The 213,654-nt window shown below is 40.7% G+C and overlaps 2 protein-coding genes and 2 long non-coding RNA genes across 5 annotated transcripts; 2 read left to right on the top strand and 2 right to left on the bottom strand.

Annotated features, from left to right (window-relative positions):
• The first annotated feature begins 18,533 nt into the window (after positions 1 to 18,533).
• On the top strand, positions 18,534 to 25,311 carry SERTAD4 (SERTA domain containing 4). Its single transcript, XM_065750511.1, has 4 exons — positions 18,534 to 18,850; positions 19,027 to 19,204; positions 19,473 to 19,588; positions 22,263 to 25,311. Exons 2-4 carry the CDS (start codon positions 19,042 to 19,044, stop codon positions 23,007 to 23,009), a joined length of 1,026 nt encoding a protein of 341 aa, XP_065606583.1. The 5' UTR covers positions 18,534 to 18,850; positions 19,027 to 19,041; the 3' UTR covers positions 23,010 to 25,311.
• A 43,803-nt stretch (positions 25,312 to 69,114) lies between these two features.
• HHAT (hedgehog acyltransferase) lies at positions 69,115 to 208,934 on the top strand. The gene is made up of 11 exons (XM_065752212.1): positions 69,115 to 69,232; positions 70,005 to 70,072; positions 72,317 to 72,430; positions 72,604 to 72,798; positions 76,314 to 76,526; positions 81,393 to 81,564; positions 92,715 to 92,865; positions 107,763 to 107,798; positions 144,426 to 144,627; positions 155,378 to 155,522; positions 208,788 to 208,934. The coding sequence occupies exons 1-11, from the start codon at positions 69,139 to 69,141 to the stop codon at positions 208,883 to 208,885; spliced, it is 1,488 nt and encodes a 495-aa protein (XP_065608284.1). The 5' UTR covers positions 69,115 to 69,138; the 3' UTR covers positions 208,886 to 208,934.
• On the bottom strand, positions 200,380 to 205,751 carry LOC136058658 (uncharacterized). The gene is made up of 3 exons (XR_010623151.1): positions 205,576 to 205,751; positions 203,101 to 203,262; positions 200,380 to 201,206 (listed from the first exon to the last, which is right to left on the bottom strand). It is a non-coding gene; the product is annotated as an uncharacterized LOC136058658 (long non-coding RNA).
• On the bottom strand, positions 208,006 to 211,510 carry LOC136058708 (uncharacterized). Of its 2 annotated transcripts, XR_010623163.1 has the most exons (5): positions 211,414 to 211,510; positions 210,511 to 210,605; positions 209,626 to 209,757; positions 208,514 to 208,574; positions 208,006 to 208,077 (listed from the first exon to the last, which is right to left on the bottom strand). It is a non-coding gene; the product is annotated as an uncharacterized LOC136058708 (long non-coding RNA). The 2 variants fall into 2 exon arrangements; XR_010623159.1 differs by lacking the exon at positions 208,006 to 208,077 and having other exon boundaries at positions 208,398 to 208,574.
• Positions 211,511 to 213,654: the final 2,144 nt, after the last annotated feature.

Genomic DNA, 213,654 nt, shown 5'->3' with positions numbered 1-213,654 from the left:
GAAGTTCTCCATCAGATAAATGCTCCTGGCTTCCACTGAAATTAGGGAAATCACTGTGCTTCTAAGACTCCAGTTTGTTCCAAATATTGTAATGGGAGTCACACTAATTGTCTGACTGCTGAACCCACTTCAGATTAGTTAAATTGTCAATTATTGAGTAATCATTGTTTTTAAAAGCTTCCCAATTCAAATAGTCTAGTTGCCTGTAGTGATGTTTCATTTGCTTTTAATTGTTGCTGCACAGAAAGCAAGCATATTTGTTTTTCTTATAAATGATGTTGATGTCTTACTAGTGTGAAACCTCATGGACTGTTTTAGCACTTGGTGGGTAGAAGAGTGACATTCCAGATTTTATTGAGGGAATTGTGATAGCCTAGAGCATTCTGATTAGGACTTTTTTTTTCTTTTAAGTTTAATTTCTTTATAATACTTCTGAACAATCCTGGCTTTAAGATATACAGTCAAGTATAGCAAGATTGGAGACAGTGATTACAGTATATTTCATGTAGTTTTCAAATTCTCACACTAGTTGACAATTTCACTAGGGCTTTTTTAAGGATGTTGTAATTCCTCTTCGTTTATTTGGTGCCTTTCTATGGGTTTATTTGCAGAGCCAGGTTATCTGGTTTTAAAGATTTAAGATTTAAAGATTAGCAGGCCTTTTGTTTAATCTTATATTGCACTGCTGCTTCATTTATGGAAGCTTTATTTACTACGTAGAAATAATCCAAAAACTCTTGAACTAGGAAAGGTCTTGCAGTGCTACAATGCAGGTTGTTTCTTCTAGTCCTTGTTGTTGCTCAGTTTGTGAAGTGCAGTGTTGAGTGTAGCATTTAATTAAAAAAAAAAAAAGCAAAAACCAGAACATTAGTTTTATATGCATAAGGAAATTGCTCTGATTTTTCCCAATCCTTTTATCTTTCCTACAATAGAAATTCTGAGTCAGAAGCTGATTAAAAGCACTTTTTTAATGGATGTGGAACCGTTTTCACTCATTCTGTTTGTGGATATTTTGATGCTTTTTCCTAAAGCTGAAATGTGTCTCTTAATGGTTGTCTCTTTGAACAGGTTTTGCTTTGTAAAATAATGTACAGTGTTTAACAGCAGGGATTGAAGAAGTTAGTTCCAATGGAAGATATACTTAACGTTGCCACTGAACAAATGAAGAAGCCATTTTGGAAGGTGCAGCATATAACCTCTTACAGAATCTAAACTAAACTAGCAACGTCGTGACTTGGGTTTCTGTTTGTAGATTGCATTGTTTCAGTTTTACACGTAACCAATCAGATTTCTAAGATGCTGAAATCTTAATTTAGGCACAGCAGAGATTTATAATAATCTCTGTTGGACACATTTGGGAAGAGAAATCTCTTTCCAGATTATGTGACTCTTCCCATGGTATCTAGTTCCAGTTTGTACTTCACAGAAGAAAGTTAGGCTAATTTGGATTTATTCGATATAAAGGCTGGAAACTGTGTAAAGAACGGAAATGAATATTTAATTTTCAGGTTGTAGAATATTGATTTTTCCCACGTAAAATCAGTCACAGCAATAATTGGATTCACCCTGGCATTTTTATGAATTAGTTACAGTATCAGTAGCCATCACATTGTTCTTTCTTCATAGCACCTATTCCGGTGCTTTGTTTGTCATTTTCTTCTTGTTGCTTTAAGTGAACCAATACTTATCCATTTGAAATCTGCCTTGGACATATAAAAGCCTGCATAAGGGTTTATTCATATACCATGTTTTTGTTCATTCAGCTAAGTCTCAAGCATGGAAGAGAATTTCTAAAGAGCAAAGTGTTCAAAACAAACTAGAAATGGGAATTTGTGTTTTTCTCAGACTCGTCTGTGTTCTTCATAGTTTTTTGATGCTTGTCTTTATTCAAAAGTACAACTGGTACTTGGAAGAGTTTACCAAATTATTTAATTGAGTTTTTGTTTGTCAATATACTACATAGAGATTAAAATTCTTGAATAAACTGTTTCCTGCCAGCAGGAATTTAACTGTATTTAGATTTAACTGTAGAATAGTGAAGTTCTTAAAGGCTCTATTCTTGAAAACATTCCATCCTTTTTGCATATAATCTAATTACTTCAATGTTTAGAACACTTCACGTAGATTTTCTCAAAGGTAAACTCTTCTTAAAGGTAATGAATATAGGAAAAGATGGGTTAGTTCCTTTCACAATCCGTGGTACGGGCAGGACTGCAATCTGTACAGAAATGTGAAATGGCTGTTCAAGAGGATGAGAGAGGACTTTCAGTCCCTGTAGTACCTCGCTGTCTCTGAGTAAGCAGAGCCATGCTTCCAGTCCCCTCTCAGGGGCTAGTGCTGTGCTGGTGAGGTTCAAAGGTTGGTACCTGTGGTGCTGCCTCTTCCTCAGGGCTTCAGGGGCAGCCACGCTGTAACCAGACATTTGAGTCTGACAGCAGAGGCAGGAACCCGGCAAGGTATAAGTTCTACTATTGGAGAAATGTGATGTAATTTTTCAATCCAATTCCATTTACAATCCTCTAATCTAATTAATAGTTAGATTGCAAAATAAGCTGAGCCTTTGGGGTTAATGTATTTTTTGTTCCTGGAGCTGAAGGTTATTTATCAATGGAGAGAATACTGAGGCTGAAAACTGGGGTATTTTTGTCCTTTGCTCTAGGAAATATTTTCACCTGTAAATTCTTGCAACTGTTCTGATGGCAGATGCAGTGGTTTTTTAGAATTCTAAAGCAATCTTTTAGTTGTATAAAATTTGTTTGTGTTACTGATTTATTCTCTTTACTCCCTAATGATTTGCTTCTGCTCCCAGCACCCTGAGAAGCTGTCTGTGGCAGTCAGTGGAGCTTAGAAGTCGAGGGCACCCTGCACTCTTACCATAATGTAATAGCACAAAATCCTGTGAGCTGGCCAACTCTCTAAGATTTCTGAAATGTAAATCATCAGTTCTAATATGATAAAGCAAAGACAAGACAAAAACTTTTTTTTTCATGGAGGCTGTTTAATGTATGAATTGAATACAGATTGCTCTTAACATATATGAATTCTAACAAAAAGTCTATGGTAAAATAAGATGATGATGATTGGTCATTTGAAGCTTCTTGGCTTGAGCTGTTCCAGCTTGAAACTAACGGCACACTGCTTTTTCATTTAACCAGAAGTTGTGCTGAGCCTTTATTCATCACACTTTTCTGTAGGAAAAAAATGCTCTTTTGTCTAAAACAGGCTTTAATAATATAGCTTGTCAGTTGCAAGGCAGATTGACTTCATCCTTAAGCTGAATTCTCAGTAGCAATTCAACATTCACTTAATTCTCTCACAGATGTGCATGCATGCCTGCCATTAATGTCAATGAGAGGAACCTATGGGCATCAACAGGAGAGAAGACCTGACCCTGAAAGTGTTACGTGTGCTAAGTTCAGTAGATTAGAGAAGTGATACAGCATGGCACCTGCAGCACAGGCAGATGGGATTCCAGTGATGAATAGATGTAAGAAAAACAAATATCAAGGTACCACCACAGATTCATTATTTAATCCTTTATGTATCTCTTATTTTTGTTTCTTCTTTTCCTTTGGATACGGAATATCTTAAAAATGTCATATTAAAAATGTTAAAGCAATAACCAGACAACTTGATTGCTAGCACTGGAATATACAGCAAAGTTTATTGTTAGAAAATAACTGTCAATAATTTTCTATTTTGTTGGTCTACTTAACGAGTAGCCAGATCTTGTAGTTTATCACAGCTGGGTTTCAGACTACTTTGTTCTGGTAGTAAATTTTGAGAGGAAAGTCACAGCAGCGTTTGTTTCAGTGAAATGATATCTGATGAAGAGGTGTTGTCTGAGAGTGAGAGCATTAAAATAAGAAATGGCTTCACACAGCGGTAGACCCCAATTGGTTCCTCCAAGGAGCCTCGTGGTCCTTGGAGGGCCCTTCTTATACAGTGTCATGTGCATCCTAGGAGTATATACATGCAAAGCTGCACATGCTGTTCTTTGTGGGGTCCCCAGGGCTTCTAACCTAGCATATTTTAGAGAGGAAAGAAGAGTAGGGAAGTGTTTATGTGCAGGGTGAGTACAAACTGGCCTACAGTGATGTGGATTAGTTTAGCCTTAAGAACTTACCACTGCCCCTCCTTAAATTTGAGCAGGGTTTCTTCCTTTCTGCAGACTGTGCAGAAATCTTAAGCTCTTAGTGTATTTGTTTGTGTGCTGCCTGAGTATTGCACAACTGTTCTAATGTTAACATGCTTAGTGCACATTTGACATGGTATGTCTGAACTAGTAAGTTGGTCTTATATTTGCTGGACTGCATTTTGCTGTGCAGGGTTTTGCTTGTATAATATAAAATGTGTATGGGGAGGAATAGGCCAGGATTTAGGAAAGTGGGTAGTACTGCTGCTTTAGGGATGAAGACTGAGAAACAGCTATGCCCAGGAAATGAGCAGTCATTCACTTCTTGGAAACATCTGCTGATAGAGCTGGTACAAGCCTGCCAAAAGCTGCCTGTCCCTGAGGATAATGCTTAGGAGAGCAGAAGCAGTAATACCATACTACTGAAAGAATACCTTGTGGACATTCAGGGAGGTAACTGATGTCATCCTCTTTCTCTTATATGAGATCACGGGTCTTGCCCACTGTATCGAGTTAATTCCTTTGCTGCGTTTTGCAAACCTTGTGGGCAGTCACTGCATGCCTAGGGTTTAAAGTGGATTGCTTTATAACTTTTGAGTCATTTTCAAAGCACGATTTTGAATTTTCAGGATTAACCTGAAGCATCATCGTAGTGTTAAGATGTAAGGTAATTTCTTGGCCATAATGCAAGCAATGGGCAGGGCTTAGAACAAGTTTTGATAGGAAATTTTGCAAATGGCTTATTGTGACATTTTAAGAAAATTTCTAAGCAGTTGAATGTATTGGGGAGTTTCAAAAAAAAAAAAAAAAAAAAGGAAAAAAAAACAAAATAGAGCAATGATCTTTTTTTACTACACAGCTAATTTGCTGTCCTTTCCAGTAAACCACAAGGTTCATTAGTGCTCCGTACTGTTTTGTTTATGATGATAACTGTTTTTAATGTGATTTTCCTGACAAAGTGTAATTAGTGAAACCTTTTATTCAATTTTTCCCTTTCTTTGCTTTTTTTAAGGAGAAACTTCTCCTTATATAGTATATACTTTCTTACAGAGCTTTCTTACCTATTTTTCTATAAGATGATTTAACAATCTGAAATTTAATGCTCTATGAGCAAGCTGTATCACTGTTACACAATCTAAAGTGCTAATATATTGTCTAAGGGCCTGAACCTACTGCCTTTCACTCAGGTTTTGGTTTAACCACACTTCTTTCATGTTGTGTAGTACCTTTCCCCATAAGCAGCTCCATCTATTTCTCTGGAGTGACTCAGAGAGAGGTACTATTAACATGAGTAACGGTGGTAAAACTGAGCCTCCTCTCCATTGTTAGTGGGACATCTGTCACGAGTAAAGGCTGCTGGCTCTGTCCCAAAAGCGTAGTTATAGATTATAGTTCCCTTGATCTTCAGTAATTTTGAACGTGTTTTTTGGTGACTATAAGCTAATAACTGATTGTAGTGAATACAAACGTTGAATTGTGCTGTTATCAGCAAGGTTATTAAAATGTGCTTCACATTTTAATTCATTCTCTCACTGGGATATAAGGAATTGGGTTTGTGAAGCATTGTATTACATAGAGATAGCACACATTCACCGCATTTTTAATAAGTGTATGAAATAAACAGTATGTAGCATTTTCTTGCATACTTTTATACTGCCTGTATGCCACCGATGCACTCGGTGCCTTGTTTCTAAGACCAATGTGTAGAGAAACTAATGTATCACGTGTAAGCAATGTCACTGCAACCCAAGAGATGTCTTAACCTGATTATCCCCAGTACAGGAGGTTTCCAATAGCAGTACAGTTTGACACAATGCACCTCCTTGAGATTTAGGCTTTCCCCTTTCCTCCCTCATCCTGCCGTTCCAGAAACCTCCTCACACGACTGTTCATTCCCAGCTGATTCCTGTGTCTGACGTAAGTCACATGGTGTTAACCAAAGAACCAAGTCTATTTCTAATTCTTCGGACAAACAGTGTTTGGACTCACTGTTATTTAAAGACAGGAACGACACAATAGATCTTTTTGAACAAATATAAAATCTGCTTCTGTAAATGTGACTCACAGCTGAGAATGTGAGATACCTCTTTTCTGACTGGTTGTGCGTTATCGTATCGGTAGCAATTTGCTTGATTTTTATTTCTTTGTGTATTTCAATCAAAACCCCATCACAGAAATGTAAGTCAGCGCTGTCAAATTCGCTTATTTTACCCATTTTATACATTGATCTGAAGTGTGCAATTTTGAGAACAGATTCAGCTTTTGTGTCTGAAGTCCTGTTGTACAGTAAGTGTCTAGTGTATACCGGTCGTATGGAAACATACTCATGCTGCATTATATGTACATTTCCTACCGATGTCCTCTTCTTTGGATAATTGATGTAATATAACACGGCTTTCAACTAATCTTTCAACTTGAATTTCCTTAAAATTCAGTGCATGTATAGCCTTAATCATTTTAGATACCAAGCACAGTTTTAAAGGGAAGAGGTTATATTTGCAAGTCCTGTTTAGCACAGAAATGGGGGAATTATTTTTATATGTCAATCGAAGATCATAGAAAATGTGTATTATGCAGTTGTGTTACCAACCATGCTCCTAATTATATGCTTTTATAAAAAGCATTCTGGCTGAACTTTTTAGACATGAAACATCAGCTCTCATTTTCTGCCTTGAATTTGCTGATTTTGTTGTGCTTTCATTTCTGTACAGAATCTTGGAGTCTGTGTTTTCTCTCTGCTTTCAGGATTCTTGAGCTTCTTTTCCTATCCTGGTTTTGTTTGTTTTTTCTTTTTTTAACTGAAAAAGCAGTAATTCTTTTTTTGTTGTTAATTATTTTGACAGTAACTTAGAGTGAATGACTGTTTTCAACTGTTTATGTAGCTTTCTTAGGACTTTGTTTGAAACTGTCATTATAACCCAGATGAAGACATTCCTTTCATGGCGTCTCAGTCCACAGCAGGTAAAAATGGAGTTCTGGCAGTGAGTGTGTGGATCTGCATATTGGTGTCAAATAGTGAATCCCCGGAAGGATTTATAATTACATGTCACCCCGTATCTACAGCATCTCTAGTCGTGTGATGTCAGATACTTCTTATTTTGTTTTCTTTATTATTAACTAGCAAAAAATCTGCTTTTATCATTTTGTGCTAGTGTATATTCAACTTGAAGGTTTCCAGTGTGCAAGATTAGTTAGTGTTGTCAGCATTCTTTCTGTTAAAAACAAACAAACAAAACCCACGAAGAACAAAGCTGGTCTTTCAGTGTATGCATTCTATTACTATTCCAATTCTGGAAAGAGGCAAAATGCCACCAGCCATTTGTAGTTGCATTTACCTGTACAGCACAGGTAACTTTAATTCCGTGTTGGTTTGATGGAAACGTGCTATGATATACTTTCAGACTGTGGATCTCTGACATCAAAATAGTCATTTTACATACCTGAAGCTTTGCAGCTGCCATTTTCTATTTTGTTTGCTCTCTCGATTTGTATTGATTACTCTGTGAAATGTATTTCTGTCAGTTTTGGGGCAGGAATGATATCTTTTGGTTTTAATTCAAAATATTTGTTGTGCGTGGAATCAGCTTTTTGCATGTGGATTTAATTGCTGGAAAGTATTTGAAAAAAGGAAAAAATAATTTTAAAACTCATTGTTGTCACTTTCCTTTGGAATTCATTAGATCTTAAGCAAACATACCCGACTTCATTTTTTAGGAGATAGTAACACTTCGTTGACTATTTGAACTGCTGTCTGTGTTAGAAGAAAAACCTAAATTTTGGCTCTGTTTCCAAGTTTCCTACGTTTCCACAATTCCCTTCCATTTCTCACAGTCTTTGTTGGTGTCATGAATCTTCTACTTGGAAAACTTTAAATTAAGCGGTGTGATAATGTGCTGACAAGTATGATGTGTATACTGGCAAATAAAGACACACTCAGGTGATAATTCTGATTGACTTTGTAAACTGGCTTTGTATATGATATGTTGTATATGATTCTGGGGTTGTATATGATTCTGTGTACTTCTTTGTCCCACGTGTTTTTCTTAGGAACAGTTGCATCTAACATGCTTAACTTCCACGTTCTGTGGAATAAGTAGGCTGAAATACTGGAAGTTAAACATAAACACTTTCCATAAGTAACAGTTGTAATGCTGTTGTGGCCCTGCTGAGATCTTCTATACTATCTACTAATTTAATGCTTGTGTATCTGTCAGAAAAAAAATCTTTATGGGCTCTCATGGCAGTTCTGCTTTACAGTATGCCTGGATGTATGTATATATCAATACGCATTAGCAGACATCCCTATCCTAAAACTAGGAAGACTTGGAACGAAGAGTTTCTGTCCATGAACAGGATAATGTGACACTTGCTAGTTTTAAGGCTGGCATTTTCAAAAGGCAGTACACTCAAAAGTAACTTGCCATTCCATGTGGTGACTGGTATGTATTTGCTAGATCAGAAACTTCAAGAGGAGCACTAAACATGTGTCCGTGTTCTTTAGCCAGTCTCGAAGGGTATTTGATACCCTTGTCAGTAAGGGGGGAAAAAATGATACAAAACCTACCAAAACATGATTCATGTGAACTACCAGATATTTCTTTAAAAAATGAGAATTTACGAAGCTGTGAAAACGTGGAAGAAATGAAAGAAATACATAGTCAGTGCGGTAGCAGTTGTTCGCTATTTGTGACTTAGCGATGTTCTATGCAAAAATCACAGCCTAAAAGGGTTGATACCCATTATGTATCAAATGTAACTTGAGCTCCATGGGTGGCACCTTCTGGTCACCCATGTTCCATTCACAAAGCCGAGCAGAATTAGGTTAATGCTCAGAATTCCTAAATAGCTTGTTGTGCAGGAGCACGCGTTTCAGAGCCAAATAGCATCATTTCTATGCAGATATACCTTTACTTGTCAGAGCCTTTCTCTCAATAGTTGTCTTCACACAGCAAATTCCACGTTAGGTAGTATTTTAAAATCTCTTTGAAGTCACTAGTTACTCATTTCCCAAAGCTCCTGTGGGTAAGGGCTGTTCCTCATTTTCCTGCTGAAATTTGTAAGCTGCATTTTCTCTCAGGTGTTGTTGTTTTTAGAGTCCAGCAGTGTGATTCTAATTCAGAGTTCAATTCGCATTAGACCTGTGTTTTGTTTGTAAATTACCCTACTTTTCTAAAATCAATGAGAGCAATCGTGAGGCTTTTTGTTACCTGTTTATCCTTTGGAGTAGCTGCATTTCAGCGTAGGGGTTCTATAAAAGCAGATTTGCTGTTGGGAATAGTAAGGATAAAAGGAAGCAAGGAAGCCTAAAAATGTACAAATGAAATAAATTATCATCAAGTACAATCATGCAACAAATCACTTGGGGTTTAGATAAATGATTTATTATTAAATTCAAAACCTAATAGGTTTGTGTGTTCTGAGTGTAGTTTACAGCGGTTTGTTTTCCACTTAATTAGAAGCCTCACATTTCATCTTATTAATAATGAAAATCCTCTTGTCAAATAGTGTAAAATTGTGTTGAACTAATATGTATATTTTAGAGGCGGAATAAATCTCCCCCATTGCATTTCATATTATTTCATTGCATTATGCAAAAAATAAAAAAGATTCTGCCACCAGAAGCATACTAGTAGACTGAAATGTTGGTCGCAAGCTTTTGCTAATTAATGCCTTTACCAGAAAACATCTGGCATTCTTAGGAAAATGAAAGATACAGAGCATAGGGACCATTCATATTTATTAAAAGAAAGAAAAAAAACCACAGCACTAAAACCAACCATTCAACAAAGCTCCAAAGCAGTCAGTGAGGTTAAGGTGATGAAAACGTACGCAGATCTAAACCCCAGGGTCAGATCATCACACCAGCTCCTGCAGCTTTCTGAGACTAAAACACTTAGGTGCCTATGTGCCAGGCTGGCAGGCTAGGAAACAGTGCTAACCATTCAGCCTTCACTGTCTGGTCTGTGTACAGCAGAGCTGACAGTTGGGATGAGCTAATTCTATACGTTTCCTTATTTCCACGCACGTGGTTTCTCTACTGAACTTTGCAGTTCAGAACGTTCAGAAAGCATGCCAGCAAACACAGACTGCTGCCACGGACAGAACTGGTTATATATTGTAGAGTAGCAGTGCTGGTTGGGAATAGCAATCAGGCTGTTTCCAGCCTTTTGAACATACCTCAGAATAAAACAGCATGAGGGCAAGGTGTTATGTGTTGCTCTAAGCATGGGCAAGAAGGTGGGAATTGCACTTTACTTCCCATTTGATGCAGATTGGCTTTCTAGCCTCAACTGAGATCTGTATTTTGGACCTTCCTCAGCCAAAATGCTTCCTGGTGCTTATTTTCATTACCAGAGTTTCAGTTTTCTTCCATGTCACTGATAAATCCAGGCACTGAATGACCTGCTGTAGTATGAAATTCATCCGTAGGGCTGATGTGCAGCTTCTGCTGAAAGACAGTATGAAGCAATGTCTTTAAAGTGCTGTTCTAAAGAAATTGTAGCATGTGGTATTATAGGTGAAAGAATGCTTTTCTGCTTGAAGATACCAAAGATTACGCTGAATACCTTGATTGAGTGGTCTCTTTGGGATTCTCACTACCAACAAGTGCTGCTGAAGGATCAGGATAAGCCTATTCAGATCTTAAAGTGCAGTTTTCAGTGAGGTCAGTCCACCTCTGTGTCTGGATTGAGAATGAAGGAGTGTTGGTGCTAGCACAGGGAGGGGAGTTGAGACCACAGGGAAGGGTCCACATTTGGCTAAAATATGGCTCTGAAACCACCACCTGAAAAAACACAGGGATATGGAGGCATTTTACATTGATGACTATTATTGGATACATTCCTTGCTGACCTTTTCTCATCCCGTTTCAAAAAAATATTGCCAAACTTGTTGGAAGTGAAATCCATAGGGGCAGACAGAACTTACAGCCTTAGAGTGATAAGAATCCACTAATGCTTTTTGAGTGCACAACCATGCACAGGAGGCTCATATAATTTACTTTGTAATTAAATGGAACATTCCTCAGCATCCAGATTTTCAGCTGTTGGGATTTCTTTTTTAAGACGATGTACTCAGTTGAGGTATAGCTCATCTTTCAAAAAAATCAATTAGAAAATGTACGGGAATGCCATCATTTAAAGTGAGTGTTGAGTTGGAGGTTCTCTCAAATCTCTGATAGCAATCCTTGTTTTCCTGCTTCTGCCCCCAGAATAGTGGTCTCGCAGCAGGACTTGGATGGAGGCCCAGGTTGCCCTGAGGGTTCTGAGGTAGGAGGGCTGCACTGGGGATTACTCCCCATGCCCAGGCCCCAGGAGAGCTCTGTGAGAGGGGGGTTCATGACCCATGTGGGAGCACCTGCAAGCTGAGAGATGGGGATTGCTGAAGCCAAGTCTGAAGCAGGCACTTCCAGGCAAACGTGTTTGTACCCAACCATCAGACATCTTGCACGCTTCCCTTCTGGCTTTTCTACGGAGTGGACTGATCCACCCTTAGGCAAGCGTTTCACTGCCAGAAATATTTCAAGGAATCATTCTTCCCTTAGCGCCTATCCCACCCTCTCTAATTATGCATAACGTCTCGCTGAAAGCTTTCTCAAAAGGTAGACATGCTGCATAACATCTATTACATCGAGAGCCTGAAGAGCAGAATGCACTTAAAGTGTTCATTGTCATTCCGGGCAATCCAAATTAAACATCCCTGGAAAACGCTGCACTCAGAACAAAAGCTGTAAAACGATTCAACGAATTTACAGTCCATATAACCACTGTGAGACAAATGTTTCTGCCTTGCACAAAAGGTGGAAACGTTGTCTTTATGTGAGGGTGGATTTTGAGACTGCGAACGCAGCGCGGTGGTGTGTACTTACACCTTCAGCCTTTGTTCGTCCCCAGTGAAGCTCTTTGTCAGTGGATTTCTCAGTATAGCACGACCTGGTTTCTTCTCTAGACGCAAGGTGGAGTTAGATTTTTCACTTCAGTGATTCCTTCTGTAATTGTGTATTGAAGCACTTTACAAGCACTACCTCGGTAGGTAGCCCCATGCCCCGCGGGTGCACTGATGGCCTTATGCCATCCCTGAGCAGAGCTGGTGTGATGCTGAAGCCTACAGGGCTCTGAGCGGCTCAGGCCACTGCGGCAGAGCAGTTCAAAGGAGGAGACAAATACATCGCTCCTAGCTTAATGGGAGAACTTCTAGGAAGATAATTCCTGAGCTGGAATTTGGCCAAAGCCTTGAGGTTGAAGAGACGTCTCTTATAAAATGTTTTATAGGATCTTTACTGAATGCAAACAATTGTGATTGCGGTTTCATCTCTTCTGCAGTGGGGAAGCAGCAAATGCTCGACTCTCTCCAGAAACACCAGGCTGCCTGCAGGCAGGCAGGGCGCTGAAAAACAAGCACACCCAAATCACCAGGAGCGCTTCTGCACGACCGCAGCATGCTGACCTGCAGGAGGAGCAGCTGGCTCGTGTATTAGCGCTCGTGTGGAGGCTGAGAAATAGCTGCTGAGCAAGTGAAGAAATCCTTAATGAAAGTGAACTGAACTGCATTGAATTCAAATCTGTTGGGGTTTTCACCCCTTTTTTTAGTCTCAAAAATCTTTTGCAGAGTAATCTGATAGACAGTGGATGCACACCTCCTGGCACACTGTGCTCACACCTGTGTGTGGAGCTGCCCAGCCGGCACAGGTCAACCTGCCTCTGCTGCCTGGCACCCAGGGAACAGAACCCAGGTCCACAATCTGCACTACTGTTCATATACTTCATCTTGGGCTTTACTGATTACTTCCTTTGTTACAGGTATGCTTTGAAACATACCTTGATCAGATTTGGGGAGAAAAAAAAAAGTGCCATTTAAAAGCACATACGCTATATATACTGAGGAAGAAACTTAGCTTCAGTGCCCAATATGGCTCCTGGAATTGCCCAGTGCCTTCCTCGTGTACAGAGAGCAGAGCCTGGGCAAGTGGCTGATTCTTTCAAGATGACACAGACCTGGAATCCAGCTAAGTCTTAATCCTGATTTATGTTTCATTTTTGGTTTGGATTATTCAGGGATATTTATCCTTTGCTCTTGGAATAATTCTGCTTTCGGAATAATTTCAGACAACAAATGCAGCCTACGGTTTAACTTACCACGACCCACTCTGGCTCCCAGAACCATTTCTCCTACCAATTTATTTCTCAGTCATTGGCTGTGCTCTACCTTTTTTTTTAACCCATTTTTTTCTTCCCCTCAGATTATGAATTGCCACGTAGATATTTTTCTTTAGGACCTTTTATTTCTGATTTACTGTGCTTCCCTAAACAAGGAAATTGCTCTCCCTTTGCCGTAGAGCTATAAGAAGCCACTAATGTTTTCTGAGAGCACAACTGCGCACAGGAGGCTCATATAGTTTACTTTGTAATTGAATGGTATATTCCTCAGCATCCAGATTTTCAGCTGTTGGGATTTCTTTTTTAAGAAGATGGACCCTTCAGAGGCTGATTTATTAAATACACATGAGGTGTGTTTCCCCAGCTCATAATAATGAACTGTGTGAACCAGTTATCAACAGCCAGTGACCCTTCCAGCTCAGGCTGGTCCCCAGTGGCCTTGCCTAGACATTTCCCAGGCCTGCAATAGGAGCTTGGCCCCATTCGTGGGGTTGGGCCAAGGTTGGGCTGAGTGCTTCTCAGTGCTGCGTGCTTATCCCTTTGGATTTGTTTCCCTTTGGGCTGACTGAGCCTTGATTTGCCAACTTTTGATACTGTGTGAAGACAATCACTAATTTTAGTACAGTATTAGTTGCTATATAATACTGCGTGTTATCATTTCTATGATTGCTATATAGCTTATCAATGGCATCACAGTAAGAATTACCTAGGTCAAAGAGGAATGAATTCTGATAGAACCAGAACTGGATTCAGCATGCAACTGTCCAATACCACGCAACATCCTGCTTGCCCTGAAAGACTGTTATGACAGATGGAGGCCAAAGTCATGGACTCAGTGAACTCCATGGATAGCCCATAAACTACGGGGATGGTGTAGCGGTTTTTATATCACAAAGCAGGTGATGGTAACTGTGGGAACGTATGGAAAAGTATGGAATCTTGCACAGTCCCACTGTACTGCATAGGGACTGTCTGAAAATGTCTGACTCAGCACCAGCATCCCTGTTTGCTTCATTTCAGTTTGGAGTGATTATATAGGAGTTTGCAAAGGTAATGATCTTTAATCTTCTTTAATCTGAAGGCATTGTCTAAGCAGAACTGAGCTGTAAAGGAATTCCGTGTGAAAAATGTGATTTTCCTTTCTCTTGTCTACCCAGATTTACATTGCCAAAAACAAAACAAACAAACAAAACCCCAAAAGTAACATGAGAGAGCACTGGAGCCTTTGAACGTGCGCATTACAAGGATGCAGAGAATGCATTTATGATTCAAAATCTTAAACAGCTGAGGAATAAATATGCTAAGTAGACGGTTCTGTTTGCAGATGGTAATGCTGCCAGGCTGCCTCTGCTCAGCTGTCTGATTCTTCAGTGCCTGCTTTCCTGGTTCCTGGGGTCCCTGATTAAGAAGTACGAGATGAGGCACAGCGTGCGGTTACCTTGCACACCTGGGAGGGCAGCTTGGTGGCTGAGCACAGACACTGCAGAATGCAACCAACACAATATCAAGGGACCGGGGGGAAAGTGAGAAAAGGGCCCTGCCGCCCTCATCCACCCTTCACACACGTGCCAGAGCTGCTGTGTGGCACTGATGGGAGAAGTTTATTTTGCAGTGAGAGGGGTTAGCATTCTGCTAAGGGCTTCTGCAAAGACTGGATCCAATTTTCGGAGCCCGTTGCCAATATCTGTGAGTCATTTCCTTGGAATCCTACCTTTGGTGTTTATTTCCCTTAGAAGGAAACTTGTAAAAGAATAATAATAGCGCTCATTCTTCATGGAAAGCAGTGCAGGCCGAGCGGCAGACAGCTTGCTCTTTGTTCCCAAACACTTCTTGTTTGTGCTGTTTACCTTTTCAGCAGACAGAAAGTGAAGGAAGTGACACAATTAAACTCCATAGACACCCGATTTGTGATGCCAGGAGGGAACGCAGCCAGAATGCAACCTTACTTGACCCCATTATGAAAGAAGGAAAGCTGCTCTGGGGCTGGAGAAGCCCCCGTGTATGGCACTGTGCTCTGAAGCCGTCACCTTGTCTTCTCTCTTCCTCTGGGCACTGTAACTGCACCCATCTCCTGTGCAGAGCCATGCTGTCCCAGAGGTAACCAGCAGAGAGGCTGTCACTGCAGCAGCAGGAGCAACACTCACTACCGGGATGCTGAAGTGCTCTGCAAACCAGATGGAATAATTAGGGGAAGTTTCAGCCTCTTAACTGCCACACCACCATCAGCCTCTGACATCACGGGCCCACATCATAAGATAAAAAGCATTACTTTCAGAGCAGCCCACATACAAAAGGAAAGCTCTTTCTATCAGTACACCTATGGGAAGGAGGAACAAAGAAAACACAGCCATTAAGAACTCAAAAGATTTCATTTTTTCTCTGAAAATGTGCTTGCTAAAAAAATCAGGGAACCTCAACAAACTGGGACAAAGACTCTGAAACATTCTTAGGGGAGGAATCATCCTTGGAGTTGGAAGGGACCTCTGAAGGCTGTCTAGTCCAAATCCCCTGCAGTGAACGAGGACACCACAGCTAGATCAGGTTGCCCAGAATTCAACCTTTAAGAATTAAAAGAAAAAATACTTAACACGTGGGAGTTAGAGAAGGATTTACTTGAAATTCCATCTTGAGAAGAGACACCAGAGCATCTGGGCTTGAATCATTGAAATCAGGGTGGAAGAAATTGAAATCACTTTTGAAATACTTTCATGGGAAGTCTGTGGCCTTCTTGATACTGTTCCCAATGTCAAGTGACCTTTCAGCTGAGCATTAAGTTCAGGTCCTGAAGAAAAAATCTAAACCCAGTGGATTCCTTGGGTTGCCCTGGAGTGAGGGCCAAGAAGCACAGGGAAGAAGGCTGGGGCTGGCACTGGTCCATAGCTCATCTGTACCTCTGGAGGCTGAGGGGTGGCACTGCCCCTGCTGGTGCCCAGATGCTGTTCTGCCAGTTCAAATCCAGCATGAGGTGGATGTTCCAGGTGCTTTCCCACCCAGCATGGTGCTAGCTCTGCTGTCACCTCGCTGTCAGAACCCTGATGCAGGGATCACCTCTGGCTCTGCTTCTGCGTGCTGCGGTTAGATCATCCCAGTGCACTCTGAGTCTCTGACCCCATAGCTTAATTCACATCACCACTGTGACTCCACGTGCACTCACATGGACAACAAGCACTTTAATCCAGGCCCTTTATTCTCCCATCTCTGTGACTTCCTCCTCGAACTTCTGGCACATCGAAGGGTGCTGACTGGCTGGGCCATCCATTCCCAAAATCCTCCTCCTCCACTGCTGCAATTGGGGCCGCTCCTCTCCTCTCTCCTCAGGACAGAACCAGCCATCCCAAGTCCGTTTCCCACCCTTGATCCCATCAGACCCGCAGCATCATCCTAACAAGCATTTCATATATATATATATTTTTTTTTTTTTCCAGAGGCGTTCTGGATGTGCATAAAAAGCCCTTTTCACTGCCATCACGTCGGGCTCGTTATGTGTGAATGGCATCATTACAGCACTCTCATTAACATCACAATGGCTGCAGAGGAACACCCCAGCGAAAGGAGTAGAGCAGTGACTGGGAGCAGTCCCACTGTGCAGTTGTGCACTTGTGAAGCTGTGCACTGTGAAGTCGGACACTTCAACTATGCGGCTGCTGCAGTGCCTTGGCATGACAGAATGGCACCGGTGGTGGTGGCAGCAGGGGCTCACCGTGCCACCGCAGCCACGCAGGGCTCCCAAGTGGCTTTCCAGAATGGGATAAAGGGCCAAGTGTTGGACTTTCACTGTGATGTTGTGTGGTGAATGCACTGTATGCACCACCGTGAATCTTTCATCCTTTATTTCCAGTGGTGTTAATGGCAGTGGAACAATGTGTGTGCTGTTCTGCACAGTCTCACTGAATTGAATAAGGTTTGGAATGGAGTCCCTCCATTGCCTACGACAACATGGCCCAAACCGGATGCATTGGTGGGAGCCCGGTGGGCTCCAGCTCTGCTTGCAGCCCTTGCACCCAATGTGCTTCGGCTGAAACACTCAGGATGGGTCTGGGAGTTCAGCTCCCAGCCCAGCATCACATTGGCAGTGGCTCTGACTTTCCCATGTGGCTGCAGCAGCCAGAAACTGGTGCTTCTGGATGCCCAGTGTGCACACGGAGGCCTTTTGAGGGCTGCTGCTCTGCCTCCGTGCAATTCCTTGGCTACAAAATGGGGCTCCTTTTGTAGCCGAGTGGCTTTGCAGAGCATGCGGAAAGCAGCTCGCTTTGGGATCTGGATTTTTTTTCTCCTCGGGATGCTCTGTTCCTTGTGCCTTGTTTCTGTTCCGTCTGAAGGCACGGTAAACGCGCACGGCAGGCAGCTGGCAGCAGGAGGTGGCCGCCCCGCCTCGGTCCCCGGTGCGCACAGCAGCAGCAGCAGCCCGGCCGCTCTCCAGGCTGCCCGGAGCAGCCTCTTCTCCAGGACACATGAGCAGCGCTGCGATGAGGAAAGCATCCCAACACTTCCTTCCTTCATTCCCGTGTGTCTGCTGAAGGACAGAAGCGCCCATTGGCGATGAGACATGGAACAGAAGGCACAGCCAAAATTCTCGACTCCCGATTTCGTTCTCATAAAACAGTCCTCCTACAAAGGGATGCTGAACCCATCAGGAGGAGGGACCACGGCGACCCCGGCGCAGCAGTGAGCTGCTCCCAGCCCTTAGTCCTAGAGGGCGAGTGCTGGGGGTCAGTGCCTCCCTGCGGGTGAGACACTTCTAACGGGCAGCGGAACCCTTTGGAACAAGAAACACATGACTGTTCGGCGGCACCCAGCGTCTCCTGGGCCCCGCTTTCAGCCGGCGCCGTCAGCCAGGGCTCCCCGTGCCAGCACTCCGCTGGAAACACGAGTCGCGAGGGCTGCGTGGACAACGTTGTGCCACCGGAGCTGCTCCCGTGCTCCCGATCCCCGCGCGTCCGCGGTTCTCTGCCCGGGCACGGCCCGATGGCGGCAGATGCCGATGCTGCGTTTCCCCCCCCGCCGCGGTGCGCTCGCCGGTGCCGCCCGCGGGGCACCGCCACCTGCGCGGCCCCGTCCCACCGCGGGGGGCCGAGAAGAGGAGGAGGAGGAGGAGGAGGAGGAGGGAGAAGAGGAGGAGGAGAAGGAGGAGGGGAAGGGCCGCGCCCGGCTCATTGTTCCGCGGCCGCGCTTAGCCCTCGGCCCCGCGCGAAGTTCGCCCCCCAGCCGCCACCGCCCCGCCCCGCCCGGGCCGTCCCCCCGAGGCCGCCAGCGGCGGCGCGGAGCGGCAGGCAATTTGGTGCGTGTGTTTTGCCTGGAGGCAGAGCCAGCGCGGCCCGAGCGGGGCGAGTGGAAACAACTGCCGGAGCCTGTGCTCCGCTCCGCTGGGAGGGAGAGAGGGAGGGAAGAAGAGAGGGAGGGAGAGAGAGAGAGAGGAAGAAAGAAGCGCGATCCCCGCCGCTCCGTGCCCTCCCGCAACGCTACACCGCACGCAGCGGACCCGCGCCCGTCGGTGCCGGCGCGCCGTGCCAGCTGCGGCAGCGGAGGATGGGCAGCGACTGAAGCGGGTCCGCGCCGCCGGGTGAGCGCCGCCGGGGCCGGGGCGGGCGGGGGGAGGCGGAGCGGAGCCGGGGGCGGCGGGAGGGGGCTCGGGGCGCGCGTCCTCCTGACATCCGCGCGCCAGTAGGTGCCCGCCGCGGGGTCGGGGCGGCCAGGAGGAGGGGGTGCCGGGGCGCTCACCGCGCTGCTTCCTTGCAGGAGCCGGCGCCCGCCATGACCCTGGTGCTGCCCATGCAGCGGCTGGGCCGCCCCAGCGCCGCCGAGGGAGCCGCCGACCTCGCCGCGTACCGCGCCCTCTGGGAGCCGCCCGCCTGCGGCCGCCCCGGCCCCGCCGCCCCCGGCCCCGCTCCGGCCGCCGCCGGTCCCCCCGCCGCAGGTAGGCGCCGCCGGGCGGGCAGCGGGCGGCGGGGGAGCGGGGCGGCCCCGCGCAGGTGCGGCCGGGCCGGAGCGGGGCTGCGAGTCGCCCCGAGGGCGGGGAGAGGCCGCGGGGGTCCGCGGGGCGGGCGGGCGGAGAGCCGCGTCCGGCGGGCGCTGCCGCGGGGAGACGTGGCGGGGCCGCGGCCGGAGGGGGAAACGGAGCGTTTTGTTTGGAGAACCTCCGGCAAACCGCATGTCATTTGTCGTGTCTGATTTATTGCCCGCAGGATCGCATTACAGGGGAATTTCAAATCCTGCAGCGGCATCCAAGATCGCATACTTTAAAAGGAAATATGTGGAAGAAGAGGATTTTCACCCGCCGCTCAGCAGCTGCACGCATAAAGTACGTTTCCCAAGAGCCGCTATTTTTACCCCGCGCTCCGGGCTGGGGCGCTCCCGCAGCCTGCCCAGGCAGGTGGCCGGCACTCGCTGCGTGCCCCGTGCCGTGGGCATCGCGCTGCCTGGGGAGCGAAGGCATCCATCCAGCATCGTCTGAGCGTAAACGCTCGGGTAACTTTTTTGCCCGGGTTCTTTTGTCCCTGGGTAGTTCATCCCACGCGTACAGAAGCAGGGCTGGAACGCCAGATGTGAGGAGCGGTGCAGATAGGGCCCCGCTTCCCTGTGCTTCCCACACCTTCCCATGGGGAGGATGCGCAGTGGGTCTCTGTGGGCTGCAGAAGGGCAGAGTGGCTCGGCAGGCAGCGCTGCTCCTTCCACGCTTAATCCTGTTTATTAAAAAGCCAGTAACTCCAAAAGAACAGATTAGTAAGGAAAAGAGGTTGTTTTTGTTGGCTTTTTTTTTTTTTTAACAAAAGCCATCAAGGGGGGGATTACAGCATACACTTCCCAGGTCAGCGAGTACCTAAACCAAAATCAGACTTTTTGGTGAGAGGTTTTGTGCTGCTGTTGGTGAGGAGCTGAGCACAGGGGTGTGGTGCTCAGGGACAGTGCAGGCTTTGGGGCACCCTGAGGCCCTGCACACAAGGTACCTCAGTGTAGGCAGGCACATGAAGCTTTTCCAGCACCTCTGCTGCATCCCAAAGGCAACCTGAGCGGAGTGGGACCTGCAGTGCCCCATCCCTTTGCTGAGGAGGTGCGGGTGGTACTTCCCACATGCCTCGGGGCAGCCAAAGGAATTTCCAGCTACAGGTAGCACTGGATGGGAATGATTCTTCAGCCAGATGGTGGAGGGCACTTGCTCTGCTTCCGGGGTGATGAGCACTTAGCGTGGAGGGTGTTGAATGATGCCCTCTCCCACACGTCACACCAATCTCTGTGTTCTGCCAGCTTTGTTCTTGGAGAGGTTGCTGGGTTCTGTATGGCGGCATAGAGAATGAATGGTTGGTTACCTGTCTCCTTCTGGTAGTATAAAGGAGTAGTACTTGGACATGGAGCTGCTGGAGAGTGTCTGGAGGAGAAACAGAAATGATCCAAGGGATGGAAACACTCCTACAAGGGTGGGCTGAGAGAGCTGGGGCTGTGCTGCCTGGAAAACAGAGGGCTCTGGGAAGACCTGAGAGCAGCCATTCAGTATCTAAAGTGGGGCTGTAAGAAAGAAGGGGGAAGACTTTTCAGCAGGGTCTGCTGTGATAGGACAAGGGGAAATGGTTTCAAACTAAAAGAGATTTAGATTGGATATAGGGGAGAAGTTTTTCACAATTAGGGTGTTGAGGCACTGGCACGGGTTGCCCAGAAAGGTGATGGATGTGCTAGCCCTGGAGACACTGAAGGTCAGGCTTGGGGTGGCTCTGAGCATCTGCTGGAGCTGTAGGGGTTCCCGTTCAGTACAGGGGAGTTGGCCTGGATGACCTCTAAGGGTCCCTTCCAACTTCAATGATTGCATCATTCTGTGATTCTACTACAGCACATTAACCTCTGGGCTTAATATTTAGAAAATTACTCGCTAACAAAGAAGAGCTTCAGCTGCAAACTTGCTTGGAAACAGGGCCAGTTTTTCTTTTACGAGGTACTGTGCTGCTTCTGAGCCCTGCAGACAGGACCAGGCTGTGGAAAGAGCTGCAGGGCTGGGGGAGCTGAATGGATGTGAAAAGCAGCTGTGCTCTGAGCGCTTTCAGTCCTCATAGCTACGACTTCCACTCTGCAAAAATGCTGTAACCATGTGAGAAAGGGAAGAATGAGCAAGCCACCGATGGGGGGGGGGGGGATTAGAGCAGCCTCTCTTTGTGCTGTGCTTCTCTCCTCCTACACAAACCAAATTATTACTAAAAATGAAAATTAGTTAATGCTGTGTACAGTAGCGTGTGTTACCCCCTCCCTGTTTTGATTCCCGGGCCAGTGACTGCAGCATGGAGCGGGTCCCCCCGGGGCGGTAACCTGCTCCTGCTGCCAGCGCTCAGAGAGCGAGCCCCGGAGGGACCACGGCTTGGGGAATGCATCCGTGGGCTCTTGGCCAGGATCCCTGCAAATCCCCGTCCTCTCTTTGTTTCCTGACCTTGTCCCTGCCTCCCCACATTCCCACCGGTCCCATGGAGTGCGCGGTGTCGTGCGCGGGCCAACAGCTGCTCTCCAGATGCTGCGATGCTTTGAGATGGTTTCTCCCTGCCTCCTTTCCCTGTGTGTGTTCCTATATGTGAGAGCAGCGAGCGAGGGCCTGGCAAATGGAGACCTCCTCACCGAGGGCCCCATCCACCGGCGGTGGGTGAAATGCTCTGGCACTCATTGCTGGCCGCACCCTGCAAAGCTCTGCCTCTCCTTGCTGCGAAGAGGCAGCGGGAAAGACCTGCGCCTGGCTTCAGGGCTCGTGGGGAGTCCCACAGGGGATGGGACCGGGTCTGTGTACATCAAAGAGCCCCCACCACCAGAGCAGAACAGTATGACAACTTCGTTTTAACCCCAGATGCTGAAAAAAGCACGTTCCGCATGAGAAGCTGGTTTTAGTTGCCTGAGAAGGAGAAAAGCGGTGGCATAGAATGAATGCCCTGCTTCGTTTCCTTTCTCTTGCCTGGAGCAAAGCCGGTTGACTTCAGTTCTGTACCTTCTGTCCTTTGTATTTTCAGACAATCTCGGTGTTTGAGGAACGGGCCCATATTCTTTACATGTCTTTGGAAAAGCTGAAGTTCATTGACGATCCCGAAGTCTACCTGCGGAGATCTGTCCTCATCAACAATTTAATGAAGCGAATCCATGGAGAAATCATCATGCAGAACAACTGGTGCTTCTCCGCCTGCTCCTTCGGGGCTGCCTCGCCGCAGGAGTGGTTCGTGCCCCAGGACTGCCCCTACCGAAAGCGTCTTCGGATGGCCAAGGAGGAGTATGAGAAGCTCCACACGTGCTGCTTCTATCAAGAGTGTGGCAGTCACTACTTGAACCTTCCCTACTCGGTCAGTGCCAGCACAGAAAATACTTCTTCCTCCTCTCCCTCCTCCTCCTCGTCCCCCATTTCGTTGCCGAGCTGTTCCCAGCAGGTGGATTACGACATCGGCAGCGCCCCTTCTTACAGGAGTGACGAGCAGATAGCTGCAAGCGAAATGTTTGTCACTAACACCAGGCCTCATGCTGATCAGGAAAAGGCCAAATTCACTGATGAGAAAGGCGGCGACGAACCCGAGCGAGACAGTGTGCCCCTAAACTGTGAACCCGTGAGAGGCACTCATGCTTTTGAATGTAAAGGCAAATTTTATGACTATTTTGAGACTGGATGTAATGACAAGAGTGATGTGAGCGAATCTTGGAAAAAATCCTTAAGGAAAAAGGAATCTTTACCAAGTAATAAAACGTGCTGCAGCAAAGGAAGTAAAATATGAGGCATCTTTCTTGCTCCGTCGAAGCATGTGCGCTTGTCTATCAAATTTTTATTTTGAATGGATTTTTTATAGTTTTCTACAAACGATGCAATCACGCCACAAACATTACACGTAGTTTTAAATGACTGGGGAGCAGACTGCGTAGCGCGGCGCTCCGATCTGCATCAGCGGGCTATTTATAAGTGTGGAGACTTCATAAAGAACACAGTCGTGTTGCCACTTAGCTAAGCTGTAGTCTGTGCAGCTATGGTGTAGCTTTTGTTGCTGAAAACACCAATCAGCCAGATGGGGAAAACGTATCGTCGTATCCATTGCCACCCCCAAGAAGTCTGCCATTAATTAAGAACCTCCATTATGTTTACGAAGGAATTAGAAGTCTGGTAAACAAATTGATGCTACCAGCAAGGGCAATGTGCTCCCTTCGACTTGTGTTTGCTCTGACAAAGGACTGGCTGCGGGGACTGGGAGTAAACTGTCCCTACGCGTTGTACCAATACTTCTGAACTCAACTCTCGGATTCGGCGTCTTGTTCGACTGACAAAATGGGACATAGCATAAGGAAATAACCTGTCTGTGGGATCTGAATCAGAAGCACTACGTGCAGCTCAAGCACTTGCACGTTGTCACCTCGGCTGTAGTAACTAATGCGGCTTGTTGTTCTCCAGGGCAGGTTTTTTTTTTGGTGCCTTACTTTTTGTCTTAATTTTTGCCAGCGTGAAAATTAAGTATAAATCAGTGATACAGCAGGGATTTAACCTAAGCAGAAGAAAAAAAAAAAGCACAGGGTGGATCGACATTATTAGAAACCTTTAACCTTTGAAGTACTGAGTTCAACTTCCTATTCAAACATCTCTGTTCTTCCTTTTTGATGCTCAATTGCTTTTTGATTTGCCATCCTTAGGAAGGGATTTAAGAAACAATAGAGAGATGTCTCTTGTAAACAAGCATTCGATGCTTGAGTGTTTCTATGGCAACTGTCTGTTGCTGGGGCTCTTTTTTTTCCCTCTTCGTATAATGAAGTTCATGAACCAGTGGCATGTTTTATACTTTATTCTGTTTCGCATAATTTCTGTCTTTTAGATTGCAAAAGCATGCGGGAGTTTTGTATTACTTTTGCTGTTGATTTGAAAAAAGTCAACAAAAGAAAACAGAAAGCACAATGTTAATTAATAATGTGGCGATAAACATGATCTTATCTGAATGAATGTAAGGCTTTTAATTTTAAAAAAACATTTTGGAGAAATGAGCTGAGGTTTCAGTGGCTACGGACAAGGTTTAGTCGGCCCTAGGTAGATTGTTTGCAAAAGCGTGCTGTCGAAAATGCCCAGGAGACATTACCAGGGTTGGACTGAGAGCATTGTGAGTCCTAGATCCACCAAATTAATTAGTTCCCACAGTCCCCATAACAACTGGCAGGATGTGCTCTGCAAAATAGCCACATCCAAGCCACAGCAGGCTCATAATAGCTGCCTGTTCCCACAGCGTCGTGTGTCCAAGTGGTGTCTTCCCTCCTTGGTTCATGTCCAGAGGGCAAGATCCACCTTGATGCAGGGACCTCTGCGCTGTGATTTTTTAGGGCAGTGTGTGCTCCCCGCTGTCACATTTGCAGTCTGGGCAGCTTTCATGAGAGAGTGCAGTGGTGACAGGAAAAAGGCCTGTGCACCTGACCCAGGTGATCACAGGGGAACTTTGAAGACGTAGCTCGGTGCTAACCTTTGTGTTACCACTGTTACCACCTTTGCGTTGACTGCGTGAGTGGGAACTGACAGGTTTGTAAGGGTCACCGTTGTGAAGAATGAAAGTCTAAATCTCACCTGATTTCTCCAAGACAAAGGCTTTTTTATTAATAATAATAATAATAATATTAAATATAGATCTCATTCATACAGTGTATGAGTAGGATCATCATTTAGACATTTGTCCACAAGGACCAATTTTTTTAAAAAACTGATTTTTCTTGTGTTATACTCAGATAGTCCAGTAATGTCTGCTCTTTTCCAATATTTGATAAACACTTGATGTTTTAAGCTTAAATATTAGATGCTTGTATACTAATGTGTTGTTGTAGTAAAGTGAGAATTCCTTGATATATATTTATTAAAATGACCAAAATTCATTTTAATTTTACATCTCTGACGGCTACTGGATCCTTTCCCCATGCTCCCCTCCCTCACCCAAGGAAATCCCATTTAATCCAACTGCTCCGGTGCTGAAGAGGTTACGCTGTGGTTGACACCCGCTCCTCCAGTGGCGGCCAGGATGGAGCCAGCAGAGAGCTTTAGGACAGGCTGAAGGTGCACCAGGAAGCAATAGACTGCTTTGTGTTTAGACAGACACTGTCCAAGGCAGAAATTGACAGTTCGCAGAGGGCTGAAAGCTTTCTGACCCCAAGAGCAGCATGGACTTCAAGAGCAAGCCTGTACATACAAGGTGTGGTGGTCCTCTGGGTTGAATTTGCATCAGCTGAAGTGACCGATCACATGAACTCTCTGCTCTGGCCTCTGTAACAGCTCATTCAGTTCCAGGACATGGTATCTCTGGGGAGTCTTACTGAGTGTCATCAAACTCTGTAAGGGATGAAATATTTCTGAAGTTAGGTGATCTTTCTGCCTTTTCCGGACCCTGCCTCACAGTAATACTGAGCATGCTGCATTGCACTCACAGCACATTAAGTTTTACCCTGTTTGTTTCAGAAGAGTCAGAGGTATCTTGTGGTAGTAAAGGGAGTTGGAAACGCCCCTGTTCAAGTGCCAGAAATGCAATAGCTCTTGACAGGCTTTCTGACTTGGGTTAGTAGAGGTTTTGCAGTTCAGTTTTGTTTTGATTTATGGCACATGGAAAGTGTAAACCAGATGGATGGGCTTTTTTCCCATTGCGTGCTCCAGTACTGTTTCTATTGCAGATTTACAAGAAATTGTTCTTTTCTAAGATGATATGAATGCATTTCATCCATATATTCTGTGCATAACTACTATAAATGAGTCATCCTGAGCTTGGTACCAGTCTATCTGCCAGAGGAGCTCTTTGACAAGAACTTATCTGCAGGGTGATCATTTCACTCCCTGCCTAAGACACTTTGCTCCTGGAGCGCAGTGCTGTCAAGCACGGTGCTGTTCAGCAGGCTCATTCCTACTTCTTTATGTACTTCTGTAACATATGGGAAACAAACAGCAACAAAAAGAGGTGCAAAGATTGCACAATATTGCCAGGGAAAAGGATATAACATGGATTTTTATTCAGTGAGTGTGACTCAGAGACACCTGGCTTTTGTCCCTGCCTGTCCCTTGCTCTGCAGCCTGGAAGGGCTCAAAGCAATGGCTCAGGGTTCTCAGCAATAGCTCCAGCTTTTCCCAGCTGCGTGAGGCACCCCTGGGGCTCGTCCTGGCTGCAGAGCTCGGCCAGGGACATGCCAGAGAGGATCCCAGTGGAGATGGGAGCCCTCCATGAGGCATCCCATGTCACAGCCAAGCCGCTCCGCCGCAGCCGCCTGGAATACACAGTAATTTCCTGCGTTGTTTTTTTTTCAATCTTGCTTTAACTTCTCTAACAGATGGGGAAAGATGACTAAACCGAGGGAGTTTACAAAAGTTCGTCTTGCGGTGTTTGCAAACTGTCTCTGTGAGGTCCATTTGCTGCAGTGTAAACACGGCTGTGGCAGGGTGCCTGGTGCCTTCACAGCAGCTAATCCTGCTCAGCTGAGGGCCGGGACCACGCAGTGAACCACTGCTGCTCAGTCCTGGGCTGAGGGCCTCAGCACGAGGCCTTGGCTCCTTCTCCACACAAACGGAGCTTGGTCAGGTGTGGAAGATTGGGTTAAACAGCAGGGCTGTAATCACGGCTGCACCTGGGGCTGCAGCCCTCCCTAGCCGTTTTAAGGCAGGTGGAGGAAGCAGGCTGAGCCTCGGGGAAGGTGGGGTTTCAGCTCCTTTGTTTTGCAAAAGTGGTGGAGGCTGCGAAGCAGGGGAAGCTTTCTCACCAAATGCAGCTGAAAGGGCAGGTAAGCAAGTGCTTTAACTTCTTTTAACGTCTGTGCCCGAGTTCCCCTTCTGAGGATCACAGAGGGCACAAGGAGAAGTCCTGGATGTGGTCTGTGCGTGCTCAGAGGCTTGTGTGTTTAGCAGAAACGGAACAAAAAAGAAAACCCCAACTAAACCGTAAAGCAGTGAGATGCTGAATTTGAAAAACAACTTATTTTCTAAGGCTAGCAATTCCTCTCAATTAGTACAGCATCATTGTCCAATTTACTGCAGGGAGCATCCAATCTGTCATGCCAGGGCTGCAGAAGCAAGATAAATGGCCTGTCTCACCAAGGTCACTCCTCTCACTCCCACCTCTTGCAGTGGTGTTTTCCCTCTGGCACGGTCTGCCAGGCTCGTCGTTCCACGCCATGGGCTGTCTGCCTCCTGAAAGGGCTGAAGGCTCCGGCAGCTGTGGAGGAGGTGACAGGATAGCAGGGCTCCCTGAGAGCCTGGCCTGTAGCCACCAGGGCTGTGCTTATCCAGCGAGTGAGATGGCACTTCCCAATGGCATTTCCACCCTCTGCTCATCTCATGTTCCTAACGCAGTGTTTTCACTCTTCTGTGAACAAAATCATAGTAAATTTCTTTGTCTCCATCCGTTGCTCTTCTGGGACAAAATCTCCTATAACACTAATGTGACCAGGCCTCACGTGTCAGCTGCATCCTCTCAGCTGTATGGCTGCTGTGGGGCCATTTATTTCTGAATTAGGTTGTATAGCTTTGGCTCAAAACGCAGTCGGTCTTCGTATAGGAAGTCATCAGATGGTGTGCTTGTATTTTGTTACCATTTAAGCGTGTTATACTTTCAGTATTGTGTTTTCCCCACGTCTGTCTTCTGCGCGTCTCAACAAATATGACCAAGATGACCTACATTTCTGAATTCCTATTATAATTATCCTGAAAATGTTCTGAATAATTTTTCAGTCTTTGGAGGCTGAATGTGCTTTGTTCCTACTTCGACCCCTTTCTCTGCTTGACAGCTTGGATTCTGGTTTACCAGCAGAGTAATTAGTGTAACGGTGGCAAATTTCTTTTTGTCTTTGCTGCTAGTGGTAAGATGTGTCATGTCAATGCAGTTGTGAAGTTTACCTTCATGGTAGAGCTGCTCCAGCAGAGAAACCTCAAAATAGCCCCCATATAGTCAGCAGTCAGGAGGAAAATCTTCAACTGTGCATAGGGCATAAGCTCCTGTCAGATCATTTTCCTCTCTATGCAGGCTGAGACATCATATGAATTTACCCACTCCTTTGAAAGCACCCCTTTTGCTAATTCTGAGGCTTAAGGATGATGGAGTAACGTCAGCTTTTGAGGTACTTCACTAGTGAGGGTTACAAATAAGACATCCAGCTAATGAGCTTGCCCTGTGTTCCCAGTGGTCTTTGGAGCTGCTGGCAGTCTCCCTCTGGCTGCCGAAGCTCCTTTCCTCTGACTGCATTTCCTCCGTGTGGTACCAATAAAATATCTTCTGAGGCTCTAGTAACACAAAGACAAAACAAATCTCTTTTAACTGAATATCAACATAAATAATAGCCAATCAAATAGGCAATTGTGTTGTTCTTTTGAATTTAGGTTTATGAACCTTACTTTTCTAGTATCATCTGTAAACTTAATTCAGATAATGCAATTATGGCATTTTCATGCTGTCATGTATGACACCCACGCACAGAAAATCCCAGTGGGTACCAAAATAAGGGTCTTGACCCAGCCTCTCAGGTTTGCCTGGATGCTTTCCCACTCTTGCCTCCTCCTCCCCCTTTACTCAAGTGTTGAAAAGAGGTATATGGAGTGGAAAGGGTCCTGAGTGAAAGCATAAATCCTGGCAACCTGACTGTCAGGAGGATATCACTTCTTAATTCCTGGTTCTCGCTCCCAGTGGCAGTGAAGCTGAGATTTGGAATTGCTTTGTTTGCAGGTGCTGGAGGAGCAGCAGCCGCAGCCCCTCTGGCTCAGAGGTAAGGGGCCTCGCAGCATCGAGCTCGCCTGGAGGTTTTGTTCCCGTTTGATAGGTCGCCCTGGCACTCATTGCAGGAGCAGCTGGGAAGGAATAATTAGCATAACAAAGAGCTATATTACAGTATTGCATCGTTCATTTCGAGCCTTCAGATACCTTGACACATTCAGTTGCGTGTTGCATACATCCGATTTCCAGGTAGAACCAGACAAACGCTAAATGGAAAAACAAAAACAAAACCCTCCACAGCTTTTCAAATGCAAAGAATATGAACAATCCCAAATGTCTCAATGTTTGGGTGCAGCCATGCTGCAGGTGCATTCTTCCAGTCTGGGTCACTGCACGGTGGCATGGGGGAGCACAGCCCTCCCTGGTGTATGGGACAGCCGTGGGGAGTGCAGGGTCAAGTCTTCATGATGTGCTTGTGGGCACGTTGGTGACTTGTAGCACTTTAATGGTGTGAGGTGTTGTTACAAGCCCTGCCTGGGTGCTCCTGGGCATGCAGCCCTGCTCTCCCTCCTTGCTTGCCTGCTCTGCCTGCGGCATTTGCAGAACCTGTGGGTTCATGAGCTGCTCTGTGCTGCCTGCCTGTGCCATGCCCACCTGCGGCCCGGCTGCCCACGCACCTCTCCCTCCTCCTTCCCCCTTCTGCCTGGTTTTTGGCTGATGAAAATTACTCTCCTCAGGAGCCGGAGAAACGCAGAGAAAAAAGGAAGCGAAAATATCCCGGGGAAGGTTTTTCAAAGCTGATCCTCCCCTGGGTCAGATGTCTGTCAGATGCGCTTGCAGCATCTCGCTGTCAGAAAGAGGGATTTAAAACCTAACCTGCAAATGCAGCTCTCCTGCCTCCCTCAGATTGAGTGTCCCTGGCAGGATGGGAGAGCAAATCCCAGCTCCTCCAGCCCTGCAGGCGCTCTGTGCTGTGGCACGGAGCTGTATATGCTCTCATCCACCGTGCTGTTTACTTCTGCAAAACCTGGATACGCTTCTCCCAGATGTTTGTATTCAGCACAGCCTCAGCAGGGAGAGAGGTGCAGGGAGATGAGCAAAGAGCACAGAAGATCCTGCTGCTTTCAGTCCCGGTTGTGGATGGGTAGAAAGGCTTCAGGGCCTCTGCTAGAAGGAATGGGGAGAGGGAATGGGCAGAAGCATCATTGCAGTTACATCCTATGGTTCTGAAATGGCTGTGGTTGTTTTATGGAGCCGCAACTCACGTTGTTACTTAAAACACAACGTTGTTTAGGTTTTATGCCTTTGATAGTAATAATAAGGTTATCAGAGAAACATATTTATCAAAACTAATGAGACTCTTTACATTTAAAACCCATTGGCATTGTGTTACGCCTCCCTTTATAAGCGGTGTCTAAAATAAGAGTTGCTGTTGAAAGAGGTTTGTGAGGAAAAATGGCACAGGTCTGTTCTTTTGTTTACTTCGTGTGCCTGACAGCCCCTAACAGCCGGGTTCTGCGTGCTGCCTGTGCTGTCTGCCAGTCAGTTTCTGACATTTGTTTGAGCCTTTCGCATAGCAGGAGAAAAGGTGGAACTGTTATTATAAGGAGAATATGGCCGTGGAAGCACAAAAGGTGCTGATGGATTCAGTGGCAGGGAGTGTCGTGGAGGTGAAGCTTTACATTCATTCATTTCATTAAAAAAAAAAAAAAAAGTAATTTAAAGAGAGTGTTTCTTCTTGACAGCAGAAAATGCCTCTTTGCAGCCTGACAACATAAAGCACCATGCAAGGGCACTGATGAAAATTTAAAAAGCAAGAGCTGTAAAAGCAAGACTCTCAGGTTGAGCTCCCCACAGGTTTGGGAGTGTTGGGCTGTGCCAGCCCCCAGCACTTCCATCCTGTCCTTACAGTGCACAGCACGGGGGCTTTGAGGCAGCATCTTCTGGCCGTAGCAAGTGCAGCTCACCCTATGTGTGGAAAATCTTTCCTGATGTCTGTAGTGGTGCTTACTCTGGGCTTTATGGGAGCACCATCGGATCTGTTGTCAGAACCTGTTCCAATCATGGCTTCAGAAGATGGTTTGTCCCTTTCTATGTGTACTGTATAACTGAATCAACCATATACAATGGCCAGTGTCTATTTTCTACAGATTGTGCTAATCTCATGGGTAAACAGGCTCTGCTACTTCATTGAATCACAGAATGGTTTGGGTTGGAAGCCCAAAGGAACCCCAGCCATGGGCAGGGCTGCCCCCCCAGCTCAGGCTGCCCAGGGCCCCATCCAACCTGGCCTTGAGCGCCTGCAGGGATGGGGCACCACAATTTCTCTGGGCAGCTGTGCCAGGGCCTCACTGCTCTCTGAGTAAAGAACATCTAACCCAAATTTCCCCTTCTTTTAGTTTAAACCCATTTTCCTTTGTCCTATCACTCTTGGGCCTTTTGAAAAGTCGGTCTTCTCCTGCTTGTGAGCTCCCCTCAAGTACTGGAAGGCTGCAATAGAGGTCTGCCCACGGTCTTCTCTTCTCCAAGCTAATCACCCAGTTCCCTCAATTTTTCTTCACAGGAGAGGTGTTCCAGCCCACTGAGCATCTTTGTGGCCCTTCTTTGGACTTGCCACATCATCCTCATTTCACTCTTGCTTAGGAAGTGCCTTGGAACATGGGAAACTGGAGCTGGAACAGTAGTGGCTGAGCTACAGCCTCAACTAGTATTTTTAGTTTTGTGTCAACATTGTTTTGACTCAGATCTTTCAAATTGCACATTGGTGGGCAAGAGCTGCTGCCAGATCCTCCGCTTTGAAGCAGAAGAGAAACTTCTCCATAATTTCCGTAGCCAACACCAGAGTATGAAGGAGGTCTGCCATGGTGTGTGCCCTGATCCTGCTGTGGGGAATCAGGGCTGCTCCTGTTTTCACAGAGATCATTTACCTCTCCCTAACTGCTGTAATCTCTTAAGAGTGCAATTCGAGATGTTCTTTCGAGTACCTTCAAAAATAATTTCCATATGCAAATTCCCAGTGTGAACTTTGCTAAAGCAATGTGTGTTGCCGGAATCCATTTTTGTGCAGCCACAACTGTATTTTTTTTCATCCTCTGTGCACCTTCCCCTCTGCTACCTGCTCTGAGCTGCTCTCTTCAAGTTGTGAGTCTAATTTCACTCTACAGTAAGCAGGGAACTTAGAAAATTCAGAAGTGCTGTGATCAACGCTTGTGTCTGTGATAGCTCTGAGTGAAAACCATGCGTGCAGCTGCGTCGCTGCTACGCCACTGTTTTCTCTGAACGGGAACCTGAACTGTCTCTGAAGGCAGCTGCCTGCGGGCGTGTAGGCTGTGCCTGGTGTGCTGGGGGAGGCTGGCTGGGCTCGTCGGAGGACATGCACATGTGAATGCGCTTCCTGGAGTCCTGGCTGTGTTCTGTCTTGTCCCTGGGCTCTCTAAAGCAAGGGTCATTAGGGCTGCTCGCTCTGGCATGTGTTCATCCCACATCCTTCTGTGTATTAGACAATGTCTACCTTACAATGTCTGATCCTGGTCCAGCATAAAATATTCCATTAACGTGACTTGAGGAGAGGAACTTATTTTTCCTGGCTTCAGCCTGTGGATTTGGTTGCAGCATGCTGCTTTGTGTGATACAGCCGGGTCAGGCTGCTTCTCACCGGCACCGGGACAGCACGTGATGCCAAAACCCACACTGATGTGCTGTTGAGAGGAGGAAAACCTACAGACCCAGCTCAGAGTGAGAGCTGACCTGGAGCCATCCTGGGGCCTCATGTCGAGTCTGTATCTATCTCCTGTCATGCTAAGCTGTCACAGACAATTACCTCGAGCAAACCTTTCTTGCATCTTTACATCTCATTAATTGGCGGGTCCTGCTCTCTGTCACTCTGATTCCTTGTGAGGAACCAAAAGAGGGAGCAGGAAATGACACGGTGTGTCAAAGCAACGGTTGTCAATGTCATATGTCCAGAGAAGGGCTTGGCTGGTTTCGTGGAGGTCAGAAAGGATATGGCATACGTGGGAAATACGCTACTTATTCCCTGTTGATCTTGCTCACAGGAAATGACAGCAAACAGAAAAGTAGATGTGAGCAACATGAAGGCAGGAGTGGGGGGGGAAAAAAAAGGACTATTTAAGATGGCAGTTAGCTATAGAGTGGAGCAAGGTGAAATTAAATATTGAATAAATATCAGCAAGATCTGCTTGAGTGTGGAACAGCCTCCAGAAAGAAGCTGGGAGAGCCTTTGCTTGAGCTGCTTCCAACTAGCCTGGACAAGGTGCTGGGAGAGACACTGTAGAGAACAGCTCTGCAGCTGCCATAGGGCTGCAGTGATCTCATAGCCCTTTCCCAGCTTTAATCTCTGTGATCCTGCAGTTAATCATCATGCATTCATTATGAAATCCTGGTTCAAACCATTTGTGAAGCCTCCAACTAGGGTTTTTTATTATTATTTATATAGAAAAGCATGAGCCTAGGAGTTTTAATCCAAAGTTAAGGCAGCAGGAGGCTTGAGCTGTGATTTTGTGAGCAGAGATTTGAACACAGGACCAACTTTTGTATCTCTGCAGTGGACAGGCTCAAATACAGTTCATTTGTTTCTGACTTGTGGTGCTGTAGAAGCTTCTGCCAAGAGATACAGGTCGTGCACACAGGCTTTTTTGTTTTGCTGCAGGGCAGTGATGGTGATCAACAATTGCAAATAGCATTAGATATCTTGAATGGGGGAGTATGAATGGGAGTTCTTTTTCTCTATGCTGTTTTTCCCCATCCATCCTCCCTTGTTTCTGTACGAGCACCAGTGCTGGGACTTGGAAGTGATGAGGACAGAGGTGGCCAGAAGAGAACCCAGGCTGTCTGTGTGATAAAGCCACCTTCCTGGAGCTACACAAGTGCTTCCTCCATTTTTGTCAGCTGCAAGCATTGAGGTGGCACAGGCAGCTGTGATCCAGAAATTTTGCTTCTGACACTGTAGAAGATGATTGCAGATCTGTTAACAACCCTCTGGCACTACATAGGCTTGCACAGCAATTACTTCTGCAGTTACTTCTTGATTGTAAACTTGAAGAATAGTCATGGAATAACACCAAGCTTTTGGGTTGATGGGTTCCTAAGCAATGAGCTGTGGCCTGTTGCTCTTCTTAGTTGTGGAGCAGCTGCAAAGTTGAGCAAATAGCACGGGTGCTTTCTCCTTCATCAAGGACTCTTTGCGGGATGTCATGTGCAAAATGGAGAATGTGGTGATGGCAGAGGGGAGAAAAATGTGCTGTAACTGGGACACAAATTAACATTTCCATGAAATTTGCTCTCTCGCTCATCTGTCTCCATCCATGAACAAGTAGTTTCTCATTAGATTTCTTTCCATTTCTCTCCTTCATTTCATCCTCAGTTTCCCATCACGCTTCCTTTGGTTCTCCTTAAGCCAACCTTTTCCCTGACAGTGCTTTTCCATATGTAAGAACCTGTCCTTATTCCAGAGAAGTGGAGTCCTTACTTTAAGAACATCTTTATTAACGGTTCCCTTTTTCTTGCTTCATGAACCAGATGGCCCTGATGAATTGGGTGACTGACTTCCTTTGCAGACTTATTATTCCATACTCCCTACACACATAGATAAGTCAAGTTTTTGCATAAAAGTTGATTCTTTTTTCTATGCTTTCTACAATGAATACGGCAGGATATGGATTCCGGAATGCACTAAGGTTTTGATGACTTTTGCATCCAGATTATGCACATTAATAACATGAGCAGTTCCTGAGTATGAATAGATGAGCTTCTTATGGGATTTTTTGCTGCGTCAAGCATGGGAAGCAGGTGAAGCTGGAGAAACTGGGAGGAAGCAGTTTTGTCTACAAAGACTGTCATTCTGAGTGTTTTTCTTTTTCCCACCCAGAAACTTCACAAGATGAGTTTTGCAAATGAATTTTGTATATGAGTTCATTTTCCCACCCAGTGTTGCTTCTGGGATACCAAGGAGAGGCTTGGAGGAACTAAGGCAATGCTGTTGATACTGTCCAGCCTTCTGCAGCCACTGGCTTGCTGTGGGTAGCTCCAGGAGGAAGGAAGAGCCATTGGTTATTCAGGGACTGCTTCAGGAGAGGACCTGTACATCTATCTGCAGCTTCTGCAGATGAGCTAATAAAAGGTGGGAGAAAAGCTGCAAAATGGAGAAAACAGTTTAAGAGCTCTGCCTTACCCATCCTTAACGGTGGCCTGGAGCACCTACTGCAAGGCCAGGTGACCCATAAAGAAAAACAAAACACACTTCAGTTATGCCTGGAAATAGAGTAAACTGAGATCAGCAATAAAGCAGCTTCTGTACAAGTTGTAAGGGTGCTGTAACATGCCAGGATGTTCTGCTAGCAGTGCCTTTTGGGCTATGTTATGGCAAGTTATGTTTTGTCTGGGCTATGTCCAGAGATGATCTCTTTTTTGCATTTCTTCTTTTTGCATGAATAATTTTCTGCTGCATTCAGTAATGGAGGCAGGGGCTGGTGGTTATATGCTTGCCTGGCACTCTTGGAGGCAGTGTAGTGGGAAGTCAGGGTAAGCTGAGGCAGAAAGGGCAGCGTATCAACATGGTAGTGCTGCATCTGACAACATCACGAGCACTTGTTAGCAAAGGACATGAGCTAAAATCCATGCCAGCATTTTGTACTAGTGTTCTTAGCAACCCTGAAGAGGGGCTCTTCATAGTCTTTCCAGCTAAGCTGCTAATTTATGATCTGTGCCTTTTCTCATTCCTTTCATGCAGCATCCCTTCTTTCAGTGAACTTTCCCTGGACTGCTTCAGGAAAGATTCTGTCCTACTTAAGAACATTGTCTCTGGGGTGTAGGCAGGGATAGCCTTGTCCTTGCAAATAACTAGTTTCCCAACCCACAAATTCAACCTCATGATCAGCTTGTGTTGAAATGAGGCTCTGTGTACAGAGCAATCTCCAGATAATGGCTCGGTTCATGAGGCAGCATCATGAGCTCCAGGCTTGGACCGCAGTGCCAGGATAACTCTTTCCTCTTCTTGCCCTCTCTTCTTTCTGTGGCTGTTTCAGCTTGTGACTGTGGTGAGCTGACCTCGGCTGGCTGCCAGATGCCCACCCAGAGTCAAGGGAAACACAAAAAGCTTATGGGTCAAGATAAAGAGAGGGAGATTGCTTGCCAGTTACTGGTGCTGGCAAAGCTATCTTGACTTGAGGAAAATTAGTTAAATGTGTTGTCTATCAAAATATATTTGGATAGTGAAAAAAGAGAAAAATTAAAGCAGTGTGTTTCATTCCTTTTTCTTAAGCTCAGCTCTCTATTTGTCCCTTCCCCAAGTAGCTCAAGGAGGGTGGGGAGGGGGATGGGTGTTGTGGTTAGTCCGTAGCAATTTGTCCCTGCCAATCCTTCTTCCTCCCACTGTTACCCTGTCTGGGTCCTTCGCATAGGCTGCAATTCTTTATGGTCTGCTCTGGTGTGGTCTTTTCCATGGGCTGCAGAGGAATCCCTCTTCTGGTACCTGGAGCATCTCCTCCCATTGTTCATTCCTGACCATGAGGCCTGCCGGGCTGGTTCTCGCACTTTTCTTCTGACTGTACAGATCTTTGCCATTTATTGAGTACTTCTTCCCTGAGGTGCTGCCATCTTGATATTGTGCCCTGTGCTGGGACCATTGGAGGTGGCTGTGTCTGGCAGAGAGCAGCTCTAGCCTCTCCTTGGAGATCACTGCAGTCAGCCCTGCTGCTACCACCTCACCACGGGCACTCAGTGCAGTGACTTTCAACCAGAATGCCCTTTCTGCGGGCCAGAGCCTGAAGGAAGAGCTGAATTGTAGATCCTAGCTGTCTGCCTAAGGCAGTATGTGAAAACAGGCAGAGACACTCCTTATTATGTGGTGTCCAGAATTATCTGGATTTTCTTTCTCTGGAAATTCTCTCTGCTGGAAGGTGAACAGTCACTCAGTTACAGAGGGAGGCCCTCTGTGTAAGGCCAGGTCCACGGTGGAGGGCCTGTCCCACAGTGGCTTCCTCCAGAAGCCACAGCCCACCACCCATAGCCCCCAACAGTCCCTAAGGCTGAGTGTTGTCCAAGCAGTGGTGGCCTGTGGAAGGACAGTGCTGAAAGGGTGTTTCTCAGGAGTAAAGTCCTTGAACAAGAGGAATATTTCAAGGGAAAAGAGGGGAGGAGGCATGTGGGGCTGAGGCTTTTTGGATTTCCTGATGCTGTGGGATGTGGGAGGCACAGAGGGTGACAGACTTGGACAGGGGTGAGGAAATGGCCTGGCAAGCGTGGCAGGCATGGGTCCAGGGGAGTGTCTGTCCTCCCCTGCACTGGGCGGTGATGGACGTGGTGTGTTTCAGCCACCAGTGACATTCACAGTCATATTTAGGTCTGCTGCTGTGCAGGGCTGGTCCTGTAGTGCCCATGCAGCTTGGGTTCCTTTTGAAGTTTTAGATTTGCAGACAGATGAAGTTTTGTGAACAGTTACCAGCATGAACCAAACTAGATCCAGACACCTCCCAACCTTTAGATCTCAATCTGGTGTGCTCAGAACTCTTCCACTTAATTGTTAGTTAACCCGAACTATTAAATGGTACAAAATATGGCCATGAGCTAGAGATTTTGTTGGTGCGGTTTAACCTTTGCAGTCTTAGAGCCAAAGCTTTGCATAAAGGAGAAATTTTAGGGTAAATGTAAATAACACAAACGCACACACACATACACACACACGTCTGGAGGATTAGCTGTCTCTTGTCCAGATATGCCACACCTTGTAATTAAAGAAGAGGCTGTTAGTATGCGACATAGGAATGCAGAGGGTGTGGAACTTCTCAGATTTACAGGCTATCAAGTTTTTGAAAGAGACTAAATGCTGTTTAGTGTTACAAAGGTGGTGAGACCTTTGTTCAGCATTGCCCCAAAAATCTGGCACACCTCCGATGGGAAAACACACTGCAAGTAAGATCTTGCTAGACGAATAATCTGTAAGAAAAAAATCAGTAGGGAAACTCCAGTAGCTTCTGAAATTATTGCTTTTCTTCATGTAGTGCAACAGGAGAGTGGTGTGTAGACTGAATGCAAATATGCATGTGCAAATTATCTACTGTGAACTGGGAAGTCCGACTATTTTAACTTCACAAGTATTCACTAGAATTGAAGTGCCTAAGTGAGCTCTAGTGCTAAAAAAAAAAAGTGCAACAAACACATTTCAGTATGTGAAAGGTCTTATCTGTAATTAAGATCTGAATGTAAGTGCAGGGCTGAAGAAATAATTTTGGTTATGTCCTTTCCAGTAAGTTGCTATACCTCAGGATATTTATAGCTTGGTAGAATAATGAATATTAACACTTGTCATCTCACATCCAAAGTGTCGTGTTAAAAAGGGAGATCTGAACTCTAGAGATTAAAGCAGTGAAAATTATGACATTAGGCTCAATGAAAGAAAAGCTTTGAGTTAACCTTAAAAGGCTCAAAATGGGTCCAAACTCAAGGAAATCATATTTCTTTTTTCAGCCAGGTCATCGTGGTCATTCTGTGCTGCAGGCCCATGTGTCCACATCCCAGAACTGCATAGGGCTTCCTCCAGGATTCCTCTGCAGGTCAGTGGTAACGCTAATCACTAACTCTGAGTCTCACAGTGGATTTGGTACTCGTGACTGGACTAGAGAACTGAATCAAATGCTCTAAAAGGGTACAGGAAAATAGAGATCTACTCTTGCACGGTCCAGCTCAATAGAAGTTTCCACTAGGTTCTCTGCAATGAAGGCAAACCAACAAAGCTTGGTTGCCTGACTCTTCTTCCTGATTAGTATGCTGCCTTCTTCATTCTTTTTCATGGGCAAAAGTTTCACTTTTCTGAAAGAATTGCCTCCTTTCAAGGCAGTTGGACTTTAAGCAGGATAAAGGAACATTAGCTATAGTGGAGGGGGAAGCAGCTGATTCAGATATCTGGAGTCTGGAGGGACACCATTATAATTCAAAACTTGACCTCCGGTTGGATGGTGCTTCTCTTCCATGCTAGGGCTGGATTTGGTTGTGTTGTTACAGACACACCATTGTGAGGGCAGATTGTGCCCAGCTGCTGCATGGGTACACAAAGAGCTGAGAAAGCTGCAGGGAGCCTCTTCGCTGTGTGTTCCTGGACAGCGGCCAACCTCCCATCAAAGGTTGCCCATTTCTTGAGAAAGCACAGAGCTTGCTCCATCCCCCAGCTATGCCTCAAGCCAAAGGTGTCCAAATGGAGAAGGAAAGGTTATTTCCAGCGTCCCAGTTTGCGAGACAGAGTGTACAAGGTGGGGAGGGAGATCTGCACTGATAGAGAAGATAAGAACTGTCTGAATGGGAGGGTACTGGAAACCTCTCAGGGACAAGATGTAAGGCATGATGGCTCTAATGAGTCAGCTGTCATCAGATTTCTAGTAATCTTTAGCAGTGTGTTTCACTCTAATTGATTTTTACATGCATTTTCAAAGACTTCTGAAACTCATCTATAAGCTGGTTTGCCTCTGACCAACACAATTCTTTGTGTGTGTTAGTTTGTATCAAATACAGCCTAATTCTTATGTAAAAATTCCATGGGAAAATCCAGGAATGACTGCATAACTGATTTGGTATGGCACTGGGCTATAATTCTTTTCAGATTTCAGTTTTCAAGGGCAAGAAACCAAAACCCTAAGTAATGTTTCATTTCTATCCCTTTGCAAACTGGGTCTCTGTGGAATGCACAACTGTAGCACTCTGTGCTGTATATAGAAAAGCACTTTCAATGTCCTGCAGATGTCTGCTCAGTAGCTTCCATATGGCAGATTACTTGTTGTTGGACCAGACTCTGCTCACGCTTGTGCAATTCTGTTGCAGTTGGCGAGGAGGTAAGGCAGTCACAGCTCAATCTGGCCCATTGAGTCAAATAAACTGCACACTGGAGTGGGGGTTTCAAGCTGAATAATACCGCTGGAACAATTTCCTCAGTGATACTGGTGCTTTTCAGAGAACTTGAAAAGCTTACGTGTTTGGTAGTAGGTTGAGAGTGCTCTGGCACCTGAGCGCTGGGCTAAGATGGAAGCTCTTATTATTGGCATCTGAAAAGCCTTTATTGGTCCAATGCAATAAACTGGTGGTCTTAGTGAGGCAAAGGATCAGATAATTATAGAAGCAGAATCTTCCTCCAGAAATTGTTCTCCCTGTTGAAGCTGAAACATTTTGGCAGGGGCAGTTTCCTCAGTCTCTCTTGAGCTCTGTATTTTTTATGGCCCAAGAGAACACTGCATTCATTTGGGGTTTTGATCCACCAAACTTTATTCTGTTTTCTATTTATAATGTTTTCCATGTTGTTTTTTGTGAGACTTCCGTGTGTGAGTCTGAGACAGACAAAGAGCAAATTTTGAATGTAGATGCTATTTCAGTCTTGCCAGTGCTGGTGTCTGTACAACCTGGCTTGATGCCCACTTGGTTTCATGCTGGTGGCACTGCAGTATGAGCAGGGTATGTTTTGTGATGGCATTGAGTGATGGCTGGAAATTGTTTCTTACACTAAAAACCACATTTTGAGATGCTTTTTATGGAACTTACTGGCCTCAGGTGAGCTGCACCTGTCCTGGCTCAGATTGGGCCCAACACGCGCTGCTGTAAACTCTGAGAAGCCACCTGAGAATGCCCTGAGTTTTAAAGATCCCTATTCTTACTAAATCGAAATCTTTGAAGTAAATGGATTTATTTTTCTTGCAACTAAAAAAACTGAATTTGACCTAAATGTTTTGAATCAGTATTCTAGTTAAAGAAGAGGTCAAGCAAAGTGTTAGTGCACTAAGAAGCTAAGGTAGAAATCTAATTTATCCTGATTTCTCTGCTTTTCCAATATGGACAGTGGGGACACATAAATAAGTAGATGAGTTCTTTTGGCTACCTTGCTTCAGTTTGCAATTGCAAATCATATTTGTAGCTCAGCTAATTTGGAAATGGCAGGGATCACCATTTCTAGTGACAAAGAGACACTCACCATCTGCAGTCTAGCAGTACTTGCCAACTATATGTTTGGGACGCAGCAGTCTAGGCAAAAGTACTATCATCTGACCCTAATATATCTGTTTCTCAGTTTATAGTGTTGTAAGCATGTCAACAGAGCAGCTCTCAAACATGGCACATTTTGAAGCTAGTAAATTATAGCACTAACCTAATGGCTGGTTTTGTTTTTCTGACCTACTTAATTAAAAAAGTGTCTAAAAATGGAAATGCTGTTTCGCTTAATGCGAAGACAGAGCTGGCTTTTTTTCCCCAACATCTGTGTCCAGAAAGGAAGAAAAATCCTGTTTTGACTGGCCTTCCTCCACCAGTCGTTTTTTTTATTTCTTGTCTAAAGCAAAGTAAGTTACATAAACATTCCACCTCTTTCCATAAATTGGCTGCAGTTTCTGAACAATAGCGTTACTGTGAAGAGATGAAAACCACAGACACACCCCACAACTGTTGGTCACACAGCCAAAGAGAACTAAAGACGCATTCTTTGAAAGTACCAAAAAGGAAATCCATGGTCTTAAGGCAAGACCTTTTATGTTATGTTTGGAAATGTTTCTCATTTCTCTCTTTCTTCCCCCACCCCCGCTTCTTCTTTAGCTATCTTAGCTCAGTGTTTTTGAGGGAGCGAAATGTCTCCAGACAGAACTTTATTCTTTGTTGAGATGTGTTGATAGTATTTGTCAGTACTCACTAACCTGGGACTGGAGAGTGAAAGAATATTGAAAAGTGGGATTTCAGAAAGAGGAAAGAAAATATGTTACTAATAATGCCTTTGAGGCGTGTTTCCTCAGTATAAAAAAAATCAAAAAACCTTAACTGGAAAAAGAGAGAGAGGCTAAGACAGAAAACCCTGCTTCAAGCAGATCACTCTCAGTTGTAGAAGCAATAATTCTCTTCAGAGAACAATAACTCTGTAGAAACAATTGTTCTCCTCTCTGAAGCATCTCAGCGCGCTTTCCAGACGGGAATTCACTGCCATTGCAGCCTGTGTTCCCAGCTGGGCAAGCTGATGCACCGGGAGGTTAGGCACTCCTGCCAGCACCGCACTGCAGCAGCAAATACACCCTGAATTACTCCCGGCTGCTGCCTGTACAGCCTTCTAAACACAGAATACCAAGTGGTTTGGCACTGTCTGTCGATATTCCCTCTTGGAGGCTCCGGGATTACGATCTCAATGAAGGCAAAGTTGCCACTGATCTTACTGGGAGCTAAGCATGTGTAAAGTCAGCAGGATCCTGCAGGCAGCAGGAATGCACAACAAAGCAATGCCTATAAATCAGCGAGTAGGTGTCTGCTGGCCTCCTGCCTGCTGCTGTGCGCAGGGGCCATAACAGCAGCCCTGTGCGCAGCTGGAAAGCCCAGCTGCTGCCCTGCCAGCGGGAGGGCACGGCAGGAGCTCATGCTGGGGCAGCTGCCTGGGCTCCTGCTGCTCGCTGACCTGCCCTTGCTGCCCTCTCTGGTAGCCCCTGCGTGGGGATGCTTCCCCCATGCCCGCATCTTGCACTCTTTTGTGTTACTGAACGTGCCTTGGCTGGGAAAGGAGCAGCCGTAAGCAAACACTATACTGTGCAGGGGAGAAAAAACAACAATGCACCAAGCAAAATAGCTGTTCTCCTGTCAAGGTACCAGCAGAAAAGATCTTTGCTTTTATTCCAAAACATGAAACATTCAGAATAATCTTCAAATGCTTGGAAAGAAGAAAGGAAAAAAAGAAAAGAAAGTGGGTATTTAAAAAAAAAAAAAAGATGGTTCCCTGTGATTTTATTCAGTCGTTATAACTTTCAGTTATTTGCTATGGCACTACTGAGACTTTCAAACAGCATCGAGCCCCTCTACTACACGCATTCCACAGAAGCTGCTTCCAGGCCTCCAGCTTAAGGCAAGGCAGACATGAAGGAGGAGCAAAGCAAGGTATCATAACTGTTTGCATGCTATTAAATCCCATACATGCAGAAGCTAATCTGCTTTTCGACCCTGCTGTGGCTGGTAGGTGCAGTACACAGCAAGTGGACTGAAAAAGGTTAATTTTTTCTTTTTGCCTGCCAAATTGTTTCTCTACTCCACCCTTGGTGTCCAACTTTCCAATCCCTGAGTCAGTGTCTGAAGTCAAAACAACCAGCTGGGCCTCACTGAACCTTTCACTGTGGGAAAGCTCAGCTCAAAATGGCTGCATTGTTTCTCTGTAATCTTATCCTCAGCATATAATATCCTCAGAAATTCGCAGAATTTTCAGGATTATGTTTTGGCCCTATGGGAAACACTGACGTGAATGGTGTGAAGTTTTTGCTCTTACATCGTGAAAGAAAATATTGTGGAATAAGTTAACTATCCATTCACTATCTGTATTGGTACGTTTCACCTACCACTTGGAGCTGAAAGCTGCAGGACTGAGCTAAATTAATGTTTTTTTCAGATTAATTCCTTAAACCAGAATTGGATAACCTGCTAAGATGAAAGACATGACACTGAAAATGTATCTGTCATAAGAGGGAGTGTTGCTGTAACATCTACTAACATAAAAAAAGTTTGCCAAAGATTTTCAAATTGCCTTACGAAATTACTCAACGTCAAAGTGTGCAGCATTTATTAATGTCTAAAGATAGTAGTAATGGATAAGAGATTATAGGGTGTAGGAAATATCTGTGAGCAGGTTAGGGGATGTTCATACTGATGCATGGTAATACAAAGATTGTGTTTGGGAAAAAAACAACCAACAAAACACAGGGGGGATCTGCAAATACAAGGAAATAGGAAATGTGGTGGTTTAGTGTCAGTGGTGTGTTATGTTTTGGAGGCAGGGGGAGTGTTCTGTATTTGCTGTGTTACAGGTTAATGAGTGGTTTTCCCTCTGCAACCAGTTTCAGTGCTTGTCTCATGGGCACACTTGTTAGAGAGGGTATTGATGCAGGTCTTGCAGGCTGACCTCAGCTTTAGCAAGGAAAACTCAAAGACTTTAATCCCACTAGTCCAGTCCTAGCTATGAGCTGGCAGTAGAAATCTTATCTTTGGTGGCAAGGTTTTAGTACTGGAATGTACATAGTACATTGTGAAAAAGTCTTTAATGTCAGTTGGATGATGAGAATGTGCTTGTGTGCCTGTTGTACAAATAGCTTATGTGGATTTTATATGGCAGTGGTCAAGCAAGCTGGGAATAAAATTCAAGAATTCGTGCAACCAGAGTGTTGGGATTGGGCAAAACCCCAAGAATTTAAACCAAACTATACAGTTCCCTCATTAAGAATTTGATGTTAATGCAGTGTCCATGATGACCAGATTCTGACCATGGTGTAGGAAAATCCTATGCTGAAGAGACTTTATGGAGCTTCTTGGTCCTTACGGATGCATAAGTACAACTGGAAGCTCAGTCTTAAGTTGACAGCTGCATCCTTCTGCTGCTGGGCCTTGATCCTTCCTGCACTTGTTTCCATCCCCTTTCATACCTTACTCCTATATATGGTCTTGTTTTAATGATAAGGATGTTTTGTTTGTAGGACATGTAAATATCTTTTACTTAGCAGTATACCTTTCCAATCTAGTTTTGGGAATGGGGGCCAGGTTTTATGTGCTAGTGTTTATAAGTTAAGTTCCTGCTGTTAATGCACGAGTGTGAAAGATTTGAAGTCCCCATTTAGGGTTTTTTTCCTCTCTTAGAGGAAAGGAATTCATTTGAGAAGCCATACGTATCAGATGTCTGGTTCCAGTTTTTGCTATTATTCAGTTTGCTAGAAAAATCATCGACTTGGTCTCTACGAGTCAGTGTTTGAACAGTTCCCTTCCTTTTGCTTGTGCAGGGATCCCTCTTCACAAGTCTGTAATTCAAGAGATCAGTTGTGTGACATTCTTTTTTAAGCAATTGTAACAACTGCGGCTACAGCAAACTTTAACGAAAGACATGTTGCTGATCTATACAAAGAAAGTCAGACTATTTGCTTTGGCATTGTCTGTTGCACTCTCCTTGGGCAGTGTGTGAGGAACATGCAGGCGCCATACAGGCGATACTGGGGCTCTCGGCTTTCTCAGGAGCGGTCTGCCAGACAGATCACAGGGATTGTGCAACCAAGAGTTCAAACTGATCCGGCATGTGTTTTTAAGTGAAACTGGAATTGAGGAGATCAGTGAAGACAGATGCCACGTTATGTATAAAAATAATGAAAATATAAAACTTGGTTAAGTGGAGTTTCACAAGACAATAGGTCCTTAGAATGACCTTAAAAGAGGTGAACTTTCCCTTCTGTTGACTTTTCCTGCATCTCCTGTTCTTTGCACTGCAATATTCCTGAGCCTTCATATTATCCAAATCCAAGCAGCTTTCATAGCAAGGCATTGTAGTTCATAGCACGCATCATCAGATAATACAATCCTTAAATCTAAGTAGCTCACCATAAAAATCACAGCAACAAGTAAACCTTACAAACTTATCTAGTGGCACAGTTGACACGAGGCCATAGCTGAAGGGCATGGACAACCTGGGAGTATGTGTTAACTGCACACGTTGCAAGAACTAAGAAGGGCACTGTGTGATCACCTTTGAGCCATCATGTTACTGGAAGAAATATCTGAAATCACTGCTTAACAGTCAAAGCTGATTGTTGTTTGTAGTGCCCTACAGCTCGTTTTTAAAAACGTCTTTCCTAGTGCAGAGTGGCAGCTTGCTGGTCATACGCTCATCTAGTCATAAACAAACACTCCAACCTTTTCAAAAATTGCTGTCTGTGTGACATGCAGTGGGCCTGCCTTGTTTAGCTAGCTGAAATCCTAATGAATTGTTTTCATTAGATACAAATACTGTTTCATATCTCGTAATTCTACTAAATCTTCATTCCTTTTCCTTGTCCGTTGGGCCAAGCAAGTTTTCAATGCCCTCAGCTGCACTGTGACTTTCTTGTATTCCTTGCAGTGTTAATTTTTCTCCCAGGTACTTTATCTCTAATAGTTTTCACTTTTGCTTGTTCAGCTTTAGCCAGAAACTTCAGCTTTTCCTATTTGAAGTTCCCAGTCATGCACTTCTATGGTTCTTCCCCAGACCAAAACATAATCTTTGTAAACCTTACTACCTTCTACAGTAACAAAAACATGTTGTATTATCCAGCAAAATGTCTCGGATGCCAAGCACAGCCCAAAAGGCAGTCTGAAGAAACTCTCCCAAAAAGGTTGGTGAATATGTGCAAACATGAGCTGTTTTTCTAAAGACATTTGCCAGAGCCCTTCTAACACATCAAGTTTAGAAAAATACTTGGCATCAATCCCTCTTCCAGAATTTCTCCTTTTGTAGACAGTGGAAAATGCTTCCTTTTCATGTATTTAGATACTCTGTGTCAATGTGTAAGCAGAGCTTTCTATCTTTAGTTCAATGGCTGGCAAACATACCCGCTCTTTTTGCCCTCTTACTCACAGTACCATTCTTAGTTCAGTTGGACCATTTCTTAGCTTCTTCTTTGTGATGAGAGGATATTTTCTAGGGTAGGAGCCGTAAGATGGATGAGGTATTTAGACTTTTTTCTTTACCCTCTGAGGGTATGGTCCTGCACCTCTGACTTGTCGGTCCTCCTGTGACCAGGAACTTAACAGCGTTTCATAACAGAGATCCTGATAACAGAGATAACAGTATACCTCTGCTGAAAAATCATATGCCACGTGCTGTGAGCAGATTCAAAGACGTAGAATGAGGATTTCTCAAAGGCCCAGTGGACATGAAGACTCACAGAGACAAAGGAAGATGTGAACTAAGTTTAGAGTTTGCTGCTGCTAAGCCACCTGGCTGTGTTCTTGGATGTCTGTGTTCCTTCCCATCTGGTTTGCGGTTCTTCCTGTAGAATTGCTGTTTGGTTTCATGATTTACCTATAGTTGCCACTGTATCACACTGCATACGCTTTTCTTGTATTGCAAAGTGCAAATTTATCAAGTGAGCATGGTTGAAATTTTGAAGCAGATCATGGTGCTTACGGCAAGAGCGAGGTTGGTCTCTTCTCACTGGTGACAGGACAAGGGGAAATGGCCTTAAGTTGCACCAGGGTAAGTTTAGGTTGGTTATCAGGAAACACTTCTTTACAGAAGTGTTGTTAGGCACTGGAATAGGCTCCTCAGAAAGGTGGTTGAGTCACCGTCCCTGGATGTGTTTAAAAACCGTTTGGATGTGGTGCTCAGGGACATGATTTAGTGGAGAGTTGATTAGAGTTAGGGTAGTATGGTTAGGTCGTGGTTGGACTCGATGATATTTAAGGTGTTTTTCAACCTGAGTGATTCTATGGTTCTATGATTCTGTGGTATGTCCACACTTAAGTATGTCAGTCAACAGAACAACTCAAGTCTGTATGAGAGGCTTTTTGTGCTTTTCAGGCATATCTGCCACCCTGTGCTAAACTACAACAGAATATCATTTGTTCTTACAACTCCTTTATGAAAAATGCAGTGTTGCTCTCCACTAGAGGCCGTGGACCCAGCATGTGGGCTATTGAATTAGACTGTGACTGGATAAAACCCAGATAATGTTTGTGACTTCTTCCTAGCTTCATCTCTTACAACTTGCATTTAAGTTATGGAGAAAAACTCCACTGTTTTATTTCTGCTGAAGCCAGAGTGCAACATCAATCATCTTCTGTTTCTAAAATCCTTATGCGAAGTAGCATCTTGGTGGTGGTTCATTGCTTTGTTTATTTATTTATTTATTTTATTTTTCCACTTGGTTTCCTTATATTGGCAGAAACAAGTGACCAAGAAATGAAAAGAAAAAATCATTTGGGATTAAGTTCCAAAGTGCAATTCCTAAAGCTAGCCAGCTGCTTAGTAGTTTTGTGAATTATATACGGTCATACATCCCTTATGCACTGGGGACAATTTATTCTACTGCTTAAATGTCAGTTAGTTTATGTTTACAACACTTGAACATTAACAACATCTGTGGGGTCAAGTTATCATGGAAACAATTCATCAAAAGTCTTAATGTTGTGACAATCCAGCTACTACACAAATAGGCCAATGGTCAAGAATGGGTTTTCTGCATCGTTATCCAATTAACAAAACCAAGTACCTTTTTCTGTATAGAAGGTAAATCCTTTTACCTACCAGTTAATAGCATTCCTCTGGCAATTAGGCTCTTGGGGATTCAGCTGATGAGGACTATTTTCTTTTATCCTTTGAATTGCTGTCGTTGTTCAGAGCCCTCATGTGCTCAATTCCAGACTAGATGGAGGCCAGGTCTGCTAATGTGTGTTATGTTTCTCCATCAGAGTAAGTTATTACATAAGCAGGTAGTGGCATATTTGCTGCAACTAGTATAGGCAAATTCATGTTGCAAATTTGTCCAATGAAAACAATTTCTGAGTAACATGGAAATAAAGCACATGGCAATAACTGAGTAATTGACTAATAGAAAACATATAGAAAGCATTTCTTCTTCTTTCTCTTGTGACTGATAATGAAATGCAGCATCTTCTTAAAGGACCTCTTCAGACCTATGTAGAGACATATGACATTGCAAAGAACACTCTTTCCCTTCTAATTTACACCATTTTTGGCAGCTGTTTATCTAATTCATTCCTAAAAATCTACAAGGATGGCAATGTGCAGACTTCCTTGATAACCTGTGCTGGTACTAAATCAGCCCTTTAGCAACTCCTGCTCCTTACTGCTGTGAGATGCATTTGGCTCTTCAATTTGTTCACTCCCCAGACATAGCAGGACACTGGTGACTCATTTTAAAGCATGCAGATAATACGTGCTTTTCAGGGAATAACATATTTGGACGAACAATCTGTAAGGCTGATGTTTCTTCCTTTTTCAGTTAAACTGTTTGGCAAAAATAGATAATAACTTTGCTTTCCTGTTTAAAAAAAAAAAACCTCCTCAGGAACGCTGTGGGAGCTGGTCCCACCCATCTCATGGTAACCAGCTGGTTGTTCCGGACTCTGAAGCTCCCCACGGACCAGTTTGCTTTTCATGCCATTGCAGGTGCTCTCCTCTGTGTGTGCGTGTGCCCTCCTGCACACAGCAGGAGCCGAGCTGTGTGCTCTGACCCTCCCATGCATTTTGGCAGGGCACTAACTCTGCCCTGCCTCTCAGGGTGTGCAGACCTTGGGAGGGATGGACAGGATGGTTTTGCACCCAAAAAATAATTCCTTGCAATTCATAATGGGAACATAAAGCAGAGCATAATAGAAAAAGTAGCAAAAAAGAGGAGCTCTACATGCCTGCCATTTTGCCTGGTAACAAACAGGGACTGGCTGTTTTACACAGCTCAACTCGAGTCTGTGTTTCTCATCTGTTTCCCATAGTGGTTCGCTGTCAACTGGCAGACCCTTAAAAAGAAAGTCACTCTTGTCCCTTTGTTTCAATTTCGGGGGCCTTTGTTATATCCTGAGTGTGGAAATGTGGATTTGGGGCTTGTAACTGGAGACTCAAAAAAAAAAACCCGCTACCCTTTTCCAGCAATTAAGCCACCACAACTGAGGGATGTCTGGAATTTTTTTATATGGCTTTTATACATGGATTGTTATGTGACTGTGCTTTAAAGCTACTTTCTTAGGATAGTCTTTTAATAGGCTTTTATTTTATTTTTATTTTTAATATATAGAAGAGAGATCCAAAACTCTCAGTGGGCTAAAATTAGTTCAGTCATTTTGTCACAACTGGATAAAGTAAAACTGAAGTTCTCTCAAAATGCCATTTTCCCTGGAGACTTCTCTCTGTCACCAGCAGCTAAAGAAGCAGTAGGCAAGACAAGTGCTTCAAATCAGCTTGTTTGGGGATTCTCTCTACAGGCAATGGGAAATACAGTGTGCTTGGGGATTTTGTGTTAATTCCTCTCAGAACAAGCACTGATAAACTGTGGGGTGGCTCAGCAAATTGTGAATTTCCCTAAGTGCAAGCATGATCCCAAACATATTGCCACTGGACAGAGAGGAGTGGGTGGTGATGAAGGCCAGCAGAGTGACCCCACCCTGCTCTGGGGGGGGGGGGGGGGGGGGGGCAGTGGGGCCTAGCACCCCCCAGCATTGTCATCCCTAGAGGCATGAGATGAGGCTTTGAGATAGTGTTTTGCTTGCTGCTGTTTGGCAGAGAGCCTACAGAAGCGATGCTGTGACGGTTGTCCTGTGCAGCTGTCACTTGCAGGTTGTGGCTGAGGCAGCAGGGGCATGTCATGCTGCTCTCCACGGTGACCAGGATGGTTGCTGGCAGGGAGGGAAGCTGGCACTCTCTTGGGCCCTGTTTCTTCTTGCTTTGCTGTTTCTCTCATTGGAGGGTTGCATTTGGCAGCACCCAGAGGGTCCCCATGGCAGCGGGAGGCTGCCCGAAGGCTCCATGCCATGCTGGGGCATCTGTTTTGAAGGCAAGGAGTTAAACAAGAGAGAAAGTGAAAAAGAGCTACAAATTGAAGAGAATCTAGGTTAAGAGAGTGTCTGCTGTGAAAATGGGACGTCTAATGACAGAGGAGGTAGTCACTTTCACTGTACAAGCAGCCGGGACAAAAGTGTGATGAAAGAGAGTAAACCCACAGCAGGTCTGGCTGGCAAGCCTTGATCCTCCTCACAGATCTGCTTTTTTCTCTGCAAACCTGAGTGTGCAGGATCTAGTGTGGAAAAGAAAAAAACATTTCCATTTTTCTAGAGATCAGGAGACTGTACAACACTTGCAGGGAAAGGGACATCTAAAAACATTTATAGCTGTGTTACTCTGAACATTTGCTTTTCCCAAGAGGATTACAGTTTCCGTTGTCACACACTGCATTTAGCGTTTGTGATCAACTGTAGTTTCATTCCAGCAGAGTTTTCTTCAAGTATCTGGTGGGTGATACAGTAACTTAATGGACCTGTTTGAAATCCTAGAAGTTTTTTTTTTTTCCCTGTATATCTGCAACTGACATTGTTATACATATGTGGATGCTGTTTTTCCTGTTTCTTCATGCATATTCTGATGATGTACTATCACAGCATATTCTGGTAAATGACTGGAATAATAAAAACACTTTTTATTTTTTATTTTTAGGGAGACCCACACTCCATTAGGAGAAATGTTGAGAGCTTGTTCTTTACTATAGCTGGTCCTGTCAGGCATTTATCTAACTATATAATCAGTTCTTGAATTACATTTCCTTCAAGTCAAGCTACATGCCTACCTTTCTAAATTTACAACTTGCTCAGTGAACACGGTTTCTGGTAGGAATCCATCAGTCTGCAAGTTTGTTAAAGGCGAGATGTTATCAGCAGTTCAGTTTCAGGGTTTTCCACACGCTGCTGTGCTGCACAAGAAAAGCAAAGCAGCAGGGGAAGCGTGGATGTTAGAGGGAATAATAGCATAGTGGAAAGCTTCCTGATTCTCAGACAACTGGGGATTCCTTCTGATAACATGGGATTACAGTGGATTTGCAACTAGGACGTTGGGTTTTACTAAGTTGGTGTATCAAAGCTTTCTCCCCCCCCCGCTGTCAGCTGGTTGAGTGATGCTTGCCTGCTCCATTTCAGATGAAAGATTGGAAATTGATATAGGACATTGCCTGACAAATCTCATAAAGCTCAACAAAGGGAAATGTATGTATGCTCTTGTAGAAGAGAGCAGAGAGAGGTTCTGTGAGGAGAGCAGAGACCTAGGAGATACAGATTGTGTATGCAGGGCCCTGCTCCTCTACTGCTATTTGTGGATGTACATACAACATGAAACTTTATGCTAAAGCACAGACTGTATATATTCCTGTGGCATAGTGCTCTGGGATACTTGTCTACCATCATCTAGGCGGGAAATGTGGTTTCACTCAGTCTGCCCTGGCTTTGCCTTGAGATCTCCAACAGCACCTCTATACTTGGAGCTCCCCTACTCTATTTTGTTCTCTGTTGCCCAGGTCAGAATAGTCTTTTATATCCCATTGCTGAAAAGTTAAACTAAATGAACAACTCAAAATTGAAATATGAAATAGCATGAGTACTAAGTTGTGACTTTAATTCCAGGGTTGCATACTGAGGCAGACTGTGACTTCTGTTTTGTTTAAATCTTTAGACTTTAGGAGTCTAAATAGTGAGTATATGTCCAGGGGAATGAGCAGCTAGCTTTGGTGTTGCATTCACTTTGCCCTCTGTACAGAGAATTAATTAAGCTTAACACAGGCAGAAAAGTGAAGGACTGAAATGGTGAATGAAACCAGAATGAAAGGCAATTGCATACTTTCTCACGATTGCTGTAAATCCCATTGGCTAAAAGACAGACCTCTTCCTCTCCCCTTTGAACCCAAGAGCAGCTGTAGTGGGTCAGGCCAGGGATTTGTCTATTCCAGTGTTTTGTGCAGAGCTCTGAGTAAAAAGTTTAAATATCAGACAAGCATACGTTCTTGCTTTAGTCAGTGTGCTGCTTTAGTTTCTGGAAACCTTCAGCTGAGGTTTCCTTCAGACAGTGACTATATCCACATCTCTGTGCGTACGACTGATCCGTATCAGATGTATCTCCATGCTGGATAGTCTTGAAGGACTTGTGCAGGGCTCAGAGTCGCTTCATTCACAGAGCTGTCTATGCTTGTGTGGGCAGGATTTGAAAAGGCTGCAGAAACATAAAGGGCAAGTTCCTCAGAAGCTGGTATTTTCCAACTCTGTGTTGTGAAAATGAGTTTCACTTCATCAATGTTACACATGGCACTCATTTCTTCTTTGTTACTCATTACTCCAAAAGAGGCAAGTGGAAAATTGGGTCTTTTTAGTACACTGTATAGCTTTAAACAAGAAATGCCTATAAATACAGCGAAAACACCAGAAATGTGTCTGCTTAGTCTACTTACCCTTTCCAAAGAGATGGACTCTACACAATTTTAGTAGAATAACCAAATAATCCCGTTAAGCTAAATATAATGAGACGCAAAATTTTATATTCCTTAATTATGCAAACTTTCCTTTTGGCCCTATTGTATACATAATTCTTCATGTGTCCAGAAAAATATTTATAAAAGGTAATCCTACGTACATCCAAAAGCCCTCCATACTCTGATAGGGATCTTGTGATGACTGAGGAGGCGTCCTATCTGCTGTCATTATCACAGTGCAAGAAATCACTGTGCTTGTACACTTCCCGAAGTCCCAGAGATTTCCTCTCAAATCAGACTGTGTGATCAGATCCCATTTAAAATTCTCAGCCTCTGTGTGAGCATATACTCAGGATGGAAATATAATTTGGTCCTGTGCAGGACAGTAGAAATTTCAGAAGAGATGTAATATTGTTCTAATGATATAGACTAACTGCTTTTGTAAATCACAGCATCTTTTCTTAAGTAATTCTTTCTTGGAAAAATTAAGCTTCTTAATAAATCACAGTAGCCATGGATGGAAATCCACCAACTGCAACAGTATTTGCTGACATTTTCGAAGAGTTAGATTTAAGTAGACACCCTCTAGTACAACTATATGTGGAGTAGTCAAGTCAAAACTTTTGATGTTTGTACTGATGAGGTTCTCTTATTCTTTCGACAAGACAAGTTCTTCACTTCACTCCCAAGGTCATGTTCACTCACCAGTGTGTTGTGGAAATGCCTGAGCTGGCTCAGGTACTGGGATGAATGTAATTGCCTAGAGATGAGCAAAGGGCTTGCCCCACTTCTTGGCGGGCTCATATGCAGTTTGACTGTGTCCAGTATTGCAGCAAACTCATTTAATGCCAGCTTAGCCATTTATGCAGTACATTACAGCTGTAATGCAGACATGCACCTCACAGGTCCATTTTCCTCGTATGGTCACTCATAGGCCTACTGAGGGAGCATTTTGTATCGAGGCAAATATTAATGAGGTTGTCTCCTTTATTCCGTTGTGCTTTCAGTGTTAAAAAGAAAAAACAAACCACAGCAACAACAACAAAAAAACCAGCTGAAATCAGTCCCACAGGGGTGTCTTTTTTTTTCTAACTATATTACTATTAATATTACAACTATATTACTAAGGCAAGGCAGCAATGGGAACACTGTGATTAAAACATCTAGGGTTACTTTGTTCAGTTTCAGTCTTATGTATTCAACATAAGGTGGAGTAGGGAGTGGGAATCAGTTGGAAAAAAAGAAGTCTAATGTAACATCAAAAACAGGTAGTCAAACCCCTAGTTGCATCCGTATGTTCAGTATGAATGCTTACCTATCAAATTGCTTATGCTATCCTTTCAGAATATTTTTCATCTTGTAATACTGTCTGGAGCTGTTACCTCTTCATAATTTAAAATCTGTTCTTCCACAAAGGTCTATTTAATTCTAGTTGTATAAACATATAGCGTAATAAGGGCTACCAAAGTTTCTAATGTACTCAAAATATTTCTGTGAAATTATTTCTGTTGTCTTTTTTTCTGAGTGCTTTGACAGTTTCTTGCTACAGAAAATCTTCATGTGTTCATGCATACATGTATATAAGAGTATTCATGATTGTATGTAGAGCTCAGAATGGAGAAGTCCATTTGACATCTATTCCAACAGAAGACCACATTCTGAAAAGTGTTGGGATATAAGTCTGAAAATCCTCAGAAATTTCTCACCACAAGGTGCCACAAGTCAACCATGCGAATCGAGACTGATGGTTGCCTGCAGAAGGACAAATATATATGTGTGTTCTAGCCAGCTGTGGCCTCAGAAGGAATTTCAGGGTACAGTCTTCAGAACAAATTATCTGATAAAAATATTGTTTTTCACTACTCAATTTAATCAAGGTGCTCATCAGCTATAGCCGTTCCGTTTTACACTGAAAACTCTTCATAGCAGAGAGCATAACTCTGGCTTATGAAATCACTTGCTGCATTGTCAGGTGCTACAGGATGTATTATAATAAGTACAGTTTGCAGAGGACAATCTTCAGAACAATTCAGAAAACAGTTATGATTATAAATTGGTAAAACGATACCATAACGGTAAGAGTAGAGAAAACATTTCAAAGTGGTGAACAGTTTTTCATACCCCATCTGCTCAACCAGCTCAAAGGGGAGGTACTGTTTTGTGGCTTTTCTTAATCTGACTGAATCCAAACATTTGGCAAACACAATTCCTGATGAGATTCTGGTGATATTCCCTAATATTACTCTTGTGAGGACTACCACAGCCACATGTGAGAACTAGTCAGCTGCACAGTAGGTACAGCCCTAGATTTCTAAAGCTAAACTTAAGTTTGTTGAAGGCATTGTAGAACCGTTTGAGTTGGAAGGAACCTTTAAAGGTCATCCGGTCCAACTCCCCTGCAATGAACAGGGTCACTGACAGCTCATTCAGGCTTCTCAGAGCCCCATTCAGCCTGTTCAGTGTCTCCAGTGATAAAGTACCCGCCACCTCTCTAGGCAACCTGTTCCAGTGCTTCACCACTCTTTAAAAACCTTTTTCCTTACATCCATTCTCAATCTCCTGTCTTCTAATTTGAAACTATTTCTCCTTGTCCTGTCACAACAGACTCTGTGAAAGAGTCTATCCCCTTCTATCTTATGGCCCCCCTTTAGATACTGGAAGATTGTGCATTTATTCATGTAACACCTGGGCTAAGGTGCAGGTCAAAACCAAGGCTGCAATACTGAAAACTTGTAAGAGCAGCAAACACTTAGACTGATAGGAATTCACCATGCCATGACAAACAATACAGTTCAGGAGTAATGACAAATCCACATATGCATGTGATACCTAGCTGGGGGTGGTAATTACACACGGGTTTTCAGAGTACCTCAGTGTTGTGTCCCCTCACCTCATTGAAATATTGCAAGCTTGCTGTAATGCCTCTGATTGGTTTTTTCATTGGTTAAGTGGGCTGCCATTCGATACCCTGACGGAGAGATTTTCGGAGGGGAGGGGTTGAGCCCTATGAAACCTCAAAGCACTTTTTTCCACTGTGGGCAGCTGAGTTAAACTCATATTAAACTCAGCTTTTTCTAATTTCGTAATTCACCTCCAGACATTTGCTTTTGCTCCAAACACAATATTTGTCTGTGTTTGTGTGTGGGTCGTTCCATTGCTTCTTGTCTGAACTATCCTTCTCTGTTGTCAGGTAGGAATTAAACATCTGATCCCTCTTTGGCTATAAAACAGCTGCTAATCATGAGAGTAACATTCCTGAACTCAGGACTTCACTGAGGTTTACTAGTGAAAAACATATGTATTTAGATGCGTTGAAAGTACGTAACATGCTCCTGTAATGTTGTTTACATGCAGTGACATGTAAATAAATGGAATAAATGGTATGGGATTGAAGGAAAAGTTAGCTGAAATGAATTCATTTCAGTATTACATCTGAATCCATAAGAACGTGCTTCTCTTTTCCTAGAAAAAGCCTTTTCCAAGTCAGCTGCCCAGAATGTATCAAGTGACAAAACGCAGATAGCAAACTGAGTGTTTGTTTGAGTTCATGCTCATTGCAGCAGTGTTCTGGAAAGTGTTTGTGCTTCAGCCTTTAGTAAACTTTCTCTAGAGATCAATTACTGTGATTTGTCTCGTTACTGTGGGTAAGAGCTTTTGGGGGACTGCTGTTGTTGAAATGTTTCCTCAACCTGAGCGCCCTTATTCAGGCAGAATAAAGAGAGAACAGGAAGTAGAACACAGTATACCTAAGGAGGAATAATAGTTGAAATTGTCTTAGAAAAAGGAGCCTGCAGCATTCTGGTTTTTGTAGGACCATTTTTTGTGTTTTAGGCTTGATTGCAGGTAGCTCAGCGCATAGGTTGGCAGGAGATGTGTACAAAGGAGGATAAGCACTGATAAGTTAATAGTCTTGACAAAGTTTTTTCACTATAAGGTTTCCGTTTAATCAAAACCAGTTTAGCGTTTGAGGAAAGGCACCCTGAAATGAAGTAATGGAATTAGCTTTTATGTTTTTCCAGGAACCTAAACCACATTTCCTGTCACAACTGTATATTATTAATACAAAGCGTCTGCTAAATCGGAGCTGCCCTAAAATGTGCACAAATACCATACATCTGGTTTAAATCATTTATTTTTTGACATTTACAGTGAAAAACTAAAGCAAGATTCTGCCTTAAACCATTATCAAGAAGAGAACGATTTGGAATACAGCGAGTTTTCAGCATGGTCTCTCAGACAGATAATAGAATTCTGTTAATGTAGCGTCCAGGACTGGTACTGCCTGTGTTTTTATGTCTCACTTCCCTTTCATTTTGTATTCTGTGGTTTTGCAGCAATTAGTTTCCAGTCACAGAGGGAAATGAGTAGCTCATTTTCCCATCTCTGTCCTTTGGAACTGGGAGAAGAAAGTTGATTTCTTCTTTTCAGGGGAGGCTGTAAGAGGAAAATAATCTTTTCTCATATTGTGACCAGTCTTGGCTTAAAGCAAAAGGCTCATGGTCTGATATCAAAGTGGGATCATTTTAGGAATATGATGTTGGGGATTTCCTAGGGGACTAATGCCCTGCCCAGATATATTTCCACATTAATGCTCACTCTAAAAAAAAAAAAAAAAAAAAAAAAAAGTCTGTTACCACATTTCATTACAGATTACTTCAACATACAACAAAGATGCCAGAGGCTTCTCTGGGAGCCAGACAAGCCTGGAAGTCTGGCTCAGAGTCCTGGACCGTGAATCAGGACGAGACTCAGAAATTTCTGTGTAGTTTCCCCAGCCATTTCCCAAAGGCCTGCATGAAGGGTTCTGGATAGTGTAACAGGTATCCCTGTCTGTGTGCTGCCCGTGTCATGTTAACCCCATCAGCATGATGAACAGTGTGAGAGCACATCTGAAATCCCACTTGCTTACACTTGATGAATTACCAGAGGCCTCTATGACCAGCATGAAATTTGGCCAAATATAGTGTAAGCTGAGATAATGTTAAGACCCTGTCATGGAGATCAGTTCCCCTGTAGAGCTGCCCAGCTGGTTTTCCAACCCAGAACAGTTATTTTTTACTCTGACAACTTATTCTCATGCTGGTGGTAGCAGTGATGCTCAGCTGCCTCAGACTCAGTTCTCATGCTGTTATGTCTAACTTAGGGATTCTGAGATTAAAGGGCAAAACCCTTAGCTAGTTCATGTTTTTAGTGCTGTGCAAGTTTATAGGAGTTGAGGATCTGGGCTTGTGTATGCTAGAAACCCTTCCGCACACCTGTCAATTGGCATTTCTTATATGGAGGAGTAACCTTCCTATCCAGCCACACAGCTGGCTTGAGCTCAGTGTTACGGCTGTAAAACAACGATATCCAAATAAAAAAGAGAAAGGAGGAATTTTCTAACAATTTCTTGTAAACAGCTCTAAGTGTTTTAAGGTTTGCAGATCAGCGAGGGCAAAGATTTTGCAATTAGAAGTCATTAATAATTCCTCAGTTGGTGAACCAAAGCAAAATCTTGCTCATTTAGTCTAGACTGTGAGAAGCAGTTATTTGGAGTTTGCTCTCCAATGGGACTAGTTACTCTCTGTATATCACCTATCACCTATCACAATGCTCTTCAGAGAAAAGAAAGAATAAATATTCTCATTAAATTCTGAAACGAGCATTTTTATTCTGACAAGTTGCTCTTTCTTCGAAGAGGCTAATACCTGATGATGGAAATTGTAAAGAACAGAAAAAATAGCTTTGTAGAGAATGATTTACTTAAACTGACACTGTCAAAGAGCTTTTCATAATAATTAAAAAAAATCACAGTTTTTGTGATGAAAACACTATTGAAAATGCAATCTGCTTACTCACCTGGTGGTATTTTCATGCTCTTACTTAACGAACACACTCTGTTTTGTTATTATAAAGCCGCCTATGAGAGCTGGGCTGGTATCATGACTCTCTCCTCAAAGACAGAAGTGTCGTTTGAGCAAATCAGTCCTATTCAGCAAACCACTTGAGCGTGCACTTAAGTTCCATTAATGTTGAATGATTTTCTGACCTAGAGCGTGAAGGGTCCCTAACAGCCATGCAAGGCTTTGTGCTCTTTCTCTGCAGTAGTGGCAGAGGTTTGGGGTACAGTTTGTGTATCAGGGTGTAACTGGAGAGGGATGCTTTCCTCAGTAGTTACTTAAACACAGCTCCCATCTCGCTGTGAGAACAGCAAGCACTGAAATTAAGTTTTTGGTGAACAGGAGTAACCACTTGATGAAGTTCTGGTAAAATGCCAGCTCTGAATTGAATTCCTTTAAGAAGGTAGATGTGATAAAATGAAGTTCATGTGGACTGGTATGAACCTCAGTGTTTTCCCTCACAGAATAATTTCATTGTTCCTGAAAGCCTATTGCATAAGTGTGCCTAATGAAAATCACCTCCTTGATGCCAGGCGAAGGTGACAAGGTATCTGTCCAAATGAAGAAAAGCAGCTCCACACTTAGCAGATCTATTTATATCTATGAGACAGTGTAATTTAGACCTGTATGATGTTTCTACTTGAACACATGAAAAAAAGCTTCTCTTACTTACCTAAGAAGGCCTTGTCTTAGCTAGGAAGCAAATCAGAAGTGCGGTCAGAAGTAGCAAATGGCTGTGTACTTCAGTCAGCCTACTTGGCTGCCCAGGTGTGACTGAAAGGCAGAAAACATTGCAGAGAACTCATTGGTGCTACTGTGCTCATAGGCCTACTCCAATTCTGTGGGGCAGCTGCCACTGGCTCCTGCAGTGTCTTGGACTGCAGGGCTTCCCAGCAGCACCTTTCATTCTTGGCCTCAGAGATTTTCTCCATGAGTACTAGTTCTGGATCTGTGCACTGTTGGCTTGTCCTTCCTGTTCGTGGGTTGTTCTTTGCACAAGTAGCATTTTCTTATCCATTACTTATCAAGCTGACATACTCTCAGTCTAAGTTTCCAATCCAACTACAATCTAGAAGGTGGTAGAGTCTGTGCTGCTTTGTTTCTCTGGTTCAGACACCGGAACAGCTACGTAGCCAGTACATACTGTGACCCAACTTGGAACAATGTTAGAAAAGGTCTGCATTGCCCTGGGAAAGTGGCTTTACCTGCCCTAAGTTTTAAAATTATGCTGCACCTATTCTGTGTGCTGTTAACAAAAATAAAATAAAATGCTGTGGGCCATACTAGTGAAATATATATCCCACAGCTAAGTCCACATGTTTTTATTTTATTTTTCTAACACACAAGTTCAGACATGGTTTTCAAGCATGATGAATAGAGAACAGTGTCCTGTTTGTGTGGGTGTGTGTACTGTCAAGTGGGTGAGGTTTAAGTGACTGCAGATTTTTGAGTGGGGTTCAAGAAAGGTCATTTGGAAATGGGCAACTTTTGCTCCTGCACAGTTTGTGACTAAATATCTGGGATTCACAGATGATGCTGGAAGAAGGTATTGATAGTAAACAAGATTTGCTGGTAGTTCTTCCTTGGAAGGGCAATACCAAGAATAACAGAGCAGCAAATGATCAAGATTTGTACTGTGTGCACTTAAGCTGCTTTTAATGATTATTTTCTTCTTCCCTTTCTTCCACTCTGAGCCTCAAAAGTGACTAGTTCTAATGAAAAAGAAAAGACACTGATGTTACACAGTAGTGGAAAACAAACCAATTTGTTGAAAATTGCTGTTGAAAAGTATTCTTCGCTAATAGGTCACATTTATTCTCTTGAAACATTGTGCAAATTTTTAAATTCTTCTGAGGATGTACTGAATGTTTTTCATCTTAACAATAATGTTTTGAGGAATCACAGATAGCAGGCATCTCAAAAGGGGAACATAAGTGCCCTCCTGAAGCAGTTTTTACCATAATATCATAGTTCTCTACCTATTTTCTCCCCTCTTCAGAAAATACCCCTGAAAATTACCTGCTTTCAAGATATAATAACAGCAATTTCTTCATTTATGCCCTTAAAGAAGGTAGATACCTAACTTAACAGTTGTTTCATCTGCCTTTCCTGTTGATTCCCTGGTTTCAGAAAATGGCCATAAATGAGAGCAGCTATTAACGTGAAGAATACTGATGTGTTATTTTAACATATTTATTCCCTGTAAACATTCATTAGTTAAAAAGGAACGCTTTTCTCAGAGCACATTTTTAAAACCCAATTATCCAAATAGACTGCTCCAAGAGCAGTCATTGCCCAGGCATTAATAACCCAGCAGCTGAAGGATTGTTGGCTGTGGTGAGAAAGTCATTCTCTTAGCTCCTCTCAGTTGAGGAAAGAAAATGCCCTGAAGGATGACAAAGCTGAACTGGTACTGGCAGTAGTTAGTCTTCAGAAGGGAAGCGTGAAGAATTGTTCTGAGCACAAGACAAATCCTGAAACTCCCCCTCCTGCTCTGACTATGTCTCTCTTCAAGGCTTTGGGTCAATCAGTTGATCTCTTCACCTCAATTTTTTTAAATCTGTAAAATGGTGAAACATTGCTTTGTTTTGCTGCGTAATTTGACGGGATGATGGAAAATTAATGCCTGCATTAATGCAAACAGCTCACAAGAATGGTGTTCTGCATTCTGTTACAAAGTGATCAGGACAGATTAAGTGCTTAACTCATACCGCAGGACCTACAGCTGTGTTTTGGGAGCTATTCACCCTACTGTTTCCTTAGAAATAGCTATAGAAAGTGGAAACCAAAAATGCTCCCTACTGTTTCCTTCTGGTAAGACTGTTGCAACTGAAATGGTAAAGAGAGATATTATTCGTAATGTTTTACTCAAAATGGACACAGGTCATTTCAGCTGAAAACATCAACTCAGTGGGGAGTGACAGGGACGTGTGGTGGCTCAGAACATAGGCCAGGGGCAGTTGTGCAACTCAAGTGCCTTTGGTGTGCCGAAGAAGCCACAGATTGCGTGGCAACAAGCCTGGAGAAGAACAAAACTCACCATCTGAGAAGGGGAAAGACAGGCTATCAGAAGGCTGAGTTTTCTCAATGATCACTCTTGAGAACAATTTGAAGGCTGTTTCAGTCATGAATGAGCTGGTAGGCATTTATTTTTCCACCTTGTTCTCTGTGGATGGGCTACACCTTCTGAATGATTAGGCTGATGGAGCTAGGTCTGTGGCCTTATCTTCCTACTAGAAACTCCCCTCTGGAGAAAGGTAACAGCTGTGAACGGCCAGGTGAGTGATGGGCTACTTCTGAAGAAGGACCAGCACCTAAACCAGAAATGGTGTACAGTTGGAGGTATCTCGCTGAACTTTGCCACTTTAAAGCACTTAATGCCAGTGGTGCTGTTACACTGACATATCCGTGTTTGACACCAATTGTCTTTAGGTATCTGAAATTCTGCTTTAGTGCTTGTGCAGTGTTCCTGAGCTCCAAGGAGTGCTGTAAAAGCCTACAGGGTGTCTCTGAGCTTGGCGAAGGTCCTCTGTGCTACCCATGGGCTGTGCTGTGTACATTTGCCTCTGTAGCCAGAGCTGATCCTGCTCTTCCCACTCCTAATGCAATGTTCTATTTAAGATTCAATGGTTATGCCACTCTGATGCAGCCCAGAGCTCAGAGCAAATCTTGAGACGTATCCTTTCAGTATCTAAAGGGGAGCTACAGGACAGAATGGAACAGACTTTTCAGCAGGTTCTGTGGGGATAGAACAAGGGGAAATGGTTTCAAACCTAAAGAGAGGAGATTTATGTTGGATATAAGGAAAAGATCTTTTACAGTGAGGATGGTGAGGCACTGGGACAGGTTGCCCAGAGAGGAGTTGGGTACCCTGTCCATGGAGACATTCAAGGTCAGGCTGGGTGGGGGCTCTGAGTAACCTGTTTGAGCTGTGGATGTCCCTTTTCATTGCAGAGGAGTTTAAATGATCTTTAAAGGTCTCTTCCTACTCTAAAGATTCTATGATTCTGTGTAAGAGTGACAAATCCTGTATTCTCTCCAGCCTCAGTCTCCATCCATTCCTATCATAGAAGGGAGCACATGAGAACCAATATAACAGAAGAGTTCTCCACTTCTCCATGGAAGGGCCATCTCCTGGCAAAAAACAAACAAACAAACAAAAACCCCATAATATATAGGGCCAGAAAAGGCTATGTGATGCTGTACTGAGCATATGGGACAGAAGGGAAAGGATTGTTCTGGGTCTCTGTCTCCTATTAAAAAAAGTCTGTATTTTGCATTAAATCGATTCAGCTGTGTAAGGCAGTGTCCAGAAACGGTGACTCTGTGGGCAGGCCAGACTCACAATGTTCCCTCCTGTAGGGTTTGCATCCTCTGGGTGAGTTGGTCCTAATTTTTCATGGCAAAGGAGCGAAATGCCCTTTTCCATTACTACAAGCATCTCGACTCAGACTGAAGAATTTTGGAAGCTTATGGCACTCCATGGGAGATGTGAAGCCTTAGACCTGTACAAACCTACAGTAGAAATTGAAGACATTGTATGCTGAAGGTTGTACCTGGTCTTCAGGCAGCAGTTCAGTGTATTTGCAAATCATGTTGCAGTTATAAGCCACGGTTGGCAGTGACCCATTTTTTTTTTTGTTTTGTTTTTTATTGTACACAATGTTACTCAGTTGATTTGTGCTAGTTGCAAAGCAAAATTTTGGCATTTCAAATAGCTGTAAATATTTATGAGTTCAGTGCAATTCTGCTTAATATTTTAGCACCATTATATGACGAGATTATCTGCAAAGGGTGAGATGTTGCTGGCATTTTGCACAAGCACTGAGAGCTTTCACATTTTTTCCTACTGAAAGGCATCATCTCCACAACAATCTAAAAAATGCTTCGAGTATGACAGAGTACTTCTTATCATTTATATACATTTATAGCCCGTTAGATAAACACACAAGCAAAGATGTCTATCTATCTTCTTCTCAAAGCCAATTTCATATGAGTTGGAAGCTCTTTCAGTGTTAAGCTCTTTCTTTTACCCTCTCTTCAAGGAAGGGTAAAAGATAAAGCAAAGATAAATTAGCAGGCAATGAATGCACAGAGAAAGAAAGCTGCTCAGATAAAACATACAAAAACTTTTGTTAGAGGAAGGCTCCTCCTGTCGAGCAACATGTTTACTTATTCCTTAAAATGTCATCCATATACTCAGATAGGAAAGTAACTACATTTTTTATTTACAATGCAATTTGGAGGCAGATGCAGACGATGCATATGTATAGAGGGAACAGGACTCCACGGCCAAAGGAGCATACCAGGTAGCCAAGAAGTGTGTGTGGAGTTTCCAGCTCCTTGCTGGTTCTGTCTGGATAGCTGGCTGCTGCACAGGGCTGCATTGGCTCCATTTGTGGTGATGTGAAAGTCAGCTCCACCGAGTTTTCTCGGTTAAATAGACCTTAAAGAGGCAAAGTAAAAATACTCTGCCAAACAGAAATAAATATAATCAACCTGGAACAATTCTTATGCCCACTCTTTTGTAAGGCTATGGCAAACAACAGGAAGTAGGGGGATAAGTCAGTAAAATACGGATGGTTTTGGCAAATGAAATGATCCTTTCCTGGCTGTTTACATAGAGTAGAGGTGTCAAGAGATAGAGTTTAGAAAATTTACTCAGTAGGCAGAGAGGGAGTGTTTTCTGTCTGGATATTTTTGGATGGTTATATAGTAATCTGAGATGTATTTTAATTATTTCTTTATTTATTTTGCTGCATTTATTCTCCTAAACTAATTAAAAAGGCAGTATTTTCAGGAATAGGGCTATGGTTTAAATATAGATGTGTACAGATATGAGTAATTTCCTATGCTTCTGAAAAGTCTGTGTATAATGCAGAATAATAGAATTAGATTTGCATCTGATTTACAGCCTTGATACATCTAAATTTGCAACCCTTTAAGGATAACTTTACATTTTTTGTCAGCTACTTGCTCTGTCTGAGGTCAAGTGGGAATCTGGTCATCATTTGTAATAACTTAACTCACAAGTGAGTAAACTGTCTATGATATGGCCTTTTTTTTCTTTTTTTTCTTTTTCTGAATTTCATTTTACTGTGTTTTAAAAACAGTAAGGATCTGAAGTAGGGATTTTTTGAGGAGTCCTTTCTACCAATGGATTATCCACCTCCTCACTAGGAATCATGGGAGGTTTCAATCTGATGGCTAAGGTAGGTGGGAGTTGACTCACTATCCCTTTAAATCCCATAATCTGACACTTAAAGCCAGACAGTATTTAAAGAATATTATGCTGAAAACCAAAGCAAACCAAAGCAAAACACAGCTTTATGTTTAATCTCTGACTATTTATAAAAGAGGACAAGCTGTGCTGGGACAGCTAAGACTCAAGTATGATCAAGGTAGCACAGTTGAACCTCGTTCCAGCTACTGCAACTGTACCAAAGCAGATCCTACATCCATGGTTAGTAGGACTCAGCTTCCAATTCTGCTTTCATTTGAGACAGGAATGGGTAATGAGTAAAGAATTCCCTTAAAAGGCTCTGACCAGGAGCTATGGTTTCCTTGCCATCAGTTAAGCAACTCATGTAGTGTATTTAGGAGGAAGTCTCTGAGATGTTCAGCATGAATCCAGTGGTGAAGTGCTTATTTACAATACTGTATTAATTTACTATATTTTTACATAAGTAATTTTATGAATCCCCAGTTAGAAGCACAATGGTAATTTTCCAGCCATAGAGCATGAAAGAAGTTACTGAAGATTAAAAAGAAACCAGGAAAATGATTTTTTTTATGTGCATGGAAATACTGAGTTGGCAATTGCAAGGATCTCTATATACACTGTCTGTGTATAAATATGGCTGAAAGTGATGGAAAAAAATAAAATCTCGTTGTGTTTCACAGACAGCCTGTCTGGGGGCTGGGAGTCAGAGAGCAGAGAAACCTGTAAAGATGGGACTATCTGCAAGACTGACCAAAGCACTGTAACATTGGCTTTTCAATTAGCCAAACAAAACAAGACCAAGAATGATAAAGGTGAAAGTTTTCTCCCTAGAATTCATAACTGTATGCCTGAGATCTCTGGAGGGAGGGTTCACATTAACCCCAATTGTGCCATATTTAATTTGGCTATTGGAAGATTCACTTTGCTCTCTCCACAAATACCACACGTTTTATATTTCTAACTTTGCCAGTTTTAATATCGCTGTTTTGTTACTTGGATATTTCTTGTCACAGTTGTTTTTTCTTCTAAATATAGGTGGTTAATCCTTCTATATGCTGCTGAGCTTTAATATTCAGGCTCTTAGTAGATGCTGCTTGGGCCTTATCATTCAGATGCTTTATCCATGGGGCATTACCATATGATTTACAGGGGATGAATGAAAAAAAGAGACTAAGCTCAGGGCTGTGTGATATGTGAACCTACAAGAGTAAGTTTTAGGGCATAGCTTGTTACTAACCCCCGCTACCAATACAAGTTGGGGGATGAAAGGATTGAACACAGCCCTATCAAAAAGAACCTGGCGGTACTGGTGGATGCCAAGCTGGACATAAGCCAGCAATATTTCCTCTCAGCCCAGAAAGCCAACTGTATCCTGGGCTGCATCAAAAGAAGCGTGGCCAGCAGTGTGAGGGAGGTGATCCTGCATCTCTGCTCTGCACTGGTGAGACCTCACCTGGAGAACTGCATCTAGATGTGGAGTCCTCAGTACAGGAAGGACATGGACCTATTGGAGCATGTCCAGAGGAGCACCACAAAAATGATCCAAGGGATGAAATACCTCCACTATGAGAGCAGGCTGAGAGAGCTTGGGCTGTTCATACCAGAGAAGAGAAGTCTCCAAGGAGATCTGATAAAACAGTCGCTTTGGCTTGCTTTTTCAACTCCAGAACGCCTCATTTCCCACCTCACTGTCTTACAGATGCTCACCCTGTCCCTTCACCATAGACATGAAGAGGCCTTAGTGATTAGCAAGAAGAACTTGCACACAAAATCAATAGTAAGGGACAATATTATATAAAGTCGATATAAGTGGGGACTTCTGCTTCCACCCTCTACAGTTTGGGCTTTCTAATTCATCAACTGGCTGTCATATCTCAACAGCATTATTTTTCCTCTCATTCATGCCATCTTAAACTGTGAGAGCTGTGAAGATATGTAGTTCATGACAGCTGTGTTCAACAGCTCCATTCATTGAGATTCTTCTCACTTTTTTACTATGTAAAACCCCCTGTGAAAAGTAAAAAAGACTCATCAAAATTATAAGTCCAGACAGGAAAATCTTACAGATGGGACCATTATCAGAGTTTGTGGGTTTTCTTGCTCAATTAGCTTGGCAGTGAAATTTATGAAAGTTATTTATACAGTCACAGAATATGCATCAACTCCTGGATGTCACCACATCAATTAAAAAGGTTTAATTGCTAGTGTAACCTGATGTAAAAGATGTAACTTGTCATACCTCTTCCTATTTTAAAGCTGCAAAACTACCACTACACACATAGGTTGTATTATGCAGCCATCTAGAGGACATTTTTACTCATGCTGTTAAATAGAAACTACAAAATGTAGGAAAATACAATCTTTACTGACCCTTAGTGGCCAGAACCGCTACAGTACCGTGGGCATTTTTTAGTGAATTCAACAGCAGTAGTGTTCTGATGCTGTTATGCAGGTGTTGTTATATTTTGAGGGGAGAAGGTATTGACTAACCCAGGAAGGGCATGAAACAGGGAACTACTGTCAACAGAGAAAAGGATCCAGGTGTCGCCAAGGAGAATGTACCCAACCTGAGAGTTTTACAGTAATTCAGTAGTGAAAGTACAATATCTTGCATATAGTGGCTATCAAAAATTGACAGGGTATATTGAAAATGAGTCGGTCTTTGGCAACAACAGATGAAAGAAAAAGTAAAGGCATAAGGCAAAAGGATTCTGGACCACCATGTGTCTCTGACCAAGAAAAATGGGATTCTTGTAAACACCAAAAGGCGTATTTCGGGTTTGGATAGAAACAACTTTAGTCTGTAAACTTTGTAAACAAAAGAGTGGGTAAGATTCACATGGTGCAAGACTATCAAAATATTTGAAGACATTTTATAAGTAAACGTGGTGCAAGGTTCAATGACCATGTTTAAGGTACAAGCAGAAGGGAAATCCACTCCAGCTGTTAGAATGCAGGCTGGTTCTATGACGCGGTTGCCAGCACCAGCACTCTCAGCCTCACCTTCACGTCTTGTTGTGTTTGTCAGACCTGTCTATTTTTACAGTTATCACATGATTACTGTAAAAACAGAAATCACCCATATCGCTGCAACAGTGTTTCTCTCACTCTAGTGGAGGAAAATAAAATATCTGTCAGGACCCGCCCAAGCACCACCTCCGTAAAAGGTGCCGGTGAGTTTACGCTCGGAAACGGCGCCTTTTAGCGAGAAGACGGCTCCTCGTCCGGCACGCACCGCAGCCAGCCCAGCTGGGGCCGCTAGCAGCCGGGGCGGGGCCGCAGCGCCGGAGCCGGAAGCGCGGGGAGGACAGAGGGCCGCTCCCCCGCTGCGGGAGGGCTGCGGCGCCGCCCGGCGGTCGGAAGCGGGCGCGCAGTGCTGGCGCTGCCCCGCACCGCCCTTCCTACGCCGCGGGCTCGGGGGCTGCTGGTCCCGGCCGCGGCCAGCCCTCAGCAGGTAGGGGCCGCGGGCTGCCCCCGTCCCGGCGCGGTCGGGCTGCGCTGGGGCGGCCACAGCGGTTCCGCGGCCGGCCGAGCGCCGCCGGGCTGTGGCTGCGGCTGCCCCTCGTGTCCGCACTGTGGAGCTGCGGGGCGAGGAGGCTTCTCGTGTAGGCGTGCGTGTGTGCGTGGGGGAGGACGCGCGGCGTGCACGTTGTTGCAGTGCACATCTTGGGTTCAGCCGAGGTAGCGCATTCCGAGTGCCCATCTTTTTGTAGGTTTGTTTGGGGGATGGGTGTCTTAATGCCCAAAGCCAGCTGGCGCAGTCCGTAATGAAATAAACGTGCGTTGGCTGCCTGTGCTCGTATGGTAACGTGTGCGTCGCCGTGTCTTGCCTTTCGCACCAAGCTTAACTGGTGCACGCTTAGTTTTGTGCAATTGGACCTGAAACACCAACTTTTAGTTACATGCAGAGCCAGAAGAGCTTATCCCCACGGACACGTGGCTGCACAGAGAAGTGATGTAGAGTTGTCCTTGGAGACTCACTGCATACCTGGACAAGTTCTGGCTTTTTTGTTATGCTTCTGAGTGTCTGTCACACAGCCCTGGTCCACAAGGCAGAGCCCTGGGAGAGTGCTGCTGTTCTGGAGGAACAGATGAAGGCCCCAGTGTCACAAAGTAGCCACAGGACAAGCACCACAGCTCTCCATTTTCCAGTAGCTTTTTTTTTTTTTTTTTTTTAATATCGTAAAGGTTTTGAATGCTGAGCTGCACTGTACCATTTAGTAATCATCTTAATGTTTTTTTCCACCCTTAATGATTGTATGCTTCTGCTTTGTTTTCCTTGCTTTTTCCAGAGACCCAGGTAGAGAGGTGCAGTCGGTGTGAAGAACAGCAGAGCAGCTCCCAAACCAATGATGCTGCCAGCATGGGAAATGTGTGCCTACCTGTTCCTTACCATTGCCTCTCATTTCTATTCTTTCTACGAAGTGTACCAGGTTTCTCAAAGTAAGTCTGTGATGCTGGTGCACTTTTATAGTGTTACTAGCCTGTGGCTGAGTTGGATTTGTCTGTAGCCTTAGTTTCTACCTCACTACTTTGTCAAAGATGTTAGAGGGAGGTGGGGGTGAATGGGTCCCCTCATGGCTGGAGTCCTAGAGCTGGGTGATGCTTCTTCACTGTACACCTTTTAATAGTCTCCTTCACGTTCCATGTCTCTCTTTGCCGCTAGAGGGAGATGTCAAACAGTCCTAAAAGATAAATAATGATTCTAGATCCCATGTATTAAACAGCTCAAGCTTAGGTCTCTATTGCGTTTACTTAAAATTAAAACCGTTTTTCAGCCTAGAGGGGAGGAGGCATGGGGGAAGTTTATGCAGAAATGTATGAATAGCTGATGGGCAGAGGTGAGGGAAGAGGGAAAAGATTTTTATGTAGTGCATCTTTCTGAGTTAATTCCTCCTGTTACAGTACACACCTGTGTCCGGTGGTCAAGGCTACTCTGCATTCACCATCTGAAGGTTCAGGATGGGTAGAGGCAAAAGCCCTGGATCTGGCTGTAGAAAGGCCCATTGATAATGCTTGCTGGGGAGAAGGAAAAGTTGCTTCATATCTGCTGAATTCCTTGTGCACAGACACGTCCCTTTCCCCAGCTCCAAGCATCCACAGCTGTCAAGAAGATGAGGGGAATTTGTTTTTATTTAGAAGCCGAGTGCCTCACTGCTGAACTGTTGCTTTTCTTAGAATTATGTAATTAATGAATATCTATTGTTCTTTGCAGAATATGAAGATGAAATTGACAGAAGCTTTGGACTGGAACAGGGGACTCTGTTTTGGGGCCTTAAGAAGGTAGGAATAATTAATGTTACCAGCATTTCTTATTTTGCTGATGCTTTGCAAACTTCTGTCCTTGTAGTTCCTTGAAGTCTTCCTGCAGCAAGCTGTTGTGTTGAGCTGTATGTTCTGCTGAGAAACAATGAACAAAGAACAAATTACTGTGCTCCATATTGGGCTCTTTTCTTGTGATGGTGCTTTGTAAGGAGATTTTAGTTCTAAGTGTTTTAATGTCATCCCTGGTTTTTTTGACTATTTTCTTTCTCTATAGCCAGACTCCCATAGACTCCAGAGCTTAAAGCTCTATGAAGACATGAAGAATAAGAGAAAAGCATAGGCACTGTATATTATTATTATTTAATGTGCAAAAACACAGACCAGTGCTTCCCACATTAGACAGTCTGCAGTACTTAATCTGCTTTTTCGAATGGAATGGATTAGGGTGACGTAGCCACTGTTTCTTGTGTCCAATGTATTTTCCTTTGTGTTCTATTCTAATCTGAACTACTTTTCAATAGCACGGAAATAATGCTAACCAAACAGCTCCAAAAATGCTATTTGCTCACCCAAGGTACCTTTTTAGCTTTAGAAGCCTGTGATAGTTTTACAGATTTTCATAGTCATTATTAGGTGTTTTTTTTTCTTGGTGGCTGGTCTGAGTGTTTCTCATTAGTTATATCACTTAATAAGCTTCTGCATGGCTGTTTGGCCTTCAAAGGTTTCATCACCTCATCACCCTTTACATTTCCTGCAGCCTTTTTTTTTTTTTCCCTTTGTTCATGTCATTTGGTGTTTGGGTAATGCTTAACATCAATGAACGCTAGTGGCACTCATGATTGACCTGTCATCCAGCATAGTGGAGATTCTGAAATATAAATGTTTGAAGAAACATGCTTTTATTTTCTAAGACAAACCAAAATCCAAATAACCCAGCTCACTTCCTTTTGAAGAAAATTCATCGTGCAACTCATTTTTAAGGTAGTTCAGTCAAAGCCAAGAATACATATCTATGTTTAGGTCTACCATCACCACTGGTATGGGCCTCTTTGTGTCCTTTCAAGAAAATTACGGAATGTTCTAGAGATTCAGAGTGTTTAAGATACTGAATTTAGTCCCAATCATGCAGACAGCTGTGTGCTTTTGGGAGTCTTAACTTTTAGCAGGGACCAGGGATTGCCAGCTGATTCTTATTATCTCATTTAGAAAGACGTTTGTCTGATCTGGCTCCACCTGGTTGCATTTAGGCTTTATTGAAATAGGGAAACCAATCATAAAGCAAGGTATAATTTCATCCTAACTGTGAGTTTTCCAAATTAGCGCAGGTTGTTTATTATATCCCTTGAAAAGTCCAGAGAATTCAGAGCTTTGTTTCTTTCACCTTTTATCACCTGAGAGAGTATATCTATTACCCTTTCTTACTCCTGCTGATAGGAATAGTAGTTAGCACTCTCCCCATATCTGTGATATCCAGATTTGGCTGATGGATCAGTACAGTTCTGTATGACATGTCCATGCTTGTTTCAGGCATGGTTTCCTTGGTACTCGTACTACTTGTTTTTGCTTGGCACAGCTACTTTGCCTTACCTTCTTTTCTGTGAGATGAAGCCATCTTAAAAGCAGCTGTGAAGGGTACATAGACTGTGTGCTCTCCTCTTGCTAAGAGCATGTCTTGTTTTTGTGGGTTTTATTGGATTTCAGGGAAATGATGATGATGCCCAGCACTCATTTGTGCTCCTGATGATTTGCTAATGAGCCTGCAGCAACATAAGGATATTTTGGATTACTTCATCCAGTCATCCAGTGATCTGGAGCCTTCAGAGGGAAGTGGAACATGTAGCACCCTGCCATGGGATTGCGTAGTATCTTACGTTGTTTGAAATGGACTCAGTCTTTGAGCCATCTGTACCCTTGTAGTTGTCAGTGGTAATATTTGTTGTTCTGCATCTGTGTCCCCAGCAGGCTCCTGCTGGTATGAGTTTTATGTGCTGGTGGGCAGGTGTCAGCACTGTTTAGTGTGCTTCTTGTCCTGTGCTGACGGTACCCTCCGCTCTTCCACTTCCTGTGGATGTTAGGCTATTGAAAGTCAACATGGTGTTGGAGTTTGCCACTGCAAATAATCATCCTTTCTTGCTTAACCAAAACAAATCCTCAGATGCTGAATTCTGTGATATTGGACAATGGACTTATTATGTTACTGAGATGTTTAATTGTACTTTGAGAACATATTTTTGTAGTTACGTATATTTCTTTGATTTCCAGGATGCCTTGGATTTTGAGTGGAGCTATTGGATTGAATGGGGAAGGGAATACATACTGTGGCTTCTGGCTGGTCATCTGCTGGTATCACAAATGTGCAGGCTGTTCATGGAGAAGGTATGTGGGGGGTTTATTTCACAGCAAATTTGTGTTTTCTAACTAGCTATGGGAATGGAAGGTGTGACAGCAGGCCTGGTGCTCTACTATGTATAGGACAGTACTGTTACTATGTTTTGCTTTAGAAATAAAGTGTGAGAATTGTTCATGGTCCTTTTTCTTTTTTCTAACAGTACAAACCGTGGTGCTTGATGGTGTATGGGATGGCTGCCTGCTGGTTTTTATTAGGAATCAAGGGCTTTGTGGTCATTTTGTTACATGCAGCTATTTCGTTTGCTGTGGCTCAGTTTCAGACACCGCTCCTGACGTGGCTGTGCTCCCTTATCCTGTTATCTACTTTACGCATACCAGCAGTGGAAGAAGCCAAGGTAATTTAAGATGTATGAATTAAGCATCAAATTAATTATAGTCTTATTTGCTGCTACAGTAACCACCTTCTTGACCAACTACTCTCTACTTGATCTAAGCAGAGTTTGGCTTGAAAGCCTGTAGGAAGTAGAGACACAGTGAGCCACACTAGAGCTCTTATAATTAGAAATGTGGATATGCTCATACTCCTGGTGAATTCTTACTAGTAGGCCACCTGTAGTTTCATTTGGGTATCTGTCCAGGCCTCACAACAGCAGTACATAATGAGATTCATAATGGTGGTGTATGTGACTGAGGTCACTTGGAAGAGCGGATGTCTTTCTCAGTTATTGCTCTTTGCTAGTCCTTTGGATACCAGCTGACACGACCGGGTTATATTCAGCATACTGTACACTCTAGCCTGCTGTACATGCTTCTTATAAAGCGTTGTCTGTATTTATTTGAAGCTACCATCTGTAGCTCTTGCTTTTGTTACTGCCTTTGTTCTTTCCTTTTCCTTTGTTCTGTATTGTTGCTGGTGATCCTGCAGGGCTCTCAAACAGCAGATGAGAGGAGTGAAATTGGTGATGGTCTGATGCTTCAGGAACACCTGTGGAGTTTTTCTGAGAGATGACTGTCACCTCTGTAAAGATAAAAGCAATGTTGTTCTGGTTGCTTTTGTCTGGGGAACTGAAGAGATAAGCAGGGGATTGTGTCTTGAAGGTGTTTCCAAGGGGTTTCTTTAGATAAGGCCCAGCCTTCTGGAGTTGTATTTGGTCAGACAGCTCCACAACACAGCTCTTCTTCTCTACCTGAGAGCCAGCTGCATTCGTAATCTGAATTATGCTAAATGAACAGAAGGACTCTGCAGGGTGATGTGATGGTCTGTTACCATGTAAGAGTGTCCAGACTCTAACAAGACATAGACCAGTGTGCTGTCTGCTTTGTCTTCTGTTCATTTAGATCTCCACTCTTAGCATTTGTTTTTGAGTTGCTCTGTTTTCCTTTGCTATCTTTTTTTTTGTCCTGCAGGAATAGTTTTTCCTTATCTCTTCTCCTTCCCACCTTCTTGTCGTTTGCTGTTTTTTCCCTCTGTATTGGCTTCATCCTGTCAGTGGAGCCATGTACAGTGTAGTGCCTCTTGGAAGAACAAGGCTCTGTGAATTCAGTTTGTGTGGGAGCAGGCTGGCCAGCTCTGCCTGGGGCTGTTTATTCTGCTGCTGCTGTAGAGAATCATTACTCTTGTGCTGTCATCTGTCTTTCTCTGACCAGCAGGTAGAAACTAAAACAGCTTCTTCATAATATACGTCCTATTTTTCGGAAAGAACTGTGGAGGAATTTATGCAGTGCTAATTGACCCCAGGAAGACTTGGGAAAACAAGCAGCAGGACAATGTTTGGTTTGCACTATAAATGCAAACCATTAGAGCTAAAGCTGTATATATAGTGAAAGTTTTCAGTAAAACCTGTCCATCATGTGTAAGAGGAAATGTACCTCAAGAGGATGCCAAAGAGGTCTGGCATTGTATGCGAAAAACATCCTGTCATTGTGATAACATAGTGTTGATAGCTTGACTGATTTTTGTGTATGGCCACTGTAGTGGAAATGCTAAGACAGAGCTTGAAGCAGTGATTGAGCACCTGGTAGGAAGGCAGGGCCAATGCAGTGGAGCTCAGGTATATGCAGTGCACCTGATGACTGCACCTGGTGGAGCCAGGGTCCACCCCTTCCCAGGCCTTATGTAAGGGTTGGCAGTGGAGACAAGGGGGTCTTGCTGGAGATCCCTGCAATACCATAGGCCTTCTTGAGGTAAGCAGCTTCTTTTCTTTATTTGCGTGCCCACTGCTGTTGCATTTGAGCAAATTCTCATTGGTTGCAGCCTGGGGTCTTGCTGCTCTGCTGTTGCGCCTTCCATCGTGCTGCAGTCAGTGCATAGTGCTGTGTCTTCTGGTTTGGTAAAAACAGATTTATGCAGTATGTCAACTTGGTAGTACATGTCCAGGTCAAGAGAAGTTGTCAGAAACTGGAATTGGGTGGTTGCATCTGTGTCTGTGAATACATTTTCTAAGCACAAATGTACACTGTCGCTGTGCTGGCAATGGGAAGAGAAAACTTAGCTATTTCTAGACCTGGTGATCCATGCTACGGAGTAGTAACACGCAGTTTTGGCTGCAAGGATTCTTCTGGGAAGCTGATAAACAAGTCTTCCCTGTTTATTAGGGTTAGCCTTTTTGTCTGCTGTGAGCATCTCCATCTATTGCCTGGAAACTGGCAGCTTCCCTGTTGTTGATGGGATTTGTTCCATTTTCCCACTGATGGACTTGTGTCCCCTTAATCTCTTGCATGTGGAAAACTTCTTTACATTTATCAGGCGCTTTTGAGAGTGGGGCGCCAACATGTTCTTTATTTTATCCATTTAGAGGGGCATTTTACATATCATTGTACATACATTGTCCTTCTGATCAATCATCTGGAAAACCCATGTATCGTTTTTTTTTTCCTTCCTGTTGGTCTGCCCATTAGGAAATGGAATCTGAAAAATCTACCTAACCCTAGTGTTGGGGTTTGGATTTGAGATCAGGATTTCTAATGATTCTTGAAATGTGGTTTGGCCTCACCTCACTTAATAATAGTTTATGGGTAACAGAGGACATTTCATCATGCCAGTCAGTGCATTGAGATGTAATTATGTACCTTAATGTAGAAGTATTATTCAATGGAGACAGAGTATGATAAATACCTTGTCTAGTGCTCTCAAACATATTTCTCCTTTATTAGAAGTATTACGCTGATTTCAAATGCTGGTTTTATTCTAGTTATGAAAAGGAGCAGAGCTGAGCTGGTAGGGTCTTTCCTTGTGGTATAGGTAGATTTATGTCTCACGGGTATCAAAGGACTTCTCAAACGCACTGTAATGCAAATTTAATCAGCCAAATTGGATTTGCTGATGCTTCTAAGGTTGGGTGTTCTGTTGTTGTTGGCTATTTTTCTTTTTTTGTGATAATTGATGTGTGCATAGATATACATCTGTTTTTGTTAAAAGTGTGTGTCAGGGAGTATCATAATCATGACACAGGTTCAGCAAAATCTTTCAAGCCTTGAGCTTCCTGGCAAGTGTCTGCTTCTTTTCAGATCTGACTTGCAGCTTTGGGTCCAGTCCTAGTAGCTCCTTAGTTGTTGATAGGATTACCAGCTGTATTTGATGCTATACTTCTAGACAAAACCAGAGGGGGGAAAAAAAATGGCATTCACGTAAGAAAATCTCTCTCAGTTTGTCATAGTTCTTCAAAACATAGTGAAGTATGAAATCAGCTGTAAAGTTTTCTGCCTGTTGCAGCTGCTCTGTCAGCAGCCAGCATTTGCTCTTCAAACATTAGCAGTGTTCACTTCAAGTATTCCTGCCATTCTCTGTAAGCTTTAGGTGCTTTCTGCTGTTGGTGACCTGGAAAGTCAAGGTCTTGATTGTTATAATTATCCTGCAGTTTATGAATCAAAACATTGTACTATTATGATCTGACCTTGTTTTGTCTTACAGAGAAAGTGGTATGACACTGAAAATGAGTATTATCTGCTTCTCTTCACCGTGTCTGTTCGTTGCCTCTTCAACACAAGTTTCAGCCTGGAATATTGCTGGCATGGACGTGCCCAGAAATCATCTCATTCATTCCTGTGGATGCTGGCATATGTGTTTTACTATCCCATGTTCCACAATGGACCCCTTATGAACTTTGATGAATTTAGTAAGCAGGTAAAAGTATTTTTTTAAGACCATGTAGTGCCAAACTTCTGGTATATGTATGCAAATGTGAGTCGAGTCTGACTAAGAAACCTGACTAAGAAAATGGTGATCTTTTTTCAGCTTCCAAATCTATCATTTATTAGAAGTAAATTCAATGCGATGGGTTATTTTTTTTTAATTAATTAATTTCTAATTTTGTGACATTTTAATATTGGTTATGAGAAAATTTTAGTTAAATTTTAGTTAATCTAGTGGACACCAGTGGCAGGTCTGATACTTCTTTGTATTCGATAGCTTTGGAAAACACAAGGCTGAATTCTACTTTCCTGGGCTGGTTGTTGTAGAAGAAGTCTGCAGTCTTTTTTTTTTCTTTATGTGAAATTAATAGATTTTTTCTCATGCCTTTGTGAAGACTGAATTCCTGTCACTTAAGTTGGTGGTTTTGGACAGATTTCTCCAACTCGGTCATAAAATGTGTGCTTCATTATCTTTCCCAAGCTTTATGCAAATTGTCGTTCTTGCTTTTTTGTTGTTGTGCTGTTAGAGAATTTCCCACACTATGCATATATTTTTTCTTAAAATGATTTGCCTTTTTAAAACATGGCAGATCTTACACTTGTACCGTAGTTATCACAGGCATTTTTTTTTAACAGTGTAGAAGAGTCTCATGCAACTCTTTTGCACTAGATTCGGTGTACTTAGTCATTTGCCTTTAGAGAAGTCAGACTAGCACATAGGTTGAAGAAACACTGCAGTATCAAATGTAGTCTCATATTGGTTGCTTAATACACAGTTAATATTGATACGCAGTTGTGAAGTGTATAGCATCTCTCAAGTTCAGATGAAGATGAGTGATAGCATTCATTACTCTTGCAGCATGTAGGACCTTAAGGTGACTGAATTTCAGTCACTGCAGAGATATTGTTGTGCTCTCTGAGCACAGAGCAGTTTGGTGTGATCCACAACCTGAGAAGTGTTGGGAACTTTCACCATGTGCCTGTTCTTTTGGGAAAGCTACAGAAAAGGTGCCTTGCAGCTGAGTCAGCCTGGAAGGATCAGCTCTGCTCAGCTTCTGCTGCAACAGGGAACATCTGATTCCTTTACTAAAAGCCTTTAAGCTTTTGTGAATCATACAAGTGAGATAGGAGAGGCAAGGTAGGTCCCTAAATAGACACTAATGTTCTGAAGCTGACTAATACATTTGCATACTTATTTTCCATTACATTAAATAGTAGGCAGGTGTCCAAGTCCTCTTTGTAGCTTTGAATATCTCAGCATGAGTTCCTAAATGTATCTGGAGTTTGGATGCTGTCGAATAGGAACCAGAGGTGCTGAGATGCTCTGAGCTGTGACTGGCAGAAGTGTTACACAAATTAGAGGGGCAGAGTCGGATGATCTTTCACCACTTTGAAGAAAAGTTGGTTTCTTCAAGTGCTTACTGCCAATGAGATGTCATTAAGAGAGATGAGTCAGATAGGCAAAAGCATCTGCAAGACTGACAGAAGCGTGTAATAAGCAATTTTCCAGGCTTTGCTGAGAACAAGCCAATCATCTGTGCAACTTTAAAGCCCTTTTCAGGAAAAGACTGCAACTGGGGGAAAAGGGAATTAAAAGCCTTCAAATTAGTAGGATTGTTCTTTCACTAGACTTGCTGATACGGATACTGAGGAAGTTTTCTTTACTGTTGTTTTGTAGTTTCTAAATTGTAACAATATAGGAGGAATTTAATAATGCTGCTAGCGGAGAGAAATGATTTTTTTCAAGGAATGTTTCAGAAGACATATCCAGGATTCCAAGTAGAGGTCTGCTTGGAGATAGCCATTGGGAAAAATTGTGCATAGAGTCTTGAAATTGATCTTAGTTCACCTGACGTGGCTCAGTAAAGACCTTTGAAAAACCTGTCTAATATTCTTGATTTGAGGCAGTGAGAAGGGAAAATTGAACACAGAGAATTGAATGCATGTATTTGTTACATTTGCATCTAAATACACACAGACCTTGTTCTGTTTGAGCCTTGATGAAGATGGAACATACCAAGAAACAAGTTACATTTTTTGTGTTTATTGAAGTGCGTTTTCAGAGCTCTTACCAGAGAAGGGTTGTGTCATCACTTTGACATCTGAGTTAGAGACAGATTTTGAAGTTAGCAGCTCTCAGCAGTTTGTTCAAGGTGTGTGATACCAGAAGTGTGTTTATTGCAGCTGTCAGAACAGGAGATTGGAACTGCAGAAGCTGAGACTGAGAAGAGGGTTTCTGCTCAGCACGCTGGAAAGTAGAGTTATTGAAAAAGGAAGCAGAGAAGCTGTTACGTGAATGAAAGAGATCAATAATGCTGGTAACTTGCATCCGTTGCCTAGCAGAAATGAGAAGCTGTTGTATTTCACCAATGGCCTGAATAGAAATAGAACGTAGTAGTTGTAGTTGTGGATTTGGAAGTGTATTGTGCAAATGGCTGTGATTTCATGGTAGGCTCCAAAATGTCACGTAGTTAGTACAAAATCAGCTACAGAGTTAGTATGCTTGTTCATTTCCAAGTGAGCAGAGCTGTCTGTGTGTTAGGTGTATGAGCAAATATGATTGGGATTTTAGGAAGAGTGTTGTGTGTGAAGATGAGTGGGTTGCTTGTTTACGTATATTTTTGATGTCTGGTTTAAAAACTGAAGAATAGAACTTGGCATACGTTTGACAACATGTAAAAAGTCTTATAGGCAATCTTTCCAATGAGTTACTTGATTGAATTCTCTTTTACTGCAGAAAAAAAAAAAAGGTGTAATAAAATAGTATAGCAGATTGTTTACTGTAGTTAGTGATGTAGGAGTCTGGTGGGGCATCTTGAGGAACCTGCCAGCTGTGAACCTTATCTTGCCTCATTTTTAACTTGCACCTAACTGGCAAATGCTCAGCACATTGTGTATATCTCACTGACCTGTGCTACAGGAGAACATGAAGAACTGTTCTCTGGTAATGAATCCTGTGCAGCTGGCAGAAGTTTGAGATACTTTTAAGAGCAAGCTGTTATCTTTGCTTTGTTTGGTAGGATTACTGCCTGGATAATCCTGCTGTCCTTCAATTGTATTATCTTTAAACTTTTTTCATGATGTACAGCTATCGATAATGTACAAGAACTAAGAAATGAATCTCTTCTGGATTCTGTTAAGGCATTTGGCTGTTTCTACAACCGATTGGTTCTATAGGACTTGAGAATTTATCTGCAGGACTAAATATTTGTTTGATACAGTGTACTCTCATGATTGGCTGTTGGGATTGGACCTGCCTGCTTTGTGGGCTGCTTGGACAGCTTGAAAAATGTGCTCCTTCCTAGTACTCTGTGGGAGATAGTGTTGCTTCTTTTGCTTGAGCCCCCGGAGTGCTTGTGTACCATGATTGTGCATGCTTGAGGAAGGGAGTGAAGGACTTAGTTTGCATGAGATGCATTACTGATAATTGCATACTTCTGGAAGTACAATGACATTGCTGTTTCAGGATGTTTTAGTTCTAAGAGGCTTTTTATTATTATTTTTTTTTTTTTACAAGAACCTGAAGGGGAGGGATTTTCTCTGGAAACTTAACAGTGTGACAGGAATGAGCCTGAAGATACCAGCTTTCTGTTCATGTTCTTTGAGTAGTTCTTGTGATACTGGGAGATTTTCACAGAACCTATGAAGAAGAATAATCCAAAAATTACACAATGAAAGCTCTGTGTTTTCTTGTAATCCTCTTGTACAGATAGGCAGGCAGTGTGTAATTTATACCTTCTTCCAAAACTTTTGTTTTGCTCCAGTATGGCACGCTCTTTCTGTGTTTTATTCCTCTGTGTGAACAGACCTCATAATGACAAGTGCCCTTAGAGAATGTGTAGAGTAAAAATAAGAGCAGTTGTTATTGTAGTGTTGTGCTTTCTGTGTTTGTTGCTGTGTTTCCCACACTTGTAAATGCAAATAAATGTATGCTTTTCTGGGTAGTCTTTTTTTTTCTTTTTTCTTTTTTCTCTGAATTAGACACTTAGCAACTTGGTTTGTATGGTCTGTCAGCTTTTAATAAACTCCTCTCCAGTCTGACAGCTTTCCAGAAATAAATTGGCTGTTAACGAGGCGGTCCTTCCTTAGGCCATCTTGAAAGTGATGACATTGTGAGTAATGACCCTTGGGCCTCCTGGCACTAAATTCGTTTGGCAACAGCTGGTGACTGGGATGTAACCTCTGAAGGCAGGGTGCAGGGATGAGCACGTGATGTCTTTTTACATCATAGTGTGTTTTGAGAGATGCCTGTGGGGTCAAACTGTTTAAAATGTCCATTTGGAATAAATGCAAAATGGAAGCAGATGCAAAGGTCATACATCTGAAGTCCTGGGCAGCATGCAGTAGCAAAGCAGTCCAGAGACCCTTTGGAACATGTGAAGCATGAGGCAAGAGTTGTCTGGATCTCCCTACATTAGGGTGTCTAGCATTGCACTGTGTTAGCAAAAACCATTGCATTCTCACGTCATTAACTGCACAGATAGCTTTTCCAATGCAGTAAGAATGGAAGTATTATCTGGAGCAGGGAAAGATCATCACCACATGTAAATGGAACTGAATATATAAATATTGCAAACAATGCAGCTTGTCTTATGGCGTTGATGTGAAACTTGTTTTGCTTGGATTATCACTCAGTTTTCTACTTGCTGATTCCTGCTTAGTGAGTTTGAGAAAGGGGAAACCAGGCTACATCAAAAAAAGGCATATCAGAAATTCTCAAATAGTTTAGACAGATGGCTGTCTTAAAGATTTCATTTGCAGTTCATTATTATTATGTTAAAAAAAAGTTTTTGAGATGAGTCTCTGAGTAACATGGTCAGTTGTGTGTCATATAACTTCTTTGGGTTTTTTCATTTAGATGAGAAAACAAGAAGCCTTCAGTTTGAAGACCAATCTTGGCGTCTTAATCATGGGCATAATTCGTATTTTCTTTTGGTGGTGCTTGGCTGAGCTAATGATTCACTTCATGTATATTCATGCTATTTGCAGCACTTCTTCACCTTTGGAAGCTATGTCATACTGGGCCTTAGGTGAGTATAGTTTAAAAAAAGAAATCATCTGTCTCTTCGTCTTCCAAGAATACCAGCCTGATGTCATGTATTTACTACTTGTGAATAGTACACTGTAGCCATTCACAGTCAAGAAGATGACAGACTATCTTAATACAGACTATTATGATACCATGTGAGAAGACCGGCTGAGGAAACTGGGTTTGTTGAGCCTGGAAATGAGAAGGCTCTCGGTAGGCCTCGCTGCAGCCTTCTAGTACTTAAAGGGAGCTTGTGAACAAAAGGGAGACCAACTTCTTAGGCAAGCAGATAGTAATAGAGCAAGGGGGAACGATTTTAGACTAAAATGGAAGATTTAGGTTAGATTTTAGGAGCAAATCCTCTACTCAGAGAGTGGCGTAGCACTGGAACAGGTTGCCCAGAGAAGTTCTAGATGCTCTAACAGTTTAAATGTTTAAAGCCTTCCTGCTACCTTTCAATCTTCTTACGTTTGATTAAAATGCTAACTGAGGGCAGAAGTGATCACTTATGAATGTCATATAAAATGGTAGTAATTTGCATGTGGATATGTAAATAGAAATAGGCTAACCTGCAACCGCTTGTATGCATGGTTTGTATAATTCTTGTGCCCCTACATATATCACCAAGCAGGAGGAATGGAAACTGGAAACCCCAAACATTAAAAATAAATCTTGGAAAATAATTGATTTTTAGAGTTGAAGGAGATGCCTCTTACTTTATTGACAAGCATCAGGAATCAATATCTCATATTAGTACAGCCCTGTTGAGCACTTATTGAAGTCTGCTTATGAACAGCATTGTACAAAGACCTCTGCATACTAGGCTCTAACCAGTAGAGGGCAATGCATGCTATCTCAGAGTATGTGTGTACGTACTTGTGTACATATTAAATGTATATTTATATATAATATATGTATATAAATAAAATAAGAGAGAGCAGACAGCAGCAGATCATTTGCTTTCAGGCTTTATTCCATGCCTCCCTACTCACTAACCATTTAGGAAGTGGATTCTGAATTTGCATCTCCTGTTTCAAATAGGAATTTATAGTTGCATTAAATTAGCTTGTTTGCAGGATTGTCTGTGTGATAAAGAAACCTGTATGGTGTTAGTGAGTGTACAGAACCTGGTAAATGCTGACCAGTTGACAAGACAGCAAAGTATGCAGTTTTATGGGCAAGCTATTCTAGGTTTGGTGTTATTGGCAGATTCTTGCCTCCCATGAAGGCTTCTAACTGTTGATTTAAACAACAAAAAAAAGTTACTTTCCAGAAAATAGCAGAGGTCTGTATACTTGTTTAGCAGAATTGAGTGTTATGTCCTAAGAATTAGAGCTATTTATGAGCAGATGATTAGAAAATACTTTTAAAACTACTTCAGGCAATGAAAGCCAGATTTAAAGCAAGTTTAGACTGTGAAACTACCAGAACAAGACACAATCATTTGAACTGAAATAAGTGCTCTTAAGAGACCCTGCTTTTAGAAGAGCTGTGTTCAGAGAGCATTTCCACTCTTGTTAAGCTTTGTCTTATTTTTAAGCACCTGCTTTCAATACTAATAGTTCAAAAAAGATTTTATGGTGGGATTTACCTGTGGAAATAGAAAACTCTTTTAAAGAGTGATATCTACAAGTTTCATCCTAGTAATTATACAGAGACAAATTAGTGAGTGGCCACCATTGTTACTTGGTTCAGGGAGATGCTGATATAAGTAAGGGTACCTGTAATATTCTTTTTCTATTGATTCTTACTGAATCATTATGGAGCTTAACATGGTTCTACACCAGTTCTTGTACAGAGCCAAATATTCCTCTCTGTTGCTTTTTATTTGGGGTTATTAAAACCAATTACATTAGATAATGGAGTCAAGAGACCAAGAAGCTTGTTGTTGGCTCAGGAGTATTAACTGCACGGTATATTAGCCTTCTGCGCTGCTGTTTTTAATTTTGTTTTCACATTTAACCCACAGCAGCTTCAAAGCAGCATGAAACATCTACTTCCATCAAACGATACATGGCTGCTCCTTGTGGCATGCTGAACTTAAGGGAAAGGCTGTTATGCTGTCTTGTAACCAGCTCTAATTAGGGAAATTGTAATTGCTCCCCAGCTTTTCTTCTGGGATATCTTTGAATTGGAAGCATTAAACACCAGCAGTGCAGGTAAAGACAACAGCGCTAAGAGATTTTGCTCAAGGGATCTTCAGGGCATTGATGATGGTCAGAATACACCTCACAGAAGCATGAAACAACAGACTTCTTGTGAAGTGAGACTGCAAATAGACAAAACCTCACTGAGTCACAATTCTTGTTTAAAAATGTCAGCCTTCAGACTTGGCCACAAATGACAAAATGTGTTGAAGTTAGCTCAAGAAGCATAACTGAGTGTATTTTCTTCTTCATGCAAATACGCGCTTATATTACCCCATGTTAAATACGTGTTTTTTGTTACCATTCAGCAAGAGAGATGTTTTATGTGGCAGGAGTTAGAAAAAAGTATACAAAACAGTTACGGGTATATTTTGAATGCCTGCAGCTAAGCCAAAGATCTTCTTATGCCAATGTTTGAATTCTTCTTTTTCTGCATGCCCTTTACAAGTCAGTACTGTGCAACTTGGTCTAGAGAGCCTGCCTTGGCGGGGGGGGGGGGGTGGGGTGGGGGGACCAGATGATCTTTAGAGGTCCCTTCCAACCCTTACAATTCTGTGATTACTGTAAAAGCACTTTTGCCTAGTGATTATCTTGTTCCTCCTGATTCATTTGCAAATACATAGTTCTGAGTATTCTCCTATTCTTCTGAATGAGAATAAGTCAGAGTCAGCAGAGTTTCTTCTGTTATGCAGAAGCCTACCTTCTGTCCCAAAAAAACCAGTTGGTCTATGCGTTCCCTGTGACACTTAGTGTCTTAGAATTAGAGGGTATTGTAGCCTTGCTTCAACCTTCATTTTTTGAGTGTCTTCCAGTCTCTTTACTTGCATGTACCCATCTTCTCTTATTTATGTGATGATCTTTGCCGTTTAGTCTGCTTTTTCTTATTGTGAGGATTAAAGGGTTTTTGGAACTGGAAGGCAACAACTCTCACCCAGCAGGAAATGTATTCGCATGATGTACAGGTGACTTGTAAAATTAATGACTATGAGACAGCAGGGTGACTAAGGTGTTTTTTTTCAGAAAGTGTCTTAATATTACTAGTTTAGAGCCACCGAAGGGATCGCTTCTCTAGACCTGACACCTTCAAAGTCCTTCTGAATACTATAGGTACTGAGGTATAGGTACCGTGGGTTTTCCAGGGATTGAGAAGATGCTGACCAGTCTAACTTACCGGGTACATGAAGCATTTCACTTAGTAAAGAATGACATGTCTTCCTGAGATGTTACTATATTATGGATGTTCGTTATTTAAATTCTTCTATTGTTGTATAATTCATTTTTTTTCCATCTTGAATTTTTTATTGCTGACAGAAATCCAGCAAAGGAGAGAGGGGGGAAAAAAAAAAGCTGGCTTGAGGCTGCATGTATCTTTTCCACTGGCTGCAAATAGAGCAGAAGGTTTTTATGGTTCTGTCTTTTCAGGCTATCTCCTTCTCAGTACTGCAGTTCTCACTTGGCACATAGATGTCAACACTTCTTCTACCACATAGTATTCCTGCTATTTAAATTTTATTTCCTTTAACATTCTACATAAGCTACTTTTAACTTGTGTATGTTTATATCACAGTGAAGCTTGGGCTGTGTTGACCTTAATGTAGGAAGAATTCAGTTCAGTCTTTGATATCAAAACAGATGGAGTTGCTTGTGATTATTTTCAGTGCAGCAGAATGGTGAAAAGAGAGCATCATCAGAGATGCCAAAACCAATTCTGTTGTTTTTGATATGGCCTTTCAGAATACTGCTCGTGTCCAGGTTGACTGAGAAGTTTTCAGCTGACTGTCTTGTAGCTCTTCACAGGCTGCTACTTTGGATACTGGAGAACAAATTCCATATGTATGAACAAAAAAACTGCATTGTATTGGTCTGAATGAAGTTTAATTTCATGCTGAGTATATAATCATATTCTCTTTCACCGATGGACTGTGTTTGGTTGCGAAGATGTTAAATCCTATGTGGGGGAGAAGGTAAGAGCTTGCTTTGGTTAGAGGTGCTCTCAGATATCCAAATAATAACTCTTAGAGGGTAACTTCAGATACAAATTAGTTTCAGCTCATCTCCCAGGTCCCCCATATAATGAGCACCTGTCAACTGAGCATTAAAGGGTGCTCCTAGAGTCTTTCACAGCTCTCCCCTTCCTTGTTTTGTGGAGCCAGGATTTGAACTCAGTGATTCTTATGGGTGCCTTTCAACACAGGATATTCTGTGATTCTATATGAAAAGTACAATGGACGAATAATATCAATTCCATGATTTTTTTCTCAGTACTGCGTCTCATTCTGGCAGTGATGTTCAGATTACCTGGAAGGGTTGAGTACTTCCAGAAGTAATGACAAATTAGAAGGCCCACTAGGCATGAAAATGGAAACCATGATGATTCATTATTTTCAATTTTTGAAGTTGATTGGATTTAATTTGCTTCCTTTGTGTTTTGCATAACGAAAAGAAGATTGCAGGCGATGAAGATTGAAGGTACTACACTGAAGCGTACTAGAGGTCTATCTACTCTAGTGACTACTGTGTGGCCATGGTCTGTAATGAAGTCTAGGAAAAGAAAGAATATAAAATGAAGTAAAGGGCAGATAGATTGGCAGTCTCTTCCACTTCATTTTCTTCAGGCTTCTGTAGCTGAATGACTGATTTGCTAATTTGTATAATAACTGGCAGTTCAACAAAATAGAAATCAGTGACTTCTTTGCTGTGACACAAAATGTTAATGGTAAAACCCATTCTGATGGAATCTTCTGTTACGTAGAGACTGGAATGGTTGTTGAATGTTGAAAGCATATTCTCCCTTTGACTGACATGCTGCTTATATAAAAATAATCTTGAATGATATGGTCTATTCAAGGGTGGAGCTGTCTGATTGAATCTGTAATTGGTGAATTTCATGTTTTGATTTGTTAAAAGTAAAATATTACGCAAGTTCCTCTTTGAAACAGCAAGACCGCTATAGTCCATGTGAGCCAGATGCATTACAATTCTTTTTCTAATAAGCCCATAAATAGGAAATTGGTTTCTCAGTTCATTCTTCAGAACCACTCAGTGTTTTGTGATTAAAATTAGGGTATCTCTGCATCCGTTTAAATGGTAATGAAATACTTAACGGAGTAATCTGAGATTTTTTTCATCATGTATGATAATGATAAGAAAAATCTTATGAAAATATTTGGCATCTTTGTCTGCTTTGGAAAGTGGAATGTAAACATGCATTAGAAACCTTAGTAATGTTCTCAAAAAGTCTGGATAGTTCACTGTTTTAAAATAGGGAGTGAAAATGCTAGATAAGCATTCTTGCAGGCTGCAGAATCAAATAATGTTGGCAGTTAACCTACTCTTTACGACTAGTTTTTTACTCATGTGATAACTGCTGATTTAATTAGAGTTCTTTGTAGTGTAATGTATGTAATAGCCATGGTTGATGTTTGGGGATATTTAAGGTAGGTGATTTTAAAGACATGTCTGTCCTTTGATAGATGTCTGGTTTTGTTTCTTAATTAAGTGGTATAGAAGACCTCTGCATGCTAGACGTTCTGTCTGGTTTAAGTGACTTCACTTTGGGCTGATTGTCTGTTCTACTTGGTTGTCTTAAAAGAAAAAGCATTGTAGGATGTACTTTCCTGCTGTCACTTCATTTCTTTAGGCACTTTTCTTGCGTGCTGCTGGAAGACTGGGCTGTGAAGTCAGGCAGCACGAGTCCAGGTTGTATTTTCTTTCTTCCTATTGTTCATCTTCATTTTATGAGCCTGCACCTCTTTCAAAGCACTACCAAACAGCAGTGAAAGATAACTGCTGAGTATCATGAGCCTAATTATTAATTTAATTGGTTTGTATTTGTAGGTTAATGCAGTTACAGTGCTTCTTGCACTGTGCTCTTTTGCAGGGGTTAGAGAGACAGGAGTAATTGAACTGAGCTGTCATTTCTGCATTGATTCAGGTTAGCACAGCTTGTATGAGCAGGCAGTTAGCTCTGAGCAAGGGACAGGACAGGATTGCAGAATATCCTGAGTTGGAAGGGACCCACAAGGATCATTGAATCCAACCCCTGGCTCTATACAGGACCACCCAGCATTCAAACTCAATGTCCGGGAGCATCATCCAAATGCTCCTTGAACTCCAGCAGCTTGGAAGCCACCAGCTTGGTGTAACTCATTTACTGTAACCCTTCTAGCCCAATCCGTCAGTCAGTTGTTCACTCATGGTATTTTATTTTTGTCTAGCTGTACGCTGGGTATTTTGTTCAGAAGGATACTGTGAGAAACAGTATCAAAAGCTTGTTGTAATACAAGAAGACTGTACCATCCAAAAGATTACAGCACGGCAACACAGTGGCTGCAGAGCTCTGCTTACTCAGCAGTTCATGTAGAGTCTGCTTGGTGCTGCATTAACCTTACATTTGTAGAAGGCTTTCTCAGGATGAAGTGTAACTTCTTGCCAGGGTCAGCACCAGCTTGAGAAGGTCATAGTCGGTCCTGGCGTGGAGCTCTTGGCAGAGAGGAGTGTGTGGTTAGAAAGAAAATGCAGTAGCCCATCGTGTGAAGCTTATCAGTAGTCTTACTGATGCTGGTTTATTAAAGCTGGAAGTTCCTGATGATGATGGAATTATTGTTGAGGTAGTTCTCAACTCATTCTCAACTCACTGTCTCTCTTTCTATCTATATATATATTTAGCCAGTTTGCTGCAGTGCAAAGCCATATTCTTTCATGGAGCTTCTCACGTGTGAGAAAATCTCTGCATCATATGCTTTTTTTTAATATTTTTTGTGAAGTATAAGAAAGGGTAAATGAACCCGTAGAGCTCAGTATTCTAAGCTGATGATATAAGATCAAATTCTGAGCTATGTTTCTTACTAGATTTCTGTCATATGTCAGTAACCCTTTCAAAATGACTTCATGTTTGACTGTAATACGTGTTTTCTAGTAGTAACTGCCCTGGTTATTGACAGAAAGAAGCATCTACAATTCTTAATGCTGCAGGGTCATGACAGCTGTGTAAAAGGCAAATCTGCTTTCATACTCATGCCTCATCAGTAACACTGCAAGCTAAGATACAGTTCTTGACCATAAATATGCTTTGGTGATAGTTCATGAACAGAAAAATTGCTTCTAATCCCTAGGTAAAAACAAAATTCAAAAAAAATTCACTTACAGAAGTGATCTATCTGGTAATTTAAAAAATTATTAGTCAGGATTTTGAGGAGTATGAGGAAAGAAAAAGAAAAAAAATATGTGAATATTTTAATAATCCTTGAGAAAAAGCTCTATGAAATTTGTGAAATGTAGTTTTGGAGCAAATTTGAAGAAGTTGGAACTTTGAAGATTTAGAAAATATGTCTTTAAAGTCATGGAAAATTTAGAATACTTTAAAAGGATTGTGAGTTGAGAAACAGAAAATATCAATCTTTATCAAGTCAATTTAATCTGGGATTTCAAGCAGCTTAACTGTTGAAGTGCATGTAATTAAGATTGTATGGGTACCTTAAATCAATATTTTTAAAGCCTTGATACATTTTAGTTCTTAAATTTAACCTTGACTGTGAATCCCTTGAGGTCATTTTAGAAAAAAGATGTACTTTTTGCAATATTTTCTCTTAAATGTTTTCAATATACAGGTGATAAAGCTTCTCAGCTTTGTTCCAATTTAAAATGATGCTCTTTTGGGAGTTCTTTTAAGCTTTAAATAGAACACTAGGGAGCAAAGTGTGGTACTGATAATGAATGTGAGTATTTTTGTATTGATTGTCTTTTTTTTGTTTAATTTCATGTTTTTATATCAGATGAAGCAGTGTACTTCTGTCTGCTTTGTGCTATAATGGTAATACATTATATTAATACAAATACAATAATAATTAATACAAAGCAGCTGGAGTGCCTCAGGTATGCAAAGAAGGTTTGAAGCCTGTGCAAGTTGCCAGTGCAGGACAGCTGTTGCACAGCTGTGAATCTTACCCCCAGATTTTTGATGTGTGGCCCAGAACACTTGCAAAGCTAGGATGAGTTGAAGATCAGCATGAATTTCATTCACATATTGATGGGGGCCTTTACATCAGTGATCTTGAGAGCTTCAGAATTGCCACACACAAAGCAGCCAGTGTGTGCCAGGTGATAATGTCAGTGATGTGATGCCCATGCTGTTGTAAGATGCCGGTGCTATTGAGCTGACTGTCCATTACCAGTAATCACAAGATTACTGGTAGACTAGTTGTCTAGACTAGTTAACATTAGGCTAATGTTATTACTTATAGTGAAATTGCTTTTTTTCCCCCTGCGACTTATTACTTTAAATCTGAAAATTCAGATTGTTTCATCACTGTATTTAAAAATTAAATGTATTGATAGTTTTGATCCTCAAGAGGATGCTAGTCTGGGTTACTAAATCTTTATCTGTCATGCACAGCCAAAGGATTTTCAATTTTACCAGTACACAGGCAACTGTAATCTTTATAGTCAGTTTGTGTGGGTGTCAACATTCAGCTCTCCTATGAAATTTGTCATAAAAGAAATGAGAAATTGAATGAGATAGGAATTAAACCAGAAAGTTGGCTATATAAATGATTTAGTGGTAATCTAATGTGTAGCTGACTGGCTACTGTCCAAATAATTCTTAAGATTGTTTGTTTTCCTCAGGGAAAGAATGTTATTGAATATTAGATGATTCCTTCCCTGAAGGAAAATACCATAAGCCTCATGTCTAGGTATTTTTTCTGCTATCAGTTTTTATCTTGTATGGTACAACTGTTTCTTATATCATGCATGTGGATGATAATATTAAAACTAAAAATAGAGGATTGCAGCAGCAAAATGCTGGACATGTGTAAGCCAGCAGGAGTTCTGCAATTGACTGCTAGTGCCAGAATTTCACCTTAGGTTATTATGTATTATATTAGATTTCTAATGTTTAACTTTCGGTCATCATCCACAGTACAGTCGTTAGTCAACAGAATGCAAAAGGGATGCTTTGACTTGGGGGGAAAAAAAGGCAGATGATATAAGTGTTCATATAGACTTAGACTACTGGAGTCAGAGTGAAAATTTAGTTTCTGAGGAAAGTGTCCTGGAAGATTTTGAAATTATATTTAATATATAAAGTTCTCCAAGTCACATGGTTTTTAATATCAGTGAAAAAAAAATCACTGGAATGGAAGGAAATATAACAATGGCATTTTCCAATTTTTCACTCTTACAAATTATTTTCATCTTTCCTCCTCTGGGAGTGGATTTTTAATAGCAGATGACAATCAGAGGAGAGTCAGTGGATCTTCTGGGAGAGTGAACTCTCATTGATTTTGATGAAGATGGTGGCCTCTGCTTTTTAGTGAATTTTGGTTTATATCGTTATTGATCATTCTTTTTTACTCAGCCAAATAACATTTAGAATATTCACGTGAACCATCTTCCTTCCAGTACAACTGGGAGCAATCAGAGGTGTTTAAAAGGTCATCCTTTCCCCTCTGTATTCTACACTGCCACCAAAATCTGATATTTAAAAAGTTGTAGCTGGGCTTTATTTGGTTTGGGGGTTTTCTGGTTACTTGTGTACATACACTTAAAAAAAAACTAAAAACTTTTGCTCTATTATTGTGAATCTTACTGCTATTTTTTATTTTTTTTATTGATAATTGGAACTCTATTGTTATAATCTTTTATGCTTCTGAGGTAACAGGCCAAGTACTGTGAGACTTGGCATGAAATTATGAGCTTTCAAGACTGGCAGTTGGCAGTTTCAGGGTGCCTAAATTCGTTACTGCCAGTGCTAAATTTTCTATTCTGAGACTGTGATTCACAGCAGTAATAACTCTTTAAGCATAGCCAGTCTGATTTTCATTTCACCTATGAAATGTGAGGTATCACCTGATATTGCTGTGTTCTTGTGTCATATCCTGGGGTTGGGCTGTGAACCAGTACACCACTGAAATTTCACTTCAGACAGGAAGTGTCTGCTAGGTGCCAGCATACCAAACCTGTGGGCTGTGCCCTGCTGCTGCTTTGTTGTGGCAGCAGCTCTGCCCCAGCTGTGCAGCCATCACTCAGAACCAGCAGAACATTGGTGTGCTATTCACCCCATTTGGGCTGAAACGAGGGTACGGTTTGAAAATATTTCCACCAATATTCTATTGCATGTTGTTGCTGTGTGACATGTGACAGCAGAAGAGCAGTCTGACAAAAGGGCATCTGATGTGGAAGTGTGTATGAAGCAATGGTTTGTCACTGAATTCATTCATGTGGGAAAAAAAAAAAGGCACCCACTGACATTCAGCAGTGCTTGTTGAGCATTTATGGAGACCAAACAGTGGATGCAAGCACTGTGAGACGGTTGGTGGTGCATTTCAGAAGTGGTGACAGTAGGTCACCTCCACTGGTGGAGATGTTACGAATGCAACATGCGGGCTTTTATTCATTGCTGGTGAAAATACATAACTAGTGGTGGTGACTTTGTTGAAAAAGAATGTTCTGTGGTGGAGAATTTACTCTATTAAGTGGTGTTAATATGCTCTTTGTATCAGTTGTAGTTTCCATGAAGATGATTAGGAAGCATTACTTTCGGAGCAACCTTCGTAGATGTGGCCCTAGACAGTACCTCTTTGCTTAATGCAGCTCAGGCAAGCCAAAAGGTTGGACACTGATGCTATAGAATGTGCTTTTTAGGTAAAGGTGAAAATCTATTGCTGCTGTAGTAAATATTTGTCACTCATATTAGTAAGTTCTGATTTTTTTGCACAGTGTCAGTATTTGTTTTTTTGTAGATGTTGCAATCCAGGGAGATCTTGGAAATGGAAATACAGATGCTTACTTATGCCTTTATATTGGAATAATAGTACAATGTGTGCCTGATGTCATAACTGCATGTGCGTCCGTGTCCTGTATGTGTTACAGAATTAGGTATTGTGCTTGCTTTAGTTTTTTGAATAGTGAATGGCTATTTGGAAGTTATCAGTATCTGCAGGTTTTTAAAATATTTCTAGAGTCGTTTAAGATACGAGCTTGGTGTGGTGGTTTTGTTTTTTAGGTGGTGTGGCTTTAGCTCAAGTATTATTTTTTTACGTGAAGTACCTTGTTCTGTATGGTATTGCTGCCCTCCTTCTCCGGATGGATGGACTCAGACCTCCAGCTCTTCCTCGCTGTGTGAGCCTGATGCACAGTTTCACTAAAATGTGGAGGTCAGTCAATATTACTATTTAGACATTTTCTTCGTGATACATTACAGTCGATATGTAAGAACATGTGTGTCTACTTTCATGGCCACCGATATGCTTGCCTGCACTTTTGTGTGCTTTTTCTCTCTAATCCCTGTGATTTATCTGCCCAGAGTAGCTGTGGTGCCCCATTCTTGGAGGTGCTCAAGGGCAGGTTGGATGGGCAGCCCTGCCCACAGTAGAGGGGTGGAACAAGGTGATCTTTAAGGTCCTCTCCAAACTAAGCCATTCTATGATTTTCACTGAAAACCATTTCCCAGGTGAATTCTTTTTGGTATCTATCCTGTATGTAATAGTGGATTCACTTTGCTTCTTTCCTCCTCTTCTCTACACCCCTGCCCCAAATTCTTCCAGTTTGTGGGAGGATGTGCCCCAGGTCTCTAGAAACGATGTTTAAAACAACTTGTCAGCTTTCTCATACAGACACTTGTCTCTTTCATTCTGTTAGCACAGAGCCTAGATAATGAGACTTACCCGTTTTGGTGTCTGACTGTATAAACCTTTTTCATTTTAGTCATGAAAACAGTGGGCCTGTTATTACCAGGACTTTATTGGATGAAATTTTCATTTTGTTTCCTTCTTGAAGCTAGTTGTAACAGGAAAGCTTTATGGTTTGTAATGGTTTGAAACTGTTGCTATTTTGTGTTCAGGTAAGAAATGCAGCTTAAATAGGATGGATGAAACAGATGAACTGTTAAAGGAGTGATTTGAGCTACTAGCCAACTCCTAGGTTTAAATTGTCTTTTGGAAAGAGTTTGAACTGAACTTCTGACCTACAGAGTTCATTTAGAAATCTGTGATTTTTACTGGAGAGGCTCCTGAGAGCTTTATCATTTGGTCTGTTGGCCCTTGCAAGCAGAGTTGCAAACAGCAGTATTTTTAACTCCTCTCCCTGTTATGCCAGGGATTTTGGCCATTGCCCTAGAGGTCTCAGATGAAACTGAATTTCAGCAGAAATGGTAATTACACTGCTTTGTCAGGTAATTGTAATAGACAATGCAAGAAGTACTTTGTGCTTCAAAGGTGGGTGTGGTATATCACATCAAAAACATTTGCTGTTCTTTTATAAAATATTCATAATTCTTTCTTATAACAAAATTGAAAAGTATCAAAGTAGGTAAAGTTTAATTACTTACCTTTTTACAGAAGCAAAAAAATGTGAACAACCAATATTTCTCTTTGCCCAGAGATTTTGCTCATATAGGTAGCAAACAGTGACTCCCAGAAATAATATTCTGCATATGGGATTTGTTTACAAGTTTTGATTTAAAAATCAGTTAGTGTACAGTTGATTTGTTTTCTTGTTCTCAAAGCTATATAGGTAGTAGAATTTCCTGTGGCTGCTAATGAATTATGGGGTCATGCTTATCTAAAAAGTCTCACGTAGCTTGCCCAACGAATTCTAGAATTATGGTGCCTTGCACCTTTTCAGTAAAACTCATGAATCTCTACTACACAGAGGCTAACAGTCTTTATGTGCTTCATTGTGCTGTATAGGATCATAGTTAAAAGTTGGAAATAGCTTTTTTTTTTCTTCTTAAACTAGGCAGGTGTCTGAAAAGGACTAATGTAGACAAAGTGCAGAAGAGATGAGTATTCCATAAAAGCAATGAAAAAACGATGAAAGCAAATAGCTTGTGTTGTGAGGTCTCATGAGTGGTGATGCTGTTTCCTTGAAGTGCTAAATACTAAAGTTTTTGTAGTTTGTGGATACATTGGTTTTTAAATAAGTATTCCTAGCAACTTTATTATATGTGGGTCAATTACAAATGTTATTAACATCCAACCTAATTTTAAGCTGGTTTAGCAAGATTTGCAGCTAATTCTCTTTTAATAAAATGATTGCTTGTTTAAGATTCCTAGAGCCAGACTGGGAAATGGGATGACCCAGGCAACGCAATGGAATGCATTGTCACCTATTGGCTAACATCTGAGATGCTGTGCAGAGGAAGCCCTTGTGATTGCTTGACTTGCTCTTGTCCTTCTCAATGTTACCCATTGTAGGCTACTCTCAGACACTGACTGTCGCAGTAGGCAGGCTTTTAGAAGACCTTGCATTGTTGTTTTAATATCTTATCATAATGTATATTATGAAGGAGAGAAGGTAGCATGTAGAGAAAGATAACATGAATGTCATAATGTAAGGAAGGCAGATATGCCACTGAGCAGTCTCCCACCACTACCTTGTGTCCTTTGAGCATACCAACAGAAGATTTGCATATGACAAATGCAGAGCAGCGTAACTTAAAATCAGCGCACAGTGTCATTATTCACTATGTAATACAGCAGGCAGAAGAGCTCTCAATGTGGAAGGGAAGAAAAATGTAGTGGCTTGGTGTCTAAAATTTCTCTGGAGCAAAGCAGTTATTAGAAAAACAAATCAGGTACTCAGCATGCCCCTTTATGATATTAAACACTTAACTGAATTGTGTCTGTTCAAACTTACAAATAAGGGACTCTAATTAAAAAGAAATTGCCCGTTTTATAGTAGATTCTGACTAATCTGTGTTTTCTTTAATCAAGGCAATCTCCTGAGTAAAAAAATAAAATAGCGATCTTGCTTCTTGCCTCATGGGTAATATAAATACTGAATGTGTTGCTATGGTTTCAGTTTATCAGGATATCATAATCTTGGCAAATGTGCAGTTGCACAGCTAAAAATGTGTAATTAAGTTACTACTATTCAAAAGTTTGACTATAGTGGTCAATTTTTAGTGTTTGCTTTATCTTGTATAGGTCACAATAAGATAAAATTCCTTGCTTTTACCAAGGGTCACAATAAGATAAAATTCCTTGCTTTTACCAAGGGTAAAAGCAGGTTAGTAAAGCTTGGGAAAGAAACTATTGCTAGAAGCTTGAGTGCTTTTAAAGAATTGCTACACAACTTCTTAGGCTGAGAACCAATATTGTAGTGCAACTGGAGAAAGATGTGCTAGAGTGTGTCTGAAAGTTGCAAATTGATTTAATGTGCAAAACTATCTTACTGAGGAACTAAAGGTGTGGAAACTAGAGAAGAAATAGCACAAATCCTATGTTAAATCTTACTTACTGATGAACAGCTTTGGCAGTGTGTTCCATGAAGAATCTTATTAGTTCATAGTTTAAAACAGTGTTTAGCACAAATGCCATTCCTGGGGGAGGGGGGGAAGTTACACTTTCTGTGTTTCCATACTACATTACTGAGTGCCTTGAGTGCTTTTCTCCAAAGATTTTGGACACATGGATCTGATGCATTTTGACATATTGTGGGAGTAGCATGGCACAGATATCCTTTTATCTCAGGTCAGAGACTGATACCAGGTTTGCAGAAGCACAACTCCTCCTCTTCTTGTATGCCCATCCACCTTAAAATTTGCACATTCCCAAGAGCCTTATCTCAAAGTAAGTGCTATAAATGCTACAAGGGGTCAATCTCAAGAGAACCAGGTATTTTGTTGTGATTTGCTTTATATGCCCTATAATTCTGGACAGCTATTATTTGAAAACTCTGTGCTGCATGAAGGGACTTACCCAGCAGCTGGCACTGAGAGACAAGAAAAGGAAAGACAGGCTTATGCATCTTTGCTTTTTCTCTGGAGATTAGGACTGTCATTCCCGGTCTATTTCTAGCCTTTGGTTTTGAAAGAAAATGTTATCTGGTGTGTTTCAGAGACAATCCAGTAAAACAAAAATGTGTATTTTCATCTACTAGCTTCTCACAAGCTTTCTATTAAAAAAAAAAAGTTAATGTCATGGCATTTCTGTTTAAAAATCAAAAGGTATCTTTTCTTTATGCTACACTTTCAGAGGTGATCTCTGAAATACAGAAGAATCATAGAATAGTTTGGGTTGGAGGGGATCTTTAAGATCATCTAGTTCCAACCCCCCTGCTATAGGCAGGGACATCTCCCACTAAAGCAGGTTGCTCAAAGCCCCAACCAGCCTGGTTGTGAATGCTTTCAGGGAGCAGGCATTTACAGTCTCACTGGGCAATCTGTTTCAGTGTCTCAACACCCTCAGAGTAAAGATTTTTTTCCTGTTATCTAGTCTAAATCTTACCTCTTCCAGTTTAAAACTATTTCCCTTCATCCTGTTGCTACGTGCCCTTATAAAAAGTTCCTCCTTAGTTTTTCTGTAGGCTCCCTTCAGGCACTGGAAGGCTGTTATAGGACTTCCTTGGAGCCTTCTCTTCTCTGTGCTGAAGTGCCTCAGCTCTGTCTGTTCTCATAGCAAAGGTGCTCTAGCCCTCTAATAATCTTTGAGGCCCCTTTCTGGACCTGCACCAACAACTCTGTCCTTCTTGTGTTGGGTGCACAGAACGGATGCAGTATTCATAGGTTCATAGGTTCATAAGATTGGAAAGGACCTACAAGATCATCTAGTCCAGCCATCCTCCAATCACTATCCCTACCCAACTACTAAATCAAATCCCTAAATTCCAGGTAGGGTCTCAAAAGAGCAGAGTAGAAGGGTAGCATCATCTCCCTTGATCCTCTGATCACATTTCTCTTGATGCAGCCCAAAATACAGTTGGCCTTCTGGGCTGCAAGCACACGTTATTGGCTCATGTTGAATCTTTCATCAGTTGAAACTCCCAAATTCTTCTCCTTAGGGGTGCTCTTAAGCCATTCTCTGCCCAACATGTATCTGTGGCTGAGATTGCCCTGACCCAAGTGCAGGACCTTGCACTTGGCCTTGCTGAACACAGATAAAAATATTGGATATAATTTTGACTTTGTGGAAGTCACTGTCAAACCCTTGATTGGATTTAGTGATGCCAGGATTTCACTTTAAGAACTCTGCTGAGACTGGTCAAAAATAGACTTGCTGAGTTGAGCTAATTTGTAAGTGCTGGTGGAACCAGTGGGACATAAAAATACACAAAATGTAAAGAAAATGCTTGAGAGGGCCTTTCATAAGAATATTTAGCACCTACTTTTTCTTTTAAACAAGTAAGGCCTAAAGAAATAAGCGTCTTGTTACAAGTGTACCCTACTTGCTGCTGCAAGTAATTCAGTAGTGACAGCAGTGTGACTGTCTGTTCAGTTAAGTAGATGGGTATAGAACTTAAGTACACAATTGATAAACACCTCTAATGCCAAATATGGCCAAAATGGTCAGTTATTTAACTTGACTGAAATTAGTGAAGACTGAACATGTATTTGTTTGTTGTCGTGTTACCCTGACTATCTATGGAAGGTTGGGTGACCACGTTTGATCACAGTTGACTACAATTACGTGTGAATTAGAAAACAAGAATGATAGAAACCACTGTTAGGTTTGGAAGACTTTCTGTTGATTCAGTTATTATAGGAAATAGTAATTCAGTAAATGTAATTCATCACATTTTTTTGTGAGGCACCATAAAAGTAGTTTGGTTATGAAGATTTCAGATACAAAAAATATCACAAGTAGTGACTTCTCACATAATGTATTTATTTCATGCTTTCACTGTTGGATCATATCATACATGTGATATGAACATAATGTTCAAGCATTAAGCCTGCTTGCCAATATCAGAATATTGGCTGGGTGTTGAACTGTAGAATTGTTACATGTTTTTTTGGTATTGAAATAACATGTTTCTAAGTGGGAAAATAACATCTTTTTTGATTTACTGACCTGTTGTATTTTTCATTAACGTTTATGATGTTTAAAGTGAGGCATTGATCTGTGGTATGTTCCTTTTAGCCTTTAGTAAGCCCATGAAAAATGCTTTAGTTCTGCACTGGTTAGTCATTGCCTCACTGACAGAGACAACAGTTTTTGACAGAGCTTTTGACATCAGCAAAATTAGTGCACGCTACAGTTCCTCTTACCTACTATAAGGCTCAATTTGTTGGTTATAATAAAGTTTTAAAAGCCTTCTTAAATCTCTTCAGTAGAGGAAAAAAAATAATCTATTATTTGTCTCTTAGGAGTGCAAAAAGAGGTAATCGCAAAATGCCTTAATCGGTCTTGGGTCTAAATGGCATAATTACTGGAATTTTATTTGTGTAGTGACTGCTTTGTTACTGAAATTTGAAATTGCTTGGCTTTTTTTTTTTTAATGAACATGCCAGGCCCACCTGCTGCTTATCACCAATGAAGCCCATCCTTTCTAGTATTAGGTATGAGCTCAGCATAGATGCAGACTATTAGTGCTGCACGCGTTTGGCAAGCAGCACTTTGGCTGCTCACAACCACTACAGAAAATGAGTAATAGCTATTAATAAACTTCATTGTTCCATTTGCAGCAAGGCTAGGGAGCTCTCCTAGTAATTGGATGGTTGCTCTGCTTGGCAAGTCTTACTCAAGGAAAACTGAAGGAAATCTCACCGTATGGGATGTTTGCCAGTAATGAGCATTAGGCTTCTACCACTCTCCAGGAGATACTGCAGGTTTCTGAAGAGTCAGGGAAGGCAGGAAATTGAAGTAGTATTTCTTCTGAAGAGTTCTAGGAGAGATTAACAGAATACAAATGAGATTTTCTCATTTTAAGAAAGTGCTTGCAGATGTGCATCACCAAAATCCAGTGAAACGTACCTGAGAAACAAGAAGTAATTTCTTTCTTAAAGCCTCTTATGTAGCTGGACCTGTGCATGAGTTCATATTTACTCTGAGCAGTCATCAGTTGTTACTAGAGTTGTGCTTGAGTCTCTGGCCAGGAGATTGCTTAAAAAAAAATCGCTGCCTAGAATCATTAATGCCTTACTCAGACTTTCAGATAAAATACAAGTTGACTGTTTTAATTGAAATGAAACAATAGAACAAATTAGATCAGGAATCAAATTTGTGTGCTGGAGGCCAGTAGTAGTTTATGAAATCTTTTTAGGCAGTTCATGAAGGAGCTTTCTCACTGGGGCCATCCTTTAATTAAATCAAAATAATTTCTGCTGTACAGTTCTCCAACCTGAGCTACCAGCTGGTAACTTGAATGCCACAGATCAAACTCCAGGACTCTCACTGGTATTTTCTTTCCAGAGGAGAATGTGTCCATAACAAAATTTACTCTTAAGTTGGACTGCAGCCTGAAATATGTTCAGACTCAGTCCAGATATTTCTGCTCCTGTTGAAATTGATGAAGGTTGGGTTTTTTTTTGCTGCTGGGTCAGGATTTCAGTGGGGACTCTCTCCATTCTCATAGGTATAGAAAACCTTATTCTCTCCTTGTGACCCCATGCAGAAAAAAAAAACAACAACTTTCACTGTATATGGAAGGTTTAGCATTTACTCTGTTCAGCTTTGAAGCTATCACTTATATATAGTACTGTCTTGTGAGGCGGGGCATACGCTTTGTATGCATCATATCAGTGCTGGAGTGCCATGCAGCACTGAACAGGAACTTGAGATGGAGACATCCAGGATGTGTTGAAAGTAGTGTTAGTGCTGGTTGTTCTCAAAAGGCAACTTAGTATTGCTGAATCATTTTGTGATGAAATAGCACAGAAATTGGAAGTGTTATATCTAAAAATGAAGTGTTAAAATATCTGTATGTCCTTAAGGAAGTGTCAGAGGATATGATAAAGATACCTATGCATACACAAGTCCCACTTATTATTACTATATTGAGAAATTGCTTGTCAAACACATGATATAAAAGCATTTGACAGGCTTCATATTTTTTGTTTCAAATAACATGGATTTTTTTACCCTCTTAGTTGATTTTTTTTTTTTTTTACACTGAAAAGAAAGCTGCTACTACCAGTTTGCTGCATTGCAGATGGTTAAAGCTAAAAATCACAGCTCATAAACAAAAGGCTGTCTGTTAAAGATTGAGATATGGGCTTAAACTTGTGCTTAAGATCTTGGTTTTCAAACATACATTCAAATCACTTGAGGAAGAACTTTCTCGCTGGGTCGAGCCAGGTTTTGTTTCATTGTATGTTTTATGGTATGACTAAGATGTTGAGGTTTTGAATGTGAAAAGATTGAGTTTGCTACAGTTTGTTTTGAAAGACTGCCTGAAGAGCTGTGTATACAATTTTGTTTCTAATTTCCGCACCCTATCAGGGAGTCAGTGGTAATATCTTTGTATGGATGGAATTCCCCATGCCTCTTGAGCTAATTAAGAGGTCTTAGTTAAAAATTAGAGCTCCAAGATCAATGTGCTTGTGTGTAGCATGAGTCCCCTGAAAACATTGCAATGTGGCTGTCAAAGATCTGTGTTCAAAAGTATATTCTGTAATTTGGATCGCAGATGAGTACTTGCTAAGAGTTGTATTGGATCTCATTTTTCAGTATTACCTGCTTCATCATGTGTTTTCCTATCTTTGTTTTAAAAACTGTCAACAATAGACAGCTTTGTCTTTTTGCTTGATTATTTTCAAATTGCTTTCTATGTTTTTAATATTAATTCTTCTATAATTGTCATTTTTCTGTTTGAAGTTGTGAATCTGCTTTCTAAATAGTACATCCTAGCACAGTACCAATTACATTGTTTACAAAGAAGCATGCTACTTGCCACCTAAGGGACAAGTTCTGCAATGAAGCTGTAAGTTTTGAGTAACCTTGCAGAAAATAGCATGTCTGAATCTATGCAAGCTATAAATTGACTGATTACAAATTATGGATGACTTTTCCAGATCTTTATTTAGTAACGATGATGATGAATCAATTGGTAGCAGTCATAACTTGCAAAAAGAACCCTTATTAACTTGTAGACAAACCCTCTCTAGGATTTGCTTTAGCAAAGTTTTATGATTCCTTAATTGAGACACTAAATAATAGACCTTAGCCAAGTGTTTATGCAGGTTTTGTATCTGCTTTCCCTATAATCATCTTATTCTTTGGTCAAGGCTCAAAACCATTTTTCAGGCTTATATTGCATGGTTGTAATTTCTTGTAATTTGGAAACCTTCATCATTTGGAGATTGCCGATTAGGGAAGTTGCTGGAGACAGCATTGGATGATAAATTAGCTAAGACAAGAAGCAGGAAAAGAAGTTTAGCACTAAAAAGTGGAGGGGCATCTATCAGTTTACTCAGTCTTTTGGGCATTGCTACTGTAAGATGTTGCTCGAGAAACAAGCAACCTATTAAAAACCTCGTGTCAGGGAAAGCAGCTGTTGTTCAATAATGTTCCAGTCTCCAGTGCAAAAGTGTTCTTTTGTATAAAGGTGCAGTCAGCAACTCACTGATGAAATGTGAAGTTTATTTGCAAAGGCTGCTAATGGAAGTCCTGGTTTTTAAATGCTTTTCTGGACTTAGGTACAGCAGTTTCCTCTGAGAGTATGTGAATGAGTTAGACTCTGTGAGGATAAGTTTAGGCATGTTTATCATAGGAAGAACTGAGAACCTTTGTAGAAATATTTCAGAAACTTAAATGCTTCTGAGAGATGGAGAGTACCCTCATGTACTCAGAGAGTACTGAAAGTGTAGTACATAGCAAGTCCCTTGTTGGAGTTCATCATCACAAATGGCTACTAGTCTTGCTGATTGGAAGAGGTCCCAGTGCAACTGCTATACTGCGCTTGTTTCAGTAAAACATCTGGTAGCATTGCTCCTTGTTTTCCTTTCCTACCTGTAGAAATTACAGTATTAGGTCATATTTCAGAAGTAACATGACTATTGTTAAGCTCTCTAGGATAGTTTGGTCTACAATCTATTCTCTTGCTTTACAGTTGCAAGATATTGCTGCTGAGAAAACAATGAACTTTTGTTGAAAAATGGGCATAATAGACCTCATCTTAACCATAACAGTCAAAGAGAGTCATGATCTACAGTGCCTAGCACAGCTAATGAGCAGTGGCAGTAGTGTAAATGTGAGGTCAGATCCTTAAATAATTTAAGGTGGCATAATTTCACTAGATTTAAAAGTTGTGTATGAAAAGGTTGCACAAAGAGATGAAAAGAGGGGCTTTGTAGTTGTTTTGCTAGGAATCATCAGGACTGAATTTTTAATGAATGTGCTTTAGCTATTGACTGTAGTTCATATCAGTATGTTTCTGCTTTTTTTCTCTCTCAGCTTTGTGCTGAATGCAGATTTGGAGGCAGCTTGTTGTGTTGTGCTTTTAGCTTTCCAAGCAGAAACTACACTTCTGTGAAATCATTTTTAAACCATACCTTGAGGACAGAAGTGTTTGCTAGCAGATATATTTCAAAGATTATATTTTGGAAAAGGTTCTTGTAGGAATAACATACACATACTTTTAGTCACTGATTTCTAGTTAAGATGCTGGGAATAGATGCATTTGATTGTGAGGGATTATGTGTATAATCTTCTGCTGAAATGTATCTGAAACTTAAAACTTCCATGCTTAACAAAAGAATTAAAGTTGCTTACAGAATTGCGATTCAAAATGCAAACCTTCAGATAAAGTCATTTTTTATAAAGCAAATAGTTATCAAATTGCCTGCAGTGACTAGTGTGGTTATCATAGAATCACAGAAATGGCTTAGGTTGGAAGAAACCTCAAAGATTATCTGGTCCCAACCCCCTGCCATGGGCAGGGTTGTCACTCACCAGCTCAGGCTGCCCAGGGCCCCATCTACTCTGTTCTTGAATATTTCCAACAATAGGGCTTCACAGTTTCCCTGGTCAGCCTGTGCCAGTGTCTCTTCTTCCTCTGAGTAAAAAATTTCCTCCTACCATCTAATCTTAATCTCCCTTCTTTTAGTTGAAAACTGTTTCCTCTTTTCCTATCCTTGTCTGCCTGTGTAAACTGTCAGCCTCCATTTGGCTTATAAGTTCTCCTTCATAACTGGAAAACTTCAATGAGGTCTTCTTGGAGTCTTCTTGAGGCCAAAGAAGCCCGGCTCTGTCAGCCTTTCTTTGTAGGAGGGATGCTTCAACTTTCTGATCATCCTTGCGATGCCCCCAGGACCTGCAGCAGTTCCATGTCTTTCTTGTGCTCTGGGCCCCAGACCTGGATGCAATGCTTCAGACAGGAACTCATGAGGGCATAGCAGAGTGGAACAGTCACTTCCTTTGCCCCATTGCCCAGGATACAGCCCGACATATAGCCCATAATGCAGCCCAGTTGACCTTCTGGGCTGCCAGCACATGTTGCTGGCTCGTGTCAAATTTTTCATCTAGCAGAATCCCTAAGTCCTTCACTACAGGGCTGCTCCCAATGAGTTCTTATCCCTGTCTGTACACATCTGGGATTGCCCCATTCTAAATACAACACCTTGCACTTGGCCTCGTTGGATTTCATTAAGTTTACATAGGCCCACTTTTCAAGCTTTTCCAAGATGGCATTGCTTCCTTCTGTAAATTATGAAGTGGAAATGAAATAGTACTCCTAAACTAGCTAAGATACAAAAGATACCTTATTCAAAGACTATGGCTACTATTCAGACAAGCTAAATTTTACCAATTAAATCTCAAAAAATGAAAATAGTATATTGTTACTGATATTTGAGCAGTATAGTGAATTTAGCTGGCAAATCATTTTTTACTCATATTGCTGTGGATATATTTTCCCTAGTTATTTTAAAAATGTATTTTTCTTTTGTAAAATTGTGCTATTTATAGAATTTAAAAAGCATTTGTGAAAAAAATTTTAATGTAGTTGAGGCACCCTGAAGTGCAAGGGCCACCAGGTAAATCCCATGTTTTTCAGTCAAGCTCAGTGCTGGGTGAAGTTGGTTGTAAATTGTGTTGTAACATCAAATAAGTGAGTTCAGTTTATAGAATAATTGTGTCCATGTATGTATGCTAGGTTTAATTCTGAATTAATTTTGGAGGACCACGTAGCATGCATGATAGGTGGATTTCCGTCATGTTCAAGGAATCTTTATGAAATTGTTAATACAACTGCAGTGGGATTGTTTGTTTTCTTTTTATCAAGTAAAGGTGATTATTTGCTGTTTCCCAAGTTGCAGTATGGACACTTATGCAAACCTTATTTATTTCATTTTGTTTTTTCCATCTGAGAACAGGGAGATTAAATGCCTCCACCAGATCTGTTCCTATTGCTGTCTCACTGTATTTTCAGATCACTTTCTTGTAGACTCAAAAGCAGTATGTATTTAAATATGAATAAGCAGAACGGTTGAAAGTGTCTGTGGTAGTGTCTTGTCAAAGCCAGCTTCCTGGAATCTTAGTTTTTTATTCTTTTTGCCTTGAAATGTCTCTATAGATGCTTAAAAATGTATGTACCCAAATCCATAGCCTTGTAGATTACTGGTAATGCACTGAGTACTCCTGTGTATAGTTTCAGACTATACTGCATCATTGGTTTTGCTTTTGGAACTTACCCATTATACTGTCCTGTGATATTTTTGAGATACAGACATGCACTCTGATGCTGATGTGTATCTTTTTGTTTGTCAGTGTGTAGCTGTATCAGAGCAGCAGAGCATCAACCTGAAGAATAATGGGGCCTGTTCGTCTGTGTTGATTTATGCTAAGAGGAGGCTCTGTTCTTTTTTGTTGCCTTTTTCACTTATTCCAATAATTTGTCCACTCCACTCTAAGTCATCTGTGAACACCTGAGGTTAGCAGGACTATTCAGTTTCTTTGCCTATTCTAAGCCAAGTTCTTCAATGTTCAGTTCATTGTCAGTAGTCATGATATGCTCTTGCTCCACGTTCCTGTCCACAAGACACTTAGGAGTTATTTTGTTTCTTCAGAAGATTCAAGCACAGAGAGGAAGAAGATAGAAGATGTGGTTATTGTCATCAGAGGTAGCCAGTAGTGCTTGAAGAGATGAGCTTTTCTGAGGATGTTTAAGATAGCTGGTAACCATGTAGTCATTCCTCAGAGCTGTACTACCTTCCTCTTCTCCCCATCCCTGCACAACCACACTGAAATGTTTGGTCCTAGGAACAAAAGGCTTTCAGAGCTATGGACTGTTTAAGTACTGATGCTGAAGACTTCTGTACATCATATAATATTTTAGTGGTGAGTGGGAGCCAAATTGCAGCATGCCTCCAAGCAGGAGGAATGCAGACAGATAAGAGGATGCACTTTATACAGTGTAACCACACAGTAACAGTAATATGAATAGGGAATGCTTTTAAGAAACAAACAAAATCTAATGATGACCACATTCACATACCTAGCAGACTGTTTTTTCTATCCTGGGTCAGTTTTTACGAAAGCGATTTGATGCCCCTCCTCTGCCATTCTGGTTTGTCAGAATTTCTTTCCATGTTAACTCCTAGAATTCCTACAGCTCATCATCTGTTATCAAGATGCTGTTAATAACAGTATCTAACAGGTAAAATGCAGCACACTGCAATAGTACTAAAATAAAATCAGATTGAATTCAGGTGAGTGATTAGTCTAATTTAGACAGGCTGCTCAAGAGCATAATATTTCTTTTCAGATTGTGAACACAATGCCAGCCTGCTTCAGAGTAAGTTCAGCTCTGGAAATAAGACAGTTGTGTTTTCCAAATTGTATATGCATGCTGTTAATCTGGGATTATATTGATAGTCCCATTAAAATGGCACATACTTCAGACATTAGGTACATTTCTGAAATCAACAGATTTCAACAGTCTTCCTGTAGTATCAAGGATTTGCTTGTATGTGGTTGAGAAGCTTGTTCCTTCTGAGCTTCTCGCAGATCAATGGAGGAAGCGCAGAAAAGGAGAAAAAGCAGTGGCATTAACAGCCTGCAGATGTTGCAAGCTTTCAGACACAGTTCTTGTCCTTCAGAGTAGTTTTCAGACAGTTTTTGTCCTTCAGAGTGATTTAATTTGTATGTTCTGTCAAAAGTCCTCTATTTTCCTTACTGGATTTGTGAGGAACGTTCTTGCAAGGCTCATATCTCTGTGTAGTCTCTGTATCTGAAGGAGAGATAAGGGGACTGATTACTCTGTAGCAAAGCAATTCCTTGCCTTTTGTTGCAGTCCAGAGCACATCAAAGGGTAGAAGTAGTTAGCTAAAGGATCAACCTTGCATATATGACAGGAAACAAGTAGACTTCCTGGTCATCAGGATGCTGTAAAAGATTATTTCAGGTAATTAAAATTTGTGCTTTCTGTGTGTTATGCTACCCTGAATGTTACTGCTTTACTGAAGAAATACTCAACCAAGGGATTTGTAAGCTTATTTTTGATGTGACTGTAAATCTTTTCATATGGTGATCATCTTAAATGTCATGTCATTGCATAAAGGAAATTGCACGCTAAGCTTCTTTTGCTTAGGTTTTATGAATGACAATTTTACATTTATCTTGGATAATATTAATTATTTTGAAATACTGTGTTTATATAATACCCAACTAAGAAGTAGAGGAGCTCTGTAGAGAGGGACCTGGGTGTCCTGGTGGACAACAGGTTGACCATGAACCAGCAGTGTGCTCTCGTGGCCAAGAGGGCCAATGGCATTCTGGGATGCATTAAAAAAACATGGCCAGCAGGTCAAGGGAGGTGATCCTTCCCCTCTACTCTGCCCTGGTGAGGCCTCATCTGGAGTCTTGTGTCCAGTTCTGGGCTCCCCAGTATAAAAAAAGACAGGTATCTCTTGGAAAGAGTCCAGCAGAGGGCCACAAAGATGGTGAAGGGCCTGGAGGATCTCCCCTATGAAGAAAGGCTAAGTGAACTGGGTCTCTTTAGCCTTGAGAAAAGACTGAGAGGGGACCTGATCCAGGTTTATAAATATCTGAGATGTGGGGGACTAAGTGGCGAGGCCAGACTCTTTTCAGCAGTGTGTGGAGACAGGACAAGGGGGAACGGACAGAAACTGCAGCACAGGAGGTTCTGCACAAATGTGCGCAAGAACTTCTTTACGGTGAGGGTGATGGAGCACTGGCACAGCTGCACAGGGGGGGTGTGGGGTCTCCTCCTCTGGAGATATTCAAGACCCACCTGGACAGCTACCTGTGTGACCTGGTGTAGGGAACCTGCTTTGGCAGGGGGTTGGACTCAATCCCTTGAGGTCTCTTACAACCCCTATGATTCTATGGTTCTATGATTCTATGATTCATCTTTTTTTTTTTTCTTACAGAAGTTTTGATGTTGGGCTACATCGCTTTCTGGTCAGGTAAGCTAATATTTATTTTGAATTGCAATTGCATATCAGAAAGTATTTCTGTTATTGGTAGAGATGGCCATCCAACTTTGTTACTATTTGACATTTTCTGTGGGAGGTTTGCTTCCTATATTTCAGAAACTTTCACAACTTGAATCAGATATGTAACCCAGTATAAAACTTTTTAAGGAACCTTTTTAGGAGTCTTTCAGGAAAACCTTGATTCAAGAAACATCAGGAGTTCCACTCATTCTGAGGAAATATGTTTTTCCCTTATCTTGTTTTCTCTTGTACTGGAGAAAAATAAACATTTTCTAAGGGTTTTTTTTCTTTTTTTCCCCACTGAAAGCTCAAGTACCTTTGTATTTTTAATAAGACCTTGAATTTTATAGACAATTGTGACTCCATGGAGGAGAGATGTGTTTTCCTTAATAGAAAACTTGATTGATTGGATGCAGAAGATGGACTATATTCTGAAGATGAATAAGGACTGTGAAGTGATTGTTGTGGATTTTGTTCATGTATGAATGCCATGATTAAAGCAGGGTGCTTCAAGAAAAATGGGAGATTAATGCTGTTCTGAGGAATTGTTTTTTACTGTTTGGACTTCTTTTGTGTGAGCAAAGTCTCAGGAGTTGACTGAGAGTGTGTTTGCATTCATCTTTGAAAACGTAACTATCATTATCTAGTTACATTTATAAGGAAATGAGATGTGTACTGTAAAAGAAAAGATGGTAAAGTTTGCATTGGTCCTCAGGCCCTTAGGTAATTCTTTTCAGTTACTTCATCCCACTAAAATGTTGCTCCTTGCACAACTGAGCAATTTCTGTCTGTGAAGGCTTTTACCTTGCAAGGAATAAGCCAGTACGTGAACCAGAGCATGCTGTTGACCTTGCCCTGCTGCTGAATTCCTTCTGGTTGGCTACTGTGGATAAAAGCTCTCTGTTAAGCCCTCACAGGTCTGAATCCTTGCAGTTTAAGGCAGGCAGCACTGACTCACTGACTCCGGGGGCTCTGACCAGGTGGTTACTCCTGCTTACTTTTCACTCCTCTAGTCATGCATTCAAAGCATATATTTCTTTAATGTTTTCAGTACCCAGCTAAATGGTCTGGACTTCAGCTTTTACAAGAATCATTCAGTTCCAGTAGTATGTTAAGTGCCTATAAGCATTTCACTGTCATAGGTTCAGCATCACTCATAAGTGTTCTTTTTGCGTAGTCCTCTATGGTATCTAAGATACCCTTTTCCTTCTCCTTTGTAATGTCAGCAGTGTGGCAAAATCCAGGAAAAAATATGAATTCCGTATCTATACAAAGTCTGCATGCCATTGACGTAGCAATACAAAGGGCATGCCTTGAGGGGAAGAATGCTGGGTAGTCTCATATTGAACATCATGCTTTTGTAGTTTAAATGAATTACAAACAAAACACTATGAAATACATGAGTTTGCCCAATAAATCCTTTGTCACAGGGAGAATGAGGTTGAATTAAGGTTATACAGGCAAACCAGTGTCCTGACATTACATAACCTTTGAGCCATAGATTTTATAAGTTACATATTTCCATGTGTGAATGCATGGAAGTGTTTAAGGCAGTGCTCTTTGATGAAAGCATGGTGTCAGTGGCACTAAAGATGTCTACATTTCAATGTCAATATGGTTTTTAGTCATCTCAATGTACTTAAATTCTGATGTCCGTTCTGTAAAAACAATCACATCTATACTTTTATCTGTAGATATTTTTTTTAATCATATAAGAAATATTTAGAAATATGCTACTGTGGTACAGGAAGTACAGTGCACAGCAAGTGTCCTGGGAATGCTGGTAACTTCTTAACCAAGAGCAGAATCATAGTAAACATTAAGGTATTAAGTCTGAACTACTAGTAATGCTGAAACCACAGAATACAAAGTGTTTTTCTAATACGCTGCATTTTTTTTACATCATGTGGAGATACAGTGCTGGAGTTGTATGCTCACATAATTCCTAAAAAATAAAAAATAAAAAAAAATCCCATTCCTCAGTAGATTTTTGGGAGACTAGGGAACAGCAGACTCTGCTGTCTCTGCCATTGGTTTGATATGCAACTTTTAGCAAGTTACTACATTCATTGTTTTAGCTATTTTTATGCTCTCTACTCCCAAGATCTTGCAGATTTTCTCTTCTGTGTTCTCATAGTATCTGTCATGAGAAGTCATTTTTGTAGGTTGGGCTTCTCTGTGAAAAGCACAAACAATAACAAAAAGCAGAGTCGCAGAAGTGTTGAAAATCTATGAATTATGAAAATATATGAATCCTGAAAATTCTTGGTGGAAAGATCGATAATGTATTGATCAAAAATTTCATGATGAAAACTGTGTTTTCATACTAGTCATTAAAAATGTATTACCATGTTTGAAAGATCATTTTCCCACTGTTTTCACACAATGATATGAAAGAAAGAAACTGTTACTATTTCATTTAGGTTCAGCAGAATTGTTCGTCGTATTATTCAAATCGTGCAAGTACAGATATAGTTGTATTATTATTATTACTGTCTGTGTAAGGAAGGAAAAAACCCACAAATGAACAAACAACAAAAACACTTATTTCCTAAATCTAAGGATTCTCAGTATGGAGCCATTGGGTGTATTATCAGAATTCGGAATGCATAGAAGTAGCTTTTGGGGCACAGATAAGGGAAAGAGGAAGAGAGTCTGCATAGTGCTGTTTGCTCACTGAAGCTATTTCATCCAAACATTTCATCCAGTGCTGAGACCAGGGCATTAGATGAAATAAAATCTTGAACCTATGAGGATATTTACTGTTTTAATGCCAAACAGTGCTTCCTTTAGGGCAAGGCTGATTAAGGGGAGTGGAGAAGAATGACAGTTCCTGGAGGCAGGATTCTTTTGAAAAATCTCCCTACTTTCAGCGCTGCTGTGCTTTTGAAACAGTATGAATCATTCATTGCCATGCAGATGTGGCTTTGAAAAGAGCTGTGGGACTGTGCACCTATAACATCACCAAGAGGTAGCCATCTGTTAGCAGTACTTAACAGCTCACCCTGTGCTTTGCAATAACTTTAGCATATTGGGAGTTGCAAGTTATTTAGATTTTGTTTCCAGGTGCAAAGATTCTCCAAATAGAAAGCTTTAGGACCATCCCCTTTTGTAGTTTTCTCAGATGAAGTAAGATGTAGTTTGCATTCTGGGATCAAATTTTAATGCTTGTTGCCATCTCTATTGGTTTTTAGTTTGAAGTGAGACACCTGTAAGGGCAGAGGGGTCCCACAGAGAAAGACTGATAGCGGTTCTACATATGGTAGTCTTGAGGGGAAAAAAAGATAGCGAGGAAAAGACTGCTCATCAGCCGACTCATCTGCTGTTTTCATTCTCTGTAGAATCCCATAGGACTCCTTGTATCTTCATGCTACTCAAAAGAATAACATAATAATGTTAATTATTTGCACAATCTAATAACTGAATTGTTCAGAACATTAAAACAAAAGTCTCTTTTTTTTTTTACTTGTCACTCTACTCTGTTTAGAATGGCACCACTGAGATCACATCCTGTGAGGTTAAAATTTCTGAATTGCCGGCATTTACCTTCAAAAAACAACATAATTCTTTACTGAGATGTCAAGAAGTCATTATTGAAGTGTAATCTCTATGGGAACTGTAGTTAATTGCTGAAGCCCTCAGCCAATGTTCAAGCTGTCCTAAGCTTAAGAGAGCTGTGAAATAACCCTATCACTATTTTGTCTGGTTAAAAAAAAAAATTGTCTAAACTTTTCCTTTATAACTCCCCTTACTCTTGGAAAGTGAACAGCTGAGGCAAGCAGCCCTGTTTGCTTTGTATTGCATCCTTCCCCTAATTCCATTACTGGTGATTCCCAGCTCTGACTAGTAGACATAGATGTTCTGTGGGATACAATGTGGGGTGCAGCCTAAGAAATATTCCTTTTCTGAGAACCGAATACCAGTGCTGATGCTATACAGTTTATTTGCTGCTTTGAACTTGGCTGCCTATAAAATACTATTGATGTTCTAATATACTGCAACTGAGCTAGTCACCACAGTACTAAAAAGATTCTACTTCACTTGAAGCAGATTGATAGAGGTATTTAGATAACTGCCTCTGTCTTTGAAGTCACTAGGTGTGAAGACCCACAGGGACGCATCCTTTCTGCACTCTTCTCTTTCAGTTTCTGCTGTACCGAAAAAACATAGCTCCTCAGTTCACTGTCCTGATCACATAGTCATTCTCACTGCATGAATGATAGTGTATGGCCAAACTGTCTTCTGCAGCAAACCAGGCTGTGGCCTTGAGAACAAAATCTTTAGTGTGGTTCTGGGGGTTGATTTGCTTCTCAGACCCTTGCCAATGTGTGATGTAGTAAGATACACCAATTGTGCCTCCATGTGTGCTATCCACTCCCCGGACGGTGTCTCAGTAGCTTTAACCAGCATCATGTCCCTTCTCCCTTTGCAGGCCATGCTTTTAGTCAGCATGTCATGCTAGTCCTTTGCTGCAAAAGATGGCCACAACGCAGTCCTCACCTTCCTGCAGACACCTCAAGAAAAACAAAGGCAGTGATCCCTCCCCCCACTAAGGAGTACAACGTGATGCTCTAAGGGGTGGTTTCTTCATTGCCTGCATCTATTTCCACTGAGGCTAATCCTAAACAGTTTTGCCAAATTTCTTTGTGCTGCTTTACCTGGGTGTCCTGGATGTGTTTGGCTTTATGTAGCATATGTGTCAATGTGAGAACAGGCAATACACGCAAAGGTGGGATCACTGTGCCTTGGGGTACATGAAAGTTGGATGCTATCATTCTCTTCTGGTCCTTACTGCCTCCAGCCCTCAGTCTTTAAACCAAGCAAGGGCTAGCCGAGCATAAGGTTATCACAACTTTTCAAAGGCTTGGATCACTTTGGCCCTCTGGAAAAGTGTAAATGGAGCGGGTGAATTTGCAGTAGCAGAATTTTCAGTCAAAGGTGTCCAGCTGCAAGGAAGCTTATAGAGGAGATCAGACTGGCAAACAAACTGCTGTTTCTAAGTTAAGTTGCAAAAGCATCCTTTTGGATAGAGGAGCCCCGCTGTAATACATTGTTAGCTAAGGAACTAAGAAGAGCAAAAGGTCATTCGTGTCATCTTTTGTATATCCTGTGATATAAGTATGATGTACTGGAGGGCAGCCCTTCTAGTGACTTGCTTGAAAAAATGTGATTATGTTAGCATTTTTGGAAGCTAGCAATATAGTCTTGCTGATAATAAAAGCAATCATAGCAATGACTAGATGTGATTTTGAATGGCTTTGTGTCAAGTGTATAAGTAGTCTCAAGGTATAAAAGTGTAAAGGTGTAAAGAGGTAGTGGTGTTAACTTAGAAGTTCATTCTTGTTTAAAGCTACATTCAGCATGGGGCCTTAGGGTTTTTTCAAAAATCATTTTAAGGCTTAAAAGACAGTAGAGAACGGCAGTGAATTTATCTGTAGAGACTCATGCATAGAGAAACTGGAAGGTGTAATAGCACTTTTTATAAAACGCTGCTGTTACATCCTGTCGCATTGTGGAGTCCTGTGAGCTCTACTGGACAGTTCTTCAGTTTAGAAAGCTGAATTATGTTGTTGTCGAAATCAGTGTTAATGCTAAAGGGACATTAAAACAAACAAACAAAAACCAACTGAAAAGTACTTGGAAGCTTCTGAGAAGTGTTTTGATGCCAAGACTCAGCCTTATTGCCCTTGGAGTTCTGAGCTCAACTCCCATGGACTGCAATGAGAGGTTCTTTGAACACTGCTGTGTGTGTGCTAGTCAGAGGTAGGAACCATAGAAAAAAACTGCCATACAAGTGGCAGAAAATTAATTGAGGCATTTTGCCTGGACTGGGACAGTGTTCAGCAGACAGAGGTTGTCAGAAAAAAAAATCAGAGAACAGTGATGTTAAATTGCTTCACGGCAACTGCAGTCTCTCAAATGCCTTTTCAGAATTAAGGGTTTTTTAATGTGTAAGTAGAGAAAACAATCTGTTGTTACATAATAAATTAGCATTGAGCATGTTGCAAAAAATAAGGCTGGGTTTTGTATAAACAAAACAGAATCTTTATGTAAACGTTATGTAAATGTGACATTTAACTTAAACTGTTGGAGTGGGGAAGTTGGGATTAACAAGGTGCAGATCTCATCATGTTTACGTGTTGCAACTGTGAATTAAAACACTTTGTTATTTGTGTCACTCAGCCTTTCAGCTCCTGTCTATCAGCAAGAAATACGTGTTTTGTGGAAGGCAACGCACGGTGAGATGGAGTTCAGGCCGCTTTTAAATAACTTCGCTATTGGTGTAGTGGAGCTGGATCGAAGGATGTCTGTCAGACGGCAGCGTGTGCCCGTGGGGTTAAGTCTCCGAGGCATTTGTCCCGGACGACGGGACCCGGAGCTCCGGCAGCCTGGCACCGCCAGAGGGCGGGCTCGGCCTGGCGCAGGGGCATGCGGTTGTGTCGAGTCAGTGCTCCGGTAACGGGGTGGCTGTTAGTAGAAGGGCTGCCTTCAGTCCCTGTCCTTGCAAGCTCCAGTACATACACCTGGTAATAGATTTTCTGAGCATTCCAGGGGAGTTTATAGAGTACAGGAAGTCTGTGCATTTAAAAATCCACAGTGTGGCGAGTTGCAAAGAGTGGGCATTAGGAACAAAAAGAATAGAAGCAGGAGGCTTGATAACTCCTGTCTACTTACCTGCAGTTCAAGTGGCTTCAGGGTATTAGCACGGAGGTGAAAATACTTTGAGATACCAGAGTGATGTCATTAGATCCTGACATTTGTGTTACTGTCTGCAGTAATGTTGATTCTGAACTGAATAAACTGCATTTATTTACAGTACTGATGGCAGTGCTGTAAGCAAGGTGCCTGAGGTGAAGGTGTAGTAAGTACAATGCTTAGAAGTGCTGCCTGTGTGGGACAGGAGGCGTTCTTGTGAATGCCAAGCAGAATAAGATCATAGAATGATAGAATCATTTGGATTGGAAGGGACCTTAAGTGTCATCCAGTCCAACATGCCTACAATGAACAGGGACAGCTACAGCTCAATCAGGTGCTCAGAGCCTGACCTTGAATGTCTACAGAAATGAGGAATCCAGCTCTTTCTGGGCAACCTGCTCATATGCCTTACCATCCTGATTGTAAAAACCTTTCTCCTTATATCCAGTCCCAGTCTTTCTTCTTGTAGTTGGAAATCATTTGTCCTAACCTTGTTGAAACCTTGTCCTATCACAACAGACCCTGCTAAAGGGTATCTATCTCTGCTAAAGGGTCTGTTCCCTTCTTTCTTACAGCCCCCCTTTAGATACTGAAGGGCTGCTCTCAGGTCTTCCCAGAGCCTTCTCTTCTCTGGTCTGAACAGCCCCAGCTCTCTTAGCTTGTCCTCATTGGGGTAGTGTTTCATCCCTTGAATCATTTTTGTGGCCCTCTCTCTGAATTGATTCCTAAATAATGTGTGAGTTGCTGAGTGGTGATCACAGGCCACCAAGTGTTATGGAAGGCTCTGGGACATGGACACAAACACTGACCTGTGGTGAAATCCTCGCTTCATTGTGGACTGTGGGGATTCAGGAAGATCATACTTTCACTCTGAAGGCCTCTGTGCTTTTTCTTTTCATAGCTGAAGCAGGATAATGGTCATCCTTTGTAAAATGCTTTGAGATCTATGGATTAAAAATGCTATATAAGAGCTCAACGTTGTTATTTATTGTAAGCTCTTTACATAACGTCAAGAACAGATGATAAAACAGGACAGGAAGTAACTATTGGATTTGAAATCACAGTCTATCACAGATATAAATTTAGGGTAAAAGAAAAAGGAAATGTCAATTTTTTTTCGCAATCTATACACGCTCTTAGTTGCTTTTACTTTGTCTGATTACGAATGCAAATAAGAGTACTGAAATAAAAAGTGATTTTTTTAGAAGCTAAGAAAAAATGGTTATTTCAGATGTGCAGCTTGATAACAAAACACTTTATCTCCTAAAGAAATTACAGCATGCGAATCAAATCGCATGCAGACTTCCATTTTGAAGTTCAGAAATAAATAATAGTTGGGTAGCCTTCCTAATTTTGAAGAAAAGGGGAAAGAACCTGCAGATTTTTATTTATGTAACTGTCTGAAATAGCCTACAGCATGTTTCTTTACTTCCTAGTGTATCCCAAAATGTGATTGCAGTGTCTCTATGCAGTACTGAAGAATGAGCTAAGGTTATGGAAACCAGTGGGTAATACTTTTTATCAGCTGTCACACAGTTCTTTTTTGCTTTCTCCCTAAGAAGATTTAGAATTTTTTTTTTTTGCAACACAACTTAACTGGACGTAATTAACTGACACGATGGCTGGCTGAAAAATGCAACTCTGTCTAGTGTTCTGGTCTACGTGAATACCAGAATGGAGTTTGGCTGCCTAAGTTGAATCACATTACTACAAACTTAAAAAGCATAGAATAAAGCAGAACAAAACCTTGATGTATGTAAAGAAAATAAGAATGTTTAAGTAATAACTACTCTCCTATTTTTTATATGAATACTGATATTATATAATAAATATTAACTCGTCTAGCTACAAGGATAATGGTATTGCCCTGTGCTAGTTCTGGTAGATTTAGAGATTATTTTAAAATGCATCTAGCATTTTGCTACAATAAATTGCTTTTCAAATCTGGATTAGACTATAGCTCTGAAAATATTAGATATAGACATTTGAAACCTGCTAGTGAGGCATAGTATGTTGCCAAAAGGGCCAACAATAACCTGAGGTGCCTCAGGTCCATGAGAGTGACCACAGCCCCAAACCTGCCAGAGTTCAAGAAGCATTTGAACAGCTCTCCCAAATGCAGGACTTGAATTTTGAGTGGTCTCATGTGAAACCAGGATTTGGGGTCCATGATCTTTGTGGTTCTCTTCCAACTCAGGATATTCTGTGATTCAATGAAAATACAGAATGTATTTTTTTGACAAGTTATAGGGAGATAACATCAGAATATAACTTAAATAGTGATTCTGTTTGAATTCTACTAAACTCAAATATATATTAAAAGTATATTTTCTGGATAGATGGAAAAAATGAGCCAAGAAGATGAGCCATGGTTTGCTCATGTAGCTGTTCTCATTTTAATGCCATTGGAGTGCAGCAGAAACTCAGGAGCAAATATTGTAAAAAAATGACCTAAGTAGATTTGATCCCTCATTGGAATAGAGGCTAGCTACCCTCTTCAGGCTTCACAGATGATCTAAAAGACATAGTAATACATGTGTGTATTGAAAATTTTTGTGAACACACAGCGAGAATGGAAAGTAGAAGTCTGGCTGTGGGATAGTATTTAGCCTGACAGTGTTTTACCTATGGAAGAGCTTCCGGTAGACTTTTTGGATTAGGACACAGCAGAAAAAGTGTTGCTTCTTAGAAGAATATGTCTGTCTCATTCTCTGTATGCTTCCTAAATAGACTGCACTATACTTGTTATTACCATTTACTGAAATTGAGCCTGCTGTCAGTATTGGACTTAGCTGCCTTATTTGTGCTTCGCTGCTGTGTGATAAACTTGTATTTTGGACCTAAGGCTGTGTTCCAGTTCATAATTGAATGAAGTCTACATCCTAATATTGAGGACTTCAAAATACCTTCAGATTTTCCCTTTTTGGGGACTCTACACAGAACCTGTGAGGTTCTGAGTGGAGGTCTGGAGTTTCCCAGGGCCGGCATTATGACAGAGTTGCTGATCATTTGTCTCCCCAGCATAGGAGATGCAGCTGAAGTTTACTTCCAGGAAATCAGAATAAAAAGGACCTGATGTAGATTACGTTTTTGTGCTGAAAAGTGTTGTTTTATAGAATTAACCTTTCTATTAGGATGATAGAACAAGATAGAGGGTCTTGTTTTGCATTAGAGGTAAATGGTTAAAACAGCAGCTGTTTTAATGGCTAGAGCTTGAAAATAGCCTTTGGTGATCAGTTAGTTTTATCTGTCAGATAAGCGAGAACTTCTACTTTAGTGAGACACATAGAATGTTATAATTGGTGTCAAGGCAAGGGATTGTCTTCTACTGAAAAGAAATTACAGGTGAAATATTACTAAATTAACTTTAATCAAGGGTTTCCTCTGTGCATGTTCAGTGAGCATTTGTCCTATACAATAATGTAGTTGACAGCATTGGCAGTTGGTCAATATTAGTATTTCTTTGAGAGCTTCACTTGGCCGTCAGCTGGTGAAACAGACATGGCATATGGTGGAAGCTTTCTGCAATGTACATCTAAATAAATATTGAATTTTCTCTTGTTTATAGCATCTTGTACTTTTAAAACAATATAAACAGTAAATTTAGAGATGGTTAACAAAGTAACCATGGAAACCTGCTTTATCTTCTTTCTCTCTCTATGTATAGAAGTGGTTTCTGATAATATTTTTTTATTTCTCCTGTTGTCATGATTTGTACTGAACCAACAAAATAAGCCATAAATGTTATTTTAAGCTTTTAAACCTAAATATAAGTTGAAGTGTATCTAGTCACAACCAATGTTTGTATAATCAATGTAAAGAGAGTGTTTGCATTTATAGCATAGCAAGAATCAAGTAAGCAGTACCGAATAACAGTATGCAACGTTTATTGCTGGTCATCAACAGAGATAATAGATCTCTGCATTTATGAAGAATGAGATCTTCAAATTTGCATATTTTTTTATGTTAGGAGAAGCTGGATAAGGCAGACAGGTTATCAGTCATTTGAGTTTTTTAACTGATATTTTGAGCATGAGTGCTAACTTGCATAGAATCAAAGCATTCATTAGAGAAGATTATTGTACTTTTGGGCAGAGATTCTTGATTTGGAGTCTGTGACTCCATTGTGAAGAAATGAAGGTCACCTAAAGTCTCTTGTTTGTTTCCTCATATATGGAGAGACATCCCTTTGCAGAACCTGGTAGGTCAGAGCAGAAAGTAGCTACAAGCTTCAAGTCAAGTTACCTACAAGTATAAAAGCAACCATGTGGGGTTACAGTAGAGCTTACCCTGGCCAAGTATTATGTGTCTTTCTAATTAACTCCTTGCAAAATAAAAACTGTAAATTCAAAATACATATATTATCTAAGAAAATTTTAAGATTCGATGATAATGCTTCAGGTTCATATTATAATTGTAGACTGTTATTTCAAGAGAATTTTAAATATGTTGGCATGACAGTAATTAAGCTTAAACTCAGCAGGAAGGGTTAGTGGTCTTTAATTTGTCAAATGAACAATCAGTTTCAGTAATATAAAACTATATTTCATTTCCTGGATTAGTTTAGTTGTATAATGAGACATCTATTACCTGAATGCTTGTATTGCCTCTTGACTTCTCTATTTTTAGAGCTGAAGGAAAAAATCATATTGGTCTGGAGCATTATTCTGTTGTTTATTACAATTCTGTTTGTGCTGCACTGTCTGGTTTTAAGAATTTGATTTACCCTGGTTTTCTGTCACTGTCCTTGGAAATTTTTCCTCTGCTTTTGTGGGCAGCAGCATTAGTTCTTTGAGATGCTTATCTTTGCAAGATTTTTCCTGTCATCTGTGGTGCCCGATTATAGACATGAAGATCTGTTGACGTTTTGAGTGGCCTGATCAGAGATTTGCATGAGTCAAGAGCAATGTAAGGATCAGAAGTTCCAATTAATTATTTTGATATTTCTTACACATGGTTTTCTCTCAGTTTTTGTAGTACTGTGCTGCATTCTGTCTAGTACAAATTTCCGATTGCCTAAAGGAGTAGTTCCAGAAGCTGTTTTGAGTTCATGTAAAGAAATTGTATTAGAAGCGTCAAATTTGTGTAAAAAAACCTAGTGAACAAAAGCCAGCAGCCTTAATAGGGACAGAGTGTTGAATGTACTGTTGAATGACAGTGTTAGCCCAGCTATAACTAAACAAAAAGTAGTAATTGAATTGACTGTGGCTAAATTTCTGGGTGCAGTCTTGAATTCTGTGTCAGAGGAAAAGATCTGAGGCATATACCCACAAAACTGTGGATGTGGTACATTGATATGTAGATTGCTTAGAGCAGACTCGGTCTCATTTGCTTAATGTTACCAAGTTAAAGATATTTCAGTGCCAGGAGACAAACACCTATATGAAAGTTTATTAACCTTTGTTGCTATTCAGAAAGCACTTAGGGAAGGGGGTTCTTTGCAGATGACAGGCATACTAATCAAAAGTCAATTTCCAGAAGTTACCTTCCAGTAACATGCATGCCCCTAGTTCTTCATCAGATTATTTTTATGCTTCATTTCATGGTTTTAAATGTTTTTTTTTCCTGTCTTCTGTTAAACAGAAGAAAGATGAAAAACGTGATCCACCTCCAAGAAGCAGGGAAACAAGCTTTCATAAAGTGCTCTCAAGTGCACAGACCAAATCAATGGGGAAAGCCTGGAAGTATTTTTGTCAAATTTCTTTCACCTTAAGTATGGCATTATAACAAAAGGCTCAGAAAGCAATATTCAGGCAGAAGTGTCTCGCTTCAGCTGATGGTGTCTCGAAAGAGTTCAAAAGTAAATTAGAAAAATAATGACTGCTTTCATTAAGATGTTTCAGCTATGGAAGCGAATGTGTTAAGGTTGCATGCTTTCACTAGAGCTGTAGATGCACAAATCCTTTTTAGGGTCAATCTGACAAGTCGTTTGATCACAAAGTCGGCACATCTTTAAGCTGATTATGATCAGTGTCTTGAAGGCAGTGTGCATCTTGACTGGCTGGGTTTCATTCCACTGCAGTAGCATTGACCTCCAGAGCCTGTGCAGTGGTAACAGCATGCCAGCTTCTCTCATGTCTCTTGAGGGCGGTACAAAGGAAACATACTGTTATTTAGATATTACATAGTTTTATCAGTGGTCTACTTGACATTTTATGCCTGTTGATAGCAAGAAGATCTTCCATTTTTTCAGTAGAGTAACATGAATAACCTCTGCATTTATGTGTAGAAATGATTTAGGGCTCTTTTCATGTGAGTATAACAATACTTTCTTCTTGTTATTAAATGAGAAAGATAAGCTAATAATTTCATGGTGTTGGATCAGTATCTTGTACTTTATTGGTTGTTTCCCTATAGCGTATCTGTTGAGATAAACAGGATTCTCATTCTGTTTCTGTATGTTTTATGAAAATAAAGACAATTTTGTCTCTATCTCAAGAGCTATGTAACTTTAGTTCCTGATGCTGCCTCAAGAACTGTTAATGCCTTCCCCACCTTCCCTGCATCGCCCATGACAGCACTGTGGTCATGTAGCAGTACACAGCCATCTGACTCTTCCATTTGTTCCCCATACTCCCTGTGTCAGTGTGAAGGCATTTGGAGATGCACCTGAGCCTGCTGGGTTCCCAGAACAGACTTGAGAGTTTTTTTCTATAAGATCATTCCATGTCTTATTGCAGTCTTTTGAACAAAATGTGCTGTGGAGTATACAGAAATATATTTTGGTAGTCCTGAAACAAACAATAGAAATGTTTTAAGCTGCTATTCTTTGCTGGACATGTTTACAACATTTCCTACATTTTTATTTATTTCTAAGTTATTAACATCAAAGGGGCATGAAGTTCTTTTTCTGTTCTAGTTTACTGCTAGCTCTTAGGAAGTTATGTTAATGAAGAAAGCTCCCAAACGGCTCTGTTCAGATGTACATTAGATGATGAAAATGTCTTCCTCTTCTTGTTGTATCTCAGTTGTAATTTTCAAAGGCAGTGTGATTTTTTTTGGAAACACGTCTAATTACTCTTCTTTTTTTCTTTTTTTTTTAATATACAAGAGAACAAAAGGGACCTCTAAAGGGAGCTTGTTTATTTTCATTCTTGTATACGTAATAAAACAGTTTGTGGTCTGTCTGTATATGAAATTAATTTATTCCTGAGTTTAATTTCATTCCATCTGTGCTTTTTTTGAGTTGTTACTGCTAAACAAAAGATCTAAATGAAATATATATGAGCACCTGGCAACCTGGAGCTGTGCATTTGTGCACGATCCTGCCAACTCTGTGAGAAATCTCAGGCCAGAGGAATTGTTGTTAGTGGCAGCATACAAGAAGAGGAACACCAGCACAGCAGTGCTGATGATGTTGCGGTCCTGGTAGGAATAGATAATACATATTGTCAGTCACTAGGCTTAGAAAAGGAAGCATGGATTACCTGGGTAGCAAAAAGAGAATGAGTGGAGAACAGTTGCATTGTTTATTTCTCATATGCAGTAAAGGAAGTGTATTTGTTTTCAAAAATGCTTCTGTATTTTCAATAATATATGGCATGATATATGATCAATAGCATGATTGATGATTATTTGTAGTCTTTCATCTTAGTAGAAGTATTTGTATCTCATAGCTGGTATGACTGGAAGTAGGACTGAGTCCATCCATTTTAAAATCCACCACATGTAGTTAGGAATATGAATGAAACATACTATTTAGTGTGCTTTATTGGTTTAATCTGACATGTAAGACCACATTGCTTAGATGTCTCAAATCAGGGGGAAGAAAAACGAAACAAAACTCTTCCTGCTATGCAAATTGTTTAAGGCAGAACTTTATTTCTTTCTGGAGTATGTGCTTGTTTCTCTGTGCATTTTTTTTATGGTAGGCAGTGTTGCTTATGTTTAAAGTGCTGGAAAGTGAAGAGCCTTAACTAATCTAATCCAACTGAAGGCACTTCAGAATGCTTTCTTCCCTTCCCTAACATGGATTTAAGTAAGGTAAATGGTGCTGATGTGGCTTGAGGTAGAAGAGGAAGCAGGACCTAGTTCTGTTACGTGCATGAATGTCTCAGAAGGCATCTTTTAAAGGTAGTGTGTGCCTCCAAGACCAATGGACTTTGATTCCTCTTGACTTTACTGAAATGGTAGCAACAAGATATAAGAATAGGCTAAATATTAATTTGCTTTGGTATTGTCTCCTACATGCTCTGCCAAAGGGTAAATCACAACACTGGGCACTGGAGGAGCAATTCCATTAAATTCAGATCGATAGTGAAATGTCTGGGAGTGGAAGGCAGTTCCTGGACCAAGTTCTGGCAGAGCTGCAGGCTGGGCTTCTTGGCAGCAGATGGCATTAAAATGTCAAAGCAATAAAATAGGCATGTTAGGAATCAGGTAGGCATGTTAGAGGTAATTATTTCACAGAAAAGTGATTTTTATTTATATGAAAGTGATTCTGAGAGAATTCAGCATGGTTGCTGCTGTAATTACATACGTTTGGGTTATCTCCTTGTCTTTGAATGCAGTCAAGAGACTGCTGCAGTCATACAATCATAGAATCCTTATAGTTGGAAGGGACCTTGAAAGGCCGTCTAGTCCAACTCCCCTGCAATGAACAGGGACACTACAGCTAGATCAGGTTGCCCATGGCCTTATCTAGCCTTGCCTTGAAGGTCTCTGGGAATGGGACATCAATCACACACTAGGTAACCTGTTGCAGTGCCTCACTACCCTCACTGTAGAAGATTTTTTCCTCATATCGAACCTAAATCTACCCTCCCTAAGCTTGAAGCCATTTCCCCTTGTTCTTTTGCCACAAACCCTGCTGAAGAGTCTGTCCATTTCTTTCCTGTATCTCCCCTTTAGATACTGAAAATCCACTATGTGAAGTCCTTTCCTAGGAAAGGAAAACCTTGCTTGGATGAGGTCTCCAGAAAGTCTTTTTCCAAGTTATTCAAGAGTTGTTCTGAAATAGGTTCCCATTAATATTTTTAGGGAAGAATAATCTTCCTCAGTTGATGTCCAACATGTTGGCACCATTTGCTGTTGTTTGAGGGCCATCTATTTTCCTGGTTCTTAAAGATAAAAGCTCAGCTCGTGGAAATGGTGTTCATATATTCTGCTGTCAGTATTTTGCTAAGATCTAGATTCTTTAATCATGGTAAATCATACAGGCTGGACAGTAAAGTACTTTATTAATAGTGATAAGCACTGTGTACTGAGGCTCGCAGTCTATGTTTTTGGATGCATTATTTACCTGTTATTCAAACTGACAGGCCTGCTATTGCAGTAATATAGGTGTTCATGTTGAAGGTAAGGGTATGTTATAATGTGTTGCCAATAGATGCAACAGCTCCTTTACGTAGATGATTATAGATGTTCTTTTGTCTAACACAGTACACTAAAGGCCATGACTTTGCATTTGAATCTAACACAGGTTTTTGGCAGTAAGTTCTTCTCTAATGAGGGTGCCAGGGGACAGTTTTGTGTCAGAAACACTTGGATCTGGGGGCTGTTTTTCAGCAGTCTAGAAAACTCTGAAAAGAAAAACTCTGCTAATCCTCCTGGCACTGTACTCATCCTGCAGATCACAGTGGTTCTTTCAGCAGCTAATGTGACTGGAGAGTACCTTGGTATCTTCAGGTATCTTAGAGGTGCTTTGAAAAAAATCGAAGCAAAATGGAGGATAGTGGCTAAATTTGGTCACAAGTTTCTGGTGCTCCTAGCTGATTTCCTATCTGTGACACAGTCAGCCAAGCCTGATTTGTTGTTCTGTTTCCCCACCGCATCCTATCTGCTGTTGTCTCTTTTATGCATTTGGCAGATCTGAGAAGATAAGAGATCTCTTTCATTGCTGTCTTTCAGTTTATTTAAAGATTACCATCTGCCCAAATAGTTGTTGATAATAAACACAGTGTGTGTGCTTACAAGTGATGTAGTCTTTTTTTTTTTTTTTTTTTTAACAAGTAAAATGTTTTCCTTCTTTCATTAGGAGGTAATGGAAAGAATGCATTCCTAACAGTTCTTCAGCTACAAGGGCCTTCTGCAATTTATGATTTCCTTCCTTTCCCAAAGGTTTGCAGCTTCAGTGGTAACATCAGAGAGATAGCTTTGAATGAGGATCTTGTAAAATTTTAAAGACAGAGTTTAAAAGCTTTACCAAAGTCAAAGTTACCAGTGTCTACAACTGTGGTTACTCTGCTACTTTGTCATCCTTTTCCTTTTATTTTTTTAAGCAGTTGAAAGTTTAGCATCAGGGCTGAAAAAGCAACAGTGGCAAACCAATTCCATCCTAATGCTCATGCTTGTTCCCTCATTTGTTTGGATGATTGCTCCTGCCTGCTTGGGGAGAATGCTTGGTCCAGGGCCAGCAGCTAGTGCCAGCACAGTGGCCTTTGTGTTCTTTCCTGAATGTCTGTTGCTAGTAAGTATGAAACACCCCTGTGTAGTCCATTTGACTCTTCTGGAGTTTTTTTTCCTTTCCTTTCCTCATTGCTTCCTGTTATGCAGTAATCTTTATTGCAAATACTGTTCAACTGTTTTCCTTGAGCATGACAGTGGCAAAAAAGAGATCTGAAATACTGTGTTACCTGTGCAGTGATACTGTCCTAATTCTCACTTGAAATGATCAAGATTGCCACCTTCCTGCTGGGTTTTTAGCAACAGATCTAACAGAACCTAAACAACAGATACAAAATACATTTATGCAAGAACTGTGTTGCCACTTTTACAACTTCTACAGTCAGATCTGTAGAGAAGTACCCTGAGAAGGAAGGAAATGATTTGTTCTATTTGTTTTGAAATCTAACTGAAGAGTGTTGAGTAGGTGATTGCATCTGCTCTTTTTTTCCAAACTGGAAGAAACTGGAGAACCCCACCATATGCTAAACATTACCTGAGAATCTAGAGGCTGTTGCTGTTTTGCCTTGCTTCCTTCAGTCTTTAGAAGGAAGCATCAGGAAGGGAGAGGGAGGGAGTTTAGAATCAGTATTTTGATTCCTACTAGCAGACCTAGGAACTAAATTACAATTACCAGGGCTCAAATTAAATTTAAGCATGTCCAGATCTTGGTTACAACCTGCTGATGGAAGACTTTTTGTTCTTTAGATTCAGTTGGCGGTCAAAATATTTTCTAGTTAAATGTAAATATGAAAAAAATACATATCCAAAAGAATTGAGTGGGATTCATAAGTTGGTCTAGAAATTTTTCTACAGCTAGGTCTTGTGTTATTTGGTTAATTTTAGCCGTAGGATCTGATAATTACTCTCAACACTGGTCATTTAGTAACCTCTTGTCCTATCCTATTAAATGTTCAGTTTTCCTTTGCTTGTCTGTGCACCCTCTCCCTGCTTGCACAGTGATTTGTGTAAAGAGGAAAGTTTGGTTTAGCTACCAGCATGAGAAAAGGGGAAGAAATCAATATTGGGATCTTTGCCTGCTCCCTAGATAATTACGTTGAATTCAAGATTACTGTGCCTTGACCCTAGAAGTTTTTGTGGTATATATCAAAGAGTGATGAAAGATACTTTAATTTAAGATGAAAGACCTTTCAAATGTGCATTTATGCAACTTTGGTGTATCACTGTAATTATTCTTCCCTTTCTTTATTAAAAACAAAAAAACCCAACAACACACAACTGTAAGTATATACTGTAAATGGAAATACCACTTATATGTCTTGCCCTGCATTTAAATATTTTAGGTTGAATATTCTGTTTTTTCATGTGTTTACATGAAATTTTTAACATTGAAATAAGTAGGTTATTTCCACTGATATTTACAATTTAAATGCAATTTTGTCCAATCAGATTGTTCTGATGCGTGCCAACATTTTCTAACATCTTACTTGCTGTGTATATATGTGCAGAATAGAGTTATAGAAAAGAAATGCAATATTTTTTCTATAAGAAAAAAGCATTACATGGTGTTTAAATGGTATGTGAAAGAGAATTCTAGACATTCAGACATTATCTTCTTATGTCTCCTTGCTTTCAGTCTCAAATTTTTGCCTGAGATTTTCACTAAATTTGAGAACTTTTCTTTAAAAAAGTAAAGAAAAGAAAACCAAAAACCTGAAAAAATTTTGAGAACTACTTCTTTCTGTCACTGTACCTGGGCAGTCTTTTCTGCTGAAGTTCAGTTCTTCTTGAAGCTATTTCTGTATCTTCTGCTAGCCAGTCTTTCTCTGCCTTCTACATTCATTTGAATTCTTCAACATAACTTTTCCCATTCAGTGCATTTAAGGGCTGGAATTGTGGGGGCACTGGGTGAATTTATTGTCTCTTTTTAAAACATATATTCATGACATCTCTGCCTTTCTTTCATTTCCTGTCAGCTGGTTAACTTTTCTAGTGTTTGATCCTTTCTGCCAATTTTAATTCTTTTTCTTGCACCTTCAGGTAGCTTCCTTAGTGCTGTGCTGCCCTTATCTAGCTGCTGCCTAAAAATAATTGTTAACAATGTTGATAAGCAGCCCGGAGTAGCAAGGATGGCCAGTAGTAGCTGGAAGAGGTGAGATATTCATGGAGTATGGCAATCACGCTGCCTTGGAAGTGTTTGCTATATCCCTGTAGTGTTCACTGGAAAGTGTTCCTGTTCCTTGATGAACATTTCAGGGCTTCCCTAAAAAATATCTGTGCTGAGCAATGTATAACATCCAATGCATGTGGAATTGTTGTAAATGTGCACTAGGCTCTATATGGTTCATATGACTGTTCACTGTGCAGTAGGTTGTCTGGGAGCAAGGTCTGCTTGCTTCACCATCAGAAGGTGCTTCACATGTTTGTCTTCCTTCTCCAGAGTAAGTGTATTAGGTTCATTACAGATTATTAACGGTTGCCTTTCCCCCTGGAAGGGTGACTTGAAAGGTGATCCTTACTGTCCCTCCAGCACATTGATTTAAGCTGTTGACAACCTCCTTGTCATCTTTTATTTACCCTGCAGTCACCTAGTACGTTTGTAAGCTATCATTATACAGTGTTCCATATTTGTAGCTGGCGTGCCTATTTATACAGATATTTACAGAAGTAGAATGGCTAATATAATAAGCAACTTCCTTCTTGAGTGCAAAGTACCAGCTCATGCAAATCAAGTTTCAGGGGAGGACAGGACACATTTGTAACTGGATTCTAGAGCAATTCTGCTTGATTTTATATATTTTTTCCCCCCGTTGTTTTTTGTGTCAGGCAGATAGTCTGTAGCTTAGCTGTTTTCTGTAGCACAGCACAGTGTGCCCTTGAAACAGTAATGCTATGTTCTCACTTATCGGTCTTTTTTAACCTGCATGACTGAGAAGCTTTCATTATTCCTAGATAGAGTGCCACAATAAGTGTCACATCAAGTAGTCCAGCTGGCATTAAATATTGCTGTGCAATTTTTCACTTCTGTGGACTACTACTAACACATGAAAGCTGATTAGCATTCTCTGTACTCTTTCCTTACTAAGTACTGATCACATTCAGGATTGGGGTTCTGTGAGGATCAGAGACCCAAAAGATTTCATTGTAGATTTCTAGATGGTGTAGGAAGGTCAGCAACCCTTATCTTCAAAGGTCCTTCTATGTGTTTAAAAGTGGAAAGCAATTCTTTCAGGAGATGACTCTGTCTGGCAGGCAGTGTAGCGCACAGTATTGTAGTGTGCACCTACCCAAACCAAGAGCTGTGATAAAGGTGCCACCTTGAATGCTTTATGCAGAGTAGGGTTCTCGAGTCTTGCAGATGCACTTAGAAAAACGTGCACAGTCTCTCTTTGTGTCTAAGTGCTATGCTGTATTGTGTAAACGTTTTCTCCTTTGTGGTGAGTGAAGAAAGCACAGAGTATGGTTTTGTTATTGGTTTTAATAGAGAAAGGCATTTGGGTACTGTAGTGATGGGGATACAATAAGCATTTTTATGGGACAAGAAAGAATGTGCTTTGACAACCCCATTCAAATAAAATACAGAACATTCACCAGTGCCTGAAAATAACTTTGAAATAAACAGAAATCTTTTGAGTATTGTTTGGAGTAGGTAGACTATCCTGGATTGCATATGACATGCAGTGAATAAGCAATATGTTACAATGACATTCCATGTAACTTCCTTGTCCAAGTGAGATAAGTAGAAGCAATACGGTTTGCATTTGTAACCTGCACTATTATGACAAATCTTCTTTTGTTTACCTATTTATCAGCCTTATTCAGACAACGTACAGGAAGCTTTACTGAACCCCAGTTAGAGAATGTGAACTGGCTGCACTTTATTAGATCAGACTGCATATTTTAAAGATGTTTTCTTATTAATTTGAAAAGTAATAGCAACCTGGCCATTTATCTAACATGAAAGCAATGCCCATTTGCAAGTATGCTGATGAAAAGATGTCTTCTTAGAAAATGCATTAGAAACCAAAGATGGTCTTTAACATCAGACATGTCAGTAAAGAATTGGTATGCGAGCTGAAGTGTCTAGACAGTAATGACTACCAGCTATGTGCTTCCTGTGTGTTCTTTCACCCATGAAGAGGTCTGTTTTTGTACATTGGTAATAATGACAATTCATACTGAAATTACTTTTAATTTCAAGGAGCTGCACCGATTTTAATTAGCATGTTGTACCTTACTTCCAGTCAGCTCATTCTCACTGAGTCAGAACACATTACAGCTCGGCATGTAGTGTTTCAGGATGATCAACGTTCAGCTTGCAAGCATTCTGAAGTCTGTTCTTTCTAGTGTAGAAGCAGCTTTTAATACTCATATGTGGCAAGGTCACTTGGATTTGAATAATTGTGATATAATTTGAAAGCACAGTTACCATCTCAGTAGTAAAACCATTTTGCACCATTATTGGTCAAATGCAAATTTGTAAGATAAATTTAATTTCTGTCTTTCGTTCCTTCTTCAGCTCTGCTTTAGTTTTCATTTTAGTTGCAGAGGGAAAAAATAAAAGGATGCTGAAAAGGAACAGAAAGCAAAGTTGGGATGTTTTTTTTCCCCTTCTGCAGTTTATTTCCATGTTTACTTCTTTTAATGATCCTTTTTTCAATTTCATAAATGTTCTGGTGTAAAACGAGCAGTAGGGTATTTGCACATCGTGCCTGCATGGTTAGCTAGCTAGATCCTAATCTGTCTTCACTTTGAAGCATGTGTGTTCAGACACTTGGCTATTAGATTCCATTTGATTCATCTGATTCCAGTGCAGTGCTATAGAGCTTAAAACTTTAGATCTCTTTAAAATGCTTTGGGTTGCATGTTTAGGGAGGTTTCATCTGTTGTTACTGTCTGTGTCATGGTGACTTAAGGAAGCCTAGAATGTGGAGATGGATATGTCAAACAATTATTTTTGTATTGTAGTGCAGCTCTTGGTCACGTTTGACAACTTCAGTGTTCTGCGTACTTGATCATCTCCTGCCAGCAGCAAATAATAAATAAGATACACTGATTCATCCCTACCTTTTTATTGGTCAGGTGCTATTAGTAAAACATTATTGTCTTTCCTCTCTGTCCTGTTTCACACATGCGTGCAAGAATTGACATAGAGTTAGTGGGATAATAGGGTGTGAGCCTTGGAGTGCTCATTAGTTCTCTAACAATCCCAGTACAGTGTTACTTGTCACTAAGCTATTAAATGTTACTCAGATATGAAGACAGGATAGCAACATAAAAGCCTATCCGGTGCTTGTTGGTTTCCAACCAAAGCACAAAAAGGTGTTGAGCCAGATACTGGCTTGTGCTGAGGATGAAAGAGCTGCACTGTGAGAGACACAGTATCCTCCTGTTTTGTGACCTTTTGGGGAGGCAGAAATGGGAGAGCTGAATACTTTGCACTAAGTGTTGAATCAGTCTGTGTGTTTTAGATTTTGTGACAGGTGATCCTATGGCAGTACAGGAAATAAGAGACAAATTTGCAACATGAAGAACATTGGAAAAAATGCAGTATCTGTACAGACTATGAGTCTGTGAGAAAGAGAAGTATCATCAGCGTTGGTTACTTGGTTACCCTTTGGAAAGAGGATGAGTATATAAATTGAAACCTATCTGGATTACTTTAAAAGGTTTGGATTCTATTTGCTATTTTAAAACATGCCTGATTTTAAGCATGTATTTAACTTCCTAACTGAGCAAACTGGTTAGGTCTGTGCCTAGTGTAGGGTCAGTAGGATTTAATGTCATGACTATGGTATCACAGAACTTGCCTGGTTGTCTAGATAGGCACAATGGCATTTAGAGCAAGAAACAGCAGAATAGCATTTGTACTATAATGATTTAGTCTGAACTGACAAAATCTGTCTAAAACTGGTTAACTCTTAGTAGCAATGTCAGCTAGACAACTGCAGCGTGGACAGCATAGACTTATCTTAGGTATCAAACACTGTGCAGTCTGCTGCATAACAGTGGATCTGTCTGCAGGCAATCTTTGTAGGTCTAACCAGGCAGCATGATAGCACTGATCCTTGCAGTACCTTTGTAGAGAATGACAATGTACTTGGATTCAAGAAGAGGTGCTTTGCTGCTTTATTTGTTACCAGAAAGAATTTAGAAAGAGAACACTTTTGTTTGCTTCCTTTCTAATCTTAATGACTAGACAAGAAGTGGTACTGAAATAATCCTGAAATTTTGATTTAAGTATTGTACTTCAATCTGAACTGGAATCGACTGCAGTTTACCTCCCTCATAGGAAATAGGAGATGCAGTTGGTTTGTTTTGGTTGTTGCACTGGGTGCAAAAAAAAACCCAAGAAGCTGAAGGCAAGCCTACATGGTGTAAGGCATCCTCTACATGTTTTCTAGTAAATTAACATAAAGTAAGCAATGTATTTGTGTCATATTGCCAATTGGACTCTTCCTGCAATAGCTTAAGTAGCATTAGATTTTTTCAGACATTAGGTTATTTTCCCTTCCTTTTCCTCCCCTTCCTTCTTTTTCTTCTCACCTCTGTACTTTCTTAGTCTTTGAATTATACAGAAAGTATCTGATACACATTTTGTTCATAAAACCAAAAATTGTTCATAAAGGCATTTTCTTGACAATCCTACCTTTCAAAAATTCTTAAAAGAAACAGTGTGGGTTAGTTTTCTAGTGCTGTTCTTCTTGTAAAAGTGAAAAATCTTAGCAAAGGTGGATAAAGGCAGAAGATGGGGAAGAATGTTCTTTCTGTTGATTTGAACTCTGCCTACTCAGCAAAACAAGAGCTGCAAAAATCACAATTAAGCTTCCTTCACAGAATGAATTTATACTGAATAACGAGCTCTACTAAGAAGTGCTCTATGGAAACAAACACCAGATCTTCTTGCTCAGATTTAGTTAGCAAATACATTGTACCAAGATCCTGTTGATCACAGGGATTCTGAGTTTTAAGAAATACATGTTTCTGAACTAGAGTTGGGTATAAAATTAAATAAAAAATTTTAAATTTGCCCCAGGTCACTTTCATCCACTCCTTGCTCATGGGATAACAGGAGATAAGGGTCACCTCATGTTCTGAATGGTAGTGATCCTCCCTAAAATCCTCAACCTTCTTCTGCCAGTAGCAGGTGCTTTAAAGGCTTTAATGTTAGCTGTCACAATTGGCTTTATGCTGTTCCCTATAGCTTTAAAAGGATGTCAGAGCTCACTTAAATGAGATTGTGATCATATCCTTTTATTTCCAGCCTTGCTGCTTCCTCATCATGCCAGGCAGGAGCAGAAAATAGTTACCTGCTGGGATCTCAGGAGCAGCACCAGTAGCTTGTGCTTTATGGCTCAGAGGGGAGGTGATGAGGGAGAGTGAAAATGGCTATGTGAGAGGAATTGCTTCCATTGGCTTTGTCATATGCTCAGCTTGTCCTATGAAGACAAAGAAAGAGAGAGCATTGTGTCTGTACGTTTGTTTTTCAAACAAAATTTGAGTCTAACTAAGCTTTGTTAAGTGTAGCTGCAGTGTTAGGGCTGTACATGTAGTGAGAGAAGGATTTAACAGGCATGCTCGATGTTAAGGATGGCGGTTCAGCTGTTTCTGAACTTTATTTTCTTGGTGGTTTCTCTGTGTTGTGGAGATAATTACTTCTCAATCAATGAACAAATGAAAATATCAGTAGATCTTGGAAGCATAGTAAGAGTTTTCATTCAGGAGTGCATAGAAGATTAAAACTGAGCAGCCAGATCATAATTATATGCGGCCATTCTGCCCAGCATATAAGAACATCATTGCATCTTGAATGTGGTATCAGCTTTTCTATAATAAAGATTCTTTTAATGCAGGAAACATTATTTCCTAGATTAAAATGGAAATCCTTTAATGCGTATACTCTGGAAATTGAAGAAACTGAAATAACATTTTATTCAAATGGGAAAAATATCTGTCAAGTTACTCTGCTAAATTCAATCTGCAAATTAAGTTAGCAATGAAAGCATTTATTTCTCTCTTGCTGCTCTACTAAATTTATGTTCCACAAAACATGCAGGCATCCAGATGAAGCACGTATGTGAATGTGTGCAGAAAGAAAAATTATAGACACACAATCAATTATTCAATATTTTTTCCTCTTGAAAGAACAGTGAATTGTAGCATCATCTTTGTAACTATGAGAGGGTCAGGGCATCTTTCTGAAGCAGCAGTGTTTTTATGCATTATAGATGTAGACCAGGGAAGACTCGGTGCCAAAGGAACATGGCAAAGAAAGTTAGTACAGAACCCAGATCCTAATCTGTCTGATATTGATGACAAAGGTCTTACTGGCAATAGAATAAAATATGGACTGACCTTTTCTCCGAAGAGCAAGTAAACTGATCTTAGCTATTACTGTCTAAGAAATCACTTTGGTAATATTTTGGTGTATATGTGCCAACAGAGCAATTGCATTTCTCCCTCTCCTTAGAGACAGTCTAGCAATCTGTGCATCTTAGTGAATCTGCTCTAAACTTTCATACTACTATATTTTATTCCTTTCCAACAGTGTTTATGTGTATGGGACAGAGTGAAGACTGAGACAGTCATAGAAAAGTTGCCTTTTAGGACAGACAGTAATGAAGAGAGAGTGGATTGGGCTGCTGTTTTGAGACTGTTCAGTTTATAGTGGAAAGCACTATTGAAGAAAGCTAGCATCGGTAATAATGAAATGAGTGAACAAGTAAAAATGATAAAGTATCATTTTATGGTTACTCACATTTGCATTAGTTCTCAATTAACATCAGTAAATAGTACTGTAGACATAGATAAACTTAATCAATCTCTTTGCAATGTAAACTGAAAATGTTCTAGGACATTGTCAACACACTTGACCCAAGATAATTATGCTTGACCATGTGTTATGCATGAATTCAGTCCATATGGTTATGTTATGCCACTGTAACTCTTGTAATGGAGAATCATAGGGGACTGAAAAGTGGGGGGTGAATGAGAGATTTATCTGGTTGAGTATTTCTAGTTACCTTCTAGTCTACTGAAAAAAAAAAAAAAAAAGAAACAGACAAATTGCTTATGAAGGTGTGCCTGAAATTCATGTTCCTTTTCATTACATCTTAGATTTTGGTCTCAGCAGGGAAGTGAAACATTGTGCCCATATAAATGCTGTACCCGTTCTTTCCTTCAGAAGTGAACTGTCTGTGGGAGGGAAAAGTGCTCCAGGAGGCAGATGTCCAGCACAGCTGGGAAGCAGAAAGACTTGGGCAATATTGTTCTGCTCCTCACCCTTCACATTTAGTCATACCTGCATGTTGATGCGTGTTGATTCAGGACAGGGAGATGCAGTTACTCAGACACCAGACTTGGTGTAATGGTGGAATTCCAGTGGCAGACAACAGTGGTTGCTGCTGTCACCTAGTTGAGGCTACAGTCAAGTATGAGTGCTTCTTGTCCATCCTGTGTCACCTATGACTTGTGGGTGCATTCAGTGTGGTGGGGAGTTGTCTGTTTGTGTGTGTGCTTTCTACTTTGTCGTCTTCACTACCATCGTGGCAAAACTATGGTAGAATGGAAGTGGTGTGTGGTGATACTCTCCCAGGTGTGGAGCTTACAGCCCTTAGTACAAGCTAAAACTGAAGCAAGAGAATTGTTCCATAACAAAATTAAAAACTGCGTATTGCATTTTTACAGGCTTATTGTTCTGTATTTTAATGGTCTTACATGGAAAATAGTCCTAGTAATGCACATGCAGTATGCAATTTCCATTTCTCTGGGCACTAGGAAGTGAAACCAATTATTGAACCTCACGGTTCATTTTAATACTTCGTTGAATCTTCAGTGAATTCTTCAAGTGGTTTCAAAGCTAAACCAAAGCTCCTACTTTCAATCATACCATTTTGTTGTTTAGATTATTGTTGAGACTTTAACTGACAGATATGCTTATAATTGAGGTTTTTCAGGTAAGACAGACCAGTCTGCTGTTACTGTTTCTTTTTAACTTCTTGAAGCTACATGTTATTTCTTAACTGTTTAACCCTTATACCAAGGATGAGTACGCGTTGCTACCTCATGTTCTGCTCCAAAGCACTACTGGGAGTTTGGGTTAGGCAGTTCCCAAGCTAGGTGGGTTATTTTTGCTTCTGCTTGCATCCGCCCACTTTTGAAGAGAGAAATATTTGCCCTTTGCAGTTTATTTTTCAATATTCAAGAAGCAGAAAATAGGAAATAAAATTACTTCTGGTGCAACAAAAAGTAGAAAAAAAGTTTTGTTGATTAGTTGTCTTTGGAGTTTTCATGGAATCAATGCAGAAAATTACAGAATGTTTCAGCGTTCTTTCATCAGCTATTATTTGTCCTCTCTTTATAACAATAGAATTCCTTTAGGCAACTGGAAAGATATGCAACTAAGTGTTTTAGAATGATAAGATTTATGGAATATCTTCTACTTACATTTCTGTGATATCCCAACTACTATTTGTACCCCACAGACTTTCTTTTTCCTTAACCATGTAGCTTCTTGTTTCTGTTTCCCCAGGTTTACCTGGTTTTAGTTACATGTATATTTAATTTCCTGTCTGTAGCTACAGTGTTTCTTACTGAAGTGTATTGCCTTTGCATTGGGATAATTAGTTGCTCTGTGTTGATTTTTTTCTTTATTTGTTCAGCTCTGTTGCCCTGTCAGCTCCTGATGTCACAGGAACTGACACATCCCCCTTAAATTTGTATCTGGATTGAACCATGTTCCAGGCTGGGGTGGAGAAAGCATGACTATGCTTTCTTTACAAATTAGATGAGATCATTATTTATGGATGCCACTTCAAGAAAAGTAAATATTTTATTTCACTCTGCTTGATTAAATTTGATATCAGTTCTCATTTATGTAACAATTAAGCAATGTTGCTTTGTTCTGATAAATAGGGGCTGTGCTCTACATCAGAGGGGATTTAATTCTGTTACAGTTTTAAGTGTTTCTGACACAGACTGTAGAGTGTCTAAGAGATCCAGTGTGAAAGATGCTATATAATAATAATTCAAGTCATTCCATCTCTGCCTAGACATCTCAGTGCCGTGGCTGTATTTTGTACATAGTCTTTTCCCAGAACAGTAAGCAGCATATTCAAAGAAACATGAATGCAGGTGAATTACTTAGCTAGGAATGGTTTCAGAAGCCTAACTCTAAGCTTTGTGTACACATAACTTGGAGGTATGTACAGTGTTACTTTGTATTTAAGTAGATACATTGATATTCATCATATTTCCTGAAATATTGAAGCAACATCCAGCCTCTATTTCTGCTTTACAATGATCACATGCCTTTACTTTGTTTCCGTAATGTCTTTGAAGAATATTTTGTTCACTCTGGGCAATTATCTGAAGGTTGTAACACCTCATGAGTCAGCACTGACTTTGGAAATTTTATTCTCAAAGATTATTCTGGCCTTACCATGATATGTATTTCTGTTGTACCAGGTTAAAGTCTCCTGAAGCTTTGGTTTCTGCTCATCTATAAAGCCCAGAAAGGCAAAGGCATTATGTGGTTTTGTGAAGCTGATGTGTGGTCTGTGGATACTGGTATGCATGTGTACAAGATGATGGATAGAAGAATCATCAGGCTCCCCAGAAAGGAATCCGTGATGATTAAACAATCTTTTCTGTTACTTAGCAGATTGCAGTGTGCTGTCAAACATGATCACATTGTCTCTAAGCGGAAATATCCTAATAAGGAAAATGATATAGTTTTTACTGTAATGACGACATGTCATGCGTTCTTTTGGCAGAGGCATACTAGAAAAGGTAGCCGTTAAGCTCTAAACTATGAGTGTTATACTGTTAAGCTCTAAACACCTGAGTCTAGAGATGTGGGTGGATCCACACTTTGTCTGATGTACCTGACATGCTAAGATTAGTAGGATGGCTAAATGGCTTGTACTTAAACCTGTGGAAAAGTGGCTTTCTAAGTGAGGGGGAAAAATGTAGCACTTTATTTTTGGCATGGTCAAAGAAGCACATGATATGTACTTAACAGCTTTTCACTAACTGAACACAAATAGTTTAATATGAGCAGACGTGCACAGGAGAAAACATGAATTTGTTTCTGTTGTTGTAGCTGTAAAATGTCCTGATGTGAATGCAATGAGAAGGGAGATGGCAAGGGAAGAGGCTTGTTGCAAAGGCTCTGTTTAGATAGGAAAGTTAAGCCCATCCAACCTCAAAATGCAGATTTGCAGAGCACTGCATTTTGAGGTGGGCCTTCCAGTGCCACCATCAGAAGTCAAGGAAATGAGAAAAAAAGCATTTATTTTGTTGGTGGTGTTGTTTGTGCATTTCACCTAATGATTCCTTAGCACACAGGGAGCAACTGCTGGTGCACTGACCAGGGCTGGGATCCCTGCATGCTACTCCCTGGTCAGGCTTGTTTGTTCTTGCATACTCACTCTCCAAATCTCATTTTCTTTTCTGTCTGGTGGCAGCCTGGTAACAAGCAGCTGGAGCACTCCTCTGGGAGAAGATATATGTTGTTCTCCTTGGCAAGGAGCCTGACCTCTACTATAAGCAAAGAGTGACTGTACTATTAATAGGTTCCTTTTCCAGCCAGGTTGCAGGGGTAGTAATAGCCTGATAGCTGCACTTAGTGCTGAGCTGGGATATTACCAGCATATTGTAAGTGTATTCTGAGCATCAGAAATGAATTGGGCCCTGGGGGGAGAGGAGTTCAGAATGTCTTCAGGGAGTTCTGCAAACTCTGGGTGGGTTGAGTCAGGAAGTGGCTGTCCCTGCTTTCTACACAGCCACTGAGCCAATTTTGGCAACAGCAGTGAACCTGCTACAGTCAGTGGAAAGAATGCCACCTTGCTTGGGATTTCAGAGCAGTCTCAACAATCACAGTTTTTTGGTAATGTGAAACCTATCCCACTTTCACTGATGAAGAGCTGATGAGTGAGTAGCTTCATATTTGACGGCAAACAGGTGGTAGGCAGGGTTTCTTTATTATATATAAATACTATATATTTCCAGTTAAGGGAAAACTAAGTACAGCAACCTACCAGTAATGAAACTGTTTCTATTAAAAGGAAGTATTATGATTTAGATTGAAATTTCATTTAAAGTAAATTAATCTCTTTGAAAGCACGAGCTTCCTTACAAGAGTGAATTCAAAATGATTTATTCAGTATTCCACAGTTATACTCCCTCTGACTTGTGAACTCAGTTTTTGGAGTTCAATCCAAGAGAAGAAAAAAACATTAAACGCTCTTCAGTTTTTTAATAGGAAACTGCGTACTTAGTCTTTGTTGGGAAATACATTAGCAACTGGAAAGAACCAAAATTCAGGTCATATTTATAAAGCTGTGTGCTCTTGCATATGAATATTCCCATTAATGCTTTGTAACCTAAATGGACTTAATTTCTCATTACGTATTTTTGTGGTAATTTAGTAAGACATGCCTGGAGCCAGTGTTAGCTTACTTTCTTTAAACCATCTCCATTTGTCAGGGTCTGTCTAAACACTGTATTCATCTGGTGAGGTGACAAAATCTTACAGAGATTATAAAGCTGTGCCAGCAGGCCATCAAAACTATTAGATAATGTAAAAAAAAAAAAGGAGTTTCCAGTAAGAACATAGCTGACTTCTCCTTTACCAAATGATATCAAATCCTTACTCCTCTTTTACCTAATGATACTGTCATTTTTTTTATTTCAAGTAAAAATATGTGGGGCTCAGCCTTCGAAGTTTTGATTACAGGAGTTGTTTCTGTGATTTAAAACAGATTTATTCATGTGGGACTCAGTCTTATAAAGATTTACAGATGTGCTGTACTTATCCACACCACATAGCTCTACTGAAGTCAGTGTCAACTTGAACTGGTAAAACAGGAATTTTAAGAGCTCACCCAGAAGTAAGAATTTGCAAAACTGGCCTGAGATCTTTTTTTATTGTGCTGCAGAGAAAAAGTTTAAAACAAATGATCTAAAGCCATGAAAAAGATAAATAAGGGGAAGAAGCTGACACTCAGCTTTACAGGGAATTGTTTTCTGCTTGTCTGTCCTGCCACACTTTCATCCATGTCTCTTTTGCAGTGACAGTCTCTGGGATAAGTTCAAAAGCAAAATGAACAGTGACTTGGTTGTCAGAATGTTTTTTGCAAAATTGTTCAGGCTCACTTGATTTCTTAACTAGTAAAGCAGTCCAAGACCAATACTAAAGAAGAAGGAAAGAAAAGTCTTGGACAGCATTCACCTTGCTATGTGGCCTTAGTTCAGCAAGAAGCTTAAGCCCGTGTTAAAGGCCCTGAACAGACCAGCATTCAAACATGTGCTTTACTTGCTCATACTTAAGTATATTTGAAACTGCAGACATAGGGAATTAAGAATAGTGTATTGGCCTCAAGGAATAAAGCCCTTCAGATTGATTCTTAACTGGTTGCAAATGCTCTTCCTAATGGTTTTCTAAAGTTTCAAACTAAAAACTTTATCATGTAGACATAATAAAATAAATAATAATAAAAATGTATTTTCCAAGAAAATTACTACTAGATTTCTTACAGTTGTTTTGTTGATTACCTCTTCAAGAAGACCAACAAAATGAACATTGGACTTAAAAGTTATTGTTTTGAATAAAGAAATGCCAGTTTTAAATTTGGGGACTTTTATGTCACCATTTACATATTTTATTTAATTCTCTAATGTTCACTTTGCGAGAGAGAATTAAGTTGTGTAACTGGAACAGCTTGCTGGCTAAGTAAGCCGATTTAAGCTACTGTAAGTGGGAGTGAAAGTAAAGTACTCGAGTATTAGAATACCCGCACGCGGTCATGCATTGTTTGTGAAAATGACATCATGTTTAACACCTTTTAGTTTGAAATCAGAATTGGATGTGGAAATGCAAAAATCGTGTAGCAGGAAGCCTGAGAATGTAGATTTTTGTAGTGTTAAGTCAGAGGGAGAAACTATGTTTTACTATATATATTGGTGTTTCTGCCTCAGATGTCCCCCAGATGTCTTGAGATATAGCATCTACACTGATTTCTGTTTTCTCCCTTCTCTGAACTCTTCCCCTCTGCCTTTCTCTCCTTTTTTCTGTCCTTCTGATATGTACAGGTTTTCCAGTCAACATGTGAAGCACCTTCCCTCCCACCCCACACACACACTGTAACAGACTGATGACCTGAAAACTAATGATTGAAGTGATACTGTAAGAAATGTGCTATAGGGCTGACAAAATTTACTTTTGAAGTTTTAGCAGGGAATGACTTTTGATCCCATAAGCTGATATTCGATTGTTAAATACTTACTAAACTTGCTTTTTTTTTTTTTTTTTTTTTTTTTTTTTTGATACCAAGTATCTTCCTATTTGTAATTTTCATCCATCTTAAGAAGGGAACAGTTACCTGTCCATGTAAAATAACCTGGAGGGACACCAGTTACCATCCTCCAATCAACTCTCTTTAATGTCTTTTTCTCCTTGGAAAATATTTCAGTACTTTCCTTCATTTATCTTTCTTTGGCTCACTGGCCACCAGATAACTGTTCTGTTTACTTTCTGTGTGTGTATGTGAATTAAGAGAGAGTTGTGCATTGGCACCACGTTTTTCAGATAAGTCTGCCTTCCTTGCACATCTGCAGTAAATGTGTAATCTGCTTATGAGCTGTTAAGAAATTCTGCTGCAAGGGGGTTCCTTTGAGTTCTGTTAGTCTGACATGAAGATCCGTGATTACTTTTACATGCTAGTAGTCCCTGACCTGTGGGTTTTGAGCTTCTCTGTGGATTTTCTGTGATTAGAGATGGAAATAGTCTTAAAAACTGCCTGAAAGCTTAAAATGAGATATTTATGTAATGCTGTATGTGGCAGAGCAGATCAGCATGCTCTACAGTAACCTCTTAGTATGTGCAAACTTTTAGTTTCAAATCACAGTACAGAAGAACCATAGGATGCACTGAAGATATACAGTGGTAATGATAACAAAGAAAAAGCTGGAAAGCTTGAATATGTAGGATGTGAAATTATAGTCATTGCCCCTTAATCTTTCTCTTTTCTCCACGTCCTTTCCTCCTCACAGATTTTAGTAGTGAACTGGAGAACCAAACAACTTACCTGATATGCTGTAAGAACCTCCTTCCCCATATGATTACTTCTTGTTCAAATCTCCATTTACTAGGGATTCTGAATGCCACAGTGACCATAAAGTCTTCACATTGTCTGTAAGAAGGAAGGGATAGAGTTGGAAAAAAGAGCATTGCTTCTCTGTGTCATGCTTGTGTATCCTCAGCTGATTTCAGCCTCAGAGCAGACTTCTTGTATATTCTTGGATGTTTCATTTCGCTCCAGGAAGTGTTTTTGTTTGAAGGCATGGCAGAAAATGTGTCTTCTGAACAATTTTTTTCCTGTCTACTAGTTGGAGACATAATTGTTATTTACAAAACGTGCTATGTCATAAATGATGTTTCTTCTATTTTCTGGCTTAATAATACTATTTACTTGTTTATTCTCCCTCACATTTCACTTTTCTTTAGCATAAATATAGCTTTCTGTAATCAAATGAGTACTTTTCTGTGCAAACTCATAGAGAAAGTATTGAGAAACTAGATTCTAATGTGCCATGATGCTCAAAAATATGAAAAATGCATTTTTGTAACAGCAAGAGCTCTTGTGGTGGTAAGATAATTTTGGTTACATCAGAGAGCACAAAGGGGCTGCTGGCATGGGACCAGGAGCTAGATCTGGCTGTACACTGCCTGAGTTGCCTACTTACTTGTACCCAGGCCTGTCCACCCAAGACTGTACACAACATGGACTGTGCATATTACGAGGTGGCAAAGGCATGGACATACAGAGTGAAGGCAGTTGATGTCCTTGTGGCAAGAAGTGGCAGCCAGCCTATGTTCTGTTTTCTTCTGGTAGCTGGAGGGAAGGGAGAGAGGCTTTGCTTTCTGCTTTGCATTTTTCTACCAGGCAAAGCCCCACAGTAGTAGATGGAAAGGTCAAAATGTCATCAAAGATTTCTTGGCTCCATTTGGCTTTTGTGCTTTTGTAGACAGTTCTTTACAAGGACAACACAAGCAAATTTTCAATTGCACAGATGGGCTTTGCCAGGCATTAAAACTCCACTGAACTTGAAGATTCACCAAGATTTGAATTAGTGCTGCTCACTTAACTAACTGCTGTTGTTAAACACTGAAAATCAGAGAATAGCTTATTTTCCTCTGCACGGTACTCTGTAAGCCATTCAAAGCAACTTAAACTGACCTACAAATTGCAAACAAAAAAAACTGACGTGTTGACTGTGTCCATTCCTGGCTATGCCAGTCCCAATGACAACAGAAGCTGTGTGTGCTCACAAGATTGCCACTACTTGTATCACAGCTTCTGTCCTTCAGTGCATGTGAAGGTATGGTACACAAGCCCAGAGCTGCTGCTTCGATAAAAGCCAATTTTTGTGTGGTAGATTTAACTCAGTACCCTCTCATGTTGGTATAAAGATTTCCTTAGGGTGTAGAGTAAGGTACAATGTCCTCTCTGGTGGTATCTGAGTTGCATAAAGTAGTGATTTTTCAATAAACTGTGGATGAACTTTGTTGAGGTTGACAGCATCAGCAGTTATGGCTCTTATTGGCAGTAGACCAGGCTCCTTGAAAGAAGACAGTTAGTTGGCTTTTATGAACACAGCCTGCGAGGGGAACTGGTTATTTGCTGCCAACCTTACCTGGAAAATTCAACAGTCAGTCTTTGAAAGCGGAGGGGGAGAGGCTTTGCAAAAGTAGATCCGAAGTAGGTGAGCTTTCTTGGTATTCCATCTCTGTAGTGCGTGGAGTAGGAGGAATTTGTCTGGATACCAGTAAAAGGAGAACAGAGCTGCTGACTCTGCTGCAGATGTTATTCTTTCTTTAAGAACAGGGTAGATATGTTGGAAAAGAAGATAGTGAGTGTCAGTGCCATCAGTTTAATTTGATCTCAGGTTCAGGCCTCATTCTCCAGCTGCAGGGGACCTGGTTGCTTACAAGCTGCTATGGCATTCCTCTCTGCTGTCAGACCCACTGATGGCACCTGCAAGGATGCATTGTTGCCACCCATGTTTTTATCTGTATGATGTAAGAAGGTTAGGCCTGAGAAAAGAATAGGAAGGGGGAGAGAAGAAAAACACAACGTATATATGAACTATTGATTTCAATTTCTATTTATTTTTGTACGCTTGATTAAAAAAGTCACACACTGAAAATCATTATAAATGTAATCAGATGTTTCCTGTAGCAGGTGGAGGGAACAAAATGTATTGATGTTATGTTTAGAGAGAATTTGGAGCACTTGAAAGGTTTGGTTTTTTTTGAATGATTTTTCCATTTACATCTTAATTACTCTCATTACTTTATTTTACCGTGATACTGTATTTTACTTTCAGAGGCTAAAAATAAAGCACTGCATTAATTTCCTTTTACAATCTTTGTGCTAGTATCTATTTCTGGATGTAAAAACTGAAAACTAAAAATGTCAGTGGATAAAAATTCCTTTAATTATCTTACCAAGTAGAAATAGTTTCACATATGACTAGGGTGCAACACGCCAAAGGAGTGACAGTTGAAAGGAATAGTCATGGGCACTTCAGACATACAGTGCCTCCTCACCAGTGCTCATGAGCAGAGCAGTAACTATTTCCCCATGAACTTCTATAAAGTGTTGACAGAGATATGCAGCTTTTTCAAATAAAGGCCCAGCCATACCTTATTTTCAAACTGGCAGAAGTGGATGTGGCCCTCTAGGCAGGTTGGAAGTGAAATGACCCAGAAATCAGCATCAGCTTTCAGAATCCCATTGCTCCTGGTGTTCTACTCAAACAAGTACTGCTTTTCTGACACTTCTAAGCATTAATTAAAGACTGAGGTTCTGACTCCTGGAGTCAGTTTCAATCCAGATGCATAAATACATGCTGTACTTTTTGTGCAAGTATTTTTGGAGCAGGAGGATGGTACATGTGCTGCAGAGGTCATTGGGCAAAAGTGGTCCTGAGACGGTAATAAGAGAACTGGATAGGAGATATTTGCTGCTAATACATTTTTTAATAGAAGATTAAAAAATGAAGAAATTGAACACTTTTAATAACAAATAATATATCTTTGAGTCTGCATTTCTGGAAAATGTAAAAGATTATGTTGTTTTGTCTATATATGACTTCAGAGAATGTTTTAAATTTTATTGTGAAGAGTGTTATAATTTAAATTACCAAGATTACTTAAAATTTTTGTGCATACAAGATGGCTTACAACTCCTGAAGTTTAGAATGACCCAACACATCTTTCAAAATTTGAGAATATATCGTATACATTTGGCTGATGCACAATGCCCTTGAGCACAAAGTCATCTTTTGCCAAATGGTGTGTGTGCATACCCCATGAAGTGGTCTACAACTTTGCAGAAGCTGGGGCAGACGATGTAAATAGAGAACATCAGTTAGCCAAGTTTACTTTTTTTTATGTCATGAAATAATTAAATTATTTTGCAGTGGATTTTTTTTTCCTGAGAATTCTATGAAAGCCATAATAACACTGCTTATCTGTCACTTCATTTACAGGTACATTTATGTTCCCATGGGAGGATCTCAGTCCAGTCTGCCAGGAATGCTCTTTTCCACTGCCCTCACTTTTGCCTTTGTAAGCTATTGGCACGGAGGACAGAGCTATCTGTGGTACTGGGGAGTACTTAATTGGCTTGGAGTAGTTGTGGAAAATGGCATCAAGAGGATACTTTCTGCTTCACTTATTCAAGACTTAATTGTAAGTTGAATCTCTCTTCATTTTGTGTTCTTGTTTCCTAGCTCCATTCTTGTCTGAAATTCCTGGTTACTGGTTTATTTTAGTCTAGATTAAAACTGGAGGTTAACAGACAAAACCAGCATTCCCCTTCCCCACCTTCTGTTTGAGGTGAGCTGTGTAACTAGAATTCTTCTCAAAGGAACTAGGCAAACGCTCAAATATGCATGGTCTTAAAAGCTTTCTCTGCAGTGCTAGTGCAACTGCTTGTCACACTGTATATGGTTAAACAGAAGCCATTTTTAGGGTTTTAGTATTTGTATTCTGATTTCACTCAGGATGGCCTTAAAATATTCATCTTTACTAAAATTAGTAGTGTGATTTTCTAACAGTGTGTTTTATGAACAAAAGTATGTGTAGCAGCTACATGCATCTGGGAACAAACTTACTCTGGGAAATCTTAGGCCAACAAGCAGTCTAGTAAAAAATGTATTTTGTTTTGATGACCTCTGATATTTTCACTTTACTTACACATTTTACCTTCATTTCTTTATACTTTTCTCCACATAGTGTAGTTGTATACAAAAAGCACTGCTTTAATTTGATGGTCGTTTTAGTCTCCAGGTTTGCTTAGGATTTAATCATGAATCTTTCTTCCTTAGTAGAGTTAAGGTGCTCAGATTTCATATCTTGTAATACTGTGCGTGTGATGACTCACTCTTCAGTCTTGATGCTCAAATAATTATATTTGTTCTCCATCCTCATTTCAGTATTTTTTTCTGGAAGGCTGTGGCTATTGATTCAGCTAAGTAATTTAGTAGCCAGTGCTACCTTGTGCCTGTCACTGTGAATTTGGGCTGTCTGGAAGCACCTTTTTTAATCTCCTAACAATGAACTAAGTGCATTTTCCCTCTCTCTTCTTTAAAGTTGAGAGTTATGGAATTCAGGTGAACAGAAATAATTTTTTTAATTTTATTTTTTTAAATCATGAAAAATAAGTTGAATATCAGTGTGACTTCTTTTTTAGAATTGAACTGATCATGAAGTGTAACAATAATTAAAGAGAAGCTGCTTCTGTTGTTGCCTGCTGTGTCCTCTCTCTTCTCTTATAAAATACTTCAAAATCTAAATAAAGTGCATTTAATTCTTATCATCCACTGAAACCTGTGCTAAGAATATATATAAGAAGAATTGGACCCTACATTTATTCAGACTTTATGGTAATTTAAATCTCAGTGTTTCAAACCTAGCACAGTGTGAGCAAATAACGCTTTTATAGCTTTAAATTCAGTCTGACAGGCTTTAAATGTCTTCTCAGGCATATTGAACTGGAACAAACAAGGAAGCACAGGCATTATGTATGAGAAGTAATAGCAGCATATAAACAAATATTTACTGGAAACAGTGAATTTTCTGACCCAAAAATTTGGACCTGAAACTGGTCATCCACACTGATTGCAAAACAGTGCCTGGATTCCTAATTTCAGCTTTGGAAGAGCTGATGTAATTGCTTGTTGTTTTCAGCTCAAACTGTCTTGAAATTTCATACTTTGATGTGTTTAGTTGTGAGAGGTTACCTGTAGATCATTTTTGGCTTAATAGAGGTTACTTGTTAGCTGAATGCAGTAACATGTTTAAATATGTATCAAAGCTTTACGTAGAGATTAACAATAAATGCTATGCATCGTGAGCTAGTATATATATGAGAACCATATATTAAACTGGGGGTGTTTCACTGGGTTTTTATCAGGATTTTTACTTTTTTGTTAGATGTTTGAAACAAAAACAAACAAAAAAAAAATAGTGGGTTTTTTTCCCACTGATTTGATATTAATTTCCCAGAGATGAATAGAGATCCCGGTAGTAATTTATTTGAAATTTGGCAGAATTTGTATTGGCTTTTAATAAATAATGGGTCATATTTCTGAAAGAAAATGCTGATGGCTATCATTCTTCCAATGTTTTCATTTTTTTTCCCTTTCTTAAGAAAAACAAGATAGAAATCTATACCAGAAAAGTGACATCTTGGTTTAGAAATATTTAAAATGATTTAAACTTTAGAATCTTTAAACTAATGGATTTGGAAATTGTCCACAAGAGGATGTAGCGAAGAGGAAGAAGTTGACTGATGGTTAAAATTAATGTTTTAATTCCACTTGTAACAGTAGCATTTATTTTCTTAGTTGTTTCCTGGTATAGTGAAAAGATGTCATTTGGTCTTGTAAGAGTTGTTTTAATTGAGACATGAAGATTTCTCTTCTAAAAATCCTTCTATAATGAATTCCTGGTGTAAAACCTTATTCCTAGCTTTATTTAGAGAGGAAATAAATGCACTGTTAGCATCGTACTTAGAAAAGCCAACTACTTATTTTAAAATAGTTTACTACCTTTGTACATATTTTGAGTTTTTTAACTGCAAAATTATTTGATTTCTAAATTTTTATTTATGCCTGTGACAGAGTGAACTGATTAAGGCAATTTCAGCCTGCTATAACTGCCTTTTCCCCTCCCTTTTTGTGAAAGGGAAAATATTTTGTATGATGTCCGTGGTTTTGGTTAGAGTGCTCCATTAGGGGATTTTTTCCTAGGCCAATGAACTCTGTACATTTGCCTCTGTAGTTGAAATGTCACTTTTGTTCTGGGTACTAAGGATGTGGCAGTGATAATTTGAAATCTCAGCACTGGAGAAAACAGCATTTTAGGAGAATTTCAAAAGGTTGACTGTAGTGAGAGTTCTTCTGCTCTGGAATTCTTTTATTTCTTGTTTCTTTAATCTGTTTAATTTGATTGCGCGTGTCTTCTGCTCAAATCATCATAATTTCCATAGTTACTCATAATAAATGATGCAGTGATCTTGCAGAGAACTGAAGTGGAACATGGAGAGATACTTAATGTGTGTTGTGCCCAGTCTTAGCTGTTCTTTAGCAAACACCAGGCTTGGATTTGTATTTTGTTTTGTTTGCTAGAAAGAATATTTATAACACTGGTGTACTAATCTCAGAAGCCTGCCTCACATTTTCTTCTTTACTAATAGTTTTGTGTAATTAGTTCATATCTTTATAGCAGTGTGGTGATTTATTTAAGTGACAGGCATTGCAACAGTGCTTTCTTTGTAATCTTAAGTGTTTGCTGTAGGCTTCTTTTGGGTTTGTCTCCTCACTGTCTGAGAATGTATAATAATGTAAGACAAGGTAGTTGAACAAAGTCCTTTAATCAGACTCAGATACTCTATAGTACCAGAATCTTCTGAGTTACAGGTATCACTCATAATGTCAAAATCCAGGCTGGTGCATAGAGCTTGCTGTCGTACTCTGAGGAGCAAGGAGCAGGCATTCTGCTAAAGGAATGACCCAGTGTTTAAATACTCTCTAACTGCCTCCCCCTAACACTGAGTTCAATCATAACATTCTTCTAACCAGAAGTCTCTGCTCTAATGTCTTGACTCAAAATCATTGGAAACTGAAACTCCTCTCTCTAGATGCGACTGGAATGTTTTTCATGGTAGATTCGTGACAACTGGTTGTTAATGTGTGGTACCTAGGACTAGTAAGATGAATTTTCAAGGTGCTGCTTAATACTGAGCAGCTGAAAGGTGAATTTAGTTTTTAATTATTTCTAGCTTTGGCAATAGTATTTCTGAGTCAAAAAATTCTTGCCATGATTCTGCCTTGCTTGATTTTTCTCCTTTCTCAACGCTTTTCCTTTATCTTCATGTAAATGAATCCCAAAGCATTCAGAGAACCCTGATAAAGAGGGACAAACACAGAAAGTCATGCACTTGCAGTCTGACTCTGCTTTCCTTTACTTAGGGAAGTTCTCCCTGCAAACTCAGTAATAATCTGATAAGTGTTGTTATGCATTAAAAACAAGCATATACAATATGATACAAGTTTCAATGACGTAAGTGCCTGCAGCAGAATTTCAGAGATAACATTCTGTCATTTCCTACCTTCTGAGTATGAGCATCATTTTGTCAAGTCTGTGCAAGAAACATTATTTTTGATGCCGTCAGTGGCATCGCTGCTGTGATTTTCCATCTGTCTTTAACCAGGTGATTGCTGCTTTGCTTCACATAGCAGTGTCAGCAGTAAACCCCATTATATAGCTGCCAGTTGTCATAACAAATAAATATTTCTCCCATCCGGCATTATTTACTTCCTGTTCTGCTTTGGAGACATCAAGCTGTTTTCTGGTACTCTAGTCATAATGCAGTTTGAGAAGCAAGGAAGTCATGTTACAGGGTAAAAAGAACATGATGCTGATAATGCACTTCTTTTTTACTCTTATGTCAATATAGTCTCCTTCTGTTGTTCACCTTAAAAATTAGTGCAGACAATAGATAATTGCATAACTGGAAAAAGAAGGTATAGTATCAAGCAGTGGTATCATGCTCTTGTCTTTCCACTGTGCCTTTCAGAACCATGTGCAATAATGCACAGTGTAACTGAGCTACAGAATCTTGCAAGATTTTAAGTAAGGTCTGCATTTGCAGAGTTTATCAGATGTCTCCACAGGGATTACTAATGTTATTTTGTTATTACTATTGTTATTTTGTTAACAGTTTCACAGTGGCAGTGCAGGAGGACCATAAGGGCAGGACCTTGTGCAAAAATCTGCACTAATGATTGGAGAAGATAGATCAGGTTCCAGTTTGGATAGAATTTAAAGCGTAAAAACATCAAAATGTAGATGAGAAAGATGAGAGAGCTGGAACAGGCAGAATGGGAACCAGAAGGACAAAAATAAGGATGTCAACCTAGATGTGGAGGAGAATGCATAACTCTTGCAAACCATTCTCCTTGGTGAGAGCTTAGGCACCTTTATAGGAATGTGTGCACTGCCGTTGCAAGGTTGGATTCCCTAAAATAAAACAAAAATTAAAATTAAATATAACAAAAATTTAAAAATTAAAATAAAATAATAAAATAAATTAAAAATTAAAATAAAATAAAACAAAAAATAATTTTTCCCTTAAACAAAATAAAAAATACATAATAAAAAAAAAACGAACCGAAAACGAGGAGATGGTACGTTTCAATGCTGTTCATTTTGCACTTTTCACAAGCTGCCACTTTTTAAAAGAATGTTTAGGCAGGTTCTTTGAGGGTGATGAGGAAATATAGAAACAAGCACTGAGATTTACTTCTGTGTATGTCAGATGTATCCTTAAGTGTGGTGCGTACGTTTGAGCTGGTAGGAGGCTTTCTTCAAACTGAAAGCGGTTTGGCTCTTTGCTGAGCGATGCTATAAATGTAGATCTTTTGGAAAAGCTAAAAATGAACTGGTTCTAGTGCAAGACAACATTTTGATGAGTGAGTGTTTAGTAAGGCATCAATAGAGAAGATGAGTATCTTTTCAAATACTTTATATAGCATTCATTTCTAAGTTCGGAAAGAAGTTCTATTTGTGAACATAGATCATAACTGACAGCTGTTTGATGTTAATTTTGTGGTCCTTTTTTATAGAAGTGACGTATTGTCAGTAGGGAATTACAGGTCATTTTCATCATCCTGTCTCAGAAAAATGTTGTCAGTGGCCTCCTTCCTGTTTGAACCTTCTGGCAGCCAATCTTCACATTTGCTTTGGAAGGAAAGTATATGCCTTGAGGAGCAACAAGAGTTGACCCCAGGGCTGTAGGTAGACTTGGGGTGAAGGGAGGGACAACTGCAAGCAAAAAATATGCCAAAAAGGTTAAGCAAACAAAAGTGAAGGGTTGGGTTTGGGTTAGAGCCAGATGGAGCATGGAGCAAACAGGAAGGATTATATGGATACTGAAGAGTACAGTATATGTTGGTGGGAAATTATATTTGTTCTTCCAATTGCTGCTGCCATTGTTGATGGATAAGATCTTGGTAGCACATCTTGCTTGCATTCTACTTGCAGGTTTCTTCCTTAACTTGTTAGTGTTAGAACAATTCTGAAAAGTATGTAATTTCTTCTGCATTATTTCATAAATCGATAATTTGCTTGCATATTCAAACCAAATTCTTTATTTTTATTGCTTTTCTTCTTCTGTTCTCTGGGAATGTCTTTGCTCTTATCCTATTCACCAGCTTCCTTCAGTTTCAGAGAGCAGGAGGAAGTCTCCCAGTGACATTTCAGTCTCCCATCGTCTGCCTTTCCATTGCTTCTGCTGCTTCTTAAGCCTGATTTCTACCAACATTTTATTAATGACCACATGTACTCCCTCCCTTCATTTCTGCAGTTCCTCAAATGCACTTCTGTCCCCACTACCCATTGACAGTGTGCACTGACGTGTTCTCTTAGAAGTTGCTGCCCTGCTTGGGCCCAGCCCATTGTCATTTCTACTGCTCACTTCAGAAAATAAATACATTGACATTCTGTTTGGCAGAGCTTTGTCACAACTTTCAGCCTTTCCTCCATCCCATCTGCTCCCCCAGCTGCTCAGTCACACCCTGCCCTGCATTTCAGTGTCCCTAACTGCAGCTAGATAAAATAGCCAATAACTGTTAGTCAGGATGTATCACTTCCCTTCCCACTGTCCCATCTGCTCCTCACTCTCTTTCAGTTTTTCTCCTGTTCTGGTGCTTTTATGCATTGCTGTTATTTTTGGCAAATGGCCGCATTGCGGATGACCCAGATTCAAGGGAAGCATTGAGGTATTTGCTCATGTGTTAATGAAGGTGGTTACCAGGGCTCAGAGATCGACTTTGAAGAGTTGGCCTTTATTTATCTAGAAATATTTTTGGAAACACTTGAAAGTGCTTTTGAGATTGACTGGATTGTCTCTCTCACTTCTGTAGAGAAGTAAAGATTGGGCCTTACTCTTTAGTTGAGAGCAATGGGCAGTGAAAGCTGAACTTCAGATCCTTAGATTACACTGGAAACAGGCACTCCAATTAGCAATTTTGGATTTTCTTCTACTGATTTTCCTAGTGTGCATAAGGGCACATCTATGTCCCTCTTGTAATACAGGGACTGAAACATTCCACAGATTTGTTGCTTCATCCCCTCCCTGCCAAAATCCTTTACAACCTATATTAACAACTTATCGGAAAAAAAAGATTTAATTTTATTCTTGTGACATACAGATGAGTCAACATTAAATTTCCTTTTAGACATTACTTCTCCAGTAAAAGAAAGTTGAAAGGGTGGAGCTTTAGTAGCATTGAGAAGAGTACTTCATACACTCGGGAGGCAGTGAAACATAAGGGAAGGACTAGGTTTTACATAGTTAATTTATTTGTCTTCTTTGACACAACAAATAGTACAGATTATGTTATCTTGTAAAGTTTTTTACAGATAAATAGACTGTTAGGGTTAATTGGGTTAGGATTAAATCTGTGGAATATTTATGACATAATTACTACCTATTCTTTAATTTTGACAACTCAACTGAAAATTGTACTAGATTATTTTCACCCTTTAAAAACCAAAGGTAGATGAAAATAAGTAATGTAACCTGTGTTGTTGTAGTCTGTAGTATCAAGCACATCTTTCCTGTCACTGTGGCCATAGTATCTGACAGTCTTATTCCACAGTGCATAAGTTCTGAAGAGAAACATTCAATTGCTTCTCTGGTTTTACTGTACATTCTGATTCTGTCTATGTTTGGATTACAGAGTCTCTGGAAAGGGTAGTTCAAAAAGAAATAAATGTTGTGAGTCTCTGTTTTGCTCCACGGAGATGTATAATTGAATATTTCATTGTCAGACAGGCAGCTATAGCTTCAGTGTCATTTTAGCATGAAGTGCTCTTTCACTAGTTTCTTTCCTGGCAGTATTTCCAACAGGAAAAGAGAGGAAGGAAAGAACAGAAAAATCCAGAGAAACACCACAGATCTGTGGTGCTATCACAGTTGAAGCTACTCATTTTATTGCTATGGAATGTATTGTTAAAGGCATTAAGTAGCGTAACAAGGAATTGTGGATGATTATTTTTATTTTTTTAATATTTTGTCTACTTTGAAGAAAATGACATTGTATATTCAGAATTTCTAGATTTCTAAATGCTAGTAGATATCTAAATCACAAATATTACTACGGAATATCAAGAGCAGTTTCAGTCCTTCTGCATACATAAGTTAATGCTTCTAGTGTAATAATTTGAGTGCAGTAACTACTCAGGTACTTTTATAGTTAGCTTTTTCAGATGACATGACATGTTAAGAGAACTTTTCTTTTATACCTTTGTTGCAGCTGGGTAAAAGCTGCACTGACATCAGAGACTTTCAAGAAAATTTGTACTGGTTTTGGATTGATGCCTAGCAACATTGATGGAAATTAGCTACTGTACAGCCTAGAAATGACTTGGTGTCTGTCTAAACTCTTTCTATCTTAAACTACTCCCTTATAAATGACCAAAGGCTTTTATGGTTCATTTGTACTGTTTAACATATACCACTTTTGTAGAGCATGATGTATTATATATGTGACAGGTTTATTTATTTTTTTAGTAACTGTATTCATTAAAAAAAAAAGAGCTTTTTTTAGCCAGACATGTTGTTGGTCTTGGTCTTTGGATTGCAAAACTGATAGACCTTGTGAACTTATCAGCTCAAATCAACACTTTAGTGAAAAATGCAGTCAAACACAGGCTCTCTGATGGATTACCCATCTCCAACTCTTTTTCCTACTGCGACTGTTTCTCTATGGAGTGGATGCAGAAGTTTGTTAAATAAAAGGAGAGTGAAAATAGATTTAGTTGTATACTATGTAGGTAAGCTCCAACTCAGTCAGAATAGATCAACATGACATAAGGAGAGTGACTTTGAATACTAAAAGTCCATTCCTGTTCCTTATTTAAATGGGTAGTTAATGTAGATTTAATAACAAGATTTGGAACATTTCATCTGTATGCATTTATGCATTGTAAAGAAGCATATGCTTTGCTATATGGGAATATACATTCATAGTGTGCATTTCAGAAGAAAACAAAATATCCTCTACCTGTCTGGGAACTGAAATAAGACATTATGGGCAACTTTGGGGATGCAGGGTACTAAAAAAGGAAAGAGATATTTTACTAAGTAACTCTGTCCATGAATAATTTTCTTATATTCTCTACCCTTTCCCTGTGATACCCTAATTTTGATCCAGAGTTTTCAGAAGAAAATCTCAGTCTCTGTATTCATGTATGTATGATTTTCCCAGTGTTACTTGGAAGATTGACTGCTGCACATACAGGCTACCAGAAGGTTATCTATCTTGTGTTTTTGTGTTGGCTCAGGCTGACTCATACACTAGATACAGTTCCTGCTGGCACTAACATTTGATTTGCCAGAGATCTACTTTGCAGTAATATGTTAAGATTATATTTTTATGCATGTAATTCATTTATTTGAAATTTTGTAACTTAATAATCTAGCAGTTGAAACATTTGTTCCGATGCTTATAGAACTAGCAAACTAGCAATTTGTCTAGAAATGTATTTTTAAGTCTCTTTTGACCATGTACTAATGTTGTTTTAGGTATCTGAGCATGAATTGTAGTCTGGCTGCAACTATTAAAGATTAATTACTAATCTAGAGGGTTTTTTTTGTTTGTTTTTTCTTTCTTTTTTGGTGCTACGATCACAAGACTGTTTTCTGCAACATCAACATTTAAGTCATGAAGGCTGAGCATCTCCTGATATTTTCCTTAGTTTCCATGCACTGGCAAATGCTTATTACTTTGCAAGAACCACTCAGTCTTCTTCAGATTCTGGTGCTATGTGGGGAGGATTTCAGCCTAGGGACATGATAAACAAGATTCTTCTTTTTATGCAGTGGTGTAATGAGGTAGTATTTCCCCAAGATATAAGGACTGGAGAAAGCTAAAGCTTTCTAATTCTTCTTTCACAGTCTTTCTGCAGTCTCCCTTGCTGCACTCACACCTCAGGTAATAATGCAAAATATAAAAATAGAAAAAGGTAAACTAGTGTATGATGGAGAGAGTCTTGCTTTATTTGGATCATCAGGACAACAATAAAGGAGCTTTACAGGAGATGTTTACAATTCTTGAATACGAACAGCACTACTTGCAATGAAAAATATTTGAATTGCATATAAATTTAAGTCATCTTTATATGGAAATATCTGTTTATTAAGAGTCTCAATCCAATCACCAATTCTGATCTGACTTTAGATTCTTTCAGTGAAGTCTAATTAGTTAACCAAAGCATGAATGACTTCAGAATTTTTTTTTTACGCTCCTTGTTTTGTACTCATGCTTTCCTCCATAGGGAATCTATTGCATAGTATTATCTGCTCCAGAAGCATGTTGTTTATTGCTTAAATCCATGAAAAAAAAAAATCTTTAAGGAGTACATCTAAGAAGCAAAAATTAAGGTACAAAATATATAGTACTGTGTCAAGTTCTGGGTTCCCCAGTACAAAAAGGACATAGACATACTGGAATTAATCCATCAAAGGAAAACAGAGGTGGTGAAAGGGAGTGCCTGCCATATGAGGACTGGCTGAGAGAGCAGGAACTGCTCAGTCTGGAGAAGAGAAGGCTTGGGGGGATCTTACCATGTGTCTAAGTACCAAATTTTAAGGTGGAAAAAGTCAAGCTAACGCTACTGTGAGCTGAGATGTTGAACTAGGTGACCTCCAACTTTGACTATGATTCATCTCTGCTTTTATCGTAAAATCCTACCCTAAGTTAAATGGCATTGGTGGGAGTTCTGTTAGTTATGTTAAAAGCTTTGGGAGCTATTCTGTAAGGATTTAAACTTGTGTTGTTTGTCATAACCATGATGTCTTTTTTCTAACAACGCTTGAAAAATTGTAGGAGCTGTTGACTTTATCTGCACCTTTTGTTTTGCCCCTCAGGAGCATTTCTTCTCACCAAGGGTTCATCGTCGACTTCATGCTGTCCTAGCATCTGTTTGCACTTCAATGTTGATTTTATCAAATCTAATATTTCTTGGAGGAAATCATGTTGGAAAAATCTATTGGAACAGGATCTTCGTGGAAGGCAAGTTTGTTTTATGTGCTTTGTAGATAATAGAACTTTCCAGTAAATTACCATGAGTAGACTGAGCCAGGTTTTTTTCTCAGTGCAATTTGGGAGTAACTTTTTTTCTGTTCCTGTTCAAAGCCATCAAAATTCTGTCTGATATAATCTAAATAACGATGCAGGCTGTGTGACTATAAAATAACATTGGATTTCTCCCATGAAGTACAGAAAAGGAGTTATCATGCTTCTCTGTCAGTGAAGTCACTGAAGATTGAATACTAAATGTGTGACAGGTTAGCCCAATTTTTTTTTCTTCTCTGTATTTCATGTTCATTAATAGGATAAGGTGTATTAAAGCAAACCCTTTTGGTTCTCCAGATGGTTAGTAAATGATGTCTGCATTTTTACAGCATAATTGAGGCTTATTTTGTAGTGGATCTGTCAGGGTAGGGACCTTCTTAACATCAAGGCCAGGATTTAAGGACATGGGATCTTGTGTGACAGTATCAGCTTGTAAAGTTGTTGAATAAGCAGTATGGAGCTTTGTACTGTGAACTCAATCATGGAGTAAATCTAGCTTTATTTATTTATTTATTTATTTATTTAGCCAGAGCTTATAAGTGAGGGCAGTTCATTTCTGAGGTTTCTATTGCCACTGGAGCACTACTTTGTCAAACAGAGGTCTTGTAGAAGAAGATTTCTTCCTTGCTAATGTAGTACTAGTAAGCTTCTGTGTCTAGAAGTGTTCCCCTATGATGACCACCATTGCTCCTTCATGAAGTCTTTTCTCCTTATGATGGTTTAGTGCTCAGTGCTGGAGTCCTCCTTAAGAATACCCATATAATAAGACTATGAAAGAGTAAGTTATGTAGATCAAGTGAATTATTGGCTTGTGTGCTGAAGGGAAAAATGTTGAAGCAGCACTGGGAAGGTCGCATTTTTAACATAAAAAGTAGTTGAAGCTTTTTTTGTTAATGCTGAGCAGGATGAGGTTAAATGTTTGTGTTTGTGCTTTGGTCTGAAAACACAAAAGATGTATTCACTGCTTTCTTTAAAAAAGCTTTGTTTTCTGATAAATTCTGTTCCTTCTTTTCAATTAGTTGACTAATACTTTGTGTGAAAATACTAGCTGAGAGAATAAGTTTGGAGGTAGAATTGAGCATCACATCTTACGGATAAAAAAATATCTAATGAAAGTTTCCATTTCATTCTCATAGCATAATGCAAAGTATTTTCTAAATAAAATTTTTATATTAGCAGTTATTGAATGATGTTTTTTGAATCCAAGAAGTACAGTAGTTTAGCAAGTGAAACAGTATTAAACCAGATTAATTATTGATTGTTTTTCTAGAGCTGTGGTGTTTTTGGTTTTGTTTTCTTCTAATTTATATATAGCTCTTCAATCTATTGCTTTGCATGTGCTGTGAGACCAGGTGTCTGAGATAGGGAGCACAAATTAGTTGGATTGTTTGCAATTTGTTTTATGTACTGGTTGAGGTTGGAAAGGACCTCTGGAGGTCATCTGGTCCAGCAGCCCTGTTCAAGCAAGAATACCGTTCTTGATGTGTTTCCGTGATGGTTTAAATTAACTTTAATTCTAAAACTGAAGAGCTTTTGCTTATTGCAGATCATACTCTGCTAGTACAAATCTATGTGTTAAACTAGATCTATCTGTATCCTCAGATCACACGGGTGACCATGAGCATATTTCCTACTGGTTCTCATAACTCACAGACAGTAATTGAAAATCAGCTAAGATTTCAGAATCACGGAATTGTAGGGGTTGGAAGGGACCTCTAGAGATCGTCTTGTCCGACCCCATGTATTTCACTGCATCTACACTCCTGCTCCACTGCATACAATTGAATAAATGATGTACACTGCAGGCCAGTGAAGTCCTGAAGTGCTATTCAAAACTATTGTCTTCAGTTTAATGTAAATTTGTTGAGTGATAGAAGACATAATACAAACCTACTCACGTGTCCTTCTGAGGTAAGGGGTAGAGATGGGTATGAAAGAAAGCTGTCTACCTGCACGCACGTCAGCTGCATAAGAATAGTCAGTTTCCTTCTTTTGTTCAAATCCCTTGGAATTGTTTGTACAAAGACTTGTATGCATAGCAGTAGGTGGAAGATAGGAGAATAGATTTGCATCACACAGTTTATAAATAGCACTGGCATTTGTAGATCACTAGCAAAATTATTCAAGGTCACGGATTACTGACTTCAGCAATAAAATATATCTGAAAGCAGAAAGCAGATCTCCAGTTTTAGGTGGAAATTCAGGTATTGTGCATGAAATTTTCAGATCTATCAAGGAAATGAATATTAGTATTTTAAAACCTCACGTTCCCAGAGTACACTGTTATGAGTTCTCTTATGAGTTCTATTGTACTACTGCCAGATAGTAGTAATTTTTTTTATCATCTGCTTTCTTCTTATGGAAAATAAACTTATCTGGCTTCAAAATAAATTTCTCAGCATCTTTAGCAGCGTTGCTGTCAATCTCAGGTGTCTGTGTTATCTATGGGCATTTGTTCCAATTTTTTTTTCTCCAACTGTTTGCATGAGCCTTAGACCTTCTTTCTAAAACTTAACTTACAGTTCAGGGATCTGTTTGCAATGCACTGTAATAATTTTGGTTAATAGAATGAATTACTTTAGCAAGCACAGCTGAAGACAATAAGTTGGGAGGGGACACAAGTATGTTGTGTGATACAAAAAGTATAAATGTATAAACTGCTTCATGTGCCTTCCTTGGTTTACAAGGAACAGAGTCCAGATCAGTGAGGAAAACACACAATGCATGTGCTGTATATTTCATTTTGATTAGCTGTCTAGACATTGGACAACTGTTGTTAAACTCAACTATAAACCAGTCTTCAACCATCCAATTTACCTCACTATATTGCAAGGAGAAGAGTGCCTCTTGTGAGGGCAATTCATTCCACATACATCTTGGCATGGGATGAGATGCGTTGTCACTCTTCACTGCATTCAGAGTCATTTTGTACAGGCTAGTTATGATTAGATTGGATGTCTAACCTTTGAGAAGATGTCCTTTAGGAGACAGCCAGCAAAGAACAAATTTCACCCCCAGTTAGAAATGATTTACTGCAGGAGTCCAGAATGGCTGGGTAGGCAGAAGCTCTGCAGTCAAGGGTATCTCTGACCATTGTACCAGGCTTCAAACTTTGTGAGGCAACAGTGTCATGCCACTTCCAACAAAAATACACCCTTATGCCAAGGCATGTTTGCAGCGGTATGAAATGCATAAAGTAGCCTCTTCTTTTGCTTGACATTCTGAAGTTTAAAGTTAAAATAGTTCCAGTTTCGGTTATTGCAGGTAAAAAAAATAAAAAAATTAAAAAGCATCAGGCAGTTAGAGCAGAATGCAGCAAAATGATGGTGAGTCTACGACATTATTTTGTTCTGAGAGGGCAGCATAGCGGGGAGATAGAAGTAAGCAGAAAATTTCTGCAAAGGAAGTGTTAACAAACTAGTTCCTATTTCCAGTGAGCTCAGAGACTAAAAATGACTGCAAAGGGTAGCAGGGAAGCTTTAGTTTTAGGAGAAACTTTCAAACTTTGAGGCATAGTAAATACTCAGACACGTTATCAAGGCAAGCTGTTGAGTTGCAATCTTTGGAGGGCAGTCTCCAGGTAGGGAAAAATCTGTCAAGCAATGTAGAAATATTGATTTTGTCTTTGTGTGGGAGGAACCCTTGAATGGCCTCCAGACCATTTCAAGCCCTATTTTCTGTAGGTGGTTTATCAGCAGATACAGCTGACAGAAATCTGTGTGCAGCACAGCAGGATTTTGGGTGGGGGGGATGACTGTATTTTTCTTTAGCAAATTAAGGAGTTTGATAATGTATAAAATGGCAGTTTCAGAAACATGCTGCTTCTGTTTGGAGTCAGGTGGTGGAAAAGTCTCTTAGCACTGTGAACAAGATATAACTTAGTGGAACTGATGGTGAAAATTTAAGCTACTGACAAGTACTCTAATGGAAAATTGGAAATATTTGCTCTTTCCTTCTAACATTTAGGATGGAATGCGTAGCACCATATATGAATATTTTGTTAGAAACATTTCTAAGAGCATTTAAAACCAATTGTGCTATATAAAACTGAAGCTGGTTTCCAAATGCTTAATTCCCTAATTGAAAATGGGGAAGCCTTTATTTTGTCTGTAGTTTTATCTGTCAACTTGCTTTAAGCAAAATCAGATCTTATGCTAACTAGAATCCTGTTATTTGGTTAATTTATAGTAAATAAAAAGATTTTCTTATCACTACAGAGTGACTATCTGATTAACCTTATGGGACATCTTTGCTTCTCTGCAGTCCATGGAACATCTTAGCTGTTGACTTGCAAGTGAGAATTTCCATGATAGTAGCATAGGAGATTCAAAGATTTGAGGGAGGCAAATTTTGATGTAATATATTTGGTATCATATGCATAAATGTGGAATTTTTAGCTTGCTTTGGCAAAAACAGTAGGAGATAATTATTTTATAAAATTAAACGCAGATTACATTCATTAATTACACAATGTAACAGTACTGAAGATTATTCTTTGAACTTATTTGTTTCTTTTTAAGTAGATCATGCAGTGAATGAGTTAAGAATTCCAAAGGGTATCAGGATTCTTCAAGATGTGAACTACTGTTGTCTGTACAAGTTTTGCCCTTGTTTTTGAAGATGATAAAAAATTTTCTATATTAGTTGTTGATATGCCTTTCTATACTGAGCAACTAATTCATTTAAAAACAGTAAATTACTTACTGTAACTCCATTGCTGTGTGGGACAGATATCAGTAGCAAAACAAACGAAAAGATAAGAAATTCCTGTGTCAGTTTTTGTTTGCTGTAATCTGTCTCATGCAAGAACATGTCTATCGTGCAACTAATGTTGCAGATCATATGCTTCATTTGCTGCAATAGTGATTATAGGGAAAATATTTCATGATGACCAGCAGTTCACACAACAGCATCTCCCTCTTAAGAATCTAATTACTGCTGGTTAGTTAAATCTGTTAACACATTTTAAGGGCTGATGAAAACTAACAAAAAGAAGTGGAACAGATAAGTCAGAATGTGTAATTAAATATAAGGCTTTTGTTGGACATTTTAACTCTGAGGTGTTGTCAGATAACATACATATGTATACAATCATGGGGTCATGGAATCATTAAGGTTGGAAAAGGCCATTAAAATCTGTCAGCCCATCACAGCCATGCCCACTAACCCATGTCTCTTGGGGCTACGTCTGCACGTTTCTTGAGCATCTTCAGGGGAATGAAATCAAGTGGCAGAAGACCTGAAGAGAGGCCACAAAATCTGTCAGCTGAGGTGTCCCTGTGCCTGTGTGATACTTTGCTCTATACTCTGTGCATTTCTTGCAAAACCTTCATTCATATTTATTTGCAACTGGAAGAAGGTGGGAGGTCAACTGCAGTGACTGGCTGTTCAGAGTTGGTGTTAGCATTTTCAGGTGGCCGTTGTTTGGGTTTGGAATCTTGTGCTGTAGGGGAATTGCCGTATGGTATTCCTGCATTCCAGATCCTCCAGATTTTCACTTTCACTCAGAGGTCCCGCTTTCTAAGGTTATGCAGAAATTTAAGGTCATTTTTTTTCCCCAAAAATACATTTATGAATGCTATATTGATGGATTGCATAATTTAGAGAAATATTGCAGAGTGGCAAGAATAGTACTAAAGATGTCACATTTTTCCAAATGATTCATTCCTCTTCATGCACAAAGGAAACTTGTTTTTGCAATCATTTATGTGACCTTGCTTAGTGGGTGCAGTTCACTGGGAAGTGAGCTGGCAAAATGCCAGGAAAACCAGATTTTGGTCTGCAGAGATGCTGAGGCAGTTCACCTTCCTTCACTTCCCAAAGACTTATGAGCTGTATAAAAGCAAATATTCATGTTTGTTTGGCATGGTTCCTTTTTAGAATAGAAAGAATAAAGTATGTTCTTCTGCCACTTTCTATTGTATTGGTTTGAGCTGCCATTCTGCATGCAAACTGTTGGAGCACTGCTGTGTTTAAATACAACAGTTGCTGTTGATTGTCAATTGTTTGTCATTTCTCTTTAAGCTCTTAGGACCTCATGCTGAAATCTCATTAGTACAGAAATACCCTTCTGTCTTAGAGTCCCAGAACTTGGGCAGATATGTCTTCCTGGATCAGTATAATTCCAGGGTCAAAATCAGTCACAAATAAACTACATATCATGTAAGATGTTAAAGCCTTCATTTTATATCCAGTATGTGCAAGTATATGAAATGCTAAAGAATCTACAGTGTGATTGTGTGTACAGAGTGCACTGTTATGTGTTATGATGCACATATACCAATGACTTACAGAACGAAATAAATTTTAGTGCAAGGAAAATTGGGGTTGTGGGTACATTGCATTGTTTTTCTAGCAATCTGTCACTCTTCACTAAAAGAGAATACATTTGTTACCTATTGAGCTTTGTTGATAGTGGTAAAGCACTCCCAGATTTTCAAAGACTTGAGGTTTCATACAGCTTTTTTCTTACCATCCTAATGATGACTGTAAAGATGTAGGATGGTAGGATGGGCAGTTGTTGGTGTACCTGGGTTAGCCAATTTTTAGATAGAAAATAGATAGCCATTTTACAGATGGAACTGTGTTGGTAGCAGCGTGCTTGGTTTGGAAGCTGGAATGGATGATACAGCCAAACGAGCATGTTTTGGTAGTGTGGACGATCAGCAGGTGTTATTTTTGCAGACTCTCAGAGACTGAAGCACTCTGCATGTGTGGAGTCCTCCAGTATTAAACATAGCATAAGCATAAAAAAATAGGACTTTTTTTGGTCTTGAAAATCTTAAAATTTCTATGGTCTTGTGACTTCTTTTCAGTATGTAGCTTGTAGTTTCTATAGCAGAGCTCAGAAAAGAAGTAGGAGGGTGGGAATGGTTTTAAAATTCATAGAAGAACTTTCAGAAAAATCTTGTAACACCTCTAAAATGCCTTTCTCCAGTCGACCCTTAGCAGATACTATGATGAACACATTAGAAGGCCATGTAGGAATACCTTTGAAACCTATTTGTCTTGAAACTGTTCTTTGGGATCTGTTACGAGGCTGGGAGTGGTGCTCCATCTTTCCCCTGTGAGTTATGGATTGACCAGCAGACATAGGAGGTGAATGCTACCAGCAGACCTTGAGCTTCTGAGGCAATAGTGGAAGAGTGGAATGTGGCTGTGCTTATGCTAAATCTTAACCAGAAAGAGTAATTTGTGAGGACCATTGGTTTTCTTTTCCATTCTAGTTCCTGCTGATTTGTGGTGTTGAAGGGTGAGATCTAATTTTGGCAATATCTGTTTCTCTTCACTACCATTATGGTTGCTACTTTTTGCAATGCAAACGATCTCAGCCAAGAACCTTAAGAGAGCAGTTTGGCTTCTCATTTCTCTGTGTGAGCACACAGCAGATGTGTGACAGTGTCTCACAGTACTGTAAAGTTGCATAAAATACTTGAATTTCCATTTTATGCAAGATGGATCACCATGCTTATTGTGAAATCTGTACATGAATGAGCTCATAGTTGTGGTAACATGTATTTAGCAGATCAGTAATAGCAATAATTTCAGCTAAGACTTGTAACCATCCAAAAAATTCTCTAAAACATGATGCAATCCTTTTCCTTCCCTTATTCAGAAATTTCATGAGCCTGATAGCTGCTACTTTTTTCTCATCATTGAATCCCATTTTTTCCTTCAGTCAGCACCTTTCATCTGTCTTCAGATTTTAACTTGTTCTGACTCTTTCACTTTTTTTCAAATGGTCATTAAGAGAACAGTTCCCAAATACAGAAAAGTAACCATCTAACAGCAGGAACTGAAACACCAGCTGTATTTAGCTTTGCAATCATTGAGACTTTCATGACAACTTTCCAAGTTGTTTATTTTCTGAAAAGTGATTTTAAAAACAGCATTGTGGGATTCCACAGTTATTGCCACTTAGAACTTAGGCCAAATTTTTTCAGCTTATAGGAAAAAAAAAAAGGAGACTTTCTTTTTTTCCAAATGCCAACCCTGAATATCAGCTTGAGACCAGAATATCATGCTGGGTACATTGTGGCTCTTGCATCTCTAGCAACAGAGTCAGAGGTGCTTTTAACAACTGTGTTGCGAAGGTGCACAGGCCATAGAGGAGCCTATCATCCTCTAAAAGATGTGTTGACTTTGCAACAGGGATGAAAAGCAACAGGAGTGAACAAAGCACAAGCTAGAGTTCCCAAACTTTAACAATCCTGGAAATGCTGCATTTTTTCTGTTAGTGTGGTTGCAACAGTGTAGATGAGATACTAGACTAAATAAATGCAAGAAATATTGATAAGTTAAATTCAGATGCAAAGTCAGAGCCTATCATATGCTCTCCAAGATACTGTTATAAATCACATCTAACGTTTGCTGTTCATTCTGTAGTGAAGTAGCGATGAATTTTAGAGCAGTGAAATTCCTCAAGAACACTTCTTCCAATAAAGTAATGGACTTTTAGTGTTGTTTTTATTTAACAAGCTGCATTCCAGTTTATCTTTCCCTTCTTAATTGTAAAGAGAGATAAAGAGAACACATTGAAACCAGTTGTGATGTGTTAGCTGTGGATTTCTTCCCAGGTGTTGAATTTGCATGAGTGTAGAATGTCTTAGCCCTTTGTGATTTAACAAGACCTGACGTTTTATTTCTGACATTTGTGGAGACAGCCATCTTAGTCCACAAATCTCTGTCAAGCTGCCAGACCTGTGTATTCCTGCCTGTTTTTCTAGTTAGCAGTAAATAGTATGAATCATTTGCAGCTACACAGTAGCATAGCAGTATTTAAGCATCTTAAACAGCGATCTCTGATGTTAAGAAATGATTCAGTTATTCTAATTTTTAAAGTACTGCAGCTTACATGTGAAGAATAGTAAATAACATGGTAGGTTTCCTGTTGTTAACATCCTTACTTCTATACCATATAACAACACTAGACTATTGATTTTTATTACTTTTGCTGTCTTTCATATATTTTGTATTACATCCTTTTGCTAAACCTTCTATCAGATACAGTATCCTTTTACAAATTCTAACTTAGGCTTTGAAGGAATTCCTGAGAAAAGTCTCTTGTGTTTTGGTAATACAAATTATCCATAAAAATTCTTCCAATTATGGGACTTTTATATCTGAACAAAGATTTGTCTAGAATCTGGATGGACAAAAGCTCCAATCAGGATACTTGACTAGAGTACTGTTGAGGGAGATTGTTTGTCTCTTTAAAAACTGTAGTAAGGAGTTACTGAAGTACTTGCAGTGTTTAGACAGGAAAATACCTTCTGTATTAGTTCTTAACATGGATAGAAAAGTGTATTTATTCCATCACCTGTGGGTTAATGTGCATCATATGGTAAAGAATAGCTTGTAAGTAATTGAAAGTGACTTAAACTTGAATATTGTGACTGTAATTCTTTGCCAATTCTTCAGTCTGTTAATATTTATACTGAAGACATCTTCTATTTAACAAATAAACTGCATGTAATTGATTGGGTAGCAGCATATAGAATTGTAACGTTCATGATTTGCTATTTCCTTTGATTTTAAATGCTTAAGATAGTGATCTTTGTTCTGGCATGTCTCTTGCATGCAGCTGACAATGTTGCTCATACTCTTTCATTGCTGTATATAAAAATTTTCTCAGTTATATTTTCAGTCTAGCCAAATGAGAAATTAAAGCTTGCATATAGAACAAGACAATCTTCAAGGCACTGTGGCATCATTCATTACAAAGTCCATCATGTGAGTGCATTATTTCTTGCTCCAGTATCAGGACAGGAGAAAACTTTGTTCCTGTGCAGATAGCGTGTTCAGATGTTTAAGAACAATCAACCTGTGTACTGATTAGAAATGTGGAAAATGAAATGACTGAATAGCTCTATTGCTAATGGCATGTACAGTCTTTCACCTTAACTTAAGTTCAATCTTTTTCCAGGTCGCTAGCAACTGAGAGTTTATGCCACCTGATAGTTCTTTTCTTGCCTGCAGTATTCAAACGGAGATGGGTTTGGATAAAGCTGCTGTTGTTCAGCAGGAACTCAGCTGTATGGAGATGTGTCTGTAGACTTCTCCAGTAGCAGAACAAGTTTGGAGGCTGAACCACTGCTCTCTTATCAGTAGGTTGTCCATACAAGATCACACTTATGGTATGAAAAAAAGTCAAGGATTCAGTTTTTGTCTCACCCTAACAGTGCTAAGAGCAGTTAGTTGCATGATGGTTTGAATACTACTTCCAGCAGCATAGGGAGTTCCACCCAGCTGACGACATCCTTATCCTTAGCAAGATCTCCTAGGACAGAGATTCTGTTTGCCATAGTTTACTCACGCAGATTCTATGTTGCCACACAGAAATATATGAGGGTTGCATGATACAAGTATCCATGATTAATGTGTCAAAGTGCACTGTGAGTCACCAGGTAGAGGCAGAAGAAGGATCATTGAGACCCTACAGGGAAATCCATTAGTAGAGTTCTGAACAGTGTATCTCCCAAGAGTTCTGTAACTTGTTATTGGACATTTAATTCAACTAGAGTGGATTGCTATATTTAGTACCTCATTTTTGATCCGCATGCCAAAACACCTTTAAGTGCTCACTGAGGTTTTTAGACAGTACTGTGTCCATTCTAATACAGTTCTTACCATGTGATTTGGCAAATGGGAGGCACAGATACATGGAGAAATCAGGAATCATAAGTTCTATTCACTAAATACTCCTTCCACAAAGACTTAATGGCTATAACCTGAGCTATATAATGAATATTTTGTTACAGACCAGCCATGTGGTACACTGATAACAGTGGATAACCTCATTGCTGATGAGAAGGATTTTCAAGCTGGACTTTGATGATCTTACTTGATTTATCTTGGATGGACAATTGGGAGAAACAAGATATCAGTCCCTGTTAGATGGTGCTAGTGCAGAAATTACAGGCAAGCTGTGGCAAAAGGCCCGACCTCAACCTGACAAGAAGTTGAAAGTATTCTTTCATCATGGTGGCAGACTTTTATTTGAACTGAGTTTTACTGTGTTCTGGCGCACTCAAAGGTCTGTCTGCTGTACTGTCATGTCTCAGTTAGTACCCAGATGCCCATAGAAAAAAAGCACAAGAAATGTGCTGGATTTGGAGAGTGCAGAACAGAGGAAGCTTTTGTTAGAGTGAGCACCAGTACACACCTTAGTTTGAATGATGCAAAGCAGGAGAGGCCATGGCAAGGTTGTGTAAACATGGTCCTCTTGCTTCTCTTTTAGTAGAACTGGAGAATCTCTTATGATGGCTGAAAGCTAAATAGGCCACATTGAGTCTCATTGGTGGGTGATCACTGACTACCAAGGACTCCCTCATGCATAGGGCAGTACATCAATTACTTGACAGTATTGCATAATTGCATAGGGCAGTGTGTAACGTTACACTTCCCTCCAATACTGGGATTTAGTTTCTCCTATGAAACTGAGGAAGCAGTCATTATTTCTTTATCTTACAAATATGTGTTTGGTCTCTGTGCTCTTCTGATATTGACATATTTTGGCTTTACTATAATGAAAACTTGAGAACAACAAAAGACGAAAGTAATTAATTTGCTTTTGACTGGTGCTTTGAAGAAATGAAGCTGTATTCTCAGCTCTCCAAGTTCAGCTCCTTCTTAAGCTCCAGCAGAGATGAAAGGAAAGCAGAGACTACAAGAGAGGACTGAAAAAAAATAAATATGGAAATGGGGAAGATCTAGCAAAGGAGGAAGTGCAGCTAAGCATTTCTTAACAATTCATATGAAATGAATCTTCAACAGAGGTCTGTCTTGAACCCTACTTTGCCTTTGGAGATTCTCTCTATGGGTTTTCGTAAGGTCTCGCTCTCTTGGCTTGCAGAATAGCTGTTGTCCAATTTCTTCACTGGATTGGTTTATAGAGCAGACAGTTCTGCTGCATTGTAATGTGAAGAAAGTGAACAATATGTTGTGCAGTGCAAGATTCCAGTGGGATCAGCAACTCATCACAAGAGTACATTCCTGTGAATGAATAAGTTATACCTATTAAAAATGTAATATGTTGTAATCTGTAAAGCAGAGTGCAGATTCAAATCTCATGGGTGGCTGCTTTATCCTGCATGACTGGCACTGGTACAACTGCCAAGGGCAGCTCGAGCAAGGTAGCTGACCTCAGCACTGTTAACAGCTGTAACACACCTGGTATGAACAGCAGGATAATAATTTTTTTTTCCCATTTTTTAATTTTTTTTTTCTAAATGCTATGTAAAGGGTTAGGTAGAACTCAGCTTCTGTAACAGTGGGAGCAGAGACTCTGGTGAAGATCTAAACCTGTGAAGTTACTGACATCTACCATCTGGGATACTAATATATTTAAGGAAATACTGTTCTGACATCTGAGCTCTTGTTCATCCTCTCTCCTCCAAGCTTTAAAGTTTTTATAGTTTCTTTTTCTTCTCTTCTTTTCTTTTTTTCTTTTCTGTTCCTCAACATGTTCAGTCATCATGGCAGTTTGGGCTGACTTTGTTGGTGGCTGCCTCTTGATAGTTAACTGTCACCTGGCAAGGACGCATGCTAAGGCTGCAGCACTGTGGGGCCACTATTAAGGAAATGCATCTTAGCAGATTATAATTGAATCCTTTTCAATATGTACGGTAGCGCATAATTATAATTGTGAATTCCAGTTAACAAATCCAATAGATATCTGAAAGGACTTCATTCAGTAGATCACCTTCTTGTGGCAAGGGCTTTATTTTGTGTTAATACTGCATTTCATGTAGACTATAACACGTTTGTGTTGTATTTACTTTGTGGCATAAATGTGGCTTGATTGCAAACTGCCTGTGTGCTGGTTTATATTTGTAGTGTGAACTGGATCTTTTCTGATCATTGTTAATGTCACCTAGAGAAAATTACCCAGCCTGTGAAGGTTGTTTTGGCAGCTAAAGCTCTCTGATGGTGTGTTTTCACATCAAAAGCTTATTCTCACAAAAGACCTTGGGAGGACTGGAGAGCTCTTTGGACTCTCCAGTGATGATGGCAACTTCATCATTACCAATAGAGGTTAGAGCAGCCTCAAAGCTTTTCTGTTTTCTGCTGAAATTGATAATGTGCAACTGTCAGCAGACTGGAGGCTGCAGAATACACTAGGCTGTACTGTAGTTTAATGAATTCTGAGTAAGGTTTAGCAAAAATGTAAAGCCCACCTACTCTGACTGCACTACTCCTGAGTGGTTGCTCTTTTACTTCATATATAAAGTAATAAGTACATATCGCATGTAGGGCTGATGTTTTTACAGATATACTCTGACAATATCCCTTCCCATATGTTCTTTCCTTAATTTCCTCAAATGGAAGGCCAAAAAAAAATCCCAACCACACAAGTAAATAAATAGTAAGCCAACAATGGAATAAGCTGGCTCCAGGAAAACATAAATGAGTTTGTCTCCATCAATACTTATATTTACTGAAATATTCTAAGATGTTTTTAGGCTTTGTGTTCAGCAGACAACACTCTTGCAAGGCATGAAAGCAGACACGCTGCCCTTAATTTGTTCTTTTTGTTCATATTTTAATCCTTTCAAATCCCCATTCTTAGTCTTTTTCAGGGAAGAATTAAATGCTTAACTATTCCAGTGATTAATTTTACTTCTGTTAATTCTCTTTAAGATCATTCCTTTTGACTGTATTGGATATTACTGGTGGTCATTAAAAAGACATCAGAATGCACTCTGTGCTAGAGGATGTGTGATGGGTGACCGTGGCCTGACAGTAATAATGCTTTACAAGAACCATCACAGATTGGTGACGTTAGGATATAATGGTTTGGGGTTTTTGTTGTTCTTTTTCTTTCCCCTGTAATCCCAAGATCACCCTGAATGTATCTTGCAATATAGAGAAAAGTGAGAATAGTTTGAGGGCACTGAAAAGCAGACAACTGCCTGAGGAAACTGAGTAGCATACAAATGATTAATGAGGTGATGTATTTGGCACTACTAGCATTATTTTTTGAGTAATGTATTCAGAAGGAAGTAAATCAGTAATGGGATTTAAGAAGCACAAAAGGAGATTTCAGGATGATAAATTACGTTCACAAAGGTGTTACCGAACGTCAGTTGATATTACAGGAGTGAGGAGTATTTGCATGTGAACTGCAGACAGCGTGCTCACAATTTTAACTCAGCTGAGCACTGGATTGGCAAAGTGTATGCTGGAGATGACGCTGGCTTTGCATTAGTTTCATCATTTGCAGTAGAAAACTTGAGTAGCTTCCTCCACTGCCTAAGAAGTGTCTGATCATCTTCAGTCCTTCATTGGTTCCATGAAGAAACTGATAATTTTATCGCACTTGAAACTGTCTCACACCTCACCAGATTTTCAGATTGCAAACAGCATTAATCCTCAAGACCTCAACTTGCTGGTTTTCGTAGAAAGGAATTGCTCTTCCCTCTTTGCATTCCATCTCAGGATAATTCTTTCTGTTTTCAAAATATTTTTTCTACTGGTCTGCTTAGTGTCCTTCAACTTATTAAAAGACTTTTTGGAAGCTCATACCTGTAATGCATACAGATCTTTCCATCAGTCTTTATTGCTTCTTCCAGGTCTCTTAACATTCTTACTGGATGCTTTCCAGTATGCTCACATGCTGATGTTAGGCAGCCTAGCGATGCTGCAGAAATGCACTATTTATATTTCATTAAAACCTCAGTGATATAGTCTGCCTCCAGTTACACTAGAGTAATTACAAGTAAATTGATTGCAACATCTACCCATGCAGAATTTGAATATGACTGTCTTCTAGTTGACCGAAGCATAAAGCCTTGTTTTACCTTAGGCTAATTTCAGGTAATAAGGTAAAATGGGCTAAATTTATGAGTGTCGACAGGAACTTGATTTCAAAGAAGCTTTCATCAAAGTCCCTTAGCTATTGTAAACAGAGAATGACTGAGTGTTTCAGTTACCCTGAACAGATTAGAGACAGGTTTGATTGTGCCACTGTTGGCATTGGTTCTACTAACCTAGAGTAGGAATGCTCACATGGTCATTACTCAATTTCCTTAATTAAACTGAGCAGAAAACACACTTTTTCATTAAATCAGCATTAAGCTACATTTTTGCTTTCTTAAATGCAGAGTATTAAATAGACATTGAATATTAGCAGTGATGCAACAGCAGTACAAATATGTGTCTTTAAATACATGAAGCCATAAAGTGAAAAAGCTCTGTCATTTTTTTCTTTTCATAATCAAAAACTGAGGAAAACTATGAGAGAATCTATTCTTTCACTGTGAATAAAAAGCACTCACTAGGTAATTATTACACACTGATTTATACACAGCACCTTTTAAAAGTTGAGCAAGTGTCTGAGATCTCCTGTTAGCTCAAGTCAGGTGAATTTTGCCTTAGATATCGTCTGACAAATGTCCTGGTGCTCAAATATTCAAATAGAGAAAAGGAGTGTTAAATTGCTAAGTGTTGATTTTTTTTTTGCAAGATGTTGTGAGGAAACCTCCTTAGAAATGACTTTCCTCGAACTTGATGTGCTGGCATTGGTGTTTGTATTTCTTAATTTTCATACATGATTTCTTTTGGTAGGTCTAACCTCCTGGCTTATCAGTGGGCTCCAGATCTCATAATTAGAAGAGGCTGATGGCAGAATTAGCTGTGATTCTCGCTGCTTCCACATAACTTAGTTGAAATGTTCTGGGCATACTCCAGGATTTCATCTTTCCCCTTTATGACAGTAATTAGCTCTTCAGGTTTATGTCTTAACTTGTGCTACCACTTTCTATCTCTTAAAATAATTGTTTTGTTTCGGTGTTTTTAATTTCAGGACTCTTACAGCTTGGCAACGTAGAAAAGCAATGCCAAGATTCTAAAATAAGGAATACTGAATTGAAAGTGCAAGAATTACTACATAACAGAATACTTATATTCAGTGCTGCAGAGCAGACAGCCTCTGTGTTCTTTGTTATATTTCAAGTAGAGCACAGACTTTGTTTGCTCTCCAGATAATAAATATAAGCTGCTGACTGGCAATTGAGCACTGCTCTTTTGTGGGTTTTGTTGGTGTTTTTGTTTGTTTGTTTTGTTTTTCTTTCTGGTTCTAATGCCATGGCATTTTTATTTTTTTTTCCTTGAAAAGGGGGGTAAAAACAATTTGCTGGAGAGTTGGTATGAGGGAAAATTTAGGTTAGAAAGAAATGCTTTACTCAGAGAGTGGTGAGGCCCTGGCACAGCAGCCCAGAGAAGCTTTGAGGTCCCTTTCAACCCAATCCATTCTATTATTCTCTTAGGAATTCTTCGTCCAAGTTTCTGTTGTTTGCATTTCTCCTGGAATGTCAAGAATAACCTTGTGAGGATAGTTTGACATTTCTGCAGCTGCACTCCATCCCACTGTTTTGCTCATTACCAGAATTAGTAAATTTCCTATGTTCTTTATCCAGAAAGAGAATGGATTTTTCTGACATAATTAGTTTGGTTTAAATCATGGCTGCTTATCACTCTTACCTTTGTCATCACAGAGGTTGTTTGTAGATTTTGTTATCTAAATATTTGCTGTGTGCTTTTACTAATTACGCAGGGTGGCATATCTACTCTTCATCAAGATGAACCCAACTGCTCTGCAGCTACCTTTTCATTGTTTAAGAAAATCCAGTTAGTGATTTGGGAGGGGACACTTGATACCCTAATAAGTACAGCACCTAGCTCTTTGGAAATGCTGGGCTGATGTCCACAGAAAAGCATAATAGGATGACACGCAGGATCAGGTAGGGAAGGGGTTTTTCTGTTTATCGTGTTTTTTTTTCCTGTCTTGCTAATCATGGGAGTATCTAAGTAATGGAGTATCTGATTAGTGGCATGTTGTCTGCATGCCTAAGATGTTCAGGTTGGATGTTAGGAAACATTTCTTCTCAGAAATAGCAGTGAGGCACTGGCACAGGCTGCCCAGGGAGATGGTAGTGTCACCGTCCCTGGAGGTGGTAAGAACTGTGGAGATGAGGTAGTGAGGGACATGGTGGGGTGGGCTGGGGGCTGGATATGACAGTCGTAGTGTTTTTTTCCAGCCTTAACCATTCTGTGATGATAAAATGGAGCAGACCTGATTTACTGTTTTTTTTTTCTCATATATCTCTCTACTCATGGTGTTTATCAGGACAGAGTACCCTGTAAATATAACCAGTTCTGTGAACCTCTTGCCGTTATTGCAAAGGTAAATAGGCTTCATAAAGCATTAGCAGTGGAATGGATCCATGATCATGAGCTGCTTTTACAACATCTTTCCTCCCACAGAGTGATAGAAATAAATTGAAGGATGACAGGGAAGTGATGGATACAGAGGTAGTGGATGCAATTGTCCACTTTGTTGGTTTAAAAAAGAGGAAACAATTGATTAAGTTATTATTCTGTATAATGGTGAAACTTTTCCTGAATACCAGGTAAGAGGTGGTGCAGAGCTCAGCCTTGCATCAGCAGCTCTGGAGCTTGAGGTCTGTCACTGCTTCATCATTTTGTGTGCAGGAGTGATAGTTCAGGGCAGAAAGCAGATTAACTTTTAATTGCTGTAAATCCCTTCAACATCTTCTCTGGTGGAATTAATAAATAATTAGTTGCTGCTGGAAGCAATTGAGATTTTGTATATAAAAAGAGCCGAGATGAGTCAGAACTGTATCATGTTAGCTTTGCATTTGTGTTGAGTGACAGTGGCAAAATCCCACCAGCCATCCAGGCAGCTGCCTTTTCAGACTGAGTTCTGTAAGAACTGAAACCTCTTCATTCAAAATTCCTGTCTAGATGCAGTATTGAAGGGATGGATTTGTATGCAGGGGTCTGATCATCGGCCATCTCTGTTGAAAATGTTTTACTAAATGACTTATCTGGGCTAATGCAATTAAGCTTCTTATGGTCTGTAGGCAAGCCAAAAAAATTACCTGTTTTAGTGCTGTGCAGTGCTTGCAAGCATTCTGTCCTTGTGCTCAGCACGCACAAGCGATGAGGTGTGGGCATCGTTTGCACAGGCAGGAGCCTTGTGCCAAAGGCAGAGGGCCTGCTGGCTGCAAAATGCTTGTGCCTTCAGCCTGGGTTTATTGGTTAGCACGCTTAGGTTTTAATTTCAGCTGAGTGGAGTCAGTTTTGGCAGGGCGTGATCACTGTGTGACACAAATCAAAGAGCTGTGAACAGAGAGTCAGAGGTGTCACTTCAAAAGTAAATCCGGTCTGTCTGAAGATGAGTTTTGGTTTTTTATTTTTTCTAAACTCTCCCTAATGCGTTGTGTCAGGAAGATCCAGCATGAACCAGATAAGTAACACTCAGGATGAGATCTATAGTTTAAAATGAAATCACAGGTGAAGAACCTGTTGTTGCAGAGCCTCTCTATGTAGCCTGGGAAGAGGCAGCAGTCTGCAGTGGGCTGGAAAATCTCCAAGGTGTTTCTCATCCTCATCTGTTTTCATGCTCTCCGGTACAGTGATAGATTTTTCGTTTCTCAGATTTCAGTTTAGCTTTTAGATTTACTTGAACTGCTGTAGCAGTGAAATGTAGATGTAGTTGTTCACTGGTGAGGCTTGTAGCTGAGTGCGGCAGATAAAACAGCTTATCTCTCTTCTGATGTATTGTTCAACATTTTTAAAAGTTGCTTCTAGTTTCAAATGGGAACAATATAGAGAGGATTAGTTTTATCTTAACAAGCGCAACAGAACACTGCAAACAGGAGATGCAGAGGCAGCCAGGCTGAAACCCTTCCTATCTGAGCTTCTGTGTAGGGATGCTGACAGACAGTTCAATATTGCACTCTATGCTGGGGCCAGTATTCACACGTTTGTTTTTTATTTCATTTTTGTTTTCTGTGTCTATTCTCTATTCCCGTTCTCATTTTCCTTCCCTCTTTTGACATACTATTTTCACATACTCTCTCCAGAATTTCAATTTGGCCTTATCTACTTATTCTGGAGATCTTTCCTTCTTTCTCATTTACTTCTTTTTTCTCTTGCCTTTTCCTGACGTTTTCTCAGCCTAGGTTTTAACCATCCTTGGCATTAGTTGTGCAAAAGCAGTTTCATTTGTACCTTTAGTTACTGTAGTACATATAGTCTTCCTTATTCTTTTTTCATGCAAGGAAGGATCTGATTTTGCTTCTACAGAAACGTGAGATCCCCAGCAGCGCATTGAGATTGTCTGGTTATAGTCACCATCACACAGACCTCAGGCTTCCTTATGCCAGTGTAGCACTGAAGCAGCAACAAGCACATATTGAGCACAGGTCCTGCAGGGCCACAGAGCTGGAGAGCTCTTTGAGCAGGGAATTATCAGGGCAGCTTGTGCTGCTGAGCTGTCCTGTGCATGCCCTTGGGGCATGCCACAAAATGTGGCGCAGGAGCCTTTATAGGCTTGGGCTCATGGCTGCCAAGGGCAACATGTTCCAGGAGTCTTTTCCAAAGCAGGTTTCTTTTCTGCATCACCTCAGATTAGCCTGACATGAAAAGGTGTTTATTCACACACTTGACTGCCCAGATTGATCCTCATCAATGGCAGCCACTTTAAAGCTTAATTGCTCTAGCTTATTTTTTGCACATTAACATAGTTCTATAAATCACTGTTTCTCCCCACAATTTTTCATTGTCTGATGCTCTTCATTTGAAGCAGTCATCCAATTGATGGGTCAGCGGTAGATCTTACGTGAGTTATGGTTTTGGCTCCTGAACCTGGTACTAAGAAAGATGGAAACAGAGAAACAGGGCATGTTCAGCTTCTAATTGCACTTGCTGTAGCTTCAGCCATGGTGTGGGCTGAGTCCATGTCAGACCCAGAGCCCCATGCTTTAGAGGTCCAGCCAATACAGCGGTACTGCAAGGTGCCAGAGCCCTATCATCTGTGGATCTCATCATCTTTGTTGTGAATTATATGGCATTGTATGCTGCAAAACCTTCCAGCTTTTGACTTGAATCCTGCTTGATTAAAAAAGAGAAATTAAGGAAGTGCTTTATTTCCCAAGTTTTCTTTTTTACATTGAAGTTGATGATGGAATTAACAGGAGCAGTAAATGAGAGCAAGCAAATGAATGGTGGCTTTCTAGGACTGCAGCGCAAAGTATCACCTTTGAGAAGTCCTTTGTTCCTGGGAGCGATGCTGTCTTGGTTGTATCTTGCCTACCTGACACAATTGCAAGGTTGTAAGGGCTGTGCTGAATGTGATGGAGGAAATGAGCCTTGTAGAAATTGCTCATTCTTCGTAGGAAGGCAAACAAAGGGATATATTGACAGTGTGCACACAGCACACTGAATCTCTTCCTTATCTGTCCGTGGCTAGACGGACGACTGGCACTGTTATTCTTAAATGAGATTCAAACTGCAGAAGCTACAGACAAGAAAAAACAGAATACTTGGAAGCATTAACAAGTTTTTAGTGGCTGGCACCTAAGTGGAGGAGTTGGATCCATAAAACTCAGGATGCAGAGAGTTCCTAATTTATTGCAGAATTCTGCAAGTTATTAGGTGAAACAGAACAAGGACACCAAATTCAGAATACTGAACCCAAATTACACAGTCAGTAAAGAAGGAGGGAATAGGAGACTTCTCTTGAACAGCTAGCTAATAAATCTATTTCGAGAGAGTAGGTTCTACAGGAATTTTGTTGCAGGGAATCTCTGCTTTACTGCATGGGAGTTAGTGGGATTCTGCTCCTGCTGCTATCAAGTGACAAAAATCTGTCTTTCATGTAAGTAAAATTAGACTGTGCTTGGTAGTATTTCTCTGTAATAATGGGCTCCCTGCTTTTTCTTTACTCATTCGTATTTGAGCTGGTTATAATTAGCAGCAGCACACATTTGGCAGGCAGCTATGGGCAGGTGGCCACAGCAGTTAGCAGAGCTGGATCTTAGGAAGAAGCCACTGTTGTCTTAGTGCTTCTCTGCCAGCTCAGATGTAGCAGTTGACCCTGCTGAAACCCTGTCTTCCCTGGCATTTGATTTTTGGATGTGAATTTTATTAGTGAGCCAAACATCAGATCTTATTTTGTAGTATTTGACAGTGGCTTTCCAGTAACGTTGAGTGTGCCTCCCAGTTCTTCTCTAACAGAGCAAAATGAGGCATTGGGAAAAAATATCCTTACTGTGATATGCAGATGAGTTTATCAACTTGTCTTGTGCTATTTTCCTGATGTCCCTCATTAAATTCATTACTTTTTGTTGCCATGCGGTTTTGTTGAAGGGCAGTAGGGAACATCATTGTTTATTAAATCCAGGAAAGGACAAATTTGAATAAGTTGTAGCTAATTATAAATTCAACTGGAAACATGATGGGATGTAGAAGGAAATTATACAATTCCCTTTCCTCATTTGTTGTTGTTGTTGAATAATTGTGCTCACTAGATGTATTAGTCTGGTTTTCCTGAAAAACAGCCTCTCATTTTTTTGTTATATTGTTTTCCAAATTAGACACCTTGAATTTTTAGGATGGTGATTTAACATAGGAACTGAAGTTGCAGAGCTGATTTCATATGTCTAAGAGACCCCATCTACATTCCCTTCCTTACCTGAGATAATGCACTATTAAATGGTAAAGGGAAAATGTGACAACAGGACTGTCAAGTAGTCACTCGGGTCTGCTCCTCAGCATTGCTAGATGAGAGTATCAAACCACCAGTAGGCTGATCAGAATAAAAATAAAAACAAAAAAATAATACCTTGAAAATCATTTTAGAGCTTTGTTATATTTCCATTTTCTAACATAATTTTGGCCCATTATTTTCTTGGCCTTTGGCTGCAGACTAATTCTGTTTCAGGTGGCTGTCCCAAAATACAAAAGCTGAGTACTAACTATAGTTTGGATGAAAAGCTGAGGTTTTTTTTGCAACTGCATGATCTGGGGCTTCTGTAAAAAATAAACAATACTTTTCACATGATAGGAATTTTGATTCTGATAGCTTCAGATAGGAGTTCATCACTATTGTTTCACTTCATCTCCATCTTGGAAGTGATTTCCAGCTCAAGAAAATAATAAAGAAAATACGAGCTTTGTGGGTGAGTGTCGTGGGAGTAACCATAACAGAAGCATTCAGGTTGGAGTTGCAGAGGCTGCAGGGGAAACATATTTCCTTCTGTGCACCATGGTTATGTTCTCTCTTTCTTAAGTACATCATTTTTAGTCAATTTCTAGGAACAGTAGGTTTTCTTAGTTTTGTGTTTTGTTTTTTACTAACAAAGGTGTCCTATAAATGTTATTCTGCTAGAAATGTTTCAGGATATTCAGTCTGGTCATTCCACGTGAAGAGAAAACTGTATTTGAGGAAGGTGGGTTCTGCTCATTGCTTTTATTTATTTGGAAGGATGAGAGCCTTTAGCCCATTATCTTGCTGCATTTTGCAGATGTTACTTACATAAACTTCCTGTTTTTCTGCTCTCCTGCAGAGAAGTCCTGCTTTTCAGTAGACTTCACACAGAGGTGAACTGATGTGTCTTGTGTTGCCTATTAAGACTGTAGCAGAGCCCCAATGGGAAATTAGATTCTCTTAATTCTGGTCTTCAGATCCATACTCTTACTTTGGTTTGAATTTTCTATTTGAAGTGGTGCATACATAGTACAACTCAAAAGCTTTTGCAGATCATATAAGCTGCTGATTCTCATGGGATTTGTTAGCTTATAGTCTAAGCTATTGGCAAATACATAGAATGGTGATAGAAAACAGGGTCATACAGAAGAAGAAAAATTAGGCCTGTCTGTTTTATATCATGTATGTAAGATGCAGACTACCCTGTGTTTATCCATTGGCTTTGGTTGTGTAGCTGTATTATAAGACAATGCATGATACAGTTATGGCACAAGCATACTCATAAAGTATACTAAGTAATAATAACATGAATTATGTTGACTACATATAAAATAACAGTCTTTACATACATCAGCTTGTATGAGGATATAATGGGGATAGTTAACAGGAAAGCATAAGGCCGAAGTAATAAGTAGTCGTAGTCATTCTGAGCAAAACGGTCTGCGTAGGGGGAATAAAAAAAGAAAACAAATTACTTTACCTGCATGCCAACACTCATTTTCTGAACCCGTGCTTTTTTACATGTTGTGATGATCCTGCGCTGTCAAAGCAGTCTGCATGTAGAGCAGCAAACATGGCCATACATTATTTTGTTGGGTTCCATTAAGGTTCTCTTTGGGATGGAGTACTTCAAGCAGTAATAATGAATGGTGGGAAGTGAATGCCCTAAATAAATAAATGGAATTTTAACAAATTTATCGCACACCACTTCCTTATGTATGTATCTTTGTGTATCCAAAGGGAAGAAGTAAGTAAACGTGATATCTAACCATCCAAAGTCTTTGCCAGATGTCTTACGCTTGATGTAAAGTCCTACAATCATGAAAAGCTATTGAATTTAATCAAAAGTCAACTCTGCTCTGCTCTGCTTGATCTTATACTCAGCAGAGAGCTTGTCAAATAAAGATTGCATCTGTGAAAGAGTGGCTTCTTAGAGAGCAGGAAAATCTGTTGCTGTCTTTAATGTGTGGTTCCCAATATTCAAATCTGCTGCACTTAATGAGGCACAGAAGAACCATAGGCACAATTTTAGTCTTCTCTAATTCCTGCTGATGCCCAAGGAGTTCTGTATGCTTCAGGAAATAGGAAGTTTTGTAGTCTCCACCGCAACACTCAGGGAGCTGCTGCACACCTGGAATCACACCATGAACCTCTGGAATAGTGAAAGAGTCTTCCAGGGCTGTTTTACAAACAGATGTTGTCAATGGGGTAAATAAAAATGCCAGTATCCTGCCATATAGGTGGGGTTGACAGTGAGATCTGTTTTTTTTCTTTTACTGTGCACATTTTCAGTATTCTGTGATCATCACTATCTTCACTTCTAGAAAAAAGGATCCAGAACAAAAATCGAATTTGAGCTGACAAAGTGAGCAGGAACAAAGAGTGGAAATCTTCCAGTAACAGCAGTCTGTGTGTGGGCCACGCACATGTGACTGACTGTAGCATGATGTTTCTATCTTATGTTACCGTTCACTCTGCTGTGAAATACAGAAAAGTCAAGTGGAGTCAGTTCACATAACAAGTCAGAGTTACTTTTGTTTAAGACTTGAGGACTCACCTCTTATTTGGTTTATATGCAATGGAGAGGGAATTTATTTGGCAGGGGAGTGGGAGGGATTCTTTCCTTCACCTAAAACCGCCTCCTTGGACCACCCCACCCGTGGTGAAGGAAGAAATCACACTGCCAAAATAATTGTGCCCATCTTACATTCCAGGATGACTTTTATGTTCTAAACAACACTGCTGTCGGGAATCTTTCCCAGTTTTCTGAGTGTGATCTTGTGAACTCTGCAAGCATTTGTTACAGCAAATAAGTGGGATGGTGAGAAGCAGTTGTTACACATTTCTTTCCTGCTTAAATGTCTTGTAGGGCTGGTAATTAATAAGCAACAGGACATTAGGCTGATCATAACTTTACTGAGTGGATGGTAAATTGCTTAACACTGCAGGTAGTCAGAAGGTATTGTAAATTTGTTATCTGTCAAGACCTTTCACATCTATAGAGATTGAAGCCATTGCTGTATGGAATGGGGCACTCTTTAAGAAATGTAGTCATAGAATCACAAGATTGGAAAGGACCTGCAAGGTCATCCAGTCCAACCATCTACCAATTCTCATTGCTACCACAAGCTACTAAACCATATCTCGTAGCTGCTCATCCAGACTCCTCTTGAACACTGCCAGGAACAGCAACTCCACCTCCCTGGGCAGGCCATTCCAGTTCCTGACTGCTCTCTGAGAGAAAAAGTTTTTCCTTATGTCCAATCTAAATCTCCTCTGCTACAACTTGTCGCCATTTCCTCAGGTCCTGTTTGTTGCCTGGGAGAACCAAGAGACCAAACTACTCCACATCACAGCCTCCCTTCAGAAAGTTGTAGAGTGCAATAAGGTCTCCCCTGAGCCTCCTTTTCTCCAGACTAAACAATCCCAGCTCCCTCAGCCGCTCCTCATAAGACTTGTGCTCCAGGCCTCTCACCAGTTTCATTGCCCTAATATGTACATGGTTTATAATTGTGTGGAAATCCCACCTTGAATCTTAAATTATTCTCGAGTACAATAGTATTTATTGTCTTTTCCACTCAAAACATGAGAAGTTCTGGATTGAATAGCAGCACTGTATGTGGTTTGTGTGTGCGTACCTTCATAGAGATGTACCTAAACTGAAACAGTGGTTCAGGACTACACAAAGAGTTACCTATTGAGTTTTCCAAAAGACATTCCTAAGGTATGCTTTAAGTTTTCTGTACTAATGCTGCTCGATTCTGCTTCTGCTTAAACATAATGCCCTAATAAGGTATGAGGTCAGTTTCTCCTGCACGAATGCAAAATTAGTAAGGCATGCTTGTATCAACCTGGGCCTGCTGGCTGACCTGCAGTCCCTTTCCTGTGGGCTGCGACACAGGGCTGGGTGCTTTAGAGGGCTGCTGAGCACAGTGCTGTGCGTCCTACAGGAAGGTGATGGGGAGCAGGTGCTGCTGACTCACAGCCAATGAGTGCTGATGCTTTGCAGCAGCAGCTGGCTATGAGTAACACTGCTTCGCAGGATGCTTTTGTGTGCCTGTGGCTGTATTTCCTAGCAGTTCCTGTTCTTTCTCCTAAGGTCAGCTCTTCTATTAAGGTGATCAAAGTGCGTCTTCAGGACAGGAATCAAAACAGCTTCAGGTGCCAGGCACATTGATCGTGCGTGCACCTGCATGCTCCCTGTCAGCGGGCTGCAGGAGCTGCTCCCCGGCAGCCTGGTGCCCACCTGCACAGCAGAGCTCAGCTCCGAGTGCACGCAGGTGATGGCTCACACAGTCACACCGTGCAGTGAGGCAGCCTCCTGTTCTGCATGTGGAGCAAAGCTGGGAGTGGGGGCCTTGCCTTGCTGCTCCGTTTCCATCACTGCGCTGCAGCTGAGAGGAGAGGGCCCTCCCAAGACTTGTCCCCACTGAAAACACCGTGGTAGAGCATACAGGTTGGCAAATACAGACTTGTTACAGCTGAAAGATCGGACACCTATTGCTGAGCTTCTTGTCTTTCATTTTTTAGCTTGTAAAAGAACTGATGGGTCGTTAATCTTTTGTGGAGAAGCTTCCATTCCCAGATTTTGCTGGAGAACTGAGTGGAAGTGGAATAGCTGTAGGCCTTTGAAAATTCATGCTTAACTGCTGTGTTGTGAATGCCACTAAGCAGGAATTACATTCTCGCATTTGAGCAGTTCAGTCCTTTGAAGAGGCACTTCTTAGCTCATCCTTAAAAGCTTTGGGCCGTTTCTTCATGATTGTCTGCTAACACAAAGACAGGGCTAACAGGTTGCTTCTCAAACCTTGTCACGTTTATTTATGTGCTTGAAGGAAGCAAGTACTGCAGAAAGCTTCTCAGTTAGGGCTGTGATGTAGAAGTGACTCAGGAGCAGCTTTGAAAGAGCTGCTTGATCAATCAGAAAGGACAGTTGCAACACTTTATTCTCTGTGTGTTGGCAAGCACTGACTGTTAGGCGTATTGGAGCCACCTTCACAGCAACAGTAAAGCTTTCTTGCTTTATTTTTGGCTGGAACACAGACAGATGGACAGATAGGTTCATGGCAGTTAACTGAGCTTTCTGGTTAGCATGTGGGGGGAGGTAACAGTCCTGAATCTTTTGCCTATTGATAGGCAGTGGGAACTCTTTCAACTCAAATGGTTGATCTTTGGCCTGTATTTCTGTTAGACTCATTGTCCTAATCCAGCAAAGCCTTTCTTGGAAACCAGAGCAAGACAGGAAGGGGTTTTCCCGACTCAGGGAGCTATTTATATCTCGTGGTATGGGATAAGAAGTCAAAAAAATATAAATGTATTTGTCTGTTATTGGCTTCTTACTCTTACATACAATGCAATGCAGCACATATGGCTGGTGAGTGTTTCTGCTGTGTGCCTTCAGCTCCAGTTATAGTGTATGGATGATTTCTTGATTGCTCGAGGAATTAAACGATCATCTGATGGAATAAGGCTTCAGCAGATTTGAAGCTCACTGCACTTTTTCTGATTTTTATATCCTGTATTTTTGCACTTTGCTAATTTTCTGTCAGACAGATGTGTTCTTCTGTTGCTGTCCTCATAAAAATATTTAATTACAATAGGAAGTAATAACACTTCCCGGTCAGAGGCAGCTGCAGTCCCTACCTCCCAGCTCTGTTTAACAACGACTTCAGATTGCTTGAAGCTGAGCAGTGACCAGATCAGTCCGTCCATGCTGGCAATGTGTCTGGCTGCAGCCTGCTCAGGGTCACGCAGCAGGAGCTAGGGCTGTGCCTGCTGGAGGGCAATGCATTCGTGGGGAACTCAGGCTTTTAAAGAAGCAAAAGATCTGGGATCTGCTGAGAAACTGTCCAGGCTTGGTCCTCAAAGCAGAGGAGCTGTGGTCACACACACTGGGTGAGTGTTTCAGGGGGTAAAATCATGCTGCTGCCTCTCTTGTGCCCTCAAGATGAAGCTCATCAGCTCCATGATGCTAATGCCATCAAAGTTCACTTTCTCTTTACCAAAAGGAACCACTCTGAAAACTGTGTCTGAAAACCTGCATTTTTTTTTTTTTTTTTTTTGATGCAGCTGAAGCACATTGGTGCGTTAAGGTGACAAATTACACTGACTGCTGTCTCTCATTAAATGTCTGGGCAAACAGCTTCATTGACTTGTTTCTCCTGCAAGCACTCTGACAGGATATGCAGAAGTAGGACATTTAAAAAACACATGGTGTATTTTTATTTAATAATGAGATCCATTTCACTGAGTTGAAATCAAATCTCAGTGTGTCTATAAATGAAACAGATTAGCATAATTATCACAGAAATACACTGCTGCAGAGAGAAAAACTTTGAAAAAAAAAAGCTGTCAGCATTGTCTTCCTGCTTTAATCTTGAATTTTTTGATCATCATAAGTGTATTGGCTAAAAGCAGGTGTTCCTGGTAAATGTAGACTGGTTTGTTATCTTACAAGGAGGTGAAAAAGAGCTATCACGAGAGAATGAATTGCCAGCTCACTAATTAATCTGTTGGTTTTACCAGAATACAATATCTTTGACAGTGACATACAAAGATGATGGTTCTTTGTGATATGATCTGTTTCATGCTGCAGATTTAATAAATGTATATTGAATTTGTAAAAGTAAAGAAAGGGGAAAGAATAGGGAGAGAGAAATCCACACTCATGGGGGACTGAGGCAAGTATATGGAAAACAGTTTGATCATCCCTATTTGTCATTTTTATATGTAGTTTTGAAGGAAAACTAATTAATGTAATTGAAGTTATTTATTTTGGTCTAGCATCCATTAAAATCCCCTTGAATATGTAATGAATGTGGTTAATATAACAAAAGAGCTAAACTGAGGAGAGATCTCATCCTGTCTTTCCCTTTTGTTGAGTGTGATAGTACTCTATAGTAAATACAGAAAATACCTGATCATGGTCTTACTCTAAGGTACAGTATCTCACTCTATCAGAGAAGGAAAAACAAGATTGTTTCACTCTTCAAGACTGCAGGAATGTTTTAAAATCAGTAAATACGCTATATCAAGCTGTTCAGGCTCAAAAGGGAAAGTTCCACGTGCACATGTGAAAAAGGCTGCTAGATGGCCATGATCTTTCATCTGAAGAAAGGGAGGAAAAAAGGAAAAAAACAGTTCTTGATCTAGCTTGTTTTTCTTCTACCCAATAGACAACCGCACACATTTATTTCTAGACAGGAAATGCAAGAGCATGTAGCATCACAAGGTATTGCCTTTTTTTCCTTCTGTGTGCACTAATGTTGAAGCTCAGGGCATCATCACCTCTCTCACTTCTGTTCCTGCTTTATTTATCGGTAGTTGATTTCTAATATTCTCGATGGGAGTATTAGTTGAAACAGGTGATAAAAAGCTTAATAGTGCAGTTTCATAGCAACTAGCACTGCACAGCTCCTCAAACAGGACAGGGATGAGTTGTCTGCCAGTTCACCTACGGTGTATAGAAGAGAACAACTCTGCTTATAATGGTATGCCCTTGATTTGATTCTGAGAAAGAGGAAAGAAAAATGATCATGTTGGTTGTCTGTCTGCCACGCATGAACATTATCCAGTAAGCAGAAGCTCTGCTGTTCTACATGGCTATAATGCATCCATGAAAATTAAGCAGCAGAAGAATACTGCCTGCAGCAAATATTTTCACACAAGTGACTTAAAAGAATGAGAACAGCTGGGATAATTTATCCTTTTATAATCCTTTCAAATCCACATAATTTCTGCTCAGTGAGGCAATTCAGCTACCAGCATTGTCTGACGCTTGACATTCCTGTCACACAATTGACTAGTTGCAGTAATATTTATCGGTTGCTCCTTTTATTATAAACAGAATTCTCCTGATTTGCTTGTAGTGAGGACCTTGTGTCTGACACAGGAGCTCAAGCTTGTAGCCGTGAGATGCTGAAGTTCAGCTTCCTGGTTGAGTTCTTCTCACAAACCACTTTCCTACATTTCATGCAGAGATTGCATCAAACTGTATGAATTTGGTTAAACAAACATCTCCAGTGGGCACTGATGGCAACCATGCAGTCGTTATTGATGAAAACGGGCTTTACTAAATTTGATTCAAAATAATTTAAAGCAATGCTTTTTAAAGTTATAATGAGCATCTCAGTGCTGCATTTCAGTTCTTGGGTTGTTTAACCTAGTTATCACTCGCAAATAAACTAAACAGTACACTTTTCTCCCATGACTGAATAAAGTATTGCCTTTTATCATCACCTAAAAGACGGATAAACACATTATTTTGTGTTATATTGCTAAAAAACTCCTATTTAGTACAAATTTTCTCAAAAAGCTTCAGCTGTTTATAAGAAAATCTGAGCAATCACACAGAAAAAAAAAAAAGGCAGGAAAGGAGCCTTAGTGTGAGATTTATTTATTTTTGATTAACGCAAGCTTTTATCACTTAATATGCTTAGGAAAATATGGTGACGTCTGAACGTTACATATAGTCTGGCTATCTTTAATCCCCTCCATTACATTGTTACTTACATCGTTTGAATGTTACTGTCCTCCCCATGCCCGAGGTCTGTCCTGTGACAGGAGGCTTAGCTTATCTTTAAGATTTTGAGATCATTTCCTTTGCCTGCTAAAGTCATCGTGTAGTTTTAATGCAGTGATAAGTGGAAAGGCAGATGGTAAAAATAGCGTGATTTTTATTGTTTAGCATCTTGTAACCTGAGAGGAGTAGGAGGGATGCTTTGTACCCCTGGAAAGAGGACAGGAGCTTTTTGATTTTTCATAGCTTCAAGGTTAAAACAATGTTTGAACATTGCTCCTGAATATAGAAAGATTACTTCACCCGTGCAAGTCATAAGACAATTTGTGGGAAGCAAACAGATTTAACATAGTGTCAACACTCAGAGTTTGTTGTACTTTCTTGAAATCAAAACTAAAAAATATGCATTAAAAATGTAGGAAATTCTTGATATAAGTGCTTTCCAAAATACAGCAAGGAGGAGGAAGGAATTAATGTTTTTATGGTTTTTATGCCTGGCAAAAAATAAAAATAAAAAAAAATTAAAAAAAAACTTCTGGAAGTATGGATTAATTCTGTGAAAAGCCAATGTTTTAAAACCCTATAAATACAAACACTGTTAAATTGTAAAATGGACATACCGCTTTCAGATACACTGTAGGAAAATAGAAAAAAAAATGCTGCTGGTGTTGATCTTCCTCTTGCTTTGAATTTGTACAGCTCTGTGCCTGATGGTGCAGCTCACGCCTGCTCTACAGGTGACCCCTTGAGTCTTTGATGCAATCCAGCCACTGCTCCTTGGAAGAAGTAAAAACGCATGCTGTCTTTCAATATATGCAGTTATTGGCTTGGGTTTTCAGTGGTTTCATTGCATTACTTTTTAAATGAAATTTATCAGGAAGCACAGTGCATCGTGCTACCATGAATGGATTTAATGGAAGAGCAGGGAGGGAACAGTTATAAAAGCAGAGATTGCACGTTTATGTGTTGTTTACATTTTTCTTGATGGAGAAGATTCTTTGTACAAGGCAAGGACTGCACTGAGGTGCCATTTTTAAGATGAGGTAGAGAGATGCCTAAAGACTGAAGTTGAAAAGGGGTTGAGGTATTGCTAGCACAGCATTGGCTTGGCTAGTTGGCTTTAAAGTGGCAGGGTGCAGGAAGGGCTCCCACTGGACACCCTCTTGGAGGTTTTAAGAAAAGCCCCATCCGGGCAGTGCTGGGCTGGGGCTAAGCAACTGGTTGGTACTTGTGTGAAGGTGGGGAGGAGTGGGCCCTGGCACAGGAAACAGTGAGGGGAAAGGGCTCTGCTTGGGGTCAGGAGTGAAAGACTCAGAGTGAGCTCTGGTAGGATAACATGAACAGTGCTGCAGTACTGCTAGGTGCGATAGCGGTGAACTTCTGGGGGATTTTAACAAGAATAAGAACAGCAACTGCAGTGGGAAGTCTACTTCAGGCTAAAGTGTGTTAGTTAAAATCAGGGTGTTGCTATATTCTGGCTGTATGGAAAATGTTAGGTTATGGCCTGAACAAATGATTGAGCACCAGGTGAGATGGCATGGTTAATGCAGGGAGCACAGGTGCACGCATTGCACCTGAGTGACCAGAAAGTCCAGCCCTCCTCACCCTCATTTAAGTTTTAGCAGCTGAGGAAACAGTATCTCTGGCAACTGTGCTCTTACGACTCTACTGGACTTCAGAAAGGGTGAGCTGCTTTTTTTCTGTATTGCTTTCTAAACTAAATCTTGACAAATACCTTGATAAGCGTGTTCCTATCTTAGTAGAAGGTATTATCATTGTCTTCTGTTGCTGTATGCTGCCTTTAATTTATAATTAGTTGGTGAGAAGGAAATTCATTTTAATTCTTTGGTGTGTTTATTAGTTTTCCTTAAGAAAGAAGGTTATATTTTGGTTGGTCAGTACATTTTATATGTATTTTAGCCTTTTAATAATAAAATAAGATTACCTGAAGTGTTTTGGGTACACAAATAATAGATCCTAAAAGGTACGTTTCATACTATATTATTCCTTGAAAGATCTTTTGACTCATCTCGTGAGCAGACAAACTTAAACCTAACTCTGATGAGGAAAACCTAATGATGATAATCAAAACTTTGGTGTCTGAGGGTGTACGCTATGGGCAGGAACGTGTATCTGCAGCAAGTAACTTGATGTTTGCAAGATTCTCAATGGCACCAGGGAAGTCAGCAGCACCTAAGACTGGTCAGAAAGTCTGTGACTTGCCTCACTGAGGGGCATGGTTCAGTGGATGTGGTGCTGATGGGTTGGTAGTTGGGCTAGGTGTCCTGTGTGGTCTTTCCATACTTAATGGTTCTATGATTCTACTCTTTGTGCTCAAGTTCTTTAATACCAGCTCTTCGTTCTCTGCTACATTCTGAAATAATTGCTTTTCTAGTAGAAAAGTACTTAAAATAGAGAAAATAGAGCAGAAGTTCTCACACACTAATACTTTCGTGATATTACTTGCTGCATTATTTATTAAGCTTGAATTTATATCCATAGCTACTGCTTTTATTTATTCAATTTCTAGTCTTAAAATCACCACCCTTTTAACGTACAAAACTTCACAGCATGATTCAGTAATGCAGTATTTCTTCTATAAATTATTTTGGTAGTTTATAGAAAATCAGATGTCCAAGAAAGTCATTGTTTGCTTAAAATTTAAAAAGAACCAATTTACTGGAGAGATAAAATGCATTAAAATGGAGCTTACATTCTAAAAAAAAAATCATTTGAAATTCCTTTATCTCCATCCAGTCATGAATACACCTACTGCTACTAATGTTCATTAAGCATGGGATTGCATCATTCCTCTGCCAGCTGTGCCTTAGTTTCCAAATCTAGCCCTGTGCATTTGCACCTGCTGGTTCCCTCAGCAGCAGGTTGCCACAAGAGCTTCTGACTGCTTTTTTCCACCAGATATATTTACTGTGTGTGGCTGTTGTCTACCTGGATGCTCTGTCTAAATCTGTGTGTGACATTAAGTTTTACTCAAGGTGATTACTGAGTTAACTACAGAGTCTGTGAGGTTTGGATGTGAGGTACGTGTAATTAGGAGTAAGCTCTTAGGGAAGCTGGTGGAAGTCTTCTGAGATGGTGTATTTAAGGCACAGCTGCTCTCAGTCCTTTTCTGCAGTGTATGTGGAGTTCGCAAGGTGTTTTGGTACTGGAGATGCATTGAAGTGCCAGGCATTGCTGTTTCTGGTTAACAGATCTTGTGGATATCAGGAGGCTGTTGTTAAATTTTCTGCTTTGTCATATTCACATGTGGTCATCTGCTGCACAGACTTGGTTTAAATCATAAAATGCAAACTCAGCTATTTAAGAGGATCTTTTTGAATGGTGTCTGAAGAGCAATCTGGACTTACTGTGTACAGTCACTTGGGGAGGAAAAAGTCCTCTGAATGTGGAGCTGGGTGAACTCTTCCACCTTGCTTTGCATGGCAGCTGCTAAATGCTGAGCTGCAAAGCCTGTCTCCAGGCAGCAGGTCTGAAGTAATGTGCACCTGAACTCATAACGCTAGCAGAAGTTACCTCTTTTTCCCAGAAAAATGTTTCATTTTGCCTTTTATCTTTTTATTGCAGTGGTAATTATTGAAAAAAAAAAAAAACCAACAACACAATCTTGGGTAGAGATTGTTCCATAGGCTGTTACTTTTTTTGCTCTCTGTGATCACTTGAAAGAAGGTTGAGGCAAGGTGGAGGAGAGGGGGGTCAGCCTCCATTCTCAGATAACAGTGATATGATGAGACGGAGTAGCATCAAGTTGCACTGGGGCAGTTCAGGTTGGATTTTAGGAAAAGCTTCTCTGAAGGAATGGTTGGGCTCTGGAACATGTTGCTGAGGGAGGTGGTTTAGTCACTGTCCTCAGTGTTGTTCAAGAAACACAGAGATGTAGTATTTAGGGACATGACTTAGTGAGCAATGTGAGTAGCACGTTGTGGGTAAGACAAGATAACCTTAGAGGTCTTTTCCAACCTTAATGATTCTGTGATCCTATGATCTCCTGAAAATAGTTTTTTCCTTTGCTGAAGGGCTATCTGTTAGTTCTGTTGGTGTTCCAGGTTGGTGTGTGCTGGTGCATGTCTGTATTCAGCAAAAGCCTAGGAAGGCTGGAGCTGCTCATTTAGGAAAGCCTGAAGGTAATTGCACTTGCCACCTCTGAAGATCCTTTAATGTGAAAAGAAGATTGGAAATATCAGGGAGAAAAACATCTTAATGGAAATTCTGAGAGCATGGCAGAGAAGTAAATCTGTGTTGCTCTGTGGTTTTTAGCTGAGTGCTTTATGTGCACAGTGAAGGCAAACCTGCATTCAGAATATTCTGTGTTTGTGTTTTTCAAGTCTTCTGCACTGCTGTTTCTTGATCAGTGTCAAACAGAAGCTATGAAGAAAATTCCAAAGAGGATATGGATTTTGTTTCTTAAAGAATGATTTCTGTTATTTTTTCTAACACAGAAGAACCTCAGATAACTGAAAAATATTCATTGAGGCAGACCCCTGCATAGTGGGGAGCTGGTAGCCAAGGCCAGCACATCCAAGGGTCAGGCTTGTTTCTCTCGTGTCCCACTGAGTTCTGATGAAGCATCCTTTTACAGCCTCTCCTTGTACCCTACAAAAAAAGTCTCCAGGCCTTCAAAAGCTCTGTGGCTTTCAAACCTATTCCAATACCACCTACTAGTTAGAGAGGTACTGAATAAGAACTGCCAGGCAGGATAATTTAAAATGAATATGTACATCTACCTACATATTTCTGTACGTTTGCACCCTGAACACTTAATCATGCTGAAGTAAGATTACGTACTTCTGCTTATTTCTTACAGTGAAATCAGGCTGATGACTAATAATAATGTTTTTGTATCATACTAATCCTGGAAGAGATTGAATTAATGTATTATTAATAGGGTCAAGAGAACCACAGATTTCTCATTACAAGGTCACTGAATTTTTACTTGAATTTTTTTGTTGTTGGTTTCAGAGATTTTACTTCTGTGTTCCTTCACATCAGTGAGGGAAGTCTTGCTTTCATCTGGTTTTGATATGAAAATATTATTTGCTGACTTAGCACAGGTGTAAACTGGACTGGAGTCAAAACTGAACCTTTGTGTCAGGTCAGCAGGACAGAGCCTTAAAGTTGATGGATAGTTGCTGTGGCACTTGAGGCTATTGTAAGCCATTTCATAAGTACATCCCACACAAACATTTGTCATTCATAAGCGTATGGTTCAAATGTATATGGATGTTTTTTACATAGTCCTGAGTCAGCACAATGTGGAAAGTGGTGTTTATCCTTCTGCTCTCACTGCTCTATTTCTTTTGTTTCACTCGCCTCTCTGATTTTGACATGACACCTTGACAAGGTGGTCCTGCTTTTCAGATGGTTCCTCTTGTGCCTCCTGCTTTATGCACAGTTCCACCTGCATTTGTTTCCTATCCCACACCTCAGTTGGTCCCTGTTACAGCCTGTTGCTTTGTTTGGAGTTCCTCCCAGTGGACTTCCACCCTTTTGCTGTGTTTTTCAGTCCTGGTTGGGATGCGTGTTGCATGCTGCAGTGTTCACAGGCAGGCAGCAGTGCAGCACACAGCTGCAGAGCTTGGCAGGCCTGGGAGAAGAACAACAGTGATAATTAAAGGGTGGGATGGTTTCCACGCACAGAGTGGTCAGGTAGGCAAATAAGCTGGCAGCTGAGAGGTAACCAAGTGTGTAGAGAAGTTGACAGGATTATAGCAGAGTTTGTTCAAGGGAAATGCATGGAATCAGAACAAAGTATCACCTGTTTTCTAAGAGTTTTTATGAAAGATTGAGTAGAAGATCTAAAACTTCACAGGAGTCTAGTAGCTATTTTTTAAACAAGTTTCATTCTAGAGGTGCGTTTTGATCTATCTGTAGAAGACTGTATATGCTTTTTTTCATTGAAGTGGACAAAGAGTTCTTTGTATTTTCCTGTCCTTTGCTCCAACCATTTTACTAGAGAGATGCATCATTCCAGTACTCAAGTGTTGCTGCTTATTGAAATACTTAATGTGTTTTTTTAGATGAGAAGGTGTGGGGGATATGCTTGGGAATCTGGGAGGGGAATGCTGAAGAAGATCTTGACCCAGCTGGAGGACATTCTGCATTAGGTGGCCATTTCTCCTCTTTGTTACTCATTGATGTGAAGTCCCCCAGCAGCTGTCATAAGTACTTGCCATATTTCTGGGGTAGGCATCAACATTTTAGATGCTTTCAAATGAAGTCCCCCATATTACTGAGTGCTTACAAATTCTGCCTGAGTTGCTGAGAGTGAAGGTCACCACATAACCAATGCCATCAGCCCTAGGAACTTGGTCCTATTTCCACTAAGGGAGGTGGCAGAATCCCCACTAGTTCTGTAAGCACCATTTTTAAATGTTTGGATCACTTCTTCTCTACCTCTAAAGATCACAATATCTAAATCTGAAATGCAAATTTTATTAGGAGCTTTTCCCAGCTATGCTGAAACAGTTACTGCAGTCTGTCTTTGTCTCTGTTGTACACACCTTCGCCTCCTTAGGAAGCACCATGAAGGTGATGATGTAAGAGATCTCAATGCAGTGTGGCTGTCTCACAGAAAGCTTGGTTGAGGTAAGCTGCACACTGAATTTTATACGGCATGCACTTGATACACTTGCTGCTCTGTACTAGACTGAAGATCTATTGCCTGACTCAAAAACGAGTCCAAGTTTTGTCACATCAATTCACTGCAGGAAGCAGCTGTTTTCAGCTACTGAGCTGCTTCAAGTTGTGTAGTGGCACGAGTGCCTTTGTCATGCTAACAGTTGAATGCATATTGCCTTTTATTCTGTGTCACACTGCAAAAAATAAATAAATCTGAGGAGCCAAAAGTTACTTTATACTTGACAGCAGCTTATAATGAGCCGTGCTTCCTGGGGGAAAACCACCGACTCCCTCTTGGTGTGAAGGACAGAGGCTAACTGTAATTAGAGAACTGTAATGATTAAGCTCTGGCCAGCACACAGTAGGGGAAAGTGGCCCTGGGGGATACAGAGTAACTTCAAAATGTTAAATTTCTCAAGAATTAACAAATGTCTGGCATTAGTCCGGGATTTCTTAGGAGGACCACAGTTCAAACAAGGAAGAGACAACAGGACTTCTGTCTAGCTGGTCCTTTGTTCTGCATTTCCAATTTATGTGCTCGGTGCCATACCTGTGCAAGAGCATCTCTGCAAGTGCAGGAGCATTCACAGGCTGTACCAGTAGGACATCTGGCATAAATTCATGTTTCAGACCAGTTCAGTATAGCTCTTCAGTGAGTTTAAACAGCATGTAATGGCAAGAATACTTTTGTGACTAGTACCAGCAATGCTACGTAGGCGTGAACCTTACTGTAGTTTGAACTGAAATGCAGAGTCTAGCTGTAAGGGATATATAGCTTTGCTGGAGTGTTTGATGCCATTTTGCTGCTGAAGTCCCAAGCCCTGTGAGAGTACCCATCCCTCCTTTAGAATGTACTTCTTCACAGCACTGCATAGGCACTGGGTTCTCTGGGGTATCGAGAGCAGAGCCTGCCTGCACAAGAAGGTAGAGCCCAAAGTGGTTCCTCAGCAGGAACCTTGATGCTTGAGAAGACAGTGAAGTTTTCGGTGATAGCAGTGCACCTGCTGCATTGTAAATAGAAGGGGTTTCCATGAATTAGGAAAAAAAAAGTCATGATGCCTTACTGAAAGATGTCATCCTTATGCACTAAGCATTTCTGAACAGTTTTAGTAAAGCTGACTTGGGTTTTAGAGATAAATACACAAGCTTTATCTTTTTAAGTAACATTACTGCCGATGAAGGGCTGTGAGATGAAAACTGGAGAAACTAAGAGACAGCTAGCATTTACCTGCTTTGACAGTCTGAAGGAAATGGCAAAAATTATCATGTAGGAGAAAATCACCCTTTCTGCCCCATCCCCCTTTTTTCCTCCAGGACTGTCTGTCTTAATGTGTGTGCCTGTCATGCACAGGTTAGAGTGTTTCATGATGCTCTAGACTTGCTTTGTTAGGTTGCTTTCCTTCCTCTGAAAATCCTCCCTCAGCTTCAGTGCACAGGTAAAAGGGACTCATTGGATGTCCTCAGCCCTCTCGAGCTTCTGGTTAGGAAACATTAAGGACTGGCTGCAAGCATCTGTGGGATGTGTCTGGTTTAACTTCTGCCAGCCAGACCATTCTGAAAAGTCTGATTTACTTCTGACAGTGCTGGACAGAAATAAAATCTAGGTGTGGGAGAGCACAAGGCCCAAGTGTGCAGAAAATCTGTGTGCTTGTTAACACTAAGAGAGCCATAGAGCAGCTGCTGAAGGAGGCTGAGCCCAGCACTGGGGGCAGCTCCAGGACAGGTGCCAGCAGAGGCTCCCCAGGGCTGTGCATTTCCCTCTGGGAATCTGATCCACTATAATTTCTGCATCAGCCATTGCAATGGGCACTGCTGCTACAACATGGTGTGCAGGCAGTACTGTTAATGACTAGTGTTATTGGCCTCTAACAAAATAGAAGGAACAAAGAATACCAACTGCACACACAGATGTCACATATTAAAATGCTGAGTCTTGACTGTGATTAAGGTACATATGTATTTTTTGTCCTGCTCATACTTCACACTATTGACAGTGTTACAGAAAGCATCTATTGTTTCGTTTCAGTGCAGGCACAGCAACATAAAAAACAACTGGCAAAGGTCTGCTGGCAGCAGCATCCTGTACTTCTGTTACTACGGCAGTGCTGACCCATTGGTTCTTGTGAAACTGGGACCATACTATAGCTAGCCAAGGACATGCACTTGATGAACCTTTCAGTCACTGAAACTAATGACATCAAGAGCCTGCATTATGTATAGTACTCTGCCAAATTTCTATTGGTTTTGAAGATGACACAGTAGCTTCCGTGGCAATTTCTAGGTGATTCAAATTTAATGTATAGTCCAAATAGATATCCATTAATCAAAGATAGTGGTTATTTCCTTAGAAAACATTAACATTCCCTTAATATTTTTTGCCAAGTGCTTCTTGCATCTCATGAGTTCTGCAAGAGTAATTTTGTTAATAATTCAATTCAGCTTTACATACTGCTGTCTTCACTAAAGAAGTTGGCAGCATTTGTATTTAATGTTCTGCTAACCTTGATTGAGATGTAAGCTAACATCCAGTTGTATCTTCAAGAGGGAAGGTGGTAAACTTATTCTGCATTAGTCAGATTTAATTTCATCTACAGCAAAAGTATTGGTCAACTTGTACCACACCTACAGCTCCACTGTAGGCTAACTTCAGTCTTTACTCCATAAGAAGAAAGATGAGCGTAATTAGCTCTGAAAGAAGGCTTGAAAGGCTGGACCTTGTTTTTACCACACAAAGGTCACCCTTGTTAGCAGCAGCCACCTGTATAAGTTGATCATTTTGGAGGATATTCTATGAATATCCTTTGGTAACTGTTCTGCTTGTGCAGGTCAAAGCTACAAGGCAAGCTGAGCTACTTCAGGAATGCCTCTGCTTTGTGGGGTTCCCTCTGTCCTTTTTTCACTCCTAAGACTAAGGACAGCTGCCTGAGATATGAAAAAAATGTATCACTCTTGATTTTTTTTCTACTTTTCTGAAAAGCAAGTACTGCTCAATAAGAGATCTTGACTGTCTTACTCTCCCATAAAATACTTGATTAAGACCATTTGTTGTCAAATGTAGTGTACAGTGCTCATTTTCAAACTGGACTGTTAGATGAGAATCGATAAGCAAGCCTCTTAGCACTTCAATTTTAGTGACCCAGGAATCGGTCCAAATTCGTGAGTTTGACTCTCGCTTCCTGGACCATCTTTTCTCTGTCACTGATTCCCTCATTCTCTTCTCAGTCCACTTTTGGATGTTTCCTTCTCTCTGTTGGAGATTCACTTGATCATTTTAACTGTTCGATCTTAATTTTTTCAGAGCCTTTGTTTAGAATAATGGCAATGATTTTGAGTCATCCTTCTGCTTCTATCCTCATTTTCTATGCTGTAATACTTCCAATAGCAAATCAAAGTGGAGACATGCCACAGCCTGTCAGGTATCCCACCCAACAATTACAACATCTGTTGCAGTTTGGGTTAGGATTTAAAACAAATAAAGCTCCATCACTCTCTGAAGAACAGAAAATAATTTACCATTCTAAAGCCATAGAAGATACAGGGATTTGAGCAAAAGGGGAGGTAGGTATGATAGAACATTGATAATGACCTTGGTCCATCTGCTAGGGTAGTTTTCCGGTCTCGGTAATGTAATGTGTTCAAATACAATTTAAAGGTCATCAAGGATACAAGTCCAGGACTTAAGCAGAGTTTCTGATCAATGTATTAAGTAATGTGTTTGATTTTTCTTTTAAGGAATGGATGAAGGATTCTCCCAAATGATAAATTTCTCTTATTTAATCAGGCTTCTTCGTTATGACAGACTTGCAACAAGAGCTGAGCTCTTTGCTTGAGTTCAGTACTCAATGAAACACTGAAGGACGGAGGAAGGTCTTCCAGCCATATTTATCTTTGCGTTCTGCAGTAAAGTGAACGCTGAGCCAAATCCCAGTGAAGGATAATTCTACTAAGGGTCAACGAAGGGTTACCCGAGTGTCCTTGCTCTCTGTGAAAAAATACAATGTGAGCAGTCATGAAGATACCGACACTCACATTGGTAAATTTGATCCAAAAAGATGAATTTTCAACATCTGTACTGGATGTGCCAGTATCCATTCAAAAGATTTTTGGGAAGTAATGAGTAAGGCTGAAGAAACAGATTATACATTGGACATTCAGTGATGCAGTGAATAAGCAATAAAATAAGATGCTTTTCTCTTTATGCATTCATTTTCTATGGCAAATATCAGTAATATAAAGTGACCACAAATATATTTTTTTAGAACCTCTTCCATTTCATCCAGTGTAGTTCTGCATGAGAAATTCATTTTTAGTAATGATTTATATAGTACCAATAGGAAATCCAACTGAAATGAAAAGAGTAAAGGAAGAAGTGGAACACTTTCCTTTCTGTTAGGTATCATGTTTGTTGACAAAGAAAAGGATGTGAGTCCTGCTCTTGACAGTGAGAGTAATAGTGCATTCAGGATTAAAATTTCAGATGAGCAAGCCATATTCCCCCTCGCAGCAAGTGTATTGTTTGGATCTTCTCCAGTTAATCAGTTGAAACAATGGACACCTTGACATCTTCATTTGGCTCTAGGCTTTCACCAGTATAACAAGGGTTGCCAACCTCTAGCTTAATGCAGTGCTAACTAAAATTAATCTTGTGCAGACTTCTACTGCAGCCAGTACAAAATCACAGGTACCGTTTTTCTTAGCTTGTTTTCCATGGCTTGCCTTCCTTCTGCCATTTCACTGTAACTAGCTAAGTGGGTCAGATCTAAAAGGATGATTTTTTTTTTCAAGTTTTAAACAATGCCATTTTAATATTTCTTATTTATATTTCTAACAACATGATCTTCATTAGAAAAGTTCTCTGGGTCATGTATGAATGAGGAATGCATTTGACAGACTGATAGGAGCTTTGATCTGTACAGCTGTTCCCCAGGTGGTCATCCTCCCAGGGCATGTTCTGTCTCACATCAGGGCTGCATACTGTCGTGTGAACATGGTGAATATCCTGCTCCAGAGTGGGCTTCGTGTGTGCCCTGCCAGCCCTCTGTGACTTCCCGTAAGGCATTTCACCACCTGGCGCTTTAATTTCAAGGCAGGGATGTGAGAAAGTGTTTTTGACATGCGGGGATTTGAAGCAAAGATGTCTGGAAATAGCCCAGGCCTACTTGAGATGTGGCATTCATGAATTAGTCCCAAATTATATTTACATGCCTAATCTGTGTGGTCACAACCATTGCACGTGAACTGTGATCTTTGAATTAAAACAGATCGGATCCAGCTCTGTTATACTGGATCACTGAGCTGGTAGGATATGGCCTTTGTTAATTAATTATTCTGGCAGTGCGGCTGATCCAGCAAAGAAAGGAAGCATGCACGCTGCAGAAAGGCTTACAGAAATGGTTATTTGGAGGGGGGTTGTACATATGGAAATTTGTTCTCATTTCTTCCTTTGTGTTCTCCTGTTTACAAATGGAAATGACTGCTTCATTGCCAGTTCTCATTATACTCTCCTCTCCCGTGAGGTGCAAAATAAGGACTAGGAGAAATCCTGCTGCTGCGAGGGGCTGAAGCCTTGTGTTTGCCATCAGGGCTGGGGAGTGGGGCAGCCACAAGGCCAGCAGGATCCTGGCCTCTCTGGCATGGCACTACCCCTGCACACTTTGGCAAGGGGAGCAGAGCAGGGCAGTGGTGGCGAGTGGCCAGCTGGGCTGAGCAAGGTGCTATTGATGGAGGGGGGGAGGCTGCTCTGGGGGCCCCTTGTAAAGCTCATCAGGACAGCGTCCTTCCAATGTCCTCATGGCCCTGGCATCCATATAGGTTCCATACATCTCGTGGTGAAGCAGCTGAGCAGATCCACCCCTCGTGAGCCACTTGGGGCTAACACCCATTTGCTTACTGCAGGGTTGTACAGCTGATTTCAGTTTATCTGTTCTTGCTTTACATTAATAACTAACACGATCTAGGCTGTAAAGCAGTAAAGACAGGAAGTCACAGAAGTGTTGCTGTGTTGAATGCATGGACAAAGAGACAAGAAATGATTTGAACACTATGGAGCTGATGATATAAATGGGTCACTTGCTTTTTTGTGAGAGGCACATGTCTACATGTTGGCTTTTAGCAAGGTGTGTATTTAACACTATAATTGGGCTTGTTAAATGTTTGCAGTGCTGCTATTATTAGATTAAATAGCGGGACAGCCATGTGTCAGTGCAATGAGGTGTGATCTTTCTGTGTGCTTCTTTGGCCCACTGGAGTTAGCCAGGAGCACTAAGCTGCATCTGCATTTGTTAAATGAGGTAATTGAAGTATTGGCACCAACTCTCTTGCAAGGCACAGAAGTACTGTTTTACTTGATCGTATTCTGACATAAAGGAGCTGGTAATTACAGCACTTTTTTCTTGTAGAAAATGCAACATCCTGCTAAGGACACCTCCGAAAGCAAAATAGGGTATTTTTTATTTTAGCCATCTAACCTGCAAGGAACGTTGTGAATAGTCTCATCCAGCAGCATTTTAGGAAGATTTCTTAAAACCAGGAAGCAAGGAGAGCAGCCAGCCTATAACAACAACACTGGAAATCTTCACATGCATTCTCTGAGCAGATTCCAAAGGCAAAGGAGTGTTGTTGTACTCAGTGTACAGAGTGAGGAGCTTGGGCTGACAGGTCCATTTTAATTTTGGTTACCAAATCATTATGGAACGCACTCAGGTTTGCTCTGATCAAAATTCCTTCCCTCAGGTGGGCTCCTACTGATCCTAGGAGAGCTGAGAGGGGCTCAAGAAGCAAGCATCCTGCAGCTGGTAGCTCTGACAGATGCTGCATGGGGATGTAGCTTCCTGGGTGTTTCTCCTCCGTGTTTTCTGTCATCATAAAGGCTTTGCTAGATTTTGCTTCAGATGTGCTACAAACTTGTGCAACTCAGATAGGTAGATCTGTATTTTCAGGTACTGTCTGGGTTCTGTGTCACACAGGCATGCTTCCAATTCACACAGAGAGCAAGGAATGAGAGATTTCCTCCCCAGATTCACTAATGTACTTCTAAAATCCAGAATGTATCTTAGAATGTACAAGTGAACTGTCTAATCATGACCTTAAAATCATGTTAAGGTTTTTTTCATTATTTTGAATGTTCTTGGTGGTAGACTAATGAACTCTTACTTGTGATGTATCTGGAACTGAAGTATTTTACTGATCATTTATTTATTTAGTTGCTATGATTATATGGGCTGTAGCAGTCAGGCTGGCATCTGCATGACAGAATTGGAACAGTTGGCCTATCAAAAAGGGGTCAACCATGTATCATTGTACTATTGGATTTAGGTGATCTTGGTGTCCTTTCCAACCTTAATGGTTCTGTGATTCTGTTTATGGCCCTTTTTCTACAACTAACTTGTATGTTATATTTCATGTAATACGTTACCGGTGTAATGGTGACTGTTGTCAGTGTCTTCTGATGGCTCATAGCCAACTTCAGGTGACACTGTCCTTGCACAGCTGCATGCATTAACAGCCCCATGGTTCTTTCTTTTGCCATTTGGTGGTATTGTGAAAGCAAGACACGAGTGGAAGTGAAGTAACTTCACAGAGCTTGAGACAAACAGCATCGAAATCACCTTAGTCCTGCACGGTAGTTGCAAGATTGCTTGGTTACCCGTGCACTTTTACTCCTCAAGATGTTTGGTTTTCTGTTGGGTGAGGGCTCAACTCACTTGTCCTCACTTGTAGCACTAGGTTGACACTGGTATAGCAGTTATCCCACATGCAGTGCTCATGTAAGTTACCTGTGTGCTGTCAGCCCTTCTCTTTACTGCGTGAAGCTCTAACAGGTAGCAAATTCTGTTGTGTGGAACGTTTCATGTTCGAGGGCTGTGTGATAAGAAGTTGCAGTTTGTATACTGTTGGCATAGCTGGTTGTAAGTAGTTGTTAAATTTGTCATGCTGCTTGTTTTCTTAACAGCGTGAGAGACAAGGCAGTGCCACAGAATTGCTAAAATGGTTCAGGAGCATAACCAGATTTGTGATGAGGAAAGGAAATTGCTGATTAAAGAGTCTTGCAAGTAGAAAGGACAGAGCATAATTCATCCTTAAGTACTACTTCCTAATAAAAGAATTATTGTTTTATTCATCATTTAAGCACCTTACAGTCACGACCATTCCAGGATTCCTTAGTCAGAAATTGGATTGGGAAAATGAGTTATAGCTCTTCACCTTTTTATGCAAATACTGTCTTTGCTTGTGATTGATGATATATCTGAACCACTGGTTTAAATTCACTCCTCTTAAGAGCTTTGATAGGGCCCTGATTGCTCAAGAGATCTCCAGCACTTGGTCTCAAAGATTACAGAAGGAATTCTGTTGAGTGCAAAATGGTAACATACAAGCCTAAATTCTAGAAAGGAGGCCCCTAATTAGATTAATACAGAAATCTTCATTCCCTTCTTGTAGAATGGAAGTTAACTTGCCCTTCTGCTCAGCCTCTTTCTTTGTATGTCATGGGTGTCTGCTCAGTGACAGACACTCAGTACTCAGCTCAGGCTTGTGCCAGGCAGCATCGCTCCCAGCTCTGCCCTTGGGACGTGTCTGTTCTCCTGGGGTTTTAGCTCTCTATTCTCACACTCTGTTGTCCATCTATGATGGAAGGATGCTCTTGGCTCTGATGTTTTGATTGCTGTCTATAATGCCATCATTTAAGGAGGTTATTCTGAGAATGTCTGAGCAGACATTTGAGGATGAGCACAGTGTTGTCCTGTTGCATGGCAAGGCAGATATATTACTCAGAAATGTTTTCACTGGGTAACACTTTGAGGTAGCTTTCCTTCCTTGCTTCCAAGTGAAGATTTATCTTTATTTACAGTCACGCTTTTGAAAGCTTTTGTTCAGAGCGAGAAACAAGCAGGAGTTCTTATTTTGTTTGTTTCCATTTTGTGTTAGCTGTGAGAAGTTCTCAAATAAAGACCTGGGAGGAGAAGGAAGGTCACCTCTAGTTCATACGCTTCTTGCTGATAGAGTCACCCTTTCTTAATCTGTAAACTAGAGCTATTTGATTTCCTTTTCCTTTCCTATTATCACTTGTGGCAGAAAGATTCTGCCTGGTACTTCTAAGCTGCCTTTTTTCACTCTTAATTCAAATGTAATGCTTGCACTAGTAAGGTTCTTTTGGTTTTAGCTGAATTACCCCAAATGGATCTGATATGCATGAGACCAGGGTTTTTTCTGATGTTTTTTTTCACTGACAAGTTCTGTTGGAAAAAACTAAAGGGCTACTAAGTTATACTTCAAACCATAAAGCAAAAAGCAGAACCACTGTAATTCTTTTGTGCTTTATACAGTAATTAGAAGCACTTGGGTCAGAATTATGGTCAGGTAATATCATGATCAAGCAATGTGGAGTGAAGTTACCAATATTCCTCTGCTCACATCAGGTGACGCGTGCGAGGGGAGCTAATGCTTCTGATTTAAATTATACAGCATCTGGAGAGCTGCTGCTGTCATGGCTGGGTATCAGTGATGTTTTGCCTCCAAAGACAAAATGGAGTATCTGTGCAGGCAGGCATCTCCTGAATGGATACCTGCATCCACACAGTGTTTACCACCATTCATAAATAAGAGCACTGGCAGGGTTTTTTGTTTGTTTTTTTTCCATGTGCATGCTCAGTGCAAATGGTTTTGGTATCACTGAATTGTACCGGGGGTGCTTTATAAAACAACAGCCATGTCTTTTGAGCTTCACATTAAGTCGTTTATTTGTAGCTGATCTAATAGAAGGAAAACGTGTGTTTAGCATGTTTCTTACACTGCCTGAGGTTGAAAGGTGTTCTTGTATGCGACAATCCTTGTTAGCACACAACTTTCCTTAGTGCTATCGAGCATAAAAGCAAAACGATTTTTACCTATGGTGAGGTGTGGTTCCACTTTCACTAAGAATGCAGAAAAGTCACAGCTTTTGTGTTCTTTATCTGTTTTTCCCCTATCTGCTAAATGAAACCTCTTTGCATTATGACAGCGTTAAGCCGTCTGCTCCCAGCATTGCTGATCCTGAGTCCAGCCATCCTGCGTTGCAGATGATGCTCTTTGTTACCTCTCCATTTTCAGTTTTTCTCAGCAGCAGTCAGTACTCCTCAGACAGCCACAGACATAAGCATTCTACAGGATGATATAATTTAAAATTCACATAAGCAGACTACTATGTAATACATTTCTTAATGTCCTTAGCTGAAAAGAGCTTTGTGCCTAGAGAGGAGGAAGCTTTTGTGGATACTGCTGATGTACCTGGGTGAGGTTGAGATCTTGACCTGGCAGCTCACTGTTCTGTGTTAAACTGCTTCTGAGTCATCCTTACAGCACTTCCCTGGCTTCCCTCTTCAGTACCTCCTATTTTACAAAGATGATTTTCCTTAATATTTGGACTTCACTCACACTTGATTCTGCAGTATTTCCACCTGTACATTTTATAACCATCAGTAAAGTTGGCCAGGAGTCCCAGGTTGGTTCCCCTTGGCTCTGCTCCTGATGTGGATAGAGGGGGAAGGTGGGGGGGGCTCTTTGCCAAAAACCCAGTGGGATAAGGCAGCATCTTGAATAGAGAGACCCTGTGAATCTGGGCTGTGCTTTATATCGGGGTGGGGGGGGGGGGGGGGGGGGGTCACTGGGGGCAACCAGTTGAGACTTGGAGAGCTGTGCTAGTGCTAGCAGGATTGGTTGTCCATCCTGGCAATGGTGTAACTTTGTCTTCTCATATACAGGCTGAAAGCAGAAGCAAAACAACAGTGCCACAGTTCATGTTAGGTCTTTGTTTGCTACATGCATTCTTTTGCAGCTTAATTCACTGTTTTCTATGTACTGAATCTTACCTCACCATGCTTGTGGTTATTGCTGAGTGCATGTGTGGAGCAGATTTGATGTCTTTGGCTTGAGTCCTTCCACAGGGCAGACAGGGAATTCAAATGAAACTGTGCATTGGGTCTTTGTTCCAGGCCAGTTTGTTATCAGCAGTTTATGCCTAGGTAGCTGAACTGTATGTAAGTACACAGAAGTAAAATGTGTAGGAGTTGCTACTAATAAGCAAGGATACAGGCTATTTGCAATCTATAAAGGCTAAGATGACCATTTAATTTGGCAAGCACCACAGTTGAGTTTTTAAGCATGTGATTCATAAAAACTAGCAGATTCTTCAAATCATCTTTTAAACCCAGGAACCAGCAGCCTTAAGTAGCCTTTAGGCTAAGCTTTCAAGTAGTTAAAATGCTGCTGGATTTGAGTAGGTACAGCTACAGCCAGAAGTAGTGCACACTCTTGTATTTTAAGGGCCCATTCTCAAATATAATAATGTATAATAATAATTAAAAAAAAATTGATCCCCAACTTGAGGAGATTACAAAGAATTAAATACTATGAAGACTGTTTCCCTGACGAAAGCCTTTTCTACACTGTGACACACACCGAAGTCCAAATGGCACTGCTCAAGAATATGAGCTGTTGAAAAATTGCATTTCTAACCAATGGGAGGACAGAGTCCCAGGGGGCTGGAATCATTTCCAACTCTGGTCAGTTTAAGCATGGACATAGAGGTCAATCTCAGTGATTGGGATAGGCTACGGTTGGGCAGTTAAGGTATATTAATAAATGTTTCCATCAGTTTATTATGCTGCTGTACCTTGTCCTGTGCCTCTTGCCTTGGCACTGGTCACCTCTGGCTCTGTCTTCTTGCCACTCTTCCTTCAGATATATATATAGACATGGTTGACAAATACAGAGCCTTCTCTTTGCCATTCTGTATGTGTATCTCTCCCCATAAATATATAAATAAATGTATTAGCTTTCATGATTATAAGTATTAAAAATAACTTCAGTGAATTCCACATAGTTCCTGTATTTCCATAATTAATTGCTTCTGTTGTCTTAACTCCTGGTGCTGGAGTTGTTTACTAACAGGCATCCTGTAGTTCAGTAGAGATTCATAAACTAAAGCCGTACGTTTAAGTAATGTTAAAGTTATTTAAGCTAGAAAACAAAGGCTGTGCTTATATTTTACTGTACATAACTGAAAGTGCCCATTTTCCTGTCTAGGTTAGCTGTGAGTAGGGGAAGTGTATGGAAAGGAACTAGAATGTGGAGGAACTTCAAAGGAGCTTGCAGGAAAAACCTCTCTGCAAGGGGAGATAATTTTGCTGTTTATCTTGTGAATGCTTAGTTTGAAGGGTGTATTATAAAGCTTCAGAATATCCTTCAGATAGAAGTTTTTAACTTGAAAATTATCATTCTTTTCATATTCTGATTTAGTATCTTCAGAATAGGAATGAACTCTGGGGGAATAGTAGTAGGCATACTTTATAACTATTACCAGCATTACGTAGGGCTGCATGTGTTATGTTCTGTGTACACAGTAGCTGGAAAATGTGATGCATGACCCATGGAACAATTTTGCATAAGCCAATTGGATCACCTCTGCTGTGCTTTGAAGTTCCTGGTCCCACATCTGCATGCTGAATGCTAACCATAGCTGAAGATATGTTGGGCTTACTTTTCCAACCCCCTGAAAAGGGTATGGAGTTGTCAGCCTGCACAGGTGCTTGTAGTATGTCTTATTATGCATGTCCTGCTCTGATGGGTGGCATTGGTACACCTGGAAATGAGAAACAAATTGAAATTAATATTATTCATGTATATTTATATATTTTCTATATATTTATGTATATTAAATTATATTAGAATTAAATTATAATTATATATAATATATACAATTGAATATGTAAATATAAAATATATAAATATACAAAAACAATATAAATATATTTATTTACATCTATTTAATTATATATATTTATATTTTTATCTATTCATAGTCTTCTTTCTACTGACCTCGAGTTTAGAAAGTGTTATTTTTTCTGAAAATGAGACTGGTCTCATAAGGATGTTAGCAAGTGAAGGTAAGAGGCCTTGTCCTCAAATGCTGGTTTGATGTTGCTTTTTTTTTTTACCTGACAAATCAGTGCCTGTGCCTCTTCCTAGCCACAGTTGTGTCTCCTAAATTCTCCTTTAGGGAGTGGTGGCTTCAGTGTCCTGTCACACGTGAAGTTCTCTTGAAGGACAGATCTTCCTGAGTGCTGAGTCTTGCAGAAACTTGCATACTTCCAAATCAAATCAGATACATGCTCCTGAAGTCAAGCTTTTCAAAGAGAGAACTTTCTTTGGCTTTTATTGATGGAATAACCACTCTGTGCTATGTGACTTGGCCACATGGTCTTCAGACATCTAAAAGCAGCACTGAGGTCCCACAGCAAGTCAGGCTGAACATGTAAAATGTTATTACTGTCCCTTTCTTTTACCTGTCACAGGCTGGAGCCAATAAAGGGCTGTTTTCTTGCGCTTGTGTATCTTTCTGATAGATGGAGAGGCCCAACATGTTGTTGGCATGATTCTTTTACATTACTGTACAGTAGATGAGTTGTGTGTGACAGAGCAGTGTCTCCTGCCTAGCTGTGACTGGAAGCTTCTTCAAGAGGAGGCTGTGTGATGAAGTGCCACTGTTAGCACAGTATTCATGGAGGCGTTTGCAAAAAAATTTGTGTTTGAGTTTTGTGGAGCATTGTATCTGTGTAAGTAGAGAACTTGGCTGTGATTCTGCTAATGTTTGCTAGCCAGCATTCCTTTGTTACAAGTCCAGCTGTCTTAGAGAAGACTAAGCATTACCTGCACACAGAGAGTGCTGGATTTGCAAATAGGACAAGAATTTGTTCCTAAGTATACAAACAATGTGTGTTAATGAACGCTAATTCCTCCTTCTACAAAAAAAAAAAAAAGAAAATCTGAGTCATCTGAGACTTAGTTTTTGAGCCTAAAATCAAACTACTGATGGTTGTTAACAGATTTTGAGGCATAAGGTGGTATGTGGTTGTATTTTCAAATAGGAAATAAATAACAGTTTGGTTTGCTTAAGTTTAATACTTCATTTGACTCTAGTAATGTTGTTTTTAAAGTGCATTCTATTTGTATGATTTTGGATCCAGAATGAAGACATGTCTACTTCTGAATAGAGTTTGAAAAATGATACAGGGTGGATGGCATTTTCTATTAGAGGATATAGTGGCTTAGGGTGATGAGGTAAAGCTGAGGAGCCATCAGAAAGAAGAGCCCTTTGAATGGTGGTTTGAGGGTAAAAGCAGAAACCAAAAGGCCCAAGGAAAGAAAAGGCATGATAGTGCTGGCAAAAGGAGCATTTTCTTTGGAACTGTGGATCTAAAAACAGCTCCTGGTTGGTTGAGAAACTGTTTAAGCAAGGAGGCTCCTTTGAACTTATCTTGCAAGCTCATGCTGCTGTTTGATTATAGAGATTACGCACAAGGATGACACACAGGTCATTTACAGCAGAAGAAAATGCTGGACAGAATTTTAAATGATGCCCTTGCTGAAGTAGCCTTGCTCAGCGTGTCTGTCCCTGCAACATCACCTTCTGTGACAGAAGAACTTTGCCTACGCTTTGTGATGTGATTACTTTCTGTGATGTTGGCACAAAGCGTAGGCAGAGTTCTTCAGTCTTTTCAATAAGTGTGTTCTATCCATTCACAAAATGGAACAGAAGTGAAACCAGCTGGAAGAGCCCCTGCTTGCGTTGGGCTTTCCTTCAGACCCTGTGTCTAAGAGCTAGAGGTCTCCTATGTGTGCTGCCTTGGGCTCTGTGCAGCTCCTGCTGGAACAGCTGTAAGAAGAACAAATCAAAACTATATTTTCTGTCCCCTCTCGCATCATGGGTCACTTTCTCTTCCCCCTTCTTTTCATCTTAATTACAGCAGCAGCTAATCTGCTGCATGCAATCCCTAACACCTGTTACTGTGCAGGGGAAACTCCCTGTGTTCAAAGAGGATTATCACAAACCAGATTATAGTGGCAACTCTATGGCAGGAGCACTGAGAAGGAATTTTATTCTAAGTCTGAGGGTCCAGAAGACATTTCCACCAAATACATACATAGTCCATCAAGATCCCTTATAAATAGGATGCGGAGCACTGGCTTGCAATAACAAGCAAGTTATAAGAACTACTGCTGGCATATGTTCTGTGCGTGTCACATCTTTAAAGTGCTAAAAAAAAAAAAATGCATCATATCTGTCTAACACAACTTCCAAAAGCACCCTTTCATAAATAAATATAAAAATAAAGCTATTGTGGTGTGTATCCTCTCTCAACTTGCTGGCTCTGTTTGTATAAAGCAGGCACAGGATAGTGCTGCCAGGGAAGGTATGGGTTTGTTACATCTGTTGCCAGACTTTCAAGTGCAGTGTTAGTGCAGATAGCTTGCTGTTGAAGGTAAAACCCAACCTACAGCAGTCTAATTCCACGGAGAAGGAAGCAAGCTTTGTGAACCTACCTTCAGCAAGAAGAATGCTGTGTGAGTTGTATGGTGACGAGGCTGTGTCTTCTGCCCATCCCTTCTGCAGAGCCCTGAGGAATGTCCTTGCTGCCAGTGGGCTCCTTCTGCCCACAACCATCTCCAGGAGGGAACACAGAAGCCCTTCTTTCAGAAGGAGCTGCTGTTGATGCAGGGGTGGCACACAGAGTCAGCTATACACATAACCAGAGTTCATCGTCAGCAACACCAACAAAAACTCACCCAGAGCCAGATTACCTTCCTTTCTTCTCCCTCCCCTCAAAAAGAACATTAAGGCTCAATCTATGAATTGTAAATTCTAAGATGAGATTGGAGGGAATGAACAGAGGTGCCATGAAAAGTAGTGAGAAAGACAGCTTAATTTATGTGAGTCAGAAGTCTCACAGTGATGCGCAGATGCCCTGGCAGGGGTGCACCTTTTGGCTTGTGACACGCAGACATAGCTGTAAAAGATGAGTGAGGAAAGGTGACTAAAAGAAAGTAGAAGAAAGAACAGAACATGTCATTTCCTCAGCAAAAGTTTTATACATTAGAAGACTTATTCTTTTTAGTTTAAAAAGGAAAATTCTAATGAGCAGATCGGGCAAATAGGATTGTCTCCTCTGCAGCAGCACAATGCTGTGCTGACCCCATTAGCAGTTATTGGTTTGTGGAGAACATACATCAATTTTACACCCAGCTGCAGGGTATCTGAAGCAGCCTTAATCAGAGATTTCTCCAGACTCTGCAGAACAGGTAGCTCTGATTTTTTAATAACCCACGTTATGGCCGTGCATGCCTTCGTGCCTGCAAAGCACCACAGCCAGCATAAAGCACCAGGGCTCGTCCAGGGAGCGGTTCGACAGACAGACTTGCCCAGAAGAGCAGATTGAAACTGACCTCTTTGATGCTGCAAGCATCATTTGGAGATGCAGAGCAGGAATAAACCTGATCCAATTCACTGGAAATAGAAAAGAGTGCGTCTGTGGAGGGTCGGGCATCCCTGAAGCTTTAGACAATCCACGTTCCCCCGTTGGTGTGTTGGCTCCACTTACAATACCAAACTGCTAATAACATTAATCAGAAGCGTCACGAGTTGGTCACCCTAAGACTATTTCTGCGTGAAGCAGCCATTAATTACTCTGACGAGAATTGTCTGCCTTTCTATTTATAGGCTGGCCATGGGCAACACTGACTGTTCTCAGCTTGCTGTACTGCTACGCTCACGTTGGCATCGAATGGGAGCGTTCGTATGCTGTGAGCCACGAGTGACGCAGAGCCACAAGCCCGGTGCCAGCTTCCAGGGAGGGGACTTCTCCACACTGGAGAAGAACGTGCCAGACCACATCACTGTGTTAGAAATAAAAGCTCATTTAACTCACTCATTCTGTATTGTGAATTTGAATGAACTACAGTACAGAGTGCAGAGACACTATCAAGCAATTGGAATTATTGCTATTTTTGTTTAAAAAAGAAAGACTGTGATTATGTATGTTGAAAGACCATGCCTCAGGATACATATTTTGTATATGTTAAAGACTGGCTTTGTTTCTTTTCATGTTTGCTGCCCATTTTGATGTACTGAAAAACTCTTTTTTTTCCCTACACTGTACAATTCAGATGAGCTGCAGTCTCTCAGCTGCTGTCCAGGGGCACCCAGGGCCGTGCCCTGCACTTACATTACTCCATGACCAGCAGGATGCTCATCAGTTCTTTTTGATTGCTTTCTGATTTAAGGTAGAACATTTTTGATGTTCTCTGGCTGCAGTTTTTCAGTGGAAAGCACTTTTCTACTTACTGTAGCAAAGTCTGCTTTCTCTCAATTTCATTTAAACTTTTTTTTTATTAGTTTTAGGAATGTTTTTCTTTGCTTAAGAAGAGGAAGCCAGTCTTGTCTCAGTAAATAAATAAAATAAAGAAACATGTGCTGTTTTTAATCTAATATGACCTTACAGCTCCTTGGTCTATAAATGCTCTCTGCCTTGGGTTACAGCTAAAGCACAGAGTATTACCTTTGTGATGGAGCAAATCTCACTTCCAGGGGAGCTGAGGAGTTTGCCTCTTGTGCTTCTCTGCCACGAAAGGAGGTAACCCAGGGCTGGCTGGTAAGTCTGCTTCGTTCTCTGCATCCAGGCACTCAGCTCCTGCAAAATTAAAAATGCACTGAGAGCAGTGTTTGAAGAGCTTTAAAAATAATGCAAAACTAAGCAAGAATTGTCCATTACAGTAGCACTCATTTAGCCAGAGCTCTGTGCCCTTTGCTCAGAGTGAGACCTGGTAGAGCAGCTCCTCTGCCAAAGCACGAGGCTGCCAAGTGGTGGGAAAGCTCTGCCTGCCATGGTTTAAAGGCACCACAGCTGGGAGAGTGCTGGAGCATGTACTGCTTCCCAAGGGGAAGGGAGAGCCTGCCCACATCTGGTACGAGGCACGTCTCAGTCTGCTCCTTTTTAAACATACTGAAGGACAACTGGAAGACCTGTAGTCATGTGGGCTGCAATCTCCTTTAGACATGACGGAAGCCTCCAACCCCAAGGAGGGCTGCTGCTGAGAGCAGGTAGCTGCTCTTGAAGCAGCAAGACTGCTACAGAACCTACTTCTGTGCCCCTGGCAGCTATCTGAGCCATCTCAGTGTCCTGCTGTCCATTGTTCGTGCAGCTTTGGCAAGTCTGATCAAGATCATCCCTTCAACAAGACACTGAGATAGGCTTCAGCCTGGTACCTGCGTTCACACAGTGTCTCTGCTGCTCAGAAGTACAAATAAGAGTAAATTCTTCAGCTCCCCACCCACCCAGACACTGCCCATCCCACCAGCCCTTTATTTTTAGGGAAGGATTTCTGCACCACACAAACACAGTCTGAAGCCCTTTCCAGGAGATACCATTGAATATAAGGCTTACCACGTGTGCTGCCTCAGCAGAGGGACGTCCCTCCAGACTCACTCACAGGAAGCACAGGGATCCTCTGGGCCACAGAGAAGAGCACTGTTCTCAGCCTGGAAATTTTGTGAAAGGATCAGAAATGGCCTCCATTTTGGAGTAGAACTGAGCTAAGACCAAAGCCCTCCTGATAACTTTGTAATTAAGTGCAATTAGCGTTGGATTGAAAAGTCATGAGTCTGTTCTTCAGCTTGATCGATTACCATTACTGCATGAAATGAGGGGCTACTAAGCGATGAGATTCCAATTCGTATGCTTGCAAAATGCACTCCAACGTGGAAATGGCCATGAAGGTCATCCAGACTGTGCTTCTTTCTAAACCATAATTGTTTTTTTGTAGCGTTCTTTTTCTCAGTGCTTTATAATCTTCACTAATTTTGTATTCTCTTTCTGGTAATAAAGCTCAAACGGACAGTTGGCATGAGAGCTGTGTTGTGGAAGGCTGCAGTTTGGTGTAAGAAACATAAGTGCTTCACTGCCACTTAGGAACACAGTGGAAGCCTGCAGTGTGTGTGCAGTGCAGACTGCCCACGTTTCTCTCTCTCTCACACTCATATGGAATACACCATCCCTGATGGCATGAGTTTAAAAAGCAAATACACTTAACCAGCTAAGGTGACATACGATGCTTCTTGTGAATGGCCACCAAGAGAGGGATTCAAGCAAAATGGTCGCTTCCCACAGCTGCTATCCTGGCCCAGTCAGGAGCACGAACTACTGTTAGCAACATTTAAGAAGTAGATAATACTTCTCATATTCCACATATTCATCATAAAAGAAACACATTTCCTTCACTCTCGATCTTTCCAGAGACCCTTTTTCCTGCTACTTTGAAATATTTATTTTAAGAAGAAGCTCACTTACAAAGTTCCTGATCCACCCTCCTTGCAGTGCTGGTAGGCAAGGTGTGAGCTGTTCCTTCAGCTTGGGGACACGCTCCTCAGCGTGACCTGAGCCAGAGGTGCCATCCTGCTGGCAGGTCCTCTGCAATGCTCCTAGTTGAGGTGGAGGTGGCGGAGTCTGTGACAAGACATAAGGACCTCTGGTTACCTAAGGGAAAAAAACCAAGCAGTTGATGGGAGATGATGATTTTCCAGATGCTAAGAAAAAGCTGCTTAAGGGCACTGGGAAATGATGGACAGAAATTTCCAAAGAAAGAATGGGCCATTTTGAATCAAAGTGAGAACTGCAGTCCAGAGGGTGGGGCAGCACTGCTGGCAGCCCCCAAAGGGGCAGGATGGCTGTGGCCGAGAACAAAAGGTGTGGCTGGGAAACAGTAGGCAGGCACTTGGTGCCTACTGCTAAAACCAGTTTAAAAGGGATGCCGAAAAGCATGCCAACCAGGCAGCACAAAGCCCTGTATTGAGGCATGCTAAGAGCTCCCAGGAAGCTGCAGCCATCCAGCCACACACGTGTTCATCCCCTAACCCCCTGCTCGGTTATCAAAGCGCTCACAGCCGTAATTATTACTGGGGATCGCTTACACTAAGTGGCTCTTTCTTTAATTCTGCACTGACTGGAGGGCAAGCAAGGCTTTGCTCACATATCTCTTTCACGTCTCAGCACTAAAAGCAGATTAGTCGGCATAACCAGCTTACCACAGGTCATAAGAAAAACAGCTTAACTATGGGAACCCGCAGCAATTTTGTTATTAGTCATAGCAGCAGCAGCACACTGCCTCCCATCTCCCACGTGCCTGCTTTGTATCCTCCTGAGTCACTGCAGCTCCTGCTGGCTGCAGGGAGCTGGGCTGCCTGAGCACACCAGCACCATTTTCCTCAAGGAGCTGTAAGAGTGAGGGGATTGCTATGCAGAGTGTGTTGTGGCCACTGCCTGTGCCTCACCGTGCCCCCTCGCAGAGCAGCTCTGCCTGTTAGTGCTGTGCAAAACACTCTCCCTGCACTAACGGCCACTTGTTAGTCAAGTCATATATTTCAATGCAGCAGGAACAGCTGAAAGAGTGCTTTCCACACAGCCTGAGAAGCACTCTGAGGCTGTAGTGCCTTTGAGGATCAATCTGCACTGCAATAGATCTCTGCTTGCACCAAGAGCTCCCTGAGACCGCCCTGCTCACGGCCCTCCCAATCCCCTCAGTCCAGGGCACTCGGGGCACCAAAAAAGAAAGGATGAAGCCAACTGCTCTATGCGAGTTTCCAGCACTCAGCAATGGAGATAACATCACAGATGGCTCCTGCTAAGGCCCACTGACACCAATATGTGGCACAGTCACAAATGTGCTTCACCTGTGCCTAAGCATCCCAGGCCTTGGAGCATGCCAGCTCCACACATGAGCTGGTTGCAGGATGCCAGCAATGCCTAGGAGAAGAGGAAACACAAACACCTAATGGCTATGACCTATATAATAATTGAGTTCTGTGCAAAAGTCTGAGCAAAATGACCTCAAGGACCAGCCTGCAGGCAGCCTAAGCCTTTCCATACAAGGGAGCTCTGCCATCTGTAGCAGGCTTAGTCTTCCTGCCGGCCTTGGGCACTGCTGCTCCAGGGGCCTGGCCTGAACAGAGAGTGGCAGGGTGGGAACTACACAGCAGCATCGGTCAGGGAACGTTCCTGAAACACACTCTTTCTGTATGCTGGAAGTCACAAAGCTGTGCATGAGAGCACATGGAGCTAACACACATGAAGATGGATAGAATCATCGAATCATTACAGTTGGAAAGAACCACTAAGATCGTGTCCAACCACCAGCCCATCCTCACCATGCCCACTGACCACATCCCTCAGTGCCAACATCTCCACACTTCCTGAATGCCTCCAGGGATGGTGACTCCACCACCTCCCTGGGCAGCCCGTGCCACTGCCTCAGCACTCTTGAGAAGAAATTCTTCCTGATGCCCAACCTGAACTTCCCCTGGCCATTCATTCAACAGGCACTGAGACCATTCTCTCTCATCCTATCGCTGTTACCCAGGGGAAGAGGCTGACCCCCCTCTCACAGACCTAGCAGTCTGCACCACTTTTCATCCTATTCAGATCTAAGTATAAATAACCCAAAGTATTGGTGTGCCATCTCCATTCAGATAAAGGTCAGGCAGAAGGGGTCACCTGTAGCACACGGATTCACACACAACACTCAGCGTACAGAAG

Source organism: Cyrtonyx montezumae, unplaced genomic scaffold (genome assembly GCF_038088225.1).
Source record: "Cyrtonyx montezumae isolate F1298 unplaced genomic scaffold, pur_monq_1.0 scaffold_0, whole genome shotgun sequence".
NCBI classification, from domain to species: domain Eukaryota; kingdom Metazoa; phylum Chordata; class Aves; order Galliformes; family Odontophoridae; genus Cyrtonyx; species Cyrtonyx montezumae.
Note: the sequence above shows the minus strand (reverse complement) of the source record. Positions and strands in the feature narration are given on the sequence as shown.

Excerpts from the sequence above, each read along its gene's own strand:
- SERTAD4 (XM_065750511.1), top strand. The coding sequence starts at position 19,042 with ATGACCCTGGTGCTGCCCATGCAGCGGCTGGGCCGCCCCAGCGCCGCC. Across the intron at positions 19,205-19,472 it reads CGCCGGTCCCCCCGCCGCAG|GATCGCATTACAGGGGAATT; the intron begins GTAGGCGCCGCC and ends TATTGCCCGCAG. Across the intron at positions 19,589-22,262 it reads TCAGCAGCTGCACGCATAAA|ACAATCTCGGTGTTTGAGGA; the intron begins GTACGTTTCCCA and ends TTGTATTTTCAG.
- HHAT (XM_065752212.1), top strand. The coding sequence starts at position 69,139 with ATGATGCTGCCAGCATGGGAAATGTGTGCCTACCTGTTCCTTACCATT. Across the intron at positions 72,799-76,313 it reads CAGCAGTGGAAGAAGCCAAG|AGAAAGTGGTATGACACTGA; the intron begins GTAATTTAAGAT and ends TTTGTCTTACAG. Across the intron at positions 144,628-155,377 it reads CACTTATTCAAGACTTAATT|GAGCATTTCTTCTCACCAAG; the intron begins GTAAGTTGAATC and ends TTTGCCCCTCAG.